The following is a 288,358-nucleotide window of genomic DNA, read 5'->3' on the forward strand; positions in this document are numbered from 1 at the left end:
GTTTAATGGCAGATGCTTCGGAAATTGGAATAGGTTCATGCCTCTTCCAAGTAAAGATGATAGACAGAAAATCAACTTTCTGTCCAATAGCCTTTGCTAGCCGACTCTTAACTGCTTGTGAAAGAACATATACGGCTACCGAAAGGGAAGCATTGGCCGTAGTCTGGTCATTTAAGAAATTTTACTATTACTTATATGGAGCGAAGACAACAGTATACTGTGACCACAAAGCGTTAAGTTTTTTGCAAACATGTAAATTATTACATCCAAGATTAGCGAGATGGACGCTCTCACTCCAAGAGTTTCAATTTGAAATTAAATACCTAAGCGGACAGGATAATTTCATCGCTGATGCACTGTCTAGGATGCCAGATGGAGATTTGTCAACTATCAACATCACGGACAATCCGTCTGAATTTAATGTTCTTATAATGACTGATAGAATATATAGGAAACATCTTCTTGACATGTGTAAGAACATGGAAAAACTTCAGAATGAAGATCCTCGTTGGCATTCAATAAAGGAAACTTTAGCAAAGCCTGGAAACGATGATCTGAAGAGACTGTACAAAGTTGAGGACGACGTCTTATTTTTCAAAGGGCATCTTGATTCAGATAATTGGAAGGTGTGTATTCCCGAGAAGAATGAGAATGACTTAATTTTGCACATGCACATCACTTGGGGACATTTTGGAGTATTAAAGTGTGCTCGGAAGATTCAAGCATATTGCTACTTCCCAAACATTCGCAGCAAAGTGCACAGACAGTTAAGGAAATGTAAAATTTGTCAGCTAGCCAAACCAGGAAATTTTTGTGTGAAAGATTTCCTACATCCTATTATACCCACTAAACCGCTGTCAATCATTTCGGTCGACGTCTGTGGTCCTCTACCATCATCAAGGGGAGGATGCAAATATATTGTAGCTTTTCTTGATATATTCACTAAGTATGTCAAACTTTATCCATTAAAATCAGCTACTGCTGCATCCATAGCCAAGAAGCTGGTCAAGGATTATATAGTCAAGGTAGGCAAACCAGAGGCTATTCTTTCTGACAATGGGTCAATGTTCATTGGATTTCGTTGGAGGCAAACATTAGCCAGTTGTGGTATAAAACAAATTCTAACATCAGTGTACCACCCTTCGGCGAATCCCGTGGAACGAATTTTTCGTGAATTAAACCGGTTCATGAGAACATATTGCCACAACCAGCAACCCAAATGGATCGATTATCTTCACGATTTTCAGGAAATTGTAAACAATATGCCACATACTACGACAGAATACACCTCATACGAACTGATGTTTGAAAAACAGGAACAGAATGACTGGATTCGACCAATTCCTAAAGTAGCTATTAACAAAATAGACCTACAAAATAAAGTACGACAATCCTTACTTAATATAATGGACAAGGCAAGAAAAAGGAAAATATATTTTGACAATTGACTTGGAAAAATAAAAACATATAAAGTGAAAGACCAAGTTTTAGTAAAAACTCATCCTAAGGCTTCACTTACTTAGAGGAAGAACACAAAATGGCAATTATTGTATCAAGGACCATTTGTGATTACCAAAATACCCCATCCAGGAACTTATGTTTTGAAGGATGTGAAGAATGGAAAGGTGAAAGGAATGTATCCTCATCACTTGTTAAAGCAATTTCATGATGACTGAAGATTCTGAAGATTGAAAATACTATTCTTATCAAATAATATTGGTTTGCAGAATTTTCATTAAACCTATGAATCATACTTAGGATAGTTTCTTTCTTTTTGCAATTTAGTAGTTAGTTTTTCTTTTCAGGCATAATGTACGAGAGATATGCAGACATTATGTATTTGTTTTCCACTGTAAAGATAAGTTTTCTTTTCAGTATGCAGAGAATTTAGCTATAGTATGAAGGATTTCTTTTAAAAGTTTTTTTTATTTAGTTGATAGTAACTTCAATCAGGTTTCACAATGCATAATGACCATGGGTTAGTGACTCAAATGAATCTGGTCTATGGCAAGATATTTTTTCTTATGTCAATTTAACAATCTCAATGTATGTTTGTATTTGCTTTTTTACTCGCTGAGCTGAAGTCATGCTGTTCGGAAGGGGTAACCCGTTCTCAGTTTTAAAAGGACGCCTATCACTTTGTTTCAATCTTTTGTGATGAACATTGTCTTTAGAATTGTACTATTGTTGTAACATACCTGAGTATGTAAATTATGTTATATCAATTGTTGCTCGCGAAGTTACCAACTGAGCGAATGCCTTTCAGTTATAAGCACATCAACAAGTGTTAAAGTCCATCTGAAAGATGACGAGCATAAGTTGACACGGCAGCACCAGTTGGATTTGTGTATAGTGCATTCTAGGGCTGTTGATAGAAATGAAGAACACCTTACGACTTCCGAATATTTCGAATTCAGGACAGAGAATTAGAAAGAACTTTAGATTAGATTCTATTTCAGCTCAGCATAGATCAAACACCTTTTCCTCGGAACTTACACTGACTCTTATTTTCATGTTAACCATATGCGGAAAACTATAATACCCACGAGGAGACGGTGAAATGGGAATAGAATTCAATCAGTTACCCGGAGATGACTGATAGAAGGGAATCGTAGATGGACGTAAAACCAACGCGTCGACGGTTCACCTCAAGACACAGAAGATTAACAGTGTTGTGTTTCTTTTGTGAACAGTGTTTAAATTCATTTAAAAAAATCCATATTGTAAATATTTTTTTTTATTTTCCATTGTAATTCAATTAATTATCTTTGCAAATGAGAAATACGTGGATGGTAAATCTACCCCGAGGTTTTCCTTGGTTTTCCTTTGTGGGGCTTGGCCGAATGGCTAGATTATCTGTTTGAGACATCCCAAGGCGAGTGACAGAAGCTTTGAGTGATGATAAAAAAGGTTTCTGGTCACATCTCATGCCATCCTCGAGAAATGAATAAAAGCAAGCATGTAAGCTATGCATATATGCTGCATCAGGAATTCAGCATAGGCTTTGTCAGCAGTATATGCACCCAAATCTATAATTTACATTTAGATAGTCATTCACTGATACCAAAATATCATAAGAATTACAGTGGACATTAATGCTGTAGTGGACATTAATACAGCGTCAGAAACAATCACCGATATAGTGTTGTGTGAACGCTCGTGTTTGTTTTTGCCCAAAAACGTTCGTCCACAAGAGGGGCATATATGATGTATCATGCAGCGTAACTTGCCGTGACAGTGCGAGAGAGAGACAAAGATATTGTTTATTACTCTGTGGCGGTCAGCGCTCACATAATTATTCTCAGGATATAGAGTTTTTTTTTGTTCTTGTTAAGAGTAATTTTAGGTGAGGAGAGCCATTCTTGTGATGTAAAAAATCGACGCCATTGAGAGTTTTTGATTCACATTGTAAAATATAAGTGCATATGGAAGGAAATCAGTTAATAGAACAATAAAATATTGTTCATATCAAGAAGGTACGTCTTATTATACACCCAGCGATATACTGCTATTGTGATTTACTAATAAACAACAGCTGAGAACAGTTCCGACGGGAGCGTTCAGTTCTAGTGAAATAGTTCGATGTTTTCTTCGGAAAAGAAGTCACTTCACGGATCATTCAAATCCACAATAGTAACTGGACATTTCTCAGAACTGAAAGCAATCTGATTGCTATGCAACAGAGCCCCGAAGAATATTTCTCCGTACTTTGGGTACCACTTTCAGCTCAACACGGTATCTGGAGCAGATTTCTACAACAGCGGAAGCGTGTAATCGCTATCAGTTTCACACACCGCCCTGTGTACGCTGTATGTATTTACCCACAACAGTGAACATACATTTACTCACTACATAGAAAGACAATACTAGGTGGTGTGGGGAACCATTTTAGTATAAAGGCCCTGTAGAGCTAAATAGTAATTAGCCTAGTAAATAAAAGGAGTCTTTATAGTACGTGCGAAGCGATCCACGGATCACAATCAAAAAACATCTCGATGTTCAACTGGACGTCTCTGTTGATAGTGCAGACGCACTCATCCACCAGTTTAGGTACTCAAAGGTGCGTGGCCGCTGGGTACCTCGCCGCCTAACAGAAGACCACCCTACAACCCCAACTCGCACCTTCCGACCTCTATCTGCTTTGCTCAATAAAGAATGCATTCTGCGAGATGCAGTACGTGACGATGGGGAGGTTATTGATGCAGCAAGACGCTGGCTGCGACGTCGACCAGTAGAGTCCTCCTATTAAGGTAACATAAGGCTGTCGCACTGAAAGTAAACTACACTACTGGCCATTAAAAATACTACACCAAGAAGAAATGCAGATGATAAACGGGTATTCAGTGGACAAATATATCATACTAGAACTGACATGTGATTACATTTTCACGCAATTTGGGTGCATAGATCCTGAGAAATCGGTACCCAGAACAACCACCTCTGGCCGAAATAACGGCCTTGATACGCCTGGGCATTGAGTCAAACAGAGCTTGGATGGCGTGTACAGGTACAGCTGCCCACGCAGCTTCAACACGATACCACAGTTCATCAAGAGTAGAGCCTGGCGAATTGTGACGAGCCGGTTGCTCGGCCATCATTGACCAGACCTTTTCAATTGGTGAGAGATTTGGAGAATGTGCTGGCCAGGGCAGCAGTCGAACATTTTCTGTATCCATAAAGGCCCGTACAGGACCTGCAACATGCGGTCGTGCATTATCCTGCTGAAATGTAGGGTTTTGCAGGGATCGAGTGAATAGTAGAGCCACGGGTCGGAACACATCTGAAATGTAACGTCCACCGTTCAAAGTACCGTCAATGCGAACAAGAGGTGACCGAGACGTGTAAACAATGGCACCCCATGCCATCACGCTTGGTGATGCGCCAGTATGGCAATGACGAACACACGCTTCCAATGTGCGTTCACCGCGATGTCGCCAAACACGGATGCGACCATGACTGGGTGTTGTGTCATGTACTTATGTTAGTTAGGTTTAAGTAATTCTAAGTTCTAGGGGACTGATGACCATAGATGTAAAGTCGCATAGTCCTCAGAGCCATCTGAACCATTTTGAACGGATGCGACCATCATTATCCTGTGAACGGAACCTGGATTCATCCGAAAAAATGACGTTTTGCCATTCGTGCACCCAGGTTCGTCGTTGAGTACACCATCGCAGGCGCTCCTGTCTGTGATGCGGCGTCAAGGGTAACCGCAGCCATGGTCTCCGAGCTGATAGTCCATGCTGCTGCAAACGTCGTCGAACTGTTCGTGCAGGTGGTTGATTGTCTTGCAAACGTCCCCATCTGTTGACTCAGGGATCGAGACGTGGCTACACGATCCGTTACAGCCACGCGGATAAGATGCCTGTCATCTCGACTGCTAGTGGTACGAGGCTGTTGGGATCCAGCACGGCGTTCCGTATTACCCTCATGAATCCACCGATTCCGTATTCTGCTAACAGTCATTCGATCTCGACCAACGCGAGCAGCAATGTCGCGATACGATAAACCGCAATCGCGATAGGCTACAATCCGGCCTTTATCAAAGTGATGGTACGCATTTCTCCTCCTTACACGAGGCATCACAACAACGTTTCACCAGGCAACGACGGTCAACTGTTGTTTGTGTATGAGAAATCGGTTGGAAACTTTCCTCAAGTCAGCACGTTGTAGGTGTCGCCACCGGGGCCAACCTTGTGTAAATGCTCTGAAAAGCTAATCATTTGCATATCACAGCATCTTCTTCCTGTCGGTTGAATGTCGCGTCTGTATCACGTCATCTTCGTGGTGTAACAAATTTAATATCTAGTAGTGTATCTTGAGGAATAGGGTTTTGTGGCAAAAAGAGTGGGCAATAATACGGTATATTGCGGTCCTGAGTAAAACGAACCTGCTTTCCGAAAAAAATAGGTGAATTACTTATTGAAAGTCCCTCGTATTTCGAAGTTCCACGGCTTTGAGCCAGGTGAGCCGATACACTGAGAATCTGAATGGACGGCAGTGCTCACAGCAGAGCACAACTGGGTAGAGACACGCTACCATGGTCGGCATGGCGCTGGCTAGTTGGTGCTGTAGTGGTGGCTATCCTGCGCGCAAATGCCTGTGGAGTGGTGGACTACACAGGCGGCTCGCGGTTGGAAGCGACGTCTGGCGGCGCAGCAGCGGAACAGCGGGTGACAAAAGACCTGGACACCAGCCAGCCATGTGGGTCGGCCGACGGCTGCAATTTCTCCTCACCAACACACCAAGGTTTAAGATACTCAGTAAAGCGGCTGTGACTGGGATACGAAAACTAATCGACGGGTTGAGTTTTGGTATAGTCTGTTCGCAAAAACTATACTGTAGAAATCATAGACTCCTGCCTTTTCCTGTGGATATGGCACTGTTAGAAGCCGACCTCGCAGAAGATCAGTTGGATTCCAGAGAAATCTAGGAACATGTGAGCCAATACTGACCCTATTACTTATCACAGAAGGTAGGTTAAGGAAAGACAAACCTACGTTTATAGCCTTTGTAGACTTGGAGAAAGCGTTTGACCATGGTGACCGGAATACTTCCTCTTAAATTCTAAAGGTGGCAGGGGTAAAATACAGGAAGAGCAAAGCTATTTATAGTTTGTACAGAACCAGGTGGCAGTTATAAGAGTCGAGGGTTACGCAAGGGAAGCAGTCGTTGAGAAGAGAGTGAGACAGGGTTGTAGGCTATCCCCGATGTTGTTCAATCTGTACACTGAGCAAGCAGTAAAGGAAACAAAAGAAAAATTTGGAGTAGGAATTAAAGTCCAGGGAGAATAAATGAAAACATTGAGGTTTTCCGATGAGATTGTAATTCTGTCAGAGACAGCAAAGGACTTGGAAGTCCAGTTCAACGGAATGAAAAGCGTCTTGAAAGGAGGATGTAAGATAAGCATCAACAACAGAAAATCGGGGATGATGATGGAATGTAGTCGAATTAGATCAGGTGATGGTGAGGAAATTAGACTAAGAAATGAGACACTTAAAGTAGTAGATGAATTTTACTTTTTGGGCAGCATAGTAACTGATGATGGTCGAAGTAGGGAGGATATGCGATGTAGACTGACAATGGCAAGAAAAGCGTTCCTGAAGAAGAAAAATTTGTTAACATCGAGTATAAATTTAAGTGTCAGGAGGTCCTCACTGAAAGTATTTGCATGGAATGTAGCCATGTATGGAAGTGAAACATGGACGATAAATAGTTTGGACAAGAAGAGAATAGAAGCTTTTGAAATGTGGTGCTACAGAAGAATGCAGAAGATTAGACGGGTAGATAACATAGCTAATGAGAAGGTGCGGAAAAGAATTTGGAAGAAGAGAAATTTGTGGTACAACCTGATTATAAGAAGGGACTGGCTGGTACGACACATTCTGAGCCATCAAGGGACCACCACTTTAGTACTAGAGGGAAGGTTGGGGGGGGGGGGGGGGGGAGGGGTAAAAATCGTAGAGGGAGACCAAGAGATGAGTACCATAAGTAGAGTCAGATGGATGTAGGTTGCAGCAGTTATTCGGAGATAACAAGGCTTGCACAGGATAGAGTAGCAAGCAGAGCTGCATCAAACCAATCTTTGGACTGAAGAACACAGCAACGACAACAATGCAAAAATTACTGGCCACGAGGAGGCGATGTCTGCCATTGTTGTTTAGGTAAGAAATTCACTGTGACTGAGATTGCAAGGTTACGTGACACGCATATGGTCACAACACACGTGAGGGAAACGAAGCTGTCTATGGACGAGGTGCATGTCTCTTTGTGGCAAGGGATGTGAATGCCAAATCCTCTCTGTGGCATAACAGTGAGTAACTGGTACAGCAACTTGATTTCATTGTCTTAGACCTATAGGGCCAGCCACGAACATCCGAGGGACGAACAGCTGTTGCCACCAACATATAGGGTGTCCCAAGAGAATGGTTACTATTAAGGGATATGACAGGAAAGATCATTCGAAGGAAAAAAGTCTAGAAAACTTGAGATCTTAGATGCATACATTAGGAGCTACGAGCACTTCTTCATCTTCGATACTGTGAAACAAATCTCTTCTGCTGCAAGCTCTTCACTTTACATACACTCCTGGAAATTGAAATAAGAACACCGTGAATTCATTGTCCCAGGAAGGGGAAACTTTATTGACACATTCCTGGGGTCAGATACATCACATGATCACACTGACAGAACCACAGGCACATAGACACAGGCAACAGAGCATGCACAATGTCGGCACTAGTACAGTGTATATCCACGTTTCGCAGCAATGCAGGCTGCTATTCTCCCATGGAGACGATCGTAGAGATGCTGGATGTAGTCCTGTGGAACGGCTTGCCATGCCATTTCCACCTGGCGCCTCAGTTGGACCAGCGTTCGTGCTGGACGTGCAGACCGCGTGAGACGACTCTTCATCCAGTCCCAAACATGCTCAATGGGGGACAGATCCGGAGATCTTGCTGGCCAGGGTAGTTGACTTACACCTTCTAGAGCACGTTGGGTGGCACGGGATGCATGCGGACGTGCATTGACCTGTTGGAACAGCAAGTTCCCTTGCCGGTCTAGGAATGGTAGAACGATGGGTTCGATGACGGTTTGGATGTACCGTGCACTATTCAGTGTCCCCTCGACGATCACCAGTGGTGTACGGCCAGTGCAGGAGATCGCTCCCGACACCAGATGCCGGGTGTTGGCCCTGTGTGCCTCGGTCGTATGCAGTCCTGATAGTGGCGCTCACCTGCACGGCGCCAAACACGCATACGACCATCAGTGGCACCAAGGCAGAAGCGACTCTCATCGCTGAAGACGACACGTCTCCATTCGTCCCTCCATTCACGCCTGTCGCGACACCACTGGAGGCAGGCTGCACGATGTTGGGACGTGAGCGGAAGACGGCCTAACGGTGTGCGGGACCGTAGCCCAGCTTCATGGAGACGGTTGCGAATGGTCCTCGCCGATACCTCAGGAGCAACAGTGTCCCTAATGTGCTGGGAAGTGGCGGTGCGGTCCCCTACGGCACTGCGTAGGATCCTACGGTCTTGGCGTGCATCCGTGCGTCGCTGCGGTCCGGTCCCAGGTCGACGGGCACGTGCACCTTCCGCCGACCACTGGCGACAACATCGGTGTACTGTGGAGACCTCACGCCCCACGTGTTGAGCAATTCGGAGGTACGTCCACCCGGCCTCCCGCATGCCCACTATACGCCCTCGCTCAAAGTCCGTCAACTGCACATACGGTTCACGTCCACGCTGTCGCGGCGTGCTACCAGTGTTAAAGACTGCGATGGAGCTCCGTATGCCACGGCAAACTAGCTGACACTGACGGCGGCGGTGCACAAATGCTGCGCAGCTAGCGCCATTCGACGGCCAACACCGCGGTTCCTGGTGTGTCCGCTGTGCCGTGCGTGTGATCATTGCTTGTACAGGCCTCTCGCAGTGTCCGGAGCAAGTATGGTGGGTCTGACACACCGGTGTCAATGTGTTCTTTTTTCCATTTCCAGGAGTGTATTTTGGGACGAGGTAATATGACACAAAACTTGGTCAGGAGCGAGTAGGACTCTGACACTGATGGCTGTGTACAAACTTAGTTAAACATGTACACAGTTCACAAATTCCGGGAGTCCAGGATCTCGACGATTTTTACCTTTTATCTACGTTAATACTGGCAGGATATCAGTTCCAGGGATTCCAATACTTTCGAGAATGTTTTAATTTCAAGACTGGAATCGAGTAACAAATGACAAAAATTTTTTTCATGGGATATAATTACAAATTAACAATTTTCAGATTTTATCCTTTGGTTGTAGTGTGAAACGTTGCTTCTTATCAAAATCATGGTTCTAGGTCAACGGGAAGTACCCTCTGGTTTTGAGAAGTGAGTTTCTTAGTATCAACATAGGTGATACAAATGGACGTATCTTTTGGTTGCACTGATTTAGAAGCTTCACTTGTTTACATCGCCAAGGCACAGTGAACCTTAATATGTGACATAAATTTGAACTTGATGTGTCTACCCATTTCTGAGAAATAGGGTTTTGAACAGTCGGACAGACAGACAGGCAGTCAGACGGACAACAAACTGATCCCAGAAGGGTTCCATTCTTATTCCCTGAGGTACGAAATCCTAAAAAGAAAACATGTCTAGTATACATGAGCTCAAAAATTCGTGCCTTAAGAGCTTGCAGTAGATGAGGTTTGGTTCACAGAATTGAATATGAGGAAGTGCTCGTAACTCTTAACGCACGCAATTTAGAGTCCAAGTTTACTAGATTTTACCGGTTCGAATGGTCGTTCCTGTCATATCCCTGAATATTGACCATTCCACCTGGGACACCCTGTAGACGTCACTTTAGCAAACCGGATGCCAGCAGCTATGATTAATAGCGGGCAAGTAGGCCAGTATCTGACATCCAGCGATCATAATGTAATTGTCATTGAAGGGGGGAGTGATAAAAAGAGAAGGAAGCAAACAGAGGAAAGCATCCAGAGTGAATTCTTCACTCTGCAGCGGACTGCATGCCAATTTGAAACTTGCTGGCAGATTAAAACTGTTTCCAGACCAGGACTCGAACCCTGGACCATCGCCTTTTTCGGGCAGTTTGTAACACCTACCTTTGACCTATTTTGTATCTGTATCGGTATTTCTATGTCAATTTGTAGTATTGCTTATGTATAATGTTGTATCTGTCATGGAAATTCTTTGACAATGTATACATGTTTCAGTTGTGTGAAACTTTTGAACGATTTTGTTTAAATTATGCTTGAGAATTTAAATAACTAATGGAATGATTGACATGTAATGTACTGTAAATGGCTTGGTCCGTAGTTAGGGAACATAGCGTTGAATGTAAAAGATGTGTGGAAGCCCCGCAGCTACGGAAGTAGCCCGGCGGAATGGAAAAGGTGTGGTCGGCGTGCAAGTACAACTCGTCCTTGGTGACGAGTCTGGGCTGAGCAGTGCTGAGGTTAACACCTCGCTAGCAGTATCGGATCATTGTCGGTCATATTCCTGGAGTTTTGAGGCCAGAAGAGCTTAAGGGTAATATTTATGGGCCTCCGATGCTGTATTTGGTGATATCATTATCATGGCTTGGTTTTTGGCCCTATAAATATAATTCCGACGCCAAGAAGATATGTAACAGGGCGAGGCCAACAGTATTGCTATGATGGCGAAGAGTTCTAGGTGCTTCCTGCCGGGTGGCGGTGTCTTCAAACTGCGACGTTTCGACGAGTGACATACTCATCATCTTCTGGCGAAGTTTGCTATGACTGTATCGCTGCCAGGTTAATAGCTATTGCAATTTGCACTACCAGTGCCACCAGCCTTCCACTAAATTGTTTATATTTGGCGGTCTGTAAATGGACCAGGTATTTCTGAAATCTGGTTGATTTTAATAATAATCGTGCTCAAAACTCTATCTTATACCCGTGATCATCCAAAATCACAAACCGGACAGGAATCATATCCTAGTAAATTTAATTCCGAGTGTCCTAATTTATTGCGAGAAAGTGGTTGAACTTGAATTTAATGTTGTGTTGTCAGTTGCACAGCCAATTATATTTTTGATAAGGTCAAAAGACTGCTTCTGAAAGCACATTTGTTATTTAAAGAGTTGTAGTTTGTTCCGCTTTCCTTAATTAATGATAAGAATACTTACCATTTCTCATACATACTGGTGTAGTTTTGTTAATGAGCATGGTTCTTGAAACCATGTAAGTTTAAGGGTCCTCATGCACCATGCTAGTTAGTTAATGAAGCAATGCAAAGGCTCCTTCAGAGCCACTGTTGTTACAATTTCACTCTGTTTAATTGCTTCAAACCGAATTTGAGAGAGAACTATTTACTGTGTTGTCTATTCTGATACAAGTTGGTTAAAGCACAGGCATAGAGACGCTGTACTAAGCAATGAAGTAACAGAGTATGATCATTAGCAGACCTTCTGATTTAAATTCAGAATCATTTCAAGCTTTCCATATTCAGTATTGCTACTAGTTTCATGCGTGTCGGTAACTGGTTTTTATAAACTGTTGCACCTAGTTCATTTAAGGTACGTGTTGTTGAGAGGCGTATGTTGCTGTTCACTATCTCACTGGCCATTTGTTTATCCCTTACTAGTTAGCACATTTATCTGCAAGGCTAGGTTACTGTGTTATAGGGTGAACAGATATAAGGAAAGAGTTTAGAATGTGTGTCAAGGAAGGTTAGGTTAGCCTTAGCACTACCTTCTGCTTTATCGTTTTGCTTGACACAATGCCTAAATAGCTTGGCGATCGATTTTAATATGTAATGTTATAACTTGCTTTTGTGCTGGGAGAACATCTGTTGCTGAGCCACCTGTTTACTGTTAGTTATACTCTGCTGGAGTATTTCGGAAACGAATCCTAGTTTGAGTGTTCTGTTTCCTCGCAGAGTTATGACGTTAGCATCGATTGCCATTTAAGGTGGTCGGTGGTATCGTTACAAGTTGCTCTACCAACGGAGCCACCCAAGCATGACAAACGTGCCATCTTCACAACTTTACTTTCCCCAGTACGCTGGAAGGCAGGAGATGAGATATAGGCGGAAGTAAAGCTGTTAGGATAGGCTGTAAGTTGTGCCTGAGTAGCTCAGTTGGCAGAGTACTTGCCCAAGAAAGAGAAGTTTGTAGGTTCGAGTCCCAATTTGGTACACAGAGGAAAGCATGATTGTGATACATATCAGGAAACTGGACTGAGATGTCTTAATTACCTACATTACAGCATCTCCAGTGGCATTACTTCCAGTGCATGTAGACTTCGGTGCACAGCCACTAACTAAAATCATGCAAACGAAGCAGGTGCTTATATCCCTAAGAAAAAGAAATAATCAGGCTACCATGCTGTGGAGCACAGACATCTCCATTTTGGAGCGAAATGTAAAATTAAGAAGAAGAGGTTATTAACGCGCCTTGGGCGAATTAGAGCGCTCTGTGAGACTTCATGGTACAGGGCAGATAAGATGCATTACAAAACATTGTGTCAAGAAACAAAAAGAATAAACTGGGAGAAGTTTCTTTGTATACAGCTGCAATTTGACACATGGGGCAGACCGTAAGCAGTAGGTCAAAGACAGCATGGCCCCCTCTGCGTGGTAGCCAAATTTATTCAAGATGGCTGATCAAAGATGGCGGCCACAGATGTAGCAACATCGTACTGACATCATGGTGGGAGTTCAAATTTTGGTGGGAAAATAGATCACTTGGGCTTCTTCCACTAACCCAACTCCACTCCTCCGCTCCCTCCTCACAAACCCCTCACCCCTCTCGTCACTTTCCCCTCCCATCCCCTCCCAACCCATCCCTAGTCTGGAAATTGCTGAGAAAAGGACTCAGTCTGTACTGGGCTGCTGGATAGGACAGATGTAAGTCTTTATTTTGTATACATTGCTTGTTTAAACAATCTCAGTTGTCATAGACACTAGCTCCATCCAGTGTGTTCACCATGAAGTCCTGAGTCCAACTGACCTAGTTCGCAACACCACCACCAGAGGGCGCTGTGGGACCTCGCCCCCCTCCCCCCCACCTCCTACCCCTCATGAAATATAGCCCGAGATGGTGGTCTGGGGAAAAATGGTGTGTCTAGCTGCTGGACTGGGAGGATGAACATAATTGTTTACTGTGTTGAGATGCTGGAGAAGGAGGAGTTTAATGGGTATATTAGCTGTAATCACACAGCTAAGGACTGTGTCTATAGACACCTGCAGGAAGTTTGTAAAGCAATGACATCTGATGAAGACAAATACAGTACACTTCATCAAATAATTAAGATGCAGCAGGATGGGGCTAAGTTACATTTCGCAACTCATACTGATAAATGCATGTGCTGTAACTATAGATCATGCGATAAAAGTCCACTCAGTCTTCCAAAGCACAGCAGGCAAGACGTTCATTCCAGTGTGCATACTCCTTTCCCACACACTGGGCTCATGGCACCAATACGCAGTAGCCACAGGGGTGGCCACATACTGTTGCATTGGAATTCCTGGGGCCTTACTTCTTCCCATCCCCATTGCACAGATACCCCTTGTCATTGAACACAAATTGCTTTGGAAGTTATGACACCTGGTGTTCAAGCAATCAAGGAGATTGATCTTCTTGGACTTGTCTCTGAACACTCGAATGAAGAAGACATCACATGACTCTCAGACATCACAGAACATTTCATAGATGCCTTGCCCCCTGTCTTGTTCGAACCAAGCTGCAGAGGCTCCTATTCCCAGCACAAAGGTTGTCTTGTAACCCTCTGATGTCATTGAACGTCTTGTGAATGGAGCACTTTGATTGGTTCTTACTGAATTTACTCGCCAAACTGCTGCTGCTGCCATTGTGGGAGCACTGTCCGCCATTTTCTAGAGGCATAGCAGTCACGGAACTTTAAGTGGCAAAACATTTTGTACAGATCGAAAAAAAATATAGCAGTCATATTACACTGACAGTTAAACTCTGCAAAAGTGGTCTACAGATCATTAAATATGGGAACTACCGCCAAAGAAACTTCCACAATAATACTGTTCTACTTCTGTTGAGGAAAGCTTGAATTTCTCAGCGTGAAACTGATCTCCAACTGGGCTATATCATCACATTTCATATCGATGTAGTAAACACATTTCATATCCTGCACCATACAAAATCATCACTTCTGCATCCTGCATATAGCTGTCAGCCACCAGACACTTGTATGTATACTACAAAGACAGACAAGATCCTGTAAACCATAAGCATGTGCACCATATATAGTCATCACAGCACGAGATATTTCCTGCAAGGTCGGTCGGTCATTCACTGTGCCCAATGATCGTGAGTCAACTGCCCGCCACACACTCTGCCCTGACACACAATCAGTGCATCCTCAGTGGGCTACAGTCACTCTCCAAACTGGTCTACAAAGGCTGAGCTGCCTCCCTCAGCACAAAGGCGTCACTGTTTCCTGCATCACCTTACTTGCTTGCTTGCTCCGTGCTTTCTACAGTCATCTCCAGACTCTCGGAGTACAAGAACATATGTACTTTCAAAATGTTTCCCAGAATATCATACCATTTGTGCGATGGTTCTCGATAGCAAGCACATAGCAGTATGCTATCGATGGCTTGCACGGTATAGTTCCAAAGATAAAGAATGGGGATTATATCTCTAGAAACCCGAAACTTTAGCGAGGTAGAACGTGCTCTACATCACAGAGTAACTAGAAGCCTATCTTGTCTGTGAAGATCCTTACGTGAAAACTCGAAAATGAAGGAAACTGGTAGTTCCACTCCAATTTTTTTAACTACTACCAATATTAATTATATAAAAGATTGTAAAACATCCTTCTACGTCACAAAGTCAGCTAAGATGTTTCGCATGTCTACAGAATAAGCGAGTGTCTCTTCCATCTGTCTTTACCATCTAGATGAACACAACCAAATAAAGACGGGAAATGTGTAGAAGCAGCCAATTGGACGATTTACATGGGAGGGAATCATTGTCTAGTGCAAACACATGCCCACATTGAACCTTCTCAAATTTCCACGGAGAACACACGCGATCACGAAGGCTGCTCAACTCATACTGAATATTAGTTCGCTATTCAGCCGCCTAGACGGCGACACAGTTAGGTCAGCTACATCCCTGTACCCCAGAAGACCTCTCTAGCACGTATGGCTCCCACCATAAGCCGGAAATATCAATTGTTCCAACCACAGGCCACCGCCACCACGCAGAATAATCTTAGCAAACCACCCAAATATATTTTATCACTGTACTACAATTAAATATTATGATTGCAGCCCCAATCTGACGACATTCAACAATGATACAGCTATTGGAAAATATCTCCTCCTGAGGATGGTGGCTGTGGAAATATGAAAATCTGTACCGTTATTTTGACTGGACATAACTTTCCACGTAAAAAATCTTTAATTTCCTTCACAGCACTCACAACTTTCCATGTCAATTCCATACCTTCCTTACAACAGGACAAAGCCATTTTCCTTGCACATGTCAGAACACAGATCCCAGTACGCATACTTTATAAGCCTGCTGATCACGGCGAATCTATCACACATTCCCTTCTATATATAATACTTCGCCAGTAACTGACTGCTGGTGACATCAAACAACGTTGAGTGAAAATTCGCTATGGATGGACATATCTTATGAGTGGTACCAGTGTGCCTTAGGAAGAGAGACGTAATCGTCTTATAAGCGGCCAGCTATTAAAAAACACGATCGCAAAGACTATGTTACTGCCTCAAGCGTCTTTGGTTCTACTGGCACTCGCAAGTATCGCTAATGATATCCATGTTAAAAGTTGTACAAGCTTTATAAATCGAGATATGATAAACCAAGATATGGTAAAGTGATATTCCACACAAATACTGCGATCTGAGCGGCTGATCCCGGCGGAGGTTCGAGTCCTCCCTCGGGCATGGGTGTGTGTGTGTTTGTCCTTAGGATAATTTAGGTTAAGTAGTCTGTAAACTTAGGGACTGATGACCTTAGCAGTTAAGCCCCATAAGATTTCACACACGTTGATTGCCAGGGTGTGTATTAACAGACTGAAAGTGCGGGTGCACAGTCGCCGGCGGTGTAAGATCGTTATAAAAGTACCGAATTTAGAAAGTGATTCGACTAGGGAATGTGGTATGAAACCAGTATTTGCAACTCCCTCTGCTGCTAGGTATTTCTCCAGTATCTGTAACCCATTCTGTCTCAATGCCACGTCAGAGGTTCTGCAATATATCCACTGGGTTATAGGCGAGGGAGGATGATGGCTGATTGAGAATGATCACATACAGTATATGGTGTGCTATGCGATGAATCACTTTAAAAAAAGTGTACAAAATCCTATGACCAGTAGACTGGCTTTTCGGACATCTAGTCTTACGCATTGAGGTATAAATGCTGTCTGCAATTTGGAATCAAGTCTTTCCATTCAACCACAAATTACCTGCGTTGGATCCTATGGAGACGTCTTTTAATGATTACAGCCTCTACTGAATCATATTCGTGGCACTCTCAAATCTCGAAGCGAGTCACTCTTTTCGAACCCATCTGCTACAGTAAAACTCCAACATGGTTTTTAGACAGTCCCACTGCACCTTGTAACTGTCCCTCAGTCTCTGTCCCGCCATCCCTGCAGCTTTCTGCATGTGAGTTTCAATTTAAGTCGAAACTCAGCAGAAGTCGGAGAGCGCTATATCTACCACCTTCTGCAACACTTGGAGAAACAGGGTGAGCTGAGTTAATACGATAGGACCATGTTTGATTACTCAGTGGAAATGGAAACATGTTTCATAGCTCCGCTAACTGTGTACAGTGTGTAAGGCCAGTTCCAAACGAAGCTTTCTCCTGCGAAACAAAGCGGTGTACAAGACAGTATGAGCAGTTACATGAACAGGAAGAAGGGGGAGGATTTTCGCTACTGCATTGCAGTGCATTTCCAAACTATGAGCGTCATTCAATAAGTCCAAAATGGTTCAAATGGCTCTGAGCACTATGCGACTTAACTTCTGAGGTCATCAGTCGCCTAGAACTTAGAACTAATTAAACCTAACTAACCTAAGGACATTACACACATCCACGCCCGAGGCAGGATTCGAACCTGCGACCATAGTGGTAGTAGGGGGACAACCTATGTACCAGGGCACGCTGCATTGTTGCCAAATTTATTCAAGATGGCGGCGATGACGTCATCCAATATGGTGGCATGTAGACTTGGCAACATTGCATGACATCATCCAAGATGGCGGCTTTTGGCGGGAGAATAGCCCAATTGTGCTACCTCCACTAACCTAACCTCAAGAAAAAATGGCGGGAAGTTTGAATTTTGGCGGGAAAATAGTACAATTGTGCTATATCCACTAACCTAAGCCTCCAGAAGAAAAAAAATGGCGGGAAGTTTGAATTCCAACATGATAATGCATGCAATGACCATACTTGTCTTTATTTTTATTATTGATTATCATTCATTAACATTCATTATCATTCATTATCATTTATTATCATTTATTAACATTCATCATCATTCATTGTCTTTCATTATCACTCATTATCATTCACTATCATTTATTATCATTTATTATTATTTATTATTATTGACCTGCCTCCACTAGAAAATTCCCTCCAAATTCAAATTCCAACATGATAATAGCTGCAAAACCTTACTTTTGTTTATTATTATTCATTATCATTCATTATCATTTATTAACATTCATTATCATTCATTGTCATTTATTATCATTCATTATCATTTATTATCATTTATTATTATTATTTATTATTATTGACCTGCCTCCACTACAAAATTCCCTCCAAATTCAAATTCCTACATGATAATGACTGCAAAACCTTACTTTTGTTTGTTCATTATCATTTATTACAATTCATTATGATTCATAGTCATTCATTATCATTTATTATCATTTATTATTATAGGCCTACCTCAACTAGGAAATTGCGCCAAATTCAAATTCCAACACGACATTCTCTCGAAAACTATACTTCTATGTATCATTATAATTTATCATTTATTCAAAATGTCCGCTTTTCTCAGCAAGAAACCCATCCATAACAAAAATCTACCACAAGTTCAAATCCCCAACACCATAACTGATCACATGTACGAGCTTTCTCCGTCACTTATCTTTTTTCACTGCTAGCCTATCATAATCGCGTCAAATAATAAACTGCACTTACAGTAACGTATTTCATGTCCTTTGATTTTGCAGGGGGGGGGGGGGGGGGGGGGAGGGACTGAAGACTTCATTTCAAGCAGTACAGTCATCACTTGTCCACCAACGCAGTCAGCACACACATTTTTGTATCGCAGTGCAGTCACCACGACGTCTGCGCTCCAACTGAATTAGTTCAAATCCACGCCACCCCTGGCCAGCACGTGGAGACACTGGCTACGCCTGTCACGTGAGGCAGGGGGCGAGCCCAGCGACCGCTCCCACGTCGTAAACATGTTATCGCTGGACACACTGGAACTTGTCGAGTTTGACGTCACAGTGGCCCCTTGTAAGCTCACCACGTGTATTCGTCGCCTCCACACGTTTCCTGTCAAGATTGTCTCCCTTCGAGCTGAATCACACAATGGTCGGCCATTTCCCTGCAACACTTTCGGCGCCATGTTCAAACCTGTCGATGCCGACCTCACACAGCCATTCGTCACGTGTCCCTGTGCGAGCGAGAACGCAGTGCTACACTTTTAGCGGCAAAATTTGCTCAACAGTGGAATCCGCCATAACTATATAACAGCACCTTTGGACCGTACTAGAATGCCTGCTAATTGACTCACTCTCACGGATGCGTAATAACTGTATAATCACTGCGCCGCCGCCCCGCTTACGTCACACACCCTCCATACACGCGATGGACATAGCTTTCTGTAAATACCTGGAAAATGACTCCTTATTTCAGATATTACGGTCATCCTGGTGTGTCACAACTGACTTCTCCATGCTCACAGCGAAACTCCAGTGGGCAGCTGACGTACGCGCGGCCAGCTGAGCCCGCTCCCTGGCCCGCTGATGTCAAGCACACCCCCACAGCCAGCGCGACAGGTAGGCTGTGGTGAGTGGTGCCTGAGGGTCCCGCCACAAACGGTCGGCCGTGCCCGTGAGCACTAAACACCGGACGTGATGTTTCCTGTCGACCGCGTGCCGTACAAAGGATACGTTTGGCGCCAGAGTTAGACTGACAGTGGAATCCACCATAACCATATAACAGCGTGTTTGCTCGTCGTGAGAACACTCGCTAATTCACTCTCACCACCCTGCTATATTAAATAATTCCATTTACAATTTCATATACATATTCAAACGTGTTCAACTCCCTAATTTCAACGACTTTTCGAGGACCAGACCACCGCCTCCTCCTAGGAACCAGCGCCAAGTTTGAAATCTGCCAGTAAACAAATCTCACTTGCGCTTCCGCCACCAACCTAAGAAAACTGTTCCAAACTAAGCCACCAGCACTCAACCTCTTCCTACACGTTTCTGGTAAACGGACTCACCATGCACTACGTGCACGGATGGAGGAACGAATTTACTTTATTTAGGAATGGAGTACATGAATCACGCCGACATGTCCCACATCATACAGACCTGCAAAACACTCCCACATAAGTCATTTATAATATTCTACACACACGGTTGCTAATTGTAAACAGTTAAAAATAACTCATAGCACAGCCTACAGACACGCGAACCGCTCTTAAATAATGCAAAACATTTACCTACAAATAACCAAACAACTGCTAATTTTCGGAAATAATTTCAGTGCATAGGCTGATGGAAGGAGGAACGAGTGTACTCTATTTATTTGCAACATATCTTTTTGAAACTTTTACTTCTCATAGGTTTCGATATGTAAGGCTGACATAAGGCAGTTTCTGAACTCCAGTAGTGCACTACACTTGACAACACAAAGACACCCATCAAGATATTCATTCCAATCCAGACTTGTAACTCCTCTACAGATAAATTTGTGCAGTTATTTGTCTACTCACTCACATTCTGACCAGATTGCCGTTATTGTGCAAAAACAGCTCAGACTGCGCTTTGCTGCTCGGGGAAGTAAGGAAGGGCTGCACTCTATTTATTTGGAGCCCTTTTATTTAGTCGTGGAGTATATTTGTCACAAAACACCCGCATTGATCCCACTGTGGTCATCTGACACTGGCCACAAACACGTAAACAACACCTAATTTCACCGCACAATACCAAACAGCTCTTAAATAATGCAGTACACAATATCAGAAGATGAGCTCTGTACTCTTAAACTCTCCAAATAAAGCACTGCACAGTGCACAGATTGCACAGATATGCCCGCAAAATAGTCCAACAGACGCGCGCAAACACCACCAGCTGCCATACCGAGCAAAAAGTCTCTTCTCGGCCTCCCCCAAACATGACCTCAACACAGTCACATTCGCACCTATCACCGGAGAAATTGATACCCCCTATATGCCTTAAATTACGCTCCAAGGCAAACCGCGCGCGCGTGTGGTCGGCGGGAATTGGATTCCAGAGTCTACAGCGAAGTTCAGCTTCCCAGCGCTCCCTCCTCACAGCCGACACATTTGAAAGCTTGATTGTTCTTCTCATGTATTCCGCCGGTGTCTCAGATCTGGACCTGCCTTCACATCTATTGGCAGAATAGTTCATAGCTCGTTGACACACCTGAATAACGCCTCTGCGGTGTAATGACTGACAACACTCTATTTATTATTGTTTTAAAACAACTTATTGAACCATACAGTATATCTATCACACAATCACTCTAGACCATGTCGCACAGCCCACAGGCACGCACTCAGCTATAATTACAGTACACCCAATACCAAACTGCTACTAAATAATTCTTCACACAGATGTGTAGATACGCTCAGTACTCGTAAACTATCATGATAACGCATAGCAGAGCCATTCAGATCCGCTCGCAAAATAACTCAGCAGACGTGCGTAGGTACCCTCCACTCCGCACCCTGCCCACAGGATCGTGAAGTCACCCATCCATCTGATTTCAGACCTCGCCCCAATATAGCCCTGCGGACGCGTCTAGTGCCCAATGATCACACCAGAATAGCCCTGCGGACACGTCTAGTGCCTGATGATCACACCAGATCACGAGTCTGAAATAATACTATTACTCCATCAGGTCTATATAAAAAACGATAGTTATTAGCAGCCGGTACATCCTACAAGCAAACAGATACGTATAACAGCAGCGTCCAACATGTGAAAATTAAAAGTCATCCCGTCACCGACTCTGTAAACACCCGTCTGTCGGGTAAGTGTGTACACAATGATTACAGCCCGTCACAAATGGCTGGTTCAAATGGCTCTGAGCACTATGTGACTTAACTTCTGAGGTCATCAGTCGCCTAGAACTCAGAACTAATTAAACCTAACTAACCTAAGGACATCACACACATCCATGCCCGAGGCAGGAGTCGAACCTGCGACCGTAGCGGTCACGCGGTTCCAGACTGAAGCGCCTTTTTTAACCGCACGGCCACACCGGCCGGCCCGTCACAAATACCCACAGCTAACTTAGTTATGACGCTGAAGTCTCGATTTTACACCAAGCATGCGACAGGGTGGGGGGTCGCGTAAATCAAACTGTATTTAGAAAAAATGTCGGGAATTTTGAATTTTGGCGGGAAAATAGTCCAATTGTGCTACGTCCACTAACCTAAGCCTGCAGAAGTAAAAATGGCGGTAAGTTTCAATTCCAACATGATATTGCATGCAAAGACCGTACTTGTCTTTTTATTATTATTGATTTCATTCATTAACATTCATTTTTTATTATCATTTATTATTATTTATTACCATTCATGTGCAAAGAGATACAGAAAACAGAGCAAGCACTCTCCGAATGTGAAGGTGACTGGATGCAACTTGGTTACATTTAGAGAAAATTTTTGGAACACAGAACGATAACTTATGTCGTGGTCGCATGGATGGATCTGACATAAAATCGAAAGAAATGCGAAAACTGATTAGCGCATGGATATAAACCAACCTAATATAGACCGAAATGCGGTGAAAATGAGCACGTACATGCTTATCTTCTGGTTCGCAGGGTGGAATTTGTACATGGAGTCAAGTATGCGGCAGCAAGAGGAATGCAGGAAAACGATGACTTCGAAGTGAGCCGAATAACGAAGGCAGTCAATTTTTTCTCGTTGAGTTCGTATTAATGTGTATGTCTACTGAGGTAGCAGTGGTAAACGCGAGTTGAATACTGTACTTGATGCTTTTCAGCAGGACAGAGAATCAATCACGTCTAAACTTACTCACATCTGTGTTAAATCATAACAGAGGGTGTATGGGATGATCGATTAAGGCAGAGCTGCAACTAGGTACGATTCAAATGATGACTCATTTATTGTAGAGAAGGACAAGTTGTTGAAGGTAGATTTTTTTTCCAGTATTCTGTTTGGATGCTTTAGTCACGTGATATAGCCAGTGTTCTAGTCACATACGGCTACGTGTTTGGTATGTGGCTTAAAGCACTGTCTGCTTGCGATCGTTAACGGTGAACCCGTCGGTCATCAGAGGACTTCCCTCTCATGTGTGATGAAGGTTGACACATTCCTCTAAATGCACTTTGATTTACGAGATCCCCACCCTGTCGCATGCTTGGTGTAAAATCGAGACTTCAGCGTCATAACTAAGTTAGCTGTGGGTATTTGTGAGGGGCTGTAATCATTGTGTACACACTTACCCGACAGACGGGTGTATACAGAGTCGGTGATGGGATGACTTTTAATTTTCACATGTTGGACGCTGCTGTTATACGTATCTGTTTGCTTGTGGGATGTACCGGCTGCTAATAACTATCATTTTTTATATAGACCTGATGGAGTAATAGTATTATTTCTGATTCGTGATCTGGTGTAATCATTGAGCACTAGACGTGTCCGCAGGGCTATTCTGGTGTGATCATTGGGCACTAGACGTGTCCGCAGGGCTATATTGGGCTCATATCATAGAAAGGAAAAGTTTTACGATTGGGGTAGAGATAACTCAGCGTAAGGTGACTGGGGAGAAGGATGTATGTCTGACAGGACGGAAAAGTAAGCGATCTAAGGTTATTGCCCGTTTTTAAGTGCTGAACGTTCTAGTCTTAGGAGTGTGTGTGTGTTTATGTTCTCTCTCTCTCTCTCCTACCGGAACCGTCGATGCACCAATCATGGACGTTAGAACAATACTTTACACATGACAGATTGGGTGATTTGCTTAAAAATCTATCGAACTACATTGTGTATAAATATCGCTGCGTTCTTGTTCTTCTTAAATGTATGCTATTAAATTAAGGCACTTTGAGATCTGTTACTATAGATCGATATGGTGTGCTAAGCTCCAAGACTCGGTTACATATCGAGAAATGTGGTGCACTTGGATGGATCAGGAGTAGGAAAGCTCTATTCAGTCAAGAGAGGTGGAATGTAGCTGTATTCGTCTGCTCGGTTGAGGAATAATTGGGTGGAGATGTTGCGGGGTAGGTAGGTCAATGCCGAGGTGAGGATAGTCTTTTAACGTAAGAGGACTAGATAGCTCTGTGACCGTCATACGCAGAGAGATTGATCGTGTACTATGCGCGAGGTCTTAGAACTATGTATAGTGTTGTCTGGTATAATTTGATCGTCTTTATTTGTTCGAGAATTAAGTGTGAATGGACGTGTTGAGCAGTCATCTATGAATGATCGCAATGATACTTGCAAAGTAGAGGATGTATGGTTTAGCTATGATACTGAAATTAAGAAAACAAGCTGTCATATGATTGGCCAGTGTTGGACTTACTGTAAAATTTTTCGCGATATCAACTGTGATGGATAATTTTACAGTAGATCGGTGGTGTCTTATCCATCGCATCTGTGCATTGGGTACGACATTTGATTGACTGCCAATCCTTGCTTGAGTTGGGGGAGAAATTTTGATTGATGGACTGCAACTTCCAGGGTTGCTAGCACCGAAAACGGTGATCCTGTACTTGTGTGCAAAAATGACCAATCACTAGAAATTGAATGCAGAGTTAGAAACTATTCGGTCACTGCGAAATATGAGTTTAAACGTAGAGGCGGTCAATCACTTTCGATGGGAATGGCTACAACGCCAGCAGGCTCTTCTATTTTCCTTGGGTTGTGGGTGTCCTTTATTTAAAATCATTCAATGTTATGCTATCGACTGTAAGAATATGATTTACAAGGTGCAAGGTATAGTTTTCTGTGAGAGACCGTGCATCAGTCCGTGTTAATGTCTGTTTAGAATCAGACATGGACTTCGAAGTCGCGGCAGAAAGACGAAATTCTCGGCAGTGTGCAAAAGCGTGTTAGAAAACGCTGTTTGAACAAGGGCCAGAGGCAGCTTCTCATTCGCTTAGAGTATGGGTGATCAAACTTTAAAGGGCTCTCTGCAGCGTGTGTGTATATTTAATATGATCTTGTTCATATAGGTATTTGTAGTTTGAGGTGTTGGATTTGGTGAGCTGTTAGGAATTCTTGGATGGTTGCACTCTGAGTTATTCGGGGGGAGTATTGTCGATTCCGTTTGGTGCCTTCATGACTTTTTCACTGTTTGATGGTAGAGGATAAAGATGATAGGGTTTTGAGGATCTGTTGTACTTGTACCTAGTTTGAGGCGTACAACACTGCGCGCATTTCCAGCGAATGGCCGAAACAAAGTCCTGTTGTAGTAACTGAGATCGTTCTGTTTATAGACAGGTTGCAGAAGGTAATAGATATGTCTTTGTCTGACTTAAATTGCAGAGATCAGGGACCAGGCTTTGAATATTGTCATATGTGCTTGATGCTTTGTATAAAAGTTTGAATCTTTAATTGGGTTTGGTATTTCTGAGTGTGCGTAAAATTAATTTTACTGTTGAAAGTGCGAGAAAGATGAGTTGATTGGTGTTTGGATAGAGGCTACGTTTGTAATTCGAAAAGAGGGGATGAGAATGATAAATTGATTGATGGGCATGGTTTGTGGGGTGATATATGAGTGTCAAGATAGGGTTGAGGCCGATTGCGTATGTTGATTGTGGGACAGGTGTGAGGTTAGGTGCGGTGGGAGGTGTAAATTAGATCTTATTTTAAAAAAAAGTTGTAAAGTAGGAATAATATTGAGAAGGGTTTTAGATGGCTGGTCACGCGACGAGGCGAGAGCAGGGATGTGTAGTTATGTTTAGTTAAAGGGCCATGTAATGTCTTGTAAGGAGCAATGCGCAGTGTGCTACAGAGTCATAGGAGGTAAAGACATGTGCTGCTATGATGTGTCTAGCGTATGGAGGCTGCGCTTTGGGATTATGCTACGTTGATATAAAGTTGACTTTCACCCGCGTTCGGCGATGGTGGCTCGGAATCGTGGTCCTGAACGGATGTCTGCGTGTGCTTTGACAGCTGACGAGCGCACTGACTGCGCCAATTCACGCTTGCGGAAGCCGAGCAGGGGCTGTGCGAGGTCTGAAATCAGATGGATGGGTGACTTCACGATCCTGTGGGCAGGGTGCGGAGTGGAGGGTACCTGCGCACGTCTGCTGAGTTATTTTGCGAGCGGATCTGAATGGCTCTGCTATGCGTTATTATGATAGTTTACGAGTACTGAGCGAGAGGAATTATTTAGTAACAGTTTGCTATTGGGTGTACTGGAATTATGGCTGAGTGCGTGTCTCTGGGCTGTGCGACATGGTCTAGAGTGATTGTGTGATAGACATACTGTATGGTGAAATAAGTTGTTTAAAAAAAATAATAAATAGAGTGTTGTCAATCATTACACCGCAGAGGCGTTATTCGAGTGTGTCAACAAGCTATGAGCTATTCTGCCAATAGACGTGAAGGCAGGTCCAGACCTGAGACGCTCGCGGTGTACATGAAAAGAACAATCGAGCTTTCAAATGTGTCGGCTGTGAGGAGGGAGCACTGGGAACCTGAACTTGGCTGTAGACTCTGGAATCCAATTCCCGCCGACCACACGCGCGCGCGGCCTGCCTTGGAGCGTAATCTAAGGCACATAGGGGGTATCAATTTCTCCGGTGATAGGTGCGAATGTGACTGTGTTGAGGTCATGTTTGGGGGAGGCCGAGAGGAGACTTTTTGGTCGGTATGGCAGCTGGTGGTGTTTGCGCGCGTCTGTTGGACCATTTTGCGGGCATGTCTGTGCACTGTGCGGTGCTTTATTTGGAGAGTTTAAGAGTAAAGAGCTCATGTGCTGATATTGTGTACTGCATTATTTAAGAGCTGTTTGGTATTGTGCGGTGAAATTAGGTGTTGTTTACGTGTTTGTGGCCTGTGTCAGATGACCACAGTGGGATCAATGCGGGTGTTTTGTGACAAATATACTCCACGACTAAATATAAGGGCTCCAAATAAATAGAGTGCGGCCCTTCCTTACTTCCCCAAGCAGCACAGCTCAGTCTGAGCTGTTTTTGCGCAATAACGACAATCTGGTCAGAATGTGAGTGAGTAGACAAATAACTGCACAAATTTATCCCACCACCGCCTACCTGTCGCGCTGGCTGTGGGGGTGTGCTTGACATCAGCGGGCCAGGGAGCGGGCTCAGCTGGTCGCGCGTACGTCAGCTGCCCACTGGAGTTTCACTGTGTGAGCATGGAGAAGCCAGTTGGGACACACCTGCATGAGCGTAATGTCTCAAATAAAGAGTCATTTTCTAAGTATTTACAGAAGGCTATGTCCATCGCGTGTATGGAGGATGTGTGACATAACCAGGTCGGCGGCACAATGATTGTACTGTTAAACCGCACATGAGAGCGAGTCAATTAGCGGGCGTTCTAGTGCGGTCCAAAGGTGCTGTTATATAGTTATGGCGGATTCCACTGTCGAGCAAACTTTGCCGCCAAAAGTGTAGCACTGCGTTCTCGCTCGCACAGGGACACGTGGCGAACAGCTGTGTGAGGTCGGCATCGACAGGCTTGAACATGGCGCCGAAAGTGTTGCAGGGAAACGGCCGACCGTTGTGTGATTCAGCTCGGAGGCAGACAATTTTGGCGGGAAACGTGTGGAGGCAATGAATACACGTGGTGAGCGGACAAGGGGCCGCTGTGACATCGAACTCGACAAGTTCCAGCGTCTCCAGCGAAAACATGTTTACGACATGGGAGCGATCTCTGGGCTCGCCCCCCGCCTCACGTGACAGGCATAGCCAGTGTCTCCGTGCGCTGGCCAGGGGTGGCGAGGATTTGAGCTAATTCAGCAGGAGTGCGGACGTCGTGGTGATTGCACTGCTATATCTGCTGACTGTGTTGGAGAACAAGTGATGACCGTACTGCTTGAAATAAAGCCTTCAGTCCCTTTCCACCCTGCAAAATCAAAGGACATGAATTACATTACTATAAGTGCAGTTTATTATTTGACGCGATTATGATAGGCCAGCAATGAAAAAAGATAAGTGATGGAGAAAGCTCGTACATGTGATCAATTATAGTGTTGGGGATTTGAACTTGTGGTAGATTTTTGTTATGGATGTAAGGAGAATGGGTTTCTCACCACGAAAATCGGACATCTTGAATAAATAATAAATGATAATAATACATAGAAGTACAGTTTTCGAGAGAATATCGTGTTGGAATTTGAATTTGGCGCAATTTTCTAGTGGAGGTAGGCCTATAATAATAAATGATAATGAATGATAATAAATAATAGTGAATGACAATGAATGATAATGAATGTTAATAAATGATAATGAATAAACAAAAGTAAGGTTTTGCAGTCATTATCGTGTAGGAATTTGAATTTGGAGAGAATTTTGTAGTGGAGGCAGGTCAATAATAATAAATAATAATAAATGATAATGAATGATAATAAATGACAATGAATGATAATGAATGTTAATAAATGATAATGATTAATAATGAGTAAAAATAAACAAAAGTAAGGTTTTGCAGCTATTATCATGTTGGAATTTTAATTTAGAGGGTATTTTCTAGTGGAGGCAGGTCAATAATAATAAATAATAATAATTGGTAATAAATAATAATAAATGATAATGAATGATAATGAATGATAATGAATGACAATGACTGATAATGAATGTCAATAAATAATAATGAATGTTAATGAATGATAATCAATAATAATAATAATAAAGACAAGTACGGTCATTGCATGCATTATCCTGTTGGAATTCAAACTTCCCGCCATTTTTTTTCTTCTGGAGGCTTAGGTTAGTGGACATAGCACAGTTGGACTACTTTCCCGCCAAAATTCAAACTTCTCGCCATTTTTTCTTGAGGTTAGGTTAGTGGAGGTAGCACAATTGGACTATTCTTCCGCCAAAAGCCACCATCTTGGATGACATCATGTGATGTTGCCAAGTCTACATGCCGCCATCTTGGATGACGTCATCGCCACTATCTTGAATAAATTTGGCAACAATGCAGCGTGTACTGGTACATAGGTTGTCCCCCTACTAGCAGTCGCTCGGTTCGAGACTGTAGTGCCTAGAACCGCACGGCCACTCCGGCCGGCAATAAGTAATGCCATCATTTTTTCTCAGAGTATATTTACTGTTAAGAGTCAGAATTTGGTGACAATATACATCAACATGCCTTTCCATGTCCTATTTTTCTTTGTAGTCTCCATCATGTTCTATGGCCATACACCAATGTTGTGGAAGATCACGTATTTCCTGCTGGTAGAATCTTTTGTCCTGTAAGCATAGCCATGTTTGCACTGCATGATTGACACTCTTGTCGTTTTCAAAGTGTGTTTCCTGTAGAGAATCTTTAAGCAGCCCAAAAAGATGGAAGTCTGGTGGTGCCAGGTCTGGATGTCCAACCCAATTTGACGATTTCTTCCCAGGATCTCAGACTTGTGTGCCGGCGAGCACTACCATGCTGGAGCAAGTTTTCTGATGGATGCTTTTCCAGTCGAACACATTGGAAACGGTTCTTGAGTTTATTCAGAGTTTTCACATATGCCTCTGATTTCGTGATTGACCCTCTTGGCATCACATCCACGAGAATGACGTCATCACAATCCCAGAAGACTGTACCACGACTTTTCCGGAATTGGGGGTTGTCTTGAATTTCTTCTTTTGTGGCGAATGAGGATGATGCCACTTCATGGACTGCCTTTGTATTTCTGGCGCAAAGTGGTGCACACAGCTTTCATCCCCTGTACCGACCGATGACAGAAAGGCCTCTTTGTTGGTCTCAAAACGCTCCAACAATTCAGATGAAATGGCCTTTCTTTGAACCTTGTGGTCTACTGTGAGCATTCGTGGTACCCATCATGAGCACCTCTTTGAATATTCGAGAGTCTCGATCATTGCAGATGCACTTCCGATGCTGACCGACAAGTGTAGTTCCAATTGTCGAGTTGTGGTGGGCCAGTTGGCATGAATAATGTCATCTGCACTATTCAACATGTCCGGAGCAGTGACTGTGACAGGACGTCCCAAGTGTGGCTGATCATGGAGCTCTGATTCTGCATTTCGTGAGGCTGTAACTTTCTTTACCCATCACCCAGCTGTATTCCTATCGACTGCAGCATCGCCATACAATGCACACAAACGTTTATGAATGTGTGGCATTACTTATCGAACGGTACTGCAGTCTGAAGGAGATCTGAGTCCATCAGGGTGTATTCATGTCTGTCACCTAAACATTTTCTCAGTCATCTTTATTTTGTACCATCCAACAGAGAATGAAAAACAATGAACTGCGGTGACATCATCCAATAGAGAACGCAATAAATTTTTACTGCATCTCTCTCTCTTCCAGTATATGTATGTATATAAAAAACAAATACGGTTTGTGTATTGGCATCAAGCATATGTGGCGATCCTAATAAATATACAGGCATTGATCCACTCAGTGATCGAAGTCGCCTTTACAGAGCAGTCTAAAGTTTCATCGCCTGTACTGTAGGAGGACCATATCCCGCAGACTATGTCACAAGAGAGGACTGCGATATACAACTACATTTACAATGTGCTTCTCTGTGCTCTCCGCCAATCACAACCTTGCAGTGTCAGCTAACAAACAGTTGTGGTATGGCAACATTCCTCTGTATGTCTACTGAGGTAAAAATGACACGTGCAAGTTGGCTGCTGTCTTTGATGCTTTCCTGGAAAGCTGCCCCTACACTGACCTGCATCTGCGTTAAAGGATGACAGAAAGTGGATGGAATGATCGGTTGAGATGGAGTTGTAACGAGCTATGTTTTAATGCTAGACTCACAATTCATTCTAGAATGAGAGGGGGATGTTTGTGCAGGTCATTTCACCATTTTTTCCGTTGTTCTGTCGGGGCACATCAGTTGCATGATATAACCTGCTTTCGACTCATACACAACTGCGTGTTCTGTGTGTGACTTAGAGCACTATCTACTTGCGATCATTAACAGCAAACCTCTCAGTCATCAGAGGACTTCAGTGTCATGTGTGATGGTGATGAAACATATCCATCCTGAAACTTCCTGACAGATTAAAACTGTGTGCCCGACCGAGACTCGAACTCGGGACCTTTGCCTTTTGCGGGCAAGTGCTCTACCAACTGAGCTACCGAAGCACGACTCACGCCCGGTACCCACAGCTTTACTTCTGCCAGTACCTCGTCTCCTACCTTCCAAACTTTACAGAAGCTCTCCTGCGAACCTTGCAGAACTAGCACTCCTGAAAGAAAGGATATTGCGGAGACGTGGCTTAGCCACAGCCTGGGGGATGTTTCCAGAATGAGATTTTCACTCTGCAGCGGAGTGTGCGCTGATATGAAACTTCCTGGGAGATTAAAACTGTGTGCCCGACCGAGACTCGAACTCGGGACCTTTGCCTTTCGCGGGCAAGTGCTCTACCAACTGAGCTACCGAAGCACGACTCACGCCCGGTACCCACAGCTTTACTTCTGCCAGTACCTCGTCTCCTACCTTCCAAACTTTACAGAAGCTCTCCTGCGAACCTTGCAGAACTAGCACTCCTGAAAGAAAGGGTAGAGCACTTGCCCGCGAAAGGCAAAGGTCCCGAGTTCGAGTCTCGGTCGGGCACACAGTTTTAATCTGCCAGGAAGTTTCATATCAGCGCACACTCCGCTGCAGAGTGAAAATCTCATTCTGGAAACATCCCCCAGGCTGTGGCTAAGCCATGTCTCCGCAACATCCTTTCTTTCAGGAGTGCTAGTTCTGCAAGGTTAGCAGGAGAGCTTCTGTAAAGTTTGGAAGGTAGGAGACGAGGTACTGGCAGAAGTAAAGCTGTGAGTACCGGCCGTGAGTCGTGCTTCGGTAGCTCAGTTGGTAGAGCACTTGCCCGCGAAAGGCAAAGGTTCTGAGTTCAAGTCTCGGTCGGGCACACAGTTTTAACCTGCCAGGAAGTTTCATATCAGCGCAAACTCCGCCGCAGAGTGAAAATCTCATTCTGGATATTCATCCTGTTTTGGCACTTTCCTCAAGACGAATGGTGGTTTATGCGATGTACCTTATTCCCCTGCCACATCTTGGGAATAAAATCAGTCTTCAGTTTCATAACTACAGTGGTTCTAAGTTAGCGACAGTTTTTTATGAGGTGCTGCAGACCCTGTGTATACATCTGCTTAAGATGTCCTGTTTACAGTTAGTTGCACCATGATGTGTAATTTCCCCTGCTGTGTGTTTGTCTCTTTCCTTATAAGAGGCATTCTCCATTACTAAGGGATCATTTCATAGGACTGATGTGAGCATAGTATAATTTCTGAACCGTGATTGGACGTGAACAGTGGGCGCCATACGACTCTGGAAAGCAATATGTTGCATGTATCACACAGAATCGATGTTTTAAGGAAGTAGCTTTTTTTCATTTTACAATTTGTCACCATAGTTTGTTGTAGAGAAATTTGCTGGAGAACGTATGTCATGCGCTGGAAATATATTTCTTACATTGGAATATTAGCAGCGTTGCGTTCCACACAACTAATGGGTCTAAAACCTCACCGCTCTAACATTATAGCATGTTTTAAGTGCAGAACTGTGTAGCCTTAGGAGTGCATGTGTTTATGTTCTTTCTTACCAGTACTTTCTTGGTACTGATCCCAGACACTAGAACAATACTTTAGAATTGATAATGCAGTTGATTTATGTAAAATGCTTCAAATTCCGTCCGTCTGGACCTCCATCACGCATGAAAACTACACGTTTCTTCTTAACCGTCTGTTACATCATGACAACACTTTCATATCTACTATACATCAATAAGAGGTGTTAACCCCCTCGACGTGCGCTCATCTGGAGAGATTTTGTGCACTTGGATGGTTGTCGTGAGTGAGATTGTTGCGGTACAGCACTTATGGACTGGATCGGTCTGTTCCTTCATGAGACACAGAATGTGTTGGTGTACTTCTGGTCAGCTGCAGATTAAATAGGTGACAGAGTTGCAGGGAGCGTTCGTCAAGGACAATGCGAGGTTCTCTTTCAATTCTGAACTTTATCCTAAGAATGCGGGAATGCTCTGTGACTCGCATCCGCATAGGAAAAGATGGGGAATCGTATTTGTAAATTATACACTGTGATCGAAGTGCCAGAAATATGTAGATTGCTGTCTGGTATGCTTTGGTGTATATGTTCGGGAATTAACAATGAATGGACCTACTGCACAGTCATCTATCTACGTTTTCAATGGTACTTGCAGATACAGAAATTGGGAAGCACGCCACTGCATTATTGGTCGATGTTGAAATTACGGAAAAACTGTTAAAATTGCTGAAATTGATCGCGCTGTCAACTTTGATCATGTTACAGTACATTGACAATATCTTTCGCATCCCATCAGTCCGCTGGTATGCTGTTGATTACCACATAATTATTGACTGACTGCAGTTGTTTGAGATGAAGAAAGACCCTTGCTGGAGAGACAACACTTTCTGGGGATGATTAGCACCATAACAGTGATCGCTTACATGATTTAAATGTGACAAATCTGTTGAAATGGGACACTGAGCCATCTGCTACCCTGTCATTGTGAAAGATGAATTTAAATGTAGAGGCCATCAATCACCTTCACACAGCTGTTTGGGAACACTGTACAGTGCCACAAAACTCTTTCAGTTTCCTTATGTTGTGACTGTCTTTTATTTCAATCATACAATGAGTGCATTGTTGGAGCAGCAGCAACGTGATTTACACCGTGCAATGTCCAGTTTTCTTCAAGAGCCAGTGGATCGAAACATGTTAATGTCAATTTAGAATCTGTCACAGACCTTGAAGCCATGGTGGAAAAAACAAAATGTATGGCGGTGTACAAAGCTGTGTCATACACTACTTGAATGTGTTATAGTAGAAGAAAACAACGTATCAAACAACAGCAGAGGGACATCGGGAAAATCTCTTGTGAGTGATAGTCTGTGGGATATGGTCCTCCTAGCGTATGGGTGATGAAACTTTACACTGCTCTGTGCAGGTCACTTTGACCACTGAGTGGATCAATGCTTGTATACAGGGTGCGTCAAAAAAATGTATACACACTTTGAAGTGTCATAGACAATTTATTTCCCGTTCTACAAGGTTAAATATCTGTGAGAAAGTAATGTTATGTTTCTTCAACAGGTGGCAGCAGTGGCAAGGAAGTAACTGCAACATGGCGGACGTGCGTTTGAGCTTTGAAGCGCGGAAGCATAAGTGGTACTGGAAGTTTGAGAATGTAGCTGCGGTTCGAAGACATTGGAGAAGTGAGTATGGTACAGAACCACCTTCAAGGTTAACAATTACACGTCTACGAGACAAATTCGAAATTCATAGAACAGTGTGTGATGTGTATAAAGGTCGATCAGGGCGACCTCGTACAGCTACAAGTGATGATTCCATAATTGCGGTCTTGGAACTGTTTCAGCGTTCGCCTCAAAAATCTTCAAGGCAAGCGGCACGTGAGAGTAATGTAAGTGCAAGTAGTGTGCTATGCATTCTGAAGAAAGGGAAGTTTAGTGTGTCAATTCCAAGTCTGGTGCAACAGCTAAGTGATCGATCCAGATCGAAGGTTAGAATTTTTGTGAATGGGTTCAGGAGTTGGTGAGACGTGATCCGGGATTTATGGGTAGCATAATTTGGTCGGATGAAGCCCAATTTAAACTCAATGGAACTGTCAATAGGCACAATTGTGTGTACTGGGCTGAAGATAATCCTCACATTACAGTTGAAAAGGCTGTGAAATTGCCTGGTGTAAATGTGTGGTGTGGTTTGTCTGCAAGGGGACTCATTGGGCTTTTCCACTTTGAAGGTACTGTTACTGGAGAAACGTACCTAACAATGCTTGCTGACTCCATATTCCCTGCCATTCGTGCATTATACGGTAATGATGAGTTTTATTTCCAACAAGATGGCGCCCCGTCCCACTATCATAGGGAGGTATGAGCATACCTGGATCACAATGTGCCAGGCCAGTGGATAGGATGCAGGGGATCAATCGAGTTTCCTGCACGCTCTCCAGACTTCACGCCGCTGGATTTCTTCTTATGGGGCACAGTAAAAGAAAGGTGTACAAACATAAACCACGTAACCTGGACACACTTTGGAATGAGATTCAGGCAGAGTGCGCAGAAATCTCATTGGACACTTTGGTACGATGTATGGAATTAGTCGGGACTCGTTCTCAGAAATGTATTGATGCTGAAGGCCACCAGTTTGAATATTAATCACATTTGCAAAGTACATTTATTTTTTCAATTGGACTTTAAGCTTTCCATTTCCAGAAATTTAACATTGTAGAACGGGAAATAAATTTTCTATGACGCTTCAAAGTGTGTATACATTCTCTTGACGCACCCTGTACTTAATAGGATCACCACATATTCTCAGTTCCAGCACAAAGACAGTATTTGTTTTCTATATATATATATATATATATATATATATATATATATATATATATATATATATATAAATCAAAAGAGAGAGATTTGGTAAAAATCTTATCGAGTTCTCTATTGTTTGATGTCAGTGGAGTTCTTACAGTTGAAATTTTTTTTTCTCTGTTGGATGGTACAAAATAACGATGATAGAATGTTTGGCTGACAGATGTGAATACCCCCTGAGGGATCCAGATCTCCTTCAGACTGTAGTAGCGGTATGTAGTTTGCAAATGCACTGCAATGCAGTGGCAAAATCATCACCCTTCTTCCAGTTCTTGTAACTGCTTGTACTGTCTTTTATACCACTTCGTGTTGTAGGAGAAAGCTTCATTTGGTGCTGGTCTTACACACTATACACTATATGTATGTTCCACATCTCCTTCTAAGCTTCTGGCCCAAACTTGGTAGACATATCTCATACTGTCACGCAACAATTACTATGGGGATAAGAATCAGCAACTTGCCGTAGTTCAGGAGACATGACGTCATAAACAATGAGATTTGCAAAAAGTACTGCACATCCATGTTGTTTAAATTTATTACGTCTTCGCTAGTAACTCTACTCGCAACATATCTCGCAGGCAGCGCACTGTACCAGGCATAGTGCAAGAAATACAATGTCATAAAACTGAGATGCGTAAAAAAATGCCGAATCATGCATGAAGTTTTAATACGTATACTCTTTACTACTAAGACACTTCTACAGTTGAGTCAGCTTAAGGATATCCTTGATATCTGAGAACGGTTTTGACAGCTTTCAACTGCGAAGCGCAAACAAGTGAAGGCGAATGCAATTGCCATCTACAGAGCTATGAAGAGACATTGTCATAAAGATGTTTGCAAAATCGCATTGTAGACTTGCAAAGCAGCTGCATCCAGCATACAGAAACTCCCCAGGATTATCTCACACAAAGCCTACTGCAGGAGTACGTATAAAGTTCTGTTTCTACTAGTAAAATGGCAAAGTGAATACCCAACAATGCCGGCTTCGTCAGCTAATATAACATACAACATCGCATGCTATCACTGATATTGATTACGTATGACCTGTTTAGGTTTTCGAGATAATAGGTACAAAATTCATGACAGTAAATTTAGTTAGTTGAGCAGCAACATGGGCCACCAAGGACAGATTGTCTCCACACAGGACAGCAGCTGATTTTTGCCAATGCTGGTGTCCTGCAGTCACCTGAGGGTCATGCATGTTTTCTGCAACATTATCGCTGGAGATATCAATGATGACAGTGCTGTGTATTCATTTTCGTTCCTCAATTTCTGATGTGCGCTCTGAATGTTTCATGTGGTTCATAGTTCTTCTAGGTCAGGGACACACGGGATGCCTCGTGCTGTGACAGTGAATGTGGGTATTCCCAATGAAGGAAACCTCACGCTCCAGAGTCGAGTGTGTTTTTGTTACCCTTTCTCACTGCTTTCAAGCAGACAAGATTGTACACACGAATTTGCGGTGCAGTCACAGAATATGATAAAAAATCATAACAGGTTTTGGCAATATGATGGCTCTTTGCAGAGGCTGTATGTCACATACCAAATACCTCTTGTGATATCAAGAATCTCAAGTGTTTACGATTATAATCATCTTGTGACTATGCGACTGTGTCCAAACTAGAAAGAGTTGTATGAAAGATCAGTATGTCTTCTGCATAGACAGAATGCTGATTTTACCCAAGAATTCTTCTCTCCATAAATTGAACTTCTGTAAATAAATTTATACTTTATTACATATACATCTTCCAATAAAAGAGTGCAGTATCTGCACGTACGAGATGGTGCCAAATGGAAAGAATTCTGTCAATGGCTCGTTGCCAATGAGTGCTGTATTCCACATATTCTGTTGACTGATGAATCAACATTTGCCCAAAATGGCATCAGTAATCCACGCAACTCTCACATGTTAGCAGATGAAAATCTGCACACTGCTGTGGAGTGAAACTTTCTACAATATTTCTCAGTGAACGTGTGGTGCAGTAATATTGATGTCCAGTTCATCAGTCCAGCTATTTTAGAAACCGTAATTTTAACTATCACTTTCTCTAAACACCAGCAAATATAGAATTAAATGGTTCAGTTGAAGAAACAAAAGGATATGTTAATATGCCATTCAACAAAACTTTAAGCAGCTAGAAGTAGGACCAACATCCTTCAGCGAAATTAAAACAATTCTAAAAATTTTTAAAAATAATAGCTCATGTGGGATCGACCGAATTTCAAACATAATTCTGAAGAGTTGTCCCAACTTAATAAGCCATGTTCTTAGTAATACATGCAATGCATCGCTGGCACAGGGGATTTTTTAAGACAGGTTATAATGCACAATTGTTCGTGAGAAAAGCGACAAGAGAGACTGAAACAACGACTGTCCAGTTTCTTTAGTGAGACTGCTATTTATATATACACACAGCAAATAGTAAAAGCCTTAAATAATAATATATCGGCTGTTGGTATCTTTTTGATCTCTTAAAGGCCTTCGATTGTGCAGTTCATGTGGGATCGACCGAATTTCAGACATAATTCTGAAGAGTTGTTCCAACTTAATAAGCCATGTCCTTAGTAATACATGCAATGCATCACTGGCACAGGGGATTTTTTGAGACAGGTTATAATGCACAATTGTTCATGAGAAAAGCGACAAGAGAGACTGAAACAACGACTGTCCAGTTTCCTTACTGAGACTGCCATTTATACATTCACAGAGCAAATAATAAAAGCCTTAAACAATAATACATCGGTTGTAGGTATCTTTTGTGATCTCTGAAAGGACTTCGATTGTGCAGTTCACGATACTGTCTTCGAAAAGCTCAAGTTCTATGGAGCTGATGCCTTTACACACAGCTAGTTTCAACCATATTTGACAAACAGAATGCAAAGTGTTGTGCTGAATAATTCAGATAATGTTAGAAAGGTAGAAAATTTTTGTGAATGGTGAAAAAAAATTACAAAAGGAGTCCCACATGCGTCAAATTTGGAGCCACTCCTACTCTTTATGTATAAATTCCACTTAGTGTTCAACAAGAAAAATTGGTACTTTTTGCAGATGATACCAGTGTTACAATAAATCCCGTTAGAGAGAGTTAAAGAGAAGAATTGGTAAATGACATTTTCCCAAGAATTATTAAGTGGACTCTCCCTATACTTCGAAAAAACACACTATGTACAGTTCTGTACAACAAATAAAGTAATACCAAGAACTGACGTGGCACATGAGCAAGAGTCAGTAAATAAAGTAGAACGGTCCACATTTTTGGGTGTACAAACTGGTGAAAACTTGAACTGGAAGAAGGCGCTTCTCAAACAATTAGCTTCAGCTGCTTTCGTTCTTCATACAGTTGCTTAATTTGGAAACGAAGGTATCATCCTCCATATGTATTTTGCACATTTCCACTCAATAATGTCATACAGAATAAAAATTTTCTGGAATAACTCATCACTCAGAAAGAAAATAGTGAAAGCACAAAAGTGAGCACTAAGATGGCTCTGAGCACTATGGGACTCAACTGCTGAGGTCATTAGTCCCCTAGAACTTAGAACTAGTTAAACCTAACTAACCTAAGGACATCACAAACATCCATGCCCGAGGCAGGATTCGAACCTGCGACCGTAGCGGTCTTGCGGTTCCAGACTGCAGCGCCTTTAACCGCACGGCCACTTCGGCCGGCAGCACTAAGAATAATAAGCGTTATTCACCCGAAGACGTTCGTGTTGGTGCCTTTTCAAGGATCTAGGCATATCTAGAGTACTAGAGGGAAAAATGACCTTCATTACCCATTCTTAAAACTGTTAGCTGTTCAGAAATGAGCCCAGTAACATGAAATTTCCGACGAGTAGCGAAGCAAGATTTAATCTAATTTAAAATCATTTCTCCTGGACAACTCCTCCTATTACATTGATTAATTTCTGGATAATTTCTACCAGTAAATAAATAAATACATAAATAAAGATATTTAAGTGTAGTTTGTATGACCTCCCCCCATGAACCATGGACCTTGCCGTTGGTGGGGAGGCTTGCGTGCCTCAGCGATACAGATGGCCGTACCGTAGGTGCAACCACAACGGAGGGGTATCTGTTGAGAGGCCAGACAAACATTTGGTTCCTGAAGAGGGGCAGCAGCCTTTTCAGTAGTTGCAGGGGCGACAGTCTGGATGATTGACTGATCTGGCCTTGTAACATTAACCAAAACGGCCTTGCTGTGCTGGTACTGCGAACGGCTGAAAACAAGGGGAAACTACAGCCGTAATTTTTCCCGAGGACATGCAGCTTTACTGTATGATTAAATGATGATGGCGTCCTCTTGGGTAAAATATTCCGGAGGTAAAATAGTCCCCCATTCGGATCTCCGGGCGGGGACTACTCAAGAGGACGTCGTTATCAGGAGAAAGAAAACTGGCGTTCTACGGATCGGAGCGTGGAATGTCAGATCCCTTAATCGGGCAGGTAGGTTAGAAAATTTAAAAAGGGAAATGGATAAGTTAAAGTTAGATATAGTGGGAATTAGTGAAGTTCGGTGGCAGGAGGAACAAGACTTTTGGTCAGGTGATTACAGGGTTATAAATACAAAATCAAATAGGGGTAATGCAGGAGTAGGTTTAATAATGAATAAAAAATAGGAGTGCGGGTTAGCTATTACAAACCGCATAGTGAACGCATTATTGTGGCCAAGATAGACACAAAGCCCATGCCTACTACAGTAGTACAAGTTTATATGCCAACTAGCTCTGCAGATGAAGAAGAAATAGATGAAATGTATGACGAGATAAAAGAAATTATTCAGGTAGTGAAGGGAGACGAAAATTTAATAGTCATGGGTGACTGGAATTCGTCAGTAGGAAAAGGGAGAGAAGGAAACATAGTAGGTGAATATGGATTGGGGGGAAGAAATGAAAGAGGAAGCCGCCTTGTAGAATTTTGCACAGAGCGTAACTTAATCATAGCTAACACTTGGTTCAAGAATCATAAAAGAAGGTTGTATACCTGGAAGAATCCTGGAGATACTAAAAGGTATCAGATAGATTATATAATGGTAAGACAGAGATTTAGGAACCAGGTTTTAAACTGTAAGACATTTCCAGGGGCAGATGTGGATTCTGACCACAATCTATTGGTTATGAACTGCAGATTGAAACTGAAGAAACTGCAAAAAGGTGGGAATCTAAGGAGATGGGACCTGGATAACCTGAAAGAACCATAGGTTGTAGAGAGTTTCAGGGAGAGCATAAGAGAACAACTGACAGGAATGGGGGAAAGAAATACAGTAGAAGAAGAATGGGCAGCTTTGAGGGATGAAGTAGTAAAGGCAGCAGAGGATCAAATAGGTAAAAAGACGAGGGCTAGTAGAAATCCTTGGGTAACAAAAGAAATATTGAATTTAATTGATGAAAGGAGAAAATACAAAATGCAGTAAATGAAGCAGGCAAAAAGGAATACAAACGTCTCAAAAATGAGATCGACAGGAAGTGCAAAATGGCTAAGCAGGGGTGGCTGGAGGACAAATGTAAGGATGTAGAGGCTTGTCTCACTAGGGGTAAGATAGATACTGCCCACAGGAAAATTAAAGAGACCTTTGGAGAGAAGAGAACCACTTGTATGAATATCAAGAGCTCAGATGGCAACCCAGTTCTAAGCAAAGAAGGGAAGGTAGAAAGGTGGAAGGAGTATATAGAGCGTTTATACAAGGGCGATGTACTTGAGGACAATATTATGGAAATGGAAGAGGATGTAGATGAAGACGAAATGGGAGATATGATACTGCGTGAAGAGTTTGATAGAGCACTGAATGACCTGAGTCGAAACAAGGCCCCGGGAGTAGACAACATTCCATTAGAACTACTGATGGCCTTGGGAGAGTCAGTCATGACAAAACTCTACCATCTGGTGAGCAAGATGTATGAGACAGGTGACATACCCTCAGACTTCAAGAAGAATATAATAATTCCAATCCCAAGGAAAGCAGGTGTTGACAGATGTGAAAATTACCGAACTATAAGTTTAATAAGTCACAGCTGCAAAATACTAACTCGAATTCTTTACAGACGAATGGAAAAACTGGTAGAAGCGGACCTCGGGGAAGATCAGTTTGGATTCCGTAGAAATGTTGGAACACGTGAGGCAATACCAACCTTACGACTTATCTTAGAAGAAACATTAAGAAAAGGCAAACCTACGTTTCTAGCATTTGTAGACTTAGAGAAAGCTTTTGACAATGTTAACTGGAATACTCTCTTTCAAATTCTGAAGGTGGCAGGTATAAAATACAGGGAGCGAAAGACTATTTACAATTTGTACAGGAATCAGATGGCAGTTATAAGAGTCGAGGGGCATGAAAGGGAAGCAGTGGTTGGGGATGGAGTGAGACAGGGTTGTAGCCTCCCCCCGATGTTATTCAATCTGTATATTGAGCAAGCAGTAAAGGAAACAAAAGAAAAATTCGGAGCAGGTATTAAAATTCATGGAGAAGAAGTAAAAACTTTAAGGTTCGCCGATGACATTGTAATTCTGTGAGAGACAGCAAAGGACTTGGAAGAGCAGTTGAACGGAATGGACAGTGTCTTGAAAGGAGGATATAAGATGAATATCAACAAAAGCAAAACGAGGATAATGGAATGTAGTCGAATTAAATCGGGTGATGCTGAGGGAATCAGATTAGGAAATGAGACACTTAAAGTAGTAAAGGAGTTTTGCTGTTTAGGGAGTAAAATAACTGATGATGGTCAAAGTAGAGAGGATATAAAATGTAGACTGGCAATGGCAAGGAAATCGTTTCTGAAGAAGAGAAATTTGTTAACATCGAGTATAGATTTAAGTGTCAGGAAGTCGTTTTTGAAAGTATTTGTATGGAGTGTAGCCATGTATGGAAGTGAAACATGGACGATAACTAGTTTGGACAAGAAGAGAATAGAAGCTTTCGAAATGTGGTGCTACAGAAGAATGCTGAAGATAAGGTGGGTGGATCGCGTAACTAATGAGGAGGTATTGAACAGGATTGGGGAGAAGAGAAGTTTGTGGCACAACTTGACTAGAAGAAGGGATCGGTTGGTAGGGCATGTTTTGAGGCATCAAGGGATCACAAATTTAGCATTGGAGGGCAGCATGGAGGGTAAAAATCGTAGAGGGAGACCAAGAGATGAATACACTAAGCAGATTCAGAAGGATGTAGGTTGCAGTAGGTACTGGGAGATGATGAAGCTTGCACAGGATAGAGTAGCATGGAGAGCGGCATCAAACCAGTCTCAGGACTGAAGACCACAATAACAACAACAACAGTTTGTATGAGAAGAACTAAAAATGATAATGTGTTCATTAATGTCCTACTTATGCATCTATCCTCTGCAAACCACCGTGAGATGCATGGCACAGTGTGTAATCTGCCCCTCCCTTCTGTGTTGCCGCTACTGTTTTCTATGATAAAATCTTTTCAGAAAATTCGATAGGAGTAGGATTTACAATAAACTTTTTACTTATCTTTTCTCTCGTAGGCTAGTTGACTCCAATTCTTCATGTCTAGGGGTCTGTTTCTCGAAGCTGAAATTTTCACATTTCATGTTCTTATGGTCCAGTTGATCTAAATAAATTTGAAGAATATCTGTGAAGAATTTTTTTAATGTTTATTTGCGTCACATTTTACTACATTGCACTGTATTTAGAATTTTCACATTAGAAAAGCCGAAATTACATTCTTCGTCCAAAATATAAAAATAGCATCCAATCACATCAGAGGCACGCTTACTATGACTTCACATGCAGTAATAACAGTATTCCAAAGGGTTTACAAACTTTATTGATAAATGAATTTGTATTAGTTTATTATTATTATTTTATAAATGAATCCAGAAATACACATAATAAACAGTACTGGATTGCGTAATTAATAATAGAAATTTTCAGTGTGCAAATATTTCGTAATTTCAAATGTTTCTAAAAAAAAATCATTTTTAACTGTAGATTCAGAGCTAGTACATATCAAAAATAAACTAATTAATTTTCATAGATTTTAGCTTGAAATATAACGTATTGTGTATAAAATTGTATGAAATTTTTCAGAAAAACTGTCCAAAATTCGAAAATTTCTGGTATCGGCTACTTCTGCTGAGGAAAAGTAATGCTTGAGGAGGATGTCCCTTTACAAGTGAAGGCCCATTGTACCAGTTTTCAGGGTTTCTTCCTAATCCATTCATGTAGGAGTAATCCACTAAATTACAGGCCCATATCGGTAACGTCGATATGCAGCAAGATTTTGGAACATATATTGTGTTAAAACATAATGAATTACCTCGAAGAAAACTGTCTATTGTACACACAGTTAACATGGGTCTAGGAAACATCGTTCCTGTGAAGCATAACTAGCTCTTCATTCACATGAAGTGTTGAGTGGTATTGACAAGGGATTTCAGATCGATTCCGTATTTCTGGATTTCCGAAAGGCTTTTGACACTGTACCACACAAGCGGCTCGTAGTGAAATTGCGTGCTTATGGAATATCGTCTCAGTTATGCGACTGGATTTGTAATTTCCTGTCAGAGAGGTCACAGTTTGTCGTAATTGACGGAAAGGCATCGAGTAAAACAGAAGTGATTTCTGACGTTCCCAAAGGTGGTGTTATAGGCCCTTTGCTGTTCCTTATCTATATAAACGATTTGGGAGACAATCTGAGCAGCCGTCTTAGGTTTGCAGATGACGCCGTTGTTTATCGAGTAATAAAGTCATCAGCAGATCAAAACAAATTGCAAAACGATTTAGAAAAGATATATGAATGGTGAGAAAATTGGCAATTGACCCTAAATAACGAAAAGTGTAAGGTCATCCACATGATTGCTAAAAGGAATTCGTTAAACTTCAGTTACACGATAAACCAGTCTAATCTAAAAGCCATACATTCAACTAAATACTTATGTATTACAATTACGAACAACTTAAATTTGAAGGAACACATAAAAAATGTTGTGGAGAAGGCTAACTAAAGACCGCGTTTTATCGGCAGGACACTTAGAAAATGTAACAGACCTACTAAGGAGACTGTCTACACTACACTTGTCCGTCCTCTTTTAGAATACTGCTGTGCGGTGTGGGATCCATACCAGATAGGACTGACAGTGTACATCGAAAAAGTTCAAAGATGGGCAGCACATTTTGTTTTATCGCGAAATATGGAAGAGAGTATCACAGAAATGATACAGGATTTGGGCTGGACATCATTAAAAGAGGGGCGTTTTTCGTTGCGACGGAATCTTCTCGCGAAATTCCCATCACCAATTTTCTCCTCCAAATGCGAAGATGTTTTGTTGACACCGATCTACATAGGAAGGAACGATCACCATGATAAAATAAGGGAAATTAGAGTTCGTATGAAAAGATAAAAGTGTTCGTTCTTTCCGCAAACTATATGAGGCTGGAATAATACAGAATTGTGAAGGTGGTCCGATGAATCCCCTGCCAGGCATTTAAATGTGATTTGTAGAGTATCCATGTAGATGTAGATGTAGATGTATGGAGCATGGGAAGAATGAGTGTTTGAATTATTCTAATCTTATCCTCACAATCCCCATGTGAATGATACATTGAGAGTTGTAGTGTATCCCTAGAGTCATCATTTAAAGCTGGTTCTTGAAACTTTGTTAATAGACTTCCTTGGGATAGTTTATGTCTATCTTAAAGAGTCTTCCAGTTCAGTTCCTTCAGTATCTCTGTGACACTACCCTACCAATCAAACAAGCCTCTGACCAATCGTGCTACCCTTCTCCGTATACGTTAATATCCTCTGTTAATCATTTATGGAATGTGTCCCTCACACGTGAGAAATATTCTACGATGGGTCCCACGAGTGATTTGTAACTAATCTCCTTTCTAGACTAACTGCACTTCCCCAGTACTCTACCAATAAACCAAAGTCTACTACCTGCTTTACCCACGACTGAACCTACGTGATCATTCCATTTTACATGCCAACAAAGTCCTATACCTAGGTATTTGCATGAGTTGGCCGATTTCAACAGTCACTCATTGATATCATAGTCAGAGGATACTAAGTTTTTTCGCATTTTGAAGTGCAAAATTTTACATTTCTGACATTTAGAGCAAGTTGCCAATCTCTGCATCATATTGAAATATTATCAAGATCTGATACAGTTTCTTTCAGATAGAAATTCATTATAGATAACAGCATCATCTACAAAAGCCTGATTTTATTATTAATATTGTCTGCAAGGTTATACAATATGAACAGGAAGGGTCCCTACACAATTCCCTGGAACACACCCAAAGTTACTTCTGCATCTGACAATGACTCCATCCAAGTTAACATGCTGTGTCTTCCTTACCAAAAAGTACTCAATCCAGTCACAAAATTCACTTGATACCCCATACAATGGTACCTTCGACAATAAGTATAGGTGTGATACTGAGTTAAATGCTTTTCGGAAATCAAGAAATAATGCATCTACCTCTTTGCCTTGATCCAAAGCTTTCAATATTCATGTGAGAAAAGTGTGAGTTGGGTTTCACATCATCGATGTTTTCGAAATCCATGCTGGTTGACATTGAGGAAGTCATTCTGTTCATATTACCTCATTACGTTTGAACTCGGAATATCTTCTAAGATTCTGCAACAAATCGATGTCAAGGATATTGAAAAGTAGTTTCGTGGCTCACTTCTACTACTCTTCTTGTCGATAAATGTGACCTGTGCCTTTTTCCAAGACCTGGTTAAAGTTTTGTGTTGGAGGGATCGATGGATTACGTAAATGTCAGTACAGAATCTGACAGGGATTCCATCAGGGTCTGGAGCGCTGTTCAGTTTTAACGATTTCAGTTGTTTCTCAACACGAGTGAAATTAATACTTATTTCATTCAACTTTTCAGTGGTACGATGATTAAGTTGGGGAACTCCTGTGGATTTTCCTTTCTAAAGGAACATTTGAAAACAGAGTTCAGCATTTTGTCTTTTGTACTGCAGCCCTAAATTCCAGTTCATGTCTCATTCATTAGGGTCTGGACATTAACTTTGATACCAATAACAACCATAACATATGATCTGGATTTCTTTGGGTCCTGTGAAAGATCACTTTATAACATTCTGCTACAGTAGCCATTGAAGGCATCATGCGTTACTCTCTTGACAGCCAAAAGTGTTTCATTCGGCATCTCTATTGTTTTACACCTCTTATGCATTTATCTCTGTTTCCTTAGAAGTTTCTTTACAGTGACTATATACCATGGAAGTTCCCTCTCATTATGAACCGTTCTACAGTGTACATATCTAGCCAGTGCACGGTCAGTTATTCTTTTAAACTCTACATGATCCTGATCTGTGCTGAAAGTTTCAAGTTCTTCATCGAAATATGACACTACTGATTTTATATGTAGTTTACTAAACGTGTATATCTTTCTGCTTGTTTTAGTTGTACTTTGTACTTTGGTAATCATTAGAGACCGGATTATGTACATCATAAAAACCTTAAAATATACGTGCAAATATGCACGGAAAATGCTTAAAAATGCAAGAAAAGTGTCGAAATATGGAAGATAAAAAAAGAAATCATGGTACTTACTACGTGCATTATATCTCAAAAGTCGAAGCTGTGCATTTCAATTACGAGGAACAGCGTACCGTGTTTCAAGAATTATTCCTTCTTTGCTATTGTTGTCGGTAACCAGCGGATGAGATGGGAATGAGTCGTAGCGAAACAGTCGATATGTATAGGACCAACTTGGAAATAAATGGCATGCAGAGGGGTATGCTCAAAAACTCCGTAACATTTTATTTAAAAAACAACATAAAATCATGAATTTTTTTGAACAGCATTAACTTTTAATTAATAGTATTGGACCAAAACATCATTTACAATTTATTGTACATTTTTCTACTATTGCAAACACAAACGGCCAAGTACTGTTCCAAATGTTTGGTAGTAAGATTGCGTCTTCGGTCACTCAAAACATTTTTACAAGTAGAAAAGGTCCGTTCTTTATCAACTAAGGTAACTGGGCATTATTTGAATTTGGGTGCTTGTTGGCACTTATTGTTTCAGGTAAAAGATCACCCCATCCCATTAAAAACTGTCAATTTGGCACAAGGGTTCAAAGCCTGGGTTACTATCTGAAATGTTTACAAACTTGTAGGTTTTCTTGGGAATACCTCCAGCAATGAGGAGTTCACTAGAATAATTTTATCCATTAACTGAACAGATTCATTCAACGCTAAATCTTGTGTTTCAAGCTTTTCAATAGTTGCTGGTATATGGGAAAAATGAGTGCTTATCACAGCAATGCCTTTTTTAGTACTGGAATCATTAAAAGCTTCCTTGCACTGGCAAACTTCCAAAGCCTTTGCGCTCTCGAAGTCGTTTACTACCCCTCTAATGGCCTTTGACCCCCATACCCCAACGATTTACTACTGGTTCTAAAGGTAAAGGCACATTTGGTAGTTTTTCTTTGTAGGTCTTGATGCGAGTTGGAACCTTTAGAAACATTTTCTTTGTGGATAAAATAATTTTATTTACATTCTCAAATGTGGAACCACCTCCTTCAGCAGGGACGATTCTAGAAGTCGGTTACGGGTGGAGGAGGGCTAATAGTGGGTGGGGGGGGTGGGGGGGGGAAGGGTTTGGGGAAATGGAATATCGCTTAAGAAAAGGAGAGTTGGGGTCCTCCATCGACAAATTAGTAAAATTTGGTTTTGCTTAAAGACGTTTTTGGTAACTGTTTTGGAGTTCGAGGTAAAAAATGTGTATTAATAAATAATAAGAAGCCCATTTTAAGTTAAATGATATTTATTGGTTTAGGTAGTAAGCTATTCTTTTGTGAAAATGTGTTTGAAATATGTTGCAACCTATGTTGCTACATGATTATTAAAATAATGATTGAATCTGTTGGAGTAATATATTCGCTGATTTCTTAAGTCATTTTATCCAGTAAATATGATAGTCCTTTGGGGAAGGCGGGGCTATAGCCCCCCTAGTCCCCCTCCCCTTGCCACCGCCCCTGTTCATCAGTAATGCGATGTACTCCCTGAGCAAATCATATCAAATGAATGAAATTGGCATAAAATACTCGAAGGGCTTTTCCTGCTTTGATCACATAGGGAGGAGTATCAGAAATAAACACAAACACACTTTTGTCGCGCGCCCTCGGATTCCAAAGGCGTACTGATGTAGTCGACGCCGTAGAGCTGCTACTGCCACAGCTCTCGCGGCAGAGTAGGGACACGATGCGATATAACGTCAGTCCCCGTAGATTAACGGGAGAAACAACCTGAAAAACTTCCGAAAAGGCGTTCCTCGCGTAGTCGTTGTATTTCAATTACAAGTCCGCAGCGTTTCCACTTATGCGAACTCGTATAATTGATGCTTTTTATTATTAATATTGAATTGCTAATTGCCAGGATTTGCAGTGGTTATTAATTCTTCTCTCGTTCGCATAGCACACACCACTGATTTCGAGGAAATATTTTAGTTAGTTTTTTTCTTACGCTGTTGTTTCGTTGCTAAGGAATTGTTGTGCTGCTATGCAGCGAGATCCAGAGACACTCTTTGATTCAGTCTTTGTAAGATTGCGTCGTAATACGAAAATATTTTGAAGTTCACTTCTCAACTAATGACGTGAATATTTGCACTTCAATGAAATAGTTTTTCATGAGTAGTCGTTGATTTAGTCATTTATCAAACTATTTAATGATGTAGTCCACACCGGGTATTTAACTGGTAACGAACAGTTTGTTATTTTGTCACTAAATACTTATAACTCCCGCACCACACGCACACGGAATAGTTTAGTTAAGTCAGTCCGATTGAGTTATAGTTTCTTGGTAATTACCACAACTCAACACTTTAGCGTAATTGTTTTATCTTCATGATGTCGTGTACTTGGGTCCTACTCAAGACTAATTGCGTGTATTCTTTCATAGAATGTTCACTTCTCCTTAAGGTCCAACTAATTTAAGGTCAAGTCCAATGTTCACTAATTCCGTTATTGGATTTCAATTAACCCGTAGTGCACGGCTAAATGAGTCTATCTGTTCCTGTCTCAGTTCATAAAATCAGTTTCTTAAGCCGTGAATCCCGTCACGCAACAAACATTTCTAAACTCGAAAACAATCTCGTCACGATTCGCAGTCTCAACAATTCAGATCAGAACCGCTCTCGTACGTCTGCACTGGATGACTTCTAGCAAGCGACTTCTGTGGAAGAGCATTGTAGGCGCATTGAATTTCTTCGTCGCGCTTACAACTCTCTTCCACATAAAAGTTTTCTCTGATGACATTACTTTGGACTTAACTTTTGAGATATTAATTTTAAATTTGTCACATGGATATTTGTCCATTTCTGAAATACGATGTTTCTTCTTTCTCTTTCTCTAACAAATTTGCTCAGTGGTGTACGATGTAGTTGTTGACCAAACTCTTTCGTGTTAGTTCATCGGCAAAGATGTCGTAACTGCGAAGATAACTTCCCCTACTTCATGTTCTTTCTTAATTGTCTTTAAGGTGGTCGTTGGGGCGTTACACTTTCATCAGCAGAAGATTTTTCTAATACCTTCATTCACAAATCTGGTGATCGTAGAATGACTTACTTATTCAAGTTCTTTGCAGGCAGCTAAATAGGAAGGAGAAGGTTCTTATTTTAAAGCACCAATAATGAAATTGCAGTGTAACTGCTACAACTGTCTGTAGTTTCATAAGCTGAAATCCAGATAATGCTGTCCTTGAGTTCATTGCGTATTTCTTCCGGAACATTTACGTAAATTGTCGGTATGTAATTTTTACGCAATGGTGTCTCATCGGGTATATTTTGATTTTATCAATATTTGAGCAAGAAGCCTTTGAGGATAGGGTTTGTAAGTTTTTGAAGAGGAATATTGCTTGCAATGAATGTTTCGCATAGATCAATGTTAAACCGAAGTTTTTGGTTACCTTTGGACAAATCCCTGCTTGCAACTTGCAGTTGTCAGAAGTTGTTGTTGTGGTCCTTTCTTCTGCATTCCTGCGATGTGAAGACTTGTCTTGACATGCTGATCTGTTCGAAACTTTTTTTGCACGAAACGTATTTCTTACAAACTCGACAATATAAATCAGTTCTGTCATATGTAAATGTTACAGGATGGTCAGCTATCCACGAAACAACATTTCTTTTTTCGGGTAGCATGGCACACAAGTCATAAAAAATGGTTCAAATGGATGAGTGCACTATGGGACTTAACATATGAGGTCATCAGTCCCCTATAACTTAGAACTACTTAAACCTAACTAACCTAAGGACAGCACACACATCCATGCCCGAGGCAGGATTCGAACCTGCGATCGTAGCGGTCGCGCGGTTCCAGACTGAAGCGCCTAGAACCGCTCGGCCACACCGGCCGCCCACAAGTCATAAACACATTCAACTGTGTACAAGTAAATAGAAAGCCAAACTGAAACAACGAACGTGTGACTAAAAGCTTGTGTAGTTTAATTTAATTGTTGCCGAAGCGTACGGTATGACAGCAGAGGGGATTAACCGGGGGCGCAGGCGCAGAAACTTTGACTCTGTCTGCCTGTTCCTGTTCCTTTTCTGCAATGATTTCGCTAGGCAGTGGGCTCTCAATTAATGATTACACGCAGTTCTAGGTTGCGGTCAATTGAGAAACATCAAAACTAGATCGAGCTAGAGACCGCCTGTCTAAATTTTTAGAATATTGTAAACATAGAGAGAAAATATGCATCGTCACTAGTTTATAGTTAAAATATGCAATAACCGGTGAAAATGAGCCAAATATGCAAATGCATATGCAACGTGCAAATGCATATAACCCCGTCTCTAGTAATCATTGTTGCCACAACCACATCAAGGCCACCGATACCGGTTTCGATGTGGTCATCTTCAAAGACGTCAGGTCTACTTTTTGCCGTTAGATATATTTCCATCATGAGCAGGGTTCCAAACTATTCGTTCTAGGCCGTTTTAAGAGAAGGCATTAGTAAAATGCATTTAGTAAAGTTTCGCAGGATTTCTTGTCACACCCACCACTAATGAAACTGTAATTTCCCCAATTAATTGTTGGATGATTAAAGTCTCCACCAATGATTACAGAATGATTCAGAAACTTCTTTCTGTACCAGGTTTTCTCTTAAGTTTCCCCTTACATCAGGAGATGAGTCTGGTGGGCGATAAATTGATCTAATTATCATTTTGCGCCAACCTCTGATACTGTGTCTTGCCCAAGCAATTTCACATGCAGCTTCATTTTCTACCTCAATGGATTTGAGTTTCTTCTCTACTGTGACAAATACACCACTTCCATTTCCATTTGCCTATCCTTTTGATATACACTTAAATTTTCCCCAAAATCTCGTATCAATCAATTTTAGGTTTCAACCATCTCTTTGTACCTAGTATTATGTGAGCTTCACTGCTTTCGTTAATACTAATCATTTATAAATATTCCGTAAACTTACTCATTCGACATCATTTCAATAAAAGAATCATTCAAATTATTTATGGAAAATAAAGCTAAATAACTGACTTGTGAGTGAAGTCTGCAAGCTCAGAGTGGACACAAAGGGGGAATTTCTCATTTTTATTTTACGTGCATATGCTCAGGTAAAGGACCATATGAACAGCTCCGATGAGCAACCCAGGAGCTGAAAAATGCATTGTAGTTGACAATGGACTTTTTGAAATCTTTTGTGAGGAAATAAACACAACTAAACAAAACATTAGAGCACAATGTTTCATTTACTGTCACCTGCATTTGTTCTGTTCCCACTGTCGTCATCAGTTCCTCAGAAACTGTTAAGAACAAGATGTATGTTCATATGACGTTTCTTGTCCAGAGTCACTAATACTATCACCCCTGAAAGCATATACCTTCCCTCCTGGCTCACTCTGTATTGTTTAAGAGAAAACAGGAGGTACAGAATCATGATTTGTATGAAGGAAATGAAAAGAAGAAGGTAAACTAGAGGGATGCAAAGAGGGTAAACATTAATTTAATGAGAGGGGTTGATATCAGGATAGATTTCAAGTTCAAGAAATGGGAGTATGTGTTAGACTTGTGTTATGACATGATGCAAAATGTGTCTACGTATGGTACTGACACGACTTATCAGTATAGCTGTGACAGCATGCCAGGACAAGAAACTGCAAGAGATATAGAGGTAAAAACAGAGCTTTGTGGTTACTTTAACTATTGTATAAGTTTTTGGGCTGTTAATTAGTATAAGAAAGCACTTCTCTTGAACAGCAGATAAGTTGCACTGCTATCCGCAGAAGTGGCAGTCTATTCTTCACATCTGCCAATGAAACTATAAAGCTGCTATCTGCAGGTACTCAGAGTGATGAGACATCTTATTGCAACAGAGATCTGCCAACTGTACCATTCTATTATTGTACCACCCCTGACAGGCCAATTCAATGGAGGGAATGTCATCATTCCTCCTGCCTAACACTCAGGAGGCTCACTGCTTTACTGAAGACCTCCCTGAATACAGGGAGGTCCTTTGATCGTGGTCAGGCCAAATATCTCACGAAATAAGAATCAAACGAAAAAACTACAAAGAACGAAACTTGTCTAGCTTGAAGGGGGAAACCAGATGGTGCTATGGTTGGCCCGCTAGATGGCGCTGCCATAGGTCAAACGGATATCAACTGCGTTTTTTTAAACAGGAACCCCCATTTTTTATTACATATTCATGTAGCACGTAAAGAAATATGAATGTTTTAGTTGGACCACTTTTTTCGCTTTGTGACAGATGGCGCTGTAATAGTCACAAACATATGACTCACAATTTCAGATGTACAGTTGGTAACAGGTAGGTTTTTGTAAAAAAAAAATTTAAAAAAATTAAAAAAAGTTCAAATGGCTCTGAGCACTATGGGACTCAACATCTGAGGTCATCAGTCCCCTAGAACTTAGAACTACTTGAACCTAACTAATCTAAGAACATCACACACATCCATGCCCGAGGCAGGATTCGAACCTGCGATCATAGCGGTCGCGCGGTTCCAGACTGAAGCGCCTAGAACCGCCCGACTAGATTTTTTAAATTAAAATACAGAACGTAGGTGCGTTTGAATATTTTATTTCGGTTGTTCCAATGTGATACACGTACCTTTGTGAACTTATCATTTCTAAGAACGCATGCCATTACAGTGTGATTACCTGTAAATACCACACTAATGCAATAAATGCTCAAAATGATATCCGTCAACCTCAATGCATTTGGCAATACGTGTAACGACATTCCTCTCAACACTGAGTAGTTCGCCTTCCGTAATGTTCGCACATGCATTGACAATGTGCTGACGCATGTTGTCATGCATTGTTGGTGGATCACGATAGCAAATATCCTTCAACTTTCCCCACAGAAAGAAATTCGGGGATGTCAGATCCAGTGAACGTGCGGGCTATGGTATGGTGCTTCGACGACCAATCCACCTGTCATGAAATATGCTATTCAATACCGCTTCAACCGCATGCGAGCTATGTGCCAGATATCCATCATGTTGGAAGTACATCGCCAATCTGTCATGAAGTGAAACATCTTGTTGTAACATCGGTAGAACATTACGTAGGAAATCAGCATACATTGCACCATTTAGATTGCCATTGATAAAATGGGGGCCAATTATCCTTCCTCCTTTAATGCCCCACCATACATTACCCCGCCAAGGTCGCTGATGTTCCACTTGTCGCAGCCATCGTGGATTTTCCGTTGCCCAATAATGTATATTAAACTGGTTTACATTACCGCTGCTGGTGAATGACGCTTCGTCGCTAAATAGAATGCGTGCAAAAAATCTGTCATCGCCCCGTAATTTCTCTTGTGCCCAGTGGCAGAACTGTACACGACGTTCAAAGTCGTTGGCATGCAATTCTTGGTGCATAGAAATATGGTACGGGTGCAATCGATGTTGATGTAGCATTCTCAGCACTGACGTTTTTGAAATTCTCGATTCTCCCGTGATTGGTCTGCTACTGATGTGCGGATTAGCCGCGACAGCAGCTAAACCACCTACTTGGGCACCATCATTTGTTGCAGGTCGTGGTTGACGTTTCACATGTGGCTGACACTTCCTGTTTCCTTAAATAACGTAACTATCCGGCGAACGATCTGGACACTTGGATGATGTCATCCAGGATACCGAGCAGCATACATAGTACATGCCCATTGGGCATTTTGATCACAATAGCCATACATCAACACAATATCGACCTTTTCCGCAATTGGTATACGGTCCATTTTAACAGGGGTAATGTATCACGAAGCAAATACCGTCCGCACTGACGGAATGTTACGTGATACCACGTACTTATATGTTTGTGACTATACAGCACCATCTATCACAAAGCGAAAAAAATGGTCCAACTAAAACATTCATATTTCTTTACGTGCTACATGAATATGTAATAAAAAATGGGGGTTCCTATTTAAAAAAACGCAGTTGATATCCGCTTGACCTATGGCATCGCCATGTAGTGGGCCAACCATAGCGCCCTCTGGTTTCCCCCTTCAAGCTAGACGAGTTTCGTTCTTTGTAGTTTTTTCGTTTGATGCTTATTTCGTGAGATATTTGGCCAGGTCACTATCAATGGACCACCCTGTGGTATGTGAAACTGTTTCTCTTCTGATTTAATATTTACCTATTAAGATTTTGAATATTTCTCATGTTTTTAGCCAGATGGCATCATCCAAAAGACATGATTTATTGGCGATCCAACTTCTTGCCATCTTCACTCATTCCTGATGACTAACTGTTTTCTGCTGGTCACCTCTTCTATCCCCTCCTCCCCTGCCAGCAGCCCCTAGCTGGCCGTGTTGGGGCATGAGCCTGGAACAGCGGTGAGCAAATGCATTTCCAGGGCATGATCTGATGTCCTCTGTCCCACTGCCACCAGCACTGGAACGTGTATCAGCTGGCATGGTGACAACAGGCTTGTCCTCTTCAGTTGCCATGATAGGAGCAGGTTGCCATGTAGACTGCCACTGCATTTTGACTATGCTCGGTGCTGGGTCCCAGGCCTTGCTCAATTGCAAACCACTGCCTTTATTTATTTCTCTATCATGTAGTTGAATCATTACAGCCAGTTTTAATGTACAATTCCAGAAGATGTTGGACTATTTCAACAATACGGCGCCATCGTAATTCAAGACATGACCATGAGAAATGTAGAGATGTTGGCTACAGCAGACTTTGTAGCCTGTTAATTGTCTGTGTAGCGTTAATGCTCCCTGCATCTCTTCTGTATCATTTCGATAGTCTGGCATACATAGGCTTGCTGCACTGGCAAGGATGTTGTAGACTCCTGGTTTATGGAGCCCTGGGTCATCCTGGACTGACCCCAATAAGGGTTTCATTTTGGCTGGTGGGCAGAAAATGCGTTTGACATTGTGTTTCTGGAGTATTCTTACAAATTTCATTGGTGTGTTAGTCAGATATGGTATCGTCGTCATTGCAAAATATCTCTCTTCATCATCAGCCAGCTAAGGCCCCAGTTGCTGTGGTCTTATGGCACAATGTATTGTAACAGTTCATACTGAACATCATTTAAAGATGCTGCAGTTCAAGTGCTAGACTGTATTTGTTCAAGAGTTGATGTGCTATTTGCACCAGTTTGCTAGGTATACTATAGATACTGTGTCCTAATGTGCCATCTTATCTTTAATTACTGAACATGTCCAGAAATTGAAGCTGATTATTTTTTTTATTCACTGTGTGAAACTGATGTTTTGGTGCAGTGAATTCACGTATTGCAGGAAATCTTACAGATGAAGTCCTCCATGTGGCCAGATTATGAACATATATCATCTACATATGGAAAAAATAGCGTGAGGACTTGTAGCTGTGGACACCAGGGCTTCTCCTTGAAATGCTCCCATAAACGTGTCACATATCACTAATGTCAGCAAGTAACCCTTGCCAGTCCATCTGTTTGTTCAGAGTTGCCTATTTCCATCAAATAGAAAGTAGGTTTATGTAAGCGTAAATTCAGATTCATTAGCACTGACCCAAACTTTCCGGGTCTGAAGCCTAGAGAGTCTCTTAGAGGTACCCTTGCTAAGAGAAACACCACAGTGAAGTTCACCATGACGTCTTTGTGGAAAGGCTAATTCGAGAACATTTTTCCATACAACTGACTTACCATTCAGTGCCGTCCTCCCCCTTCTTCCTTTATACACTTTCTCCATGTTAGTTTCTGGTACCAATAGTCATATGCACTACATACTAACAATCCATTTGGGTATTTCAGCTTAGGGCGCCAAGTAGCTGCTACTAATTGTGATATGTCCTGTATAGAAATATTACAGTTGTGGTGTCTCTGGCATCCCTTTCAGCTAGGCGCCCCAAGTGGTGGCTTGTGTCACTTGCCCCTGCCAGTGTGGGAAATGTATATAGTACATACTATCCTGATGGTACAGGAGAGATGCACAGAGTATAAATGCCACACAGACAAGGAACAACAAATAAAGTCTGCTTGGCTGAGGCAGAAGTCATGGAGTTGCCAGATGAAATGTGCTATATTCCATACGTAATGCTAGAATTTGCCAGCAGAGAGACTAAGCATTATTCTCAGGTGTTTTGCTAATCATATGTTGGTCCACCTATATTGCTAAAAATCTGCCAAATGGCAGTCCTCTCTTGTGAACTTTAGGTAGTCAGTAAAGCCTAGACAGTGCAGTTGCTCATGTGTAAAGTTTCTTCACTGTCATATTTTGGAATGAATATTGGTCACCTGAATTTGCTGCACCAAAACATTTATTTCACATTGAAGGAACAAAAAAATAATAAACTTTCATTTCTGGATGTGTTCATCAAGCGAGAACTAGATGCCGCATTAGGACACAGTGTCTGTTGAAAACCCACGCATACAGATTTGTACTTGCATACCTCCAGCTGTTCTCCCACTTTAGAACAAGAATGTGTCCTATGCACTCTAGTGCACAGAGCACATGAAAGCATGGACCAAGGTAGTGCAGCAGCTGAACAGGAGCACCTAGAGGCAATGTTCATTTAAAAGGTTTATGGCAACCACCACATACAATGTGCAATAATACCAAAGAAGCTGCGGCCACAGTTCCCTGAGAATGAACAGAAATGTGTTGTGACAGCAGTTATCCCATACATCAGGAACACATCAACGACAGCTAGAAAAAGCTTTGTTGGGATCAGTTAAGCATGACATAGGACTCTGTAAATGGGAGACTACCGCACCCCCTGTCAGTGTGGGAAATGTATGTAGGCCACGGTATCCAGATGGTACAGGAGAGATGCATGGAACATAAATGTCACACAGACAATAAATTTCCAATAAAGTCTTCTGTAGCAGAGCACTGTCTCTCCAACAGGCATTTCACGAATTATGACTGCACTGTTGCAACAGTCCAACACCTTCTGGAATTGTATTCTAAAAGCAGATGTAGAGTTCTGCATACTCAATGAACTAATAAATAAAGACAAAAATTTTCTATTAAGCAAGACCTAAGACCCAGCCTTGAGCATGACAAAACCACAGCAACAGCCTGCATGGATATCTGCTCCCACTGTGGCATCCAAAGAAGACAAGGGTGTGTTGTCACCATCCCAGTTGAGATTTGCATCTATTTGCATCTGGCACTGATGGCAGTGGGTCTGAGAACACCAGATTGCGCCCCACTGGGATGCTTCCCCTGCCACTGCGCCAGGTCTGTTCCTGTAATGGCTGATTAGAGGCTGCATGCAGGAGAAAAGGATATAAAGTTGGCACCCGGCAGAAGACAAGAAGTAATCAGGAATTTCTGATGATGGCAAGAAGTCAGCTTGTGAAAGTATAATGCTGTCTGAATGACACCATCTTGATGAATACATGTGAAATATTCAAAATCTTCCTGCAATCTGAAATCTAAAATCAAATAACTATTTAGATATTCAGTAAATAACACATTATGAGTTAAAAATAAAAGATGCTCATGTATATCCTTTTACTACATTATAACAATGGAAACAATCAATTACTGACAAAATTATTTAATTTGACAGATAAAAAATCTACTCACTAAGCGGTGATAGAACACATACATAAACAATTGTTGCAATTGGTAAGCTTTTGGAGCCAGTGGTTCCTTCTTCAGGCAGAAGGGCTAAAGAGGAAGGAAGAAAGTGAAGAACAAGGGCTGGAGAGGTCTAGGAAAAGAGGTAGATTTCAGGAAAGTCACCCATATGGGATGAGGAGGAAAGATTGATTGTTAAGGACTGCATCGGACAAGATTTGAAAACCTGAGAGTTTAAAGATGGAACACAGGGTAATATGGAAGACAGAGATTACTACTAAAACATAGTGCATGAGTTAATTAGAGTGAAATATTTTAGTAGTAATCTCTGTATTGCATATTACCTTACTTTCATCTTTAAGCTCTCAGGTTTTCAAATCTCGTCTAATGCAGTCCCCAACAATCAGTCTTTCCTCCTCATCCCATATGGTAAGTCTCCCCTGACCTGCGGTTCTGGGTGACTTTCCCAAAATCTACCCCTTCTCCTAGACCTCTCCAGTCCTTTTCCTTCAACCTTCTTCCTTACCCTTCAACCATGAAGAAGGAGCCACTGGCTCTGAAAGCTTGCCAGTTACAGCAGTCTTTTATGGGTGTGTTCTGCCGCCACTTGGTGAGTAGATTTTTTACCTTTACTACATTAGTCATATGTCTTATAATAACATCCTTCAGTCTGGAACATAATTTATTATCAAATATATTTCATTAACTCAGTTCCCTGAAAAACTGTTGTAGTGTGGTTCTGAATTCTCCACTTTACTTGCTCTTGAGTATATGGTACTCCACCACAATGAAAAATCATGAATGCTGTAAAATAAACTTACCATAAAACAGTCAAGTTTTGTGTTGAAGCTAACAATGGATTCAGGTGATAGTAGATAATACAGAATAACTGGGGAAGCTGAAGTCATTTCAGGTGTGTAGAATAATTTTTTGTGTTTTCACACAGGGCAGCAAAATGTAATGGCTGTCTCTGATAAATTTTTCACAGTTTTCTTGCCACAACAGATATGTTTGTATACTTAAGCTGTCAGCCACTTAATATGTCATTGTTGTCAAGAGTAAACTACCATACTAATAGGCTATGTGGTACTTTCATACATAGTGGGCCATCAAATTAAATGTCACAACATGAACCATGGACCTTGCCGTCAATGTGGAGGCTTGCGTGCCTCAGCGATACAGATAGCCATACCATAGGTGCAACCACAATGGAGGGGTATGTGCTGAGAGGTCAGACAAACATGTGGCCCCTGAAGAGGGGCAGCAGCCTTTTCAGTATTTGCAGGGGCAACAGTCTGGATGAATGACTGATCTGGCCTTGTAACACTAACCAAAATGGCCTTACTGTGCTGGTACTGCGAACAGCTGAAACCAAGGGGAAACTACAGCTGTAATTTTTCCTGGGGGCATGCAGCTTTACTGTATGGTTAAATGATGATGGCGTCTTCTTGGATAAAATATTACAGAGGTAAATTAGTCCCCGATTCGGACCTCCGGGCGGGGACTACTCAGGAGGACGTTGTTATCAGGAGAAAGAAAACTGGTGTTCTATGGATCGGGGTGTGGAATGTCAGATCCCTTAATTGGGCAGGCAGGTTATAAAATTTAAAAAGGGAAATTGGTAGGATAAAGCTACATATAGTGGGAATTAGTGAAGTTCGGTGGCAGGAGGAACGAGACTTCCGGTCAGGTGAATATAGGGTTATAAATACAATATCAAATAGGGGTAACGCAGGAGAAGGTTCAATAATGAATAGGAAAATAGGAATGCATGTGAGAATCATAAAAGAAGGTTGTATACATGGAAGAAGCCTGGAGATACTGGAAGGTCTCAGATAGATTGTATAATGGTGAGACAGAGATTCAGGAACCAGGTTTTAAATTGTAAGACATTTCCAGGGACAGATGTGGACTCTGACCACAGTCTATTGGTTATGAACTGTAGAGTAAAACTGAATAAACTGCAAAAAGGTGTGAATTTGAAGAGATGGGACCTGGCTAAACTGAAAGAACCAGAGGTTGTAGAGAGCTTCAGGGAGAGCATTAGGGAGCGATTGACAAGAAATACAGTAGAAGAAGAATGGGTAGCTTTGAGAGATGAAATAGTGAAGGTAGCAGAGGATCAAATAGGTAAAAAGATGAGGGACAATAGAAATCCTTGGGTAACAGAAGATATAATGAATTTAATTGATAAAGGAGAAAATACAAAAATGCAGTAAATGAAGCAGGAAAAAAGGAATACAAATGTCTCAAAAATGAGATCGACTGGAAGTGCAAAATGGCTGAGCAGGGTTGGCTAGAGGACAAATGTAAGGATGTAGAGGCATGTCTCACAAGGGATAAGACAGATACTGCCTACAGGAAAATTAAAGAGATCTTTGGGGAAAAGAGAACCACTTGTATGAATATCAAGAGCTCAGATGTAACCCCAGTTCTAAGCAAAGAAGGGAAAGCAGAAATGTGGAAGGAGTATATAGAGGGTCTATACAAGGGCAATGTTCTTGAAGACAATATTACAGAAATGGAAGAGAATGTAGTTGAAGATGAAATAGGAGATATGATACTGCATGAAGAGTTTGACAAAGCAATGAAAGACCTAAGTTGAAACAAGGCCCCGGGAGTAGACAACATTTCATTAGAGCTACTGACAGCCTCGGGAGAGCCAGTCCTAACAAAACTCTACCAGCTAGTGAGCAAGAAGTATGAGACAGGCAAAATACCCTCAGACTTCAAGAAGACTATAATAATTCCAATCCCAAAGAAATCAGGTGTTGAAAGATGTGAAAATTACTGAACTATCAATTTAATAAGCCACGGCTGCAAAATACTAACACGAAGTCTTTACAGATGAATGGAAAAACTGGTAGAAGCCAACTTCGGGGAAGATCAGTTTGGATTCCGTAGAAATGTTGGAACACGTGAGGCAATACTGACCCTATGACTTATCTTAGAAAATAGATTAAGGAACGACAAACCTACATTTCTAGCATTTGTCTACTTAGAGAAAGCTTTTGACAATTTTGACTGGAATACTCTCTTTCAAATTCTGAAGGTGACATGGGTAAAATATAGGGAGCAAAAGGCTATTTACAATTTGTACAGAAACCAGATGGCAGTTGTAAGAGTCGAGGGTCATGAAAGGGAAGCAATGATTGGGAAGGGAGTGAGACAGGTTTGTAGCCTATCCCGGATGTTATTCAGTCTGTATATAGAGCAAGCAGTAAAGGAAACAAAAGAAATATTCAGAGTACGAATTAAAATACGTGGAGAAGAAATAAAAACTTTGAGGTTCGCCGATAACATTGTAATTCTGTCAGAGACAGCAAGGCACCTGGAAGAGCAGCTGAACGGAATGGACAGTGTCTTGAAAGGAGGATATAAGATGAACATCAACAAAAGCAACATGAGAATAATGAAATGTAGTCAAACTAAATCGGGTGATGCTGCGGGAAATGAGATGCTTAAAGTAGTAAACGAATTTTGCTATTTGGGGAGCAAAATATCTGATGACGGTCAAACTAGAAAGGATATAAAATGTAGGCTGGCAATGGCAAGGAAAGCATTTCTGAAGAAGAGAAATTTGTTAACATAGAATATAGATTTAAGTGTGAGGAAGTCGTTTCTGAATGTATTTGTATGGAGTGTAGGCCTGTATGGAAGTGAAACGTGGACGATTAATAGTTTGGACAAGAAGAGATTAGAAGGTTTCAAAATGTGGTGCAACAGAAGAATGTTGAAGATTAGATGGGTTGATCACATAACTAATGAGGAGGTACTGAATAGGATTGGAGAGAAGAGAAATTTGTGGCACAACTTGACTAGAAGAAGGCATCAGTCGGTGGGGCATGGTAAAAGAATACACAAACATTGAAAAGAGCAGACACAACATATATAATTAAGATGATAATGGCCAATGAGCCCTTCAGAGCAGATGTACACCAGGCTCAAACTCTTAAGGGATGAGCTGAAATGCCACAATTAATGAGACAAATGAGTAGGGAAACTATATCAGTAGCATATGGTATAAGTTGAGAATTTGGGTCTGATGGGAGTCATGCTAGGTTAGAGTAGCTGTGGAGACCACTGTTCAGATGGCATAGTGGTCACTGCTTCTACCTAGTAAACAGGAGGCCCAGGTTTGAATCCTGGTTCAACACAAATTTTCAGATTGCCCCATTGATATTAATCAGTTCTCACTGGCAGCTAATGTCTTTAAGTCCTTTGTGTCTTACTGAGAAAGAAATGTTAAATCCCCACATTGCTCCTAAAGGAATTAATTGGCACAAGAGAGTTTTCTTTATAATTAAATTATTCCTTTCCTCTGTTAAAAAGCTTAGTTTGGTTTTTCTTTCATCAGGAGAAGCTGTGTCACTGGACTGACAAAAAACTAGATAGGCCTACTGTTTCCTTGCAGAATCTTTATGGACTTAAACAGCTAGGAGAAGATCTAGGTCAAAAATCAAGATTGTTGTGACAGTACTCTAAAATTTTCCCTATACTTTATGGTGTCTTTTGTGATGTTGAATCCTCTCAGATCCATTTCTGTCTCTACCAGCCATCCTGTAGAACTTTTTAATTTGGTAATGAAACTGAATATGCTCTTGGTTAGCTTCATTCTGTTAAAATGGCTCTCAAACATTAATTTATTCTTCCTTATTGTTTTTCAGAACGTTTTCTTTTCTTTTCTCATTCTTCTTCCTCACTTCTTTTATTCATTGTAAGATAATCAGATCCATATAGTGTTTCCAGAATAATCACTGTTGTGTAGGGATAAATTTTTGCCTGCAATGATACTGATATCTTATATTTTTTTGGTTGAGTTGGTAAGATAATTCCATTTTCTTTAAACTTTTTTTTGCTTTTGGTGTTATCTAATCCATTGTTTATGTATCAGTTCTTCCAAATACTCGAACTATGAACTCTTTTGGTGTTTCCATGTTGTGTTTGTATATATTTTTCTCTGTTGTGTTTATGTTAAATGTACTTGGTTTTCTGTAATGACATTTGTAATCCAGCTTTATCTGCAATTTTATGAAGTGCTTCTCAGTATCTTCACATTGGTGTTTGTGACAAAGCAAGCTGGGATAATTTTAACTTACCTCTTGTTTTGCCACCTGCCTCCTTAAAATTATTTTTTTTTCAATTTTAACTAATTACCATTAACATGTTGTTGTTGTGGTGGTCTTCAGTCCTGAGACTGGTTTGATGCAACTCTCCATGCTGCTCTATCCTGTGCAAGCTTTTTCATCTCCCAGTACAATTAACATACATGAGTATAATCTGCATTTTCATAAAAGAGAAAGGTTGGCCCTGAGTTTTAAATAATATATAATATAACACCATGTAGGGAAGCAGCCTACTCACGCTGTAGTAAATTCACATCAGTTTCCATTGTGTGCCAGCCAGTCTGCTGTAACTAGCTCTGACGTCATAAATGTTGCGCCTTACCTTAAAAATCAAGCAAATGACCTAAAACTTTTCTAGCATGTCAGGAATAATACTAAATTAATGTGTGTTAAATATCAGTTCGATAACTTCAGTCATTTTCGAAATTTGGACGTTTTTATGAAAAAATCATTGGCGCAACAGAAAAGAGCTAGAGACTTCAAAATTTATATTTAGATTCATCTTTCATAATGATTTAATAAAAACAGTACTTTGGATTTCACAAATTAAGATTTTAGTGGAAATTCATGATTTTCTGGTTTTCGTCTCAAAACTGAAGGAAGCAAGATAGATTAAGTAGGCTAATAAATAAGGCTAGGATGTTTAGATTTAAATAGGTTGGAGGTCCGCTATGATTATGAAGATGTGGAAAGTTTCTTTTTAATACCTATAAAATTATAGCGATAGCGGATCTCAAAAGGGGCAGTTCAGAGCTCATCTACTGCGGGCAGTGTAATTAGATTAATTCTCTCGCCCAGAATATTTAACTTAGCCACGTCAAAATTTTATTATCAATACTTACCTGCGTGCTGAATGCACGTTTAAATTAAGAGCTTCCTCGGCCATCAGCTATAGAAGCTATAAATTATTATGTAACTTGAAGTGGTGCGTTACTAGCCCAGCGGCTAGTCGAGAGAGCCGAAAAGATCAGGCGTTCCCTTCGCCGTCCGCACCGCGGCTTTATATATAAGGACGCTACGCGAGGAAGCAAGGCCCCAGTTCTCTCCAGACGCTGAATGACACGCCATCTGTGTCGGTAGTCACGTCGCATCAGTGTATCTGCTACAAACAGCCTCGGGTGCCGTATTAAGTTACTAGAGATACGCGGAACCATGAAAACATTTCATGTGAAGTGTTAATTCTGGAATGATTTTCATTATCTAGCTTCAGTTGCGTATTGTCGTATTTTCACGTGCCGTCGCGGGACAGACATTCTACCAAATATTTAGCGTGGCGTTTGATGAAATACTCTCATCAAATTATGGCGAGCATTCTTTTTAACATTTAATTCGGACATTTATAGTTGCATTAGCTTATTAGACTCTGAACTGCTCTGTTAGTTAGGTTGTAGGGATACTTGTGTTTTTTATCAGTGAATTTCAGAATATACTCAACTATTTTGGAAAACCGTTTTTGATTAGAAATCCCGGACAATCTCCTAATTCCTCAGAGCTATAAGCTGCAGCTATAATAGTATCTCAATTGAAGTGGGCACTAGGATATCTAATTACTGGCTCCATGTTTTATTAAATCACTTTCTGGGTGCCAAAAAGTAAATAGAGAGCCAGTGTTGAGAACGGCGAAAGACAGCGTTAACAACATACTAAAAGCCAGAAACTGATTCTACATGCAAGTGTTTATACAGCAAATTTATTTATACAAACTTACACACGCCGCCCCACAACCATATCTAATTTTGTGCTTGGTTTGATGTATTTCATTGATTTTCTAATTTATTTTGACTACTCCTATTTAGTATCTTTTATTATAGGGTGAAATCAGTAATTGTTTCATAACTTAAGTTCTATTGTTGACATATAAACAAATATAAATTCTGTACTAATTATAAACATTTGTGAGACGAAGCAACGGCATTCTTAAAGTATCTATTTGGCTCTATTCGAAAACATGTTAGCAAAGCCAGCCCTTAATTAATTCCAAATTAATTAACAGTTTTGTCCAAATTATTGTTTGCATACTTATATTTGTTAATTTCATGATTTAAATAAATAATTTGGATTGATGCTTGTAGTAGAAGAAACTGTTAAAAAGTCAGAATTTTTCAATGTATTCAGTTAATTTAGTGAGTTAAGTTTTAACTATAATTTTTGTAAATTTAACTTTAAACAATTGTAGCAGTATGTGGAGTTTTGCTTGCTAACTATTAATGAGAATTATGGGACATTAGAACAATAGTGCATTGGTCATATATAACTGTTGCTTTTCCTGGACCCAGCTTGATACTCATCAGTTGTGTGTTCTGCTTATTCAGCAGCACTTTGGGTATAAATTTTTTCATAACTGGAAGTAAAGATATGTCTCAGTAATTGTTGGTGTCTGTATTGTCTCCCTTCTTATGTAGTGGATGAATTGTGGCTTATTTCCAAACCTCTGGTATTCCATCTACCTTCCAACAATGTGTAATAACTTCATAAATAGTTTTAGCTGCGTACTTCCCTCCCAGTTTCCACATCCCAGTAAATATCTCATCTTTCACTTGCACTCGGTTGTTTTTCAGCTGGCCATTGTACTTGCTACTTGATGCAGTGTCAGTGGTTCTGAAGACAGGTTTTCCTTTTTGTATTGTCTAAAAATTAGTCATAGCATTTGTACATTGTAGATGAAAAGTTTATTGAAGTATTTTGTTAGCAGCTCACATTTATCTTTGATGTTATCAGTCAGTTAGCATGTTGATACTTTGAAGAGAAGGCTCATTGCTTTGTATCCTGTAATTTCTTGTTTGAAAATTTTGTTGTTCCATCTTAAATTTGTATCTATTTCCTCTAACCTTTTTTGTCATATTTCAATTTCTCTATTCTAGCAATTTTTTATACCTCTTTCCTAATCTCGGTGACTGTATTCCAGTCTCTTTCCTTTTTATGGGTGTTCCATTTTTCCTAGTTGTTACTCTGTGCTTTATTGCTTCATCACACACCTTGTTCACCAACCATGTTTCCTACTTCTTGGTGGCTATTCTAGTTCTTTCACCATTTCTATCATTGCTTCTCTGATCTCATCCCAATCTCCCATCAGCTGTGTGTGAAGCCAGAAGCTTTGTTATGAATTTGTTCCTGTTGTCTGACAAAAATTTTGTGTCATTTCTATGAATTTTTCTAATTTTAATATTTGGTTTTATACCAAAATATGACTCTTTATTTCTGTTAAAAAGCAGTCTGTGTCCATGCCTAATCCTCTTCTGAACATATATGCAGGATATCATTGTTCTTATTGGTGCACATGTGTATGTGACTATTTCCTACTATTCTCTTGTATTTCCTGTCCGTGCTAGTCTGTAATTTAAGTCTCCTAGTTGTATGTGGTGCTTTGATATTTTTCATGTGTCTAGTGTTTACCAAAATTCTACAACTTTTTCTGTTTTTTTTTTCCTGTTGTCATTGCTGGTACATGCATTCGCATTAATGATGGTATAGCCATTGTTTGCTGAATGAATGAAAGAAGTGATATATGCCATGATGGGTATGTAAAATTTGTCATGGATACTGTTGGATTCCATTTGAAACCTTGAAGCTGTTCCAAGCATTGTGGCTATCTGTTTAGTTTTTATGCTCAGTATCCCCTTACAAAAGTCCTGTAACCATATGATTCAAATGCATTTTCATCTTCATTCTAGTTTCCTGAAGTGCTAGTTTGGATATATTGAATTTGTTTAATACACCCATCAATTCAGTCTGCGCTGAAGTATAATGTCCAGTGAGCACAATAGAAGTTTTTTTCTTTGGGCTTTTGAGGGAAGTTCTACAAAGCTACAGCTCCTCTTTATATGATGTTCTCAGAACTCCAAAACCAATGGCCGAGTTGCATCACTGTTTCTAGTGATGAAGGACTGTTGACGTCCTGGTGTATTTTTCCATTCAGTGTTTATTGTCATGTCATGGTTAAAAGTAAATTAGGTAGGATAATAACCCCTTTGTGGGTTGTTACATCTGTGATCAAATTGCCAGAGGGGTTTGACAGGCCACTGAATATGGGAACAAATGCCTTTTATAGCTGACTGCTTTAGTTACATAGTCTACTGATTTAACTGAATAATTATTATTGTTGTATTTTGTTTTTGGAAAGTAGCTTATATGGCCAGTCATATTAGATGAGCACATCATAGTATTTGGGTGATGATTCATAGGTGGGTGAGCATTCATTGATTAATTAACACAAACCAACTACAGTTTGCAGTGGCATGAGTGATGAAAGAAGTGTCACATACTTGAGGGAATGAGAAGTAGTCCATTCAAAGTGAACTATACTGGTTATTGTGTTAATCTGCGGCATTATCATCTAGCAAATACATTAATATATCTACAGTAATGTAATTTCTTTTGGACTCTCAGGTGTAGAAATGATGCCAAAACTACTAAACAATAGAATCTTGTTTCAGGAAAGGCAAATAATGAATTTTGTGTAGGCTGTTTAAAAAGAACTCAACTGTAACACTTAAGGCATATGTAATCGGCTTGTCACACTTTGGTTTCAATTGACAGACAACACTGGCCATCAAGTCTCTAGAATCCCAAACAATTGTGAACATGTCAAATATTTTTCTATTTCACAAAAGTAATGTAGTAATTAAACACATTTATGGTATTGTTCATATGAAACTTTGATTTGTATTTCAATAAAAAGATTGGGTTTATTGTACACAATAAATTAAGATACATGTTTATTAACAAAAATAAATTTATCGCTTCATTGCTAATGAAGTATATAAGGTTTCATGCGTACACACATGGCAGTACTATAGGAAAGCACTACACTTTCTTTGGTGATGTAGATAAATAAATAAACATTATTCCACTTGTGTGGAATTCCTCGTATCTGTAGCAGTGTCTGCTGATTTGTTTGTGTTGGTGTAGAGCTTACGCAGATGTGTTACAACTTGGTTTCTGCTCTGTGTTGGATCCGGAGCCATTGTAGGTATTTCAGTTTTAGTCTCCTGCAGATTTACCTGCAACATAAATATCACAGTGTCAATGCTCTGTTATGTAAATCGATTTGACTCATAAATTTATGAGCACAAAAGTGATCAAGGACATATCTGAAACTAAGTTGTACTGTTTATAAGCTCCATTTAGCCTGCAAACATTGACGTGAAGTCAATATTGAATGTGAAAGAAGTATAAAAGACTGAGTATCTAGCAGATAACGTAGATAATTAGATTGCAGATTTCCAGTCCATCAATAACAATACTGGATGTTCCCCAAGGTTCAATTCTATGTCATTTTTCCCTTCCTAGTGTATGTTAATGATATTGGTCAATGTTCTCAGTTCATATGCAGTAAGCTAAATAGATGACACTTCTCTTTTGTTTTAGAGGCAATACTGTAATGATCTACAACCAGTTGAAAATTGTGGTGTAACAAAAGTAAACTCAAATTTTCCTCATCCGGGCTTAAACACTACTGCACTCTAAGACAAAAACCTGATGCACCTTGAAGGAATTATCCAAATGGGATGGAAATCAATAGAAGTGATGTATATGTGCAGACAAACCAATGATTACAATTTCAGAAAATTTGGCTGGTTTATTCAAGAGAAAGAGCTTCACAAACTGAGCAATTCAATGATGTGTAGGTCCACCTCTGGCCCTTATGGAAGCAGTAATTTGTTTGGCACTGTTTGATAGCATTGTTGAATGTTCTCCTGAGGGATGTCATACCCAATTCCGTGCAACTGGTGTGTTAGATCATGAAAATCCCGAGCTGGCTGAAGAGCCCTACCCAGAATTCTCCAAATGTTCTCAGTTGGGGAGAGATCCAGTGACGTTGCTGACCAAGGGAGAGTTTGGAAAGCTTAAAGATAAGCAGTAGGAATTTGCACCTTGTTAGGCAGGTGTTTTATTGCTAAAATGTAGGCCCAGGATGGCTTGTCAAGAAGGGCAACAAAATGAAGTGTAGAATACTGTCGATGTACCGCTGTATCCCACCACCATCTGGGGTGTCTGCAGACATGTCTTCATCTTGGTATAGCACTGATTTGAGTGGAATTGTCTCACTGATGAGTCCTGCTTTGACTTGAGCCTCGATGACCAGTGTGGATGTGTGTGGAGATGCCTCAGGCAATGGTTGGATACTGTTGCCCACTGCATCTATATCTACATGTACGTGGATACTCTGCAAATCACATTTAAGTGCCTGGCGGAGGCCACTGTATTGCCTGACAACCAGGAATGATTGTCTTGGGTTAAAAATCAAAATCTGTACGACTGCATTATTAATCCAGTTTCTTATGGCTGTTTATCTTGTTTAATATACACATTAAATTGTTCAGTATCCCTGAAGTTTCTTTTTTATGAAGATGTCTGAAGAATATAGTGAATGAATGAATTTTGCACCACTCAGACATGAGTCCACTGCTTTAATCACATCAATCTCTACATCTATCTATCTATATACTCTGCAATCCTTTGCAGAGTGGTACTATTGTACGATGTATTATGATTTGTTTCCGTATCTTTTGCATATGGATGACAGGAAGAAAAATTCTGAAATGCCTTTTTGCATCCTATATTAAATCTAACTTTATCTTCCCTATACCTTTTTGACATCTTCTTTGGATATGCTAGTCAGCTTTTTGCGCTTTCCTTGCTTCTTCTGCCACGTTTTATTTTGATTTTCCATCACTTTCTCTATTTTGTGATCACCAAGTCTGATGTTAAGTTTACTGCTAATTTTTATTACTTTCAAGTTTCTTTTAATTTACTCTAAATCCATAGCATTATCTCATTATGCTGTTCATTCTATTCAACAGGCCATGCAATTTGTCCTCACTTTCACTCCAGATAGCAATGTCATCAGTGAAACTTATCATTGATATCCTTTCATCTTTAATTTTAATTCCACTTCAGAAACTTTTATTTATTTCTGACTTTGCTTCTTCAGCATACAGATTGAACAGTAGGGGTGAAAGTATACATCTACTTCTTACACGACTTTTAATCCCATATCTTCCTGCTTTGTCTTCCATTCTTATTTTCTTCTTAGTTCTTGCACACATTTTATGTTACCTGTTTCTAGCTGTAGTTATGTCTGAGAATTTCAAACAGTTTTGCACCTCCTGCTACAGTCAAACACTTTTTCTAGGTTGACAACTGTTACAAAGAAGTCTTAATTTTTCATAACACGTTAAATGATACTGGTAAATGTAAATGTATACCACTGGAATTAAATGCTGTTCATTCGTTTATTTCCTACAAACAATCTATTGTATTGGTATTGAAATATTAATAGTAGTATCTCTGATGAGTATGAATACAATTTTAGATTCATAAGTCAGTAGGCTAGAGATATTAGCTAACAAGTTAGTTATGATATGAATATTTACTGATGGTATTTGAGGTACTTCTCTTCAGGCCTGATTTTGTGTTTACCTGTGTATTTACTCTTCTGATATAAATGACCATAAATTCAATACTTATTGTTGTACTGGATGCAACTGTCTCTTTGGTACCGTACTTTTATCTTTCCTAAAGCCAGAGAAATATACATAGTGAAATAGCACAAAATAAACCTGGTGTTGGTGGAGTTAGGGTTATGATCAATAAAATGTCTGGGAATAAGAGTGAAAGGATGTGTGCTATATAATGAAAGATGTCAGATTACAAACAAAATCAAGAGACATAATCATAAACCACATATATATGCTGACAACAGGATGTGAATGGGATGAACTGATATAATGTGTAATTGCCTCAAATAGATCGTCGGAAAAGTTAAGACTGGCCTTGCACCTAGGTATATGCAAGGATATGTGCCATGAGCTGAGGAGCTGGGGTAGGGGTAGACAAGGCAAAGGATCTGTTTCTGAACAAAGTTTGGAGGATAATTTTGGTCTTTGAAGGCTTCTGTGAGATTCTTTACATATTTGGAGAGGGACAGCTCAGTGTCTAGGCCATATTGAAGGGACTTCGTGGTATAGAATGGATGGTAGTTGTTGAAGTAGAGCTATTGTTGTTGGTCGGTAGGTTTGAAGTGGATGGAAGTATTGTTATAGCCACACTTGAGGTGTCTGTCAACATCAAGGAAGGTGGCTTGTTGTGTTGAGGAGAATCAAGTAAAGTGAATGAGTTACAAGGTTTTGAGGTTTTGGAGGAAGGTGGCTAGGGTGTCCTCACCCTCAGTGCAGATCACAAAGATGTCATCAGTGAAAATGAACCAAGTAAGGGGTTTGGGATTTTGGGTGGTTAGGAAGGATTCCTCTAGATGAGGATGGTGAGATGTGGGTGCCTAGTGATGTACTGTGGATTTGTTTGCAAATGATGCCTTCAAAGGAGAAGCAAATGTGAATGAGGTTATTATTGGTGACCAGGAAGGTGGTTGTATGTTTGGAGCCAGCTGTTCATTGTGAAAGGTAGTGTTTAGTAGCTGCAAGACCATAGGCATTGAGGGCACTAGTGTAGATGGAGGTGGCATTGACAGTGATGAGCAGGGTGTCAGTTGGTAAATGAACAGGAACTGTGGAGAGTGAGTGGAGGGAATAGTTGGTGTCATTTACATAGGAGAATGGATTACAAGTAATATACTGGAGTTGCTGATCCATAAAACCAGAGTTTTCCTCAGTTGACGCACAGTAATTGGCCACAGAGAGGAATCCTGGGTGTTTGAATTTATGGACTCTAGGTAGGATATAGAAGATAGGGATGTGGAGAATGGTATGGGTGAGGGGAGAGATAGATTGAGAGGAGAGGTTCTTTGTTAGGCCTAAGGATCTGAGGAGGTATTAACATTGCTGGAACATAATTCCCTCAAATCCCTTAACATGGAAACCAGCCTTACATCTGCAAAAAGAACCACAACCCACCACCTAAAATCTGATCCCAACCTTATAATCCTACCTACTGACAAAGGCTTCATGACTGTGGTTATGAACAGCAGGGATTATCTGGTGGAGAGACTCCATTAGCTGTTGGATAAATCCACTTGCAAACCCTGCCGCAATGACACCATTCCAGATATTCAGCAGGATCTCTAGTCCCTCTACAATCCCTAGGCCCATCCCAGGGCCTCTCTACTGAGCCTCTCTCTCCCCTCCCCTCATTCCAACCACTCCTGAGACTCCTACCTTCTACATGCTTTTTAAATTCCATAAACCCAGGGAGCCAGGATGGCCCATAGTGGCTAATTACTGTGTCCCCATTGAAACAATCTCTGATCTCATGGACCAACACCTTCAGCTATTTTCTATTATCTTTTCATCCATATTAGAGACACCAACCATTAACTCTGCCAACTCAACACAATCCCTGTTCTTTTACCACCTGGCACTCTGCTGCTTGTCACTGTCAATGCCACTTCCCTCTATCCTCATCAATGCCAATGGCATTTTTGCTATTGAACATTAAGTTTCCCAATACACAGCTGACTCCATACATACAACTTCCTTCCTGGTCACCATGACCACCTTTATTGTCTCCCAAATTAGTTATTGTCTGAAGAAATAAATCCATAGTACAGCAATGAGCAAATGCACAGCACCATTCTACACCAACCTATTCATGGGCCTATTCAGAAATCCATCTGACCCATCCAGAACCTCAAGTGCCTCACACGGTTCTGATACATTGATGACATTATTGTGATCCTCCAGAACCTCAAAAACTTCTCCGCCATTCCTTTCACCTATTCCTCCTTAACCCAATGAACCACCTTCCTCAATGTTCACCTCACTCACAAGTTTGGTTACATCAGTACTTCCATCCATATCAAATCTACCAACCACCAACAATACCTCCTACTCCACTTCAAAAGCTGCCACCCATTCCATAGAAGACATTCTAGTCACCTGAAGTCACCACATATATTGTGGCAAACATTCTCTCTCCAAATATGCCAAGGCTCACTGAGACCTTCACAGACCAAAATTGTCTTCCAAACCTTCAAACCTTGTTCAGAAACAGACCTGCCTTGCCTTGCCTTGCCTCTCTAGTCCCCTACCACCTCCCACATACCCACTGTCCAGCCACAAAGGAGCATGCATCAATTCCACCCAGGATAGGAGCAACTGAATCACATTCTCCACCAGGATTTCTACAGTCTCTCATTGTGCCATGAGATGAGGAATATCCCTTCCCACCACCCCCACAGTGGTATTCTGGCCCCCACTAAACCTATGCAATATCCTTGTTTATCCCTACTCCACCTCTATTCCAAATCCCTTGCCTCATGGCTTATATCAGTGCAATAGGCCTAGATGCTAGGCCCATCCCATACATCATCCTACTATCAGTTTGTTCGGTCCTGTCACAGGCATCTCCTACCCCATTATAGGCAGGGCTACCTCCGAATGCAGCCATGTGATCTACAAACTAAGCTGGAACCCTATGCTGCTTTCTATATGGGCATGGCAACTAACAAGTTGTCTGTCCACATGACTGTTCACTGCCAAGCTGTTGCCAATAGTTATCTGGATCACACAGTTGCTGAACATGATGCCCAAGATGATGCACTTTGCTTCAATGTCTGCCTCTCAGCCGGCACTATCTGGATGCTTCCCACCAACACCAGCTTTTCTGAATTGTGCAGGTGGGAATTTACCCTACAACATTCCCATAGTTCCCATAACATCCCTGGTCTCTGCCTTCACTTCAGCACTACACAGAACTTTTACTCCACCAATGCATCAGCAATCTTTTCCTCTTCTCTGCCTCTTCCCTCTCTCTTTTCTGCCTGTCCCCCCCCCCCCCCCCCAACCATCCTCCCCCCAGTGTGAAGCCTCTAGACTGTGCATCTGGCAGCCTTATCATGTCTCCACCATGCTCCTGGAATGCTCTCAAAGGCAGCACACCATCTCCTTCCACTTAGCCATATTGGTGCCCATGTCAGATGCAGTCACACTCTGCAGTCAGGATGCAGTGGTTGGAAACACTGGCAAAATCTGCGTGAGTTGTTCTTGTGTGAATATGTGTGTGTGTTTCCTATTTCCAAAGATGGACTAATTTGTTGGGCAGCTTAAAGTTTAGCAATCTTTTCATTATGCCTGTCTCAGACTCAACACATCCTCTGTGCAGTGAGTACCAAGCTATCCTTTTCATAATACTGTTTTTATCCCATGGAGATGGACAGGAATGGGGAGAGGCATATGTAGATATAAGAATTCAAATTTTAAGATATGAGAAATGCCCCACTGCAAAATAATAAGATGAAGAAAGTGGAGAATTGAAAGTAGAAATTGGAATGAATGGATGAATGAAGAAACTAACTGGGCATAAAAGCAAAAATAAATACAGAGAATGAAGGAAAGGTAAAATACTTACCTTCTTTTTTGGGGTGAATGCTGATCTCCAAGATGAGAGCCATTTCCCACCTTGTGTGTCTGTGATTATTTCTTCACCATTTGGGATGTAGAACGTTTGCTGGATAACATGCCTCTTAGAGTTTCCATTGTTCTCAGGTTGTGGGCCAATAGGCTGTGTCTCTGTTTGAGGTCCAAGCTGTATAAGTACCTGGAAATCTGCATGTTCACCAAATCGAAATCCAAAACCAAAACGTGAATCTGTTCCTGAAATCATAATATAGAACGTCCAGATGTTATTGTCGTTACTACCTTGTTAATGACCCTTAAGGAAAAAAATGTAATGTTAAGTCTGTTCATCTCTCTGACAGAACATATTTAAATAATTAGGACCTAAATGATATAAAAAAATTAACATATCAGAACTCAGAAAAACATCTTATTCACACACACTACAGTACCAAAGATTTGTGTGTGTGTGTGTGTGTGTGTGTGTGTGTGTGTGTGTGTGTGTGTGACCAAGATGATCAAATCACTTCTACTCCAAGCTCTGCCAAAAACATGAAGAATTTAATTAATTGCCTCGAATCATATCTCTCTCTCAAAATCAATTCCCAAAAGATTGATAGTTCCTCAAGTAAACTACTAAAATTCTATTCTTCACATGTATGTGGTGTGTTCCGTCACCTGTACAATATGGCACTGTCATATGTTTTATACCTGGATGACTGAAATATGCTAGTCTTTGAGGGAGTAAGAGGCATATTAATATCTACCAAGTTTCAATGCATACCTCCTTTTTGCCGGCACTGGAAAAAACTAAATACACAAGAACATTAACACTCATATCCTAAAATAAAATAATTAGAACATGCCATTGTCAGTTCAAAAATCAAGTTATACAAAATGAAATCACAAAATATTGCCATCTGGCATTTTCTGTGACTTATCAAAAGTAGTTGATCATGCAGTTTATGATGTTCTCCTAGAAAAGTTCAAATATGGTGCTATCAGATGACTTACTGTGCTTGGATTTCATTGTTTCACAAGCAAAACACAGTGTGTCACAGTAAGAAACCCAGAGAGTGTGCACAATGACATAGCAGCTTCAGAACAGGGAATCATCACTACAGGTTGTAAAATACCAACACTTAGGCCAGGATATCAAAATGAAGAGATCTATATCACCTTTTGTTTTGTATCGTGTGATATCATTTAAGTTTCATAATTTACAATCCATATTATTTTTTGAAGTGTATGATGCATTTGAGCTAATATAACAACGATAATTTCCTTTCCAGTCAATAATGGATGTGAACATTCCTGTTAGTCATGAGAGTACAAGTTCTTCACCATATAACTTCACTTTAAAATAAAGAAGAACAAGTAAGGATGTAATTTTGGATATAAATATATTCCAAAACACTTTAATCTTCCATTGTTTAATTTATGGAAGATGTAGTAAATGTCATACAAATTTATGAAATTAAGTTGTTTGGAATCTAAGTTTATTATTCAGTAGGTAAATAGTTACTCTTTGATTATGGAAATAACTTCACAAAAACTGTTTTTATTAAATGAAAAATTATGTAACATCATTATTTAAACAAGGATATATAGACTTCCTATAGTGAAAAAGCTTAATTATAAAAATAATTATTGTCGCTGTTTGATTCTTTGATTTTTCAGCACAAGAAAACATATTTTTGTTTAATTGAAAATACAAAGGAATTTCTTCAACATTATGGCGTGTAATGGTAAATTATGTATAGTTGTAAAAAAAAATGTGCACCAGACACAGTCTTTCTTCTTGGTTCTATTTACACAATTCTTTGTATGTATTTCTTTTGTCAAACTACAATGCCTCAAGTTAATGTTGCTGCTGGAAAAAACGTTTTTTCTGTATTATTAAGTAATACATTAGTATTGTTTGTTTAAATTTATAAGGCTTCAATAATTGTGTTCATCAATTATGTTGTAGTGTTTGATTTCATAATGGTAACTAAATCTGGATTGATTTATGAGACAAGTATGACGAAAACATGAAATACAATAAATCTTGAGTAAAGGCCTACAACAACTGATGTTCTCATTCATGAAGTTAAAAAACCTGGCCCTCTTGGACAATGAAGCCATTCTACAGACATTAACAACTTAAGAGAGGTATTAAAATAATTTTTGTATCTGTTTTTGTTGTGCCTGTCTGCAACTCAATGTGTCATCTCCATACAGAGTAGCAATCTATTCTTTTCATAACTGTAAACTTTCAGATATGGTGGAATGAGTAAATATACCACTCTGAGGTAAGAAAACCTAGTCTGCAAATGACTGGGTCAAAAGCATATGTGAAAATCCACTCAAGTTTCACCTCAGTCTCAAGCAGTGCCCAAACTAAGGGTTCCAATTTATGATCTGATCATGATGTACAGATTTGTTGCTGAGTAATCCACAGTGGCTTTAGATAATTTCCGTTGTTGATGAACTAGTTATGAAACATATAACTTGGTGTCAGAGAGAACATCAATCCTAAGCCTTTGGTATAGTGATAAAGAATTCCATTTATCTGCACAAGTTTCACAACCTGCTACATTTACTACAGTTATTCAAAATGGCATCCTACAGCATGAATGCAGGCATAGAATTGTCACACAAAGTTCTGTCGTACCTTTTCTAATATCCGTGGTGTGTTTTGAATAGTGTTGAAGGCAGTGAGAATTCTTGCAGTGGATCCTCTTCAGTCTCGACAGGTCCCTCATACATAAGACTTTTCTGATGTTCCCACAAGAAGAAATCAGGTGGTATGAGATCAAGTGAATGTGCTGGCCATTAAACAGGGTCTTCCCTGCCTGTCTACTTTTCAGGGAATGTTTGATACAGGTGTTCATGAACCCTAAATCCAGGGTGAGGTATGGGTCTATCAAGTTGGAAACATAACTATTGATGAATAACAAGTGGGATATGTCCCAAAACATGGGTAATACATCTCTGATAAACACTGTGTAAACTGGTATATCTAAGCAGGGAGGAAGAAGAAACAGGCATCGTACATGATCAGTGACTATGTCTGCCCACACACTAACTGCCTGTATTAATGGGTCACCACAACTGTAACATGGGGAGTCTCATCAGTCCAAAAATGACTATTACAACTATATAGCATTCTGTATCTGGTGAGACAGACTTCATCAATGAAAAGTACATCTGCAGGTATGTGGTGATCAACAGTAAGACACTGCATGAACCATTGGCTGAACTTGACATGTGGTTTAAAGTCAGCAGGAATTAAAGTATTTACTTTCTGTGGATTGTAGTGGTGTAGCTGTACTTCCTGCAATACTCGCCACACAGTACTCTGCAAAACATTCATTTCAAGTGCTGTTTGCAGGTGCCTCACCTACCTGAGCAAGCACTGCAGCTCCTAAGGCAGGAGTCCACGTAATTTGTCATCCTCTTCATTCATTGTAATGTGGTGCCCATTGCCCTGTTTTACTTAATCTCTGGAACAATCTTGGAAACATGGTGTGAGCTACATGCCTTCTACATGGATATTTGGCCCTGTACAAACTTTCTGTTTCTCAGCTGCTTCAGTTTGCTTGCCCATATACAAAAATCATTTCCGTAGGTTCCATCACAATGTACATCTCCATTTGGTTAGGGCTGAATTGCGTTCGTACTTCATCTTGTAAACAGAGTTGCCCTGTACTACAGTACAGACATTGTACATCAGTATTGCTCTTGTCACAGTATGCTGTCTGCATTGGATTAGGTTAATTATGATCCCAGCCTCTACATCTCAGTACTGATGGTGATTACCTATCCTATAACCTCAGAAACAAGAGTACTGGCATATGTATTTCACTGTCAGAGATATAAGAATGATTTTTGCTTATAACTTTCAGCTCAGTCATTTTCAGGCTGGAGTTCCTTACCTCAAACTGACACATTTACCCTTCTCCATCATTCCTGAAAGTTTGTAACATCATCATAGAATCATCCCGTAGATTGTAATTTACATATACTAGATAAAATGCACAAAGCCCATATACTTCATAGTAATTTCAGCCTGAAAGAAGTTTTCAGTGATGTTGAAGCTTCCCAGCGGAATAAAACTGTGTGCTGGATGAGGACTCAAACCCATAAGCTTGTCTTTTATGGATAATGCTCTTACTGACTAAGCTATCCAGACACAACTCATGTCCTCATTTTGAGGAATATTCTTATGATCTTACTCATTTTGAAAGAAGTCATGTTGCCAAATTTGAAGCTTAATTTAAGATTACAGATCTCATTATGATACCTACAGGTTGTTCACAAAGATAAGAGGAAAGGCTCCCTAGTTCTGAATCAGCAGAAGTTGGTAAGAGTCAGTCAACTTTTGTCTGATCATGTTTCTTAGTGGCAAAAATACTTGGTTGGTGTGTTGAAGGCAGTGGACATGAGTCCTATCACATGTCATACATTTTTTATATTGTAATAGAAATGTATCATGAAACATATAAAATCACCTCAGCTGTATGAAAATCCTTTTTTATTGGACTTTTATTGTGAGTCCAAGAGAAAAGGTTTCTCATAGAGCTGAAGCAATTTTTTGTTTTCCAATATGTATGATCACCCTGACTACAGAGCCTTTTGTAATAGAAATGACTGCCATTAATTATTTTTATTCCATTAATTGTGTCTGCATCATGCAATATCTGGGACCACAACCTACACTACTGTATAGCTGGTTTCAAAAAGTAGATCCTTCCTCCTGGGACCTCTCCTTGTTTCTTGTAACTACACATTCTGCATAATACTGAACTCCACTTCCTGACTTTTCTTTTATTTTATTCTCTTTCATTTAGGCTGACATCTACAGGGAAAATCTATTTGGATAACTTTGACAAGGGTGTCTTCAGACAAAATGGAAGACTGCCCAGGCTGTGGGAACTTTTATCAATACTCAAGGAAAAGATCTGTTGGACTTGGGGCATTACATCAGTGTGGAATATTTTGTTGTCCATGGGATTCAAATGGAAGAGAGTGCAGAATATGGGGACTTGACTGCTGGACCATGGAGACATTATTGACTATCATTGTAGAAATGAAACATGTCATGAAAGCAGTCACAGATATATTCTATCTGGATGAAACTTGGATAGACAGTAATATGGCAGCTGGCAATGTTGGGAGAAGGGTGATGATGTCAGCATTGTGGCATGGGAAAGCTGCACTAATAGGCTCGTTATTGGAAGTGTTGGGCTGAGGAAGGGATTCATCAGTGAGGCCTACCTAAAGTTATGGACTAAATCCACAAAAGATGATTACCATGGTCAAATGAATTCTGGAAACTTTAAAAGATTGTTTGCAAGTATGCTTCTCCCAAATCTTCCTCTGAAGTCAGTCATTGTGATAGACAAGGCTAGATACCATAAGAGACAGGTGGACAAAACAACCACATGGTATGATATCAAAGTGACGATGTTGGAATGGCTGCAAAGCAGGCATGATGTCTGTATTGAGAGCATGAAGAAGCAAGCTCTGTTCACTTTAATTCAAGAACATAGACCCGCTGAAAAACATATGTGATTGGTTAAATGGCAAAAGAGGAAGGCCACATAGTTATCTGTTTGCCACTCTGTAATTGTGATTTGGATGCAGTAGAACTGGAATGGGCAACAATAATTCAATTGTTTAAGGCATGCAACATTTAAGGGGACTTGTTCAAAGACAATCTGCTTAAGATTGCAAGTGAATGCCTTCTATCGGTAACTGCTTATGACTGGGAAGAGTACAGCTGGAAGGTCCAGCAACTGGGAGAAAATTACTGGAGGCATGGCAGTGTCTTCGAACTTGCAATAGATGAAATGATATTAATACCAGTAATGCTGAACTGGGCAGTAGCAACAATAATGTGCCATACACAGATGAGAAACTTCCTTCATGCATCTCTCATTAATAATTTTTCAGTGTTTCCTAAGAGGATGTGGGCTTACTCAACACATTTCAGTGATAGAATCTTGTAGGATTATTACTGCAGAAGCAGCAGTGTATTTATGCTTTGCTTTGATAGTTTACCTGCTTGTAATCCTCTAGGGCCATGTAGGGACATGAGTGCAAGAAACTTGGTCATGTAGATTTGAGTGTACACACAATTTAGCATTACATAAGTGATTAAATGTTCAAAATTTTATTCACTGTGTAGGGCTTATAACTGGAACAGTAACCAGCTACAATTATGATTTACAAAGGTTTATTTTAATCAAAGAAACCTTTTAAACCATACTTATGGTTGGTTGTTGTTTCAGTTACAAACCTTACAGTATTACAGCCACACTTCTCAAAACGGCAATTTACTCATTCTATTTTTATTGCCACAGTGTAAGTTTTACTACTGGTTCTTTTCAGTTCTGAACTGTCTATGAAAACTGATATGGAATTAGTAACCACAAGCACCATCATTCAACATGAATCTACCAATTTCTGTTTCACTAATCTTGTAAGCATTTACTGTGCCCCTGTCTCAATTTTACTTTTTGTAGACACACTATATGTATCAGTTGACAGCTGTTTGGTGGAGGCTAATAGATAACACTATCAGTGCCACCTAGAGTGCTAATAGTACGTGAATGCAATTTTTTTTTTTTTTTTTTTTTTTTTTTTTTTTTTTTTTTTTTTTTTTTTTTTTTTTTTTTGCCAGCGATGGTTGATTTTAGCATAGCTTGTTCCACTAGCCCTGCCCCTCTCCCCTCAGGAGCCTCTATGCAGGGAGTTGGTGGAAAGAGCTTACTTGCTCCACTCCTCACACACCTCTTAGAATTTTTACTTCTTCTTGTGAACAACTGTACTTGCTAATTTAAAGAAAGCAGTAGGTATGATATATTAACACACATGCATGAGTATTTAAAATGCAGCAAAGTACAAAATAAAAGTATGAGAAATCAAGATATTTTCAAAGAGAAATCCATTTGGATCAATAACTTTAGGCTAAAGTGCATTGATATTTACCTTTTTTCAGTGGAGGAAGGTTGGAATAAATTAGTGACAATATTGACGGTAGCTCCTGGGGAATAATCAGTGCATCAGAACCTGAAACAGAGAGATACTGTTATAAAGCATTATATCACAAGAACTGGAAAAGAAGCTAGAGAGGAAGTTTAAATAACTTCAAATTTCTTACAGCTTATGGTTAGTGTACCAGCTTAGAATCAATACCCAATGTTTATTGACACCCTGCAAGTGAGACTTCCTTGTTTTGGTTTTATTGTTAAAAAAGTTCTTTAATAACTTTTAAGGTCCATAGTCCTGGTCCTGCTAGCCATGGATACACTGTTATTTCCTCTTCATCTCATCTAACAGGGAAGTGAATGTGTTACATTGCAAATGCACAGGCACTGAGATGAAGCTGTGCACTTTTGATCCACTGGTAAAAGAAAGGAAATAAACCCAAGTAAGACACTCATAAAAATAAAGTGGTCATGTTAACATATTCTGTGAAACACAATGCAGAAACCGTTATCAGCACTATTAAAGAACCTTTTTGAGCATTTGTATTATTTGACTCACTGAAGCAATGTCTTTGATCTGACATTCATTTTATTTATTTTTTTTCCTGTTACCTTCAACAGCTCACAAAATTTCTCAACTCCTAGACTTGTTTTACTTTTTAGCTAGCAGAAAAACAAAGACACATGTAAAGATTTTCTGATGATGTCTGTTTCAGCTTTTTCTGTTATATATAAAATGTTAAAAATTTATTTTGTTCTTTATCAGAATTTTATTTTGTTCTTTGTGTAATCTTATAATTTTTTTCTTGTACCTATTTGTTTGTGAAGCAGCAAGAGAAATTTATGTTGCATTTAGTCCATCAAGTGATACATATTTATATATTTTGCATATAAAATGGCTATGTATGTTCATGACAGAAGGGCACAATACACAACGAAAAGAAAAAATTAGAAATATACATATACACATGAGGTGCACACATAATGGGACCAACAGAGGGGGAAAAATAATTCACTTTTCCACAAAACATGACATTAGGGCACAAAATATATTAAAAATAAATAGTAAATACACGACTGTCAGTGTAGTGCACATGACATCATTATATACACACACTTATCTCCATTCATATATCAAATCACTGTTTCCAACTTGGTCTTTAAAATTACTTCATAGGACTTTCTTTCAGTATCAGCTGTAAGCCATAAAGGTGCAATGGTATGTAGATGTATGAGGTGTACAGCTTTGCATCCACCCTTTTTTCCCCAACACTTGAAGCTTTAATGAAACAAATTGGTTACACATGTATCATTCAAAGTATTTTCCATAGCTGGTCACTACTTTCTCCCATCTTTCAGGAAGTGTATAAATCCCATGTCGAAAAAATTGTTCATCTTTTGAAGCAATCCATGAATCGATCCAATTTGTGACTTCTTCATAAGATCGGAAGTCTTGGTCAGCCAGACCATGCACCATTGACCCCAACAAGTGATAGTCAGAGGGAGCAATGTCTGGAGAATATGGCAGGTGGGGTAAGACTTCCCATTTTAATGTTTCCAAGTACGTTTCAACCTTTTTTGCAACGTGGGGTTGAGCATTGTCATGCTGCAATATCACTTTGTCATGCCTCTTGCTGTATTGCAGCAATTTGTCTTTTAATGCTCTGCTCAAATGCATTAATTGCATTCAATAATGAACACCTGTGATTGTTTCACTTCATTTAAACACCTCACAGTACACAACATCTAGCTTTTCCCACCAAATCTTGGAGCTGTGAATATCCGGTTTGACTATCAACATGGAAGCCTGGCTGGGATACCCCCATTATTTTTTGAGTTTAGGGTTATTGTAATGAACCCATTTTTTGTCCCTGTCACAATGCAATGCACAAACTGATCACAAATACACAAATGCCATTCAACATCTCTTGATTTCAGCTCACATGGGACCAAAGTTCCTTCTTTCTGAATCATGCCCATAGCCTTGAGATGGTTTGAAATGGCTTGCTGTGTCACTCCCACTAATTGTGCCAATTCTTCTTGAGTCTGGCATTTTCAATCAAGAACAACTTTATGATGCAGACACAAATCGACTAAAGTTTGAATGAGGTTATGTTGACTGAGGTCTAAGCTAACTGCCTGACGTCTGTGATCTGTTTCTTTCAACTGCTTCTCACTGTTGTCGCCACCTATCGGCAAACAATGGAAGCAAAGTTGTACACCTTGTATCAGTGAGGAACAATTCTCTTCTTCATGTATGTTCTGAGTAGCAGATCAAGATGAGTGTGGTATGGGGGCTATGCAGGTAAATGGTTAAAATATCAAGTTATAGGGTTCAGTCCTCAGTGATTACTGTTTTTTTGTTTCACATCAGATGATGATGTGTATATATGTGAACAACATGAAGTTGGACCATGATACTGTCATCAAGTGATCATTGGTATAGATGATACTGTCATCATGTGATCATTGGTATAGATGATGTTTGCAAAAGACACCAGTTGGTGTCTCCATGCAAAAAAATACAATAAATATATAAAAATAAATAAATAAATAAATGTGTTAAATGTTACAGGCTTCCAGTTAGCTTCTTACTTCTATAGAGAAAATATGGAGAAAGGAGGGGTTGTAATATTTGTCAGAAACTGTTTTGATTTCAAGAATATTGATATAAATAAGTTTTGCTCAGAGCAGCACTTAGAAGCTTGTGCAGCACAAGTAGTATTTCATAATGAGTCACTTCTAATAGCAGGTATATACAGATAACCTTCAGGAAATTTTAACCTCTTCATAAAAAGGCTGGAAGCTCTGTTGTCCCATCTCATGGTAAAAAACAAGGAAACAGTGGTTGCTGGTGATCTGAATGTGGATTTATTGAACAGCTATGTTAGTGAACAATTATTGCAATCAGTAACACTATCATTCAATTTAGTCCCTACTATGAACTTTGCATCTAGGATATGTAAAAGCTCTGAGACTGCTATTGATAATATCTTTGTGGGCAAATCTAGGGGAAAAAGTCATGTAACAAAATGAATAGCAAATGGGCTATCTGGTCATTACATGCAGCATCCTGTGTTAAGGTTTGAAACTTGTCAGGATATAAAATCTATTAAATCTTAGCACAGGAGGGTAATAAATAAGTTGAAAATTGAGAAATTCAAGAATTTGCTCAAAGACATGAACTGGATAGATGTTTACAATACTTCTGACTCAAATGGAAAATGCAAAGCATTCATTAATAAAGTTACCTGCAGAGTTCTGAGAAACTGGTGTCTGGGGCAAGAAATCGGATGGCATGTGCAGTGAAACAGGTGCTGAGGTCAGAATTGTCAGGATACTGTGTGTTGCCAGTATACACACGGGCAAGATCCTGTTGCAGAGCATGCTCTACAATATGACAATTGTAACTTCAGCACTTATTTCACCACATGCCCCATCTGGATTCTTGCCCCAGACACCAGTTTCTCAGAACTTCGCAGGTGGGAACTAGTGCTACAACATGTCCTTGTTTCTTGCCACCCACCTGGCCTTAATTTACATTAATTTCTTCTGTATCTGCATTTCTCTGCAGTAACTACATTTTTCTTCACTCCATTTTAGTTCCATACATGTTTCATTCTCTTACACAACTATTTTTCACTGTCACCCTCCCCCCCCCCCCCTGTACAATGTACATAGCTTTTCATTCTTATTACCCTGTCTTCCATCTTTAAACTCCCAGGTTTTCAAATCTCATTCGATACAGTCTCCAGCAGTCAGTATTTCCATCTCATCCCATGTGGTAAGTCTCCCCTGACCCGTGGTTCTGGGTGACTTCCCCGAAATCTACCCCTTGTCCTAGACATCTCCAGTCCTTTTCCTTCACCGCTCTTCCTTCTACTTGAACCCTTCTGCCTGAAGAAAGAGCTATTAGCTCTGAAAGCTTGCCTATTTGCAATCTTCTTTTGCTTGGTGAGTAGATTTCTTGTCCATTCAATTAAATTATTCTGTCAAAAATTGATTTTTTTCATTCAAATAATTAATTTGTATGTTGTAGTAACACATCATTATCAAAGATCTCAATATATTTATCAATGTCAGTTTCAACTACCTTAAACGTTTAAGTTTTGGGTACTGTAAGGCGGCTTCCACTTGCTACAATTAAACTTCTGAAATACATAAATGTTTTATTTCTTTTTATTATCAGTGTGTATGTGATGCACATGCTATAGTTATGTGAAATAAGTAATTTCTAAAATAGGAAAACATTTATAAAACTTTATTTTTTATTGTTCACCTCTGAGATTTCCAACACCATGAGAACTGGTTTATCTGCAAACAGCATATTTAAATGGCTGTTTAGCATTTTCAACCTCTGTAGAACAGATGGAGTTAAGATTTACAAAGAGCAATTAGCTAATTGTTTGAAAAATAAAGCCCTACAGTTATTCCTTTTAGAAAACATTTAATTTTCACCACAAAACTTTACATTTAAAAAGTTATTTGTAGTTATAACTTCCACTTCCCAGAAGATACTTTTGCTATTTCGACCTTTGAGTTCTTTTAATTTCAAGGACTGATGTCATTCTTGTTGCTCTAATTTTATTGACTTGAAAAATAAATTTGGTTACCAGATTAATGAGTTAATTAAGAATCCAAATAAATTAGAAAAGTTGTGAACCTTTTAATTTTACATGAAGCTTGGTGATAACAAATATTTTATGTAACTTTTTTAACTTTACAGTTGCCTGATAAACATTTAATCCAAATTATTGCCTGGTTCACTAGACTGATGTCCACACTAAACATGATTTGAGTTGACTTTTGTATTATTATAAACTAATAAATAGTTACTGATGTCACTAAATATTCATAATGTCCTCTGTACCTATATAGAACCATGAGGCAATAATTGAGTGAGTTTGCATCTTGTAATCATCTGATTAACATCACAGCATTCACGTTTATATGTCATTCAGTGCCAATATGAATATCTTTGTAAAAGTTCTTTGAGATGGCATGAGTCATAGAATCAGAATCCGCTTGTAAAAATCTACTGTAAAAGTTCTGCCACTGTCAGAATGCTAGTGGAAGTGCTAATCTACGATTAATGTTCTTCATGAATTCTTATAGACAAGCTGATCATCATGCTATCAGGAGTGAAAATAAATGTCAAAGGGTGTCAACTAAATGCAGCATTGTGTCCACCACTTAAAAAAAGTTTAAAAAACCAGATTAAAGCTAAATGCAAACATTCTATAACTAGCTTCTGAGGGTCAGAAGTCGCAAGTTAGGAATGTTTCACTTCTGTAAATGTTTAGTTGAGATCACAAATTGAGAGTTCAGTTTAATGGCAGTTTGAGCGATCTAGGAGGAATCAAGAGAAAGTCAAAGCAAAGGTATCTCCACCAAAATTAAAGTTAACAGATATCACTGGTACTGTAGTTTCAATAACATTTGTATTTCTTTACAAAGCAACAGTTAAACTCAAAAGGAAGTTTATTTTGTTAATCAGTTTTATTAATTTTTATTGATGTCAACACACAAACTCCCAAAAATACACAAGACAATTTTAGTTTTATTTGGGAAAGAACACAGTCATCTTTTTTTTACTGCAATGCACTTGGCGGAGCACATTTTCCACTGTGACCAAAGCCAAAGGTACATATACTTTTGCTCTAAGGATGTGCGTGCACAATGTATCCAATGAAGACTTCGAAAGAAGTCACAGGTGAAATTCGCTCTGTTTCTCCTTCTTCTTCTCCTTTATTATCTTCATTCTTGTCAATAATTGACTGAAGGAATTTTTGCTTAGCAATAGGGCATCACATACTTCCACATGATCAACAAAATGTATGAAATCACCTTTTGTCACATTTTCTCCTTAGTTGTGAAGAAGGCCCCAGGTATTATGGAAATCTGAGTCCAATTCGCCACTCTGCTGTCATTGCAGATATTTCTATGGCTGCTTGCTTAATAGACCTACACATTTCTTGAGACGTATCAAAATTGTCATCAGGGTAACATTCTTCCATGTTTTATCAGCCACGGTAATCACTTCCAAAACTTATGTTGGGCCATTGATCATCTTCAGTGCTTTTCAGTGCCATCACCACAACTTATTTGTGATACGATGATTTAAAATTCTGAGTTATAACCAGGTCATGCAGTTGCAATTTTTAAATTGTGTTAGCAGGAAAAACATGTAATTTATTACTATATAGAGGTGATGGTTTATTGTGACTGTGTAACTGCCAAGAAGGAGAGGATTTCTTGTCCTTTTTCGGGCGCAACAGCCACTCATACAGCAATCCTGTTGTCACCCATGCTTTTATACTAGAGCGGTAAGGCACAGAAAATTACGAGAGGCGTTTCTTGGTCAATTTCAGTTGAAAAAATGCTGAATTTGTTGTGGAACATCGTGGAAGATTCCTGGTTCAGCCCCTATAGTGTCATGAAGTTTCGATTGGTGGCGGCACTATGTGTGGCCTTCAAAATGGCATCTGTAACAAAGATGTATTGCAAGCAGGGAGTTGTCATTGAGCTTCTTTAGAGCGAAAACCAGAGCGTTGCAGATATTCATAGGCGCTTGTTTACAGAGATCTGCCAGAGAACAAAAGCACAGCAAGTCGTTGGGCAAATCACCTCTCCTCATTGCAACAAGGTTATGCAAAACTGTCCGATCTTGCACACACCGGCTAGCTGTACACAGATGTGACTCCTGTAACGTTGGAATGTGGAGACACTTTCACTCAAGGTGGTCAACAGATCACAAAGACCTTGCTGCAAAACTGGACATCTCTGTTAATTGCAGACACACTCGTCCACCAGTTGGGGTACTCAAATGTGTGTGCCTGAAGAGTTCCTCACTGCCCAACAGAAGACCATAAAGAGCCAAGAAAGACCATCCGTGTGGATGTGCTTATCTATTATAAGGCTGATCCTTACAATTTTTTTGTCATAGTACAGCAGCTGTATGGGTTAGCTCTACGAACTATACTGAGGTCCGGCAGGGGTCACAGCTGACAACCAAAGAGCATCACATACGTGGATAGTGGTTGGTCAACGCCTCATTGAATATTGGAGCACTGAGTTATGGTGGACAATTCTCTTCAGTGCCTCGAGTCATGTACAGCCTCCAGTTACCGCCGAGTGTCCAAGCTGCAGTGTTCGTCTATTGTCTCCAAGACTTAGGCTCCCTTGGCCAATTCTGGACTCTACGTAGGCGTCACTCAGAGGCACAGTGGCAGGAATTTAATGCTTTAGAGGATTTGTCATAATTTGAAACGCCTAATTGCACCGAACACTCACAAGAAAAAGCATCATTTAAGTTGAGTATTTCTTCATATTAAATAAATATCATTTTATTAATAATTTTTAGGAATATTTCGGACTAAAGATAACCTACGCCAACCTCCTGCATTCCAGACAGTTGAACATTCCTTTTATTGTATAACCTAAGCTGAATTCTAGACAGCTAAGAGTTTCTGTTGTATAAAAGGGAAGACGAAAGTGAAGCTGTGTAATTGCAGAAGGTGACCCAGAATTTCGTTACAATAACAAAGCAATATATATTACTTAGTCACATTAATCCACACGGGGAAAAACCGTTGCATTTTGGTGAGTGTCCCCAGCTAGTAAAATCTGCCTAGAGGTCACTGGCCCCAATGCATCTCTGCTGGATGGCGCTGTTCTGTTTCTCTCGTTTACGTGAATAAATCAACGTTTAGTATATTTTGAACAGACTTTGTGTACCTTCTGTGTTGCTAAAAACAGCTTTACAATTGATATCAACGTCTTAGACCTGGAATAAAATTATTGTCAGCTGTTACAGTGGTGGATTAAGCCCTTCAGAGACCAAGCGGTGAAACTAAATGAGGCCCCCGACTGCTTAGAAACTAATGTTTTTGTATTTACATTTTGTAAAAAAATGATTAACATACACTATTGGCCATTAAAATTGCTACACCACGAAGATGACGCGCTACAGACGTGACATTTAACAGACAGGAAGAAGATGCTGTGATATGCAAATGATTAGCTTTTCAGAGCATTCACACCCAGGTAGGCGCCGGTGGTGACACCTACAACGTGCTGACATGAGGAAAGTTCCCAACCGATTTCTCATACACAAACAGCAGTTGACCGGCGTTGCCTGGTGAAACGTTGTTCTGATGCCTCGTGTAAGGAGGAGAAATGCGTACCATCACGTTTCCGACTTTGACAAAGGTCGGATTGTAGCCTATCGCGATTGCGGTTTATCGTATCGCGACATTGTTGCTCGCGTTGGTCGAGATCCAATGACTGTTAGCAGAATCTGGAATCGGTGGGTTCAGGAGGGTAATACGGAACGCCGTGCTGGATCCCAATGGCCTCGTATCACTAGCAGTCGAGATGAGGCATCTTATCCGCATGGCTGTAACGGATCGCGCAGCCACGTCTCGATCCCTGAGTCAACAGATGGGGACGTTTGCAAGACAACAACCATCTGCACGAACAGTTCGACGACGTTTGCAGCAGCATGGACTATCAGTTCAGAGACCATGGCTGCGGTTACCCTTGGCGCTGAGTCACAGACAGGAGCGTTTGCGATTGTGTACTCAACGACGAACCTGGGTGCACGAACGGCAAAACGTCATTTTTACGGATGAATCCAGGTTCTGTTTACAGCATCATGATGGTAGCATCCATGTTCGCCGACATCGCAGTGAACGCACATTGGAAGCGTGTATTCGTCATCGCCATACTAGCGTATCACCCGGCGTGTGGTATGCGGTGCCATTGGTTACATGTCTCAGTCACCTCTTGTTCGCATTGATGGCACTTTGAACAGTGGTCATTGCAGTTCAGATGTGTTACGACCCGTGGCTCTACCCTTCATTCGATCCCGGCGTGTGGTATGCGGTGCCATTGGTTACACATCTCGGTCACCTCTTGTTCGCATTGATGGCACTTTGAACAGTGGTCGTTGCAGTTCAGATGTGTTACGACCCGTGGCTCTACCCTTCATTCGATCCCTGCGAAACCCTACATTTCAGCAGGATAATGCACGACCGCATATGTCTGGTCCTGTACGGGCGTTTCTGGAAACAGAAAATGTTCGACTGATGCCCTGGCCAACACATTCTCCAGATCTTTCACCAATTGAAAACGTCTGGTCAATGGTGGCCGAGCAACTGGCTCGTCACAATACGCCAGTCACTACTCTTGATGAACTGTGGTATCGTGTTGAAGTTGCATGGGCAGCTGTACCTGTACACGCCATCCAAGCTCTGTTTCATTCAAGGCCGTTATTACGGCCAGAGGTGGTTGTTCTGGGTACTGATTTCTCGGGATCTACGGACCCAAACTGCGTGAAAATGTAATGATATGTCAGTTCCAGTGTAATATATTTGTCCAATGAATACCCGTTTATCATCTGCATTTTTTTTTGGTGTATCAATTTTAATGACCAGTAGTGTAGATGTGATGGTTGAGAAAAATACCAGATATTTATAATGTGTGTACTCTACACTGTAGTAATTGTAGTATACACTTCTGGAAAGAAAATGTAAAACCATCAAGGACTGTCCTCAGTAGTATGCGAATACTGAGGGGTCGTAGTAATTGTGATTCATTTGTTACGGTCATTGGCAACAGATGGCGCTCGGGAAGCCTGTCTGTGCATCCTCTGTTTTTGCTGCGCAGGCAGTTGCTGAGCTGCATTTAGAGGTGAAGAGCGTTAACAACACTCATTCTTGGGTACAACCATGCACCACCGACGAGTATGTACTCCTGTTTAACGGTTTCAGAGCGGGGTCGCATTGTCAGCGTGCAGGAACGGGATGGAACGTATCCACGGTTTGCAGGACATGTTGGGCGCAATGTATCTGTGGTGTGACGCTGCTTTCAACAGGAGACTGTAGAACATTCCCACATTTGTAGACCTGATTCTGGACATCAGTGTAGAACAGGTGCACGTCAAGATTGACACATTGTGCAAGGAGCGGTGGCTGGCCGAACATCATCCATGGACGAAATCTGGACACATATTGCACCTGCTATGTCATCAGACGTCATTTGGAACCGTCTGTTTGCAGCAGGATTAAGGTCACCTGTGCCTGTGGGCAGATTACCACAGATGTCCGACACTGCCAAGCATGGTTATCTGGCGTCATAAAACAGTTGCTGGAGAATGGAATGACGCTCTGTTGACTTCATGATAGTAGTAGGTTCTGTCTGTATGTGACCGATGGACTTACATGTGTACGGCATAGATCTGGTGAGTTGTCTAGTCCAGAGTTCATTTTCTCACAACACACATGTCCCATCCCTGGCTTCACGGTGTGGAAGCCATCAGTTACAACTCAATGTCATATCTGGTGTTTCTGCAGGGTAAAGTAACCAATACCCACCGCACTGAAGACCCCTGTGTTCCTGACAGATCTACCACAGTAAAGCGATGTGTTTCTTCAGCAGGATAACGCACATCCACATATGGCTGCTGCAAGGCAATGTGCTCTCCGTGTTGTACAAGCACTGCCCTGAACAGCACGATCACCAGATCTCTAGCCAATAGAAAATGTATGGAACATGATGAAGCGTGAACTTAATCGTTGTCCAGAGCCTGCAAGAACAATTGCCGAATTGTAACAAAAGGCGAAAGACGCTTGGGACAATCTATCACAGGATGCCATTCGGCATCTTTATGATCATTTGCACTTCAGCCTACACGCTTGAGTTGCCGACACAGAGGGGGGGGGGGGGGGGTGTCCACACTGTGTATTGATGTGACTGTTTGGGGACCTTTTTCTGTGACATATGTGTTTCACTTGTCCTGAATTTATTGTCGTATGATCCTCTAATGGTGAGGCATTGAGCCATCTGCCACCTCACTTGTCCATAAAACAATAACATGAGTTTGTCCTTCAGGGTGTTGCATCTGTTTCAGGAGGTGTACATACCTAAATATATAGGTGAGAAATTTAGAATACGAATCAGCATTGAGCGCAGCAACCATCAGGCAGAGTGCAAAGAAATAACTAAGTATGGAATAAGAAAATCACGATTCATTCTATATGTCTGGAAACAAAGCTTGTAGAGTTATGATATCTGTTTCGTATATTAGTATTAGATAGTAGATACCACGGATATTATTGTAGCAGATGTTTTCGAGTCTTTATTCTACTGTAATTATCAATAACGTCGTCGAAATCTATTTTATTTGAAACTTTTCTTTCAGCTACTAAAATGGTCAGCGGGCTAACAAATCTTCATTCACTGTACAGTGAAGACAATTTTTGATTAGTTTCAGTTATAAAAAAAACTTCTTCCGCTTGTTGTGACTGAGGCACAAATGCCACTTCCCCCCCGTCGGGTTACCCATAGTCTGTGGTAGTCGATATTGCGATGTACGAGGTCTGTTCAGAAAATTCCGGAACGTTGTCCACAAAATTTTTTTACGCTTACCATTTACTTATTGCACATAGTGTCCTTCGCAATACTCAGCTCCACAGCTGATATACCGCTCCCAACGCCGTTTCCATTTACAGAAGCAAGACGCCTCTTGTTGGATCGCGCGAAGCACCATCTGCGAATTTTCTTTTATCTCGTCTATCGTTGCAAATCTTCGTCCATTCAATGGGGTTTTCAACTTTGGAAATAAAAAAGTTCACAGGGGCCAGGTATGGAGAGACGGAGCATGAGGCAGCAGAGGGATTTCGCTTTTTGTGCAACAGTCACGCATCAACATGGATGAACGCGTGCGGGTGCGTTATCGTGATTCGAGAGCCATGAACTGTCTCGCCACATTTCAGGTCGTTTCGTTCTCACATTTTCGCGCAGACGTCGCAACACCTCCGGATAGTAGCGTCGGTTAACATTTCGTCCCTGAGGCACGAATTCATGATGAACTAATGTTTGAAAGTCAAAGAAAATTATCAGCATGGCTTTGACATTTGACCTGACCTGATGAGTTGTTTTTGGTCTTCGAAAACCTTTCCCGATCCATTGTTAAGACTGAACCTCAGCCTCAACATCATAGCCGTAGACCCATGTCTCGTCACCGGCTACGATTTTCTTAAGGAACATCTCATTCTCATTTGCGCCATCCAAAAGCTCTTCACAGACTGCAAGGAGAAGGTCTTTCTGGTCTTGACTCATGAGCCTTGGGACGAACGTGGTGCCAACACGATGCATTCCAAGATTTCATGACTTGATCCAACTGAAATGTTACATTCTTCTGCAATCTCTCGGACAATCAGTCTTTGATTGGCACGCACCGTTTCGTTGACGTTCCTGGCGTGAGCGTCGTCAGTAGACGTCGAAGGGCGTCCTGAACGTGGGTTATCTTCAACTTCCGTCCGGCCATCTTTAAACTGTGTGAACCATTCGTAACACCGAGTACAGCTTAAGCACTCATCACTATAGGCTTCCTGCATCATCTGGTATGTCTCTGTAAAGGTTTTCCTGAATTTCACGCAAAACTTAATGCAGAAGCGTTGCTCCTGTAACTTTGCCATCTCGAAATTCGCATACAGCGATGAAACTTCCAGCAGTTGCACATTAAACACCCAGGCGCGTGTAAGAATGCGAACCGCATTTCGCTCCAATGCATCACAGGCGCGAAATTACGAATGTACAGGAATTTTTCAATAGACCTCGCACATGCAAATTTACATTTCCGTTACTGCGTTAAATTGTTAGTTTGTGCAGAAATCGTTGCCGACCGACCATATCTTGACTGTATCACAATGGCGGTAGTGTAGTGTGTCACGTCACTTATTTCGATGCTTGTGTCTCCCACGACCCGGTTTCGTCTGTTAACTTGTCTCCTATGACTCGCAATGCGTGTCTGAAAAGGAGGGCAAAGGAGGAAAGGTCCCTGAAGACCTGTTACAGGCTGTATATGTCAGAGACTTGTTGACGTAACACAGCAGTGTATGGTTATGTCTTGCGTAAAAACCCCGCAGAGAGGCCTTGAAGATTTACTTTCTACAAACGTTCTTTTATGTTCGGCCCGTCAGTGAGCTGTTATCAGATTTGGAGTATTCATACGGTTCATGTCGTAGTTTCCCAACTGTCCTCTCTTTCACTAACAGCAACTCTTTTGATAGGATGCAGGTTGCAATTCTTCGTGGGAGAAAGGAAGGCCTAAGGATGAAAGCTGCAAATTCGTTTTGCGAGCCACAACTAACAACGCAGAAACAACTGTTGAATTTGGTACAAATCCATGAAGAGAAATTTAGACTTGTTCCAGAGTGTGCAGTTCCAATAAAAATATATATGGTCTTGCTATTTATAGTATGTGCTTCAGGTTATTCTGTATCTTCTGTCTGCCACATTGATAATCACTAATAAGAAAATGTAGCTCTGTAACTGAATCATCAAAATAAAGTGCTATATTACTGAGTCAAGAGGAAAGCACCCCTTATTTCGAAAAATCCACACCCACAAATTCGTGTTTTCTGTGGTGCATTGGATAGATTGATAGAGTAACCAGAAAGGCATCACAATGGGGAAAAATAGTTTTTCTTCTTCTATGCTCTTGAGTTTAAAGTATTCGATAATATCAATGCCGTAAAATATTCCAGCGCTGTATCTTTTACAATACCATATCTTTAGCTGTCAGCAGGACTAATTGAGACTGTGTGTTAGTATTTGATCTAGGCGTCAGAAGCGTGACCTGCGTCAAGCAGCCGAACGGTCAATGTCGCCACAAGATTAGCGAAATACACTATGCGCAAGGCTTAAGTCTCCCATTCACGGAGTAGACAATTAGAAAGTGTGTCTACAGTCATAAGGAATCAATTGGTCTGTCGTTCTAGATGTCGCCTCTCCAGGGAAGCATAAACGTTTCCGGTCCACTTTGTAACGACAGGAAACCATGAACTCTGAAGAGCTCTCCACGAAGCCAACGCAGCTGCCTTCACTGGGCGCTGAGCAGTGTCGCGTGATCCAGAACAGGTCCCATCTTGGAAATACTCAGTAATTAAATAAAGAGACTCGTGTGAGGTTTCAAATCGAAAATTATCTTTCCTCCTCTATTCACACGCCACTAAACGCTGTCCAGAATCCTATCCAGTCGCGCCGTCTCTCCCAGAGATGGCTGCTGTGTTTCTGTCGCCAAGTGAAAGGATAATTTTCGTTTGTCACCTGACTGGGTTGTTCTCAGGTCCTACTCTGGGTTTCGTTTTGAAGGGAAGCAAAAGTACCTATTACCACCATTCGATATTGTTGTTGAACGCTGCCGGAAGAAGATGTTCGATAGCAGCTCGTTGAATAGTACCCGGATCATTGGTGTCTGACGATTTGGGAATCCTATATCCGACTTCTTGGAAGGCTCTGTGAATTATCGTAGCAGCGAATCAAGTGAGTCCCCTTGAGTGCTTCAATTTGGGGCAGCCGCCGCCACGAGAGGCAACTGCAATGGCCTGCAACTTGTTGACGACAAAGCTTGTCCACTATAGTGGATTCTGACAGGAGATAGACTGGCCACAGCAGCGTTTGAATTTTGCGCCCCTCCCCTTCCACCCCCCACCCCCACCCCAGCAATACTTATTTTGTAGGAAGAGAAACCACATAACAACTTTGATAGTGCACCCTGCTGAAGGTCGTGCACCTTGCTACGACGCTGGGGCACAGAGCCGCCATTCACTCACCGTTTCAATATTGAGTAGCAACAAACGGTTAGCAATCAGACCATCTAAAAACACCGCCACGCTGTGGGATACAGCAGTCACGATCTCAAATATGTACTTCTGGTAACCACACATCACAGCCCACCGACATTAGTATCAAACAATAACACTGCCACCAGGCGCTCGAAATGTGGTAAGAGGTCGTCTAGACTGATGAGCCATGGTAGACGCCTATGGTGTACGTCAGAAATCGCACGAGGCGATGTGTATTACTGAATCTGCAGTGCTGTAGACAACGGCGCTAAGATTGACACTGTGTTCCTCGGCTTCTGGAAGGCATTTGACACAATCTAGCACTTCTCTCTAGCGAAAAAAAATACGACTTTACTGATTATTGGACCAGATTTGTAACTGGATTCAAGACTTCCTAGCAAACAGAGCTTAGGGTCGCTCTTAACGGACCAAAATCGGAAGACGTAAAGGTAATTTCAGGAGTAAGCAAAGGAAATGTAGTGGGACCGTTAATATTTACAATATATATAAATGATCTAGCAGGCAAAGTCGCAAGCTTCATAAGGCTGATCGCCGATGATACGATTGTCTGTAAGAAGGTAGCAAACGCCAGAAGACTTTAGCAATTTGCAGGAAGACCTGCAGACGACTGATGAATGGTGCTGGGGCTGGCAGTTGACTCTGATTGTAAATGATTGTAAACATCATGCTTATACATAGGAGAAGAAACCAGCTACTGTACAATTACACTGCTGATGGCAGATTGCCGGTCGGAGTGGCCGAGCGGTTCTAGGCGCTTCAGTCTGGAACCGCGCGACCGCTACGGTGGCAGGTTCGAATCCTGCCTCGGGCATGGATGTGTGTGATGTCCTTAGGTTAGTTAGGTTTAAGTAGTTCTAAGTTCTATGGGACTGATGACCTCAGATGTTAAGTCCCATAGTGCTCAGAGCCATTTGAACCAATTTGATGGCAGATTGCTGGAGACGGTAACTATCGTAAATATCTAGGATACACTGCTGATGGCATATTGCTGGAAACGGTAACTATCGTAAAATATCTAGGAGTAATCATCCGGAGCGACCGTAAGTCAAATGACCACAGAAAAAGTAGTAGGGAAAGCAGATGCCAGACTGGGATTCATTGGAAGAATCTTAAGGAAATATATTCATCCAAGCAAGAAGTGGATTAGAAAACATTTGTTCATCTGATTCTTGAATATTGCTCATCAGTCTCGGACGCTCACCAAGTTGGATTAATAGAAGTGATAGACAAGATCCAAAGAAGAGCGGCGCGTTTCGACGCGGGATTTTTTGGTCGGTGCGAGAACTTTACGAGGATGCTCAACAAACTCCAGTGGCGGATGCTACAAGAGAGGCGTTCTGCATCATGGAGAGGTTTACAGTTGAAATTCCGAAAGAGTATGTACCGGGGAGAGTCGGGCAACAAACTAGAATAATTCTAAAAATTATAGCAAATGCGGAGGTTCACCGACAATCATTCTTCCCAGGCACCGTTTGCGAATGATACAGGGAAGGAGGATCACTTAGTGGTACCAGAGATACCCGCTGCCAGACACCATCACGTGGAATTTCGAAGTATAGATGCAGATGAAGACTGTGTGATTAAAAGGGAAAGGGGTGAAACTACGTTTAAGAGTGGTAATGACGCTGTGGGAAGTCGCATGTGTTACCGGTCATTTCACTATTAACGAAACTCAAACGAGACTGTGCAGCGATTGTTGGATGGACTTCTGTTTAGCAGCGCAAAACTTTCATTGGAAAGCTGTAGTTCCGTGTTATAGTGGAAGGCTGCATGAAGTCGGCAGTATACCAGCAAGTTATTGAAAGTGCGCTGATATTACCAAGTGTGTGCTAAAAGGTAATTTCGGTTTCTGGCCATTTAAAAACAACACTGTTAATATAATTCAACAACAATTAACGAATCTTGTTATTATTTTTTAATTTTATTTAGATGGGCAAAAAGTTCCTCCCCCTGGTATTGCTTGGGTTAAACAGCAGGTCCCTATTTCATCTAACCGACCGCCTCGCCATAAATGGCATTTACGCAGGTTGTCAGCTCAATGATACATTACCGGCCATTAAAATTGCTACACCACGAAGATGACGTACTACAGACGCGAAATTTCACCGACAGGAAGAAGATGCTGTGATGTGCAAATGATTAGCTTTTCAGAGCATTCACACAAGGTTGGCGCCGGTAGCGCCACCTGCAACGTGCTGACATAAGGAACGTTTCCAACCGATTTCTCATAGACAAACAGCAGTTGACCGGCGTTGTCTGGTGAGACGTTGTTGTGATGCCTCGTGTAAGGAGGAGAAATGCGTACCATCACGTTGCCGACTTTGATAAAGGTCGGATTGTAGCCTATCGCGATTGCGGTTTATCGTATCGCGACATTGCTGTTCGCGTTGGTCCAGATCCAATGGCTGTTAGCAGAATACGGAATCGGTGGGTTCAGGAAGGTAATAAGGAACGCGTCGTATCACTAGCAGTCGAAATGACAGGCATCTTATCCGCATGGCTGTAACGGATCCTGCAGCCACGTCTCGATCCCTGAATCAACAGATGGGGACGTTTGTAAGACAACAACCATCTGCACGAACAGTTCGACAACGTTTGCAGCAGCATGGACTATCAGCTCGCAGACCATGGCTGCGGTTACCCTTGACGCTGCATCACAGACAGGAGAACCTGCGATGGTGTACTCAACGACGAACCTGGGAGCACGAATGGCATAACGTCATTTTTTCGGATGAATCCAGGTTCTGTTTACAGCGTCATGATGGTCGCATCCGTATTTGGCGACATCGCGGTGAACGCACATTGGAAGCGTGTATTCGTCATCGCCATACTGGCGTATCACCCGGCGTGATGGTATGGGGTGTCATTGGTTACACGTCTCGGTCACCTCTTGTTCGCATTGACGGCACATTGAACAGTGGACGTTACATTTTAGATGTGTTACAATCCGTGACTCTACCCTTCATTCAATCCCTGCGAAACCCTACATTTCAGCAGGATAATGCACGACCGCATGTTGCAGGTTCTGTACGGGCCTTTCTGGATACAGAAAATGTTCGACTGCTACCCTGGCCAGCACATTCTCCAGATCTCTCACCAATTGAAAACGTCTGGTCAATGGTGGCCGAGCAACTGACTCGTCACAATACGCCAGTCACTACTCTTGATGAACTGTGGTATCGTATTGAAGCTGCATGGGCAGCTGTACTTGTACACGCCATCCAAGCTCTGTTTGATTCAATGGCCAGGCGTATCAAGGCCGTTATTACGACCAGAGGTGGTTGTTCTGGGTACTGATTTCTCGGGATGTATGCACCCAAATTGCGTGAAAATGTAATGATATGTCAGTTCCAGTATAATATATTTATCCAATGAATAGTCGTTTATCATCTGCATTTCTTTTCGGTGTAGCAATTTTAATGGCCAGTAGTGTGTTTGTGTACTGCCTTCAGCCTAGTAAACCAAGATGGTACTGAAATTAGTCATCGAGTTAATGAATGCGTTACGTTCTGCGTTATCGAGAGACATGCTTACACTGCAGTCTCACTCGGCCCCCGATTACTAATTCGAGTGGAGTCCCAGGGACCACTATAAGCTGTCCCACACGCAATTCCTACACAGCAGACTACGAGTCGCTCGTCAGTCCCCTCGGCACAGTATTAGGTGCGTGGCGCGCGTGTTAAGGCAACGGTCGGGTGCCTAACCGCCATCGCTGCTGACGTTTTCGATCACTTTTTCTCAACAGGAGACTACTGCCCAAACGCAACTGGTTACGTCTAACTGCTCCAGCTTTGATTCGTTGTATCATTTACTCACGAGAGTACACGGGAAGTGCCAATACCCAATTTCCCAGAAAGATCTCTCAGTCGAAGAGGAGTCAAAGTAAGTGAACACGTGTCTCGGCTTGTCCTGAGATGCTCGACCGTTTCTGAGAAAATGACGGTCAGAGTTGTGTACGAATTTAGATGCCTTTTAGCGCGGGATAGCCTCAGGAGAAGTTGTGCTACTGTGGTTAGCGTTACGACCTCTCACTCTTGCGCTCCGTGTTCGAAACTCCGATTCTTTTTATTTTATTCATTTACCTTCCTATGTCAGTAAAAGGCTACTACACGAATGTTTCTTATTAAGTTAGGGGATTCAAGAGCGTTATATTAATATAAAGTTACAACTGGGTTTCATAACAATTGTCACACATTTATTATATAACATAAGTATGTGTGGTACAATGTTTTTAAATTCTCATGTTCTTATATTTCATTCTTACAGCAATTCTTATATATTTTTTTCTTACGTGTGTGCTACAGAAGATTTGGTGCATTCCCTTGGATGTTACGGATCGTAGAAACATTGGAAACATAGAAGTTCCGAACACCATGAGCATTGCACGAAGGCAGGTTTGCCACCGTGACATTTCTTCCTATGAATCTCACTCTGGAAAGGAATGTCGCTAACAATTCTGAAAATTTCACGCGTTGGCAATAATTTCGCGACAAACGACGCAAAGTAGATCACTTTACCGAAAACTGGCGCTTGCAGCTGATTATGAATCAAGATGATTTGGTGAAGACTGAAACGTGACGGCTAACGGGCGCCCCGTATCTGTGTTTAGGCTTCGCCTAAACAGCCAACCCAGTGGCCGACATCACGTGTCAAGGTACGTTGGTTAGTTCTGTTTCCCGGAGAAAGCTAACAGCGTGTTTGCGTTCTCGATGTTCACGAACGTCTTCCCTTCCACTAATTTCTGTAGTTTTACTTTTTGTAAAATAGTAAGATAGATTATGAAGCGACATCTACTCGTGGAAATACGACTATGTGTTTGAGGCGGTGATGGAAACATAGCATTGCTAGCATTTGACTGAAAAGAACTGGACTGTGTAATGGATCTTGAACAGCCGCCTCTAATCTTCGAAGCAGAGAGTGAAACATAAAAAAATTAGACAATTACGGCAGAGGGAGACTAGGTACCTACATAGCACACAGAAATGTCCCTCCGCATTATCTAATATAATTTAACCACGCTTTATTTAAAAAAAGTAAATCTTATTTTGCTTGTTGCTTATGTTTCTCTGAAGTTAGTTGCACCAAATGAATAGTCATATCGTTATTACACACATTACCGTAGGTTTAGTATTCCCTACTTACCTTCCTTAACATAAAATTATGTTGAGCGGTCTTCAACTATTTACAGTGTGAAATCAGACGCTGTCTTCACAGCTGTGCTTTTTCGTTGATAATATGCAGTCAACCATTATAGTTCCATAGAACTGACACTGAGACTGAGTCCGACTAAGACGTGGTACATAGTGGGAGAAGAATGAAAAATCTTCACCCAAAACTGTGAATTACAGTCACAGCTGGGATGACATTTGTAATTTTTTGACAATGAACACCTCTCTTTTCTTTGATACAAATTCAGTTAAATTTTACATAGGAGTAATCCGATGAATTACAGACGTCGATTTGGAGTAGGATTTTGGATCATATACTGCAATCAAACATTATAAATCAGCTCGATGAAAAGAATCTTTTGTCAAATGGTCACCACGATTCAGAAAATATTGTTATTCTGATGAATCATAAATAGTCCTTTAAGCACACAAAGTAATGGGCGCTATCGACAGAGGATGACAAATTTATTCCATATTTTTAGATTTCCAGAAGATTTTTCCACATCTTTACTCACAAGCGGCTTCTAATTAAATTGCTTTCTTGTGGAGTACCGTCTCAGTTGTGCTACTGCACTGGTGATTTCCTGCCGGAAAGATCATAGTTCGTAGTAACTGACGAAAAGCCATCGAATAAAACAGAAGTGGTATCTGACGTTCCGAAAGGAAGTGTGACAGACCCTCTGCTGTTTCTAATCCATACAAATGACTTAGGAGACAATCTGAGTAGCCATCTTAGATTGTTTGCAGATGATGCTGTCACCTTCTCGTAAAGTCATCAGAAGAACAAAACCAACTGCGAAATGACTTAGACAATACAACTGTATGGTGCGAAAAGTGGCAATTTACTCTAAGTGAAAAATGTGAAGTACCAATGCTGAAAGGAATCCGCTAAATTTCGGTTACATTATAAAAAGTTTCGAATGAAAATAATACTTAGGGATTATAATTACAAATAACTTAAATTGGGACGATCACGTAGGTAATGCTGTGGGGAAAGGGAACGAAACACAACGTTTTATTTGCAGAACACCTAGAAGATGCAATAGGTCTGCTTAACAAACTTCCTGCATTACACTTGTCCGTCCTTTTATGGAGTATTGCGGCGCAGTAGGGCGTAGTTACCAGATAGGACTGATGGAGGACATCGACAAAGATCAAACAAGAGCAGCTTGTATTATCGCGAAATAGCAGAGAGATTGCCACGGATATGATATGCGAGTTGCGATGGCAATCATAAAGAAGAGGCGTTTTTCGTTGTTGCAGGATCTTTTCATCGAATTTCAATCACCATCTTTCTCCTACGAATGAGGAAATACTTTGCAGCACCCATCTACCCAGGGAGAAATGATCGTCGTAGTAAAATAAAAGAAATCAGTGCACGCACGCAAAGATTTAAGCGTTCGTTTTTCCCGTACGCTGTTCAAAAGCGGAATGGTAGAGAAATATCTTGAAGATGGTTCGATGGCCCATCTGTCAGGCACTTCATTGTGAATTGCGGAGCAATCATGTAGCTATAGATGTAGATAAATGGCGTCCAAAGCCAGGAAATCCCGTCTCACCGAGTGACTTCCTCCAGAAATTTAATTTGCTACCCCGTTTCCATGCACGCTGATAGCCAAGTACTTCGTGGCGACGCTAAGTCAGCGACTGACGTAGAGTCAACACTTCGACGAATTGTAGAGGAAGGCTTCCCAAATCATGCGAGTTTCCGACCCTCTAACCAGTGAAATACCATTGCTATCAAATATATGTGGACTCCAAATCTTTGGGGTCTGTATCCTGTCTCTAACGGAGAACCTCTATCCTATCTGGAGCGCAGCAACAATTTATCACATTCAGAAACTACAACGACTTCAAACCACTATCACCATTTCCAGCCAGCTACCTCTACGAATTTGCGGAGGAAGAAGTTGTCAGTAGTGGCTTTCTAGAATACGCTAATAAAGCCGTGAATCCCCATACTGTATTAATATTCTGCTTAGAACACGAGCTCAAGAGCAATATGCCTTTAAGTAATAATGGCTAGCAAGAAGATATAACTGAAGTCAGCGAATTCCATCTTAGCAACGAACACAGAAATGGCAGAAAGCCCAAGATCTGCACAAGGGCACCTGGTACAGACAAATCCACAGTCATTATCGCAGGCACAATGGTACGCTAAAATTGCCGATATGAAACATGACTCATCTGGCAAAGGGAACAAGAGGCAGTTAGTAATGACCACTGCCGGATTGAAATTTGCCCATGGCTGCTACCAACAACTCCTCCGTAGAATTCACGTAATGCTATCACCATACCGTAACTGTGGCAGATCCAGTGTGTCAACCACATGTACTCTGAGTGTGCTGGACACAAAGAAATCAAACTGTTGCTCGTGAAATGCCTGTTGAAGGTTGGCATTAAAATATCGTCTATCACTTTCAGTTTGCTTGTGTGTGTGTGTGTGTGTGTGTGTGTGTGTGTGTGTGTGTGTGTGTGTGTGTACGGGCTTGTTTATTTTGATTATTTAGAATATATTTACAAAGATATATTGGACACTGTGTTACAAGAGTGTGCTGACAATGAATGCCTCCGAATTTGCTATATGAAAACCCATTAGGCTTTTTAGATAAAACCAACGTTATTAACTTTCTACATTTTTATTCTTCATGTCCTCATATTTATTTCTCAACATAGCTATCCTGGTGAAGAACACATTTATTCCAACGAGAGGCCAAAACGTTGATACTGTCTCTGTAGAATGTTTGACCTTGTTGACGGAGCCACAACCTCACCTTTGCTTGCACCGCTTCATCAATACCCGAGTGGAGTCCTCGACGGTGTTCTTTAAGTTTCAGAAACGGTTAAAAGTTGGATATAGCCAAGCCCGAACTAATGGAGGATGATAGACAACAGTGAACCCAAGGCGTCGGATTGTTGCAGATGTGGCAGTAATCGTGTGTGGTCTGGCATCGTTATATACTAAAGGAGAAGCTGCTTCATGTGTGGACGAACTCTTCGATTTCGAAACTCGCTTACATCACACAATTCCTACGCACCGACACAGTTACGTTACACGCCGGCATGTTACACACTGTAATTTGGAGCCCAGTAGCGGTAGAGGGCTGCAAATACGTAGTGATGACGAATGAAGGAGTAGAATGTTAATCACATTTGTTTTACTTAAAAAGCTTTGAGAGTTCCCACATTAAAAAAATCGGAGACATTACTTTTCAGCACGTTTTTTTATTTAAATGACATCTTCAATTTAAATGGAATTTCTGTAGTAAATTAGTTTGCAATGTTTGGAAAGGCAGTCCTGTAGCCATGAAATGGCTGTATTGTTGTGCCCGGAGGCCCATAACATAAAAATACCAAAAAATTTAGACATTGCTCCAAAATACTGAAAACGGAATTTAAACCCTAGACAGAACAAATTTCAGTGCGATCAATGTAAAAGTAACATTTTAAGAAAAAAAAGGACGGGAAATAAACGACTAATTTAAATGTGTACCTATTGAGTGTTTCACGTCTTTGTAGCTCTTTGCATCTGAGAACCCTATGTTTAACATATTCCATAATGACCGGATAAGTTTAACAGGCGTTTACGAACAAGTTGAGGCGAGAGAACGTTCGTATCTATTGAGTAACGAGTTAATCCACACCTGTTTTCATCTCGGTCAATAGGCTGCCGTTCTCCGCGGTAAAAAATGCATGACCTCCTTCGCGTTCGACGACTGGGCAAGTGGAACGCGTGAAGTGAAATGATGCAACACCGTCAGAAAGTTGACAGAGAGATCAGTGATATATCTTAGCACTTCCCACCGGTGGTTGGGTGGCTGCCAGTGAAATGGCTGGGTAGAATGAAGCGTTACAGGAAGACTGTGTTTAGGTCATGACTCCGCAATAGTTCAGGCAACACAGCCAGCGAGAGTTAAATGTCAGATATTTCTCATCCATATCTGCTGTTTCATGGAATAAATTTCAGGTAAACAAACTGGCTACAATTCGACAAAAGGAGGTAAAACAGGGGTTATCAGTCCAGGTGTTGGACATGACACGAGTATATGGTATCACAAAAATTCTGTTTGGTAATGGCTGGATTTTTGCCATAAATCTCGTTTTAAATATTACAAAATAGGTGCAAGCGTTTGTATGTGCATAAGATGTGTGGTCTTCCTCAATCTCTCTCTTTGTGTGTGTGTGTGTGTGTGAGAGAGAGAGAGAGAGAGAGAGAGAGAGAGAGAGAGAGAGAGAGAGAATTTTTGTCGGTGCGCACATTCATTCCAATAGGAAAATGGCTACACATACCTCCTTTATAGAGTACACAGTATCGAGCATAGGTTTCTATTGGTTATTTCCGTAAATAAGCCTGGAATAATATGCTCTGCCACGTCTTAGGACAGTGAGCATTTTGAATGCTTTTCAAGTTTGTATTCTCATTGGTAGCCTGGTCTTTCCATGAAATATGTAACACATTTTCTTCTCTTGAGGTGACGGTTTATATGCTATGATTGGTTATGTATTCCGTAAATGACTTCGTGTGTAGTGTAATGGTGTTACCACTACTATTAAGATACTAGTTGCTATGGTTACGTATTCGGAAGACGAGAAGCTGAAAATTCCCTCCAGCCATTTTTGGGTTAGGTATTCTGGTGGCGCATGCTACTGTTCGGGTGTTTCTCAAGAGGCTGCAGCTCACATTTTACACCAGTCATAATAGTGTTTAGCAAAGAATGCGTAAAGTAAATTTTACATAGCCGATTTAACATGAGAAAACTCTGAGCCAACCTGCTGCGGAAAATTCTCACGACGAAACAAAAAGAAGCTCGTGAAAGCGGTTGTACTGATATTTTGAATGTCATTGAAACTGATCCTAATTTCTTGGAAAAAATGATAAAATGTGACAAATCTTGGTTTTTCACTTGTGATCCATAAACTAAGCCAATCCACTCACTGGAGGGACCCAACTTTACCTGAAAGCGAAAGAAGCTCGACTGAGCAAATAAAGATTCAGAGAGATGATGATTTTTTTCTTTTCAATATTCGTGCAACTGTTATCTTCACTGGGCTCCTGAAGATCCGATTGACATTTCTACATTACTACTTCGAGAAGCTTGCTCAACTCCATGAGAAAGTAAGAAAAAAAAAAAAAAAAAAGAAAAGACCCCAAACTACAGAAGAACGCGCCATGGATTCTGCATCAAGACAATGCACAGCTTCATACCGTATTGATCGTTTAGAGGTTTCTAGCGAAGTCTAGCATCCCAGACCACCCAACTTATTCCCTAACCTAGTACCATGTGACTTTTATCTACTCCCAAGGTCAAACCTGCGTTAAGAGGAACAAGATTTCACTCCTTTGAAGTAGTGAAAGAAAAAGTGACACGCTTCATCAAGGAGCTCACAGAAGAAAACTTCGACCACTGTTTCCAACAATGCAAAAATCTCAAGGAGCGTTTTAGGGACAGAGGAGCAGAGTATATTGAGGGTGAAAATAACTAAATATGTATACTTTTTAAATAAAATGTTTTACAGCACTGTCTCGTTATTTTGAAGCTTCAACTCGTAAACAAGACCGTTTCCTGACTGTAGGTATGTGACGTAGCTGTATGATCCTGCACGCTGAGCGGAAAATATGCCTGTCCTCTTGGCCGTTAGTCGCGTAGGGGGTTGAGATCTGGCATGGCGTTGAGTACACCCACACAACAGTCGTTGAATTCCGGCTAACGCGCGCAGCGATATCGCGGAACGGCAAACTGCAGTCTTGATGGGTCATAATCCTGCGATTGTCGAATTGTGGTACGTGCTAGTGGCCGTTTCTGATGCTTGCGTGAGGCATAACACCGTTTGCTGACAGACAACGTACAAATGCGATTTCTGAATGAGAAACCTGATATCTAACATTTTCTAACCTAAAGAATATACGGTGTGACAGGTATAAGTGTAGATATTTCCATTGGTGACCGAGGTCGGTGTACTGCACAAAATTACGTCAGTATTTACGTCATCTGCAGACTAATAATTGTATGTAACACAAGTCATACCCTTTTAGGTCGGGTAGTATGGCACCTCTGTCTGAGGACCATCAACTGTGACTGTAAACAATTACAGACAATAGAGCACTACTGGAATGTCAACTGTGTCGTGCATCTTACGCAGAATGTGTTCTGCTTGTGACTGCAAGCACAAAAACTGAAGTTGCAAGATTTTGGTGAACAGTAGCGTAGCTTCCTAATTCATTCTTTCATTTGTTTTTAATGGTAATTACCATGTGTTCTATTTGTTTCTGAAGCGAATAAAAAAGCAGAAGTTATTCATTCTTGTGTAAAATATGTATGGATGTGGGTAATGTTTTCCGGTATAACACAATGCAAGTCGCCCTAGTTCAGTGGTCGTCGAACAGCGGCTCGCGTGCCGCATGCGGCCCGCATCAAGTATTCACGTGGTCCGCGGTTTCAGCTGTATTTTATAATAATATGCATCCAGCAACTAACAGACGAATCCAAAAACATCAACTTATGGTGAGAGGTCCTTAACAGTGTAGTTTCTCCGCCTAGTAAAAAACAAAAATACAGAGACAGTAAATTTTTTAGATGTGCTTACTTTTAATTAACTTTGGTGTATGATCTGTGTAAAGCTGGCCGCATACCTTAGGGGCAGAGGGGTAAGTAGTGAGGTCACTGCAGGGTTAAGAGGATATGATAGGGGGAATGTTTTATTGTTTGTCTTCCTGCACCAACAAATTAAGGACAGACGTAGGGCAAAATGCATTCTTGTACTTAAAAATATATATCTCCAAAAATGTTACAGCTAAAGTAGCAAAACTTGAGACTATTATGTACAACATAATGGTTGATATTCTGTGGAATTTGTTTTTGAAAATGCGCATCGACATACATTTTATAAGTAGTTGTACTTTTAATTACCATTCTTTCTGTAAAGTACTTTTTCTCTTAAGCTAATCAACCAATCAAACTGAAATTTCACAGTTTACATCTGCGTAAGAGGCTAATGAAACGTGTGGAACAGATTTTTGATTAAGGTAATTGTTGCTTTGAAATTAATTTTCCAGTTTTGTGTTAACCAAGACTGCTGTATTTTTCTCAAATTTTAAAGGAGAACTATTGTCAGAAAAGAGATAACGGAAAAGCGCTGCGCAGGATTATTCAGTAAGTAATTCTTTAAGATCTATGTCTAATTTCAGGATGTTAGCTTATGTAGTTCTTCAGAAAAGATACATTGTAGCTCGAAAAAGTCAGTTTCTGCCAATTTGCATTTAAAGCTTTTATTTCAGTTTTTGATACTATTGATATACCTCTAGTGACCAATGCTGTCCATATCCATAATCTTTATTCTCTTCCTCGTCTACCTGGTGTAATCTCTCTTCTCCTGCCTCCTTTGCCTAGCCAACTTATGCATATTTTCTTCTGCTGCCTGAGCGTTGCCAAGTCGTGCTTCATCGATGTATGTGAGCATTTTCAGTGTGAGTGCACCTGGATGGAAGCCTAGTCCCTGCAGGCACTTAATCCTACCTACATTTCCACTACTAAACACTAGACAGGCATCACATGCAGCTATCTTCACAACAATTGTGGGCGCAAATACTGATTTTGGATAATGCAGCCATTTAAGGTGATGGTAGCTCTCATTTGTATTCTGTGTTTTCCCATGTACACATTTTTTCAAGAGTTCAGGATTGGCTAGGTACCTGACAGTTGATTTTATAACACGTAAAACAGCAAGTGGCAAACCGTGTTTGTGGGTTTACGGCTTTCCATTGGCTTCTGCCAGAAGATATTTCCACTTTGTGGAAGAGTGTTGCCCACACGGCTTGCTGCATTGTTTTCACAATATGTTAAGTTATCCCCGATAGATTTTCCACTGTTATGACCCATTTTGAGCAAAACAGGTTGCTATATGAAAAACTAAAATCTTTCTCACAGCCTTCTAGCGCAGCACAGAAGGAGGGGGCATTACAGGCACAGACGCCCAAACTTTTTTAAAAACATATTTCTAGTTAGAATTCGACTTCTATACTTTGTGATGTTATTCTTAAAAAATCAATCTGATAAAGTACGTAATAAAAGAATTAATATTTTTTTGGCAACTTGGCCCTATATCCGCCCTTAAGGGCGTGCGCAGCTCGTACCGATTAGTTACAAACGTGTAAATTTTGCACGGAAGTCACATGAATTCTTGGGACGGTCATCTTCAAATGCGCTACATTTTCGTAGCAAGGAATGTGAAATTAAATTAAGAATATTGTAATACGATGCAATAAGCAGAGGAAAAATTACATGCAAAACGTTTAGTAGACATTTGTCATCGTGTCTCACATTGCATAAGGAATTTCAATAAAAGTTCAATTGATAATATAAATCAATTAATCATCCGCTCTCACAGACCACTTCCTTAGCTTGAACATAGAGTACATGGAGCAGAGCTGTATGACAATGTGGAACAAGTAAAATGCACAGCCACGTCTCTGAGAGCGGAGAAGCCATCGAACCAGCAACCAGCTTGCACGACGAGAGCGGCGGCTCTTTCGTAACTTGTAACAACTGGTCGTTTTTTGTTGTTTCTCGCTGCCTGCTGCGTCTAGCGGCGAGTAGGCCAGTTTCTGGCGCAATCTTCCTTTGTTACTTAACAACGGAGGATCGCCCGCAGCGTTTAGTGAAACGTTCCATCTTAGCCGTTATGAAAGCAGGGGCGCGCTTCCGTACACGCCCGCAAAAACTATCTGATTTGCCGCATCTTTGCCTCAAAGTTGACAACAGCACAATTCTATCCTAACCGTGTTGTAATACAATACAGTAGTAGTTCACCTGCTCGAATGAGTTATTTTCCCCTTTGTCTTAATAACGATGCAGCATTCAGTATTCCTTCCGCACTATCGACATATTTTCTTACGAATACCATAGACGTGTAGAGTATTCACTTCTTTTCAATATTTTGTAAACAAATAGGAGCGTTCTCTGTCACTTTAGCTTCATTTTATCATGCAACGCAGTGGTCACACATAAAAAAGCCTCATTATTTTCGTCTTGGAATTTGATGTTTATCAAATAAAAAAGTCTCATTTTTTCCTCTTGGAATTTGATGTTTATCATTTCATCATAAACTGTGAACAGTTACTTCCTTTATCACAGTGTTGCATTTACAGTACGTACGGTGATCAGTCTCCTGCTTGGTTACAGTCATCGTCATTCAAAAATGGTTCAAATGGCTCTGAGCACTATGGGACTTAACATCTGTGGTCATCAGTCCCCTAGAACTTAGAACTGCTTAAACTTAACTAACCTAAGGACATCACACACATCCATGCCCGTGGCAGGATTCGAACCTGCAACCGTAGCAGTCGCGCGGTTCCGGACTGAGCGCCTAGAACCGCTAGACCACCGCGACCGGCGGTCATCGTCATTCTGACATGTCATAGACCTTGGAGGAGTATTACAATCTAATATGAAACTTCATTTTCTATGTTCGTGGGACGTTCTGCCTTTGTGTCTGTAGCTTAGGAACGCTTTCTGGGGTTCTCTTGTTAGGCGTCTCTTTGGCATCCTCTAAGTCTTTCTTGGTACTGATGTACATTCTCCAATACTAGTTGCAGTCCCAGTTCACATGGGATTTCTTCATTTCATTTTCTGTCCCATTTTATCTAAATTACGGTTCAGCGTATACACTTCATTATTAACAGTTCTTTTTGCTGCCATAACAAAGCATAGGTTTTATTGCACCACATTTTTGTATACGATGACGTAGAGATATTTTTGTACAAGATTTGCTTTCATTTCCCTGGCAAATACGGAGGGATTTGCGGAAATTTCTGAATTTTTTGGGAAAGACTTATGACTTAAGTCTTCAACACATTTCAAAATTCGAGATTTTTGTTTACAACTTAGGTTGCGTTAAACTCAGTCCCTAACAAAGGCAGATTTTGTACAGAGATGTCAGTATTAAATTCTGACTGAATAAACAGGTATTTGCAACCTGAAAACTGCAGAGTACATTCCAATTATGCTGCGCGGGACAACGGCGCAGCCATAAGTAAAGTTTTCATAAATTACTCGTTAGTTTAAGGGCTCGTTGTGAGAAATGTAACTGATGACCTGAAGTCCAAGTATTAACACGGAAAGGAGTCAGAGCAGTGTCATTTGCCAAGATAAAAGCAAAAAATTTAGAGATATGGCTCTACTTGCAATGCAGACATCTGATGGCAATCTAGATGAGCACAGTTGAACAACAAATATAACACATTTCTATAACCCTTTATATTTCTCTACGATAGCGCTTTTCGATGAAAACGTGCAATAAGAAATGTACCAATAATAACCAATGGCACTAGAGTATTTTGTAAATGGAATGGTGTTTACCTTATATTATGAGAAATGGTCACAACCAAAGTCGTAACCAGGGATAACTTTCTTGTTTAATCCTCGTCGCTGCTTAGTTTGTTAATAGTTTGCTGAGATCAGTACCAATTTACGATAAAAAGTTACATATTTCAGTAATACTTTCTGTACGATTCAAACATGGAAAATACACAATCTAAAGTTGCATTAGCTGCTACAAAAATGCGATTCCTTATTCAGTGTTTCATTGACGATCAATGCAAAACTATAAAAAACAAAACAACTAACGTAAAATACTCGCTTTACACTTTCTTTGCGTTGTCTCACTTGGTATATCGATAGTTGATCCATTTAGAAGCCAAAGAATAAACACTGGTATATCGCCATAAGGAAGCGGCAAGACTTATGCAGCTGCTGTTCAACGCAATCAAAATTTGGATATCCTCGTCATTTCTGCGCCTTTACCATTTAGAGCCTTACAATCCTTTCCCTTATATTTCTACGCCTTCTTTTCCGCTCCCCCTACTTTTCTCTCTCTCTCTCTTACCCCTTTTGTTTTGCTTTTTGTTTTTCTAATTTTTTTTTACGTCTGCTACAAAACCATACCCAGCGATCGCGTCCTGGTTGACACACACTAGTTATGTCACTGGTCGCAACCCGGTAACAGAAATTCATTACAGGTAACACTGAGACGCAGCAAAGAATACCATCAGATTGGCTAACTCAATGCTTTACAGCAAGAGAATGGGGAACAAAATTTTATTTAGGGATCCACCAGAGCTGGGCACAAACCTTGAGGGCCATTTTCTATCACAATTCTTCATACTGATACGAGACTGCTCTGCCCACCGGCCTTTATTCGCCAAGGTTTGGGGGCTGCGACGAACCAGTCTGCAGTAATATTCTGCGGCTGTGCACGAAACAGCACCTGCCCGTAGCATCAAGCTGGATTTCAGAACGAAAGGACTGACAGCCCACTGTCATCATGTGTTAACCTCGCTTGTTTGGCTAGCCAGTCTATTTCAATAACTAGCTGTATGGGCTCAACACTGTGTAAATAAACCTGCTTAAAATGTTTTACGATTTGACTTGCTTAGTTTGTGGGTGCGTTTTTACCGAAACCCGCTTATTATTATTATTATTTTCAACCATTATAAATCGCTATGTACATTTGTGAAATGTAATTAAAGATAAATCTGGATACGGGCTTGACGCTTTCTTCACATGTCAGAAGTATGTACCCGAAAACTGTTTCCACCAGGATCTTGCCACAAAGTGGTGCTGGATTTCACTCCTGTTCTTTGAGACGTACTTCAATTTTTGGGGTAACCACAGACAATCACGTGACTGAGAGCACAGATAAAGCTGACAAAGAAAACAAGAGGTTCTACTCCGATACCCATAGACGGCAAGAGACGTTCTTAGCAAATAACAATGATGACATTGTTTAGAACATTGTATTACTTTGCTTACCGGTTTTAGGTCAGCAGGTACGCGTTTTTGCAGTGTGATACTGCTAACAGCTATTTAGCCCAAGCCCTCACCAAATCTAGTTTCTCGCGACGCAAAAGAGTGGAACATGTTTTTATGGGTATATAACAGCCGTGTCTCTGTCTTACCTAGGATTATTCCAGTTTTCTTAATCCACGCATTACTGATACTCGTTCATCCAGTAACAGGTACTTATTACACTACTGGTCATTAAAATTGCTACACCACGAAGATAACGTGCAACAGACGAGAAATTTAACCGACAGGAAGAAGATGCTGTGATATGCAAATGATCAGCTTTTCAGAGAATTCACACAAGGTTGGCGCCGGTGGCGACACCTACAACGTGCTGACATGAGGAAAGTTTCCAACAGATTTCTCATACACAAACAGCAGTTGACCGGCGTTGCCTGGTGAAACGTTGTTGTGATGCCTCGTGTAAGATGGAGAAATGCTTACCATCACGTTTCGGACTTTCAAAAAGGTTGGATTGTAGCCTATCCCGATTGCGGTTTATCGTATAGCGACATTGCTGCTCGCGTTGGTCGAGATCCAATGACTGTTAGCAGAATATGGAATCGGTGGGTTCAGGAGGGTAATATGGAACGCCGTGCTGGATCCCAACGGCCTCGTATCACTAGCAGTCGAGATGACAGGCATCTTATCCGAAAGGCTGTAACGGATCCTGCAGCCACGTCTCGATCCGTGAGTCAACAGATGGAGACGTTTGCAAGACAACAACCATCTGCACGAACAGCTCGACGACGTTTGCAGCAGCCTGGACTATCAGCTCGGAGACCATGGCTGCGGTTACCCTTGAAGCTGCATCACAGTCAGGAGCGCCTGCGATGGTGTACTCAACGACGAACTTGGGTGCACGAACGGCAAAACGTCATTTTTTCGGATGAATCCATATTCTGTTTATAGCATCATGATGGTCGCATCCGTGTTCGGCGGCATCGCGGTGAACGCACATTGGAAGCGTGTATTCGTCATCGCCATACTGGCGTATCACCCGGCGTGATTGTATGGGGTGCCATTGGTTACACGTCTCGGTCACTTCTTGTTCGCATTGACGTTACATTTCAGATGTGTTACGACCCGTGGCTCTACCCTTCATTCGATCCCTGCGAAACCCTACATTTCAGCAGGATAATACCTCACCGCATGTTGCAGGTCCTGTACGGACCTTTCTGGATACAGAAAATGTTCGACTGCTGCCCTGGCCAGCACATTCTCCAGATCTCTCACCAATTGAAAACGTGTGGTCAATAGTGGCCGAGCAACTGGCTCGTCACAATACGCCAGTCACTACTCTTGATGAACTGTGGTATCGTGTTGAAGCTGCATTGGCCGCTGTACCTGTACACGCCATCCAAGTTCTGTTTGACTCAATGCCCAGGCGTATCAAGGCCGTTATTACTACTAGAGCTGGTTGTTGTGGGTACTGATTTCTCAGAATCTATGCACCCAATTTGCGTGAAAATATAATCACATGTCAGTTCTAGTATTATATAGTTGTCCAATGAATACCCGTTTATCATCTGCATTTCTTCTTGGTGTAGCAATTTTAATGGCCAGTAGTGTACATATTCTGCAATTGTTCGGCAACCTACGGGAAGATGGAGGTTTCGTAGGGATGCTTCTCATTAAATACGAGCAAGATTAAACATAAAACCGAAAAATTATTTCTTAAATTCGTAACTGGAGCTTCGTCAGTTCTTAATACAAAAGACAATATAATTGTACAATTGATGCACTCATGTTTATGATTGTGCAGTACGTACGACGTCGTCATAGTCTCCAACGTAACTGCGCCGAAGTTCACAGTCAATGAATGAATCTTGAAACTGGCCACTGACAGTCAATATCAGCAGTAACTTTTTTAGTTTATTATTGCAGCTTTTCAGAGATGTATTTTAAAGTAGAGAACCTTGCGATTCTACAGTCAGTCAGAAGAAGTATCCGACTGGACTGAAGACTTCAAGCAACTCAGTTCAGAACGACGTTATTAATAAAATGTGATGACAGATAGAAGAAGTTGGTAGTGACAAATTTTTGGGATTACAGTTTGGCAGTAAATTCAATCGAGAGGAGCATACCACAGAAGAACTTCAGTGACGAAACACATCAGTATTTGCAATGAATAAAAAAGAAAATATCTGGTGTACTGTTCCTCCTTTCATGGCATAAGGTCATATGGAATTATTTTCTTGAAGTATCTTATCAACTTAAGCTAGCGTTTCCCAGGTCAAAAAATATGTAATCGGGGCCATCAAAAAGTTTCCGTATGAGGGCGTTTCTGTAACGTAGATGTAACGTAGCGCTATTACGATGCAGGTATGTGAGCACCGACATGTAGACCAGGGATTAGTGTGGCATTCGTGTCTTTCCGATGTGCGTGCGGTGGATGCGGAAAAGTGAACTATGGACCAAGCGCGTCAAAACAGGACCAACGTGCTGTTACTCTTTTCTTGGCTGCCGAAGTGCAAACACTGGTAGGCAGGCATAGGAGAATGAAGAATGTGCGTGGAACAGCATGGTTGCCGAAAACCACCGTTGAGAAAAGGTGCACCAAGTTGCGATTCGACACAAGACGCCGATCTAAGAGACTACTCTCATCCAGCTCAAGTGGGAGACACCCGAGCACCCACACTATAATCCTGATCTCCCCCCCCCCCCCCTGTGATTCCACGCATTCGGTTCCTTAAAAAAAGCCTTGAAGCTTCAACGATTTCTGTCGGACGAGGATGTGCAGCAGGCAGCTACGGACTTCTTCACGCAGCAGGATACGGTGTTTTACCGAACGGGTATCTTAAACAAGGTGCTTCGATGGGATGACTGCCTCAGTGCTCACGACGAGTTTGCCAGAGTGGTGTACCGATTCTCAACGATGTTAAAATATAATAAAATATAAATGTCGTGTGACCAGGGCCTCCCGTCGGGTAGACCGTTCGCCGGGTGCAAGTCTTTCGATTTGATGCCACTTCGGCGACTTGCGCGTCGATGGGGATGAAAAATGATGATTAGGACAACACAACACCCCGTCCCTGAGCGGAAAAAATCTCCGACCCAGCCGGGAATCATACACGGGTCCTTAGGATTGACATTCTGTCGCGCTGACCACTCAGCTACCGGGGTCGGTCTTCTGGACGATGTTGCCTTCGAACGAAAATTTTTGATCGTTTCTTGTAATAAGAATTACTTGTGGTGTGAACTCAAGAACATCCTGTAGAGGCCTATTAAAGGAACAAGGGATACTAATAACTGCATCCCGATATGTTCACTCATTAAAGAAAATTTTCGTTGAAATTTTAGGTCTTTTCTGCATCGACACTTCAGTTCACTGGATCAGTACTAGAAATAAGAATAACCTTCACAAACATTTAACGTCGCTCATTTTGGTCCAGAAAGGTGTCCATTACTAATTATTTTCCCAGCAGACGCAAAAATTGTAACTACTAATGAAGTTCGGATTAATAGAAGCCTAAAGTGTGGTCAATTCCTCCTATTTCACCGAAAACTCCATGGTAGAACCAAATTATGTGCATACGTTACTAATAATATCAAATAAAATGAATGTTAGTTCAAATGGTTCAAATGGCTCTGAGCACTATGGGACTCAACTGCTGAGGTCATTAGTCCCCTAGAACTTAGAACTAGTTAAACCTAACTAACCTAAGGACATCACAAACATCCATGCCCGAGGCAGGATTCGAACCTGCGACCGTAGCGGTCTTGCGGTTCCAGACTGCAGCGCCTTTAACCGCACGGCCACTTCGGCCGGCTGAATGTTAGTGCAATCCGACTTCTGAACCATTTCAGGTACATTAGCGTATTTGTTTTTCTTTGGAAATATTTGTTGTGTATTCTTGTTTTTCTAACATGTGCAGTATCACCTCTGTATGAATCTGTTGAAACGAAATATACACCTAATCTTATCTAATACAGATCATGCGGACATATGAAAATGGAAACCGTAAGTATAAACTAAATTATTGTTGAGGCAGTTGGTGATAGTACAAGCTGCTCTGCCAATTTCTACAGTAAAATTTGTTTATAGAAAAAATAATTGTACACAGTGGCCCAGAAATGTTGTGACAGGATTTGAGTGGTTGCAGAGGGTGTCTTGAGGAAGAAATCGAGGATAGGACCCGTGTCCAGAAAAGTCATCCAACGACGCTGCAGTGCGTCGAAGTTATAGGCACCGGTGCCTGTCACTGAGCCGCCCCTATGGCAGCAAATGCGTCATTGCACGCTGACGGATCGTAGCCGTAACGTCTCACGACCGCCAGAGGAAAGGTGGAGCCAGCTGCTCCGTAGGAAAGCCTTCTCTGCTGCGAATGCGATGCTCCGTTGCCTCGATGAATGACAGTTTCAGCCACAGGACTGCATCCGCAGTTTATTTTTCCTCTGGGACCCTATAAAATCTCCAATGTTTGTCAAACCTAATCGTTTCCACCGGACTGCCACATGGTGTAGCCCGAGTTATCACTCAAACCCACTCGCTTCGAGTCACCCACTGTCCAGTGCCGTCACCCTTTACACCATCTCAAGCGTCGCCTACCACGGACAACAGAAATATGTGGCTTATGAGGAGCTGCTCGGCCGATGTACCCAATTCGTTTTAACTCCATAAACACAGTCGTCGTGCTAGCTGGACTCTGGTAGCATTTCGAAACTCTCAAGAGATTCCCTCCGCGTGATTTTATGTGATTTTTTACAACCGCCCTACACAATGCTCGACGGTCCCTATCCGGCAATATACGAGGTCTGCCTTCTCTTGGTTCAGCTGTGGCTGTTCCTTCTCGTTACCATTGATTTGGGCAGCTTTAGCAGATGTCCCTGACGTACTTGTCTTTCGATGACATCCACTAGTCCAACTATTCCGCTGTTACTGCTTCCTTTCAGAGGGCACAATATTCCCCGCTTCCTTTTATACTGGCGGTTCCGCCCTGCGTGGCATCTAGTGGTCAGTTCCACATTACACTGAGGTGACAAAAGCCATGGGATACATCCTTATATCGAATATGCTTTTTCCTCCCGTAGTCCAGCAACTCTACGTGTCATGGACTCAACAAGTCCTTGGAAGTCCACTGTAGAACTATTGAGTCATGCTGCCTCTATAGCCGTCCATAACTGCGAAAGTGTTGCCGGTGTAGGACGTTGTGCACGAAAAGACCTCTCGACTAAACCCCATAACTGTTTGACAGGATTCATGTCGGGTGACCTGGGCGGACAAATCATTCGCTCGAACTGTCCAGAACGTTATTCAAAGCTAATTGCTTACCGGTCTAGCCCAGTGACATGGCGCATTGTCATTTATAAAAATTCCATAGGTAAACACAGGCCACACCATTATGGAACCACCACCAGTTTGCACAGTGCCTTGTTGACAACTTGTGTCCACGGCTTCGTGTTGTCTGCACCACACTCGAACCCTTCCATCAGCTCTTACCAACTGAGACCTGGACTCATCTGACCAGGCCGCGGCTTTGCAGTCGTCTAGGATCCAAACCAATATGGTCACGAGCTCAGGAGAGGTGCTGTAGGCGATGTCGTGCTGTTGGCAAATGCACTCGCCTTGGTCGTCTGCTGCCATAGCCCATTAACGCCAGATTTGGCCGCACTGTCCAAACGGATACGTTCTTCCTGTGTCCCACATCGATTTATGCGGTTGTGTCACGCAGTGTTGTTTGTCTGTTAGCATTCAGAACTGTACGTAAAAGCCGCTGCTCTCGGTCATTAAGTGAAGGTCATCGGCCCACTGCGTTGTCCGTTGTGAGATGTAATGCCTGAAATTTGGTATTCTCGGTACACTCTTGGGACTTTGGAACTCGGAATATCGCATTGCCTAAAGACTTCTGAAATGGAATGTCCCATGCGTTTAGCTCCAGCTATCATACCCTGTTCAAGGTATGTTAATTCCCGTCGTGCGATCACAATCACGACGGAATCCTTTTCACAAGAATCAGCTGAGAACAAACGACAGCACCGCCAATGCACCTCCCTTTTATATACCCTCTGTACGCGATATTGTCACCATCCATGTATCTGTCACCCCAGTGTACATAGGGGTTTCTGGATACTTTTGATCAGATAGTTTGTGAACTAGGGAAAACTTTCTATAACCAACAGGTTTGTTTGCAGGAGTCACAATAAGGGAGGTGACTGTTAGAAACTTGTTACAAAATGAAGTAGGACTAACAGATGTTTACTGTCAGGTGCAAAGATTAAAAGCTGGCTTTTTAAATCAGTGAACGCGGTGCAGGTAAATAAGTGAAAAGAGGCGATATCGTTTTTTGTACTATCGACTATCAGTCTCTGGCGTTGATCACAATCTCGAAGTGTTGAGTATCTGTTTGGAGCGATTTAATGTGTATCGACCACATAACTCTAGTCGTAGTATAGGTATATGCCAGATTCAAATTTACTGGGAGAATCCTATGGAAATGTAATTTGCGAACGAAATAGGACACTTACAGAAATTCCGTGCAAGGAATTCCTGAGTATTGATCGTCGGTCTGGGACCCGCTGCACGACTCGCCATGTGTTTTATTAAGTCAGGACGTCAGAGAGATGTTAAAAAAATTCGGTGGGTGGTGTTTTAAGAAAGACATTGTACATGGCGCAGAACTCTACTGCCGAAATGCCGGGAGTCAGCGTTCCAACAGCAGTCAAAAAACACACGTAGTCCTGAACATAGATTATATCTCCTGTAATGACCACTACGCTAAAATTAAACACTGGGCTCTTTCAGGATGATGCCGACAGTCTTTGCTACAGTTTACCATCCGTGAATGGAACAGGAAAGTGGCATAGCGTGTACCTCCAGTGACACACCGTGCAATGGCCTGTGGAACCTACAAGGGGTTCGGGAAGTTCTCGTTACAGGCACCAAGAACTTGTAGAGGTGAGTGATTACACAATATTTTGAATGGGTACCCATGTCTGGAAACGAACCATTTCCGTTCTACGACAGTTTCAATTCAGACGTTAAACTCTTGCATTTCTTCTTGAGGAACTGCGTTAGGCGTGACGCAGTACAGTTATTACGTAACAATTCGAAAGGAAACATAATGAAACATCCATTTATCACTTAAGAACATTTGTTTGTATTAACACTTAAGCAATACGTGATACGTTATTCCAAAACAAAAAAGAACGCAGCATATCGTACCTACAGAACAGTACTGTTGCTTTACAACAGCGGCTTGATGTGGCGACCACCAACGTTGTTACAGAATCGTACCTACGAAGCATGTTGTGGTACACACTCTCCACCCCATCTGGTGGATCTCCAGTTCCTAGAACAGTAGCCAGAACTCGTGTCAGCGTATCTTCCTCTGTCGCTGCAGGAGTCTCATAAATTAAACTTTGCATGCGACCCCACAAGAAGTAGTCTACAGGAGTTAAATCCGGCGATCGCTGCGACAAGGCGATTGCACCACCTCGGCCTGTTCACCTGTCCCTTAGTACATGTGTATGCGTTACACATCCAAATTGAAACCATCGCAAAACGGAAACGGTAAGTTTCGTACATGGGATCCTATTCAAAATATTATGTATTCACTCCCCTCTGTTAGTGCGAGAAGTTTGTAACAGGAATTTTCAAACACACTTCCCAGTTGCAGATTGTCTGTCGAACAGCTTTGCCGGCCGAAGTGGCCGTGCGGTTAAAGGCGCTGCAGTCTGGAACCGCAAGACCGCTACGGTCGCAGGTTCGAATCCTGCCTCGGGCATGGATGTTTGTGATGTCCTTAGGTTAGTTAGGTTTAACTACTTCTAAGTTCTAGGTGACTAATGACCTCAGCAGTTGAGTCCCATAGTGCTCAGAGCCATTTGAACCATTTTCGAACAGCTTTCAGGGGCAAAATGGCTCTGAGCACTATGGGACTCAACTGCTGAGGTCATAAGTTCCCTAGAACTTAGAACTACTTAAACCTAACTAACCTAAGGACAACACACACATCCATGCCCGAGGCAGGATTCGGACCTGCGACCGTAGCGGTCGCGCGGTTCCAGACTGTAGCGCCAGAACCGCTCTGCCACCAGCGGCCGGCTTTCAGTGGGGCAACAATAATATGATTTTTAATATTTCACGAAATTGTTCACCGGATTTAGAGATTTAAAATGCTGTCTTAATGTGCTCATTAAGAGTTATAATCTTATCTTAAAAGTGTAACACAATAATGCAAAAATGGTTCAAATGGCTCTGAGCACTATGGGACTTAACATCTGAGGTCATCAGTCCCATAGAACTTAGAACTACTTAAACGTCACACACATCCATGCCAGAGACAGGATTCGAACATGCGACCGTAGCGGTCGCGCGGTTCCAGACTGAAGCGCCTAGAACCGTTCGGTCACAGCGGCCGGCAATAATGCTAGTAATACGATTAAAAACTGTGCATTTGTGTGAGGCAGAGTAAGTGACGACGACAAAATACCCCGACTAGATTCATCCAATATTTGAGAATGAGAGTACTTAGCGATTTCCTACAAACTTAACACATAATTTCAAACTTTTATGAAACTTCAACTCGCTGACACCCCCAACCAAATAATGAAAGGAAAAGATGTTTACAGCATACTATGTTTTCGTTGTTCGTATGGTCAAACTTCAGTATCAAACACGACGTTTTAATTTATTACTTCTTTACTGCTAACTCTATTTACAACGCAATTTGCACCTGCAAAATTATATCATTGTACGACGCGCAGTTCAGAGTATATGACGACGTTACCCTCGGGCTCGATGCCGTTCCAAACAGATAGGTGTCGATACATGAGGAAAAAAAAGCCACAGCTCAGAAGTTTATGAGACGTTTAAAGTGGGTTAATGACCAGCGCCTGAAAGCAGCAAAACGCCGGCGGCGGTAGGGGTGTCGAAGGGGTTGCCTAACTCTCATGCGCTAGAGCAGCTACGAGGCTTCATTTTTGTCGCAGCTTCAGACAGGTGCATTTGTAGCACGCTCAGCTATGGTGCGAGGGTAGTACCCATGATGCTGCCGAATTGGGAGATCTTAGAGGGACTCTTCGCCATTTTATTTTTGCACCGTTAGAGAGGAAGGCAGTACGCACCTTCGAGCCAAAATTCAAACTTGTGCGTAGCAGTGGGTGGGTATTCCTGGCTTTCGAAAAAGTGATCCTTTAATTTTCTTGCGCAGTGTGTATCATTGTACGACACATAGTTCAGGAGGTATGACGTCAAAAATTGAGATGCGTGGAAAAAACTAGCTTTTCCTTAATACATAGCGCAAATTACATAGACTATTTTCATCCAGTTTAAAATCTTTCGTATACTTTTTCTCGCTTACATGCTTGAAGTCAGATATTCAACGCATTAACATATTTGTGAAGCAATCAGACGTTTCAAGCCGTTTTTGTATATGGAGAATTGAGTCTTCACAGAAACGGATTTATTGATGCAGATCTATTTGTATATTTAGACGTCTGAATCCAGGGAACGAAATATTTTTGACTCCTGAATAGTAAGGAAGGAAGCCTCCGAGAAAAAGAAATCGAGTACGTAAGAGAGGTTATAAATCTCCATAGCTAATACATCATCTTCACTTACAACAACTTTCTTCCCGAGGTCAGGTAATAATCAGTAGTCGTCGAAAGTAATACAAGCATGTTACAACGTCAGAATGAAAATCTGAGAAGCTGTTATGTAATAATTTCGTTGCGACGAGCGCTATTGTCTTTAAGATTTCATGAGATGACATTTGTAATGTGTCTTCTTTCACCTTTTCATCACGCAAGTCACCAGAGGCTCTGTACTTTTTATAGTACTGTTTCATTTTCGCCGCGCGGGATTAGCAGAGCGGTCTTGGGCGCTGCAGTCGTGGACTGTGTGGCTGGTCCCCGCGGAGGTGTGTGTGTTTGTCCTTAGGATAATTTAGGTTAAGTAGTGTGTAAGCTTAGGGACGGATGACCTTAGCAGTTAAGTCCCATAAGATTTCACACACATTTGAACATTTTTTTGTTTCGTTTTCCTTCCTAGCATTACATCATACAGAAAAATAATGTATATACCCGTCCTCTTAATCGTGGTATACTTGTGGGAAATTTGCCCTAACAAAGACTGGCTGCTAAAGACATGTACCAGAATAAGAATAGGGACTTTTCAAGTAAAGATGCAGCATTTACCTGATTTTCCTTGAGGTTTTAATAAGTAGTCGAAACTCTCCTTGTGATGCGACTCGTTCAGTCCATCGACTGTATTTGGAATTTCACCAGACGGACTTAATGAGAGACGTACAGACTCAGTAAAAAGTGCGGGGCTGAGAACAGTAATTACGACACAGACAGTTTCTTCTGAATAATGCCAGTGAAAGTAGTGAGAGCTTCCTCATTCTGCGACTAGAGCTGTTTTTCTTAAATTTCTAAACGTTCAAATTAAGCTACAGTACATTGCTGACATCTCTGTTCTGAGTCGTTCGTAATTGCAGTAGCGAGAAACTTTTGTAGTACGTACAACAGAGCACAGAAAACAAGAAATAAGCTTCTGTGTAACCGAAAATACTTCAGAAATGCACAATAATTCAGACTCTGATACAAAATATAGGACCTTTGCGTCACTGACATAAACAACAGTCTCCACTGTTAGAAAAAGATACAACTCAATCGAAACATTGGAAATACTATGTGCATGAAAATTTCAGAGTCGAACGTAAAGAGATAGTAAAATATTCTGAGCTGAACACTTTAGTCAACGAACATTTTAGTTTTTTATTCATATAACCAACACACATCTTCAGGCCGTCGTAAACGACCAAAAAATGTCAAATTTCACTAGTTTCTGAAATTATTTAGCAGTGTGTCGCTTTGTTTGATGTGTTAGCCAAACATCGACTCAATCTGACGTGTTTGAGAGATATTTTGATTGACGGCCGGACTGACAAAATATCGGACGTTGTTGGTGTTGACGTTTCGCCCCGCATTTTCAGCGAGAAAGAGTTTTTCTTACATATTAGCTCACTGTGAGTTTCCACAATTATAGAAACTATAGGTAAGGATAAAAACAAACTATCACTTGCAATCAGTAAATGAGCGCTGGCAATCAGCAAAATGGCAGAGGTGTTGAGTCTTTCCCAGCCATCTATTATGTAGGAAGACCTTAACAAGGAAATCGGTATTCTACAAACATACAAGTGAGAGTGCAGTGAAATAAATAAAACCGAAGCTCTCCTGTTCTCCCTTGGACTATGTACAAGATCCCACGTTCTGGTATTTTAGTGAACTGGCATTAGAAAACCAAGTAGAGCAGAGCAGATTTTCGCTTAACTGTGTCTTCTTTTGCAGTATGAATGCGAAGTGATCCTAGTAAGTTATTAAAATTTTGGCTGTCCATTTGGATAAAATTGATGTAATCCTCAAGTTCTGAGGGTAACCAGCGTCATATTTTCTACAAGAAATGTTTTGTCCGCATTTCTAGCCATTCCCATTAGTGTCAAAGTACTTCGCAACACGATACGCAAAGCGAGACATCTGTTTCAGAAGTGAGGTTTAATTTAACAAATTGCGTTGGTACGTCAATGGGCTTGTTTGACAAACTCGTGGGAAGGAAACACCGAATTTGACGAACAAGTTTGATCGTGTAAAGGGCCTTTACAGCAACAACTTTAACTCACAACCGTTATTCAACACGATGACTGTCAATATGAATCTAACATAATTCATTGGCTAAATTGGACTATGAGTTCAATATGATTTGGCCTCATTGCTTGTACACAGTGTTTTTAGGGGCGTAAAAGCTATTCTGCCTTTACAGTGCTTACCGCATTCTTCGAATTGTGTACTTCACTGCCAAATTGACGGGTGCTTATTGATGAATCTCCTCCTCATGAATCAACACCACCTCCTTAAATACTATCATGCGAACAGTTACTTGTGTAAAACGTGACATCTAATCACCCAGGCTGTCAAAGTTTCTGTTCAGAGCGATAAGTTTCTTCCAATTAGGATGTCGCATGTTGTTTTACTTTTCCTTAGAACATTCGTTTGTCATTTCGTGCTTTCCACCTTGCTGCACCATAAATTACACGCATGTCGGCCAGTTTTGAAACGACTGATTCTTTATCTTCTAGAACCAGTCATAAACTGTAATCAGGTGTAAACCCCACCGTGCACATATCATAAACAACTGCAGATTATTTGTGAAGGTAGCAACACCAGCGTGCCGCAGCTAGGATCGCGATTTCGAGCGATAAGTATCGATGCTTTGCTGATGAGCAGTATCGTAAGAACTCTATTGTACTCACGAAAGCATCAAAAGAAAAGTATCGATGCCTTGAGATATCTATACTTATCGTTGATACAAAGATTAGACTAAGTTCTCTCCTTGGACTAAATCTCTCCATCTCTGTTTATAAATCTCTTTATCATACACAGTGAGAGAGTCGGTTTCCACAATTCTAAAATGAAATAAGACAAATGTTAAAATAAATTGAGCTGTTTTCATTACAGATTACAATTTTTTAAAATTATAACTTCTTTCTGCATGCATTAGGCATTCGCCTGCTACGTCCTCTTGGTACAAATTATTGATCTTTCCACCTTCTCTTCGGTCTTCCTAAAGATCTTCTGCCCACTCACTAATAATTCATAATTAATTGGGTATTCTGTCGTCTTCCATTTTTGTGACAATGGTTCAAATGGCTCTGAGCACTATGGGACTTAACATCTATGGTCATAAGTCCCCTAGAACTTAGAACTACTTAAACCTAACTAACCTAAGGACAGCACACAACACCCAGTCATCACGAGGCAGAGAAAATCCCTGACCCCGCCGGGAATCGAACCCGGGAACCCGGGCGTGGGAAGCGAGAACGCTACCGCACTGTGACAATGTTCTTTCAGTTGTTTCTGTATTCCTTAACCTGTTCACTTACGCTTTTCACTCCCAGTTGCTTCTTGATGCCAATATTCCTCGTCCTGTCGGATAGGGCGTATCCAGCGACTCGTCTACGAAATCGTATCTCTGATGCTTATGTTCTTTATCCATTTGTTTTTATTACAGTCCACACATCGCTTCCATATTTCATGGTTGATACTGACATCTTTCGTAGAATTTAAGAAGAGATTCCTTTCTTCCTTTAGTTCGGAGGGTTCTATAGGTTGCTCAGGCAACGTAATTAAAACTTTCAACTTGCTTTTGTGTGTCCATTTCTGTCATGAATGAAACGGTATTTTCTAAGAAGTTGAACGAGTTTACTCTTTCTGTCTTCTAATCATTTACTTTTATTTTACAGGGAACTGGGTCCTGGCCCCTGAAAGCCAAAACTTTTGTTTTCTTTGAAGATACTAATAGATTATATAACTTGGCTGTTGTGGATAAAAATATGAGCAGCTGTTTGGAGTATGTTATTGCTATCAGCAATCACAGTTCGATCATAAGCGATGAATAATGCCATAGAATAATTCCTTTCATTGAATTCATAAGTATAAAAACTTAATTTATTGATTCATCGCCTTATTACATCGTCAATACAAATATTAAAAAGAATCGGAGGCGAATTGCATCCTTGTCTTACTCCGATATTGGTCCTGGTCTTAGAGTTTTCATTTCTTATCCTTGGCACATGCATTCTATAGTCTTCATTATCTGTAGAGATATTCCTCTTTTCTTAATTCCACGTAATAAAGATAGTAGAAAGCATGTACCAAGGTTCGGGTATAGCCTTTGCAGGAACTGCAAATAAGAGATTGCTGAACAGATTATCAGAAAAACAGTTCAGTATTACCCAAAAGCAAAGAAATTAAATCTTACCTAAACTCCGCATTCTTCCTCCGTACAGTCAATCAAAAGCAAAATTTTATGCAACCCTTTCGCTGATAATGTATTATGTAACTCTAAGAACGTGCTGTCTGCTTTTGAAAATAAAAGCTCAGAGAGAACTGATGTCCCTGGAATTTGCAGGTACTTGTTGATTAACTTGCACAACATTGTCTTTCCATTGATCTAAAACAGGGGATTTCAAACTGTGCGTCTCGGCTCCCACGGGCGTCGCAGCATTATAATAGGGGTGCTGCGGTCATTTAATAAAAAAATTATTTGATTTCTGAGTAAAGGAACATGTGTGCCAGTAGTGATATCTAGCAACCAGGCAAGTAAGTACGGCAGCGTGGTATATAGTAGCTGAATCATACTACGTGACTCTAAATAAATGATTCAGTAATAATCGGGTTGAAGGTTAGTTAGTATCCGCAAGTAGGCAACGAGATCATACGAGTTTTGATACCTTTTGTCAAATCCACTTATGTGAGGCAGGCATTTTAACATTAGCAGCTATTAAGAAGAAATACAGATCGCAAATTGCAATCCTGTGCCGAGATTTGAATAATTAATGACGAAAAACCCGGGCCATTCTTCCGATTGCTTTCGTTCCAAGAATAAGATCTGATGACTTTAAAAGTTGATTAAAATGTGTGAAAATATGTTATTCATTATTAAAACATGTTATGGCCACAGTGAATTAAGAAATATCTACTCTTATTAATTTCTTTCAAAACTTGAGCTTATTTGCCTCATATTTCGGGTCTGGTGTCATGTGCGAAAGGAGCCGGTGTTTATGTTCAGATCAAGGGAGCGTGGGCGGAAAAGTTTGAAAACCGCCGCTTTGCCCACAGTGGTGACACAGTGCTCGCACATTCGGTTGTTCTAACTGTTGGAACTTAGTCATGTGGCCAAAATTTTGGGTAAATAACCAAATTCTAATAGATCATCACTGCGATCACTCTACGCGATGCCTACTATAAAGTACTGCTGTAAAAGTATCAGTTGAAACTATCGAGTAAAAAAGTATCAGTATCGAGATGAGAGTTGTCGATAACATTAAGTATCGTTTTTTTCCCTATCTCTCTAGCAGCAGGCAGTGATTTGTTGTGAAACATAACAGTTTGGAAAGATTCTGCCGCATACCAATTGCTCATACAAGACCTAACGGAGCCCGAAATATTCACTTGCGTCAATTGGTTCCTCATCTCAAAACACTCAGCTTGGGATCCACTACCACCTGCATACCGTCGATTTTGAAGGTTGACATACTGTATGCAGACACAAAATGACGTACCCAATTTATATACTTAATGATAAAAATTTTGAAAATTAGTACCTCATTAACAATAGGGCAACGTTTCTGAAAACTGCAGCATTTAGGTGGTTAGATGTGTCAGCAGAGTTATAGCACAGAAGAGGTACATGACGATGGAGGGATGCTTAGCATTAGTGAACTATTGATGATTGTGGTGTCACCGCCAGACACCACACCTGCTAGGTGGTAGCCTCTAAATCGGCCGCGGTCCGTTAGTATACGTCGGACCCGCGTGTCGCCACTATCAGTGATTGCAGACCGAGAGCCGACACACTGCAGGTCTAGTCTAGAGAGACTCCTTAGAACTCGCCCCAGTTGTACAGCCGACTTTGCTAGCGGTGGTTCACTGACTACATAAGCTCTCATTTGCAGAGACGACAGTTTAGCATAGCCTTCAGCTACGTCATTTGCTACGACCTAGCAAGGCGCCATATTCATTAATTAGAATGAATTCTGAACAGACAATTTTGTGAATCATGTACCGTCAAGAGCGACGTTCATCATTAATGGATTAAACTTAAGTATCAAACTCATTACGTCCGCTTTCTGAATTCTAATTCCTTGTCATGTTCCAGACCTCACGTCAGTATAGTTCTTCCCTCCTCACGCCAGCCTGCGTGAGCTAAAACGCGTGCATTTCGGCCTCCTCTAGTAACACGGTGTTGGCTCTTCTGCCAACCCAACAATGATCGCTTAAGAATTCAATTACGCGTGCATCCTTCACATAATGCAGTCGGAACCCTTAAATATAATGACACGGGATCTAAGAGAAATTCTATACATTCATAGTGAATCTTCATCTGGAATATCTGTTTACTACTCCACGGAGTATTGCAATAGTCTCACCATCATACTTGGCGTTTGTCCAATGGTTTGTCGCTCACCGATGCAAGACTGGCAGATAACTGTCATCACGGTGTTCAGCACGTATGCAGTCGTAAATGTACGTCAGGTCGAAGGACATCATAAGAAATACTGCGTTTTGCTACTCAACACGTCAGCGACGCAGTGACGTGTTCACGTAGGCCCGACGTGTGTGTGTGTGTGTGTATGAGAGAGAGAGAGAGAGAGAGAGAGAGAGAGAGAGAGAGAGAGGAAGAGAGAGAGAGAGAGAGAGAGAGAAAGAGGGGGGGGGGGGGGACTGATGGGAGGAAGGGGGTGCATGATCTAATTATCTCCAGGGCATGGAGGCTGCAAGCGGCCCCGGACATCACTTAAACACACCTGAAAAAGTGTGCACGTATGAAAGGCGAGACTGGGGAAACAGCCAGTGACTTCTCAAAAACAGTTCCAAAGCTTGTCCAAAAGTCGTACATACAAATCATCCATGCGCCACTAATTGACATAAATTTACCAGATGATAGGGGTATCATTCTCTGAAACATGAAGTTGCAAAAACAATAAATGTGACTGGTAGCAGTGATTACAGTGATGTACACTTGAAAAATTAAAAAAACAATGAAAGAAAAGAGCTGCTTTTCTCACAGTTGTTGTTTCGTAGCACACTAAGAGGCCTTCAGAAAGTTGACGAAGATACGGAGTACTTTTTACAGCTGGCTTTTATAACTGGCTTTTTATAGATGGCTACCCCAGAGCCTGCTGTAGTTTTCCACGGGTCGCCGTTCACTTGTCATCACGATGGGAGAATTTAACGTATCTGGACAATGGAAACCTATGCAGCAGCATCTTTGTTATCAGGTCAGACGCCAACGACGTACACAGACCCACACACGTTGCAGTCTCACCAACCGCATGCAGCTACATCCATGCGACTTTCTCTGGAGCCTGCTAACATTGGAATTCTCCTGTGACAGTTTGAAAGGTGCTCGTTAGTGAAAGTGTGTGGACACGGACATATGTGCGATCGCCAAGGACAGGCTGTAATACAGTAGCCTCGCAAGGACTTTCTACTTTAGCTGGGGAACACACTTCGGCCTCTCAGGCAGCATTCTGCCTTTCAGAGCGTGAACTGCCGGACTACCCACACGCGATAGTCAGAGCGCAGGCTCTCACATTACAAGCAGAGTACACGTACTCAGTTACCTCTCTCAGTACGTAGCGCAAACAAAATGAAGTATTTAACATCCAAATTACAAAGAAATTACTGGGACCTGCATTTACGACTTCAGAAACGACTGTTCTCGAAATTTTCGCAGAAGAAATCTCTTGCAATCAGTTCTAAGTAGAGTTGTAAAATTACTGTAGGCTACCGTAACTATCGTAAGTAAGCATAAGCCCATGGTAGTTTTCCTAGAAGCTTTGGACAGTTAAGGACGTACCCGCATTACGTGTACGTCAAGTCCAAAATCCAAATGTGTGTGAAATCTTATGGGACTTAACTGCTAAGGTCATCAGTCCCTAAGCTTACACACTACTTAACCTAAATTATCCTAAGGACAAACACACACACCCATGCCCGAGGGAAGACTCGAACCTCCGCCGGGACCAGCGGCACAGTCCATGACTGCAGCGCCTTAGACCGTTGTACGTCAAGTGTGTTGCATTACGATCGCTTTCTTTGAGTATCCGATCAATGTCTCACAAGATTCCCGTAAAAACCGGAAGCGGTGAAGGGTTTAGAAACTGAGAGGGAATATATAAAATGCCAGCTATTCCATGGACGTTTGTTTCTACTTATTATCCTCCTGTCTATTACTTAAAAGTAAACAATATTTATAGAAAAATTGTAATTTTCTATTTTTATTCAGGTTCTATTCGAAAATTGTTGATTTCTAACGTGAAACAGAGGCATGTTGTAGTAAAAATAAAGAAAATACAAATTTATAAAACATTGCTAAAAAAGGCAATTTCGTCAACAGGAAGGAGATCGCTTCAATATTTCGTCGAACTTATGTAAAACATGTTTCTCTAATTCATAAACAACTTTCGCATTTATCTGTCATAACAAGGAACACTTGCCTTTGATCATGGTGAAGAATTTTCCACTGGGTACAACATAACAACAGTAACTATATTTTTTATGTTTGCATATGTAAATTGTACTTGTGTCAAAATTAATTGCTTTGTTTGGATAAAAACGCAGAGGTTACACAAGAAACTAATTTTTATTACTCATAAAATACAATTTATGTTCTGCAAGGATGAAAAATACACCATGACTAACACTGCGGTGTGGTTCTTGTTATATGCAAAACAAACAACCAAACAAACGAAAAACAAAGAGAAGTCATCAGCTCTCATTTTTTCTTTCGCACATTCATTTATGTTTCTTTCCCGACCAATGCTACCAATACTACCGATAATCCTATCATTTACTACGTCACTTATGCAGTGTACCACAACTACCCAACTTTTGGTAGAGTGCAAATCTAGTTACAAATACAAATAAAATAAATACTGTACACCGCATGAGTTACGTTGGACTGCTTAACCGTAAAAGAAATATTGCATAGACACGAAAAAGGTAAGCGGGAAGCGCACTGTTACAAACATTAAAATTTCGTGACGATCTGAAATGTGTGTCAAATCGGCATTAAACATATACTCTCACCTTTCGTTGACAATGATCTTGCCATCTAAGCTATCCAGACACACCTCTCCCCTATATTCAAATTCGCAGCTGCTCTTCAGCATAAGTGTCAATGAAATGGAATGAGTCTGAAACTCTGCCTTTTGCCGTTTCTTACTGGCTGAGCTATCAGGCATTCCTCGTGGTCTGGCTCAAAGCTTTGTTCTGTGAATATCTTACAACTATTAGTGTTATATAAACACACACACACACACACACACACACACACACACACACACACACACACACACACACACATCTCTTAAGAAAGATGTAACTCCTACGCAAGGGCCCCTCAGCAGTTAGCTTTGGTTAAAGTAATGAAAACGGCACCAGTTACTTATTTTTTTATGCTTAGCACAACGCGTTACGAGAATTTATTCTCATTTTCAAGTGGATTTGTGTATTTGCTTACATGAGTATATTTGGTGATGTTTGCACGTGTGATTTTTTGCCTCTCTTGCGTCTTTTTGAAATTAAACTGGAATCAGAAAATGGGACAAACGAATGAGTATTTTTAAACACTACTGTTGCAAATCGTTTTTTGTTTGTGTACTAACAGGTGTTGTGCCTCCTCCATTATACAGATTATGACACACACTCAAATCATCACTTACAATGTTCACAAAACATGCTACAAAGATATTACAATACTATGGCTTCAAAAAGAGTTTGTACGCAGAGCTGTTACAGTGTTCTTGGAATGTAAATTATAAAACGTATTTTTATCACTATTGACTAATAAATTATTGATTATATTTCTTTTATCCTAATGAGGAAATGTACATATTTAACAATTAGATTAGGAAATGAGACACTTAAAGTAGTAAAGGAGTACCCTCTGACTCAGACTTGAAATATTAAAACTTTTGGCTGGTTTCGTTGTCTAGGGGCTGGGATACGTAGTTATCGCATTAAAGGCCAAATACTGTCGAGTCTATAGTATACAATATGAATATACACATGAATCGAATGGTTGAAAGTTCCTATCACTCAGCAACTGCGAATGTAACGTAGAAATTTATAAATGAAAGATTGCAATTAAATAAAATCTGCAGGTACTAACTTAACGACCTTAAATGATGAGTACGATAGTAGAAGTATTTTTGAGAATGTGATGTATTTCTGCAAAACACGTATTGATGTCGATGGTTCAGCAATTAAAATATAAGTTGAATAACAGGGAAACAATTGATTCCTACTTCACATAATTAGTTATGAACGACAACATAGCTCGCTGTGAACATAGTTAACAGTAGAACCCACGTAAATCTCAAACGTTCACAAGTCAGCACTCCGAAGTATTTCTGTCTCCTGCGATCACGTGCAAACCGCTCCACACTCTCCTAGTCTTTCCTGCGACCATACTTCCGTCGCGCCGTCCCGTCCAGCACCTCCCGTGTCCTGTGCCGTTCTTTCTCGGACTCTCCCATGTCCTCTCCTGTACTGTTCTCCCACTTCCATGGAGGCTTCCCATTCACGAGCGCTCTGATTGGCTAGAGCGCTCCCGTCATGTCTTCAAGCCAACGCACACTCACAAACATAAAACACTTTCGAAATACTGGATTTATATTTAAATGACGTGAAATTAAATAAATATTCCTATGGCTGGACCATAAACACGCTCTAACACACATTATTAAATACATGTTCTTGTTGTTGTGCTACTCTATCCTGTGCAAGCTTCATCATCTCCCAGTACCTACTGCAACCTACATCCTTCTGAATCTGCTTAGTGTATTCATCTCTTGGTCTCCCTCTACGATTTTTACCCTTCACGCTGCCCTCCAGTACTAAATTGGTGATCCCTTGATGCCTCAGAACATGTCCTACCAACCGATCCCTTCTTCTGGTCAAGTTGTGCGACAAACTTCTCTTCTCCCCAATCCTATTCAATACTTCCTCATTAGTTATGTGATCTACCCATCTAATCTTCAGCATTCTTCTGTAGCACCAAATTTCGAAAGCTTCTATTCTCTTCTTGTCCAAACTATTTATCGTCCATGTTTCACTTCCATACATGGTTACACTCCATACAAATACTTTCAGAAATGACTTCCTGATACTTAAATCTATACTCGATGTTAACAAATTTCTCTTCTTCAGAAACGCTTTCCTTCCCATTGCCAGTCTACATTTTATATCCTCCCTACTTCGACCATCATCAGTTACTTTGCTCCCCAAATAGGAAAACTCCTTTACTACTTTAAGTGTCTCATTTCCTAATCTAATTCCCTCAACATCACCCGACTTAATTCGACTTACATAAATAAATTAGATAGACGTATATCAAAGGAATAGCAAGCAAAAGTAGTCCGGTAGCCTAACGGTGTGTGCTTTCTAAAACACAGTAAATATTTGACCAATTTCTTCATGAATAGCACACATCGGATATAAACAAAGACATAGATGAATAAATATAGATATACTCATGCTGCTACCGTGTTTTCGTGTAACTGTGGAGAATTTATGGCCTGACGCGATCGATAGCAATCGGCGACTTTGACCTCCAATAACTCATGTACTATTCAAGTTACATGCCTGTAATTCATACCATTTTACGTTTACACTAATAACTTTCTAAAGACACGTCGATCGACGAAATCGGATGAACCGTTTACATTTTGGAAGTTTGTTGCTAGGTGTTACTTGTATAATTTACTGTCAGATACTAAACTTTAAACTAATAAAGATATTGAAAATCTGACTACACCATCAGAATAGTCATGCAAATACTAGTAATGCACATGTTTATTTCTGAGGTATCATGATTCACCTGGCTACTGTTAATTTCTATACGAACTGTGAAATGTCTGCCATTAAAGTTTCACAAAGTCCGCCATCTTTGGCACTCACGGCGTGTGTCCTTCATCGACACAACGTACCATGGAATTCCCAGCCACGCGGCTGGACCACGAGCTGGGGCTACCCCTCATTCTCAGCGAACGTTCGAAACCACGTGGTTGCTGCCAGGCCGCGGCCCGCCGAGAGGACACTGCGCGGCCACGCCAGCTCCGAACTTAGAATATTTCCAGGGCGCCACAACTCGCCCGTTATTAGTCACTATCGATAATTTCCGACATCGGTCAGCTTTGGTTCCTGCGCTGATCCCACTTTGTACGGTTTAAAATATACCCACCTTCCACACCATAGTTTTTGGCACGAACAATTCCCTGCTTACTTTACTAAGTGACTTGCGAAGACTTCAGTGACACGTCTCGCGAACTTTTTCGACGTTTGCATTAGACACACGAGGTCGACCTGGAACCTGTCATTTTATGGGATATAACACCACAGAGATTCTGGCATTTATTGTAAGCTACTGGGATAGTGTTATTAAGGAAGCAGCTGAGATTAAATTAGCAAGTAACCTTATAAAGAAAGATGAAGGTTTCTGCTTGAATACTGCTTGGACTCCTGTTCTCTCCCTGTTCAAAAAACAGAGGGACAGAGTCAATTCTGTCGGTTGCTAATTAATATACACAGTCCATAACTTCTGATGTTGGTAATCAAATGGCTCTGAGCACTATGGGACTCAACTGCTGTGGTTATCAGTCCCCTAGAACTTAGAACTACTTAAACCTAACTAACCTAAGGACATCACACACATCCATGCCCGAGGCAGGATTCGAACCTGCGACCGTAGCAGTCGGACGGTTCCGGACTGCGCGCCTAGAACCGCGAGACCACCGCGGCCGGCTGTTGGTAATCTATGATTGTGTGGTGGTGGTGGTAATGTTATCGGAGTGTACGTGTTCTGTTTCGTCATATACTCTGCATACCAAGGTTTTAAATGGTTCAAATAGCTCTGAGCACTATGGGACTTAACATCTATGGTCGTAAGTCCCCTAGAACTTAGAACTACTTAAACCTAACTAACCTAAGGACAGCACACAACACCCAGCCATCACGAGGCAGAGAAAATCCCTGACCCCGCCGGGAATCGAACCCGGGAACCCGGGTGTGGGAAGCGAGAACGCTACCGCACGACCACGAGATGCGGGCTTTTAAATTTCCTTGTACATCTCTCTCTCGTTGCACTTGTCCCTTGGAAATGACAGAGCGAGTAGCTTTCGAAATACCAGTGGATGTCGGAGACGCCACTGGGCTGCATTTCGTACAGTAAGTCAACTCTCTGCAAAACCTGGGCAGAACAGAAGAAAAGATGTGCGCTCCAGCTTTAGTCGCACGAAGCCTTGTGCAGGTTGCACTGCTGCGTACTTGCTCAATGCTATGGTGGGATTCCAGTCTCAAGTCGGTATGATACGCGTCATGACAACTGACGGTAAACAGTGAAACATTTTTCAGATATTGGTTCTATGGTCTGTTTGATACATGACAGCGAACCTGCCTAGTTATAGGATAAAATAAGCTGTGTACCATTCCAGATGTAGTGTCCATGACATTTTTAATATGTGTAATGACGTAAACGACTTAAAACTATACTACTACGAATTATTCGAAATCGTTGGCTACAAAATTTCCTGCGCTTGGCTCCATTTCCGTAAATGGCTCTCCTACTACTTTAACGGTATAATTAACGAGTTCAAATGTATTTTCGGGCACATATTTGTACATTTTTAATGGACGGTCATTTCTCTACCTTGCAGCAGTGGCACACGGCAGAAATAGATACATCATTATTGCAATTATCTTATAAACTACTATCAGCACACAAAAATTTCATTAGGATTTTCTATAGATTTCTTCTGGAGCTATTCGAAATTGTGTTCATATTTTTTTCGCAAATTGGCAACTAGGTTTTTACATAAATAGAATTTTCTTGAGTAATATTTTTTCGCGAAATGCTGCAGGAATGTTCAAATTTTGTGGAGAGAACTCTAGAACTAAAGCATATCTATCAGGAACTCTGAAAAAGAAATGTACAATTCTCGAAAGTCGGGCGCTAACTTCACTGGACTCACAATATTCTGCAGTGATGCCCGATGCCACTAGTCCCCGTGGTATTGGACCACGTATACATCATAATCGAAGCAGTCGATTGGTCGGCTGTCTGAAGACGCGCAGGAAGCTCGGAATAAGGATACTCGGCGTTACCGAGGTTTTACAAGCAAATACCAGCGAGAAAACGGTGCTTGTTGTACTCTATGAGTCTACGGGCTCCTGACACCTTCGGATTCATTCAACTCGAGAGTCTAGAAAATGATAACTGAAGAAGGTAAACAGCTGCTACCTGAGATAAAAGATCTGCTTTTCGAGTCCAGTGAGACGATCGACAGCGACCTTTCTGAAAGCAATAATGAGACAAGCGACGAATGTGACTATGATTCCGATTGAAATACATAAAAATATCGAATAAAACATTTCAATACGGCAATTTAGACTTCTAATTTGTTACCAGCGACCTCACAATACTTTATACACGAAGTTTTACTCGAATCCGCTAAATCTGTAATTTTTGATTCGCCAAATTGGATCCGCCATTTTGAATGTTGTAATTCCGACATCGGATTCCTAATCGGCCATCCAAAGAATCTAAAAGAGTACAGTTTTGTAGGATTTTATATCCGTTTTTCTGTTATGTCCAGGAATCGAAGCGAGCTGGCCTACTGTGAGCCAAGAGAAACCCAACTTCCATTGCGCTGTTCGTGGATGGTGTTGTCGTATACAGGCACAACGCTAGAAAATTGTAGTGAAATGCCGGATACATCGACGTTCGGTGCTGGGATTAGGATTTGACCGTCAACACAAACAAATGTACCGTACTGCGTATAAATAGGCGGAAAGACCCCTTATTGTGTGAATACACGACTGCCGAGCATCATTGGAAGCAACGCCCCTCAAATTCCTGAGAGTAAGCATACGGAGCTATTTAAAGGGGAATGCACACATAAAATTAATCATAGGATGTGCAGATGCCAGACTCTTATTACTTGGAAGAATGCTTAGGAAGTGTAGTCCATCCATGAAGGGGGTGGCCTACAAAAATACCGTTCGACCGATACCTGAGTATTGTTCGCGAATCTCGGATCATAACAGATAGTATTGGTAGAGTAAGTAAAGAAGATACAAAGAAGAGCAGCGCGTCTCGTGACAGGTTTGTTTACCAAACGTGAAAACTTTCCAAGGGTGCTTATCCAACTCTAGTGGCAGACGCTACAAGAGAGGGATTGAGCACTATAGTGTTGTTTATTGTTAAAATTCCGAGAGCGTACTCTCTCAGAAAAGTAAACCAACATATTGCTTCCTCCTACACAAATCCTGCGAAAAGACAGGAGAGATTCGAGCTCACACAGGGCCTTACAAACCACTGCTCTTTCCGCGTGACATTCGCTACTGAAACAGGAAAAGGAGGAAGTGATGGTATGAAAAATACTCTCCACTACAATAACCCTGGGTTCGGAGTGGGTCGGCGTTGCGTGGGTGGACTGCTGTGGCCTGTTGTGGGGTTGTGAACCACTGAGGGCTACGGCGGGACTAAGCATTTGCGTCGTTTCTAGGTCCCCGGTTTCAATACACAATACACACTCTCCGCTAATCATAACGTTACTTGCAGAATATAGATGTAGATGCAGAATAAAATCAATAGCCTGTGCTTCATAAGATTCAGAATGCGTTAACAAAACATTAGGGGCGGCTGCATTAAATGAAGTAATAAAAGAGGTACTAGATTGTCAAATAAGTGCTCCAGATAGTAGTGGAGACTATTGTAACTGTGCGGAGAGAGTTTGAAATGAAACTGAACATCGGCAAGACCAGGGTGATGAAAATGGAAAAAAGAAGACGATGCAATTAATATACCACTAGATGGGATGGTATCAGAACAGTTTCTGTCATTCCATTATTTGGGAAGCTTGATAACTTTCAGCAAGAGTTGTATAAAGGAAGTGAGACGTAGAATCTCCATGGGAAAGAGAGCTTCCGGGAGAGTTAAAGGTCTGCTGACAGCCATAAACAGCTGCAATACACTTAGTAACAGTTTCGCAATTTATTTATTTATTTATTTTTTTGTGTGTGGAGAGTTGTGTCTTACGGATTCTGCAGTCTGGACAATCAGACAGAAAGAATAACATTTTTAGAAAGTTTCGAAATGTGGTTATGGACAAGAATGGAGAAAGTGAAATGGAATGGGACATGAGGAGTGCTGAGCAGGGGAGAAGAGGGGAGGAACTTCAGGAGGATGATACGGAAGAGGAAAACGTTTTGGATGGGACACATATTACGTAGGAATTGCCTACTACAGAAAATCATGGAGGGGAAAAGTAGAAGGAGAAAGAAGGGGAGAAAGAAGATGGTTTGGAATGCTAAAGATTTGAAGAGAGGAAGAACATTCAAGCAGAGAGACTTGGAGGACGTCCGGTTGATACCTGTCTTTACTGGAAGAGGACGAAAAGATGATGCAAATTGTCTACGCGAAACGTCAAGTATGGACACAGACGCCAATGCACCGTTTGTAAGCAGCAAGGTATGACAGCTGTGGTATCTGAATCACTTACCGACGCCACAAATGGGACTGTTGCCAGTAAGGACAACATGAGGGATGCAGCAGGAAGGTTCAGATATCAGATCACTGAAAGTGTGGAATAAATATGTTACTTAAATAAGCAGTTTGTCTGATGGTCATTTTTTGTGTACTGTGGATAAACCAAACCAAAATTTCTTGCACAACCCTAGTTACAAGGATTTGTCACAGAACGCTGTTTTAAGGCAACAGGAGTAGATGGAACTACTGGAGATCAATTAAAAGGAAAATAAAATAACAATTAGCTCTATAAAGTTTAGTTGTTTATATGATTATGATCAGACACCGAGTACGAAGTTGAGGATTTGTACAACCTATATTAGCTTTGCTTTATTTACTGATGCAACACATCTTTTCACAAAGGTATTTTTCCAGATCCCCATAAGTACTCGTATGCAGAGGTATGGTATCTAAATAAAAATAAGAGGACCCTCTGATGTTGAAAACTACAGCGCTGTATCACTCTCACCTCTGTTTTCAAACATTTTTAAAAAGGCAATGCACCAGTTGATGAGTACAGTTGATTGACAGCTGGATGCTAGGAATGGCTCATCAGATGACCGTGTAACATTTTTTTTTTCTGCTACAAGATAGTGTAAAGTATACAGAAGAAGATGTGTCTTTTTGGGATCTCCTTTGATGTAACAAAGAATTTCGACTGTATAGCCAATGCTACACTGTTAAATAATTTAAAGTTATTAAAATTATGCTACAGTAGTAACAAACACATTCTGTACGATATTTCTGTATACGACCAATAAGTTAAAGGTAAAGAGCTCACTTGAGTTTCCTAGGACGTCCGAAGGATCAGGTGTCTTTGCCTTCTGCACAGGAGCGAAAGCGACAGGACTTGCACTAGGCTTAGCTTTGAGGCAAACTTTCACAAGTGAAACGGGTGCAAAGAGAGGCCGCGGTGACATTAGATGTGCTTGGAGAGAATCAGAGCAAAGAACTATTTTCTTATCACTCGGAGATAAATCGAGGACCAACAATACGATGACACTCTTTTCTGCAACCGGACGTTGTACATTTTTGTGAGATTGAAAACCACACCCAGAAAATGAGTATTAAACAATGAATATGTATTCGTGAGATGTATCATACTAAGCTCCTGATTTACCTGTTCTATGCTTCGCCCCATACTAATTATTTATTTTACCTGATTAATGTCTTCCACGCCCTCCTTTTGGAAATTCTTTTCACAGGTGATATGAAGCTGTCCGTGGGAAATACTGGTACTGGCAATCAAATAACAAAATTACTAACGAAATGTAGTGGACGAATATACAGGTGGGACCTGTTATTACGCTTCCGTTTCTCCATCTGTATAAACGAATCCCTTATAGGGCCGTTTTGTTGTCTGTCCGACTGTTAAGAACCCAATTTTCTCAGGAAGAAATTCAGATTTATGTCCCTTATTAAGAGCTGTGGTCCCTTGGAGCTGCTAAGTTGCTTCAACCAAAAAAAAAATGCGCCCATTTATGTAACATGGTACTTGACCAGTTTTATATATATAAGATAACTTTTAGATATCTTACAGCCTTTAGGATTGGACGGTATTGCAGAAGAAACAGTCGAATCTGTGTAGCCTCTGAAACAATAGTAACGAAATTCAAATTCATGGACAGACCCAAGAAAAGATCACAAGAGTGAAGGAATAGCACAGTGAAATCAGGAACGTATTTTCGGGAGAATGAGGAGACAAAAACTATTCTGGTAACTAAAAGCTTAAAAGTACTCGTTAAATAGACAAAACAGAAGAATACAAAGAAGAAGAAGGCAGATATAATGATGCATACGATTATTAGAATAATGTCAGTTCTATTAACATTGCCTCAAGTGTATTTTCCATGCTACAATATCTGCGTCCGCTAAGAGTAATGAAATACTACAGATAGGCGTCGAAGTGGTACAGAAAGATACAATCTACAGCTGGAGTTAATTAGCCTGGGCAAGAGCGAGAAAGTACAAGGAAAAGCTAGCAGAAGAGATAATGAATGAAAAAAGCAACGAGCGGAAATGATATGGATATAAAGAATAAGAGCTGGGGATACGAAAAGCTGAGGCAGATGTTGGCACGTGACAGAGATAATTGTTCGCTACTGAACAAACGAAGATAACTGGGACATATGGAGAGAAAACCTGCACCAATACTCTCACTCTACCTTTACTGTTCGTCTCTGTGGAGAGTCTCTACGAACCACAAAAAGAACTGCAACAGAACCACAGAACTACTATTCTCATCTATTTTTTGCTGACTGCTGTTTAAATGTTCTCAGTTCTAACTTTGTGACCTGTCTGGAGCAAAATAACTTTCTCCACGAAAATCGTTGTAGGTTCTGAAAACATCGCCGAACGAAACCCATGTGGCGCACTTCACACACGCTACAGGTACAGAAAACCAGGTTTATTGGGTGTTTCTGGACTTTTGAAATACTTTTGATTCGGTACCGCATCGACGCCTACTACAGGAATACGGCCTTGTGGGACATCTAGCCAAGTTCGTGGCTGGATTGAAAATTTCCTCATAGACAGGACGCAGCGTTTTGTCTTGGTTGGAAGTCCTCTAGACTGTCAGGTAATATCTGGTGCGCCCCAGGTTGAATATAATAGGATTGTTGTTGTTGTTCACGTCATATGTTAATGACTTAGCGGACAGTGACTTTTCAGAGATGATGCATCTAGTTATGAGGAAATTCTGATACCTGGAGTGAAAATTTTCTCTACAAATTTTGTTCGCATTCCAGGCACTATATCCTTGTGCACCAAACAAACTCAAATCTGGAAATTCCTGTAACGAGTAACGCACCACCTACATGTGATATATCAACAGTAGCCAATTCAGCTGTGGACGCCTCGCAGATGACTGTGCAATGTTTGGCATTGTGACAACACTCTCATCAGTACGGCACGCAATTGTTTACTATGAAACGTAAGCAGTTTAAATGCTTGTACTTCACACGCATTGCTCATTCCAGACCACGAACCACTATAAAATGGCCGTTTCCGAGCACTGGTCTCTTATCAGAAAATACTTAGTATTAGGATCTTCTGCTGACTATGATTTTACGTTTAATGGTTTGGAACATCCACGTGGTTGTATAGACCGTTCTCCTCTTAACTTGGGGAGTATCATGTTTGATTGCACCATGGAGAACCCGGGTTGATTTCCGATATTGGTGGGAAGACGGAAAATTTTACACAAGAGGAGGTAGCCCTACTTAATTGAAAGCTGTAGCAGATAGAGCGATATGCTAACATATGCCCTTCCACCCTGCCTCACGTAGAGGATGAAACAGTGGTTATCCTTTGCCTTAGAGCGGAATTCTTTACATAACACTAACAAGGGAAGTGTGTGGCCTCTAACGCGTACGGCTCGTTTGTCTGTACTTCAACCATGCCTAGACGGTCAATATGGCGGTTCCATCGCGTCCGCATTATTACTTTGTGCCAGAAAGGGCTCTCAACAAGGGAAGTGTCCAGGCGTCTCGGAGTGAACCAAAGCGATGTTGTTCGGACATGGAGGAAATACAGAGAGACAGGAACTGTCGATGACATGTCTCGCATGTCTCTGAGGACGAAAATGTGCTTAGAGTACAGGGTGTAGCAAAAAGGTACGGCCAAACTTCAGGAAACATTCCTCACACACAAAGAAAGAAAATATGTTATGTGGACACGTGTCCGGAAACGCTTACTTTCCATGTTAGAGCTCATTTTATTACTTCTTTTCAAATCACATTAATCATGGAATGGAAACACACAGCAACAGAACATGCCAGCGTGACTTCAAACACTTTGTTACAGGAAATGTTCAAAATGTCCTCCGTTAGCGAGAATACATGCGTCCACCCTCCGTCGCATGGAATCCCTGATGCGCTGATGCAGCCCTGGAGAATGGCGTATTGTATCACAGCCGTCCACAATACGAGCACGGCGTTGCGAAGACAAGAGCTTTCAAATGCCCCCATAAATGAAAGTCAAGAGGGTTGAGGTCAGGAGAGCGTGGAGGCCATGGAATTGGTCCGCCTCTACCAATCCATCGGTCACCGAATCTGTTGTTGAGAAGCGTACGAACACTTCGACTGAAATGTGCAGGAGCTCCATCTGCATGAACCACGTGTTGTGTCGTACTTGTAAAGGCACATGTTCTAGCAGCACAGGTAGAGCATCCCGTATGAAATTATGATAACGTGGCTCCATTGAGCGTAGGTGGAAGAACATGGGGCCCAATCAAGACATCACCGACAATGCCTGCCCAATCGTTCACAGAAAAGCTGTGTTGATGACGTGATTGCACAATTGCGTGCGGATTCTCGTCAGCCCACACATGTTGATTGTGAAAATTTACAATTTGATCACGTTGGAATGAAGCCTCGTCCGTAAAGAGAACATTTGCACTGAAATGAGGGTTGACACATTGTTGGATGAACCATTCGCAGAAGTGTACCCGTGGAGGCCAATCAGCTGCTGATAGTGCCTGCACACGCTGTACATGGTACGGAAACAACTGGTTCTCCCGTAGCACTCTCCATACAATGACGTGGTCAACGTTACCTTGTACAGCAGCAACTTCTCTGACGCTGACATTAGGGTTATCGTCAACTGCACGAAGAATTGCCTCGTCCATTGCAGGTGTCCTCGTCGTTCTAGGTCTTCCCCAGTCGTAAATCATAGGCTGGAATGTTCCGTGCTCCCTATGACGCCGATCAATTGCTTCGAACGTCTTCCTGTCGGGACACCTTCGATCTGGAAATCTGTCTCGATACAAACGTACCGCGCCACGGCTATTGCCCCGTGCTAATCCATACATCAAATGGGCATCTGCCAACTCCGCATTTGTAAACATTGCACTGACTGCAAAACCACGTTCGTGATGAACACTAACCTGTTGATGCTACTTACTGATGTGCTTGATGCTAGAACTGTAGAGCAATGAGTCGCATGTCAACAGAAGCACCGAAGTCAACATTACCTTCCTTCAATTGGGCCAACTGGCCGTGAATCGAGGAAGTACAGTACATACTGACGAAACTAAAATGAGCTCTAACATGGAAATTAAGCGTTTCCGGACACATGTCCACATAACATCTTTTCTTTATTTGTGTGTGAGGAATGTTTCCTGAAAGTTTGGCCATACCTTTTTGTAACACCCTTTATAAGCCGCTCATCCCGGAAAACAGTGCTTTTGGCCATTCGCATGCAAAATTGCGCGTTTTGTCATGAGAGACATCTCAATGATCACCTATTCAAGGTCTAATCACGGAAGTGCCCCAGCTCGAACGGCTAAAACCTATTAAAATTGTTATAAACCGTGGAGATGTGTTGTTCTACCACTCATCAAGGTCGTTTATCTGTAGAACTCTGCGTTTGTCTACAATCAATGTCTGCATGTTAGCAGTTATAAAGGCTACAGAGGAACAAGTTGGTGAAGAAGTAGTAGTGTGTTACTGACAGGGAAAGTTTCAATGGAGCGATTAAAAATTGGCGGAATCGAACACCTTGTGACAAACATCTGGATGATTCATCCGTAGTGTAGCAGTGCAGTATGTACCTACGCTTCCATTCTTCTGCGTTTTCATCACTTCACTGAAATTAAATAACGAGTCAGAAAATAATGTACGACAGAACAGCAACTTACCTGCATCTACACCCGCTTGGTCACTCTGTAATTCACAGTCAAGTGCCTGGCAGAGTTCACCGGACCACTTTCAAGCTATTTCTCTACCGTTCCAGTTTCGAACGCTCGAGAAAAACGCGCTGTTTTTTCTCTTATTTTATTATAATGCACATTTCCCCCTACTTAGGTGTGCGACAGCAAAATATGTCCACATTCGGAGAAGAAAGTTGGCGATTGAAATTTGACGGGAAAATCCTGCCACAACTAAAAACGCCTCTGCTTTATGATTACCACCGCAATTCGCAATATCATATCCGTGGCAATCTCTCCCCTATTTCGCAATAATGTAAAAGGAACTGACCTTCTTTGAACTATTTCTTTGTCCTCCGTCAATCTTATCTGATGCGGATTCTGTATCGCGAAGCAATATTCCAGAAGAGAATCGACAAGCATCAGTGTAGACAGTCTCTTTAATGGACCTGTTGGATTTTCCAAGTATTCTGACAATAAATAGCAGTCTTTGTTTCGCTTGCCCCACAAGATTATCTATGTGACCGTTCCAATTTAAGTTATTCGTAAACATAATCCCTGAGTATTTAGTCGAATTCACAGACTTTAGATTTGTGTGATTTATCGTGTAACCGAAATGTAGCTGATACCTTATAGAAATCATGAAAATGCCTTCACACTTTCCATTATTTAGAGTCTTTTCGCACCATACAGATATCTTGCCTAAACCATTTTACAATTGATTTTGATCGTCTGATGACTTTAGGAGAAGGTAAATAGCAGCATCATATGCAAGCAATCTAAGAGGGCGCTCAGACTGAACATCAGTAACAGCAGGGAGCCTATTTAAAACCATTCCTAGGAGAATGGCAAATACTATTTCTGTTTTACTCGATGACTTTCCGTTAGTTATTACGAAATGTTACGTGTTAACAGAATCTTTCGTCGGTTCTTGGTAGAATAACATTATAAATAGATGAAAAGCACCAATTTGCTTTTGTTATACAATATTACTTTTATTGTTAGTCGTTTTTCGGCTTACAAGGCCATCTTCAGACATTTAACGTCTGAATGCCTTGTAAACCGAAAACCGGTTAACAATAAGAGTGATATTGTAGAACAAAAGCAAACTGGTGCTTTTCATTTATTACGAACTGTTACCTTTTAGACTGGAAACCACGAATCCAATCACACAACTGAGAAGACACTCCACAGGCACGCAATTTAATTAGAAATCGCTTGTGAGGAACGGTGTCAAAAGCGTACTGGAAATCTAAATACAAACATCAAAAAAAGTTTGGCATCGCCTCAGTTCCGAGAGTTCTGGAACCTGTGGAGAAAATTGGAATAGAGATGAACATAAACATCATTTCCGCCCTTTTTATTGCTCGTGAAAACCTCTCATTGTATGTTGTACCACTATACAGCGAGATCTTCAGAGGTGGTGGTCCAGATTGCTGTACACACTGGTACCTCTAATACCGTAGCAAGTCCTCTTGCACTGATGAATGCCTGTATTCGTCGTGGCATACTATCCACAAGTTCATCAAGGCACTGTTGGTCCAGATCGTCCCCCTCCTCAACGGCCATTCGACGTAGATCCCTCAGAGTGGTTGGTGGGTCACGTCGTCCATTAACAGACCTTTTCAATCTATCCCAGGCATGTCCGATAGGGTTCAGCTCTGGAGAACATGCTGGTCACTCTGGTCGAGCGATGTCGTTAACCTGAAGGAAGTCATTCACAAGATGTGCACGATGGAGGCGCGAATTGTCGTCCATGAAGGCGAATGCCTTGCCAATATGCTGCCGATATGCTTGCACTATCGGTAGAAGATGGCATTCACGTATAGTACAGCCGTTACGGCGTCTTCCATGACCACCAGCGGCGTACGTCGGCCTCACATAATGCCACCCCAAAACAGCAGGGAACCTACCCCTTGCTGCACTCGCTGGGCAATGTGTCTAAGGCGTTCAGCCTGACCGGGTTGCCTCTAAACACGTCTCCGACGATTGTATGGTTGAAAGCATATGCGACTGTCATCAATGAAGAGAACGTGATGACAATCCTGAGCGGTCCATTCGGAATTTTGTTGGGCCCATCTGTACCGCGCTGCATGGTGTCGTTGTTGCAAAGGTAGACCGCGCCATGGGCGTCGGGTGTGAAGTTGCGCATCAAGCAGCCTATTGCGCACAGTTTGAGTTGTAACACGACGTCCTGTGGCTGCACGAAAAGCTTTATTCAACATCGCGGCGTTTCAATCAGGGTTCCTCCAAGTCATAATCCGTAGTTAGTGGTCATCCACTGCAGTAGTAGCCCTTGGGCGGGCTGAGCGAGACATGCTATCGATAGTTCCTGTCTCTCTCTGTATTTCCTCCATGTCCAAACAACATCGCTTTGGTTCACTCCCAGACGCCTGGACACTTCCCGTGTTGCGAGCACTTCCTGGTACAAAGTAACAATGCAGACGCGATCGAACCGCCGTATTGACCGTCTAGGAGCCATGTACCTCCTTCCTGGTGGAATGGCTGGAACTGATCGGCTGTCGGACCTTCTCCGTTTAATAGGCGCTGCTCATGCATGGTTGTTTACATCTCTGGGATGGTTTAGTGACATCTCTGAACAAAGGGACTGTCTCTGTGATACAACATCAAAAACCAACGTCTATGTTCAGGAGTTCCGGGAACCGGGTTGATGAAAAATTTTTTGATGCCTGTATATGAAATCAGTTTGTCGTCCCCTGTCGACAGCACTCTTTACATCGCCAAAAAGAAAGTTAGTTGCACAAGAACGATTTTTTCTTAGTTCGTGTTGACTATTTGTCAATAAATCGTTTTCTTCGCGGCAATTCATAATGTTTGAACACAGTATATTTTGTGGAATATAACTCGGTGGGTACTGCTTCAGCTAACATGTACTGGTTCAAGCAGATACTTAACATTTTGCCAAATAATGTCTAATCTCTAACTTTCGTAAATTTCCTGCTCTTAATTGTCCGTTACACGGTAGTATTACTTCAAAAAAATGGCTCTGAGCACTATGGGACTTAACATCTGAGGTCATCAGTCCCCTAGAACTTAGAACTACTTAAACCTAACTAACCTAAGGACATCACACACATCCATGCCCGAGGCAGGATTCGAACCTGCGACCGTAGCAGTCGCGCGGTTCCGGACTGCGCGCCTAGTATTACTTCTTCAGCGATTTATGCTCTTGTGGGGTTGAGTTTCGTTAACCTTCAGACATCGATTCTACACAAAAACAGGGTTTTACAGATAAATGACGTTCCTGATCTGTGGTGGAATATACACATCCCCATAGTTCACCGTAATTTTTAATCGGTTTTACCCGTTCGAGCTGGAGTATTCCGTGGTTAGAACTTCATAAGGTGACCATTCAATTGTCTCTCCTGTTAAAACGTGCTGTGTTACATGCGAATGGCCCATGCCACTGTTTTTAGGAAGAGCGATTTATATCCTAAGAACATTTTCTCGTGGTTCTGAGCGTTCGAGATCATGCACTTCCCTTGTAAGAGTTACGAGTTTCTGCAACGAGTCTACCAAGGACAATATAAGTTTAAGTAAGCTGTAAAATGTTACTCAATCAGCAAAGATGTAGTGGCTCTCAGTCAACAGAGGGAAAGGGGTGGATTTATTTTGGCGGATAACACGCTCATTAATAAGGAAAGACCGAAGCATTAACAGTTCAGAAACAATCAAATAACACTCCAGCGTAAGTACCTTACACAATAAGTATAATGTGACCTAACTGATTGGTCTTCCAAGCGGGCGAGGTAGTCTCATCCGAAAACTTTTTTTTTTTTATCTCAACGCACATTTCGAAATCACAGCGAATCCAGAAGTGTAGGATCCAGAAAAGTCCCTCTAAACAGTTACCTCCACATATTCTAAAAATGTACTCACGTACGTGAGAGACACTATCAAACTACTGGAAATGAAGTTCCATGCTTCTTGACAGAGCCTAGGGGAACGATGTGGGAGAACCGCACTGCCGTAGTAGGCAAGGTCCTATCGGAGGTGGTTTGCCGTCGCCTTCCTCCGACTGTAATGGGGATGAATGATGATGATGATAATGACACAACGACACCCAGCCATCTCTGTACAAGTGAAAATTCTTGAACCCGCCGGGAATCGAACCCGGGACCCCGTGCTCGGCAAACGCGAACGCTACCGCGAGACCACGAGCGGCGGACATCAAACTAACGGAGTCTGTAAATTTCGGTCTTCTGGAAACAGTTCGAGCATGCCTACTGACGTTTAATATGACTTTTAAGATGTTTAAGACTGCGATTATTAGCGCTGTTACTAAAATATCGTAGGTTGGAACTCAGTAAATTAAAAAAAATTGATAAAATAAAAGTGCAAATACAAATCGTACATTCTTCCAACTACATTCATATTTATGTGCACAGTCGCAGATAATCTGAAATTGTAAAATAATCATTTATACTAAGAACATCAGACTGAATTAAAATCACTAGATCGAGCGCAAACATTCTGGTTGACTCTCACGGATGCGTTCCGCCAGAAAATATCGCGTACAAAGAAATGAACAGGGAATAAATATCAAGTTTCAGGTGAAACCTAGATAGTGAGCAACAAATACTTTTTACACAGTATCGAAATTTTATGGAGATGATTGTCTGCCTAGATCACTTGTCTCTGAATAGTGCAGGATATTTCCTGAAGGCAGGGACTCTGCGAAAGACAAGGATGGAGGAAAACACTGCAGTAATTCGAGAAGAAATACCGGAAAACATTAGACTGAGTGCTTATGGTATGCTGTAACGTGGCATGTATATAGAGGTTCTGGTCAAAGCATTTTAACAGAAGAGTTGAGCTTGAAAATCGTATGTGCGAAAACGTTTTAGACAAATTTGTCTAGTGACCAAAAATAAATTTTGTTTCTTGTGTTTTCATCCCCCTGCCACATACGGACAGGCGTGGGGGGCCTGTGCGTCAGACATCCCGCTCTTCAGCCAAAAGATTTAGAAGCACATAAAGATGAAACAATATAATTAAAAGGACGAAAGTTTTTAACATTCTCAAAAATATTTATTGTACTATCTCAGCTGCAATTAGACGTAAGTGATAACTGTTTTCGATCACAGAATGATCATCTTTACATCTAAAAATAAAACATTAATACACAACTACTTTAGTAGATAACGTAAGTTGAAAATACATTAAATTTCAATTTCTTAAAATTCCACCTGAATAAGTATATATTACCAGAACGAAAATATGCAAAACTGAAAATTCTTAAAATTGTACCTGATTAATCAAGAGCTGTGAAAAGTCAAATTTCTTTAAAAAGAACTCAGCCATAATCTGTAAAATAAAAGGAACAGCACTGTAGTACACATGTAACAATATTCGGAGCTATCCAGCATTTTGCTAGTCCCACACTGCCTCATACAGACCCATGTGTCATGGGAGAGGGGTGAGAGGAGGAGGAAGGTAGGAGAGGGACAGGATGGACAACTAATACCCTGCAGTATTAACGTGTGACAAAGAAGTTGTCTTTAAGATGTAATGCAATTGATTCAATCTACGCTACCTACTTAAACAGTTTTAAGGATTTTAAATTTTAAATATTTTCAGTCTACGTTATGTATTTAAACGGTTGTTAACGTTTTATTTTACCTCATTTTTAGATCTGAAGATGATCATCAAGTGATTGAAACTAGTTATCTAATATGACTAATTGCAGCTGATACTGCTACAATAAATATCTTAAACAATTGTACACTTGTGGCACCACTTATGATGATATGTTATCCATTATCAAAGGGTGAAATATTCACATAATATGTTTTTAATATTAATATAAAATAATTTCATTGGTGCTATCTACAAAAAATAAACTATTGCATTTATTAGTTTATAATTTAGGCGTAGAAATTAAAAGATATAATAAAATAATGAAACTCTAAAAGACGTTGCAGACAGATGTCGATCATAAAAGGAACTACTGCACCTGCATTCAAAGCTGAACGGCCTACGTTGAGGGGAAATACTTGAATGAGGGAAACATAAGGTGTTACGCAGGGTTGTAGTGTGTGGGTATAGACGTGTGGCACCATCGGGTTGTAACTACTGAGGTAAGGGTAGGTCGGATGGTTGGTGGAAAGACAGAAAGGGAGCAGGAGACGCGGGTGTGAGTAGGGTCACAGTATGAAGAGGGAAGCGGCAGGAAAGATAAAAAAGGAAGAAGGAGCCTTGACATGGGGAGAGATAGGCGAGGAAGAGTTATGGGTGATAGGAGGTTCAAGGTCGCGGCGGATTTCATTGTCTGAGAGAGACGGTCGATTGCAGTTTCTTTGGGAGAGGATGTGGAGTGCGTGTAAGTCTAGTTTTGGTGGAATGTGTTGGTATAGGAGCGCCAGCGTGCCAGGATTGGCTTTAGAGTCGAGTTCGCGGGTAGTGTAGGGGAGTGAGAAGAGGCGGGAATGTGATGAGATGGTGAAGGAACCATGTGGATGAAGATAAACGTATGCGAAAGGCAAGGCGGAGATAGTGGCGATCGAGGATTTGAAGGGAGTGAAAGGCCTTTTGTAGAGCACGTAACATTCCAATCAAGGTTTTGTAGGTGTGGGAAATAGCGGAGGAGTGCAGGCCCCATGTTTGGCCAGCGAACAGTTTGACTCTGTTGTGCGATTTCTGTTGGATGATTAACGGATGTGATTATGAGCGAAGACGAATGGAGGAAGAAATACTGTGGAAGTCCAATCTTTAGTGCGAGTGAAAAATCCATGCGCAAGTCTTCGTGTGAGACAAGGCTTACCGTATCCTTCGACACCCAGGGCGACATTACGGTAGAATGGGGGTCCAGTCGTCAAACAGTAAGTAAATTGACTGGACACGCAATAACAACTTTTACATTGTGTTTTGGCAAAGCAAAAAGTGATGTTTACAAATGAATTTCAGCAAAATATATGTAGTATTTGTGTGTGGTTCTCAATAACTCGTGGGAACGCAGACGAAAAATGATTTGGCAAAGCTAAACTTGCAAATTACAAACTACCAGTACTTGTTAATGTGCGGAGGGTCCTGCATAACCCTATAATGCAAAATTAAGATTTGAATGTAGAAAACCCACTGATGGTAGCACAAATGTGCTGAAATATGTTTGGGTCTACACGAAAAAAAGTTTTGCATAACAGGTGGAGATTATATGCAATAAAAAGTTATGATTTAGATTTGGGACAAATTTCTGTAATAAGTAAGATAGAAACTTCCTCAGTTGTGTAAATACCAATGGATTCAGCTCAATGCGCCCACGCATAGCACTTTATCAATGCACCTAGTTTTGGCAAGTAGAAACTCCACAGTACTTTCTCAGTGCACCTGTTTTTGGCAAGTAGAAACTCCCCAGTCCTTGAACATCTCAATTGCTCACTTGATTTGGCGCTGACAGCTTTAGAAAAAGCAGATATGCGCTATGATAATATCGTCTGCAATGAAGGGAAAAACGACGAGACCTCTAGGGCAACGAAATGTTCGAGTAATGAAAAGAGTGAATGCAGACGCGCGTGGATTCAAATATGTCTTGCTTTGAACGTGACCTCTATTACTTCAACATATTCAGCTAATAACAGAAATTTGCAGCATCAGTCTCGATTTGTTTCTCTCATACCTCATACAGTGGCGACCTGAATTCCTTCAGCTATCAAGATCCCAATGGGCTACATCCGTATCGGAAGTCGCTGCAGAAGTGTGCGTCAACGACCTCGAGAACGAACGGTGTTAGAGCTTGTTTGAAAAACAGAAATTCTAACCGTTTCATGTTAGTCGCTACTTATTTACGGACGAAAGTGCAACCAGTCGTCAAGACACCAGCAGCGATTAGTGCAACGCGGAGCCCTACGAACTGCGTTACGTAAGTGCATTGGCTGCGCAAACAGTTACGAAAGACTTACTGCAGAAGAGGAGAAACCGCTCCTAGAAGGATTCTCTGGCTAATGTAATAATCCTCCAATAACGATTCCATATTTATCGTCGGTGCACAAACGGCAGACAACTCTTACAGTATTGTTCGTCTGAATGGGACCCTTACCAGTTTGGTCTGATTCAAGACATTGAGAAGGTCCAAAGAAGTGCGGCAAGATTCGTGACTGGTACATTTAGCCATCGCGATAGCGTTACAAATCTCATAGAAAGTTTGAAGTGGGACACACTTGCAGATAGACGGCGCGCTATCCGGAAGGGGCTGCTCACTAAATTCCGAAATCCGATCTTCGCCGAGGATGTAGATCATATATTATTACCACCAAGTTTCAAATCGCGCAATGATCACCATCCAAAGATAAGGGAAATTAAAGCTCGTACTGAGGCGTTCACACAGTCGTTTTTCCCTCGCGCGATCCGCGAGTGGAACAAAGACGGGGGGGGGGGGGGGGACATGACTTTGTGACTTTGGCGCGAATTGTGCCCTCTGCGATACACCGCTTGGTGGCTATCGGAGTATATATGTAGATGTAAATGTAATTAGATGGGAATAAGCATTAAGTTACGAACTGATTGACTGTCTTCAAATTATCGTTTGCTCTAATTAGCAAGGGAAAAAAAGGCATTCACTCAACATGTCAACGCCGCAAGTTCTTGAACACTACAAATCCTGCGGTTCCAAATATGCACTCATGACCTCTTCCCGCGAAGTGAAATGAAATTCTTAAGTGAAGTTTTCGAAACAGGATAAAGTTTTATTTGGAAAGTTCATTGCACACACTTTTCCTTATGAATACATTTTGCAAATAGTATACGTTACAGAGAAAAGCCAAACATAAGTGTTTGATGAAAATATTGGGAACAAGATTCGCATAAAGATCGATAGTTACGAGTCATTCAAAGAAACAAGCCGGCCGAAGTGGCCGTGCGGTTAAAGGCGCTGCAGTCTAGAACCGCAAGACCGCTACGGTCGCAGGTTCGAATCCTGCCTCGGGCATGGATGTTTGTGATGTCCTTAGGTTAGTTAGGTTTAACTAGTTCTAAGTTCTAGGGGACTAATGACCTCAGCAGTTGAGTCCCATAGTGCTCAGAGCCATTTGAACCATTTTGAACCAAAGAAACAATTTCTGTTATAGAAAATACACATTGTTTCAGGCATCTGAGCTCATAGAGGAATTTTCTAAGCCAGTACCTCTGGAAAAGGTGATAATTAGACGAAGCTAGGTATTACTTATACCTCTATTCTCCACCGGTATCGGTCACTCAGGCCATCAACACTGGAAGAAAAGGCAAATGCATTAGATGGAAAAGCAATTCATCTTTCTCTTAGATGTTGCGAAAGAGAAACATGAATTGCGTTTCCACCTAATGCATTTGCCTTTTCTTCCAGCGATGATCGAGTGAGTGATCAAAACCGGTAGAAAATGAATGAATGTTTTATTTATACAGCTGCTGGTTAAAAAGGCAGGTCTTTAAGTATATGACGGCTGTAGAAAGCCACTTCACTAAAATATTAGAATACTGAAGCTATATGCCACGATTATGCGATAAAGATACGGTTATGTTTAACAAAAACTCAGAGTTGCAGGTAAAGAATATTTTGTACTGCGTCTTATCCATATCACGCATTTTGAGTCTCCGAGAGCCAGTTACATTATAAGATCTGATTTAAAAGTCTTTGTCTCTCAGTTAAGAATAGCTACCAGTTACAGAATTTTAATGTGCGAAAAAATTTCATAAGTTTATAAATAATTATGTTACCCCCTGAAGTGGAGTTTGTGCTGTAATGAAACTTTTTGTTAGATTGAAATAGTGTACGTGGCAGCTATTCTTAACTGAGAGTCAGACATTTTTAAGTAATATCCAATGATGGAATTGGCTCTTGGAGCCTCAGAGCGCGTCTAGTGATTTCTTTCACAGCGGACGATAAAAATTACCGCTGGTCGTCTGTAAACGTCAATCATGTTTCACAGTTGGCGATACGGCTTTCGTTGATGATGTAAACAAGAACTGCAGTGCAGAGCATCCAAGAGAGTGAATTTAGATTTGTTGCTATACCCATGTCTGCACTGTGTGCCTGAACATGAAATTTTGAGGATCTGAAAGGATTGCAATTAAATCGAAAATCACTAAGCACAGCAGTTTCGACATAAAAATGATGAAATGGAATAAATGTAATTCGTTTTCTGTAATGAGATGCCTTCTGTTTTGTTCTTCATTTTTCCAGTCTACTAGAAAAAAACTGTGTCAAGAATGCTTGATAAGAAAGCGTTGGGAACGCTTGATAAGAAAGCGTTGCGCCGGCACCACACAGTGACAGAGGCGCCAATTTAGAAACCAGGTCTGCTAAAGGGTGTCCCTTGATCTTTCGTGCAGAGGTGACGCAAGCAGTATTTCGCAATAGGAATTTTTGCTCTCACAAACAAATCCTATACTGGCTTAAAACAGGTTGTGTAACAAAACAGAGTAAAAAGAATTGTGACGATAGTATACCTGAGTGTTCGTCAGACTAGGCACGTAGGCGTACAACCCTCTGAAGATAGCTGTCATCATCTTGGAAGATGAGAATATACACAGCAAAATCGTGAAGATGTCGAAGAAAGGGCGATAGTTGGTCACCGAGAATGATGAAATCAACGTACTGGCTCATGTTCACGGTGACATGAACGAGTGGGCCCAAACTGTAGTATGAAAAACACTCCCAAAACATTACAAACCACCTCCCGTCTGAGCTATGTAACCGTTATGTTTTACGGTGTCCATCCTTCTGATTGGAGATTTGACGGAGTTGGCCGTTTACTTATGTAATAAATTGGAACACCTACAGTCGTACTTACGATGTTATTTATTATGTGGCTACCAGTTTCGGTGCTTCAGGGCACCATCGTCAGGTCTTAACTGACGGTGACGGGGTTAACTCCAATCGTATATACGTTTCATCAATGGCCAACATCTGAACTGGTTTTTGTAGACTACCTGCAACAACGATGTTGTGTCTCCGACCAGCACCTACCAACTTGAGTTGGTAGTTGATAAAGTCTGTAAACTTGAGCTGGTAGTTAATAAAATGGGTAGTTGATGGTTGCAGACACAACCTCGTTGTTCTAGGGAGTCTATGAAAACCAGTTCATAGAAGCTATGAATCTATGAAGCTATGAATCGTCTATACGGATGATGTTAACCCCCTCAGCGTCAGTTAAGGCCTGAGGATGGTGCACTGAAGCACCGAAACTGGTAGCCATATAATAAATAACATCGTAAGTACGACTGTAGGTGTTGCATTTTATTACATATGTTATGTTTTACGGTGTTCTAATTTGTCGTTGTTGTAAACTAAACTGGTTCCTATTCTTTAACTTTTGTGTATGTCTACGTTGACAGTGAACCTGAACAATGCAAGTGGTGTGCTTATGAAAACGCTGTCTGATAAGTGAGTCGCCAAATACAGTAAATCTGAAACTGTATAGCCGCATTATAATTAACTGTTAAGGAAAATAATCAGGAAACTTTAATCTGTGTACTAAAGAAACTGTCATGTGAATTACTGTATCGTGCAGCGGAGTGAACAATGCTATAACGCGTGACGTCGCAGTAAGTGAGTGCAGCAATAACATCGTAAGTACGACTGTAGGTGTTGCATTTTATTACATATGTTATGTTTTACGTTCTAATATGTCGTTGTTGTAAACTAAACTGGTTCCTATTATTTAACTTTCGTGTATGTCTACGTTGACAGTGAACCTGAACAATGCAAGTGGTGTGCTTATGAAAACGCTGTCTGATAAGTGAGTCGCCAAATACAGTAAATCTGAAACTGTATAGCCGCATTATAATTAACTGTTAAGGAAAATAATCAGGAAACTTAAATCTGTGTACTAAAGAAACTGTCATGTGAATTACTGTATCGTGCAGTGGAGTGAACAATGCTAAAACGCGTGACGTCGCAGTAAGTGAGTCGTGGTTTCAACACACAAAACCAAAAGAATATAAATTTTACTTAAAATTAAAAATTGAATTTGAAAGAAAAAATGTCTAAAGTGCTTCTATTACAATGCGATGTACATTAGTTCACGCAAACTGAGTAAGATCCCACGCATTACATGACACACAGGCAAGTGTAACATTGCAACGTAATAATAAGTCTTGTCTGCGTAAGAAATAAAATCTGATCTGAGCTTTACCTAAACTGAACCTGAAAACAGTTTTGAAATCCAAATCTTAACTGTGAATTATCTTACTTTTACCTGATTGATTTTAAATTGGCCCTAACGAATTCTGATGACTTACTTTGTGGCAACGTAAACTGTGTACTGCTCGAGAGTGATGAAAATAAAAATGCAGTGTAGCAGCAAACCGACTAAAGAAAAGAAACCTTGCCCAGCACAATGCAAGGAAAAGCAGCTATGTCAAGCACATAACACTTTACTTTTGAGCAACTCCGCTAACTGCAATGGGGCGACACGCAATTACAAAACAAAATTTTCATGGGGAAACGGTGGTATAAAATCTGGTTATTTCCAAGAATGATTGCCTATCGAAGTCGCGGGGTTCAAACGATACACATCGAACGTGCGATCGTAAATCGATCATGCGACTCTGGTGGCTGGCATTATGTTTAGGGTGGTCACTACAGCAACGACAAAATAAGAGCGTTACAAAAATATTTGTAATTACAAAGGAGACGACTTACCTTACTCGTCGTCGGTTTTATCGTCATGTGAAAGGTCATTACGCTGGTCTGGATGGATGATTTGGAAGAGTCGAACCATCTATTCTTCCTAATACTCATTCGTTTTCCGCACTGTCAACAATGAAATTGTAACGGTATTTCAGCATCGAAACTGTTCTTACGAAGTTTAACACACCTCTCACTACCACAGTCTATGCATCACTCCTTTCGTCGTCCGGTAAAACTCCATATTTGCGACAAAAAGTCGAACAATTTTCTATGGGGGATAAGCATGGAATTAGATTTTTCCATGTCAGGGAATCCGCCGACGAAACGTCAAGAACACCAGACATCCCACACAATACCGATATAAATCGTCTGGGTTTCCCTGGCAACTCACAAATAATTCGCGGAGGAATGTAATTTAGAGCAACCAAGGGAACGACGGAAAACAGATAAAAATGACGATCACAAATAATTGATCATTAACGCTTGCCACCAGAGTCGCATGATCGATTTACGATCGCACGTTCGATATGTATCATTTGGCACCGCGACTTCAATAAGCAATCATTCTTGGAAATTACCGAAAATCGACTTATTAGATTATTGAAAGAGGCTAACATAAAAAAAACTGTACTGTGAAACTCTAATTCCTTAACAATTACAACCATATTTACTGAAACCACTTCTTATTAAAAAATGTTACTCTGCCATATAATATGTTACTGAAATGACAAAGGAGTTTTAGAATTATAACTCTGAGCGCAAGCCATGTGAGCAGGTAATTTTGTTTAATCACGTTGGTACAATCAAACTAACTGACGTAACGAATGAAGAGAAAATTGCTATGTGTTTGTCTTTCTCAAACTCATGATAAATTACGCGAAAAAGCAACGCGGCAACGTTACCTGAAAATATTCACACTTCTCAAATCAGTCATCACCAAATCATATTTCCAAAAAGCAACTACCCACGCAGTTGCAGCTCTGTGCTCTGCTAGCTATTTCCAGACCACTCAGCAGCATATCCAAGACCCGACAACCAAAGTTCACATTTATTGTACTCAGAACCTCTGCGACGTAGCATATTGACTGTTGAGGAATTCTGTTCGATAAATATCCAGTGTACAAATACGATGTATGACACATCGAACGAAAAGAGGGGCTGACATCACTTTAATTGAATACCAAAAAATACGGTAATAACCTTACAACTTCACTCTACATACACTGTGGGTTGAACATCTCATTCGCACGTCCGTGCACTCGACGCCTTGTATCATTTGAAAAGAGGCAAAATTGTAACTCACCGGACTACAATACACGCCTCCAGTCGGCTAGTGCCCAGTTTCTGCATTAATTTGCCCACTGAAGTACCGCAGCTCTAAATCCCGCTATCAGCTATGGCCTTTTGCGAAGTATTCGACGCCAAATGTCTATTTAATGCTGTTCGCTTCTCATTGTTCGCTCGTAAACTGGTTGAGGTGGTCCTGCATTCACTAACAGCAGAACTTCCTGTTCTGTTTGAACCGATCGTCACTGATAAGACGTGGCATGCGCCTCCGGCCCCTATTAGGATGTTTTTACGGCCACTGTTCATACGCCTTGTTAGACTGCTGGAATACTACATATTGTTTGTAGACACATTGGACAATGGGCTCTGAGGCACCAACAAATCGCACAACTTTACCCACGATGTGATCGTGGGCTCGTCCAAACACGATAGCTCAGTTCTGCCATTCTATTACACCTCGGCGTCGGCACATCTTATTCCGATGATTGTATAAGCTGACTGGCTCCTACAAAAGCCTTCACTTTCGTGAGTCCCATCAACGGCGGAGGTTCACAAAACCGCCTGTTGCCATTTGCAGCTCTTTGGAGGGGATTACTAACAGACACAAAAACAAAAGAAGTGACGCACCACGAAGAAATTAATCGAATGGGACGGAAATCAGTAGATCTGATTCATATGTACAGACAAACATATGATTACAATTTCAGAAAATTTGGACGATTTATTTAAGATAAAGAGCTTCACAGACTGAGCAAGTCAGTAACCCGTTGGTCCACCTCTGACCCTTATGCAAGCAGTTATTCGGAGCGACATTATTTTACAGAGTTGCTGGATGTCATCCTGAGGGGTATCGTGCCAAATTCTGTCCAATTGGCGTGTTTTATCGTCAAAATCCCGAGCTGGTTGATGTTCGAAACGTTTTCAATTGGAGAAAGATCCAGTTATTTTGCTGGCCAAGGTAGGGTTTGCAAGCACGAAAACAAGCAGAAGAAACTCTCGCCATGTGCGGGCGGGCATTATCTTGCTGAAACGTGAGCCCAGGATGACTGGCACTAAGAGTAACAAAACGGGTCGTAGAACATCGCTGACGTACCGCTATGCTGTACTGGTGCCGCAGATGACAACCAAAGGGCTCCTGCTATGAAACCAAATGGCACCATCGACTGTCACTCCTGGGTGTTGGGCCATAAGGCGGGCGACAATCAGGTTGATGCCTCTCCGAAGTCGGAGCGTCTCCAGGGACATCTTCTGTGTGGTATCGCACTGACTGTAGTATAACTGTCTTCAGTGATGAGTCCAGCTTCGAAATAAGTTCCGATGACCAGCTAAGAACTGTCCAGAGACGCCCAGGATAGTGGTCGGATATCAAACTGACTGTCGCCAGGGTTCAAATGGTTCAAACGGCTCCGAGCACTATAGGACTTAACATCTGAGGTAATCAGTCCCCTAGAACTTAGAGCTACTTAAACCTAACTAACCTAAGGACATCACACACAACCATGTCCGAGACAGGATTCGAACCTGCGACCGTAGCAGTCGCGGGGTTCCGGACTGAATGCCTAGAACCGCTCGGCCACCGCTGCCGGCTGTCGCCAGGGATTTATGGTCTAGGGTGCCATTTCATTTCTTAGCAGCATCCGATTGATCGTCACAGATGGATCAACGCGTCATTGCTTAATTTGTGAAGCTTTTTCTACTGGAGTTGTAATCATTTGGTTGTTTCTAAATTCACAGCACATCCAACGATTTCTGCCTCAATCGGACAACTCCTTCGTGGTGCGTTTTTCTTCTTCTTCCTTCGTTTGAAAGTGTATTTGGAGCAAGACTCAAATGGTACACCGTACTACTGAGCTGCAGAAACGAATGTGAATTACTCTGAAAATATAGTGACGAAAGGCAAATACGACTGTTTCTCGTACGTTACCAGCCACGTGTTGTGCAAAATGATGGTTTCTAAGCATCTGTGGCAGGATGAAATATTTACCAGACTGCTACTCGAACTTCAACGCTTGTCTTCCACCAGCGCCCTGCGTTGCTTGGATTTCGAAAAATCGCCGGCCGGTGTGGCCGTGCGGTTAAAGGCGCTTCAGTCTGGAACCGCGTGACCGCTACGGTCGCAGGTTCGAATCCTGCCTAGGGCATGGATGTGTGTGTTGTCTTTAGGTTTAATTAGTTCTAAGTTCTAGGCGACTGATGACCTCAGAAGTTGAGTCGCATAGTGCTCAGAGCCATTTGAACCATTTCGAAAAATCCACTCTGCTTTCAATACGGAAGTATCTGTACACAGGAATACAATACCGAGCAATATTCGCTTATTAGGATCTGAAACCCCATTTATCACTGAGAAAACATTAATTCCAGTCCGCAGTTGAATGTTTGATGTTGACTTCGGTAGACAGGGTAGCACGTTCATTCATGATTACTGCAGCCATAGCTACAGTACGATCTTCGCTTGAAGGGAGAATTACTATTGCGCTATACTTTTCAGCTTGATAGACCGTCTCTACGTTGGCTCACTGATATTCGGCCGTTCTGGATAGATATTTCTTTGACAGAATATGAGATCCAGGTGTCCCTACCCGCACCGTCTCTTGTACTGGACTGGATATGTAGTATCGATAGCAACGATGCCACGGCGTAGGTGCAAGTTCATAGGTTGACATTACGACACCGACACCGACGACAGCGCCCTCTAGCAGGCGCTGTTCAGGTCTACGAGCGCCGCTGCAGATTCAGCCCATATCATCAAGAGCAGACGGCCTGGAAACATCGGTACAACCTCAGAGGGTGTTGGCTTGCTATGGAGACTGTGCACTACTTACGACGGGTCTAAGGCTTTGCTCATCATGGCAAAGTTAAGTAACCATTTATTAACTTGTTTTTGCCTATAGTAAACATCTATAATTCACACTGGAGTACCGAGAGATTTTCACCTTTTCCTGCTCCTACTCGCTTTCGTCATTCGGCCAACCTTTCAGTTTTCAGGAGCACACCCACGCGCCACCTTCCAGGCGGGATACAAAAGGATATTTTTCTGAAATCTTTTAGTTTAAAGACGAGGGAATTGTGGAAATCGTGAACCACTCCAGTTCTCACATCCATGTCTGTTTCAGCTTGGAACAACTAAATATCTCAAAAATTCGCAAGGTACGAAAAAAATGTTCGAGATAAGAAGTAATTATTTTCAATGGGGACATCTGTCTGGGCCAAAACTGGTCACCCCTAATCTCTCTGCCCCATGGGGGTCAACTTCTTATTCTAAACGAAAATCCAACTTTTTATGACAGATCGGATTATAAACCGAAAAATACTTATGGTTTATCCGAACCAATGTAATCGACAAAATTCAAATTTTCCGATTTTTGTAATTAGGAACCGACTCATTTGATTGTGGATTGCATTTTCGATAAAAATGTATCCTTTTTTTGTTCTAAAATGTAGATATTATTGTTAAAAATATAATTTAGTTTTGCAAGTTTGAATGCATAATAAAACATTCACGTTTAGAGATTAAAAGTGTGGCAAATAAGCTACCTTTCACTTTACGTAGCTTTATGTTGTTCTGGGTTGAGTTCTGTCAGCCCCTCAGCATCAGGATGCAGTCTCACACCATCAGGATGCTTGTTGTTGGCGAGTTCCCATGAATCTCAACATCAGGGTGGCTGATTTCCGTGTGTTCTTCCATCCAAACGCGGTAACTCTCGCGCCGCCTACTGGCTATCACTGGTTGGATCAAAGTCCTCTAATCTGAACTTAAGCATTTCCTCTACGTAATGATAATTCTGACTGTGTCCAGTAATGAACTGTTATTCCTCTGCTGGGAAATATACTGAGCCGGCCGCTGTGACCGAGCGGTTCTAGGCGCTACAGTCTGAAAGCGCGCGACCGCTACGGTCGCAGGTTCGAATCCTGCCTCGGGCATGGATGTGTGTGATGTCCTTAGGTTAGTTAGGTTTAAGTACTTATAAGTTCTAGGGGACTGATGACCTCAGATGTTTAGTCCCATAGTGCTCAGAGCCATTTGAACCATTTGAAATTAACTGAGCTTTGGTCGAGTGTGCTTTGTCGTCATGATTGTAAAGATCAGTAGAATTCGCACTGGAAACGACGAACTAGATTTCGGCCGTCTGACGCACTGCGGAAGAACGACGTTTCTCATTGAATATTAGTGATTCAGAGTAACATTGTTTTTCCTATTTCCTTTGAATACGACGAACTCTACGGAAAGTAGCAACTCTGGCCGTGGTTCTCACTTGACAGATTCATGCACACCCTTAAGCTGTGCCGGCTCAGATACTGTCGTTCTCACGTCCTCGCCTTTGCAACACACACAGACGGGGCTCACTTTCGCCGTCCGTCGCGTGTGACTCACGCCAACACGGAATACCCGCCTAAGGTTACGGAAACAGGATTCAGCAGTTCGAATACCACAACTTTCACACTGCACGCAACCAATCCATCTGCCGTTCTGCAACAGAATGTTGGCGCTCCTTTTCATAGTACCTCAGGTAAGCAGGTAACCTTCTTTTTAGTTCGAATAGCGCACTTATCGGAATCACAAATAGGGTGCAACAGATTGTGAGGTGAGGATGTCTGTTCAGCTTCTCAGATTACCGTGATTGCAATAAAGAATGACTTCTTTCCAGCTACTTTCTCTGCCTGACGCATTGCATGATGAGGTAACGCTAAATTTATCATCTCAAGATGGAGATTTCTTCAGCATCCTTTTTACACAGTAAATTCTGTTCAAGTAAATACATCTCTCGCACTCAGTTTAGTCTACGGTTAAAATCTGTAACAGCAGGTACAGTGTTGCAAGTGTAAGCGAAGTCAAGACTTCAATAGTTTCGAAAGAGAAATCTCCACAATAACAGAATCATTAGAAAATTAAGGGAATTCATTGAGATATTGGATTTCACGCTGAAAATATTTTGGGGGATTGCACCAGCAGGAATGGTAAGAATGTGAAGGCGACAGTTGCGAACAAGACACAGTCCGACAGTGGCTGTTCTAGTAAGACAGTTGGGAATTTATTTCGTTGTTTTGAAAGAAGGAAACCGTGTCTCAATGATACCGTGAGATCTTAACTTCCTGTGATAACAGCAGAGGTGAAACCTTATTGCTGTGCACAAACAAGAGCAGACGAACACTGTAGTGTCAAGTACTATAGCAGTGTCCGATTGTGTACGGTATTCGCTGACAGTCGAAAAAACATAATAACTACGTCATAGACGACTATGCTTACCTATAGTAAATACAACTATTGAATAGAGTTTAGAATGAAGAAATCAGGAAGTAGACATGTTTGTGGGTTTCTAGTTAGGTTACTCGTTTTAGGGAAATTTCCCTAAGTCATCAAGCGTTCATTACACAGAAGAAACCGATCAGAATTTTGTGTTGTTATTTTGACTGAAGACCACAGTAATAACAGCGACAAGAACAGCAACAACGGGCGCTGATAACCTCGACGTTGAGTGCCCGTAAACTCCAAACACGCACGCACACGCGCGCACGCACACACACACACACACACACACACACACACACACACACACACACACACAAAATAGCAACGATTATGACAGACGTAATTGCACTAGTGTCAAAAAATTGACGAAGAGGAGAAAATGGAATGGTATAAGGTGAGCAGTTACTACTATCAAAATTTCCCTTCAAACGAACTGTGATTTCTTAATGGAGGGTGTAAGAGGTCCATGATAAAGGAATTTGTTGCTAGTGCACTCGAGCAGATGCAGTTTCGATGGATCGCTCACGCGCTGCCTGCGATATGTAACCTATGAGAGAATCTCAGACCACAGAGCAGTGTTGTCAGCATTAGGAACTGTGTGACAGTTGGAGTAAGTAGTTGCTTGCAGTCTGGTGTATCGTGCTGGCTGGGCCGGTCGTGGGGAGCGATGGCGGAGCCTGAGCGATATAATATAAGGTAAAAGCAGCCTCGCGCATATGTACTATTTTTATGTCAAGCCCCATGTAAATGTTTTTAAAAAATCTCTTAATAGTAATCTTTCTTATAAAAAACTAACTTTTGATAATCATTCATCTCAATGTAAAGAACTTACTAATTACTCCAATCCATGGTCATCCAGATTATTGTAAAGAAAAATCAGTTGTTTCTTTTTATACATGACAAATCTATCGGCCAGCATTGCACAAGGCTGTGCCAGTAAAATTTATTATAGGAGCAGATATATACGCGTTATCCGGCGACTTCATTGAGGTAAGAATTTTCAATTTATTCAGAATGATCTTTCAGGGCCATGACACAGCACTGCTGACGTCCAAAATTTACCACTTTAAATTCACAGTCAATTATTGAAAGGTTATCTATGAGTCACATTTATTAATTTGGAGGTTAGTCTCAGTGAATTATATATTATATTTTTTAATGTTGGGAGGTTATTATAAATATTATTTTTAATCAGTGGAGAGGTTACACTAAATGTGAATGATATATTTGTTATATTTTATTGTTGGGAGGTTTCAAGGGGAATACTACACTGCCCAGTCACATTAATGTGAACACCTCTCAAAAGCCGGAATAATCAGCTTGCACACCACGGACCACTGCGAGACGTGCAGGAAGAGACCAGTGATGTTCTGGAAGGTACCGGTAGGGGTGTGGAGCCACGTCCGCTCCAGCGCCGTGGCCAGCAGCGCTAGGTTTCTCGGTTGTGGATCCATGGCGCGAACAGCTCGATCGGGTTGGTCCCACAGATTCTCGATTTTGTGTAACTCCTGCGAGTTTACGGACCAGGGGAGTACGCTAAACTTATCCTGTTGCGCTTCGAGCCATTATCCTACCGAGCAAAAACGAACTGCATGTAGTGGTGGACGTAATCCGCAAGGATAGATGCATCCTTGTTTTGACCCACTGCCCCATCCAGACTGACGAGATCATCCAGGGAAGGCCACGAAAACATACCCCAGACGGTAACACACTCCGCCGGCCTTTCAGACGTTTCAAGCCGTACAGCCAATGACCATCTGTCTGATGGAGCATAAAAAGTGATCCATCTGAAAGGGCCATCTGTTGCCACCCAGTGGACATCCAGTTGCGTTATTGGCGACAAATTCTAGCCTTCGTCGCCGAAGAACAGCAGTGAGCATGGATGCAGGTTCAAATGGTTCAAATGGCTCTGAGCACTATGGGACTTAACTTCTGAGTTCATCAGTCCCCTAGAACTTAGAACTACTTAAACCTAACTAACCTAAGGACATCATACACATCCATGCCCAAGGCAGGGTTCGAACCTGCAACCGTAGTGGTCGCACGGTTCCAGACTGTAGCGCCCAGAACTGCTCGGCCACTCCGGCCGGCCATTGATGCATGAGACAGATGCCTGTTGCGGAGGTCTATAGGCAGCCGCGTTCGCTGAATGGTCGTTAAGCAGGAACTGTTGGTAGCCCCTTGGTTCATCTGGGCGGTCCGCTGCTCAACAGTTGCCCATTTGTTCGACAGTACACATCTCCACGGTCGTCGTTCACCCCTGACATCTCAGAGTATCCTGATACAATAGCTTCATATTTAGCAATCATATACAACCACTCGCTCACGGAAAGATCCGTACCTATAGACTGGAAAATTGCTCAAGTCACACCAATAAGCAAAAATGGAAGTAGGAGTAATCCGCTGAATTACAGGCCTATATCACTAACATCGATTTGCAGTAGGGTTTTGGAACATCTACTGTATACGAACATTGTTAACCCCCGACATCTCAGAGTAAGCTGATACAAAAGCTCCATATTTAGCAATTATATACAACCACTCGCTCACAGAAAGATCCGTACCTATAGACTGGAAAATCGCTCAAGTCACACCAATACCCAAAAAGGGAAGTAAGAGTAATACGCTGAATTACAGGCCTATATCACTAACGTCGATTTGCAGTAGGGTTTTGGAACATATACTGTATCCGAACATTATGAAGTACCTCGAAGAAAACGATTTATTGACACATAGTCAGCACGGATTCAGAAAATATCATTCTTGTGAAACACAACTAGCTCTTTATACTCATGAAGTAATGAGTGCTATCGACAGGGTATTTCAAATTGAGTCCATATTTTTAGATTTCCAGAATGCTTTCGACACCGTTCCTCACAAGCGTCTTCTAACCAAACTGCGTGCCTACAATGTATCGCCTCAATTGTGCGACAAGACTCGTGATTTCCTGTCAGAAACGTCACAGTTCGTAGTAATTGACAGAAAGTCGCTGAGTTAAACAGAAGTAATAAGGAAGTGTTATAGGCCCTCTATTGTTCCTGATCTGTATCAACGACATTGGAGACAATCTGAGTAGACGTCTTAGATTGTTTGCAGATGATGCTGTCATTTATCGTCTTGTAAAGTCATGAGATGATCAAAACGAATTGCAAAATGATTTGCGCCACAAAAGTGATCTTTTTGTTGTTGTCGGTGCTTTGGCGACGTTTGTGATACGCAAGAAATTTTCGTCATGGACCAGCACAATTTTCCACCAGGGGCAACCACTTCTCAACAGAACTGATATTAGTTCATAGGCGACCTAAACACGGCTTGATTTGTCGGACCCTATAACGGAGACGTTACAATTACTATCAGACACAATATGGAATAGACTGTGCACACACTGCGGTTAATGGAGCCAATATCATTTGACGGGGAAACTGTTAACATTTTCTTATTTCACTATACAATGGGAAGTCAAATGAAAGCGAGAGAGATGGTAAAAAAGAAAGGAAACTGTTTATTATTTCAGAAGTAATCGACATAAATGTTGATACATCTGTTCCATTGTGAGAAGAGACGTAATGTCTTCATGGAACAATTTTCACCGTTGCCTACAGAACCGTGATAGTACCCAGACGTGCAGTTCGTCGTCCGAAGCAAATCGATAGCCACGACTGTGGGCACCAAAAATATGGAAATCTCATGGGGAGCGATCTGGACTGTATGAAGAATGGGTTAGGGCTCCCCAGCGAAACAACCTTGGCAACATGTGAGTGGGGATTATCCTGCAGCAGAATGATGCCATTCCTCAACATTCCTGGGCGCTTGGACTTGATGACGTGCTTCAGCTTCTGCTGAGCGTCCACGTGGACCCGTGTTGGCGGACGTTGTTCACGGCCGGCGTCATTCTGTTGCACGATAATTTCCGCCTACGTGTTGCCAACGTCATTTCGGCTACACCACAGCAGTCTCGCTGGGAAGCCCTTACACATCCTCCACACAGTCCCGATGTCTCCCCAGGTATTTTTGGCGCCCTGAAGAAAGATATTAGTGGCCGTCGATTTGTCTCGGACGAAGAGGTGCATACCTGGGCACAATCATGGTTCCGTAGCCAACCGCAGACATTTTACCATGAAGGCATTGACTGTCTTGCCTCAGAGTGGGATAAAGGTATTAACAGTTATGACGATTACTTTTGAAGTAATAAACGGCTTACTTGTTTATTCCCTGTCTGTCTCGTTTCAATTTGAATGCCCCTTATAGGTGCATTGTGTCTTCGTCTTCTACATCTACATACATACTCCGCAATCCGCCATCGGTGCGTGGCGGAGGGTACCTCCTACCACAACTAGCATCTTCTCTCCCTGTTCCACTCCCAAACAGAACGAAGGAAAAATGACTGCCTATATGCCCCTGTACGAGCCCTAATCTCTCTTATCTTATCTTTGTGGTCTTTCCGCGAAATATAAGTTGGCGTCAGTAAAATTGTACTGCAGTCTGCCTCAAATGCTGGTTCTCTAAGTTTCCTCAGTAGCGATTCACGAAAAGAACGCCTCCTTTCCTTCAGAGACTCCCATCCGAGTTCCTGAAGCAGTTCCGTAACACTCGCGTGATGATCAAACCTAACAGTAACATATCTAGCAGCCGGCCTCTGAATTGCTTCTATGTCCTCCCTCAATCCGACCTGATAGGGATCCCAAACGCTCGAGCAGTACTCAAGAATAGGCCGTATTAGTGTTTTATAAGCGGTCTCCTTTACAGATGAATCACATCTTCCCAAAATTCTACCGAAGACGACTATCTGCCTTCCCCACAACTGCCATTACATGTTTGTCCCACTTCATATCGCTCTGCAATGTTACGCCCAAATATTTAATCGACGTGACTGGGTCAAGCGCTACACTACTAATGGAGTATTCAAACATTACGGGATTCTTTTTCCTATTCATCAGCATTAATTTACATTTATCTATATTTAGAGTTAGCTGCCATTCTTTGCACCAATCACAAATTCTGTCCAAGTAATCTTGTATCCTCCTACAGTCACTCAACGACGACACCTTCCCGTACACCACAGCATCATCAGCAAAAAGCCGCACATTGCTATCCACCCTATCCAAAAGATCATTTGTGTAGATAGAAAACAATAGCGGACCTACCACACTTCCCTGGGGCACTCCAGATGATACCCTCTCCTCCGATGAACACTCACCATCGAGTACAACGTACTGGGTTCTATTACTTAAGAAGCCTTCGAGCCACTCACATATTTGGGAACCAATGCCATATGCTCGTACCTTAGTTAGGAGTCTGCAGTGGGGCATCGAGTCAAACGCTTTCCGGAAGTCAAGGAATATGGCATCCGTCTGATATCCTTCATCAATGGTTCGCAAGATATCATGTGAAAAAAAGGCGAGTTGTGTTTCGCAGGAGCGATGCTTTCTAAAGCCGTGCTGATGCATGGACAGCAACTTCTCTGTCTCAAGGAAATTCATTATATTCGAACTGAGAATATGTTCGAGAATCCTGCAACAAATCGATGTTAAGGATATTGATCTGTAATTTTGAGGATCCGTCCTTCTACCCTTCTTATATACAGGCGTCACCTGCACTTTTCTCCAGTCGCTCGGGACTTTACGTTGGGTAAGAGATTCGCGATAAATACAAGCTAAGTAAGGAGCCAATGCAGTAGAGTACTCTCTGTAAAACCGAATTGGAATTCCATCAGGACCTGTGCATAAACTGAAGCAAACTATAAAAAAACTTAAGATTTTCAGTAGTTGCATTAGTGATGATGTAATATCATCTTCAGGTTTACTTAATAGCACCGAAACTGCCACAAATTAATAACCATGTTCATTTTTCTCGGCACAGAGGTATGAACAAATTTCGGATTCTTCTGCTAATTTTCACCCAGATATTCCTGCTTTGAAGTCATACCCTGACATTTAGGAATTTCGTCAGGTGACATGCATTTTAATCTGTGAATCTGTCATGTGAGTAGGATTAATAAATCTATGGAAAATTCTAAACGTTATTTGTAATCTTTGTCTGGCATCCACGACGACTTAAGGAAAATTTTGAATGCCCAACATTTCGAGGAATTATTATTAATGCTCTTTTTAGTATTATTGGAATCATGGAAAACAATTTGGATAGTCATCTACATAAATATCCGAAAGCCACCTAAAGGCGTCTGGCGGAAGTACTATACCAATATTACGTCCCTCTTTCCTGTTTCAATCGCGAATGGTAAGCCGGAAGAACGATAGTAAGCCTCTGTGTGAGATCGAATCTCTCTCATTTTACCTTGATGGTCTCATTGGGAGATACACGTCCATAAGCCCCAACACACACACACACACACACACACACACAGACACACACACACACACTCGGACAAAAGATACGACACGCCACGAAGGAATTATCTGAAAGGGATGTAAATCGGTGGAAATGATATATATTTACAGGCAAACAAATGACCACAATTTCAGAAAATTGGCTGATTTATTCAAGAGAAAAAGTTTCATAAATTGAGCAAGTCAATAACGCCTTGGTCCGCCTCTGGCCTTTACGCAAGCACTTATTTGGTTTGGCATTGATTCATACAATTGTTCGATGTCCTCCTGAGGGAAATCGTGCAAAATTCTGTGCGACTGGTGAGTTAGATCAAAAAAATCCCGTGAAGGCTGGAGATCCTTGCCCATAACGTTCCAAAAGTACTCCATTGAGAAAAGAGCTTGCGACCTTGCTGGCCAATGTACGGTTTGGCAAGCACGAAGAAAAGCAATAGAAATCTCTCCGTGTGCGGGTGGGCATTACCTTGCTGAAATGTAAGCTCAGGTTGGTTTGCCATGAAGAGCAACAAAACGTGATGTAAAACGTCGTCGACGTACCGCTGAGCTGTAAGGGCGCCGCGGATGACAACCAAAGGGTCATCCTATGAAAAGAAATGGCGCCCCACACCATCACTCCTGACTGTCAGGCCGTATAGTGGGGGGACAGTCAGGTTGGTACCCCACCGCTGTCTGGTGCGTCTCGAAACACGTCTTCGCCCTGGAATTTCATTGACTGGAGGAGAATTGAGTTGAGTGATGAGCCCCACTGTGGACTGAGCCTCAATGACTAGCGAAGAGACGTTTGGGGATGCCCCAGACAGTGGTGGGGTGTCAACCTAACTGTCGCCGCCATACTGCCCGACAACCAGGAGTTATGGTCCAGGGTGCCATTTCTTTTTATGGTAGTACTTGGTTGTCATCCGCGGCACCCATACATCGTCGATGTTCTACACCCCGTTTTGTTGCCCTTCATGGCAACCCATCCTAGGCTTAAATTTCAGCAACGTAATGCCCACCCACACACAGAGAGAGTTTCTACAGCTTGTCTTCATGCTTGCCAAATCCTACTTTGGCCAACAAGATCATCGTATCTCACCCCAACTGAGAAAGTTTGGAGCATTATGGGCAGGGCCCTCCAGCCATCTCAGGATTTTGACGATCTAACGCGCCAATTGGGCAAAATGTGGCATGCTATCCCTCAGGAGGACATCCAACAACTCTGTCAATCTATGCCAAGCCGAATAACTGATTGAATAGGGGTCAGAGGGCCAACGACCTTGCCGCAGTGGTAACACCGGTTCCCGTCAGATCACCAAAGTTAAGCGCTGTCGGGCTGGGCTAGCACTTGGATGGGCGACCATCCGGTCTGCCGAGCGCTGTTGGCAAGAAGGGTGCACTCAGTCCCTGTGGGGCAAACTGAGGAGCTACTTGTTGAGAAGTAGCGGCTCCGGTCTCGTAAACTGACATACGGCCGGGAGTGCGGTGTGCTGACCACATGCCCCTCCATATCCGCATCCAGTGACGCCTGTGCGCTGAGGATGACACGGCGGCCGGTCGGTACCGTTGAGCCTTCATGGCCTGTTCGGGAGCGGTTTAGTTTTAGTTTATAGGGGTCAGTGGTGGACCAGTGTATTATTGACATGCAAAATGTGTGAAGTTCTTTCTTTGGAATAAATCAGCCATTTTTTCTAAAATTGTAATCATTTCTTTGTCTGTATATGTACACCACATTTTCCGATTTCCGTCCCATTCGGACAATTCCTTCGTTTTCTTCGTTTTGGCCTTAGAGTGTTTATTCAGGATGAAACAATACAGTGGTTGGATCTCCTAGGAACCGCGCTGTTCTTCTTCGGATATTGTCTGTTTCCCCTATCAACCCTTTAGTTACTCATCCCAACAGCTGAGTAGTATTCAAGTATAACAACCAATTGTGATGTCTGTACTATGAGCAGCCAGTAGTGTTATCCTGCTTCCCAACTCTCTTCGACACTTTTCTGAGTTGCAGAGATTACAAATATGCTGATCGACAGACAAAAGTGACAGGAGTTTGGTCTATCGGCTAATTTGAGAGGTCCGGCCGTCCAACCATCTGATAATGGAACCCCATTATTTAGTCAGGCCATTAGCTCACACAACAGAAAATTGGAACCGACGTCTCGTACCTGATGTCGGGTTAAACAAACTATGTAGCCTGTATGGTCCTAAACCGCACTAGAAAATCGACAATGTCAGCAAGGGAATTGTTTACGTAGTTTGCAGTTGCCACAGGAATTGCGTGTCTCCCACAAAGGTATAGCGAAGGTTCGGAACAATTCCTCTGTTTCTCTGACTTTGATAGACTGTGTCTCAATTCCGGACTGCAGATACGGTTTCAACGTAAGTGGGAAACATCGCGATTGGACTACGAATGATTTGAAAAATGTGCTCTTCAGAGATATAGCTAGCCTAGGTTTCCAGTATAAATCTCGTCTCATGTCCACCTAGACGAAACCTGGTAGGCGCTACAATAAAAGGAATTTAAAGGGAAGCATCAATGTGGTGAAGGTTGGGACGTTATGTGGGGAGGTAAAATCTAGAACGGGATTATAGAGCTTCATACCTTTGTTGCTGGTCAAAGAAATACTGTTAACGCCCAGAGATAGAGGAATGAGGTACTGTAAACGTATGTGACACCTCTCTGCTTTACATCCAATGCAGACTTCGGCTTCGTGGACGGTAACGCCCGTCAGCATCGAGCTACTGTGGCAGAAAAATTTGTCAGTGTGGAGTAATCCGTACCTTTGATGTATCAGTGAGATCTCCGGATCTGAATCCTACAGAACCTGCCTGGGATGAGTTGGAGAGACGTACTGTAGCCTGTGAACCGTCGCTAAAGACTCTTCCATTTCTCCGTAGAGCTCTTTTCCACTAATGGACTCGGCTGCCAACACAGTTCATTCTACGTCACAGTTAAAAAGCACCTCGTGTAACTGTATTGTTTTTATGTGTGATAATTTGTTTGTATTTTTAACAAACCTGTGTGGAATGCGCTACATACTATTCACTATAATGTCAACATGACTCGTGTAATACAGATGCAGTGGAACAGGACATATAAGAGTAAGAGTTTTAAAAATCAGATGACTGTCTGAACTATTAAAATAAGTCATCTAATATAAATAGTATCGAACGCGATCTTGACTATTTGAAGTTTGTTCAGAGGAAATACAGATGACGCCTCTCAATCTTTAATTATGAAAAATTTCAGTCACTTTGTTATTGCAAGTTCTGGGTGCTAATGTATGCTAAATGTGATACTGCCTTAGGTTCTTCAATCCATCTGACATTCAGCACAGTAAACATGTTTTCGTTTCTTGAACGTACTTAACTTTTCACAGTATTTTTTCTTCTCAAATGAAGCATTTGATACAATTTCTATTTTTAGTGGAATTTCCAACATAATATGAAATCTGATCCATCTGAAAAAGTATTCAAATTCAAAAATAATCATGTTTGTTTAAAAATATGAAGTCGAGCGGTTCTAGGCGCTTCAGTCCGGAACCAAGCGGCTGCTACGGTCGCAAGTTCGAATCCTGCCTCGGACATGGATGTGTGGCTCTGAGCACTATGGGACTTAACATCGATGGTCATCAGTCCCCTAGAACTTAGAACTACTGAAACCTAACTAACCTAAGGACAGCACACAACACCCAGCCATCACGAGGCAGAGAAAATCCCTGACCCCGCCGGGAATCGAACCCGGGAACCCGGGCGTGGGAAGCGAGAACGCTACCGCACGACCACGAGATGCGGGCATGGATGTGTGTGATGTCCTTAGGTTAGTTAGGTTTAAGTAGTTCTAAGTCTAGGGGATTGATGACCTCAGATGTTAAGTCCCATAGTGCTTAGAGCCATTTGAACCATTTTGTGAAAAATATGAATTTAAAGACACGAGAACATAGTTTGATTCTTGACGATTGTTAATATCCTCGATTGACCTCGGGGAAAATAACAGTAACTAGTTTAAAGAAACGAGTACTCTTATTTTTTTGTGATGTTAACCGAGACGATAGATACGTCAAATATACACTATCAGCCGAATAAGAAACACACCTGGAAAAAAATAATCACCCCTAAGAGGCATCACGTTAATAAACTATAACACACACTCCTGCACGCAGAGCTACCAAATTGCGGGAATGCTGATTACTACAGGTCGGATGGTTAAGTTGAAGAGTGCAATAGGGTGTCTCAGCGTTCATCAAACCAGGAACGTATTCCCGCAGCCCTGTGAACACTGCTGTTGTAATCTTAGAAGATAAGAGTCTTCATAGCATTCTCATCATGAAGATGTAGAGGAGAGGTCAACCCTTGGTCACCGAAAATGTTCACAGCCTGGTTCACGACAACCTGAATGAGTGGGCCCAAGACACTAGATGTGAGGTACAGATACCGACAAATAAATGATTATAATTTCTAAAAAATTGAATGATTTATTCACGGAAAGAGATTCATAAATTGAGCAAGTCAGTAACTCGTTGATCCACTTCTGGACTTTATGTAAGCAATTATTCGAGTTTGCATTCATTGATAGAGTTGTTAGATGCTCTCCTGAGGGATATCGTGCCATATTCTGTCCAGCTGGCACGTTAGATTTCCAGAAGGCTTTTGATACTGTTCCTCACAAGTGACTATTAATCAAATTGCGTTCATATGGAGTATCGTCTCAGTTGTGGGACTGGATTCGTGATATCCCCTCAGAGAGGTCACAGTTCGTAGTGATAGACGGTAAATCATAGAGTAGAACAGAAGTGATATCTGGCGTTCCGCAAGGTAGTGTCATAGGCCCTCTGCTGTTCCTGATTTACATAAATGATCTAGCTAGGTGATAATCTGAGCAGCCCCCTTAGATTGTTTGCAGATGACGCTGAAATGCACAGTCTAGTAAAATCATCAGACGATCAGCTCCAATTACAAAATGATCTAGAGAGAATTTCTGTATGGTGCGAAAAGTGGCAATTGACACCAAACAAAGAAAAATGCGAGGTCATCCACATGGATACTAAAAGAAATCCGATAAATTTTGGGTATAAGATAAATCGCACAAATCTAAGAGCTGTCAGTTCGACTAAATACCTAGTAATTACAATTACGAGCAACTTAAATTGGAAAGACCACATAGATAATATTGTGGGGAAGGCGAAACAAAGACTGCGTTTTGTTGGAAGAACACTTAGAAGATGTGACGAACCCACTAAAGAGACAGCCTACATTACACTTGTCCGTCCTCTGCTGGATTACTGCTGCGCAGTATGGGATACTTACCAGGTAGGATTGACGGAGGTCATCGAAAAAGTGCAAAGAAGTGCAGCTCGTTTCGTGTTATCGCGCAACAGGGGTAAGAGTGTCAACGCGAGTTGGCGTGGCAGTCACTGAAGAGATCTATTTACGAAATTTCAATCACCAACTTTCTCTTCCGAATGCAAAAATATTTCGTTGACACCCACCTACGTAGGGAGAAATGATCATGATAATAAAATAAGGGAAATCAGAGCTCGAACGGAAAGATTTAGGTGTTCCTTTTTTCCCACGCGCCATTCGTGAGTGGAGTGGTAGAGAAGTAGTACGAAAATGGTTCGATGAACCCTCTGCCAGGCACTTAAGTTTGTATTGCAGAGTAACCATGTAGATGTAGATGTAGACTGCCAAACTCCCGAGCTAGTTGGATAGCCCTACCCCCAAGGGTCCAGACGTTCTCAACTGGGGAGCCCTTGCTGGCCAATGTAGGGTTTGGGATGCACGAAGACAAGAAGCAGAAGTTGTCCCCATGTGCGGGCGGCCACTATCTTGCTGAAATGTAAGCCCAGGGTGCCTTGCCATGAAGGCCAACAAAGCGGGGCATAGAATATCGTCGGCATAACGGGGTGCTGTAAGGGTTCTGCGGATGCAACCAAAGGGGTCCTGCTACGAAAAGAAATGGCTGACCATCACTCACGTCTGTCGGGCCTTGTGACGGGCGATAGTCAGGTTGGTACTCCATACCTGTCCGAGGCGTCTCCAGACACCTCTGAGCTGGTCGTCGGGGTTCAATTCGAAGCGGAGCTCATCACTGAAGACAATTCTACTCCATTGAATGAGATTCCAGGCCAAATTCCTGTGAGTGTATTTGAACCAGGCAGATTAACGCTGCAGGGCTAATGCTGATATCATTATGGCAACTGTTGAAAAATGAAGATATTAAAATAACGTTACAGTTTTTTCCACTCACGCTCTGTGCCATATTATTGCAGTCTGAGGAGAGCGGTGATTATTAGTATTACGCTTCAACTTTTTTCCCGATTGTACAAAAAAATGGTTCAAATGACTCTGAGCACTATGAGACTTAACATCTGTGGTCATCAGTCCCCTAGAACTTAGAACTACTCAAACCTAACTAACCTAAGGACATCACACACATCCATGCCCGAGGAAGGATTCGAACCTGCGACCGTAGCAGTCGCGCGGTTCCGGACTGAGCGTCTAGAACCGCAAGACCACCGCGGCCGGCCCCGATTGTACACTATGTGATCATATTAGGTGCATTGTGCTGTCACCTACTGCCAGGTACTCCATATCAGCGACCTCAGTATTCATTAGACATCGTGAGAGAGCAGAATGGGGCTCTCCGTGGACTACACGGACTTCGAACGCGATCAGGTGATTGGGTGTCACTTGTCTCATACGTCCGTACGAGGGTTCCACACATTGTAGTGCCAACAGTAAAATTCGAAGGCGTTGGTATTATAGTGTGGTAGTGCTTTTCACGGAGGGGGCTAGCACCCCTTGTTGTTTTGCGTGGCACAGCACAGACCTAGATTGATGTTTTAAGCACGTTCTTGCTTCCCACTGTTGAAGAGCAATTGTTTGATGGCGACTGCATCTGTCAATACAATCGAGCACCTGTTCATAATGCACGGCCTGTGGCGAAGTGATTACACTACAGTAACATCTCTGTAACGGACTGCCCTGCGCAGAGTCCTGGTCTGCAGCCTATAGAAGGCCTTCGGGATGTTTTGGAACGCCGACTTAGTGCAGGCCTCACCGACAGACATCGATACCTCTCCTCACTCCAGCACTCCGTGAAGAATGGGCTGCCATTCCACTAGAAATCTTCCAGCACCTGATTGAATGTATGCCTGCGAGAGTGGAAGCTGTCATCAAGGCTAAGGGTGGGGCAACACCATATTGAATTCCAGCAATACCGATGGAGGGCGGCACGAACTTGTAAGTCATTTTCAGCCAGGTGTCCGGATACTTTTGATCACATAGTGTACTTCGTGAGGCCGCGGGACTTTTCGACGTAATAACCCAGTGTCCTGTGAGCGATCCTTTTCTACCGATCGACTAACAAGGGGAGGCCGCCAATTGTGAAATTCAGATTCGATTCATACTGCGCACAATAAAAACTCATGGCCAGAGGTGTAATGTGGCAAAGCACCAAGATGCACTTCTCAGCCGTTGTCGAGAAAATCGACAGTTAAAAGAAACCGTTCCGGTGAAATACTCTCTACGATTTATAAATTCCTACAGCGTCGTGGCGCAGTGGTAAGCTCTCGGGTTCGTAATCCGAAGCTCGCCGGATCGAATCTCGCGGCATACAACCTTTATTTTTTAGTATTTGTTTTTGTAATTCATATATATATATATATATATATATATATATATATATATATATATGTCGTGGGGTCTCTAATTCGAACGTTTGACTTACACTATATGTATTCGTTTCGGAATATCGTTTCTACGTCTTCCGTTAACTACACGTGTAAACATTATGAAGATAATTAATAACATTTGTGAAATACAACTTTGTTTGCGGAAAACATAATCATGTTCGAAGTCGCCAGTTTTTCCACGACAAACGACTTTCAACAACTCATTATATGCATAATTGTTGCAACTGATTGCCGGGAATTATATTACAAAAAACAAATACTAAAAAAAAAATTACATGGCGCGAGATTCGATCCGGCGACCTTCGGATTACGAACCCGAGCGCTTACCGCTGCGCCACGACGCTGTAGGAAATGACAAATCGTAGAGAGTATTTCACCGCAACGGTTTCTTTTAACTGTCGATTTTCTCGACAACGGCTGAGAAGTGCATATTGGTGCTTTGCCACATTACACCTCTGGCCATGAGCTTTTATTATGCGCAGTATGAATCGAATCTGAATTTCACAATTGGCGGCCTCCCCTTGTAAGTAGCGTGGCATAACACTGGTACTAATTGGTCTGTCTGTCTCTCTCTCTATCTGATATCTTCTTTAAAAATATTGGGTCACTGCTGGTCATTTCTCTAACTATATCATTTTCGCTGGTCTTGAGAGGAATTCTGTTTATCCTTGGTGGGGTTATACGCTGTGTTGACAGCATGTGACAAGTTAAGAATGACTACCAAGTAAGAATTCGAACCCTAGCACATGACATTCACGTGCAACACCTTTCGATAGTGAAGTCTCTCCCACAATTTTTTAAGATTACTAATCCCTGGATAATGGATACCGATGAGAGTTTGGTTGGAATGCTCAGCTTTGTAACTCTAAGTCAATTATCTTCTACTTCTGGAAATATACGTGCTCTGTTGATGACTACGTTAGTTGTTTATCGTACGGCAGACGAGAAAGTTTCAAACTACAGAATGAGAACAGGGTGTAAGCAGGACGAAGAGAGAGAGAGAGAGAGAGAGAGAGAGAGAGAGAGAGAGTGATGGAAACTATTTGAGAGGACGGATGCAAGTGTCGCCACCATGAGATCAAAGAGCTGGGTCGTAAACCTTACGAAAATAGGGAGTGGACGGGCAGCCGGAGAAAGCTGCTGTTCTGGAGCTGAGACAGCCATTGCCAGGAAAAGGTCCACGAAGGCACCAACTGTTACTGCTGCTCTACATACCTCAACAGCTGGGCTATGAACAGGTTCTCTCCGTAAATCATAGGCATGTGTGCTCTGAATAGATGTAGTTGGAACAAAAATACTTACATGAAATTACAAAATCTTGAACATAGAAGGAAATAAATGTAAGAGTTTAATGTGGTATCAGCATCGACATTATAGGAGATGAAGCACTAGCTCAGTTGGACAATGTTGGGTGGAAAAATTGAAATTCACTGTGGTAAGACAGGGATTTGAACTGTGTTCCTGCCGAAAACGAGTACAGCGTCATAAAAACAACGAAAACTCGCTCGCTTGAACGTAACACCTGACTTCAGTTTTAAATATTAAGTGTGGTCTTTTGTCATGCATCTGCTTTTCCATAGGACTCTATTGTCATTATTGGAGTTTCTCGTCAATCTGTTCATTGCTTCTTGTAGTTATTAGCCGTGAGAAGGTCTCTTACACCCGTCACTATTGTGTTGAGAAATCATAACGCAAGTTAATGAAATAGTTTACAGCCTTTTACAATTATCACACAACATTGCATATGCTTCACGAGTAGCTTAATGTCAATAGGCAGATGTCCACATTTACTAAAACATGTAGGCCTATAAGAGTCTGCAAACTTCATAATTCTTCTCCATCAATAATGACCATTATTGAAGTGGACAGGGAACGATATATGATGATGCTGATTAGAGGTTTAAAGGGACTAGACATCTATGGTCAACAATCTCTTGTTCATACACCAGGACGGAATCTATGTACGCTAAGTGACAGCGCCTAGAGTAAATCTCCCGTGCAAGTGTTCTAAATGTTTGTACAGCATGTATCTGAGGTGTGACGTGGGTGCAAGCCCGGTATTTACCTAGTGGGATGTGGAAAACCGCCTGAAAACCAAAGTCAGGTTGTTTGGCTCGCTAGCCCTGCCTTTCCATCCTTTTTTTTCTTTTGGCAGGTCTTGCAACAGAGCATTTGAGGACTTATGCCAATTTATGCAACCGAAGAAGTGTTTTCCCTTCACCATAAGGAAATACTGCGGTATGTTGCGATACTAGTTTGAATGGGCAGAGAGGAATTGCAGTAACGGTGCTGTATTCCGTGTTCTCCTTATGAGACGCGACGTATGAAACCATAAACATCGGCAGAGGACGACTGTTAGACTGATGTTCGAGCAGATAAAGGATAAGTTCTACATACTGCAATTTCTCCGATCTCCCTGGATTTTGCAGATTGAACTCCACTGAATTCCAGTCTTCTGTGTCTACAAGATTAGCAGGAGAAGTTGACACTGTTGCATCTGAAGAAAGAAGTCGATACTGATATCTCTGTTATTAACAGATGAAAAAATATCATACATAAATGTGATGACTTTCTTTTATTTTGTCTGCGTAAATACGTCTACATACTCGTACAAAATACGCAGGCCACCGTACGGCGCATGGCGTTGATTAAGTCGTACCATTACTAATAATTTGTCCTTCATGTCCCACTCGCAAACGGAGTGAGTGAGAAACGACTATATTCGTTCCTCCGTAAGAGTCCTAATTTTTTTATGTTCGTGGTACTTACGCGAAATAAATGTTGGCGGTAGTAGAATCGTTCTGCAGTCAGTTTCAAATGTCTGTTCTCTAAATTTTCTCGTCAGCGTTCCTTGAAAAGAAAGCCCCCTTCCCTCCAGATGTTCCCACTTGAGTTCCCGAAGCTTGTGTGTAGATCGAACCTACCAGTAACAAATCTAGCAATCCGCCTCTGAATTCCTTCGATGTCTTTCTCTACTCCGACCTTGTGTGGATCCTAAACACTCGAGTAATAATCAAGAATGGGTCGCATAGTATTCTATATTCCGCCTCCTTTACGGTGAACCACACTTTCCTAAGACTCTTCCAGTAAACTAAAATTACCCATTCGCCTTCCCCCATTCGCCTTACAGGCTCGTCCCATTTCATATCCAACGTTAAACCTAGGTAATTAATCAGAATGTCTGTGTCAAGTAGCACACCACGAACGCTGCATTCGAACATTATGGTATTGCTTTTCCTACTCATCTGCGTTAACTTATATTTTTCTACACTTAGATCCGTCTGCCATTCATCACACCAACTAGAATTTTTGCCTGTTATCTTGCATCCTCTTACAGTTAACCAACGACGACAGCATCAGCAAACAGCCGCTGATTGCTTCTCACCCTGTCCACCAGATCATTATGTATATAGAAAATAACAGCAGTACTATCACACTTCCCTGGCGCCCAGGCGCAGTCCTGACGGTATCCTTGTTTCTGATGAAACTGACCGTCGAGGCAACGTATTGGGTTCTGTTGCTTAAGAAGCCCTCGAGCCACGCACATATTTGGGAACCTATTCCGTAAACTCGTACGTCCGCTAACAGTCTGCAGTGGGGCACCGTGTTGTTTCATCCATAATTCGCAGGGTGTCTTGTGATAAAAGAGAAAGTTGACTTCTCCTGAGCGATGCTTTCTAAAATCGTACTGGTATTTGGTCTCATGGAAATTTATTGTATTTGAAGTGAAAATTTGTTCAGGAATTCTGCAGCAAAAGAATGTTAAGGACATTTATCTGTAATCTTATATATAGGAGTCACCTGTGCCTTTTCTCCAGGCGCTTGAGACTTTGTGCTGGGGGAGAGATTCGCGATAAATGCAATATAAATAAGAGGTCTTTGCCTTTCGCGGGCAAGTGCTGTACCAAATGAGCTGCCCAAGCACGACTCACAGCCCGTCCTCACAACTTCACCTCCGCCAGAATCTCATCTCCTACCTACCATACATCAAAGACGTTTACTTGCAAAACTTGCAGAGACACAGCCTCGGAAATGTTTCCAGAATGAAATTTTCACTATTCAGCGGAGTCTACGTTGATATGAAACGTTCTGGCAGATTAAAACTGTGTGCCGGATAGCGACTCGAACCCAGAACCTTTGCCTTTCGCTGGCAACTGCTCTACCAACTATTAACGTATTATCTAAATTTGGACACACTTCAGCCACCAGTGACTGGCTTGACGATAGAATATTGTATGTCTTGGATCTTGGCTTAACTTCGCGGATCTCGAGGATGGAAAAAGGCTTCATGAGAAACACCTTCCAGCATCACCATGTGGTGCATACCAAAGGGGTGTATTGCTGGTGAGGCAAAACCGTTGCTATCAGGCAACATCTGTGACACCTCTTGCCATCCAGTTGTGTGAGACTTGAGCCAAAAGGCAAGTGACGCACTGCCTAGAAGACGTTTGTTTCTCTTGCCCCTCGAGGGAACATGATTTTTTCTCCCTGTTCAAGTTCAACCTGCCAGTGGAAAATGTTAACTGTCAGGTTGTACTAACACCCAGTCAACAAATACAGCTCGGGTGGACAATCCTCTGAAGAGAACCAATCGAAAGGACTGTGATAAGTACAGTAACACGGCATAAGTTTCCCTACAATCATTTACAATAATTAAGCTAGAGAAGGGGTTTGCTGTTGTGGTCTTGAGCCCAAATACTTATTTGATTCAGCTATCCGCACGAGGTTATTCCGTACTAGTCCTTTCACTAAGCATAGCTGCTGCAACCGATATTCATTTGAAATGACTTACTGTATGCAAGCCTTCAAAAAATGAAAATTCTAGGTTGAAATATCAACAATATTATGAAAAGGATATATTATTACTCACTGTAAAGATGAAACGTTGAGTTGCAGACAGGTGAAACTAACTGACTATTACACACTGACCTTTCGGACAAAGCCTTCTTCAGGAAAGAAAACACACACGCTCTCACACGAGCAAGGACACCTCACGCACACATGACCGCTGTCTCTGGCCGCTCTGGCTCATGACAGGCTGAACTCTACTGGGAGCACTTTCAGTGAGGTTTCTGAATGCCTATGGGAGAATAGCAGCCCACTCTTTCTCAATAGTAGAAACCAGAGAAGGTAGCGGTGTTGGACGCTGTGGTCTCGTGCGAAGTCGACGATGTAACTCGTCCTAAAGGTGTTCCGTTGGGTTCAGATCGGGATTGTGGGCAGGACAGCCCATTCCAGGAATGATAATGTCCATGAACCATTGTCTCCCAGATGCTGCTTTATGACAGGGAGCATTCTCATGTTATAAAATGTGTTTGTGCTGGTACCCTTCCGCATTTACAGCAAAACAAGGACCACGCCCTAACCACAGATAACACACCATACCGTAACACCACCTCCTCTGTATTTCACTGTTCGCACTACATATGATGGCAGGTAACGTTGTCCAGCCATTCGTCAAACCCAATCCACTTCTAGCGAATTGCCACATGGTATAGCGTGACTCATCACTCTAAATCACTCGTTTCCAGTTAACCTATGACCAGTGCCCTTGCTCCCTAAACAGTCTCAGGCATCGTTCGGCATTCACGACAGAAATGTGTGGCTTATGAGGAGATGCTCAGTCATTGCTCCATTACATTCCTGGTTTGCAGCTCCATAAATTTAGCTTCTTCTTCTAATGTTTCGGGTGTATATCGTTCAGCCATCTTCAGAATGAGCCGAAAGACTAACGCTCCAGCACTCGCTCCGTCCTTTTAAACTCGTGGACCGTGCCACTACGCATGCGGCCACATATACAAAAGAGCCAGAGACGTTGATCGGCTGCAAAGTAAGTACAACGTACGTGAACTGTATCTGTGGCTGCACAGTCGGTTCACGCTGGGATGTCAGTACATCACTGTGAGCTGCACCGTCACGACGTCTCTGAAAAGCGCCGGATCCCATGACTTATTCACGCTGAAGCCGCTTTCTCTGTTAATTAAGTTCGTCGCTAAGCGAATTTCAGTTGCGTGTTTAACAACCTAGCCCTAGATAGATTAAGCAGACGCTAAACTTTCGACGTTTTCGTGTGACATAGAGTGACCAGTGTCAATACAGTGTTCTGCCACAGCCGATTTATTGGGCTGTAACAGCCGGGTGTACCTGTAGTGCTCCATACATCTTTCATGGACTGTACGAGTCGTGTGGCCGATATATGAAAGGCCACATTCGAAGAGGATCTTGTAAACCCCAGCCCTCCAGAGCATTAAATCGTTTGTAACAGAACACAAGAGTGCTGCCGTCTTCGGTGGAGGACGGAAAATCTATTTTACATGGAGCTTACTGAGTATCCATGCTATTTCTGACAGTAGGCTTCCCACATATGGCAGGAAAGCTATGGATTTAAATCTTTCTGTGTCTTCTTCTGCGTTGCTTATGGCCATCTTTGATCTCATTTGTAACCCCTTATTTATCTGCTTTGGAGGAAACCCGTTCGTTTCAAAAATTCTCTTAAGTGCAACAGGTCGTACTGCAGATTGTTCTCATGAGCAACAATGTGTTCCCTATGAATCAAAGCTCTGAGAACACTCATTATCTGCCAAGGATGGTGGCAGATGTTTACACGTAAATATAAACCTCTATGTGTCAGTTTCCAGTACGTTGTATGTTCCAAGGAGCCGTTATCTTTGGGCCAAACCAAAACGTCCAAAAACGGAAGGCATCCCTCCTTTTCAATTGCCATCGTAAATCTGATTTGTTCATGGGTGGAACTGAGATGGTTTAAAAATTCTTGTAATTTATTTCCGCCATGCGTTCACATCATAAACGTGTCGTCAACATACCTCTAAAATACTGTGAGATTTAAGGTAGCGGATTCCAGCGCCTTTTCCTCGAAGTCTTCCATAAACAAATTAGGCACCAAGTGCGAAAAGGGACTACCCTTGGCGACACAGCAAGCACCGAGTAAAACTGATTTTTCGTCCTCCACCAAAGACGGCAGGGCTCATTAGTACTGTTAAAAATAATCTAATGCTCCGAAAGCCTGGGATTTACAAGAACCTCTGTGAATATGGAGTTTCATACATCCAACAGACGACTCCCACTATCCATGAAAGATGTACGGAACACTGCAGGTACACCCGGCTGTTACAGCCCAATAAATCGGCTGTGACTGACACTACACTGGTCACTTTATGTTGTACGAAAACGACTGTCGCGATCGATAGTAATCGGCCACTTTGTCCCCCAATAACCCATGTACTATTCAAGTTACATGCCTGTAATTCAAACTAATTTAGGTTTAGACTAATAACTTTCTAAAGACACGTCGATCGACGAAATCGGATGAACCGTTAAGATTTTGGAAATTCTTTGCTGGGTGTTACTTGTATAATTTACAGTTAGATACTAAACTTTAAACTAATAAAGATATTGAAAATCTGATTACACCATCAGAATCGTCGTGCAAATACTAGTAATGTACATGTCCCTTTTTGAGGTATCATGATTCATCTGGCTACTATTCATTTCTATGTGAAACGTCTACCATTAAGGTTTCACAAAGTCTGCCATCTTTGGCACTCCCGGCGTGTCTCCTTCATCGACACAACGTCAGCATGGAATTTCCAGTCACGCGGCTGGACCATGAGCTGGGGCTACCCCTCATGCTCAGCTAACGTTCGACACCACATGGCCGGCCGGAGTGGCCGAGCGGTTCTGGGCGCTACAGTCTGTAGCTGCGCGACCGCTACTGTCGCAGGGTCGAATCCTGCCTCGGGCATGGATGTGTGTGATGTCCTTAGGTTAGTTAGGTTTAAGTAGTTCTAAGTTCTAGGGGACTAATGACCTAAGAAGTTAAGTCCCATAGTGCTCAGAGCCATTTGAACCATTTTTTAGCGTGTACTTCACCCTTCTGGGACTCGGTGGTGAAAGAGACAATTGAAATCGCTCAGTGACGAATTTAATCGACAGAAATAGCAGCTTCATCATGGACAAGTCTTGGAATCCGGTGCTTTCTGTAGTGAACTTACAAAGACATCGTTACTGTGCAGCTCACAGTGATGCATCGGCATCCCAGCGTGGATCGACTGCGCAGTCATACATCTTATTCTTGCACATTATACACTCGAGGAAATGGAAAAAAGAACACATTGACACCGGTGTGTCAGACCCACCATACTTGCTCCGGACACTGCGAGAGGGCTGTACAAGCAATGATCACACGCACGGCACAGCGGACACACCAGGAACCGCGGTGTTGGCCGTCGAATGGCGCTAGCTGCGCAGCATTTGTGCACCGCCGCCGTCAGTGTCAGCCAGTTTGCCGTGGCATACGGAGCTCCATCGCAGTCTTTAACACTGGTAGCATGCTGCGACAGCGTGGACGTGAACCGTATGTGCAGTTGACGGACTTTGAGCGAGGGCGTATAGTGGGCATGCGGGAGGCCGGGTGGACGTACCGCCGAATTGCTCAACACGTGGGGCGTGAGGTCTCCACAGTACATCGATGTTGTCGCCAGTGGCCGGCGGAAGGTGCACGTGCCCGTCGACCTGGGACCGGACCGCAGCGACGCACGGATGCACGCCAAGACCGTAGGATCCTACGCAGTGCCGAAGGGGACCGCACCGCCACTTCCCAGCAAATTAGGGACACTGTTGCTCCTGGGGTATCGGCGAGGACCATTCGCAACCGTCTCCATAAAGCTGGGCTACGGTCCCGCACACCGTTAGGCCGTCTTCCGCTCACGCCCCAACATCGTGCAACCCGCCTCCAGTGGTGTCGCGACAGGCGTGAATGGAGGGACGAATGGAGACGTGTCGTCTTCAGCGATGAGAGTCGCTTCTGCCTTGGTGCCAATGATGGTCGTATGCGTGTTTGGCGCCGTGCAGGTGAGCGCCACAATCAGGACTGCATACGACCGAGGCACACAGGGCCAACACCCGGCATCATGGTGTGGGGAGCGATCTCCTACACTGGCCGTACACCACTGGTGATCGTCGAGGGGACACTGAATAGTGCACGGTACATCCAAACCGCCATCGAACCCATCGTTCTACCATTGCTAGACCGGCAAGGGAACTTGCTGTTCCAACAGGACAATGCACGTCCGCATGTATCCCGTGCCACCCAACGTGCTCTAGAAGGTGTAAGTCAACTACCCTGGCCAGCAAGATCTCCGGATCTGTCCCCCATTGAGCATGTTTGGGACTGGATGAAGCGTCGTCTCACGCGGTCTGCACGTCCAGCACGAACGCTGGTCCAACTGAGGCGCCAGGTGGAAATGGCATGGCAAGCCGTTCCACAGGACTACATCCAGCATCTCTGCGATCGTCTCCATGGGAGAATAGCAGCCTGCATTGCTGCGAAAGGTGGATATACACTGTACTAGTGCCGACATTGTGCATGCTCTGTTGCCTGTGTCTATGTGCCTGTGGTTCTGTCAGTGTGATCATGTGATGTATCTGACCCCAGGAATGTGTCAATAAAGTTTCCCCTTCCTGGGACAATGAATTCACGGTGTTCTTATTTCAATTTCCAGGAGTGTATTTTCTTCACCACCGATCAAAATCTCTGGCAACTTTGTATTTGTGGCCTAATGCGTAGTAACACGGTCCGCGAATTTAAAAAGGACGGAGCGGATGCTGGAGCGTCAGTGATTAGGCGCACTCTGAATATGGCTGAACGAGATACGGCCGAAATATTAGAAGAAAAAGGAGAAGAAGATGATGATGATGAATTTATGCGGCTGCACACCCGATATTTATTTAATGGAGCCGTCTTGGGCCACGAAACCATGAACATACTCGGCCATCGTGCCCCATTCTTTTAAACTTTTAGGCACAGTTTTTGTGCTAGTTGGACTATCAGTAGCACTCTGGAACTCAAGAGGGATTCGTTCCACTGATTTCGTACGATTTTTTACAACCATCCCCCTCAATGCTCGGCAACCCTGTTAGTCAGTACATGAGGTCTGCCAGGTCTTGGTTAAGCTGCAGTTGTTCCCTCGCGTTTCCGCGTCACAATCGTATCATCAACATTCGACTTGGACAGTTTTAGAAGGGTTGAAATGACCCTGATGGATTTTTTAACGTATGTGACATTCAGTGCCTACTCCACGCTCGATTTCACTGACCTCTCCAGTCCGACTCATTTAGCTGTTACAGCTTCTCAGCTGACAACACAATACTCTCCGCATCCTTTTATACTGGCGGGTCCGCCTATCGTGACATCTAGTGGTCAGTTATACATTAGACAAGAATGTCCGGATACATTTCAGTACATACTGTATTTTTAATTCGAATGTTCCTGAGCCTATTTAAAAGTTCAGTACACTGTAGTGCGAACATCGTTACAGGCACTGCGAGTAAGTGGTTCTGGTTTCAGAAAATAAATGAAGTGTCAGAGAAGAAAACAGAGTATAATCCAGGAGAGATCGCAAGTTGATATTTCATTTGCTAAGAAAATAAAAGTAGTTTGTAGAATTTTCGTCATCTCAAACTATAGAAGAGAGAGATGTTTCGAAATGTGGCCATTCTTAGCGCACAGTATTCTTAAAAAGCACTCCATCTTCAGGCCACAAGTGGCCCATCGGGACCTTCCGACCGCCGTGTCATCCTCAGATGAGGATGTGGATAGGAGGGGCGTGTGGTCAGCACACCGCTCTCCCGGTCGTTGTGATGGTTTTCTTTGACCGGAGCCGCTACCATTCGGCTGAGTAGCTCCTCAATTGGCATCACGAGGCTGAGTCACCCCGAAAAATGGCACCAGCGCATGGCGGCTGGATGGTCACCCATCCAAGTGCCGGCCACGCCCGACAGCGCCTAACTTCGGTGATCTCACGGGCACCGGTGTATCCACTGTGGCAAGGCCGTTGCCATTCTTAAAAACCACGCGAAAAGTTTTTATTAGTAAACTAGATTCAAAATTCTTCCTTTTTACTAGCATTTTGGAATAGCAATAGAAAAGAAAAGAGCCGATAAAGCTAAATACCAATGTAGAATAAGTAGTGTGGGTACGATAAATCTTGACATTTATGTCGAAATGAGGATTTCTCGTAAACCGATTGTCTGATAAGAATCGTATGAACGATAATAATGTAACAATGAGATAATGGGGTCCATTCTGCAAGCCATGCATAACTCTTATACAAACAGAGTAAGTTTATTGGAGGTACGTAACAGTCTGTAAAAAATGGTAAGCACACAAAAGGTAGCGGAGATAAGAAAGAAAAATATGTTACGCCTTCCTCACGAGAAACAGAGTTATCAGAACTGATAGTTTCTGCACGGGCCCAGGATGGGCTAGAGCATGAGTACAGTGTTTTTAATGTATTTTTATTCTGCGTTGTCCGCTAAAGACGGGAACATTCGCAGGAAGAGAATGGGGACGATAAAATGATATTTATGGGGCCCAGGAGCGACCAGAGAGAAGGACAAAAAGACGAGCACAGTTATGAAAACTAGCATAAAGGAAATACTGAGCACCGTGATACGGGGCGTGGAGAGGTGCGTCTGATGTTCCAGATGTAAACACTTGATGCACAGGGCTTGTTTTCTGACTTTTCCATCATCTGCTGCACTCTTTTTTGTAATATATCCATGAGAGTTTTCTAAGCTGGAAGTGGGTTTGAGATCGCTGAAGCGTTGTTCTGATTTACAGTCATAGCAGGCCTTACGGATTTTCAACGAAGGTCCCAATATGGGCTAGAGCACCGATGACAAAAGTCACATTCCTGCTTGGGATACGATGAGCTACTGTGACTGATGTCAGACAGCATGCATAACTCACTGCAAATCTCAGCTGCCAAAAAAAAAAAAAAAAGAAAGTAAGACAGGAAAAAGTAAACTCACTCAGGCGCAACACGGTATGCAAAAACGTTGCTAGGGGAAATGAAGGATAAAATTTGCGCGCAGAGAATGTCAAAGAGAAATGTGAAACGACAGCCGCATAAACAAACATCCATAACAGAGCTGCTATCGACAAACTCCTAGTAAATCACATGCATTGAGCACGGAATGTTAATCTATATTACTAAACGGGTGAAGTTGGGCTTGGAGGTCTACCGGAAAATCGCAGAGCGTGGAAACCTAAATATGACGTGGTCGAATCCCGATTGGACCACCGATTTATTCAGCCTGCCTTTAACATACCATTCACCTCTCGATTATGGGAAGATTGGCGGTTCGACACGTGGTTCGGATTCCACATTAAACTGTAGGTTGCCTTTCCCCTCTTGGATAACTCGGCTATGTTCGGGTCACGAAAGTCGCTGAAGTGGAGTCTAACTGAAAGACTTGTTGCGAGCCGTTGAGCCACGCGAAATTTTTATTTGACGCCCACTGCTTCGCTGTCATTGCGTGTATGGTCTGCGCAGAATCTTTTTGTTTTCCTTTAATCGAATTTTAATGTTGTTCACAAATTACAACATCTTCTAAACTTAACACGCTAATTAATGCTATGGAAGCACGGTCTTTTCCGAATGTACATTTGACCAAAACGTGATTCTGGTTGCTAGAGTCGGAGGTCTTCGTTAATTTTGCAGTATGAGGTCCTGTAGTGATATTTCCATAGAAGCTTTCATCCCAAATCACATGTTTCTTAAGAAGTCGAATACAAATTTTCATAGATTCAGCTTCAAAAATGTGTAAATATGACTAACTATTTACACAAAAATTTTCAGCCCCTTTTTCGCTCCCTTAGGGATTAAATTCCCAAAAAAACACTGAAACACGGTGTTCTTTTTTTCTAACCCAGAAGTCCTATACCAGCTTTCATAGATGTAGCGGTAAAAATGCTTTATTAGGACTTTAATAATGATTTATTTTTTAAAAAATTTCACCCGCTATTTCACCCCCTTAATGGCTGATTTTCCAAAAGTGCTAATGCATGTACTTTAATTTCTGACAGAGAAACCAAATACCAATTTTCGTGCATCTAGCTTCAAAATTGCCTTTATGGCGACATATTTTCTGAAAACAATTCACCCTCTATTTGACTCCCTTAGGGACGGAATTTCGAAAAATCCCTTCTTAAATAATGTCAACAGCAGAAAATCAACACCATCTTCAAATTTCAAGCACTGTGGGCTGGGTAGTGATGAGTCGGCCACTCAGGACATTGCCTTTTATATATAGAGATAACGGTTAAAAGGGTCACTGGGTTCCAGTTGCTGGTTCCTTATACAATGGCTTCCAGTGTCATATGAACTTGGCATCCTGCGCATCATACAATAATTAACAAAATTTAAAAAGTTTAAATGCTGTCATAATCTACTCATTAATGTGAATAATGTTACATTGAAGGTTTAAGATAATAAGTATTAAGAGTTTTGCGTCTTCAAGGATTTTACAAGTTTACGCCAAATATTTATTGTAAACTAATCAAGTGTTTGAAGCTGTTTTATACATGAGTGTCCGAGTCTTTAAAAGAATATGTGGTGCAGGCTTACTGGTTACTAACTACAGCAAAAGTGTAACATAGACCAATGATTCTACTTTGACGCAGTTTCCCACCGCAGGACACCTTGACTTCTGCAAAACGTTAGGTGAGGGAGATAGAGGGGTAAGCACATAATGCAGGCTGCTTTTTTCCAATTATGAAGCATGATGTACGGCCCTGAAGTGGTCTAGGCAGTTATCGGCACTCCTCCGGTTCTTTAAAGAATCGAACTGTGTGATTGCTTTACAAATGAGTTAATGTGTTAATTATTTTACGTTAAAGGTGGAAATGAGAAAAAGTTTAAAAAAGGTTTGAAATTTTGTTTAAAGTTTCTCGAAAGTCGCTAATTGCTGTCGTTGTGAAATACTCGATCAATATAGTATGGGTAATTACCGCTCCATTTAACGCAAATGATAGTTTTTCAGGCATACGAATGTTTATGAAATCATATCTCCTGAACTGTGTGTCGTACGATGATATAATTTTATAGGTACATTCATTGATATGTGTGGATACGCCAAATGCTTTGCGAATCAAGTTAGTAGTAAAGCAATAAAAAACTGTAACGTCAAGCCTGATGCTGGATTTTACTGCAAGAACAACGAATATATAGTTAGCGATTAACTTTTGTACTTCCATCATTTTGTGGGGGTTGGCAGCGAGAAAAAGTTTCATAAAGGTTTGAAATTACGTTAATATTTTGTTGGAAATCAGTAAGTGCTCTCATTCTGAATGAATATAATCCAGGTATTAAGTGCGCCATGTATTACGCTGCCTCAGGAACATACGAGTAAACACACTTGCTAACTGTAACACTAGTCTTACTGCTTTAAACTTGATGAGTAGATCATGACAGCATTTTACATTTTGAAATTCGGTTAATAAATAATTACGCGAAATATTGAAAACAAAATTTTTTGCCCCTGGAAGACGTTAGATAGGCAACCTGCAATCATGACTTGGATACTGTGCCTCGAGTTACTCGCTTACGAGCATAACACGGCAAGGGACGTAAGCCGATTTCCGAGAAACTTCGCTCAGTGCAAGAGAAGCCAAATTAAACGACACCTGTCTCGGCTTATCCGTAGGTACGCGACCATTGCTGAGAAAAGAACCGTCAAGGTTTCCGACATAATTTCAGTGCCTTTTTGGGACAAGATAGCCCAGCGCAGCTGGTGGCACAGTGACTAGCATCACTCCTCACTTTCACATCCTGTGATCGAAAGTGTTTTCATTTGTTTCATTTTTTCATTGATCTACCCATGTTCATAGAAGTTTACTAGACAAATGTTTCTTATCAATTCAGGAGATATAAGGGCGTTATACTAATTGTAAAATCACAACTGGCTTTCACAATAAGTGTCATATATTTATTTTATAATATATGTATGTATGGTATTTTCAGGGGCTACAGTCTCTTTAAATTTTCATATTCTAATATTAGTTCTTAACTCTTATATTTCATACTTGCGTTTATTCTACAGGAAGATTTGGATCATTCCCTTGGATGATACCAATCGTAGAAACATTGGAAACAAGGAAATTCCGAACACAGAGAGCATCACGTCTAGGCAGGTTTGCCATAGCGACATTTTTTCGCAACAATGTCACACGGGGAAGAAACGTCGTTAACATTGCTGAAGATATCACACATCAGCAACAATTTCGCAGCGAACGAAGCACAAGGAATCATTTTTCTGAAACTTGGGCTTGCAGTTGATTATGAATCAAGATACACTACAAGAATCTCACTGAAAACAACAGTGGGAAACAATCTAGCAGTAGTCTTCTAAGGACTTGGCTAGATAAATGAAAACTAAAAGTAAAAATTAAAGTAACAATAGGGCTTCGAACATGGGGCTCCGAATTCCGCCACCGCTTCGACGAGACTGTTTATTCCCTAAAAGGCACATCAAGTACGTCAAAAATTTTGATCGACGTTTTCTTAGAAACGGTGGAATATCTACGCATAAGCCGAGACAGGTGTTCACTTATTTTTAGCCCTCATCCACTGAACGAAGTTTATGAGAAACTGGGTTACGGCACTTACCGTGTTCTCTGCGTTAGTAACACAGATGCCGTAGTTTTCAGTTTGTTCTATGGTCACAGTGAAAGAAAGGGTAACTTGTAAATCAATTTTGTGACAATTTCTGGAAAGACGACATTGTTTTCCACGATTCTGTTCATTTTCCTTAAACATCGTACAGGTTGTTTCACATTTCGTATTACAGGCTTCTAAGGGTTGTAGGGAAGATTTTAAGATAAAGTTTACATTAAGAACCTATGTCCGGAAATGTATTCTTTGGATGCTATATAAGTTTGAAGACCGGATCACTTTCAACTCTCAAGCGTTACGGTTTGAACTTAGCGGACACAATGAGCTCTGGTCCGTGTGCTCTGTAGGGGCCCATGGCATGGGCTGTGTCGAGTACTGCCGTCAGGTTGTCTACTAGGTGACGAAGGGCGTCTTCTTCAAATTTGAGAGTGCGGGTCGTCCGCAGAGTTACGGATTTACCGGTTTCTCTTAGCACATTTCCGGACATGGGTTCCTTAGCAAAACTTTATCCATCTCGTACCCTCTACAAGCCCTAGAGGTCAGTAATAAGAAATGGGAAACATCCCGTATAGTTAAGCCACTATAGGTCAATTTCGTCTACGCAGTCATTTTCAAGTGGGCAAGTCAGTCATCATACGAGGCGTGGCTATAAAATAACGGGACTATTGCTGCAAAACATTTTTTTCAAAAACATATATATATATATATATATATATATATATATATATATATATATATATATATATTGACTGCCACCCTCAATATACTCCCCTCCTCTATCCCTACAACTCTCCATACGATTTTTCCATTGACGATACGGTGCTGGTCCTCTTCCTCTGTGAGCTCCTTGTGGCATGTGCCGCTTTTCCTTTCACTGCTTCAACGGACAGAAATCTTGTTCCTTTGAATGCAAATTTGACCTTGGGGATAGATAGAAGTCATTGACCTTGGGGATAGATAGAAGTCACAGACGAAGATAAGTGGTCTAGCAGTGGAATACTGTACTTCGCAAGGACACTCTTAACAGACAATGCAGTATGATCCGATGCGTTGTCTTGATGCAGAACCCATGAGTTGTTCTTCTACACTTAAAGTCGTTTTTTCTTGTTTCTTCTCAACCTCAAGATAATAATGCTCATTAATAGTTTAACCTTCAGAAACCCAGAGAAAATACAAAGTTCGATTAATATCGAAAAAAACAATCGTTATAGCTTTGAATCTTGATTTGCTCATTCGACGTTTTTCGCGCTGGAGTTGGGCCTTTCCATTGAATGGATCGGCGCTTAGTTTCTGGATCATAATTGAAAAACCAAGATCCGCCACGTGTTATAACTGTTTCCAAGAAATTAGGATAATTTTCGATGGTATCCAGTTTTAAGTGCAAACATATTCACCAGCTTCTTTTTGTTCAGTCGTGAGAGTTTTCGGCAGCAGTTTCGCATAAACTTTTCTCATGTTATACTGGTTGCGGAAAATTTGCGTTACGATTCTTCGTCAATTCCTACAGTTTCAGCAATCGATCTAATACTCAACTGACGATCAGATCGAATCAGATTATCTAATTTTTCGATATCTTCGCCCGTTTTTGGTGTTGAAATGCGTGCCGGGAAAGAGTCATCTTCAACATGGTCTCATGATAAGTAATCTTCACCATTCGAGAGGATGACAGTTTGAATCCGTGTCCGGCCACCTACATTTATGTTTTCCGCCATTTCCCTAAATCAAAAATAAATGGTCAAATGGCTCTGAGCCCTATGGAACTTAACATCTGAGGTCATCAGTCCCCTAGAAGTTAGAACTACTCAAACCTAACTAACCTAAGGACATCACACACATCCATGCCCGAGGCAGGATTCGAACCTGCGACCGTAGTGGCCGCGCGGTTCCAGACTGAAGCTCCTAGAACCGCTTGGCCACAACGGCCGGCTCCCTAAATCACTTCAGGCAGATGCCGGGATGGTTCCTTTAAAAGTTGACGGCCGATTCCTTCCCCATCCTTGAAACATTCCGAACCTGTGCTCCTCCTTTAGTGAGCTAGGTGTCGACGGTATATTAAACCCTAATCTTCCTGCCGATTCTGGCCTGGTTCACATCCCTGCCTCGCAAGCTAGCGCGTTGCGTTATACGAGAAGATTTCTTCAGTCTCATGTTGCTACGTCAAACTTGATTTTGGAACAATTCAGCAGATTCAGGAGGTGATCAATACAAGGTGTTCAATACAAGGAAACAAAAACGAATCATAGAGAATTAAATTATGTGAATACGGGCAATGAGGCATTTTTTCAGTGGTTTTTTTTCTGTCAGATAACAGTTGTTTGCCTCACTGTGTAACAGCTGGCATTGTCATTATGGAGAATGATATGTTATTTTCGATTGTTATTCCTGACTTCATTAATGACTTGTGACAAATTGCTGCATACCATCCACCTTACTTGTTCTTCCATCGTCTAAAGTAGGGTTTCCCAAGCTGTATTCTACGGGAAATGAATAAGTGCTTCGCGAAAAACTTTTAATAACAGCTTTTTCGACATTTTGATGATACCAGTTTTTTTGATTTTGTTATGATTTCTGTATTATTAGTTGTGATGTGATGGCCTTTTCGATACAGAAAAAGTATTTGATAACGTCTGTAGAAGAAAGGTCTGGGAAGTACTAGAAAAGGCAGGAACGGAAAAAGAGACAACAAACTGAGTGAGGAGATGTACCGTGGAAGTCTGAGTTGTGTGAAAGTGGGAAATGAAAGGGTGGATTGGTTTCAGCAAACATTTGCTGTGAAACAAGGCAGTGCTTTGTCGCCTCCCCTCTTCATTATGCTCTTGTTGAGATAATGACTAAGGTGGAAGAAAAAATTGGAGAAGAGGAGATGGAAGCAACGATGTTCGCGGGCGACTTGATCTGTGTAGCAGGGAGAAGGAGATTTAGGAAACGCTGTATGCTTGGGAAGAAACTGTGGAACAGTATGGAATGAAATTTTACGTAAATAAATGTAAGGGCTTGGTCATAATTAGAAGGAAAGATAGATCACGTAACGAAATAAGAATTGCAGGTGAACAACTGAAGTAGATAGAAAGATCAGGTACTTGGAAATGTGCCAAAGAAAATGGGAGAAATGAGAAAGAGATCAACGAACGTGGCAGACAGGCAGAACATTCTTGCGAAGACTTAGGAGTCCGGTTTGAAACAAAGATGTCCATGTAAAGCTAAGAGGTAATATATTGAAGTTACTACATCTCAGTATTGACGTATGCATCTGAAACATGGGTAATGAGGAAAGAAAACGTAAGCAGATTATAGACATGTGAAATAAAGTTCCTGAGAAGTAGGATTAGTAGTAACAAGGAGAGGTAGGATGAGGAATAACAGGTTAAGGGAAATAGTGGAAAAGGAGCCCTTACAGACGAGGAGCGGCTAAGATGGTAAGGGCACTTAAAGAGAATGGAAAACAAGACGATTCCCAAGAATATACATGAGATGGAGGCGAAGGAAATGCCCTACAGGAAGACCAAAGGATAGTTGGTTGAAAGATGTGGAGGAGTGTGTGGGAAAAAGGGGTGAGGACTGGACCAGAGTGAACACAGAAAGCCCGCATCTCGTGGTCGTGCGGTAGCGTTCTCGCTTCCTACGCCCGGGTTCCCGCGTTCGATTCCCGGCGGGGTCAGGGATTTTCTCTGCCTCGTGATGGCTGGGTGTTGTGTGATGTCCTTAGGTTAGTTAGGTTTAAGTAGTTCTAAGTTCTAGGGGACTGATGACCACAGATGTTAAGTCCCATAGTGCTCAGAGCCATTTGAACCATTTTTTGTCCTTACACCGACTTCTTTTTGACCTTTAGCCAGATTATGCGGAAACCGCCGGGTACTGACTTTTTTTTCACAGCTAAACGTTCCTGAAAAATCCAGTGTACTGCTACAGTCTTTGATGTGTCTAAAGTCGGGTATCCAAACGTTCCGGAAATCCTGGATTATCCCGGTTTTTCATTATATCATACGGCGTCCCGAAAAGTTGTTTCGGGACGCTAGAATGTCCCAGAATTCAGTTTTTATATATGTTTTATGAAATTCTGTACATTTTTCGGTCTATTAAACGAACACGACACGATAAATTAATACATTTTAACTCATTTCTGTAACCTGGATAGTCTCATGGTAATCACAGTATCAGTCTTGATAGTACACTGAGACAATAGTTTATTTTGAGCGGTACTGTGGCTGGAGAGTAGTTTTACTCTTGTAACATTTTCAGGCGTTGTAACTTGAGAAGAGTCATGAAAACTATCCGACTGTCGCACCACTTACCACACAATATTTTGAAAAATCGTGATATATATACAGGTATTGTAGAAATAAATCAGAGTAAATTTGTGTTTATCCTAATAGTAAACAGGCTGCCATCGGGTTAACAAAATGGGAGTTAACATCTGAGGTTATCAGTCTCCTAGAACTTCGAGCCACTTAAACCTAAATAACCAAAGCACATCACATACATCCATGCCCGAGGCAGTATTCGAACCTGCGACCGTAGCAGTCGCGTGGTTCCGGACTGAAGCACCTAGAACCGCTCGACCACCGCGGCCGGCTTACCAAAATGTATTAGGAAAACGTTAATATTAGCAATTAAAACATCAAAAAATCTGGGTACGTTTGAGTACTGCCGGTTGTGTCCCGATGTTCTCCAAAAATGATTTGGTCGCCTTAGTCTGAAGGCTTACACGACGGCACTGGGTTGCCAAACCATGTTTCGTCACAGTGCTACCGGCCACTGTGCATACGTAGCTAATCATTATGCAATTCTCTTATCCGACCAATCCTCTGCTATACAAATGTGGCTCCTCCCTCCTTTTATCACGCCCTACAGATCCTCGAGCGCCACGCACTCCGCGTAGCCGCGCCACGCACTCCGCGTAGCCTTTAGCATCCACTTATCCTCCCCCACATGCATCCCCTAGGAACTTATCGAATTCCCTTCCGTCCTCTTCCATCTTGAAGACCTCTGAATATCCTGCGTTACCTTTAAAATCGACACTACCCATCCCCTAGTTTCCCCCTTGTTCACTACTTCTGATATTCTGCCGCGCCTCTATGACCACATTCCCCCAACATATACCTCCACGCCCTCCATATAATCTCCCATCTAGATTTTATTTAATCACCTTCTCTTAGCCGGACCTTGAAATCCGCCCTGATATATACTGATCCTACCAGATCTACAACAACCCACCCCACCTGCTCCAGGGAGGGCTCCCTTCCTCTCCACTCACGTCCTAAGCCTTGCTCTGGAACGGCATCCCTCCTCACTCTCCCGAATTCCAGCTCGAAACATTCTCCCACACAAACACCCTCTTACGTACTACCCCAACTGCTACAGTCCAATGATACCCTTCTTTCTGACAGTCTAGGTCCACTCATCACATCACTCATGTATGTACCTATTTTAATCAGTCAACACACTGGCTGTTTTTTACTTTTTTAGCTTATGCTACTGTCCTTCTGTCATTTATCTTTTGTGAAGCATTCATTTTCCATTTCATCGGTGTCAATCTTTTAATTAAACAATAAATACACCTTTTTTATTTTACATTATGCAAATCACTCTGTGTCTTCCTATTACGTCATAAATTAATTTTGTCAAACACCATGCCCTGTTTTAAAATATGTTTCAAAGTTTTTACTCTCGTATGGCTGAAGAAGCGGCGTTTTGTATCTGCTGACAGCCCACCCCTCGCCCATATCGGGACAGGGGAATGAAATGACAACAAATGAAAAAAAAATTCACGTCTTCTCCTAAACCACTGGACCGATTTCAACCAATCATTGCCGTTTGGCAACAATCAGTTGTGGTAAGAACTACCTACTTATCATAGTACAGGAGATATGACGTCACAAACACTTAGAAGCATGAAAAACTACCACATTATGCATGACGCTGAAATTTATTATTTCCTTGCCGCTAACTCTACTCGCAACATACTTTGCAAACAGACATAAGCCACTGAATGTACTTATACAAATACGTCATTGTAAGACACATAGTTCAAAAGGTATGGCGCCATAAACACCAAGATGCGTGAAAAAATGCTGCATCTTGCATGAAGTTTCAACATATATTCCTTAATACACACTTCTACAGTAGAGACAACTTAAGAGAATCCCTGACACATGACAGCTTTCACCTGCGAAGTGGAAATGGCTGTAGTCGAAAACATTCATCGTCTATAGACCTATAAAGAGACGATGCCATAGAGATGTTTACAAAATCCCGTTGTAGACACGTGAAGCAGCTGCGCTGTGCTTGCAGAAATGATGCGGGATTCTAACTACAAACACAACTCATTTTTTGTTTTCTTTTCTAATAGAAATGTAGTAAAATGAATAGACGGACAATACTGGGTTTGTCAGCTAGCACGTTATGTAAAGTAAAGTTACTTCTCCACTTGATAGATCACCATTACTTTGGAACCGGTGGACAGCTAGAAAATTTTACTGCTAACAGAGATATGAAAGTGGGTGGTTGGTAAAAAAAAAGGTTGACTCCCATGATGAATGTAAATAGCGCTTGTTTTATTAAAAAAGCTTTAAAAGTTTTACATAAAAATATCGGAGACATTACTTTCCAATACCCACTCGCATACTTCTTACACTTTCGTTTCATTGGTCAACTTGGCATAACGAGAGTAGCTCTATCTAGTAGCTGAAGACAACAAACAAACGTCTCCGTACTAGGTAGTGATAGGCCTTATGGTACAACTGTTGTAATTTTTTAAAAAATATTGGAATTCCTATATATCGATATTTAAAAGAGTGTTGTTATCGGCTCTCGATATATCGAAGAAATGTATCGATATGTAGACAAAAAAGTATCGACGTAGCTGCCTATAAAAATATCGGCTGCACATTGTAAATACAGTATACTGCCGGCTTTAGAGCTGTATATTTAACTATTGATTTATTATTAGACATTCTGTGCATCAACAACCTAGCAGTCTGCATATCCACCAAGAATTGAAAGGAAAACGACGCACGTTCATGCTTGGCGATAACCACTTCGCTTACAATGGTAAGTGCCCGTAAGCGGCACAATAAAATGTGTCCCATGGATCCGTCGTTCGGTTTCGTCACACATCGGATTTGTCTGGAACACTTCATATGGACTTCCCTGATTCTTCATTTCTGCCAACGCTAGCAAACTAACAGTTAACGTGTCATAATTTCGTGGTGAAGCTAAACGCTGCAGGTTCTGTTGATAGTGCCGAGCGCTGATTACGTCAGCATATCCCCTCATACTTCTCCGCCCACCGGAAAGACCAATCTTATCGTTTAGATTTTAGTTCATTATTTTCAGAAACTGTTTTTGAAGGATGCCGACGTGAAGAAATTTTTCGCATTGGAAGTCTTGTATTCCATTCATACCGCCACCCCGGCACACCCCCCTCTCGCCACACCCTCAACCTGCCAGTGCAATCGAGCAGTCGGACTTCTTCTTTTGTGCTACATATACTTGCTTCACACAGTCAAAGAAAAACACTGGACGTGATAAAAGTTCAAAAACTGGAAAGACTCCTTCACAAAGTGAAAGTAAAAATATGTGCTACTACAGTTTGAAAAGAATAGCTTCAAATATTAACCGAAAATTGAGAAAAAATAAAAATATCGGCAATCGATATTGCCATTTTGATATCGATATGTCGGTGGAATAATATAGGTGACTTGTATCGATACATTTTTAAATAAAGTATCGATACATCTATACTTTATCAGCAGCCCTACCTTATGGAACTGTTACTCAACACAGATCAATCTGAATCTCCTCGTGATTTTCTTCCACAGTTCTCCAGACCCCTCCCACTTTAATGCTCTCCAACTCCCTCCTTACTTCCCATTCACCTTCCTCCACTCGTTCTTCTTCCTCTTTTACTTCGCTCTCTGTCCTCCCTTCTTCTTTCGCACTTCGTTATTTTTTCGCCTGACACAAAAATGGGCCCCTACGGAAACTGCGCCTAGGGCACGCTACTAGACTGATGTCATTCTCTCGTCACTACGCTGATCGCCTGGGTTCCTTTCAGTAGTCAATGATGGCTCTGCACAATATCATTTCGACGCTCCAACCCTTGAGCTAGATAAGCTGAAACACGGGCGGGATACTCACAGCAGAAGAGCACAGATGCGAAGAAAAGCAGCGCGCACACTCGTCGGTCGACAGCCATGGTGGGTGCAGCGCTAACTACTGGGTGCAGTGGTGGCGGCGAGCCCGCGTGCTCATGCCCACGGAACGAAGGCGTGTATCGGCGGCTAGCGGCTGTGAGAGACGGCTGGCGGCGCAGCACTGGGTGAGCGAGTGAAAGAAGAAGGCCCGGCCCGGCCCGCCATGTGGGTCAGCCGCCGCACTTTCTCCGCGCGTTCCCCGAGCCACACAGGCCACTGCGCCGCCTCTGCCTCAAGGACGGACGTCTCCAGCTGGTTGACGCCAATACCGGGGCGTCCTTTAGTCACCCTAGAGCAAGGTGTGTCTGCTACGCCACTGCTGACTTATTGACGGCTACTGTGCTACGTGCTCGTTGTCGATCTTCAACTGCTGACGCGCGATCTGAGCTTTTCGTTTTGGTTCATTGTTGTCTAGGTCAGGGAAACACGCGATGCCCTCCTGCTCTAACACTGAACGTGGTTACTCCCAACTGAATTAAATCTCGATCTCCATAATCCAGAGCCTTGTTGTTAACCTCTCTCACTGCTTCCAGATGAGATTTTCACTCTACAGCGAAGTGTGCGCTGATATGAAACTTCCTGGCAGATTAGAACTGTGTGCCGGGCCGAGACTCGAACTCAAGTCCTTTGCCTTTAGCGGACAAGTGCTCTACCATCTGAGCTACCGAAGCAAGACTCACGACCCGTCCTCACAGCTTTACTTCTGTCAGTACCTCGTCTCCTACCTTCCAAATCTTACAGAAGCTCTCCTGCAAACCTTGCAGGACTAGCACTCCTGAAAGAAAGGATATTGCGGAGACATGGCTTAGCCACAGCCTGGGGCATGTTTCCAGAATGAGATTTTCACTCTGTAGCGGACTGTGCGCTGATATGAGACTGATAGGAGTCGAGGTACTGGCAGAAGTAAAGCTGTGAGGACGGGGCGTGACTCGTACTTGGGTAGCTCAGATGGTAAAGCACTTGCCCGCGAAAGGCAAAGGTCCCGAGTTCGAGTATCGGTCCGGCACACAGTTTTAATCTGCCACGAAATTTCATATCAGCGCACACTCCGCTGCAGAGTGAAAATCTCATTCTGGAAACATCCCCCAGGCTGTGGCTAAGCCATGTCTCCGCAATACCCTTTCTTTCAGAAGTGCTAGTCCTGCAAGGTTCGCAGAAGAGCTTCTGTAAGATTTGGAAGGTAGGAGACGAGGTACTGGCGGAAGTAAAGCTGTGAGGACGGGGCGTGAGTCGTGCTTGGGTAGCTCAGATGGTAAACCACTTGCCCGCGAAAGGCAAAGGTCCGGAGTCTGAGTCTCGGTCCGGCACACAGTTTTAATCCGCCAGGAAGTTTCTCTCTCGCTGCTGTCTAACAGAGAATAATGTACACTGGAATTTATTGTACATTAACAGAATTTAATAAAAATCATAACAGGTTTCGGTAATATGATGGTCATCTGCAGAATCTAGACGATTCACATACCAACTACCACTTGTGATATTTAGAATCGGAACCGGTGACGACTGTTATCATCTTACTTGTCTGTGGCTAAAGTACAAAGAATTGTAGCATAAGTCAGTCACTATATTCCACAGAGGAAATGTCGTTCTTGTAAAAGTGAAATAAAATTGTCAGAGATTGAACTTCTCTAAATTAAAATCTAATTTCTTACAATAATTTATCCACTTTACTGACTTAAGTTCCTTGGCTGTTGATTATATTATTTTAATAAATACACCGACCAGTCACTTTGTTATGTATTTTTATTTAAGCTAATACGCGTGTCGGGCTTTCACCCACCTTCAGCTGGTGTTATATATACTTGAGTCTTCAGTCAGTACATAGTTACAACACTGACAGAAAACAGGATGCTTCAGCTGCCCTATGCAATATAATAATTTTGTTTAGGTACTACTCTTCGCGAGTCCTATATTTGCAACATACTGCTGTGTAGGTGTACTTACTTTCTACTGAGCTCGTTGTTATTCCGATTTTTGCTCTTATGGATGTGTCCCGAACACTTCTTTCACTTCTATTTTGCAACAAAAACAGCCTACTATCCGCGAATGTTGCCGACTGACATGTTTGCTTAAATACGAAAAATACAACGATTATATTTTGCTTACAGATTCTGTTATGGTGAAAGATATATTTTGCTTACACGTTCTGTATGTCATCCTGAACCTGTGTGTCATCCTGAACATGTAAGCAAAATATAACTTTGACCATAACAGAACGTCAATATAAAATTCAGTCTAAACAAAGATGTCAGTCGGCAACATGGCGGATAATGGGTTGTTTTGTATAAAATAGAAGTTAACAACTTTATACCCCACATCCGTAAACGCAAAAACTGAAATAACAACGAGCAGAGTAGAAAGTAAGTAGATCTAAACAGCAAAATATTGCAAGCATACAGCTCTCGAAGTGTAGTAACTAAACAAAATTGTTATTTTCCACAGCATCCAGTTTTCTGCCGATGTTGTACCTATCTACTTACTCAAGACTCACATATGTATTACGCTAATTGAAGATTCGTGGAAGCCCGAAACGCGTATTGGCTTAAATAAAAATACATAACGAAGTGGCTGGTCTCTGTATTTATTAAAATAACGAATTTCTTACATTTACGAATTTCTTACATTTACACGCATTCTTGCGCGTGATGTCCATTCACCTTACAGCTAACCAGTCTCTGGAGATGAACTCCACAAACCACCTCCACCACCCACCACATCCACCACCATAGGCCTGACCTTCTAATGCATAGCAGTAGGGGGTGCTTTGGATACCGCTAACACCTCTCCTCCCCTTTTCTGTTGTATTACCGACTGGTGTGAGGGAATAACAACTGTCAGTACGTCTCACTTTTCTTTAATAACCCCATCGCGTCGTGAATGTTTGCGAAATGTGTGTGGGAGGAAGTAACGTCGGATTCTTCTTGGACTGTACATTCTCAGACTTTTTGTGTCTCTGTTCACTTAGGATGCTAATGAACCCATGACGAAATGTACTAATCATATCAAGAGTTTCTCAGTCTCCTCAATCAGTCATAAATGATAAAGACTGGAAAGTAGCACAGGTCATACCAATATTCAAGAAAGGCAATAAGAGTAATTCACTAAATTACAGGCCCAAATCATAAATGTCGATATGCAGCAGGCTTTTGGGACATATATTGTGTTCGAACATTTTTAATTATCTCGAAGCAAGCGGTCTGTTGACACAAAGTTAACACGGATTTAGAAAACGTAGTTCTTGTGATACACAACTAGCTCTCTACTCCCACGAAGTGTTGCATGCTATTGACAAGGGATTTCAGAGTGACTCCGTGTTTCTAGATTTCCAGAAGACCTTTGACATTTTACCGGTACCCCACATGCGGCTTGTAATCAATTTGCGTGCTTGCGGAATATCGTCTCAGTTATGCGACTGAACTCGTGATTTCCTGTCAGAGAAGTCACAGTTCGTAGCAACTGGCGGAAAGTCATCTAGTGAAACAGAAGCAATTTCTGTCGTTCTCCGAGGTAGTGTTATCGGCCCTCTGCTGGTCTTCATCTATATAAACGATTTAGGAGACAATCTGAGCAATCGTCTTAGGTTGTTTGCGGATGACCCTGTCGTTTATCGTCTAGTAAAGTCATCAGAAGATCAAAACAAATTACAAAACGAATTACAAAAGACATCTGTATGGTACGAAATCGGCGATTGACCCCAAATAAGGAAAAGTGTGCGGTCATCCATATGAGCACTAAAAGGATCCCGTTAAACTTCGGTTACACGAGAAATCAATCAAATCTAAAGGCTCTAAATTGAATCAAATACCTAGGAATTAAAAATTCGAACAACTTAAATTGGAAAGAACACATAGAGAATCTTGGGGAAAGACGAACCAAAGACAGCGATTTAGTGACAGAACACTTAGATGATGCAACAAATCTACCGAAGAGAATGCCTACACTACACTCGTCCGTCCTCTTTTGGAGTGCTGCTGCGCGGTGTGGGATCCTTACCAGAGAGGATTAACTGAGTACGTCGAGAGAGTTCAAAGAAGAGCAGCACGTTTTCTATTATCAAGAAATAGGGAGAGTGTGTCACGGACATGATACAGGATTTGGGGTAGACATAATTAAAACAAAGGCGTTTTTCGCTGCGGCGAGATTTTCTCACGAAATTTCGTTCCCAAACTTTCTCTTCCGAATGCGAAAATATTTTGTTGACGCCGACCTACACAGGGAGAAACGATTGTCGTAATAAAATAAGGAAAATCAGAGCTCTCACGGAAAGATATAGGTATTCGTTCTTTCTGGCACGCTGTTCGAGAGTGGAGTAACAGAGAATTATTGCGAAGGTGGTTCGTTGAATCCTCTGCCAGGCGCTAAAGTGTAGTACGTAGATGCAGACGTAGATGTAGACATCAGTTTTCTGAACTGTTTGTCATGTTCATCTCATAAGAGTTCAGTGGGTTTTAAGTCAGGTGACTGACTTGTCCAAATCATATTCTTCAGTTTCCCGCATTCCTCTTTGCTATTTACATACTCTCTGCACAATTTAGAAGCATGTTTGCGCTCATCGCCTTCTTACAGAACAAAACCACGACCGGTAAGTTTCTTGCCAGATGGAACTGCATTGCTGATCAGTATCTTGTGATGTCCTTCCTTCTTTAACGTTCCATTAATTATCACTAGATCATTGACGTTAGCACCCATGAAAATCACCGCACCATAACCGACCCTCCGCCATGCTTCGCCGTTAGCGTCACACACTCTTCATACCTTCTCCACGAAATTGACGAACCAACATTTGACATGGTTTCCAAATACTTCAAACACAGATTCGTTCGTGAATAACACCTAAAGCCATTGCTGGCGCTCCAGTTTCTCTTCACCTTACTTTTCTGGGTAATAAAGGCTTTTTGGTCACTATACGCTACTGTAAACATTGTTCACGAAGACAGAGTTGCACTGCAGAGGCAGAGATTGGAGCTGTACGGATACTATTTAATTCCTTGCGAATTTGAGGTGCAGTAAGAGTCCTCTGGCGTTTACTCTGTATACATTTGGACTGATATTTCCTAAATGATGTTAATTGTGGTCTTCCATATCGCGAAACGTTACTATGGGAACAGTTTGTCTGAATAGCTGCAATACATACCCCCCTATGGATGGAGCTCCTCCAACTTTTGTTAGTTCTGTTCTACTTCAATAGCCTTCCTGATGTTGAGCTAAAATTGCAGCATGTTTCTCAATTTCGGTCTCCTGCTTCCGTCCCATTAAGAGGTAATGTGTGAACCCGATCGGGTAGGCCAATATGAACACAATTCTAGATAAACACAATATGCTGTAAGTAATACTAACTGACTGTTACACAGACAGTTGAAGGACTGAAGCATATTTGAATGGAATCATCTTACGTAAAGGCAGGTCAGTGGTGTTGTGGTTTCTTATAAGCCTTTCTGTAAGAACAATAAGTCAAATACATAAGAGAGGCGCTTAGTCTTTGTATGTTTATACTTATTTTATTGACAGAACTGCGATGTAACGGAATATTGAAAACTAAATCCCTGTCTTAACCGAAAATCCATATTTATGATAGACGATCGAAAACTTTTGACCGGTAGTGTAGGTACCAAATTGTGGGGATGTTGATCGCTTCCTCTCACCCAGTGTCTCCTACAGTCCGAGAGATTTCATATGGAACTAATATTGGGTGATTTATTGCACCAGTCGAGGTGCAGCAGAGCACCTGGATGTTCGTCAGACTAGGAATGAGTATGTGCGCTCTGCGCACGCATCTCTTGTAAATCTGGAAGACTGGAGTGGGTGCCGCATAGTTTTTATGAATAAATGGGAGGAACGGCAACATTTAACCATCGATGGTATTGAAACAAACATGCTGGTTCATGTTCACGGTAGCCTGAATAAATAGACCCAAGTATTAACCTCCCAAAAAAACCAAAACGTCACAGGACCATACCTGGCCCGAACTACACCCTCCACACACTGCCCATTAAAAGCCTCACTGGGCCGGCTGTGCAATCTGCACCTTGCGTCATTTGAAAAGAGGCAAAATCGCGACTCATCGCACCACATCGCGCGACCCAAGTCAGCTATTGTCATTTTCTGTGTTGATTAACCCATTGGAGAGGCACCCTCACTGGAATTACGTGGGCCGTTCAGTAAGTAAGGTTTTCTCGGTCAGTATCAATTGAAAAAATGTGGAATTTGTTTTGGGACATCGTGGAATATTCCCACTTCAGCCCCTATAGTTTCATGAAGTTCCGGCACGTGACGGGGCTATACATAGCTTTCGAAATGGCGTTTGTACCGGAGGTGCATTCCGAGCAAAGTACTGTCATTGAGTTTCTTCTCGCGGTAAACCAGAGCGTCGCAGATATCCATAGGCCATTGCAAAATGTTTACGGAGACCTGGCAGTGAACAAAAATACGGTCAGTCGTTGGGTGAGGCGGCTGTCATCATCGCAACAAGGTAGCACAACACAATCCCATCTCCTGTGTGCCGCCCAGTAGCACGCAGCGGTGACTCTTGCAATGTTGGAACGTGCTGACACTCTCATTCGAGGTGATCGACGGATCACAGTCAAACTCCTCGCTGCTCAACTGAACATACCTGTTGGCAGTGCTGATATCGTCCACCAATTGGCTTACTCAAGGGTTTTTAGTGGCTGGGTTCCTCACCACCTAACAGAAGACCATAAGGAGCAACGAAGGACCATCTGTTCGGAATTTTTTGCACGTTACCAGGATGATTGAGACAATGTTTGTCGAACTTTATCAAAGGCGATGAAAAATGGGTTCATCACTTCGAACCAGAAACAAAACGGCAATCCATGGAGTGATGCCACAACATACCTCCTTCGAAGAAAAAGTTCAAAGCCGCACCCTTAACTGGTAAAATCAAGGCGGCGATCTTCTGGGACTTTGAAAGGGTTATCTTGCTTGATGTCTTCTCTCACGGTGCAATTATCAATTCTGAGGTGTGTTGTGCTACCCTCAGGGAACTAAGGAAATGATTTCATCGTGTTCATCGCCAAAAAAAAATTCAACGAGCTTCTCCTGCTCCATGACGACGTGAAGCATCACACAAGCCCACGCACTCCAGACGACCTGACATAACTTCACTGAACTGTTCTCCCTCACCTAACCTACAGTCCGGATCTCGTCTCTTCCGACTTCCATCTCTTTGGCCCAATGTAGGATGCACTCCGCGGGAAGTAGACCGTGGATAATGGGAGGCTACTAAAGTCGTGAGACTTCAGCTCCGACGCCGACCACTAGGGTGATACCACGCGGCGTATAGGCTCTGCCACCAAGGTGGCTTACCCCGTCGCATTGAACGGGGATTACGTTGAAAAATAGGGAAGAGGGTCTTGTAGCCAAAAGAGTGGATAATAATATGGTTTACTGGAATTCTGAGTACAACCAACCAGCATTAAAAAAAAATTGCTTTACATAATAAACGACCCTCAAACTTTCATCTTTCTTCGGTTTATTCTCAATGCAAGCTCTACATCTACATCTACATCCATACTCCGCAAGCCACCTCATGGTGTGTGGCGGAGGGTACTTTGAGTACCTCAGTCGGTTCTCCCTTCTGTTCCAGTCTCGTGTTGTTCGTGGAAAGAAAGATTGTAGGTATGCCTCTGCGTGGGCTCTGATTTTATCCTCGTGGTCTCTTCGCGAGATATACGTAGGAGGGAGCAATATGCTGCTCGACTCCTCGTGTGAAGGTATATTCTCGAAACTTCAACAAAAGCCCGTACCGAGCTACTGAGTGTCTCTCTTGCAGTCTTCCACTGGAGTTTATCTATCATCTCTGTAACGCTTTCGCGATTACTAAATGATCCTGTAACGAAGCGCGCTGCTCTCCGTTGGATCTTCTCTATCTCTTCTATCAACCCTATCTGGTACGGGTCCCTCACCGGTGAGCAGCATTCAAGCAGTGGACGAACAAGTGTACTGTAACATACGTCCTTTGTTTTCCGATTGCATTTCCTTTGGATTCTTCCAATGAATCTCAGTCTGGCTTCTGCTTTACCGACGATTCATTTTATATGGTCATTCCATTTTAAATGACTCCTAATGCCTACTCCCAGATAATTTATGGAATTAACTGCTTCCAGTTGCTGACCTGCTATATTGTAGCTAAATGATAAAGGATCTTTCTTTCTATGTATTCGCAGCACATTACACTTGTCTACATTGAGATCCAATTGCCATTCCCTGCACCATGCGTCAATTCGTTGCAGATCCTCCTGCATTTCAGTACAATTTTCCATTGTTACAACCTCTCGATACACCACAGCATCATCCGCAAAAAGCCTCAGTGAACTTCCGATGTTATCCACAAGTTCATTTATATATATTGTGAATAGCAACGGTCCTACGACACTCCCCTGCGGCACACCTGAAATCACTCTTACCTCGGAAGACTTCTCACCATTGAGAATGACATGCTGCGTTCTGTTATCTAGGAACTCTTCAATCCAGTCACACATTTGGTCTGATAGTCCATATGCTCTTACTTTGTTCATTAAACGGCTGTGGGGAACTGTATCGAACTCCTTGCGGAAGTCAAGAAACACGGCATCTACCTGGGAACCCGTGTCTATGGCCCTCTGAGTCTCGTAGACGAATAGCGCGAGCTGGGTTTCACACGATCGTCTTTTTCGAATCCCATGCTGATTCCTACAGAGTAGATTTCTAGTCTCCAGAAAAGTCATTATACTCGAACATAATGCGTGTTCCAAAATTCTACAACTGATCGACGTTAGAGATATAGGTCTATAGTTCTGCACATCTGTTTGACGTCCCTTCTTGAAAATGGGGATGACCTCTGCCCTTTTCCAAACCTTTGGAACGCTACGCTCTTCTAGAGACCTACAGTACACCGCTGCAAGAAGGGGGGCAAGTTTCTTGGCGTACTCTGTGTAAAATCGAACTGGTATTCCATGAGATCGAGCGGCCTTTCCTCTTTTGTTCTGTATTCGTTGGATCATTCATTCCATTCAACCGGTCCTGCAGTGCTTCCTCACTTTCACTCAGGGTAACAACGTCATCATCGAATCTTATCATTTATATCCTTTCAACATGAATTTGAACCTCACTCCTGAAACTTTTTGTCATTACTGCTTCGATGTATAGATCGAACGGTAGGGGTGAAAGCGTTCGCCCCTGTCTTACAACATTTTTAATAAGCACTATATTTTTGGTCTTCCATTCTCATTGTTCACTATTTCTTCTTACAGATATTGTGTATTACCCATCTTTCTCTATAGCTTACTCCTCTTTTTCAGAATTTAGGACATCTTGCACCAGTTTACACTGTCAAACTCTTTTTCAAGGTTGACAGATTATAGGAACGCGTCTTGATTTTTCTTAGGTCGTACTTTCTTTATCAACCACTACTTCAGAACTGCTTTTCTGGTGTCTTTAAATTTCCGAAATCCAAACTGATTGTCATCTAAGAGGTTCTCAATTTTCTATGCCATTTTGCTGCATATTATTCCTGTAACAACTTCGATGCATGAGCTGTTGAGCTAATTTCGCGATGGTTCGTGCAATTATTTTCCCATCCTATCTTCGGGAATTGCTGGATGATCTTTTCCTAAGGCCTAGTGCTATGTCTCCACTCTCATAGATTTTACGCGCCATCTAAAATAGTCGTTTGGTTGCCATTTCCTCCAATTATTTTAAAAATTTCGAAGAATTTTATCTGTTCCTTCCGCATTATTCGATCGCAGGTGCTCCAAAGCTCTACTTGTACTGAATCACCTACTTCTTCGACACCCATTTCTTGTTCTATCACGTTATCAGTCAATTCCTCTTTGTCACAGAGGCCTTCAGTGTACTCTTTCCATTCTTTCCATCTACCTGATCTCTAATTTGCGTTTAACAGTATAATTCCCACTGCTCTCTTTAATAATGGCACCCTCGCTTTGAACCTCATCGAAGATTGTTCTGACTTTCCTATATGATGAATCATTCCTTCCGACGACTATTTCTTTTTCTATTTCTTCACATTCTTCTTGCGACCATTTCGCCTTAGCTGTCCTGCACTACCTATTTATTTCATCCCTAAGTGTTGCTGTATTCCTGAATTTCCCTGAGTAATTCTGTAATTCATTCTTTCATATATTAATTGAAGTATTTCTTCCGTTACCCAAGGTTTCTTCAAAGATACCTTCCTGGCACCTCTCTTCGTCTGTTCAGCTTCTCTGCTTACCTTCTTTAGAGATGCTCGACCCTATTCAGCTGAACTGCCTACTGTGTTATTAATTATCGAAGCATCTACAGCCTTAGAGAGCTTCAAACGCAGCTTACTATTTGTTACAAGTAAACCTACCCAATCATTTCTGAATGAATCCCGTTGAAACAGATATAAAAATCTTTCAAACTAAAATTCTTTGCTTTCTAATGTACGTTACAATGGTGTACACAGATCTGTCGAAAAAAATCATGTTTCTATAAATCCCCTCCCATTAGTTTGTTTTTCATTAAGACATTTGACTAATAGCATAACGTATAGCACTGTTAATACCAAATTCAGTCATCTATAATGAAATGGTATTCTAAAGGCACATTTCTCAGAAATAAGCTAATAAACTTGAAATATATCTATTTCGTTGTAGCGCACCCGATATCTCTGTTTCAGTGTCAATCGTCAAGTTGGGTTGTTTCATAAGTCTTTCCCATATAAAGATAATCTAAATGGGTATTCTTCTTGTGTTGCCTTATATATATTCTTTCTTTTAATTTTATGAAATATAAAAAATCTTGTTTTGAATGTGGGTTTTCTTTATACGTTTCGTGTACCGGCATTTGTTTCGTTTTCAAGTTGTAACCTTTTCAGATTTAATTACGCTATAGTTGAAAGTGTTTGTACATTATTATTGTAACATTACTGTAAATCTGTGCAGTAATGAGGAAGTGTACAAGTGTTCAGGTCAAAGGAATGCTGAATGCACTTTCATGCGCGCCAAGCACATCGGATAGCTGCAATTTCATGACAGGGGTCACAAACAGGATCGGAGTTTTTAAAGCAGAAGTGAACAGGTTTCTCACAATTAGGTGGTTTCTGTTCAATGTAAACGACTCTTGTATCATGTGTATTTGAAAAGGTTGACGAATCTGGCAGACGAAAACTGGTTGTAGATGAGGGACTGAATTTTCAGAATATTACTTCTTAAATGCAAGTTAACATCGTAATTGTGTAATAGTTACTTCTGGAAAATGTTTCAAGAAATTTTTGCACGAACTAAATGTATATACGTCCAATGACTAAATCATAAATCATACCGATCGCTCTAACAGAAATTTTTAAGATATTCACCTGTTTACCATGTTTATCTATGAAGTTAGTTTTTTTTTTGCGCAGTCCATGAATTTAAACACAGGCCAGATAGTTAATTCGCAATAGCTACGTAAATCTGTTCAAACCTTTTATTACGAGCTCTGATGACAGTTTACCAGATGTAGAAGCGAACGCAGGATATTATATACGTTATATAAATATTTTTCAAATTTCGATACTAACTTGCTATCTTCTTAGATGCAGTGGGCTGTACCGTATGACTATTTGTTAAGGCATTCAGGGATTTTGCTAGAATTTCAACGTTTCGTATCCCTCCGAAAGATAATGTTCGTCCTGCACACATTTCCAAATTGAAACCTGACAGGTCAGATTTACACACTGGTGTCTCCAATCAATACATTTTCCGACTGCATAGTCGTCACAAATTCGTAAGCTTTCTCTCTCAAATCTTCTTTAGTCGCTATTTGCACTTGAGGGATCATTTGCCGATTTCCCTTCACACAGTCCTGTGTCTTACTTTAAAATTATGAATCCATTTTGAGGAAGCCTCGAACAACTATTGTGATAAATTATCGTCTTCCTCCGCTTGTAAAGCAGCCCACCTCTTTATATCTGACTTGCCCGCGGCAATTTGAAATTTATCTAATACAGACTTTGAAATACCGTAGCTTATAGCTCATATCTCGTCCCACCTGCAGCAATCTGTGCTTGTCATTTACACAGATTTTCGCTCTTTGTGACCTTTCTGTATTTGTGTTTCAAAGTTTAAAATTTGTTTACGTAAGAGAAGAATAAACTTCTTAGCCAAGATCGCAATAAAACACTGTACTGCGGATGACCGGTTTCGGTGAAACCATGTTACCATCACCAGATCTTCGTACAGGTTGTTATAAACATCTTGTCCATGATGCACACAAAATCTTTGCATCAAATCTCCAGATGCATAACATACGACATGAATGATGTGTTGACATGTCAAAAGTAAAGCCGCGCGGGGTAGCCGTCCGGTCCAGGGCGTCGTGCTACGGTACGCGCGGCTTCCTCCGTCGGAGGTTCGAGTGTTCCCTTGGGCATGGGTGTGTGTGTTGTCCTTAGCATAAATTCGTTTAAGCTAGATTAAGTAGTGTGTAAGCCTAAGGACCGATGACCTCAGCGGTTTGGTCTCATAGAACTTACCATAAATTTCCAAAAAAATTTCAAAAGTAAAAGTTAAAAGACTGACTGTCAATTACTGACTGTCAGTTACTGGCACTCAGTGTTGTGGCGCCTTCTTAGGCATGAAGTGTGGTCATGTAGATGCAATGTTGTGGCGATTTGTGTACATAGTAATTTTAACTTTTGCTTTTGTCGTGCCAACACATCATTCATGTCATATGCTATGCATCTGGAGGTTTAATGGAAAGATTCTGTGTTGACCGGGCACAAGATGTTTATAATAATCTGCACGAAGATTTGGTGATGGTGACATAGTTTTACCGAAACCGGTCATCCACAATACAGTGTCTTATTGCGATCTTGGCTAAGAAGTTTATTCTTCTCATAAGAAAGTAAATACAGATCGCCTCTTTATGCCTAGTGTGAGTAAACTAAAATCAAATTTGTTTTTACTAGACCGCCAAAATATAGTGGCTTCTTGTTAATGCTCAAGGTCTAGATCACGTTTTGCTTTTTTATCAGCTTTTACCGTTTCTTCAGAATCTTTTTTCTACGGTTCTTTAATTAGAATAGGCCCTGAAATGGTACTTTCCATAGATACGCCATTATCAATGGCATCTTTAATCAAATCTTCTAACTGTGACGGAAAATTAATTTCTTCGTTAGTAATCATAATTTCCACTGTGGCTGATCAGACTTCCTGTATAGTAAAGGCAATTTTTTTGGGGGTTCATCGACATTTTCTCTGTATAAATAATGTCTCGAAGACGTGGGCCGAGAGAAACAGTAGACTGCGTTTCCAACACGTGGAGTGTCGGCATCACAATCAGAGACGCGAGCTAGGCGTTCCAGCACCCAGCTTTTCCCTTAAAACACACGTCCCGTAAGGCTGGCTGGCCGGCTGAAGGAAGGAGAAGAGGAATCGTCTCTTTCTTGCCGCTCGTATCATGAAATTGTAATTATCCTATGTGCTTGGTGCGCAAAATTAAAGTGCATTCAGAATTTTTTGACCCGAACAACTCCGCTCTTCCTCGTTATTGAACTAATTTGGAGTTGTATTACAGCAATAATGCACAAACAATTTCAAATATTGCATAATTAAATCTGAGAAGGATACAACTTTAAAATGAAACAAATACCGGTACACCAAATGTAAAGAGAAAACACAAATACAACACATGATATTTTGTATTTCATAAAAGTAAAAGAAAAAATTTATATCAATATAGGTAGAATATACATTTAGAATATATTTATATGGGAAAGATTTATTAAACAGCCCAACATCACAAGGGCACTGAAGCGGGCACATATAGTGCACGCTACAGCGACATAGAGCTGTTTCTAGGATATTAGCGTATTTCTGACAAATGCTTCTTTGGAATATCGCTTCATCATATATGATTGAATTTGATATTAATGATGCTATACGTTTTGCTGTTAGTCAAACGTAGAAATGGAAAACAAAACAGTGAGAGGAAGGGGATTTCTAAAAACATGATTTTTTTCGCCAAATCTTGGTGCACCTTCGTAACGAACACTAAAAACCAAAGAACTTTAGTTTGAAGACTTTCTTTTATCTGTTACCATTTCAATGACTTTCATTCAAAAATTTTAAACCTTTTTTTCAAGGGGGTATTTTGCTCCACACTACAACATATTCAAATCCGATCAAAATCGATCTGTATCGCTTCGTTATGTTTACTTTTCAGTATTTCAGTATCTCATTTCTATCCATACTGTTCTTCTAACAATCTTCTTAAACTTCAGTCTGCTTTTCTGCATTTCGGACTTCTGACTGATCATGGCGTAATCCAGTTGGAATCTTACTGAGTCCTTAAGGCATCTTTTCGAATGTACTCTCTCCTGTTGTGAATTTTAAACAGTCTATTCGCTTTTACTAGCTTTCTTTCGGAACTCGATTATTCTTTCCCCTTTCTCATGATTATCGTCTCCCTGTGTATACTGAATTACACGTTCCATATCCTCATATACCTTCTCTACCTCTTTGCCTCCTACTTGTAACATTGTCATTTATGCCTTAATTGCATTGTTTTCGTTGGTTTACTATCCATTCTGTTGAGAATAATCTTATCATTGAACTGTTCGCAGTAGCTCATTGTCTGCCGTACTTTCCCATTCATGACGAATTATTCTCCCGTTTGACAATTTTCTGCTGCTGCCGATATTACCCTATATTTGTCTGACCAGGAATAACTATCTTTTTCACGTTTCTCTTCACTGACCCCTACTATATCTAGACTGGCATTTGCATTTCCCTTTTCAGGTTTTCTAGCTTCCCTACCGTATTCAAACTTCCGGCATTCCACGCCTCGAGTCGTAAGACGTTTCCTTTTCGTTAGTTATTCAATCTTTTTCTCATGGTCATCTCTTCCTTCCCAGTTCCCTCCCGGAGATCTGAACAAGGGACGGATCCGGAATATTTTCCGATTGTCCAGTTCATCATAACGCTTTTTCAACGACAGACCACACGTCCTGTTGATAAACCTCACGTGCCTTTAGTGAAATGGCTTTCATTGCCTTCTGCATCCGCATACCGTTGATGATCACTATGCATCCTCATACCTTTGATGATTGCTGATTCTTCCTCCTTTTAATGCCGGTTTCCCACCCAATGCGGAAGATGCACTGGAACTCCGTCCACTTCTCCATCTTCTTTGACAACGCCGTTGACTGAACGAGGAGATCTTCGGCCGCCATTACTGATGATGCATGCTCAAAATTCAAGCAGTGGCTACGATATCGAACCCAGAATGCAGAACGTGTTGATTATTAACGACAGACGCTACCATTTCATCATGGATGCAGAGAAGTCTTTAGCTTTGTTTATGTAGACTAATGAAAGATTATTTTGGAAATCATTGTGACGTAAAGACATGTAAATCATTTATATCCTTTACACAGATCAATGATCAGTCCGCATTAGGATCCGAACATCAGTGAACTGAATATATAAAACTAAAGGCATTAGATGTGATCAAGTCGTTTTGGCCGAGGTTTGTAATGGAGGATCTGTCATTACTGGCACATACAATCATGCTCAAAAAATAATCAACTTACATTATAAATTAAGCTCTTAAAGCACCGGTAGAAGCTACGAAGCTAATTAAGAAACAGGCCTCTATTCGTAACAACAGAGGACATCTACAGAGTTTTTTGGTCATAACGTGCTGTGGTGGTAGGATCTGAAAACTTATTTGGATTACTTCCAAGGTAACGTTAAAGACACTGAGGTCAAGAGGCTGACAAAGCCTGCAGTTAGACTTCACTCGTTTATACAGTGATCGAAAACATTTATTCGCTACCAGATGCCTAAATACCTAATTTTAAAGAAGAGAGAGGCATTGACGTTTTTAACACTCCGACAAACATAGTTCTTAAGGATAAGAAATGTAACGAAGGAGATGTAACAATATGTATGTACAAAAAAAGCATAATCTTACCTTTTTCAGATTCAGAACAAACCACTAGAAAGAATTAATACAGAACCCAAGGCCTTGCAGTCTGAGAGAATGGACGTTGCAGCGGAAGATGATTTCTTATAAACTCCGCAGTGAGAAAGAAAGATTAAATTTGGGCTTAATGTACCATCGACGACGTGGTCATTAGAAATGGAGTAACAGCTCGTGTAAGGGAAGGATGAGTTAAGGAAACCGGCAGTATCCTTTTCATATAAACTATACAGACATTTGTCTCAAGAGATTCTGGGGGAAACCATGGAAAACCTGTCTATATTGTGGGCTGAGGTATAGAATCGCCAAGTCCAGTGTTTCTGTCTTACCATTAAGTCACCTCGCTCGACTGCAGTCAAAAAGAGCTTGCATCAAAGTATGTACGACAAACTAGTTTGCATAACTTCCAACATCTGTGAAGAATGAGCATATGAGTGTAAATTGCTCAACGAAAGAGTGACGGCGGAAGAGTAGGGGAGAATGTGGGAATCTGGCGCAGAGGTTAAAATGACGCATGTTGATATGTTTGTAACTGTGGAAGTTAGTCCCATCTGATCGGTGCTACCATCTTGTGCTCATTTATACAAATGGTATTGCCAGTTATCGGTACAAGACGTAAGATTATGCTTTGTCTTTGTATCTTCTAATATTTGAGCTCTAGTTTTTAATAGGTAAGCCATTTCCTGTTAAGTTAAAATACAAGTTTTTGTTGTTATACTTATGTGGCGGTGTAAGATCTCTGACTGGGTAAGAGGAGGATTGCTGCCCTGAGAAACCTTGTGAGTATGCTCTGTACGCTCAGAAAGATTGCATGAGTTATGTATAATGTGCTTACCAATAAGTAGTGTGGAAATAGTACCTCTGTGCCGTGTCAGTATTCTGCTGTCACCGCCAGTAGGCTACCCCACCCCCTAATTTTATGTAAGTCATGCTTGTTGGCACAATTTGACGAACGGAGGCCTACTGCGTCATTTTACCTTACCACAGTTTCACATAAATGAAAGTAGATAGCTGAATGAGATACATTAACGTATATGTAGTGAAAATTAAAATAACATAGTAAATCATTTTGATAAGAATAGGTTCCTCTGTTTAGATGCTGAGGACGCACACTCGTAAAACAGAGAGAGCTCCTGGGATGGCGGACGAATTAAGAAATGCCATCAGTGCTGTTCATGATAGGACTTCTATTAGGTAGAGAGCAAACCAAAACAACACAACAGAGATAATACTACGTTGAAAAAGGAAGCTAAATAAGGAAGCATCAAAATCGAGTTTAGTTTGTCCATCCATATTCTCTCCTGAACAAGAATTAGAGTTAACCAATCATGTATAAAACTAGCTGAGCTATTTTAGGACTGACACCTCACGATTTAAAGAAACTGGCTAATAATTATGCAGAAGCTAATAACGTAGCACACATTTTTAATAAATGTGAGAAACTAGCTGGAAAAGACTGGTATTATTTGTTTCCTAACCTTTAATGTCCCAGGTGCAGTCTCACAGACCGCTAGCGTTTATTGTACTCTGTTGCTAATGGATAGGGGTGGAATAGGTGATTACAGCGCCGTCTAGTTGTTTTTCCGGAAGCTGCCTTAAGGGGAGACGGTGGCAGAAATAATGAAAAATTTACAAATTATTTTTATATGCTTATTTGATAGTAAATATAATTGAAATTATCATTCCAAATTTTTTCCTTGAAATTCGAACTACAAATGGCATAAAAAAATTAAAACCCTAAGCAGTGTAATGCGCCAAGCCCGCTTTTCAATGTACCAAATGGAGGAAAAATTTTATTGCAGAATTAGCCTGTGAACCTAGAAAATATAGCTTTAGAAGGTTGTGATTTTTTGTATAAATTACAGCAGAGTTGTAAAGAAGGCTGTGGAGCCATTTTCTGGTTCAATCAGTGTGGTGTAGAAGGCTCTGGAGTGTTGTAAACAAGTTTTGCGCTGTTCAGTGGAATTTGAGTGACGCTTGGTTTATTGTGCCATTCTTTGTGCAAGGTCGAATCTGTTGATCCCTTTTTACAATGCCTAGGCCTGGTGAAGTATTTAAAAAATATAGTAAGTCCCATATTTCCAATGTAAAGCGAAAAACTGACATTGAGGTTAGGGTCGGGCCTGCAGATGCAAACATTAGCTTGTCTCCAAGTGCATCTAAAATAAAACTCGGGACAGGGATTGTGTCACAAGAAGCAAAGCATGACTAAAATACAGGTTTCAGAATTGTGGATCTGTAAATGGTGGCAGAAGCACTTAGAAAAGCCTGCAAGTGCTCTGTTTGTGGATTTGGTTGAAGATGGAAAGAGAGAAGGTTTGGTTTGTACATTGCACATTTTGTGTCAAAACTATGATGCTGACAGACCATTCAAGACATCAAAGGTCAGTAATAGAATCTATGAAGCCAATATGAGATTTGCTTATGGACTAAGAAGTACAGGGATTGGAAGAGATGGTGGAAACCTTTCATGTGGTATTATGAACATGCCTCATCCTCCCCTAAAATTTTCTGCAAGGAATACTGCTCTCCTCAATGCAGTTGCAGAAGTAAGTGAAGAGAGCATAAAAATGGCAGTCCTGGGGGCAATTCAAGAAAATTGTGAAGCAACTAAAAGCAATGATATAGCAGTTTCCTGTGACAGTTCCTGGATGAAGAGGGGGCATACTTCACTGCATGGAGTTTCATCAATCATTAGTGCCAACACTGGAAAAGTATTAGACTTAGAGGTGATGTCTAAATATTATTCTGCATGTTCCTTGCACAAGAAATATATTGATGCAGGTAAAGAAACAGAACGGCAAGATGCCCATAAAGCTGTTTGTAGCAGAAATTTTACAGGCTCCAGTGCTGGGATGGAAGCTGCAGGTATGAAATTCATTTTACATAGATCTTTGCAAAAGTATGGAGTAAGATATGTACAGTATTTAGAAGATGGAGACTCTAGTGCTTTCAAGAATGTAGTTGAAAGTCAGACCTATGGAAAAGATTGCACTACTGAGAGACTGGAGTGCTTAGGCCATATTCAGAAGAGGATGGGTGGATGACTCCCAAGACTTGTTGCAGACAATAAAGGCAAACTACTAGAGGATGGGAAGCCGCTGGGAGCTAAAAACAGACTAACAAAGAAGAGAATTGACAGCCTACAAGCCGATTATGGTGTTGCAATTAGAAGTAACCTCACAATCTTGGACAATATGAGGAAAGCAGTATGGGCCATTTGGTTTCATTACTTGTCAACAGACACTACACCTCAGCATGGCCTCTGTTCTAATGAATGGTGCAAATTTTTGAAAAGTAAGGAAAGTGGGGAAGTTTATACCCATAAAAATAACCTTCCTTATGAGGTTTCAATGGCCATTAAACCAACTTTTAGAGCACTGGTTTCACCAGAACTGCTATAAAAATGTCTGCATGGAAAAACACAGAACCCAAATGAAAGTTTCAATGCTCTTATTTGGAAAAGATGTCCAAAGACAGTGTTTCTTTCCAATTTGGTGGTGAAGATTTCTGCTTTGGAAGCTGCAGCAGTGTTTAATGATGGGAATGTGGCATGACTTCACATCCTCAGCAAGTTGGACTTAACACCTGGAGTCTTCACTGAGCAGATACTGCACATCATCGATAAGCAAAGAATCGCGAAGGCAAAGACTTCAATCCAGAACATACAAAAACTTGCTAGGCAAAGGAGCAGAGAAGCTAAAAGAGTTGTAGAGGATGATGAGGAGGAAATGGAATATGGATATGGGCAGTTTTAGCTAAGATATGATAGTTTTTCTTTTTTTTTTTTTTTTTTTTTTTTTTTTTTTTTTTTTTTTTTCCCCCAAACTTTAAAATGATTTTCTGCAACGTAAGTTTTTCTGCTTTCAGGAACACATATGTCAGAAACTACTGGAAGGATTGCAATGAAATTTGGCACACCTATTCTTTTACTTTGAAGCAATATTTAAGTGGAACAAAATTTTAATCGAGTTTCAATGCTCTTATTTGGAAAAGATGTCCAAAGACAGTGTTTCTTTCCAATTTGGTGGTGAAGATTTCTGCTTTGGAAGCTGCAGCAGTGTTTAATGATGGGAATGTGGCATGACTTCACATCCTCAGCAAGTTGGACTTAACACCTGGAGTCTTCACTGAGCAGATACTGCACATCATCGATAAGCAAAGAATCGCGAAGGCAAAGACTTCAGTCCAGAACACACAAAAACTTGCTAGGCAAAGGAGCAGAGAAGCTAAAAGAGTTGTAGAGGATAATGAGGAGGAAATGGAATATGGATATGGGCAGTTTTGTTCCACTTAAATATTGCTTCAAAGTAAAAGAATAGGTGTGCCAAATTTCATTGCAATCCTTCCAGTAGTTTTGTGGTTGCAATTATACTGAAAAGTTTGCTTGTAAAAAATGTGCGAATCCAAAATATCACAGAAAATAATAACATTAATTTACCAAAAAGTTACAGCACTTAATTGTACACCTATTAGTGTAGATTATTTTACCATTAAAAATTTGCCAGATTTGCCTCTAAATTATAAAAAAGTGTACTTTAAAATAATAATGCAATAAAAAATTAAAACTTATCTCACTGCATTAGATTGTTATTAAAAATTCTGAATTTAAAAAAAAATATCGTATTAGTTCTCTATACATAAGTGTGCAAAATTTCAATGAGATTGTACAAAAAATCGCAAAGATATGGATTTACAAAAATATCAGTGCAAGAGTGCCACTGTCTCCCCTTAAGTTTCCTTTGTCAGCAGCCACTTGAACGTGATGTGGATTGCTACTACTGCTGCTTCTTTTGTGCTAGCACTCCCTGAGACCGGTCGAAACAAAGCCTCTTCTCAAGCCATCCTGTTTTCGGCAGCGCATCATCATTCATTTGCTGACAGTGTGATCACCTGCTTAAGCAGATAATAATCCAAATCCTCTTACTATTTGGAATTTGCTTATCACTGACAATATTTTGAATATTGTATTGAAATTGACATGAGGGGCAGATAACCCAATTGCCCATGCCATCCCATAGTTGCTGGCCTCAAAGAATGGGCTAAACATTTACTTGCCAAAGTTGGTCAACACCTGCACTACTGTCCTATATTAAAGACACCAACCTTTTCCTAGAGTAAAATCTCTGTCTGTCTCATTCCTGTCACATACCGTGTTTGTCCCCATCAATATCACCTCCCTCTACACCAGCATCCCCCTTGTACATGGTCTGTCTACTGCTGAATATTTCCTCAATCAGCACCCACCTGATTCTGAACCTCTGACATCCTTCCTGCTCACCTTAATCATTTTTATGTTTACTGACAACCACTTTACCTTTGACGGGCAGACATACGAAGGTCACTCCAAAAGAAATGCACACTATTTTTGTAAAAATACTGTTTTCATTCTGCATATGTGAAAGTTTTACAGTGTGTAGATACATCCTTCCTGCTTGTTTTCAAACTTAATTCAACCTGTTCCCATGAGTGGCGCCATCACAGCATGTCTTTAAGATGGCTGCTACACTTTACTTTCGTCAGAAGCAACGTGCTGTCATAGAATTCCTGTGCTGTGAAAACGAGACAGTGGGAAACATCCACAAGAGGTTGAAAAAGGTGTATGGAGATGCTGCTATCGATCGCAGTACAGTTAGTCAGTGGGCAAGCAGGTTATGTGATGAAAGCAGGCACAGCAATGTTGAGGATTGTCCTCACAGTGGCAGGCCTCACACTGCACACACTCCAGACAATGTGCAGAGAGTTAACGAATTGGTGATTGCTGACAGATGCATCACAGTGAACGAATTGTCACGCTACGCTGGGATAGGTGAAGGAAGTGTTTGCAGAATGCTGAAAGTGTTGGCGTTAAAAAAGGTTTGTGCCCAGTGGGTTCACATGATGTTGACAGTGGCTCACAAAGAAACAAGAAAAAAGGTATGTAGTGAACTTTTGGAACAGTACAAGAATGGTGAAGATGAATTTCTTGGAAGAATTGTGACAGGTGATGAAACATGGCTCCACGATTTTTCACCAGAGACGAAGAGGCAATCAATGCAGTGGCATCATGCAAATTCACCCAAGAAAAAAAATTCAAAACCACACCTCCTGCTGGAAAAGTTATGGCTACAGTGTTTTTCAATTTCGAAGGACTCTTGCTTGTGGACATCATGCTAAGTGGAACCACCATAAATTCTGATGCATATGTGATGACACTGAAGAAACTTCAAGCTCGACTGAGTCGTGTTCGACCACATCGGCAAAAGCAGGATGTTTTGCTGTTGTACGACAATGCATGGCCACATGTCAGTCAAAAAACCATGGAAGCGATCACAACACTTGAATGGACAACACTGAAACACCTGCCTTACAGTCCTGACCTGGCTCCATGTGATTATCATCTATTTGGGAAACTGAGAGACTCTCATCATGGAACAAGGTTTGAAGATGATGACTCCCTTGTGCACACTGCCAAACAGTGGCTCCGACATGTTGGTCCAGGATTTTACTCTGTGGGTATACAGGCACTGGTTCGAAGATGGCGTAAGGCAGTTTAGAGGGATGGAAATTATGTGGAGACATGAAAATATTGTTCCTAAAGAATGTATCTACACTCTCTAAAACTTTCAAACATGTAGAATAAAAGATGGATTTAAAAAAAAAAAGCTGTGCATTTCTTTTGAGTGACCCTCATACAAACAGATCAGGGGCATGGACATGGGATCCAGAGTGACTCCTTCCTATGCCAGCCTTTTGTGGGACACTTGGAGGCTACTTTCCTGGGAGCCTTAGCCTTGAAACAATGGTTTGGTTTAGATACATTGATGACATCTTTGCCATATGGACTCATAGTGAGGCTGGCCTGTTAAAATTTTTGGAATCTATTAGTACATTATCGTAATTTAATTTCACATGATCCTGTTCTGAATCCCACTCCACTGTCCTCTATTTGGACCTCATCTTCACCAAGGGTCAGCTACACACTTCTGTTCACATTAAACCAACTAACAAAAAATGGTATTTACATTTTGACAGTTTCTGCTCTTTCCATGTCAAATAATGCCTCCCACAGAGATTTGGCGTTTGTGGCAAATGTATTTGTTCAGATGCAGGATCTTTACAGCAATACAACACCATTCTCACTGCAGCCTTCACTGGACTAATTACTCCACCAGCCTATTTCAAAAGCAGATTTCCTGGGCCAGCAAATACAATCTTGATACAGCTGATCCCTCTGAAAAACAACAGTGGAGTACAGCTCTTATCATTCATTATTATCCTGATCTTGAATGTATTACTCAGCTATGTTGAAATTCTGTGACTGCTGATCCTCTGAAAAACAAATGAGGGGTGTACCTCTCATTATTCAGTATTATTCTGGTCTTGAATGTATTACTCAGCTACACTGAAAGGCTATGACTTCCTAATTTCATGCTCCGAAATGAGGTCCATTCTGTCTGACATTTTGCTCACCATATCTAGAATAGCCTTCCACATCCCCCGCCTTCCCCCCCCCCCCCCAAAATAACTCTGCAGTCTACTAGCCAAACACTATGATTCGTCTGCACCCATTTGCCCACCCTAAAACTCCTACCCCTGTGACTGCCCATGCTGTAAGATTTGCCCTATGCACCTTCCATCTACCACCTACAATAGCCCTGTATGGGCAAAACATGTACTTTCAAAGGAAAACCCACATGTGAAACAACACAAGTTGTGTACCAGCTGTTGTGTAAACACTGTTCAGCCATCTACTTAGGCATGACTACCATCAAGTTATTAGTTAGGATGCATGGGTATAGACAGAGGGCGTGTACTGGCAATACACAATATCTTTTTGCAGATTATGCTCTGCAATATGACAGTCGTGACCTTGTTACCCATTTTACCACACATGCCATCTGGATTCTTCCTCCAGGTATCAGTTTAGCACTTAGCTTTCCACTCTTATTAACTCTTGCATAATGTTTTATCAGTAATTTCTGTTTTGCTTATTATCCTATCTTCCACCTTTAAGCTATCAGGTTCTTTCATGCTTCTTTTTTCTCCTTCAGACCTTCTGCCAAAAGAATGACGATCCAGCTCTGAAAACCTGCACATTTTTTAATCATTATATGTGCTTTCTCCAGCCACCACACAGTGAGAAGATTTTTTTTTCTGTCCAGTTATATTATATTTTCAGGAATGGGTTATTTTCATTGGTAAAGAAGCAGGTGTGGTGATTAAACCTCATTACATTTAAGCTCAAAGTTCATGATGAAAGACATCAAGATTAAATGTTCTGAAAATGCCCTCCAATTTGATCTCTAGGAGGGCTGACAGCTTTGATATCTATGTCTAAAAAACAGAGGTGTATGAATAACATGATCCAGAACATACAGGTCTTCACCCATTATTTCTGTTTGCTATTACACACTAATAGCTTTGAAGAACTTGAGAATGAGTTGGGAAAGATCAACTGGAGTAAGCAAAGTGTGATGCAAACAAAAGGGTGACTACCTTTTTAGATCTGGAAATATGTTCCGTCTCTTTGGTGAACCCAGTGACAAACAGAATGGAGTAGGGTTCTTAATAAGCAATAACATCACTGATAAGGTGTATTGATATTGGAGGGGAAATCCAATGAAAGAGTGTGATTAGTTTTAGACATTTTATTGAGATACAAAATTCAAATTGTGCAGGTCTGTGTTCCTCATAAAGTCACCCAGATGAAGAGATTGACTTCTTTTATGAGAGCATTATTGGGATATACAAAAAAGGAAGGGATTGACAACTTAGTTTGGTTATTGGTGATTTTAATGTTAAAACAGAAATGTAAGAACAGGATAAAATGGTAGTTGGTGATCATGGGATTGATGAGAGAGGAGAGCAACTAATGCAGTTTGCAGGATTTATTAAAATGCCCACAAGGAAAATGTTTTTCAGAAAGCACCCTGTCCAGAAATATACATGCAGAGGCCCCAACTTCAGTATTAATGATTTTATACAGACAATATTCCCCATATTATTAAATATGCCTCTGTTTCAAACAAATTCAGTACTGGCAGTGACTGCTGACTAATAAGAACAAGATCTGATATAAATGCACAAAAAGAAAGACTGAGGCTAAAGAGGAATCAGACTTGAAGAAAACGAAGAAAGCTCCCAGCAAGTCCTCAGGCTAAAATTTCAACATTCAGTTGAAGAAGATCTGGCAAAAATAAGTGTTTCAAGAGCACAAGAAGTTCGTGGCTCAAAGAAGAATAAAGATCAGCTTACAAAATTTAGTGACAGAACTAGAAAATTACTTTCACTGAGAAGGGAAGGCAAAATTCAGTCCGATCTTGACATGATAGAGTATACTGAGCTGTGTAAAATCTTGGGAAAAGAAATGAAGTCCAATTTAAAGGAAAAAGAAATGAAGACTTTCTAAGATCTAGTTTAAAGAACAAAATAAGCTTTAATACAGCTAGGCAAAAGCTCATGATTAGCCAGAAGCAGATAATTGCAATTAAATTAGATTAGATTAGATGAATTATTAAAGCCATAGACCCATAAAAGAGGGAATCCTCCTGGGTGTGGAACATGTCAGATGAACACATTACAAAAATGTAATTAGAAAAACTTGAGTTTCATTAATATTAATGATCCTCAGTCAATAAACAGTAAAATTATGTACATGAATTAAATTTAAACTTCTAATATTTACAGGTTTAATCCGTACATCTGCCTTCATTAAATCCATCGTTTAGACATTTGCTAGTTTCTTGGCTATTACAACCAAGTACCGTCAAAAATTAAAGTAAATTATTCATTTCAGTGATCCTCAGTTAAGAACAGTCAGATTATGTACAAGATTTATAATTAAACTTCCACTATTTACAGACTTAATACTTACATCTGCTTTCCATACATCAATCATTCACACAGTAGGTAGTTACTTGGTTGTTACAACCAAGTATTGTCAAAAATTAAAGTATAATAAATTTTCATTAAAATTGTCTATGGCACTTGTTGAGAAACTCATGGATGGAATAGAAGGAGTTGGCCACCAAAAATTCTTTTAAATTATGTTTAAATTGTGCCTTGTCTGAAACTGAGCTCTTAATGGTTTCTGGTAACTTATTGAAAATATACGTTGCTGAATACTGGACTCCTTTCTGGGCAAGAGTAAGTGATTTTAAATCTTTACGTATATTGTTCTTATTCCTAGTATTGATACTGTGTACTAAGTAGTTAGTTGGAAAAAGAGATGTATTATTTACAACAAACTTCATTAAGGAATAAATATACTGAGAAGCTGTGGTTAATATGCCCAATTCTTTGAATACGTTTTGACATGATGTTGTTGGATTTACACTACTCATTACTCTTATTATACACTTCTGTACTATAAAACTTTTTTCTCTGGTTGTGGAGTTACCCCAAAATATGATACCATATGACGTAATGGAATGAAAATAAGCAAAATATGCCTGTTTTATTATATTTACATCTCCTGTGTCTGACATCATTCGAATTGCAAACACAGACTTGTTTAGGCACTTTAGCAGTTCGTTAGTATGTTGCTCCCAACTGAATTTATGATCAAGTTATAATCCCAAAAACTTTACACTCTCAACTTCTCCTATTTCCATGTCATCATATTTTATACACACACCAGAAGAAAATCTCTTGGAAGTTCTGGACTGCATACAGTGGGTCTTTTCAAAGTTTAATGACAGTGAATTGGCTATGAACCACTTATTAATGTCAGTAAAAATTTGATTAGCTGCTCTTTCTAAATTTATATCTGATTTACTATTTATTGCAATGTTTGTATCATCTGCAAAGAAGACAAACTTGGCCTCTGGTAATGTAACAGATGACAGGTCATTAATATATACAAGAAACAGTAGTGGACCTAGTATGGAACCTTGGGGAACACTACATGTAATTTCTTCCCAGTCAGATGATGTCTGTTTGCCTACTGCTGAAGTGTTACGTAATGACACCCTTTGCTTTCTATTAGTAAGATATGACTGAAACCACTTTGCAGCACTACCAGTGACGCTATAATATTTTACTTTACTTAAAAGAATGCTGTGATTCACACAGTCAAACGCCTTTGACAGGTCACAGAACATGTTAGGACATTTTTGCTGTAAGTGTAAATAGCTTTCTCAATACCAGAACCCTTAAGAAACCCAAACTGTGACTTTGACAGTATATTATTTTTACTAAGGTGCTTAAGTAGATGCTTGAACATAACCTTTTCAAAGATTTTTGAAAAAGCTGGCAAAAGTGAGATTGGTTGGTAATTTGATGGCATTTCTTTGTCCCCTTTCTTGTAGAGAGGTATAACTTCAGCATATTTAAGCTGGTCCGGGAATGTTCCTGTGACAAGTGATTGATTATACAAATAACTTAAGACATGACTAAGCTCACATGAACACTCTTTTATTAACTTTGTTGATATGTTATCATAAACACTAGAATGCTTTGATTTCAAGGACTTTATGACGGATTCTATTTGTTCAGGTGAAGTAAGTGTTGGTTGGTTGGTTGTTTTCGGGGAAGGAGACCAGACAGCGAGGTCATCGGTCTCATCGGATTAGGGAAGGACGGGGAAGGAAGTCGGCCGTGCCCTTTGAAAGGAACCATCCCGGCATTTGCCTGGAGCGATTTAGGGAAATCACGGAAAACCTAAATCAGGATGGCCGGACGCGGGATTGAACCGTCGTCCTCCCGAATGCGAGTCCAGTGTCTAACCACTGCGCCACCTCGCTCGGTAAAGTAAGTGTCAATACCATTTTGCTGAGCTGTGTGCACTGGTCTCAGATATTACATTGCATTATTTACTGAATCTGACAACCCCATGCTATCAGTAACAGAGACAAAATACTTGTTTAAATGGTTTGCAACACAACATGCATTTGTTACCAGGGTTTCATTTATTTTTAGAGGCATTTCTTCCTCCTCTTTTCTGGTCCTACCTGTCTCTGACTTAACTATACCCCATATTGTTTCTATTTTATTGCTGGCTGTATTTATCTTCTTCTCATAATGCAGGTGTTTAGATTTCTGGATAACCTTCTTCAATATTTTGCAGTAATTTTTGTAATGAGCTATAATGCTAGTATCAAAGGTGTCCCTATGCATCAGACAGAGTTTCCTTTTTGTCTCATATGATATCTTTATCCATTGTGTGATCCATAGTTTCTTATTAGACTTCCGCTTAATTTGAGTTACGGTCAGGGGAAAACAATTTTTAAATAAGGTACTAACTTTATTAATGAATGTTTTGTACTTTCCATTTGTGTCTTAGATGCTGTAAACATCCATCCAATTAATTTCTTTGAGAAATCTCTCAAATTTATCAGTTTTTGACTGTTTTATTGGCCTTTTGTACTCAGTTCTGATAGATGTTTTACCCCGACAATTTTCAAAATTTAATGTTAGGTGTTGCATGTCATGGTCAGATAACCCATTTACTACTGGTTTTGTAATGTGGCTTAGTTGCCTAGAATTGTCTATAAATATATTATCAATGGCTGTCTTAGATCATTTGTATACCCTAGTGGGGAAATTTACAATATAAATTAAATTGAATGACAATGTAACTGATTTCGGTAACTGTTCACTGACAGTGTTTTTCAGGACATCTATATTAAAATCACCAGGAACCACTAGTTCTTTGTTTTTAATTTTAGATGAGATAATAAATCTTCAAGACCGTTTATAAACAGGTTGAAATTTCCTGAAGGTGCTCTGTACATGGGTACTATTTAAAGGACCTATTATGAAATTCTATCTCTGTTGCACATGCTTCTAAGTGCTGCTCTAAGCAAAATATATTAATGTCAATATTCTTAAATTTAAAACTGTTTTTAACAAATGTGGCAACTCCTCCTTTCTCCATCTTTTGTCAACAAAAGTAGGAGGCTAACTTAAATTCTTTAAGGTTTAACATATCTATACCAGTGGTCACATGACGTTCAGAGAGGCAAATTATATCAACTGGGTTCGATGACTCTAATTCATCAGTGTACATAAGTAGTTCATTAATTTTACTTCAAAGCCCTCGAATATTTTGATGCACTAAAGATATTTGACATTTCACATTTACCGAGATGAAATCGGATGGAAATAAAATTTCTGCTGATTACTATAAATTTTTAACCAACAGCTGTGTTTGCTGATCCAATGTGCCAGGATTATGCTGTTTGATTTCTTTATCAAACTGAAGGTTTATTTCAATCTTTACTTCTCTCAGAACTTGACTTCAGTCTGTCCTACCTATCCTAAAAAAGGTGCTGCTCCAACACCTATGACCACTGGTATATTACCACTCATGGCAGTGCCTCCCCCCTTACATTTCCTACTATTAGCCCAGCCAGTTTACCCTTCCCTTTCCTGTTGAGGTGTAGGCCATATCTAGTATAATCCCACCTACTGAGAGAATCAACAGGAACCAAACCAATATGTGACCCTGCACCTGACCCAAGCAGCTGTTCCAACTCCAAATTAACTCTCCTGACAGAAGCGTTTAAATGAGGTCAGTCATGGCATCTCAGAACAGACACAAACTCAACACTGGTATGTCTCATTGCTGATGCAGTCTTTGCCAGGTCATACTCTATATTGTACCCCGGATCTCTGTCAATACAATTGCCCGGCCCACCCAGAACAACCATGGTGTCTTCCTTGGTAAAATCTTTACAGAGTCAACCTAAATCCTCTGTCACCTGACAGAGGCCAGCACTTGATTTAAAAAAAATTTGTGACCTGGTATTCCGATCCTAACTGGTCCTGCAAAAGTTGGCCTACACCTCTGGCATGTGAACTACCTAACAACAAAATTTTCTTTCTCTTTGCTGACTTCCCTACATTCTTATTCAATTTTCTACTGAAAGTTTGTTGTGCCCTCTCTACACCTACCTCTGTCTGAGGCTCATCAGCTTCCAACTGAAGCAACAGATCAAACTTATTCTTCACGTTCACCACAGAGCTGTCTAACAAAGTTCTAGGTCTGTTACTCCTGTTACCTGTTGCCACTTCCCATCTCTCTTTACCCTTCTCCCTCCTTAACCTGTTCAGATCCTCCCTAGCCTGCTCTAACCGTGCCTGAAGGGCAGCAATTTTCCCCTCCTGTTCCACTATTTTCCTATCTCTACTGCATATCCTACAGAACCACTGATGAGTCTGATCCACTTCCTCATTTCCCACACCAATACAGTCACCCCAATGGAAAAAACTGCTGCACCCATCACACCAAACCCCGGACCTAACAATTCTACAGCACGTCAGGCACTTTTCACTCACGGTAAAAATCTTACTTTAGCGAGAATAAGTCAAATTAAATTACAGAAAAACAAGAAAACACATTTATGAAAGATTAGGTCTAGTCTCAATCATATGTAAACAAACTTACTTTAGTGACAATAAGTTAGATTACCGAAAAGAAGAAGAAAAAAACATTTACGAAAATTAGGCCTAGTCACAACTGTATGTAACAGATGGAGACAATGATACATTTACCAATAAAGAGGAAATTTTAAATTTCATCAGAAATTTTTGCAGTCACATGTGCACAAAACAAAATCAAAATCTCTCCAATTCACTCAAAGTTCCAGATACACTTGCTTCAGAAGCTATTGATACCTTGAAAAAGGACACTGATCTTGGTTATATCAATTGTCTGTTGATAATCAGAAGTTTGCTGGTGATGTAACTTATGAGCACTTGTCAAAAATCTTTAGTTTGTCTATTGACTGAGCATCTATTTGAGCCTTATAAAACAAAGCAATGAATTCAGTTCCACAAGAAAGGAAGCATTCATGACATAAAAAAAACTGTTGTCATATAAGGCTAATCTGAATTTTGCAAGTAGTTTTTACAAGAATATTGTTAAATGGTACCAGCCCCATCATTGTTTCTGCTCAACACATTGAGCAGGCAGGATTCTGCAGTAGCTTCAGCACATTATACCATATTTTTGTTCTCTGGGAAGTGATAGGCATAGTGAGCAAATACTAGATGCTCCTGTGTACAGTCTTTGTAAATTCTGAAAAAGCCTTTGATTCAGTTGGCTATCTTGCAGTTGAGCAAGCCTTAACTGAAAGGAGGAAGTGGAGGTGGCATATATTAAAATACTGGCCTCACCAATCGGAGACTGTTATCTTATGTATGTGTGAATTGCAGCCGGCCGGTGTGGCCGTGCGGTTAAAGGCGCTTCAGTCTGGAACCGCGTGACCGCTACGGTCGCAGGTTCGAATCCTGCCTCGGGCATGGATGTGTGTGATGTCCTTAGGTTAGTTAGGTTTAATTAGTTCTAAGTTCTAGGCGACTGATGACCTCAGAAGTTAAGTCGCATAGTGCTCAGAGCCATTTGAACCATTTTGTGAATTGCATTTACATGCATGCATGTGTGTGTGTGTGTGTGTGTGTGTGTGTGTGTGTGTGTGTGTGTGTGTGTTTGTGTGTGTGTGTTTGTGTGTGTGTGTGTGCGTGGGTGTGTGTCTTGTCTAATTCTGATGAAGGCCTTTTTGGCTGAAAGCTTATTTGTTTGGCAGCTTTTTGTTGTGCCTATCTGCCACTCAGCATCTCTACTGTATGATGAGTAGTAATCTGCCCATTTCATACTACACTCCTGGAAATGCTCCGGACACTGCGAGAGGGCTGTACAAGCAATGATCACATGCACGGCACAGCGGACACACCAGGAACGACGGTGTTGGCCGTCGAATGGCGCTAGCTGCGCAGCATTTGTGCACCGCCACCGTCAGTGTCAGCCAGTTTGCCGTGGCATACGGAGCTCCATCGCAGTCTTTAACACTGGTAGCATGCCGCGACAGCGTGGACGTGAACCGTATGTGCAGTTGACGGACTTTGAGCGAGGGCGTATAGTGGGCATGCGGGAGGCCGGGTGGACGTACCGCCGAATTGCTCAACACGTGGGGCGTGAGGTCTCCACAGTACATCGATGTTGTCGCCAGTGGTCGGTGGAAGGTGCACGTGCCCGTCGACCTGGGACCGGACCGCAGCGACGCACGGATGCACGCCAAGACCGTAGGATCCTACGCAGTGCCGTAGGGGACCGCACCGCCACTTCCCAGCAAATTAGGGACACTGTTGCTCCTGGGGTATCGGCGAGGACCATTCGCAACCGTCTCCATGAAGCTGGGCTACGGTCCCGCACACCGTTAGGCCGTTTTCCGCTCACGCCCCAACATCGTGCAGCCCGCCTCCAGTGGTGTCGCGACAGGCGTGAATGGAGGGACGAATGGAGACGTGTCGTCTTCAGCGATGAGAGTCGCTTCTGCCTTCGTGCCAATGATGGTCGTATGCGTGTTTGGCGCCGTGCAGGTGAGCGCCACAATCAGGACTGCATACGACCGAGGCACACAGGGCCAACACCCGGCATCATGGTGTGGGGAGCGATCTCCTACACTGGCCGTACACCACTGGTGTTCATCGAGGGGACACTGAATAGTGCACGGTACATCCAAACTGTCATCGAACCCATCGTTCTACCATTCCTAGACCGGCAAGGGAACTTGCTGTTCCAACAGGACAATGCACGTCCGCATGTATCCCGTGCCACCCAACGTGCTCTAGAAGGTGTAAGTCAACTACCCTGGCCAGCAAGATCTCCGGATCTGTCCCCCATCAAGCATGTTTGGGACTGGATGAAGCGTCGTCTCACGCGGTCTGCACGTCCAGCACGAACGCTGGTCCAACTGAGACGCCAGGTGGAAATGGCATGGCAAGCCGTTCCACAGGACTACATCCAGCATCTCTAAGATCGTCTCCATGGGAGAATAGCAGCCTGCATTGCTGCGAAAGGTGGATATACACTGTACTAGTGCCGACACTGTGCATGCTCTGTTGCCTGTATCTATGTGCCTGTGGTTCTGTCAGTGTGATCATGTGATGTATCTGACCCCAGGAATGTGTCAATAAAGTTTCCCCTTCCTGGGACAATGAATTCACGGTGTTCTTATTTCAATTTCCAGGAGTGTATTGTCATTATTTCATCCTGGATTTTCCATTGTGAAAAAGTCTATACCACATAAATCAAACTTCTACACTGAGGAGTGAAATAAAGTGATCCCTTATCTTCAAAGCTGTTCCCTGCCTTCCTGGAAATGACAGTGTAAGAACTGAACTGGGAAGAAAAAGGAATTAGAATTAATGGAACAAGACTGAACAACCTGAGGTTTGCAAAAGGCGTTGTGCTGTTGGCAAATGAATTTGAAGATCTACAGTCACTGGTATTGGATCTTGCCTCAGAATGTCAGACAGTGGGACTGAACATAAACCTTTCCCAGAGAAAAGTTTTGTCTAATAAATCGAACATGTTAGGAAGCATACATCTCAAAAATACATCACTGGACACTGTTAAGGAATACATGTATCTTGGTCAGCTTGTAAATATGAATGGAGACACAAGATCAGAAATCTTTCAATGCATCAAGCTAGACTGGCAAGAATGTGGAACTTATTCACATATATTCAAGACAAACATGCCAATAAAACTGAAAAGAAATATAGTTTTTGATCAGTGTGTCCTCCCCTTGTTGAGTTATGGCTGTGTGTGCTGGAACTTCATGAATATACAAGATGGAAACTAAGAACTGCATAGTGAGGCATGGAAAAGTCTATATTGGGATTTACAAGGAAAGACAAAAAAAGGACTGAAGGCATCAGAATTTTGACATCAGTTACATCCTGGAGAGAAGAGCCACTGTGAAGTACCAGTGGATTGAACAGGTTGCCAGAAGAACCAATGGACAATGGCAGTGGTGGAATGAAGTCCAAGAAACAGAGACAGACCACAAGGAAGACTGCCTGGCTGATGGGACAAAGAGCTATGGAAGGATAGTGGAGCTCATCAGTGGAGTAGTGCCCAAGAAAAAAGAGTTGCAGATGTATCTGAGCTTAGCACTTTGAGAGACCCCGTCATTTTAATAATAGAATGCTGCTGCTGCTGATGATGATGATGATAATGGTGATGAGGATCTATTTTCCAATCTCAGCTGGGCATTAAAGTCTCCAATTAAAATTTTGCTGTGATTTTTGTTGATATTAATTGCCATCTGATCCAAAAGCCCCAAATACCCATCCATATCTTCTCTGTTTTTTTTTTTTTTTTTCAATTATTTTTAATATTAGTTGAGGCATGGACACTTATTATTGCATATATTTTATTTGCAGTCTTTACAGTCAATGTTGAAAATGTAAGGGTTTGTGCTTTAACTTCTATTACAGAATATTATTTTGAGGCTGACTACAAATCCTGTTCTGAATTATGAACATTACTTCATTACACTTTTTCCTGGTATTTCCTTGGAAATTCTATATCCTTGTGATTCTGTCGTTTCTGATCAGTGTTTCTCATGTCCTGGAGTTCAGTTATCAGAACCCTGTGTCAATCCATTTCATACGTCAAAATTTTGAGTTTTCGTTGTTGCTTAAGGGAATTTATATTATGCACTGCTATGTAATTTATCGTCCTGTATTGAGTACAAATTTTGATTGTCCATCAGTCTTGGGTATCTTGGGATTCTCTGATTTAATCAGATTATCTTTCAAGTAATCATCTGCAATATATGAGTGCAGTCTTTCCTGGCTATTGATAGGTGGTGAAATTTTGCTTAAAGGTTTCCTTCCATATTTGACTTTCAAAGACAGTCAACCCTGTGTGGAACAATCTTTTAGCTACAATTATGGCTCTGAAATGCAGATGTTGTTGACTATTTTTATATATGGGTGTTATTACTTCATACTTCAGTCAACCAGGAAATATGCTTTGTGTCATCGAGTGATAAGAGAGTCACTGCTAGAATGGGCCTATCACTAGATTTTACTAGTCTGCTAGAAATAACAACATTGTTCCTTCACTTCCATGTAGTTCCTTCAAGAAAACTCTAATCTACCAGTTCTAGTATTTGCAGATCCTTTCCTTAAATTTCCAAAGGAACAATAATGTACATAATTACACTACCTGAAGAGGAAATGACATTTTTTATTTCATAATACAGCTGTCATTAGCTCAAAAAGGGATGCACAATGCTGCAAACGAAATTTTTTTGATCACATACTCAGTAGTATAATGTGTCTGACAGACACAATTTGAAAAGAAGCTGAGAAAGTTTTTGCTTTTATTCCATAAAAGAATTTCTATTTTTGTAATCTGAAGAAGGTGAAGGGCAGGAAATACCAACTCACATCTGTATTTTTTTTTTTATCTTGTAAGTTTACTTACAAATGAATGTGTAATGTGAGTATAACTTGACTTATTCCACATTGTTTCAATTGATTGTACAAATGATCACTGGAACTTAAAACTAACTGACTAAATTTGATGATGAACATGAATAGTGCTGGAGAAATTTCTAGCACACTTCACATTTTGATATGAGGTGGCCCTTATCCTGCACTCACTGAAAGGATAAAACTGCATTAGCTAGGGGATCCATCATGAGGAAAATGTATTAATTATAAACTTACATTGCTCAATACTAATTGAGATGTTCTACTGCCTATAAGTGATCTTCCCTACTAATTAACAGTCTTCAACATAGAGTGAAATCAATGTAATATCTGAAAGGCTATCGAGTATTATTTATTTATTTATCTTGACTTAATGCACTTTCAGAAATTCATTTGATAATAATAATAATGTAACTAAATCTGAAATTTGATTTCACCTCTATGTATTTGAAAAGGTATCTTTTCAACTGTGTATTAGAAAGTCCCTGTTGGTAAAGATTATAATCAAGTTCGGTAGACTGGATCTTTTTTTGTGGCAATTTGCAGTCGCAATTTTCATCCTAATTCAGGCAGTCCACTCAAAACTCCCCTATTTCCAGATCTTTCGGACCACATATGGAAGGTCATAAGCCAGCAGGAGAACTTCCTTGAAGCCCAATAATAGGTCTGATATTTGTTTTCATAACATTTCAATTCTGCTAGTTTCTGTGGTTCCAATAGGTGGCTCACAAGTTTTTAAATAACTCTTCTTTGATCCAAAACTAGATCATGATGTTTTATGACCAAGCAGTAAATGAAACAGGACAGTATTTCACTTTTTGCTATCAATGTCTGCTGTAATGACTCTCCTTGTACAAAGTAAAGTAACTGCAATAATTAGGTAAATTTTCTCTGTTAAGTCTGACAAAATATGCCCAGAATGAAATTTTCACTTTGCAGCAGGGTGTGCACTATATGAAACTTCCTGGCAGATTAAAACTGTGTTCCAAACCCAATTTGAACTTGGGACGTTTGCCTTTCATCGGCAAGTGCTCTACCATCTCAGTTTGGAAGGAGATACTGTCAGAAATGAAGCTGTGGGGATGGGGCATGAGTTGTGCTTGGGTAGCTCAGATGGTAGAGCACTTTAGCACAATAGGCAAAGGTCTTGAGTTTGAATCTCAGTCCAGTACACAGTTTTAATCTGCCAGGAAGTTACAATATGCCCAGTCTCATTAACAGCAACATCCATTTTTTTAATGAGAATTTCTTCAAGCAGATACTGCACATTCTGTAGCTGATAAACAGAGGGCAGTAGCTGGTGTGTAGCTAAGTACTCCAGTTGGTTTGTTAGTTTTTGTGTCATGTTCCTTCTGCTACTTTTTTGTTTAACAACATCTCAGTGGTATTGTATGAAAGACTAAGTTCTATCTTGGTTTACACCAAGATACATTGGTTTTTAGCATTAATGAAGTTATTGTCATCTCCATTCTATAAGCAGTTTTGTTCACACTTGTTTGTTTACTGGTGAAAAACACATGCCCTGGTTTTTTTGGTGTTTGGCTTCAGAACACTGAGCTCAAAGTTTGTTGAAAACTATTCGAGAAATGTAGTAAATAGTTCCCATGCAAGTATTTTATTCCCCTCTGCCAAAATCACTGCATCATCAGCATAAATGAATTGTTTGATTTCTTTTTAAATTGGCTGACCCAAGGTGTGATCCTCTAAGGACCTAATAACTCCTCGCAGAATATTTCACTCATTTCTGTGCTACACTAGAGCTGTATGATGGGCATTGTGAATAATATTTCCTTCTAGTATTATATTTGTAAATGTCCTCAGACTGTGCTTGACTGTTAGCAACAAACATTACAAAGAAGTATAAGTAATGAGAGCTTGTTGTTAGTATTCCATATGACTTAAAGAGCTGTCTACAAGAGGGTCGAAAGTGGACACCCCATACTGTCCTTACTACACACTTCTTTTCAACAGATACTTTTCTCCTCAGTGATTGCCACAGAATATGATGTCATAAAACAATAAAGAATGAAAATAAGGAAAGTAATCATCTTTTTGGCATTAACAACGCCATACCTGAACTTGCCTGAAACAAAAAATTTGCAAAGCTGCATCATGTGACTTCTAGTTAAAGTTCTTATCAATATAAACAACTGTGTGGATCTCACCATCAAATAAATGAAATATCACACAAATTAAACGTTTTGGCAGAGATATTTGACAAGACTGCCTGCAGAGAAGAATATCTTTGTCACACAAATCATCCTCAATTTGCTGCGAAAATTTTAATGTATGCACGTAACCTTCCAATATGTTCAATTGGTAGTAAAAAATTCATGTTGACCTAACTCACTAGCAGACAGCTTCATTCTGTAAGCCTTCCACATCAGAATTCCTACAGTGGTGACATGAACACTGTGTTTTTCAATAGTTTGTGCAAAATGGTGACTTTTTAGAATGACTTACATAAAGAAAACTTTGATACCGGTTATAGTGACCACCTTTCATAATAACTGGCCATACCTGTAAATCGCATTTTGACCAGGATAGAAAATGTTATCCATAAAAGGATCTATAGCAGGAAAAATATTGAATACTTCCAGTACCTAATCAGTGAACAATCTTGGAGAGAAGTATGTGATACCTCTGTTACCAACGAAGAGATGGAAAATTTTTTGATCATTGTCAAGCATAACTTTGACATAGTTTTTCCACAAAGGAAAGTGATTTCCAAAAGCACAGGTAGATTCAAAAACTGAATGACATCAGGCATTAGAGTATCTTGTAAAAGGAAGTGGGAACTTTTTCTACAGGCAAAAACTTATAGCAGTCCAGAATTTATTAATTATTTCAAAAAACACAAACTAGTTTTGAAACGTGTCATAAAAGAGGCAAAAATTACGGAAAATGACAAATATATTATGAAGTCACCCAATAAAACTAAGTCCATGTGGAAAGCTGTGCAGGATCTTACGGGGAAGAAGACAACTCTCAAAAATATTGTGATATCACATGATGGCAAGAATGTCACTGACCCTAGGGCAGTTGCAAACAGTTTCAATTCTCATTCCCAACTGTTGCTGGAAAATTAGTGAAGGAAAACTTTGGAAATCCACCTAATACAACATGGAAAGAACTTTCATCTATTGAAATAAATAATATATCCATGTTCCTCAGTCCAATAAGTGCAACAGAGCTCCTAAATACCATTAATTCACTGAAGAGTAAGTATTCAACTGGTATTGATGATATTCCAAAAAATGGTTCAAATGGCTCTGAACACTATGGGACTTAACATCTGAGTTCATCAGTCCCCTAGAACTTAGAACTACTTAAACCTAACTAACCTAAGGACATCACACACATTCATGCCCGAGGCAGGATTCGAACCCGCAATCGTAGCGGTCTCACGGTTCCAGACTGAAGTGCCTAGAACCGCTTGGCCACACCGGCCAGCGATGATATTCCAGATTTATTATAAAAATAACAGCAAGACAAATACTTTTGCCATTATTGGACATATGCAGTTCACCCTTATCATGTGATGCCGTCCTTCAGAAACTGAAAATGGCAAAAGTAATACCACTGTATAAAAAAGGTGATCATCAATGTATGGGTAACTATAGGCCTGTGTCTCTATTGTCAGGGTTTTCTAAAATTATTGAAGAAGTGCTCCTTTCGAAACTTATTACATTCTTGCCAAGAATAGTATTATTTCTGGATGTCAACATGACTTCAGACCACAGCGATCAATTGAAACAGCCACTTTCAATCTGATAAACCATGTCTTAAATGCAGTGGACAACCACAGAAATATCTCAGGTTTATTCTTGCATCTAACAAAAGCTTTTGATGTGATTGATCATTCTATACTCTTGAGGAAGCTTGAATGGTATGGTGTAAGAGGTGTTCCAAATTAGTGGATTAAATCACATTTGGAATATTGCTCCCAGGTAACTGAAATTAAGTACATGGAAGGAAATGAACTCCAGGTACACCTTTCAGAACCATGTGGACTAAGTCATGGTGTTCCATAGAACTCCATTTTAGGTCCCTTTCTTTTTTGGTCTACATTAATGATTTCCAATCACATGTTAGAGATTCTGAACTAGTACTGTTTGCAGATGACACCAGTCCATTGATTGAAGGGAATAAAGAAGAAAATGTTACTGCATCTGGAAATAATATTACAGAAGGAGTGTCTGAGTGGTTTATCAGAAACAGGCTAATAGTTAATCCCCGAAAATCGGTACTCATGTATTTCCACATTGATCAAAATAAAAATCCGGCACAATCTGTAATATGTATAGATAACCAAAACATTTGTGCTGTCAATGAAACCAAATTTCTTGGGATTAATATCCGGGAAAATCTTAAATGGAGCACTCATATCACATCCCTAAATTCAAAACTAGCAAAAATGAGCTATGTAGCAGGAATTCTCTGCAACAATACTAGTGCAGAAACAGTTAGAGCTGTATACTTTGCTTGTGTACATTCAATACTGAAGCACGGTATCATTTTCTGGGGAAATGTACACCAGGCCATAATAGTTTTCAGGAAACAAAAGGCAATTATAAGAATAATGAAACAAGTGAGCAGCAGAAAACCATGCAAACCTTTCTTTAAAGATCCTACCCCTTCCCTGCATTTATATACTGGAAGTAGTCATGAATGTCAAAAAAAGCATACTGAGAAAAGAAAACCTTTTTCCTCAAAACAAAAGTGTCCATTATTACAGTATCAGGTCTGACAGTGACATACATGTTAATCATTGTAACACCACCTTATGCCAAAAAGGTGTATATCATGCAGGAACAAAACTTTACAACAGATTACCAAGATGTATAAAATCTCTTCTCGAACTACAAAGCTTTAAAAAGTCTGTGACAGCCTACCTCCTGAAAAACTGCTACTATTCAATCTCACAGTATCTCATGCAAGAAAAAATGTAATTTGTATCTTTAATTGTAGAAATAAGTCATAAATATACAGTATTTCAAAAATTTGTAATTATTAACTGTATAGATCCAATTTGTCACAAAGATTTAAATAATGTATGTTTGACGTTTGAAAAATCAATAGCTAAAAAGGTTTTCTGCCCAATATCCTGTGTACAATTTATGTACTGAAAAAGAGATTTATATGGACAAATAAATGAATAAATAAAAATAAAAAGTTCTCTTCCACCCTGATCAGACAACAATTGATGTGAAATGTGAAAGTGACATTCCACTGAATCTTACCATCAACAGAAACAATGATGTACCTTGAACAATCTTCAGCATGTATCAACCTCCTCGGTGCCTCACATCAACAAGATGATATTTGGACAACTAATTCACATATACATGTCATTTTATTGGTCTACCACATCAGGAATAATCCAGATGAACCTCAACATAATCAAATGCAGGGACCAACGAGCTGGACCAAGTAAGCCAGCTCTCAGTTTTCTGCTCTTGCTACACTTGGTCCATGGGATATCATCTGCTATTGACCTCTGACGAAATGTTTCAGCACATCTCCAACTGGACTTGTATGGAGCACATGCAAAATTGTGTTGTCAACCTAAACAACTGACCTTCCAACTAGCACACTGAGTAGTATGGTTCACAATCATTGAATTCATGCTGTGCAGTTATGGAATTGTTTATGATACTTCAGATTTCATGGCCCTACTAAGCAACATAGGTAATTATGCCAAAATTATTAGTGACACCATACATGCTAACATCTGTTCTGGTGTTGATGAAATAATACTGGTGTGAACTGAAATCCAAGGTGTACAGATGACCTCATGAGGTGGAGGATCTGACAGAATGTAATGTCTCTGGGTGCCCTTCCACATACCCGGGCAAGCCATGGTACCTACTGCAGCCCAAGTGCGTTGTTCAGAAATGCACAGGGAGGGCAGCAATTGTGAACGGGGTCCCAGTAAGTAGAGTGGAAACAGCATATGCATGAGTCAGCTGTACTCGTCCCATCACCCAAAGGGCCAAGCGAGGGGAAGGCTGGGAGGGCAGGCCCAGTAGTGGAGTGGAGAAGCTGGTGTTGAACTGCTAGTGATTCCCATTCTTTACCACCAGGGGCTGGAGTTCAATGTGCTGCCTGCAATAAGCACATGCCCAGCCTCTACCGCCTGACGGTGGAAGTTTAGTCACACTATGACCAACCACAGCCGTAATAGACTCTGTGCTACATGAAGGGAGATGGCAGTGCTAGATAATGGCATATGCCTGGTCTTCCAGCCGTAGTTAATCGTTGAGAGACACTGTGGTATGGGGAAGCAAATGTAATTGTAATTCTTGTGGCAGCTTCATCAACCACAACGTCCAGAGTGCAAAGTTTGCCAAGATCTCAGTAGTGACCTGTGCACACAAACATCACCACAGCTTGGAGAGGTTCTGTCACCTAAAGTCTCATCATAAATAATGTTGTGAATAGTATTGTCTGTTGGACAAGAAAGGCATTTGATGAGTAGTGCATGCGCATAAGCATATATGTCGCTCTTGGGTGGGTTCAGCAACAAGTCACTGATAAGATCAGGATGGTCATGCAGATGGTTCAATAAACACACAAAATGAATGCTGTCATCCACAATGCCTTATGTCCAACATGTTGTCCACCGAGGTAAACCACATCACTGGGTTGTCTTGTTTTAATGGCAGCAGCTTTAGAAAACGACTTGGGGCTAGTGTTTGCAGGGGTGTAAGAAAAGCACAAATTGTGCGGAGTTCTGCACAGTGTTCGCTGACAGTGCCTCGGTAATGGGTGATGTGATGTGATGAATGTCTGGTAGCTGTGCTGGTGAGACATGGTGCCCAGTCCTTGTAGGAAGGAAATCTGTACGGCCACTGGACAAGCACAGTGTGGCAGGAGTGGAAGGATCGACAGCTGACGCAGACAAAATCTCAAGCAGAGACGTGAAATTATGACTGAGCGCTGAGTGACAGATCAGAACCAAGGCAGGTGCATACCCTGAGGTGTGTGTGGGGTTGCTAGAGTACATTTGTCTGGTGGATTATGCAGACCATTAAGTCTACAGTTGTGGCCTTGACGTATTTTCATCATCTTTGCCCTAAAGTGTAAAGAAGTTCCAACAAATTTTTAAGTCTCAGAAATGTTTCAGTGAAGACTCCTGTCAACTGACCAACCACTCATAAGCAGTGCCACTATAGAAGCAGGTGAATGTGTTTGGGTGTCCAATGTGTAACTGAACACAAGTACAACTAGAAAGATGAGAGGAGCACAAAGGGCAGTAACACCTTTGTATTGTTATATGTGTTTCCTACATTTCAAACACACGATTCCTTATTTGATAAGGTGAAAAAACGAGTTATCTTTGCTACTAGATGGCATGCCACCTGCACATGGCAACAAAATAAAAGAAAAGTAATTCATTACACTCAAGATTATAAAACATCAAAAATTAGAAAAGATAGGAAAATATAAAAAGTTATATCAAATATAGTACACAAAAGGTTGCGCAGTATGGGCTTAGGAAATTCTGGATTATGAGCATGTTAATGGAAAACTTATGAGATTCTTAGATAGATGAAAAACAAAACCAAGGTTGGTTTAAAAATTTTCCAATTTTTTTCACTGTATGTTGTGTAGTGTTTTATTACAAAAGTATTGTTGCTGTGCTATGAAGCACAGCACTGGGTAATTGTCCATGATCGTACAAGCATTTAAGTGTCTGTAATCACCACACATTCGAAAATAACCGTTGTGTTTGGTGACGAGGTGAATTGGTGAAGACCAATTGCAGTCCAATGGCTGTAGAATGCCAGCCTCCAGAAGTTCATTAATTTGTTGCCGGGCCGTGTGCAACTTAATGGGGTTGAGGCATCTAACTTTGTGCCTAATAGGAGGGCCGGCAGTAGTAATTATCTTATGTGTCATTCCATCAGTGACGGAAGAGACTGAGAACTGCACACGAGGCTGAGTAACATCCTGATGTGAAGTTCTGGGACGAGTGGGGTGCAATGAGGCGTAGGTGTTAGTGCAAGTGGGAAAAGGCAGCATGAGAGTCACATGCCTATTATGTGATTGCGGTGTGCACTTGTTTGGAGAGGTTGGCTGTTTGCGCAGAATGGAGCGGATCACGGCGCGCAGCGACTGTCTGTTGTTAGCTTTGCCTTGAGTAATTTGCGTGGGCGAGAGAGGCACTGGAATCTCTCAGGGAATGGTGATGGCCACTGAACCACGTGGTTGGCTCGCGTGATAGAGGGAGTGTTTACCAACATGTGGGGCGGCTGCCTGTGTGGTGGGCGTGTTCGCATCGTGCGTGTGACTGTCATTAGAAGCACTGTTTGAAACACATGGCACTGCACATAGTGGGCGTGTGACAGGTGCAGAGATCACTGAACGTGAACTAACCTGATGAGAGTCCATGCTGGTGTCTGCTGATGGAGGTCAACCAGGTGAAGGAACTGTGGATTGCAATTGCAGCAGCAAGGTATGAGCCGCGGTGAGTTCATCGAAAGTGCGAGCAATGCATTGTTTCAACTCGTTGTTTTGCCGACGGAGTTACGCCGCTGCGTTGTACTCTGACAGTATGTCACAATATTGTCTGCGAGGGTGGAGGACTCGAAAACCAAATCACATGTCGCAACAGAAATGCAACAACGAGCATAAGTGGCTGAGCATGATATCTAAGTGTCAGAAAGGTGGTGTAGCACTGAACGTTGGACTACATTTGGGGAGAGTTTGTAATGGTTCGTCAACATCATTGATGTAAAAACTCCATGGGAAACTTAGAGAAGGAGATAGATGCACCATAACTTTAGCAGAGCCAACAGTTTGTAATGTTGATTCATTGACAGTATGTAGAAGCAACTTCGTCGGTGAAAAAATGGGAGGAGCCAACGATGTAGGTATGATGGACATGTCAGTGCCTGTGTTGGCTAGGAAAACAAGCCACGACAAAATGTCAGTCATGTATAAATGACCGCTCCGCCAAGAGGACAAGTGGACGGAACGCAATGTTTGTGGATGCCTGTGAAGTTGTGCACAGGACGCAGTGTCTTTTAGATCCTGCGGTCAGTGTTTGGATACTGGCAAGGTAATCTGCACTTCTTGGCCTCATCCCCAAAAATTTTGTGGTACCAACAGTACAGAAGAGCTGGACGTGCTGGTGGCAGTGATTGTGACAGTGGAGGAGGTTTGTCCTCATTGATCTGTTCCAGAATGTAAACCGGGACGTGTGGTGGATGTGTGATTCTTGAGTGCTCGGAAAGAGAGTGAACAAATACTGTCCGGTAGTGTAGATGGCATGGAGGTGGAATGAGCCCTGCCTCTGCCCGCAGATTGTTGGTAAACAGGCGGCATAGTACCAACCAGTGGTGAGAGGTGTGCTGGTTGTTTTTGTCACAGTAGTGCATACAGCTGATCTGCAGTGCGAAGGCTAGAGCTGATAGACTTGAAGGAGTGCAGTAGCAGGTGTATCTGAGAGGATCGTAGGTAACTTGGCAGACCATACCACCCACAGGGTAACGTCTGGCTTCGTGTGTTCACTAAGTAGCCAAAAACAGCCCCAGGATTGTGACGGAGTGCGGTCCCCCAGGTGTTCCTCGTACAGGATCTTGATTATTATTTCCTGTGCCGAGCATATGAGTCAGTCCAACATTGTCTTCTTGGTGAACTCGTATTTCGGCGGCAGCGGTGGCGAAAGGAAGAGGTCACAAATTAAATCTGAGTGGTCATGGAAGTGCATGGCGAGACATAGAAATTTAGAGTTGTCATCGTTCACCTGATGTAAATTTAAAAGGTGCTCCTCAAGCACAAACCATGAAATGGTGTTGTCCTCGTATAAAGGAGGTAGCTTTGGTAGACGGGCAGGGGGAGGGGGGGGGGGGGACAAGGGTGGCTTTGGCATATCTTGGAAGGTCTGCTGTCCCATGGTAGGCTGTCCTGTAACCCAGCACTACTGCCATGGGTGTGTTACTAGCAAACATGGCCCAAACAATGGCTGGTTGCAATGTTCCTGATGAGTCATGGAAGCATGATGCAGCAGGTACGGTCAGTACCGCAGGAATGAATGCATGAGCAGTGCGTGAGGTAGGCCCCTAAACTGGACCAGGGGTTAAAGGTACAGTACTTAAATTGTCCACCACAGAAATGACACGGAAGGCCAGTGTGGCAGGCGCAGATGGTACTGCAGAAGGAGTGAGCGGCTGTATGGTAGGAATTGGGGCCCTCCGTGAGTGAGGTAGGGGGTGTGGGGGGGGGGGGGGGGGGAGGTGAGAGGGGGGTGGTTTGGTACTTGGTGTGGCAACAGCGAGAGTTTTCTGAGCACATCGGAAATGCACCCCGTGTGGTAGGACCATAAATCACTGGTGAAATTTGCTGGCAGTCACATTGTCATGGTACAACGTTTCTGGATGGTGAAGCGCTGTCGGGTGTGCATGAACCCATGTGGTCAAGAAACTGGGCGACAGATCTGGTGGTTGAGTCTGTCGAACTTGATGTATAAAAACGTCTGTTATTAAATTGTGAAGAAGGGAAAACTGCTATAGCCTCATAGTAGTTGACCACCTGTGCATTTTGCACAAATGGCAGCATTGCACATGGCACTACTGTAACCAACATTATGGCACATAGAGAATCAAAGCATGTGTGCAAATTTGGGTCCCTTTGAACACTACATGAGCAATCAATCATTACACAATTCTGTAAATCGTCCACTTCACCTTTCACATGTTGGTGTACATAGTCCGGTGACATGAAACCTGAGTCCATTGTTTGAGGTAAGGGTGTAACATGTGGCAATTGTAGAGCTACAAAGTTTGAGGTTAACTTCATTGGAGATCACAAATCACTGTCAGTTAGTGGTGAAACAACAGTTGGCAGGGGATTGGAGTGGCCTGGTAGTAGCAGCTGAGCCTCCAAATCCTCGTATAAAACATTGGGTGAGGCAGCCATGGCATCAAACATAAAACCTGTTGATTCCACACAGCCAGTGCAGAAGTCGCGGAAGACGTACAAACTTTGGAGCTACCAATATGGGAATGGGAATACGGATGACTGTATACGCAACAAACTGTTCCCATAAATGTCTATACATACATATATTTCTGCACAAAGAAAGATACACAGGTACACTGTACTAGGTACAAAGGCTGACTGGAACATTAACATGGTGGCTTGTCAGAGCAGTTAGAGTTCAAAGATCATGCTTTACATGGTCGATGTGACCTATCGATGCCACAGTTTCATTATTGTTTCATTAACCAATAAACACCTGCTTTGGTTATTCAATACAAAATTGATTCTACTGAAAAACACTCCTTATTCTAAGGCAAACTTAACTTTCATTACTGATCAGACAAAATGATCTCTTAGTAAAACTATTATTTGCTTGTAATCCATCAAATTGCTTAAGATTCTAGGCTGAAGGGCAACATATATACAAATCTTGCTTAATCTGTCCACACACTTTACTCTAGGCAACTATGTTTAAAGTTGTAATTCCTTAATGTTAAAAAAGGCTGTATCATGACACAGATAAATAGTTATCTCACATATACTGCCTGCACTGAACACAAACATTTCTATTATACCACAATTAACATTGAGACCTGGTATTCAAGATGGTTTTTACTGCGTATTGCCTCTGCTGCTGCACCAATGAGCTGCTTACTTCAGATGTTAATTATAGTTTTCAGATAACACCTTCTCCTCCACACATGCTGACAGCTTTCAGAATAGTCTGACTGCCTCAGGAAAAACAAAAAATGAGCAGACAGCTGGGGTAAGCATTATGCCCTATAATGAAACCAATGCAGATTGTTGAACCCCCTACTTGCTATTTGCACAAGAAATTAGTTTCAAATATCACGTCAGTGCTGAGATTTTGAATCACCAAGAAATTGCACTCTAACAGCTGTCCTGCCAATTTCACAGTTAATAGTACCTCTTGTTTCTCACTCTTTGATAGCTTACCACTAGTACCAATAATTTTTATTCCATTAATATGCATCACTACTATACCCTCTTGTGTTCTTAATAGCTTCAAAAATTGCGTGTGAAATGCCATTCAAAACAGTACCACTGCCCAGTAAACACTTAACATGTATACTTTGTACACTTGTTATTACAGGGTGCCACATTTCCTTTTTACATACCATGTGATCTTCTTCATACAACAAATCCTCATTAATCCATTCCCTGGAAAAACTACCATCCCACTTACCAAATTGATTATCAGACCTACTGTCACTTTCTCTAGGCTTTAGATTTTGTACTTCTTCCATCTTTTTCTCTATTTTAGCCAATTTTGAGTCTATATTTTTATTTACTTTCACCATTTTTCCTCTACCACTTCTGCACACTTGGTTTCTACCTCAACTACTGAATCATTTTTAATATGATCGATTTGGTTCTCAAGTTTAACCCTGTTTTCAGCACAAAATTTCCTGGCAGCTTTTACTTCATCTTTACACTGTTTTTCAGTAGCCTCCACTCTCCTACTATTGTCATTACAAAGTTTCTCACTCTCTACTACACAATTACTAATCAATGTTAATTTCTCATTAGTATTATGTACTACTTTCTTTATCTATTCATCAAAATCATTTGCTACTGCCTTAACCTTCCTTTCATACTCATATTTCCCAAACAACTCAAACTACTCATAATTTGTCTTAACATCGCTTCCAAATTTCTGTCTGCCATAAACTGTTGCCCTTGCTGACTTTTGCTATTGGGTTCCTCCCTCACAACCTTAATGATTTCATTTACTTCAGTACTGTTTTTGTCCATTTTGCTCACATCACCACCCAATGTGGATGACACTTTTATCATTTTGTGTACAATAGGATTTATGCCCCCATCATTCAGTGTTACATTCATGTTTGATTTATAATCACTATCGTCCACAGAACCAGTCTCCTGTTGGCCCTTGTCTCCCATCACACAGTCTTGTTCATTAAGGTCACTCATTATGTATCACATAATACTAAACAGGTTTTGCAATGAATTACCTTGTTTTTAATCACTCATCTTCTGCTGTTCTGCTGGGGTTGTCATCTCAACTTGTCATCTGCTGCAAGTTGTAATTCTCTTGGCAAGGAGTCTTGTTTATCTCAGTCAGCTGTGTCCACTTGTGTGCTGCTTGGCTGCTCATGTACTCAATGGCTGCTTCCATAGAACTCGCTCGCTGATTGGGTGCTGTCTTACTGTGGCCATGAAAACCCAACACTGATTGACTGTTACATCTCCTCCATTCAAAACTGTACTGTAAACGACTCGAGTTCCCACTTCATTGTCATAGTTCATGAGTTCTAGTTTATTCTGCCCACATACAACAGTCATCACCAGGGGCACCAAATGTGACAGTTTGCCTTCTTTATATCTTTGCTTGTTGTCCTCAGTGTTGACTTACTGCATTGCTATACCGGCTGAAAAATTGGGGGGGAGTCAAACACAGACTATTTTAAATGATGTAGCCGACAGGTGCACATTTGCGTTTCACAGATGTTTACTTTCATTATTCACAACCCCCCTATAACATACATTTAATATGGCCAGTGCACTATTATTTAGCTTTCAATAAGACTAGTTAATTGTTTGCAGGTGAACATCCACATACTGCTACAATAGTTTACTAATAAACATCTACGAGCAGTAAAAATTTATCCACACAGTTCTTCAAGAATAACAGGTATGTATGGTACAGAAGCTGTCACTGTTTTACACATGACCTAATTGAGTTACACTTATTTCACGGATGCATTGTTGTTGCTCTAACCAATACAGGTTCCTCAGCTGAAACTCGGCTGTGGACTGACAGTCTCGGGACCAAAAATTGGGCCCTTATATATCCTCACAATAATAGGTACTGAAACTACATATTCTTTGACATTAAATTTACAGAAATTACAATTGAAACTTAACTCATTAAATTAACTGACTGCTGTGAAACATTAATTCCTCTTAACAGTTTCTACTACTACAGTGCTTTTGACAAAACTGTTAATTACTTTGGAATTAATTAAGGTCTTGCTTTGCTAACATGTTTTCAAATAGAGCCAAATAGATCCTCTAAGAATACTATTAGTTGTTGCTCCAAATGTTTGTAATTAGTACAGAATTCATATTTGTTTATACATCAACAATAGAATCTAAGTTACGAAACAATTACTGATTTCACCCTATAACAGAAGATACTAACAAAGAATAGTCGAAACAAATTATAAAATCAATTACATACATAAAACTAAACACAAAATTAGATCTGGTGTTATATACTTTAAAACTGAGGGCCAATCTTTCACTTTCATGGAAATGCAGAGTACATTCACATATGTTAATGGTAATTAGTTAAAAGCAAAAAAAAAATTAATTCTAAAGAGGCATATGCCAAAACAAGAGGGGAAGTAAAAATATCCCAGGTTGCTTCGTCACAAGTCGACTGCCAGAAAAGCATATGATACAAAATGAGTGCCAGTACGAGAAAAAATAGAGCATGCATAAATTATTTGAAATTGTAATCTGGATTTTGTGAAGCAAATTTAATCAAATTACCAACATTTAAAACTAAAGGCATTGGACTCACCAAAAGCAGCAACTCCATGACTTTTGGAAGAAAGCTTCAAAGTAATAACAAATACGAATAAAAATACAAAGATTTTATTCGACATTTGAGCATATTTACACACAATTGGTGTTATCAGTGTTAACACAATAATAATGACAATAATATTAAAAACTTGTACAGATAGCATTAACTACAATATAATAAAGCAAGATGGATACAATACAAATTTATGCAAATATCAATAACAACAAAAAGTTTCCTAATAGATCAGTTACAAGATAAGTGAACTACACAGTTCAGTGAATGACAAATAAATAATCGAACAGATAATTAATAATAAGTACATGATACAGTAATAACATAGTTGCATGGTGTGACATATGTATAGTTTGTAGTTAATTTATTGTTCATTCTCATAAGCTAAATGGTCCTTTTTCAAGTTCTCAAGGAACTCTTGAGCAGAGTAAATTATTTTACTTTCCATCCAGTGCAAAAGACTAGTTTTAAATTTATTTACTGGCACTGTGTAGGCATTTTCAGGTAATTTGTTGAAATAGATAGGACCAAGATATTTGTAACTGCTATGTGTCTCTGCAAGCCTAGCATATGGCATATTAATTGCATGTCCACTTCTTATGTTATGGTCATGATCTGTCCTCCTTAAGTCAAATTTAGTCAGATTCTCTTTAACAAGGACAAGGCAGTTGTAAATATACAGGCCAGGCACTGTCATTATATTCAGTTTCTTAAAATAATCTCGACATGATTCATATGGGCTAAGTCCTGTATATTTAGTTTCTTAAAATAATCTCGACATGATTCATATGGGCTAAGTCCTGCTATGCACCTTATGGCTTTCTTTTTCCATTTAAACACTAATTCTGTGGAATTGCTCCATAATAGTATTGCATAGCTCAGTTGGGAATGGAAGAATGTAAAATATGCATATAACAGAAGGTCTTTGCTGACACTGTTCCTCAGCTTGTACAGCAGATAGATGACATGTGCCAATTTGCCACATAACTTCCCTGTGTGTGTATCCAAGCTAAGCTTTTGATCCATATGAAATCCTAATAACTTTATTGTTTTGTGCTCATGACTGGGAGCATTCAGATTGAATACAATAGCTTCAGTTTTACTGTCGCTCTTCTGCAGTACATGTGCCTCAAACCAAGTAGTGCATCTCTTCATTGCCACTGCCATGCTGTGTTGCACATTTTCGAGGTTGTATCACATATGATGAGTGTTGTGTCCTCAGCATATAGCACTGCATCACATAGTACAACTGTAGGTAAATCATTTATATAAATAATGAAAAGGAAACGTCCAAGAACAGATCCTTGACATACATAATTTACAACTGGGAGACATTCTGACATTTGATTTTTTACATTAACTAACTGTTTTCTCTTGTCCAAGTAAGACTGATTTGGGCATAGAGCATTCTCTCTAACTCCGTAGTGATAGAGCTTTTTTATGAGAATGTTGTGGGAGATCATATAAAAAGCTTTCCTGAGTTTCAACAGCTGTTGTACAGATAATATCTTTGTTTTCAAAACAATTGTACACACATCAAAAAAAGTTTTACATCACCTCAGTTCTGAGAGTTCCAGAACCTGTACAGAAAATTGGAATAGAGATCAACATAAACATAATTTCTGCCCTTTTTATTGCTCATGAAAACCGCACATTACATGTTGTACCAGCATAGGGTGAGACCTTCAGAGGTGGTGGTCCAGATTACTGTACACACCGGTATGTCTAATACCCAGCAGCACATCCTCTTGCATCGATGCACGCCTGTATTCATCGTGGCATACTATCCACAAGTTCATCAAGGCACTGTTGGTCCAGATTGTCCCACTCAACAGCAATTCAGCATAGATTCCTCAGAGTGGTTGCTGGGTCATGCCATCCATAAACAGCCCTTTTCAATCTATACAATGAATGTTCGATAGGGTTCATGTCTGCAGAACATGCTGGCCACTCTAGTCAAGCAATGTCATTATCCTGAAGGAAGTTATTCACAAGATGTGCAAATTGTTATCCATGAAGATGAATGCCTCACCACTATGGCTGCCAATATGGCATTCACTTATCGTACAGCCATTACGGCGCCTTCCATTACCACCAGCAGCATATGTCAGCTCCACATAATGCCACCCCAAAACAGCAGGGAACCTACACGTTGCTGCACTCATTGGACAATGTGTCTAAGGCATTCAGCCTGGCCGGGTTGCCTCCAAACACATCTCCGACAGTTGTCTGATTGAAGGCATATGTGACACTTATCAATGCAGAGAACGTGATGCCAATCTTGAGTGGTCCATTCGGTATGTCATTGGGCTCATCCGTACTGTACTGCATGATGTCAAGTTTGCAAAGATAGACCTCACCATGGATGTCAGGAGTGAAGTTGTGCATCATGCAGCCAATTGTGCACAGTTTGAGTCATAACATGATGTCCTCTGGCTGCATGAAAAGCATTATTCAACATGGTGGCATTGCTGTCTGGGTTCCTCCGAGCCATAATCCGTAGTCATCCACTGCAGTAGTAGCCCTTGGGCAGCATGAGTGAGGCATGTCATCGACAGTTCCTGTCTCTCTGTATCTTCTCCATGTCTGAACAACATCGCTTTGGTTCACTCTGAGATACCAGGACACTTCCCATGTCGAGAGCCCTTCCTGGCACAAAGTAACAATGTGGATGCAATTGAACTGCGGTGTTGATCGTCTTTGTGTGGTTGAACTATGGATGACATGAACCATATATGTCCTTCCTGGTGGAATGATTGGAACTCATAAGTTGTTGGACCCCCTCCGTCTAATGAGCAATGCTCGTCTTTGGGCAGGTTTAGTGACATCTCTTAACAGTCAAAGGGACTGTGTCTGTGATACAGTATCCACAGTCAGTGACTATCTTCAGGGATTCTTGGAACAAGGGTGATGCAAAACTTTTTTTGATGTGTATATAGTTTTGCTACCATACTCTTAACTGCTTTGACTGTAGAAAGGCTTGATCTGAGACCATAGTGTGAGGAGGTAAGTGTATCATTATGTACAAAATATTGATTCACCTGTTTATGCATGCAGTATTCTGTTATTTTAGATGTTATGGGTGTACATGATGTTGGTCAATAGCTATCTGGAGATGATATATCTCCTTTCTTATGTTCTGGTATAACTACAGATGTTTTTAAACATTCTAGATAATTAACTTCCTATAAAATTTTGTTGATTATTTCAGTCAGTGGCATTGCAATTTGATTTCTGATATATTTAATAACATAATTTGAGAGACCATAGTAATCCTCTGTTCTAGAATTACTGAGCTTAGCTACTGATTCAGTGAACATCTTCTCAGCTACACTAGTCCAGTAAAAGCTGTCTGTCAGCTTATTGTTCATTTCTGGCAGCAGTGCCTCTGCCTTACTCACATAATCCATTATGCTGTTATCTTATTGAGGACTGACAAAATGTGTATTTAGAAAATCAGGTGGAATTGGTGTCTGGTATACTTTACCATCACAGTTTATTAATGTTTTAATAATTTCCCATGCGGCTTAGCATTTATTCACTGAGTCATTATACATGCATCATTTGCTTTGAACTTAGCTGCCTTGAGTTCAGACCTGTAAATCTTTTTCACTTTCATGTACATTTTCTTGTCAGCATTACTGTGCTTAGACATATCATGATGGAGTAGCATTACGATTCTTACTCTGTTTGGATGTGGGGTGAACCAGCTTCTTAGATTTTGTGGTTTGGTGTAATGACTTTGCTTTGATATTTTCCTGCAGCACGTAGGACAACATGCTTTAAAATTTTCAGTTAACACTTCTAGAAATTTGTTGGTAGATTCATTTGCAACTGCAGTGGTTATTATTTTGTCCCATTTTATTAAATTTAATTTACTTGTCAACTTTTTTTAGCTTTGATTCATTAATTGGTCTTATAATTTTTCTACAGTCTGCGGAAGTTTCAGTTGCTTTACTGTTAAGAGTTTGTGTGGACCATAGTCACTCATGATCTGAAATGCCTAGCCTGATTGTGTCAAATTCTGTTTTGCTTAGATGAAAATTACGTATTATATTATCTAGACATGCTTCCTGTTTTGTGGGTTTGTCAGTTACGCAACTGAAGTTAAGAGATCGTTAGCAAGTGATCAACATTTCTGTTCTTAAACCTAATGTATATATTGGTATCACAAAATATTAATATTCTGTAATCTTTGTATTTGAGTAGCAAGAGTATCAGTCTCTGCAGAAGCTCCACAAACAGGTCTTTTTTTTTTTTTTTTTTTTTTTTTTTTTTTTTTTTTTTTTTTTTTTTTTTTTTTTTTTTTTTTTGGGGTATAATGAACCTATTCCTGTTTAACATATACAGATACACCACCATGTTTAATACTTGTCCTACAGTAAGTTGCCAATTCATATCCAAATGGATATCCTCATTGCTAAGCCAGTGTTCATTTATTGAAATCACAGTGCAATTTAAGTTTTCCAGCCAATATTGAAGTTCATTAAGTTTGTTCTTAAGAGACTGCACATTAATATGTAAGAACATTACACTTGTACTTATCTTACTGTGGTTTTCCTGTATCTCTTCACCAAATATCATTGAGATGGGATGGAACTGCTGCTTTCTTCTTCCTCAGTATATGATGATTTGATGAGTTTTCCAATGTCGACTGCTCCTTCAGATGCCATGGTGGTGAAATTTTTGTCTTGTTAGGGGGATGATTTGCCCCTATTACTTCTACCAGTGTTGATGTTGCATTTTCCATTATTTGTGTTGAGTCTTCTCTTGTTGTCTGTGTTTCTGATGATAATGATTCTGGGGATGCTGCTGCCACTGGTGGCTGTGGCTCTGTTGCTGTTGCCAGTGGTGGTTGTGGTTCTGTTGTTGACTGAGAGGCTGACAATGCTTTTTCAGTTGTTGCTACTGCTTCTGATAATAGTTTTGTTCTAGGCACTACAGTCTGGAACCGCGCGACTGCTACAGTCGCAGGTTCAAATCCTGCCTCGAGCATGGATGTGTGTGATGTCCTTAGGTTAGTTAGGTTTAAGTAGTTCTAAGTTCTAGAGGACTGATGACCTCAGAAGTTAAGTCTCATAGTGCTCAGAGGCATTTGATCCATTTTTCATGCTACATGGCGGCGTGTGTAGATATCCACGATTTTACTCCAAAAATAAGTTACAGTGAAGCCGTTAAAAATTCGTGTGTAAGTTGCAAAAGTGAATTATTAAAGTATAATGAGCGTATTGCTAGTTTACAATGTGTAATCAGCAGTCTAAGAATAGAAATCGACAGCCTGAAGTCCGAAAATATGGAACTGAAGTCGAAGCGAAACATGGATCCATTGCTTCAAGACAGACAGAAGGACAAAAACTTTCGTGAGAACATGGCTACATTGGTGCAAAATGACGCTGATAAATCATCAGAATGGAAGGTAGTACACAACAAGCGTCAAACAATCGGCACTAAAAATTCGTGTACAGCAAATGTTTCGAGGTTCGAGAATGTAAACAATTTTGATGTACTTTGTTCTAGTAATAGTCTCACTGAAAGTGAAAACAATCGTAAGAAGAGTGTGCCGATAAACTATCGGAAAAAGGTTAGGTTTGATCTTCCAAAGCCACAACGTTCAGTTAACAGCAATGAAAGTGGCAGTGGTGTGATCCAGTCTGCTGTGAGTGAAACATCAACAAATCGTTTTCACATTTTCGCTGATAGTCATGGTAGAGGCATGGCTGATATAGTGAAAAGCCGTTTTAATGCTGCCGAAGTTTGTGGAATTGTGAAGCCAGGTGCCAAACTTCAAGAAGTTGTAGCGGGGTGTGATCCTGAAAAAGTAAAAAACGAGTGTGTGATCTTAATAGGTGGCTCAAACAATGTTGCCTGCAACGAAGGGAATGATGCCATACAGTCGCTCAGGAAGAAAATGTCGGCGCTTCATCAGTCTAAGGTATTTGTTGTGAACATTCCAAAGAGACATGACTTAATTCCACAGTCCTGTGTAAATGAGGCTATCTCACAAACGAACTCTAAGTTAGCAAAGTTGTGTAAGCATTTTAAAAATACTTGTGTTGTAGATGTAAGCAGTTTTGGACGAGAATTATTTACAAGACACGGTATGCACCTGAACAGATCAGGAAAAAAAGCATTAGGTACCCTCTTAAAAACAAAAATATTGGAAGAAGTCCACAAATGTACCCCAAAGTTGGAACCAATCGCACTTGAATGGCTCCAACCATCAAGTCAGACTCGGTTTCAAACTCAAATGTTTCAGGAAATTGTTAGTAATGAACGTACTGTGTCTGTAGCTACCGATAATTTTTTAGGCAAAAGTTTAGATCTGCCTCTAATTCCAAAGAAATGACGATTTTTCACCAAAATGTGGGAGGACTTGGTAATAAAGTAAATGACATTACTGTTCTGTTAGAGGAACCACAAGGAATAAAAGATACTGATGTATTATGTTTTAGTGAACACCATGTGAAAGATATTGAAAGGTTACAGCTAAGTGGGTACTGTCAGGCAGCGCATTACTCTAGAACCATCATGGAAAAAGGTGAAGTGGTAATTTATGTAAAAAATAACATATCTTACAATGCATTAGATTTAAAGAGCCATTGTATAGAGCAACAAATTGAAGTATGTGGTGTTGAGATTACTGTAAATGACTTCACAGCTGTAGTGTTAGCACTGTATAGATCTCCCTCAGGGAATTTGAATGTATTTCGTAAGCACTTAGATTCTTTATTATCCATACTGTACTCAAAATCCAAGAACTTGATAATTACTGGTGACTTTAATGTTGATTTCCTAAATGAGAGCAATAGTAAAGCTGATTTAATACATTTAATGGAGTCTTATAATCTGATGGCAATAGTAGATTTCCCAACTAGGATTACTGTTAACAGTAAAAGTCTGATAGATAATATATTTATAGATAAGTCTAAATACAATGAGATCACTGTACATCCAATCCTTGGCCTTTCTGATCATGGTGGTCAATTGCTTAGGCTCAATTACATCAGTGTGTGCAACAGTTCCGAGCATTCTTGGAAATCTTTTAGGATAATAAATGAACAGGGCCTTAAAAAATTCAATGATAGCCTAAAAGAGATAGACTGGAGCCGAGTTTATAGGGAAACAGATGTAAACAAAAAGTACAATTCATTTTTAAATGAATTCATGTCTGTATTTGAGTCCATCTTTCCCAAAAAAGTAGTTAGAAATAGTCATATAGGCAATGCCAAGAAGTCTTGGATCACTATAGGGATAATGACATCTTGTAGAACAAAGAGGATGTTATACAGTTCTCTCAGGACTTGTAATGATCCAAAGAAATGACAACACTACAAACTTTACTGTAGCATTCTCAAGAAGGTTATAAATAAATCTAAAAGTATGTGCATAAAATCAGAAATTGAAAGCTCAGAAAATAAAATTAAAACTATATGGACTGTAATAAAGAGGGAAACTGGCAGGACAACAGGGAACATGTCTCAGGTAGAGATTAATACAGGGGACAGTATCATAAAGAAACCTGAGTTGGTTGCAGAAATATTTAATAACCACTTTTTGAGAGCAGCAGAGAAGACAGGCTGTAATGGTTCTATGGAAGAATCATTGTCCCTCCTACAGAAGACTGTAAGTGAAGTCATAAGAGTAATTAGATCATTAAAAAATAAAAATTCTGCTGGTGTGGACAATATTTCTAGTAAAATACTGAAACATTGTTATAAATTTGTTAGTCCTGTCTTATGCAACATATACAATGCATCCCTACAAGATGGGATTGTCCCTGACAGACTTAAGTTGGCTGTAGTGACTCCTCTCTTTAAAAAAGGGGATAAAAGCATTGTTACAAACTATTGCCCAATATCCCTATTAACTACCTTCTCGAAAATTCTAGAAAAACTCATGCACAGGAGGATTGTAGACCATCTCAACTTCCACAGTATCTTAAGCAATAATCAGTTTGGTCTTCGTGCCGGTCTTTGTACTGAACAGGCAATATTCTCTTTCAGCAACCAAGTTTTGGAAGCCATTAACAAAAAAATGTCTCCAGTGGGTATTTTTTGTGTAAACCACCAAATTCTTTGGAAAAAGGCAGAATACTATGGTTTAGGTGGTACTGTTGGCTTGTGGCTACAATCATATCTACAGGATCGGAAGCAGACTGTAATGCTAAATGGCTCTTCTGGAGAACCTGCCTCGTCTGAATGGGGCACGATAACGTGTGGTGTGCCTCAAGGCTCCGTTTTGGGCCCACTGCTTTTCCTCATCTTTATTAATGACCTTCCTCTTTGTTCTGAGACAAACAGCAAATTTACCCTGTTTGCCGATGATACCACAATTCTAATTGACGATTTGATTGATCATGATCTTGAAAAAACTACAAATACTGTTTTTAATGACATCTTAAATTGGATCTCCTCAAATGGTCTCTCGCTCAATGCAGATAAAACTCATTATATGAGGTTCCATACATCACAAAGTAATCCTGATGAAATTAACATAAAATGTAGAGATCAACCAATACAGAAAGTTGAAGACACAAAATTCGTAGGTGCTTACATAGACAGTAAATGTAATCGGTCAATTCACATTCTTCATCTATGTAAAAAACTTAGCTCGGCAACATTTGCATTACGGGTAATTTCTTCAGTGGCTGAAGTTGACACTATTAAGGTTGCCTACTTTGGCTACTTCCACTCATTGATGTCATATGCTATCATATTCTGGGGGAACCAACCACTTGCAAAAAAAGTTTTCACCATCCAAAAAAAAGCAATCAGAATAATGTGTGGGGTCCATCAAAGACACTCTTGCAGGCACTTGTTTCGGAAGACAGGTATCCTAACAACTGCCTCACAGTATATTTTTTCCTTGCTCACCTTTGTGTGCAAAAATTATTCCATCTACCAAGACAACAGTAAATTCCATGGTTATAACACCAGAAACAAAAACAATCTACATTTAGAAATGAAACGTCTCACTCTGGTACAAAAAGGAGTTTACTACTCCATCATTAAGCTGTTCAATGCCCTACCACTACATATCAAATGTGTTCATACAGAACTGCCAAAATTTAAAAAAGTTCTCAAAGATTACCTGACAGAAAATCTTATTATACTGTGGATGAATACCTGAAAGAAAATGTATACCATCACTAAACTTATTGTGTCTAGAAGTAGTTCAATTGATTTTGTTGTGCATTTGGGCATTAGCGCACTTTTTGTAACAACAGATTGGGTGTACATGTATTTACACTTGTAGGCCTAATATCTGATTTAATTTTGTGCTCTTATCTTTAACCTTTATTTGAAACTCCTTTTTCTGTCAAATGGTAGTTATGTTATCTAGCTGACATTGTATCTGTTACTGTATTTATAGTATGTCTTACTTAAACTATGTACAATTTGCCATTGAATTACCCTTGTATTTATTGTAAGTTTAAATTGAAACCTGTACAATTTGACATGTTCCATATCCTTGTGATTGACTCACTAACTGGATCTACGGAACAAGAAATAAATAAATAAATAAATAAATAAATTATGCTGATGTAGCTGCCACTGGTGCTGGTTCTGCTGAAGTAGCAGTTGCTGCTGCAGCTGGTGGTGGGTGTGTGCTGTTGTTTGTGGTTGGCATCCTACAGTTGGGTCTGTCATTTCTGCAGTCAACATTTCAAGAGTTTTATAGCTGAGAAGTCTCTTACCCTTTACATTTATGTGCATTCTATGCTTTGTGAAAGTGTCTCTCTGCATGTAGTCAACAGGTAGAAACAGAGTGTTTTGATACATTTTGCAGATCTCCTCAAGCTGTTTGTTGGCTTTTGTAATTTCTCTTTTACACACGAGTCTTTCATATGGTCATATCTATGTGGTATTCCAATGACAACCATATTTTTGCTCTTATTAGAGTCCAATGTGATCTTCAAAGTTTGGACAGCACTAGACAAATCATTCCTATAAACATTGTTGAGACCTCCCACCAATATTATATATTTGTTTGCATTTGGTGAAGTAGCAGCTGTAGGAACAGCATTGGAAATCCATTCATCGCTCCTTCTTGTTGGCAAATAAATCTGTCACTCTCAAATTGGAATCTTCAGTTTTACACATGAATGACTTTTCACATTATAGCATCCATAAGACACTGGATCATTCTTCTTTCATGGTGTTTCTCTTGAGCATTGAAAAGCACTGCTCAGCTTCTGATGCCAAGATAGGAATCATAATTATCAGTTTCAAAAACCTTAAAATTACCAACACATACACATTCCTGGAATAAAGAAAGTTTCTTTTATGCTAGACCTGAATTGAGAGCAGGTTCTAGCACAGTTCTGTTCCTTTCACTGATTCTAGAGGATGAACTTTGTGACATACTCGATGAGACTGTTAAAGTTTTGAAACTGATAATTCTGATTCCTATCTTGACATCAGAAGCTGAGCAGTGCTTTTCAATGCTCAAGAGAAAAACCATGAAAGAAGAATGATCCAGTGTCTTATAGATGCTATAATTTCTGGACACCATTCAAGCTGCCACTTGTAATGGTCACCTAGTCGTAGATATTGCTATAATCGCACTATTTCACTCCCATTTACGGAGCTTGTTAGCACTTGATGTTAGGTTGGCGCCATTAAAATGCATTGTGGTAATCGCAGCTGCTTGCTGGATCGCTGCTGTGTCTCGATGTTGATGCTGGCTCTAAATCTGGTTGTCTAGGGGTAAAAAGATGAGGTCTCATGTTTTTGATGTGCTTTTGATGACAAATAATGAGCGAAACCAACAAATATTTAAACTTCAGTTATTTGTTACTCTGGTGGCCATCTTAATTCCACTGTCCACCAAAGACCATGACACAACACAAAATAGTACTTCTTTTACATGTTCTATGCATTGTTTATCCACCTCGAACAATAACACGCATAGTACACACTTTACCAAAGTGACATTCCGACTGCACTCTCAACCCATCTTGCTGCTTGTATTTATAACCTTGTCAAAGAACTACTAAAAAGAGATATAGTTTATAAGTCACATGTACATATGTTATCATAATTTGTGCAGAAAAGTTATTAATTTACAGCAAGTGACATAATTTAACATGTTATTAAAATGACATACAGATTTGTTGACTTGACAGAATAATTCTTTGGTACAAAAAGGCCATTTTTTAGAAGTTTGTCAATTGACTTCTATAATTTGCATAAATAAGTAAATAACATGAATTATTAAGAATTACATTGGTTTTCGTCTAAAATAGGAGTGATTACTTGAATACTGAGTGAAAACGTTCCTAGTGAACAAATAGGTTTCACTGGGTGATTTTTATTTAAGGAGATCCAAAATACCAAAGTTGGCCACTATTTTTTGTACTTTGTATTAATTATTTAAGATGAACTTAGTGTTTTTACATGATGGCATTTGCTGTATCAGCGATCAAGTGATATTAACTTTTGTGTAGGTCAGTTATTCAGTATGATTTTAATGGGTTGACTGTTCATGGAGACATGTTATGCAATCATTGTTAACATACACAATAACTTTTCTATAATCATAAATACTCGATAAACTGGTTGAATTTGGAGGGTATTGCATACTTTGGTAAAGTAAAGCCTTTAATAGGTTCCGTTACACACTCATAACATTTGCACCATCGTAACTCTAAGCTATTAGTTTTGTTGAGTCATCACCAATTAATGGGTCAGTTTCTTTCGGAATACACTCAGCTATAGCATGTGTGCTCTGACTTTCTGGATTAATCAAGTTCCAAAATTTTTCAACAGGTTTTCCCTCAACAACATAATGCAAAACAATAATCAACTGAAATTCACAAGACAATCTGTCATTTCATCTGAGATTATTGAAACATAATCGGCATGTTTTATTTCTTACCTAACTTCACCATTATACAATTCCAACATGCATTGCAGTAATTCATTCTGAACAGTGTTAGAAATGCCTTTGAACACTGATGCTTGACTGAGATGAACTTGAAAATCGTTATTCAGCTCCACACTGAACTGAATTAGGTCACAAAAACCCCCTTATTTTGAGAGTCATCAGATTCGTAGTGGCCCCTGAAAGCCAGCTCCAAAGAACCACAGAACCTAATACAGTTTGCAATCAAATGCAATATATATCTATTCTTTGCTATGTTTGTCGTGGCTGTCAACTGTTTGTCTATATTGTGAATATAATTTTTGCTGAATGTTAGTTTTGCCTAGAAATGGAAGACTAACCACATTGTTCATGTGTCACTGTGGCATTTCATGTACTTTCATTTTAGACCATATATGCCCAATATCAGATATTTTGGTCTTACACCACTGAACATCCCCCCAAATAACACACAAGGAAAACAAAAAACAGTGTTGCTTTCTTCACAGCCACAACTCCAGTTGTTCTTTTGGTAAATTTCTGGAGTGAACTTTCGGCATCGATTTTTTGTTTGCTGCTGCAGATTCAGATTCAGGAGTGGCTGACCGAGTGATTTTTATCTGAATTTTTCACTGAATGTCCTGTCGCTAAATAACATTTTTAATAACTCGTTTATTTTGTTCATGTTTGCTATTTTCACAGCCGACTGAATTTTACCTTACAGATAACACTGTGCACACAGCTATATACAGTCAATTACCTGACCTCACAATAACTACAATGTGTCTGTGCAGAACTGTATTACATGAACGTAATGAGTATAAACATAAATACTACACTGTTATTTGGAAAACTGATGTTCAGCAGGGGATGAATACAATAGGTTTTTGTTCTGTAGCAGTAGCCCTGCCATTGTGAAGCATACCAATATTGAAATAATGCCTCTTACATTTAGTTTCAAAATCTAATGGCATAATTATATTCAAATTACATATAGCTACTTATAATGATATTTAAGTGTATTATTTCTGTATTTGATTTAATTAAGCATTAATTTGTGGTTAGGAATGCATTAGAATCAACGTGCAGAAAGATTTTAAAACTGGATAGCAACCAACTTGCACTCCTGTGTATTCTGATGTGATCGCTAGATGGCACATCGTGTTTCTATAAGTTCTGCATTTTACTGCTCTCTGGTGGAAGAAATGTAAAGCTCAGAGTCGGACCAGCTGTGCCTCCTTCTCCAATATAAAAAGCATGTAGAAACTAACAGTCAAGCCTTTCACACAGTGCTTATGAGGAAAGATGGTGCCAAACTGCCGTTGGCTCCAAGCTCCAGAAAACTACCATGAGAAATGGAATACATGCTCCGAAACAATGTTTTATGCGCAACTTGCATAGATTTCTCCTTCTTTCTTTTTAATATAAGTGCTGCCACAGCACAGTGGCACCATCTCAGAAGCCACCCCCGCAACAGACTGTCATTCCTGGTTGTTGGGCCTTATGGCAGGTGACAGTCAGGTTAGTATCCCCCAATTGTTTGAGGCATCTCCAGACATGTCTTGACTGATCATTGGGGCTCAATTCAAAGGAGCACCCATCACTGAAGACAATTCTACTTCAGTCAATGAGAGTTCAGATTGAAGACATGTCTGGAGATGCTAGAACAGTGGTGAGATACCAACCTGACTGTCACCTGCCATATGGCCCAACAACCTGGTGTGCACCTTGTACTCTCCCCCTCCCACAATTTGTTGTTGTCGCTACCATTTCCAAAGGTACGGTCTCTTTTTTCAAAAATATGAGAGGAGTAAGATTTTCAATAAACTTTTTACTTATCTTCTTTTCTTGTAGTTGGCTCCACTTCTTCATGTCTAGGGGCTGATCTTGAAGCTGAACTTTTTGACATTTTATGTTTTCATGGATCCAATTTACATAATGAACTTTGAAAATGCCTGTGCTGTATTTTTTGTTTTCATGAATATTTTATTCTCTCACATTTTGCTGTATCACACAGTCTTTTGAATTTTCATATTAACAAAGCCAAAGTTACATTGTTTTTCCCAAGTAAGATGACACGTCTGGTCAATTAGAGGCATGCCCACTACTACATCACTCTGTGATAATAACAATGTTCCAAAGGGTTAACAAATTTTCTTGGCAAATGGATTTCTATTAATTTATATTATTATTTTATAAATGAATCCATAAATACACATAATAAATAGTGTCAGATTGTGTAATTAATAATAGAAGTTTTAAGTATGCCAAATATTTCATAATTTCAAATGTTTCTAAAAGAAAATAATTACAGCTGTAAAAAATTCAGAGCTAGTACATATTGATTGTAAGAAAGAAAACAAAGTAATTTATTTTTATAGATTTTTAGCTTGTAATATAACACATCATGTACAAAATCATATGATTTTTTTAGAAAAACAGCTGAGATAATATTGATCTATTCAAAATTCAAAACATGTCTGGTATCAACTACTTCTGTTGAGGAAAAGTAATGCTAGAGGAGGGTGTCCCTTTACAACCTGTGGTGCCATTTCATTTCATAACAGGACCTCTTTGGTTGTCACTCGTGGTACCCTTACAGCAAAGTGGTACACTGATGATAGTCCATCCCTGTTTTGCTACCCTTCATGGCAGGCCATCCTGGCCTTACCCTCACACGGCAAGAGCTTCTATAGTTTGCCTTTGTGCTTGCCAAACTCTACCCTGTCAGCATATCTCCCCAATCAAGAACATTTGGAGCAATATGGGCAGGACCCTCCAACCAGCTTATGGTTTAGATGACGTAACATGCCAGTTGGACAGAATTTGGCATGATATCCCTCAGGAGGACATCCAGAAACTCTGTCAATCAATGTCAAGCTCAGTAAGTGCTTGCATAAGCTCCAGAGGTGGATCAATGCAGTATTGATGTGCTCTATTTGTGAAGCCCTTTCTCTTGAATAAACTGTCCATTTTTTTTGGCAAAGTAATTATTTGTATATCTATACATCTATGTCACATCCACAGATTTTCATACAATTCAGGTAATTCCTTTGTGTTCTGTCCTGTTTCTGTCTCAAAGTGTACATTATAATTCTTATTTCAGTTCTGGAGCCATTTATATCCATTCTATATGTTGATGTCTGTCCTCAGCAGCTTGTGACAGTGTAATCAATGCATGTAATGACTCATCTTTTATTATAAAAGTTTATAATAAACTGAAGGGGCACCTACATGTGAATAAGTTAACAAAAACTAAATTCTGCCTACTTTGCAGTTAAAAATATCTCTCATTGTGTCAATAGCAGACTGGATTACTAGCACATTTTGCATATTTTCACTCAGTAGTGTCCTATGGCATAATGTTCTGGGGCAGTGCGATTGAGGTCAAAATTGTGTTTATGCTACTGAAGTGCATAATAAGAATGTTTCTAGAATGAAATTTTCACTCTACAGTGGAGTGTGCGCTGATATGAAACTTCCTGCAGATTAAAATTGTGTGCTGGACCGAGACTCGAACTCGGGACCTTTGCAAAGGTCCCGAGTTCGAGTCTCGGACCGGCACATGGCTTTAATCTGCCAGGAAGTTTCAAGTTTCAATAAGAATGTTCTTAAAAGTTTACTAACTGAACATCTTTCAGACACCTCTTCAGGGATATAAGGATACTTACACTTAGATGCCAATACGTGCACTCCATAATGGCATTTGTGATTAGTAATAAGAGAGAATTTAGCATGAGCACTACAATTTACAATGAAAATACTAGAAGTAAAAATAATTCTCATATAGACTATGAGTCGCTCTCTAAGATTGCAAATAGAGTTTGGTTCTTTGGTGCAAACACTTGATAATAATATCTTGCTATTGTCCAGAGCTTAACGTCTCACTCATTAAGAAGGATGTTGATTAGTTTTCCAGAAAAGCTGATGGGAGGGCATGGTGGCATGCATGTTCATGGTCATGGAGTCACCGGAGGTTGTCCATACGTTTTTTTTAATCATAAGACATTTGGTCCAAATTGTGTGTGATCAAAAGAACATTACACTATAGAGACCAGCTGAATGTGGCAGCACAATTGTTAAGACGCCGACTTCATAATCAGGAGGATAGACTTTTCTTTGTCTGGACATCCTGATTCATGTTTTCTGCAGTTTTCCTAAATGATTTCAACTGAATGCTGGGATGGATCCCTCAGCAAGGCCATGACGAACCACCTGTCCAATCCTTGTAAAACATACTTACATATTCTGTATGTATATTGGATCTTTTTTTTTTTTTTTTTACATTTTGTTACTATGACAAATTCTATATCATTCTGAGATGAATAAATGAATAAATAAATGTTACAGGTTGCTGGAAGACATCAGGCAGGAATTTGTGATGAATAAAGTTTCAAAAAATAAACTAACAATCTGATTATCCCCTACTTCTATAATTTATAAGAATATTTGGACCTAGCAATATAATTTATTCTTACCTCAAATATCTTTTTAGCTGACAGATCTTGACTTTGCCTGTATATACACAGCCAACAGTGCTCAGTGTAATATTATATAAATGATTTATTTGAAGTATTAGATCAAAACTACAGCTAAGCTGTATAGGAGGAAGAGCTGTTGCTCTTATCAAAGTAGCTGCTTTTCTCTCAAAATACATACATAAATTAATCTACTGTAATTATCAGTCTGGGCGTATTAGCTCTGATAATGGTTAGCGTCTTTTTACAGAAGTCAGGGTGAGATGTAACTTCTTATTGAAAATTATTAAGTATGTGAAGAAATAAACTTGCTGCAAAATAAGTCTTGTTAAAATTATTCATTTCAGTCACACGGTGTAAAATAGACACTTAATTTCTTCTTATTCAATGTCCTGGTCATCTTGACAAGAACAGGGTCAGCAGAATTACCATCAGTCTGCAATGTGCTGTAAAATAATGGGTACCCCTTGATACATTTTTAAAACATTATGCGTTGCGACACAGGAGGTCCATTGCAAATAGCAGCTCAACAGTGAATCTTGAACTCCCCAACTTGCACCCTTATGTACACTTTCAAACAATTATGCCACTGTTAATTTTCCAGTTTTCAGTAATTACAACTGGAAAGCATTTCATCAAGTCAGGTTAACATACGTACAAATACAGTGTAAACATTGCTATTTGTTTTGCACGTACAAATTACCCAGAAAACAATGATAACATATGAATTTACATGAGATATGCAGAATGAACTGTGACTTTTTGACAATTACATCAATTACACAATAACAAAATTAAGTGTGGTGTTCTTACCACGTGTTTGACATACATTTTAACAGAACAGTTGTTGTTGTTGTTGTGGTCTTCAGTCCTGAGACTGGTTTGATGCAGCTCTCCATGCTACTCTATCCTGTGCAAGCTTCTTCATCTCCCAGTATCTACTGCAACCTACATCCTTCTGAATCTGCTTAGTGTATTCATCTCTTGGTCTCCCTCTACAAGTTTTACCCTCCACGCTGCCCTCCAATACTAAATTTGTGATCCCTTGATGCCTCAGAACATGTCCTACCAACCGATCCCTTCTTCTGGTCAAGTTGTGCCACAAACTTCTCTTCTCCCCAGTCCTATTCAATACTTCCTCATTAGTTATGTGATCTACCCATCTAATCTTCAGCATTCTTCTGTAGCACCACATTTAGAAAACTTCTATTCTCTTCTTGTCCAAACTATTTATCGTCCATGTTTCACTTCCATACATGGCTACACTCCATACAAATACTTTCAGAAATGACTTCCTGACATTTAAATCTATACTCGATGTTAACAAATTTCTCTTCTTCAGAAACGCTTTCCTTGCCATTGCCAGTCTACATTTTATATCCTCTCTACTTCGACCATCATCAGTTATTTTGCTCCCCAAATAGCAAAACTCCTTTACTACTTTAAGTGTCTCATTTCCTAATCTAATTCCCTCAGCATCACCTGACTTAATTCGACTACATTCCATTTTCTTCGTTTTGCTTTTGTTGATGTTCATCTTATATCCTCCATTCAAGACACTGTCCATTCCATTCAACTGCTCTTCCAAGTCCTTTGCTGTCTCTGACAGAATTACAATGTCATCGGCGAACCTCAAAGTTTTTATTTCTTCTCCATGGATTTTAATACCTACTCCGAATTTTTCTTTTGTTTCCTTCACTGCTTGCTCAATATACAAATTGAATAACATCGGGGAGGGGCTACAACCCTGTCTCACTCCCTTCCTAACCCCTGCTTCCCTTTCATGCCCCTCAACTCTTATAACTGCCACCTGGTTTCTGTACAAATTGTAAATAGCCTTTCGCTCCCTGTATTTGACCCCTGCCACCTTTAGAATTTGAAAGAGAGTATTCCAGTCAACATTGTCAAAAGCTTTCTCTAAGTCTACAAATGCTAGAAACATAGGTTTGCCTTTCCTTAATCTTTCTTCTAAGATAAGTCGTATGGTCAGTATTGCTCACGTGTTCCAGTGTTTCTACGGAATCCAAACTGATCTTCCCCGAGGTCGGCTTCTATCAGTTTTTCCATTCGTCTGTAAAGAATTCATGTTAGTATTTTGCAGCTGTGACTTATTAAACTGATAGTTCGGTAATTTTCACATCTGTCAACACCTGCTTTCTTTGGGATTGGAATTGTTATATACTTCTTGAAGTCTGAGGGTATTTCGCCTGTTTCATACATCTTGCTCACCAGGTGGTAGAGTTTTGTCAGGACTGGCTCTCCCAGGGCCGTCAGTAGTTCCAATGGAATGTTTTCTACTCCAGGGGCCTTATTTCGACTCAGGTCTTTCAGTGCTCTGTGAAACTCTTCATGCAGTATCGTACCTCCCATTTCATCTTCATCTACATCCTCTTCCATTTCCATAATATTGTCCTCAAGTACATCGCCCTTGTATAGACCCTCTATATACTCCTTCCACCTTTCTGCTTTCCCTTTTCTCCAAAGGTCTCTTTAATTTTCCTGTAGGCAGTATTTTTATATTTTCTCCTTTCATCAATTAAATTCAATATTTCTTCTGTTACCCAAGGATTTCTACTAGCCCTTGTCTTTTTACCTACTTGATCCTCTGCTGCCTTCACTACTTCATCCCTCAAAGCTACCCATTCTTTTTCTACTGTATTTCTTTCCCCCATTCCTGTCAATTGTTCCCTTATGCTCTCCCTGAAACTCTCTACAACCTCTGGTTCTTTCAGTTTATCCAGGTCCCATCTCCTTAAATTCCTGCCTTTTTGCAGTTTCTTCAGTTTTAATCTACAGGTCATAACCAATAGATTGTGGTCAGAGTCCACATCTGCACCTGGAAATGTCTTACAATTTAAAACCTGGTTCCTAAATCTCTGTCTTACCATTATATAATCTATCTGATACCTTTTAGTATCTCCGAGGTTCTTCCATGTATACAACCTTCTTTCATGATTCTTAAACCAAGTGTTAGCTATGATTATGTTGTGCTCTGTGGAAAATACCTGTCCTTTTTTCCCCCTAAGGTAAGTCTTTCCGCTCCTGGGATTGGAATCACTCCTTACCCTCTCCCTTAAAACCCACATCCTTTCGTCTTTCCCTCTCCTTCCCTCTTTCCTGATGAAGCAACAGTTTGTTGCGAAAGCTTGAATTTTGTGTGTATGTTTGTGTTTGTTTGTGTGTCTGTCGACCTGCCAGCACTTTCATTTGGTAAGTCACATCATCTTTGTTTTTAGATATATGTCAAGGTAATTACAAATAAACATATCTATTTTCAATATTTTTACTGTGACCAATTGTCTGTTTGTTTAAAGATTATACTATTATAAAATGGAATCTTTTGAAAGAATGTGGAACCTAAAAATGTCTACAACTGCACAATTTGTAGTGAATTAAGGTTTAAAATACTACCTGCAAAGATATAAATAAAAAAAAAATGACAATTGACTCCAATTAGATTTGAATGCTTGTCCTTTACATTCATAAAACATCAGCCTATCCACTCAGTCTCTGAAACAGATGTGAAACACTTGTCATTGTAGTAATTATACCAATGTGGAGTTGTTATATTTCAACCATTTCTACATGCTCAAATAATGATTTACAAAAGAAATGATACAGTGAGTTAAATTGCAATGAATCTCAACATATAGTGTATCCTAACTATTACATTGCTCCTATTCGATGATGTAAACACCAAACTGAAGTTCCACAGACCACTACAGTTGTGACCACTGGCACTTCTAAACTTGAACTTGTACAATGCTCTGTTCTTGAACTCTAAATTATTCAGGCTGAGCAATCTTTTTGCTTCTCGTTGTACATATGGACCAACCAGAAATATGACATGATATTCTGAAGAAGTTCTTCAACTGCCCTGAGCATTTCAGAATCTAGAAGACAGCTTTGACAATCATTAATGGAAACAAATCTAGAGATTCCCATAAACCCATCTTCAGGAAGATAGAGATCCTAACACTGCCTTGTCTATACATTTCTGGGAAGACTGTAAAATTTTTAAGTCCACATAGTGGCAGCTGAATCTAGACTCAAGAAGAACAGTAAAATACACTAATACTACACCAGAATAAACTCAAATATGCATGTATTTTGAGCAGACACTCAACTTTATAAAAAGGTAGCATTACACATAGACCTCCAGCTGTTCAACAAACTTTCCACGTGTAGTAAGTATATTTAAGGTAAAATACAATTTAGTAAAGCCATGAAGTCCTATTAGCTGAGTCACTGTTTTTACTCTGTAAAAAGACTGCGTAGAGAAGTAATCTTGTTGGTTATGTTTAAGTGTAACACATGAACTACTCAGCTATTTTATTCAAACTGTTTCAGTGTATTATAATACCATAATCTACTCATAATACAGGTTAACAATGTTAGCAAATTTTATCTGACATCTGTAACACACTGTTACTATCAGATCACATGTATTAAATAAATAAATAAACAAATATGACCATAGAATTGTTAGAATACTAGAACCACATCATTTCTTCTTGTGAATGACAGCATCACTGTTTTTCCTACTAGTGACTCATTATCTAACAGTACTGAAAAACTTTAGCAGCAGTTTGACTGAAACCCCCATAATGTATATGATTATTGAAGTATTGAAATTGATGCATGAAGAAGGCCATACCATTAATTTAGCTTAGCTGAAATCACAATGCGGGATCACTGAAAATGAAACTTTGACTGTTACCAACATGTCCTACACAAACACATGATAGAAAAGTGTTTAGTCCAAACAAGAGAAAATAGCCAGACTCAAATGTAACAATGCGAAAGAACTTGCCCCCCTTCTAACAGCCGTGTACCGCAAGTCTCTAGAGGAACGGAGGGTTCCAAATGATTGGAAAAGAGCACAGATAGTCCCAGTCTTCAAGAAGGGTCGTCGAGCAGATGCGCAAAACTATAGACCTATATCTCTTACGTCGATCTCTTGTAGAATTTTAGAACATGTTTTTTGCTCGCGTATCATGTCATTTCTGGAAACCCAGAATCTACTATGTAGGAATCAACATGGATTCCGGAAACAGCGATCGTGTGAGACCCAACTCGCCTTATTTGTTCATGAGACCCAGAAAATATTAGATACAGGCTCCCAGGTAGATGCTATTTTTCTTGACTTCCGGAAGGCGTTCGATACAGTTCCGCACTGTCGCCTGATAAACAAAGTAAGAGCCTACGGAATATCAGACCAGCTGTGTGGCTGGATTGAAGAGTTTTTAGCAAACAGAACACAGCATGTTGTTATCAATGGAGAGACGTCTACAGACGTTAAAGTAACCTCTGGCATGCCACAGGGGAGTGTTATGGGACCATTGCTTTTCACAATATATATAAATGACTTAGTAGATAGTGTCGGAAGTTCCATGCGGCTTTTCGCGGATGATGCTGTAGTATACAGAGAAGTTGCTGGATTAGAAAATTGTAGCGAAATGCAGGAAGATCTGCAGCGGATAGGCACTTGGTGCAGGGAGTGGCAACTGACCCTTAACATAGACAAATGTAATGTATTGCGAATACATAGAAAGAAGGATCCTTTATTGTATGATTATATGATAGCGGAACAAACACTGGTAGCAGTTACTTCTGTAAAATATCTGGGAGTATGCGTACGGAACGATTTGAAGTGGAATGATCATATAAAACTAATTGTTGGTAAGGCGGGTACCAGGTTGAGATTCATTGGGAGAGTGCTTAGAAAATGTAGTCCATCAACAAAGGAGGTGGCTTACAAAACACTCGTTCGACCTATACTTGAGTATTGCTCATCAGTGTGGGATCCGTACCAGATCGGGTTGACGGAGGAGATAGAGAAGATCCAAAGAAGAGCGGCGCGTTTCATCACTGGGTTATTTGGTAACCGTGATAGCGTTACGGAGATGTTTAATAAACTCAAGTGGCAGACTCTGCAAGAGAGGCGCTCTGCATCGCGGTGTAGCTTGCTCGCCAGGTTTCGAGAGGGTGCGTTTCTGGATGAGGTATCGAATATATTGCTTCCCCCTACTTATACTTCCCGAGGAGATCACGAATGTAAAATTAGAGAGATTAGAGCGCGCACGGAGGCTTTCAGACAGTCGTTCTTCCCGCGAACCATACGCGACTGGAACAAGAAAGGGAGGTAATGACAGTGGCACGTAAAGTGCCCTCCGCCACACACCGTTGGGTGGCTTGCGGAGTATCAATGTAGATGTAGATGTAGAATGCATGTTTTTGTAAACATCTGCGTAGACTGCGCATTGTAGAGACATCTTTCTGTTCTTGTGGAGAAAAAGAAGACACAAATCATCTTTTTGTTTGGGTGACTCAGACTACATGGCAGTACCACAATCCTTTTACAAAAAACTTGTGAAGCTTGGTTACCCATTGCCAACTTTCATGACAGCTTTGTTAGAAATTCAGGATCACAGTCGTTTCAACATGATGTACAGATTTACTGTTGCTGCGCTGTAACTAGGCATGTTCCATCTAAAATGTTGTGTGTGTGTGTGACTAAATATTCTAACACCAACTTTTCTAAAAATACCTGCCGATTTTATGTAAGTGAGAGCTGGCTGTAAGTTATAAGCTAAAGGCTAGTAAATTCAGTTAAAAAAAATACCTGTTACCAGGGATCCTAGGTCCTACTTGGTTCATTACAGTAAATGGATGAAAGGGTGGAGAAGACCAACCTTTCTAACAATCTACAGCAGCAGTTGGCTCTAGAACTGCTCATAGCCCTATGGTTCAGTGCTAAGTAAAAGGGTTGAGCCAGAGACTTTGAAGGTTCTGTAGCATTCTATGCCATGACTTCCTAGAAGGGTCAGTGGTGCACAACAACCTGGAGTGCACAGAAGTGTTTTTAGATTGAACAACCGCCATCCAAGCCAGACAATGATGGCTTTAAGGTACCTCAAAATATTGTGGCTGATTTTGTGTGCGGTGCGCACAAGAGATTTCAGCTTGGACAGCTCCTGATCCAGTTCAGATAAAGATAGCTGTTGGGGCCCAATGAAATGTCCCCCACAGATGATGTGATGAAACTCACATTATCAACTGCCAAAGAACAACAAGGTCCCAAATTTTGAAGCTATCTTAGAAAACAGTGTAGCTCATGTAATACTACACATGTAAAGCTGGCTTAACATGAAACTGACACCATTGAGATTTCTGGGGTATTAGAGTGTATATCAAAATGATTGGTTAATAGGAAACAGAGATGGAGTTTTCACTACAATAGGCAAGAAACTCAAATCCACTCAGGTAGAAACTGAAGCTGCATATTATACTCTTTGGGCAAAACTCTAACAAAAGATGTAACCAAAAGCTTGAGAGACACATTCAGCTCACTAACATATATGTTTCCAAATCATACTTGAAGTGAGGCAGCTAGCAAAAAGCAGGAAGTGGTTAGGTGCTAGAAGATGAAGTTAACATTTGTACCAGAAAACACATTTTTTTGAAGGTCCAAATAGATAATTTTATTATTAACAATGCCTTAAGCAATTATAAGAATTTCTATGATAACTAGTCAATGCAAAAGACGCCTTATACTCTGAATTCTCTGAGTTACACAAACATCTAAGAACTATAACGGAATATATAAACCAAAAAGATATCTTTCACTCTGAGGCATTTGAATTATACAAATGCATAAGAACCAAAGTAGAATCCTGGGTTCGATTCCCGGTGGGGTCAGGGATTTTCTCTGCTTCGTGATGACTGGGTGTTGTGTGCTGTCCTTAGGTTAGTTAGGTTTAGGTAGTTCTAAGTTTTAGGGGACTGATGACCATAGATGTTAAGTCCCATAGTGTTCAGAGCCATTTGAACCATTTTTTGAACCAAATTAGAAGGGAAAGGGTCTTTAATAAATTTCCAAGAACACAACTAATGTAACTGGAAACCTAACAGTTAGTTCAGGTAGTGACAATTCTGCCTGCTTCAATTATTTTTTCATTTGCTGCCTTCGGTGTCATTGTACTGGCTGAAAAAATTGGGGTTGGCTGTGCAACTACTGTCTAGTGTAAATGATGTAGCTGACAGATGCACATTTGCATTTCACAGTCTTTTACTTTCACTGTTCACAACCCTCCCAACATTACACAGTTATATGGCCAGTGCACTATTGTTTAACTTTCTATAAGCCCCAATAATAGGTTGCAGGCGAACATTCACATATTGCTATAATAGTTTCTTTTTGAATATCCACAAGCAGCAAAATCCTAACCACAAAGTTCACAGTTCTTGAAGAATAGAAAGGTATATATGGAGCAGTCACTATCATTGTTTTTACACACAGCCTAATTGTGTAACACTTATTTCTCAGTTAAGTTGAAGCATTGTTGTTGTTCTAGCCAACATGGCTTTCTCACCTGAAACTTGGCCATGGACTGGCTGTCTTGTGACCAAAAACCGGGCCCTTATATAGCCTCACAATAATAGGTGCTGAGACTACACATTGTTCAAAGTTAAATTTACAGAAATTATAATTAAAACTTAACTCATTAAGTTAACTGAATACATTGAAAAATTGTGTCTTTTTAACAGTTTCTTCTACTGCAAGAGTTCGGTTGAATTATTTGTTTAAATCATGAAATTACCATACACAATTATGGAAACAATACTTTTGACAAAACTGTTAATTACTTTGGAATTAATCAAGGGCTGATTTTGATAACATGTTTTCAAAGAGAACCAAATAGATACTTTAATATTACTAGTATTTCATCTTCCAAATGTTTATAATTATTACAGAATTCATGTTTGTTTATACATCAACAACAGAATTTCAGTTATGAAATGATTACTTGTTTTGTTTTGTTATGGCTTTATGGTGTAAAACTACTACGGTCACAAGCACCCATTCTGTGGCTTAGGGAAGTGTAAAAATCCGAATGTTAAATCAGCAGCAATGAGAGCGAAACTCAAAAAGGAGGGAAACTAAAAACAACTATTCAAGATAGGGTTGTTTTCCCCAAAAAAAGGGCTTCGAATGAGCGATGTCATTTCACTGACACTGCTAAACTTGAGGACATGATTGGCTGAGTATGTGCCATCTGCTAAAAGGGAAGATATATCAGGCGACATCTGTAAATGGGCATCTAGCGGATTAAAATAGGGGCACTGAAGTAAAAGGTGTCTCACTGTCTACAGTTGAGAGCAGTAGGGACAAAGCAGGGGAGGATCACCATTTAAAAGCTGTCAATGGATAAAAATACAGTGCCCTATCTGGAGTGTAGTTAAAATTACTTCCTCCTGATGACGAGGCCGGGAGGAAAAGGTCCAAGCACAGAGAAGAGGTTTCATGTCCTGTAATTTATTATTAGGAAGTGTAGACCAATGTGTGTGCCATAAAAGAGCAACATGATGACATAAAACACTCTGTAGATCAGCTAAGGGAACCATGCGAACAGCAGGCCGAGGAAGAGAGACTGCAGCCATGGCTGCTAAATCGGCTACCTCATTTCCACAGATACCAACATGCCCTGGGATCCAGAGGAATGCCACAGAGATGCCCCCAGTGGAGCAAGTGGAGGCAGTCCTGAATCCTGTGGACCAGAGGGTGGACAGGATAAAGAGCTTGGAAGTTGAGGAGAGAGCTGAGCGAATCCGAGCATATAATGTACTGTAGCCACTTATGGCAACGGATGTATTGGCAAGCCTGGAGAACAGCATAAAGCTCTGCACTAAAAAACTGAACACTGGTCGGGAAGCTGAAATCTGCTAGGGATGTTGCCAACAACATAGGCACTCACAACACCAAATGTGGTTTTTGAGACATCAGTGTGAATAAATGTGGCATCCTCCATTTGTGTGCATAGAACGGCAAATGCCTGATTGGGGGGGGGGGGGGGGGGGGATACTATCTTTGGGAAGCTGACAAAGGTCATGGAGCAGGCACATCTGGGGATGAAGCCAAGGTGGTGCTGTACCCCCATTTGTCAAGTAGAAAGAAAGAGAACATTGCAGTTGATGGAAGTGGGCTCCTGGTGGTAATAGAGAGGAAGGGCAGCCTGCACACCCTAAATCCAAGGAGGTGATGAAGAAAAAGGGTGTGGGCCAGATAAGCAGGCATGGAAGACAGATGACTAGAGCAACGACTCAGAAGGACAGCTTACTGATTGGACAGCAGATGTTCAGCAGTCTCAGCATAAAGGCTCTCCACCGAGCTGGTGTAAAAACCTCCAGACACTAAATGCAGTCCACGGTGGTGGACAGAGGTGAGACACCAAAGAATGGACAGCTGCACAAAGCAGTAAACTGTGCTTGCATGGGATTTCACTCTAACAAAAAATATTAACTAGGAATACTCAAATTAGAAAGTCAATAATATACAAAAAACTAAGCACAAAATTATTTACATGGTGTTATATTCTTTAAAACTGAAGGTAAACCTTCCTCTATTATGAAAATATAGATTATATTCACGTATGTTAATGGTAATTAGTTAAAATTAAAAAATGAATTTAAGGAGGCAGATGGAATAACAAGAGGGGAATTAAAATTATCCCAGCCTGCTTCAGACAAGGTCAGGTAATTACAGATCATGAGAAACATCGGAAAAACCACATATAAATTAGAATCAAGAAATGTTGTCCTCTTAGTTCAACAACGTGTATAACACATGAGGGGAACTTGCACCACAGTTACAGTGATCTCCACAGCATAGAATGCAATGCTTGGCAGATATGTCCTTATGTTTGTACTACTCTACCCTGCCACTACTGTTGTAAGTAACTGACCACACGAGCAAGGAAAACCACCTTGCATTGTTGCCAACATCTTTATTAATCAAGCTCCACAACTTGGACTTGAACTCTGGATGTGGTCTCATCCTGGAAGGCATTAATGCTCACAGCCACACCTTTGTACCAAGCCACTGCCCTTCAAGAAACTGTCTTCTACTAGACTTAAGCCCTGACTAGACAGCACATAAGCACCCTAGAGAGACCTGATGCCAGCTCAGTGGGGCACACATATTTGTGCATGGTTCAGTCCTCTCACCCCAAAACTCAACCCGAGGGAGAGGAGTAGCCTTGCACTCATCCCCTTAGGGGCCTGCCTTCACCTCACTACTATGGATCCTATGGGTTTTACCGGTGGCTACATTCTGTACCAAGGATCTTACTAGATGGGCATCTTCAGAACCTTACAGGGACCAAAATGACATGACAAAAGTTTTGCAGATAGTTGGTTTGCACCCTTACTACGAGCCCAAAAATTCCTAATGTAACCTAGTTCACCGAGGCAGCTCAACTACGTTCGTTGTATTTGTAACCTAATGTTGTTAATTGTCTTGCTCCAGTTCTTTCTAATGGTCTTAGCTTTGATTTCTTCTGACAAGAGGCCACTGATTGACCACAGATTAGAAATTGGGGAATTCACTGGGTATACCAGTGTTAATTTAACAGCAGCTGTCTTATGTGCTTCATGCTCCATGGAACTGAATGTGAAGTTAAGTCAGCTAATGGACCTATCCCAGCTACCTTGAGAATGGCCATAATAAATAATCAACGGTATGGAATGGTGGTGATATATTGATCAGCCAAAACATTATGACCACTGCCCACCACAAAGAGGGATGCTGCCTGGCAGCATTGTGGGCATGTGACATGGTAAAAAAAGTATGTAAGTGGAGCAGACATAGATGGGGGATCACCCTAGTGAAGATATGGGTTGCAAATGGGGAAATCCATTGAGATAAGTAACTTTGGCAAGGGGCAGCTTATTATCATTATGTGGAGCCTGTGAATAAGTATCTCAAAGAAGGCAAAACTGGTTGAGTGTTCATGTGCTATTGTCTTGAGCATCTATGGAAAGAGGTAAAAGGACAGTGAAACTACCCCCAAACACTAGATGATTGGACGTTCAAGACTCTTCATAGAACGTGGGGTTTGGAGGCTCGTCTGCTCTGTAAAGTAGGATACATGGTGATTTGTGGCATCTCCGCTGAAAGAGCACAATGCTGTTGCATGCACAAGTGTTCAGAGCACACCATTTATCATACATAGTTGAACATGGAACTCCACAGCAAATCAACCCTACATGTTCACATGTTGGCCCAATGACATCATCAATTATGATTGCACTGGACATGGGACTATCAGGATTCAAATGTTGATCAATGGAAATGTGTTAGCTCTCTGGGTGAATGACATTTTTACTACTCTAGGTTGATGGTTGTGTCATCGAGGTGAATGGTGGCTTGAAATGTGCAGTGCCCCACAGAGGCAGGCTGGTTTGCAGCTGTATTATGCAATGGGACACATTCTCCTGCCCTTGCATGGGAACTATGATAGTAATCAAAGGCATGTTAACAGCTGCAAACCACCTGCATCCCTTTGTGCTTGATGTCTTCTCCAACTACTATGTCATCTGTCAGCATTATAATTGTTCATGTCTTGGAGCAAGAACTGTTTTGATGAGCATTATAGTGAACTCTTGTTGATGTCACAGTGACCAAATTCACCTGATGTAAATCCTATGAAACCCATTGGGTCACTATCAGGTGCCATCACTGTGTACGCAAATCAGCGGCACATTATTTACATGAATTATGTGGCCCGTGTGTAGACATCTAATGCCACATACCTCCACAAACCTGACAACAAGCTATTGGATCCCTGATATGCAGAATCAGTCATGTATTTTGTTACAAAGACAAACAAACAAACATGCTATTAAGCAAGAGGCCATAATGTTTTGGCTCACCAATGTATGTGAGATGGCATTACCAAAACAGAATTTTCTGGATTCCCTAGTTGTGAAAGTTGACACATTACCATTGATCAGTGTCTTTGGGGGACAAAAGTAAGAAAGTATCTTTGCTAAGATGCTTCATCTTTAAAGGCACCATCATTTTCCTATTTGGGATCAGTCTGGTGAAGTGGGTGAATGCACCCAGCACAACCAATACATACTTAATGCCACTCTTTGTATGGCTGTAAGTAGTCTATAAGAATTTGTCCACATGCCTCTCTTTCCAAGTAGAGAGCAGTAAACCTTGACAAGCACTGAGACTAGGCTTTACTGAACAACATTTGTGGCAGTGCTGGACCAATTTTCTAAGATCAGAATTCGGAGGTGGCCACATCAGGTGTCCTTTAATCTTCATGAAGGTCTTAAAGATCCCCTTATGGCCACCACATATGGAAATGTGAAAATACCTAAACACTGCTGGGACCAGTTCCTTAGGAAGGCATATCTTTAACTTTCCATTATAGCGGATACTACAACATTGAATTCCCTTGTTAATCTGATATGCAGCTACCACCTTTCCACTAAGGAGCTATTGTTTAACATTCTGGAGCACAGGATCCCATTCCTGCTGATCCTCCAAGTTTCTGAGCAATGCAGGAATCTCTGTGAGTACAGCCCGACAAACATGGTAATTCCCACGAGACTACACTATCTCAGGAGCCTCCTGAGGCTCAATGAACATTCGGCTAAATTCATCTGCCACCTGATTGTCTGAACCCCTTATCGGCTTCACCAAAAACCAGAAAGCTGAGATCTGGACTACCGATTAGGCAATCCTATGGTTTTCTTATGAATCACCAACACCCAGGATAACACCTCATTGTCAGTTCCCAATAAGAAATAATTGCATTCCAAATAAAACTTAAATTTTTCAAGACCAAATAACACCCCAAAAACCTCTAATTCATACATGGAATATTTAACCTCCATCATTGTCAGAGACCTCAAGGCTTAGGCAAATAATCTACAGTCCCCATCACATTCTTGGAACAAAACAGCAGCCACTCTGGGACTGGAAGTATCTATCTGGAGAATAAAATGACACCAAAAATCAGGAATGGCTAACACTGGGGCATCACTGAGCACTTACTTCAAATTGTCAAAGGCAGACTTTGGCTATTAGACTACTTGAATGGTTCTCCTTTATGATGCAGTGGATTCAAGAGAGCAGCTAGTTGGGTAAAATTTGTCACAAAACTACGTAAAAAAAATCAACATGCTGACAAACCAGGCAGTTCCTTTCTTATACTAAGATGGCAGGAAATTTTAAATAGCCTTAGTGTGGCCATGGTTGATTTTGGCACCATTGGCAGAAACCAGGCGACCAAAGAAAGATATCTCAGAATGGGCTAAATTAAACTTAGCAGGTTTGCTGTTAGTCCCACCTCTGTAAAATGGGTTAATACCTCCTTTAGATGTTGAAGATGTTCATCAAAGGTCTTGCTGTAAACAACCATCTCATCTGGGTAATAATACATACAATGAAATTTCAGCTCCCCCCAAAATGTTATTCTGCAAATATGATAAGATTGCTTCACCAGTCAATAATCTGCAATGAACCCTTTGAACGCATACAAGTTCCAATCAATTCAGAAATCTGTCACTGATTTAGACTTTTCAGCCATAGGTGTTTGGTAGTGAGACTGATTAAGGTCCAAGATCACGAAATATTGTCTACTGTAAACCAAGTGAAGCATGAGTGAAGGTCAGGCAAGGGAACTAACTTCAGAACCTCCTTCTCATTTAAAATTCTGCAGTCAACAATACCTTTCACCATTGGCCTTGTGGATTAAAAACACAGGTGAGGCATAAGGAGAAGTACATGATCTAATCACCCCTCCCAAGAGCAACTTTTCAACATTTCTCTTCAGCTCTTGTGTCTTTGGTGGTGACAAGTGATTATGAGGGCATTGCACAAGTTCTTATCAGTGAGTTCGATTTATTACTCTGTTCTACCTGTTGCTCCCAATCAGTTGTTCAAAATGTCTGGAAATTGATCTGACAACTCTAGTACCTGTGTTTCCTCCACCCCAAATGTCTGACATCAAATCACAACTCCACGGAATTCACATTACCGACCGCATGACATTGACCCCTCACTTGGACAAAACTTGAAGAAGAGCTTGTTTCCTGAGTAGTCCAAACCACAACCTGTTCTGAGCATGGAATCACAACCCAACAGTAAATCAACAGACAGTTGTTCAGCAGCAAGGAATTTAACAGGCCATGAAAATTACTGAACAGTCAATTTGACTTGCACTTCCCATAATAAGGGCAACAGTTGGCTATTAACAGGAAGAACCTCTTTGTTCAATGGCTTCAGACTTGAAAACTTACAAATATACTTATTCTCAGTATACCAACTGAGACTTACTGACTCCTCTGAACTTACTGAATCCCACTGGCATCTCCCCCAAACCTAGCTCTGACCTATTTCCCTGTGTCCCTTTGGACATTTCCAGACAAAATGTCCTGGTTTGTTACACTGAAAACAATTTCTGTGAAGCCAATCAGGTGCTCCTCCATTTCCATGACGCTGAGGGGAAGCATCACTTGGGAGCTAATGTTGCTGATTAGCAGCCACTTTCTTGTGATCAGTGAAACTAATTGTCTCTATATCATGTGCCACCTGATCTAGGTCACTAAAAGTGCTTGGTCTATTAACAAAATCTGCCCATGAATGGTCCTCTGGCCACATCCCTCAATTATTTTATGAACAACCTGAGACTTGCCAGAATGAGATTTTCACTCTGCAGTGGAGTGTGTGCTGATATGAAACTTCCTGACAGATTAAAACTGCGTGCCAGACTGAGACTCGAACTCAGGGCCTTTGCCTTTCGCAGGCAAGTGCTCTACCAATTGAGCTACCCAAGCACGACTCACACCCCGTCCTCACAGCTTCGAGTCTCGGTCCAGCACACAGTTTTAATCTGTCAGGATGTTTCATGTCAGTGCACACTCTGTTGCAGAGTGAAAATCTCATTCTGGGAACATCCCCCAGGCTGTGGCTAAGCCATGTGTCTGCAATACCCTTTCTTTCAGGAGTGCTAGTTCTGCAAGGTTCACAGGAGAGCTTCTGTAAAGGGGCAGAGGGTGGGCAGTTCCTCTTGTTGCAGATCTGTGGACAGGCCGCAAATCATACTCCATGTATGTGACAGTTCAGCAGAGGTGGCAGCAATGCAGGTGCGTAACACCTTGTTCTGTGTGCGGAGCTCGTCAGTTTGTGAGCACACATCTGACAAATCAGAGAGCCGTGCAATAATATGCTCAAGCAGAGGTGCACATGAGGAAAGTGTAGCCAAGGAGGCAGAGAGCAAAGTCATGCTGAACTCATTCAAGCATGGAACAGTAGAACCAGACGTGTGGCAGAACACAGCGGCCTGCAAGACTTGTGAAAGTTCATAATGGTGTAGAAAGTCCAACCTGATCACAGGTTTATCCACATCGGTGACGTGGAGAGTCCAAGGAAAGGTGGCGACTGGTGTTACATGAAGCAACATCTTGATGGAGCCAAGGACCATGATAGGAGAATGACAAGCAGCAATCAAAGCAAGGGTAGCAGGGGAAAGCATGTTGCTTGCATGTTTGGCCAGGATAACGCTGACATCGGCGTTAGTTTTGATGAGAGTGCAAGTGCCTGATGACAAGTCAGTGACATAGAGGCATCATGCCACTGGAGCGAGTGGTGTGGCATTGGACATAGGCACCATGAAGCATCATGGCAGGACATGGCACCTAAACATGCCCACCCGAATTGTTTGGGTAGGTGAAAAGTGCATAGTGGGTAAGCTTGGAGGCAAAGCGGTGAGGAGTGGGAGGAGGCCACAGCTGGCTGCGTTGTTGCATGTGGCCACTCGGGCTGCTGCTCGGGCAGGTTCAGCTGCTGTTGGGAGGCTGCAAGCAGCACCTTCTGTAGGCCTCTAGGTGGCAGCTCCTGACAGGCTGCTGAGGCAAGTGTGCTGGCCTCTGCCGGGAGAGTATGGAACCGAAGGTGCTGGCTTGCCAACTGATGGCGATGGAGATGTCGTCCATGACAGGCACTGTCAGTGATGAATGATAGCGTAGGCTCGGTCAGCCATGTGTAGGCAAACCTTGAGAGGGTCAACAACGTGAGATAGTAAGTGAAGTTGGAGGTCCAAAGGCAGTTTGACCATCCACAAGGTCCAAAGCAAAGCTTGATCATCACTTAACACACGAAGGCACTGCCAAAGCTGTGATGGTGTGCAGTCGTTGAGGCACTCATCATGAATAATGTGGTGGATAGCCTCTGCCGGTGGGCAAGAAAGGCGCTCGATGAGCAATGTTTTTGCCGTCAAGTACTTGGGCGAAATGGGAGGAGAGAGAATCAGGTCACTGATGAGGTCTGAATGAGCATGGAGGTGACTCACCAGGCAGACAAAACGTGCATTGTCATCCAAAATCCCGTGGATATCCAGTAGGTGATCCATCAATGTGAAACAAGTCTTAGGGTTGTCCTTTTGCAAAGGAGGCAGCTTAGGAAACCTGCCGGTTACACATGTTGACACAGCACTGGCAGGTGAAGATCTGTGCATGTGGAGCAGGAAGCCCCTGTTACCAGGAGTGCAGTAGCAGTGGATGGTGCATCGCCTGGGGTCTGTGTGGGGGAGTGGCCACAAGTAGCGCACAATGTGGAGTGAGCAGATGCAACAGACAGCATGATGTGTCCCAATTGCAGGCCCGATGATGAACATGGTGTGGGTGTAACGACCGGTGTCATTGCAACAGTGGGTGGATGTTGGTCATGGTGCAGCCATGGGGGGGGGGGCTGATCCAGTAATGAGGAAGGGCGGAATGGCCAGTGCCACTACAAAAGCGGGCGGAAATCAATTGTGGTGTAATCACAGAGTGACGGTCCCAGATACCGGCACAGTCGAGGCGACCGGCATTGCTGAGAATGAGGTGTAGGTGTATAAGAATGTGTAGCCCTGTGCACTGGAATGTTCAATTCACAGTTCTGGAACTTCGTCGGCACATTAAACCAAACTGAAGGAGACTGCTTAGCTGATGGGTGAATCACAATGTCCTCCACTGGGTTGTCATTCACAATGTCACTAGGAAGTGTGCACTGTCCAAATAGTGGCCATTGCTGCATAGTTGCACTTGATGGTGGCCATCTTGAGCCGGAAGGTTAAGTGGCCACCAGTTTGGCTGGGCGTAGACAACTGTTCACTTTTAACTAAACGCACATTAGGTACACTTGACCACCCATGCTCACAAGCACAGTTAATAGGATGTGTAGTACTAGCACCAAAAGACACTGGTAGATCCACTGTTCCAAAGAAAATGTGGGTTGGCACACAAAGTCTGTTAATGATGAATAGAAGCAAGAAATAACTCATAAAAATACGATGACAAGGTTGGGGTAACCACTGTCGTTATCATGTATGCTAGGGAATTAATAACACACTTTAGATGTCTTTTATACAATCATTTAGCACTGAAGTAAGTGAGAACAACATGGCAGTACAAAAGTTGTGAGCATAGAACAAAGGTAGTACAAAGATGCTAGAGTCCAGAGATATGGTGCTTTATGCCAGAGGTCCCACACCCTTAATTGGGCAGGGAAATGGATTGTTAAATTTAGATATAGTGGAAATAAGTGAAGTTCAGTGGTAGGAGGAACAGGATTTCTGGTCATGTGAGCATGGGGTAAAACTCCAAAATCAAATAGGGGTAATGCAGGTATAAGTTCAATAATGAATGGACAGCAAAGTGAATGTGTTATTGCAGCCAAGATTGACACAAAGCCTACACCCACCTCAGTAGTAAAGGTTATATGCCAACTAACTCCACAGATGATGAAGAGATTGAAGAAATGTATGATGAGATAAAATAAATTATTCAGATAGTTAAAGCAGATGAAAATTTAATAGTCATTGGTTACTGGAATTTGATAGTAGGAAAAAGAAGAGAAGGAAAAAAAGTATGTGAATATGAACTGAGGGAAAGGAACAAAAGAGGAAGCTGCCTGGTAGAATTTTGCACAGAGCATAATTTAATCATAGCTAACACTTGATTTAAGAATCATGAAAGGGGGCTGTATATGTGGAAGAGACCTGGAGACACTGAAAGATTTCAGATTGATTAATAAGACAGGGATTTCAGAACCAGGTTTTAAATTGTAAGACATTTCCAGGAGCAGAAATCCATGAGTAACACAGGAGATATTGAATTTAATTGATGAAAGAAGAAAATATAAAATGCAGTAATTGAAGCAGTTGAAAGGGAATACAAATGTCTAAAAAATGAGTTCAACAGTAAGTGCAAAATGGCTAAGCACGAATGCTAGAGGACAAATGTGACTATGTAGACATATATAACTAGGGCAAAGACAGATGCCACCTACAGGCGAATTAAAGAGACCTTCATAGAAAATGTATGAATATCAACAGTTCAGATGGAAAACCAGTCCTAAGCAAAGAAGAGAAAGTGGAAGGTGGAAGGAGTATATAGAGGTTCTATACAAGGGAGATGTACTTGATGACGATATTATGGAAATGGAAGAGGACATAGATGAAGATAGGATGGGAGATATGATACTGCATGAAGAATTTGACAGAGCACTGAAAGACCTAAGTTGAAACAAGACCCTGGGAGTAGACAACATTCCATTAGAACTATTGATAACCTTGAGAGAGCCAGCCATGACAAAAATTTTCCACCTGGTGAGCAAGATGTGTGAGATAGGCAAAATACCCTCAAACTTCAAGAAGAATATAATAATTCCAATTCCAAAGAAAGCAGTGGCTGACAAGTGCAAAAATTACTGACCTATCAGTCACAGCTGCAAAATACTAACACAAATTTTTTACAGAAGAATGTAAAAACTGGTAGAAGTCAACCTTGGAGAAGATCAGTTTGAATTCTGGAGAAATATAGGAATGTGAGAGGCAATACTGACCCTACAACTTCTCATAGGAAGACAGGTTAAGGAAGGCAAACCTACATCTACAGCATTTGTAGACTTAGAAAGAGCTTTTGACAATGTCAACTGGAATAATCTCTTTCAAAGTCTACTGGTTGCAGGGTTACAAACAGGGAGCAAAAGGTAATTTACAATTTATACAGAAATCAGATGGTGGTTATAAGAATCAAGGGGCATGAAAGGGAAGCAGTGGCTGAGAAGGGAGTAAGACAGGGTTATAGCCTATCCCCAATGTATTTAATCCATATATTGGGCAAGCAGTAACGGAAACAAAGGAAAAATTTGGAGTAGGAATTAAAGTCCAGCGAGAAGAAATAAAAACTTTGAGGTTTGCTGATGACATTGTTGTTCTGTCAGAGACAGCAAAGGACTTGGAAGAGCAGTTGAACAGAATGGACAATGTCTTGAAAGGAAGATATAAGATGAACATCAACAAAAGCAAAACAAGGATAGTGGAATGTAGTTGAATTAAACCAGGTGATTCTGAGGGAATTAGATTAGGAAATGTCACACTTAAAGTAATAGATGAGTTTGCCATTTGGGCCAAAAAATAGCTGATGATAGTCAAAGTAAAGAGA

The 288,358-nt window shown here is 41.1% G+C and overlaps 1 protein-coding gene, 1 non-coding gene and 1 pseudogene across 2 annotated transcripts; 1 reads left to right on the forward strand and 2 right to left on the reverse strand.

Annotated features, from left to right (window-relative positions):
* Positions 1-30,963: 30,963 nt before the first annotated feature.
* On the reverse strand, positions 30,964-31,038 carry Trnal-caa. Its single transcript has one exon. It is a non-coding gene; the product is annotated as a tRNA-Leu (tRNA).
* A 37,184-nt stretch (positions 31,039-68,222) lies between these two features.
* Positions 68,223-202,089, reverse strand: LOC124545412. Its single transcript, XM_047124330.1, has 4 exons — positions 201,939-202,089; positions 81,738-81,818; positions 74,773-75,017; positions 68,223-68,468 (listed from the first exon to the last, which is right to left on the reverse strand). Exons 1-4 carry the CDS (start codon positions 201,994-201,996, stop codon positions 68,310-68,312), a joined length of 543 nt encoding a protein of 180 aa, XP_046980286.1. The 5' UTR covers positions 201,997-202,089; the 3' UTR covers positions 68,223-68,309.
* On the forward strand, positions 171,897-172,014 carry LOC124546118 (annotated as a pseudogene).
* Positions 202,090-288,358: the final 86,269 nt, after the last annotated feature.

Source organism: Schistocerca americana, chromosome 8 (genome assembly GCF_021461395.2).
Source record: "Schistocerca americana isolate TAMUIC-IGC-003095 chromosome 8, iqSchAmer2.1, whole genome shotgun sequence".
NCBI lineage: Eukaryota > Metazoa > Arthropoda > Insecta > Orthoptera > Acrididae > Schistocerca > Schistocerca americana.

What these genes read in the sequence shown, in the direction of transcription:
- LOC124545412 (XM_047124330.1), bottom strand. Translation starts at nt 201,996, where the DNA reads ATGGCTGTCGACCGACGAGTGTGCGCGCTGCTTTTCTTCGCATCTGTG. An exon ending in CGCATCTGTGCTCTTCTGCT is followed by an intron (nt 81,819 to 201,938) that starts GTGAGTATCCCG and finishes TCTCTGTTTCAG; the next exon opens with GTTCTGATGCACTGATTATT. An exon ending in CCTTCCTCCACTGAAAAAAG is followed by an intron (nt 75,018 to 81,737) that starts GTAAATATCAAT and finishes TTATGATTTCAG; the next exon opens with GAACAGATTCACGTTTTGGT.